At 40.5% G+C, this 283429-nt stretch overlaps 20 protein-coding genes and 2 long non-coding RNA genes across 38 annotated transcripts in view; 8 read left to right on the top strand and 14 right to left on the bottom strand.

The window, feature by feature from the left end:
* Nucleotides 1-1503: 1503 nt before the first annotated feature.
* LOC306826129 (ubiquitin-conjugating enzyme E2 H-like) lies at nt 1504-9654 on the top strand. Its single transcript, XM_079347259.1, has 7 exons — nt 1504-1840; nt 5148-5224; nt 5310-5384; nt 5481-5520; nt 5631-5683; nt 6964-7092; nt 8360-9654. The coding sequence occupies exons 1-7, from the start codon at nt 1788-1790 to the stop codon at nt 8482-8484; spliced, it is 552 nt and encodes a 183-aa protein (XP_079203385.1). The 5' UTR covers nt 1504-1787; the 3' UTR covers nt 8485-9654.
* Nucleotides 1849-5132, top strand: LOC306826130. Its single transcript, XR_013779369.1, has 3 exons — nt 1849-2974; nt 3991-4176; nt 4417-5132. It is a non-coding gene; the product is annotated as an uncharacterized lncRNA (long non-coding RNA).
* Nucleotides 9655-19800: 10146 nt separating the features above from the next.
* LOC306825471 (S-adenosylhomocysteine hydrolase-like protein 1) lies at nt 19801-27034 on the bottom strand. The gene is made up of 17 exons (XM_079346241.1): nt 26953-27034; nt 25261-25360; nt 24328-24465; nt 23716-23816; nt 23473-23575; nt 23298-23392; nt 22625-22731; nt 22418-22534; nt 22254-22317; nt 22081-22169; nt 21883-21953; nt 21710-21804; nt 21532-21630; nt 20457-20525; nt 20232-20310; nt 20008-20128; nt 19801-19917 (listed from the first exon to the last, which is right to left on the bottom strand). Exons 1-17 carry the CDS (start codon nt 27025-27027, stop codon nt 19911-19913), a joined length of 1530 nt encoding a protein of 509 aa, XP_079202367.1. The 5' UTR covers nt 27028-27034; the 3' UTR covers nt 19801-19910.
* A 3631-nt stretch (nt 27035-30665) lies between these two features.
* Nucleotides 30666-40253, bottom strand: LOC306825764 (muscarinic acetylcholine receptor M2-like). The gene is made up of 4 exons (XM_079346720.1): nt 40182-40253; nt 33680-33913; nt 32627-33484; nt 30666-31385 (listed from the first exon to the last, which is right to left on the bottom strand). The coding sequence occupies exons 2-4, from the start codon at nt 33848-33850 to the stop codon at nt 31074-31076; spliced, it is 1341 nt and encodes a 446-aa protein (XP_079202846.1). The 5' UTR covers nt 33851-33913; nt 40182-40253; the 3' UTR covers nt 30666-31073.
* Nucleotides 40254-47121: 6868 nt separating this feature from the next.
* On the top strand, nt 47122-57889 carry LOC306825429 (guanine nucleotide-binding protein G(i) subunit alpha-1). The gene is made up of 9 exons (XM_079346192.1): nt 47122-47627; nt 50647-50689; nt 52233-52374; nt 53369-53526; nt 53657-53785; nt 54117-54246; nt 54377-54530; nt 56500-56692; nt 56805-57889. The coding sequence occupies exons 1-8, from the start codon at nt 47510-47512 to the stop codon at nt 56688-56690; spliced, it is 1065 nt and encodes a 354-aa protein (XP_079202318.1). The 5' UTR covers nt 47122-47509; the 3' UTR covers nt 56691-56692; nt 56805-57889.
* Nucleotides 57890-63870: 5981 nt separating this feature from the next.
* magi2b (membrane associated guanylate kinase, WW and PDZ domain containing 2b) lies at nt 63871-135265 on the top strand. Of its 7 annotated transcripts, none has more exons than XR_013779216.1 (23): nt 63871-64626; nt 82992-83108; nt 101019-101138; nt 104289-104513; nt 105703-105931; nt 106752-106831; nt 115192-115249; nt 116124-116245; nt 116749-116931; nt 119224-119747; nt 120310-120478; nt 124838-124869; nt 125905-126097; nt 126188-126303; nt 126619-126811; nt 127528-127767; nt 128565-128750; nt 129166-129460; nt 130228-130447; nt 130536-130679; nt 131081-131219; nt 131561-131672; nt 132194-132320. XR_013779216.1 is itself a non-coding variant. In XM_079345545.1 (23 exons), exons 1-23 carry the CDS (start codon nt 64329-64331, stop codon nt 132248-132250), a joined length of 4005 nt encoding a protein of 1334 aa, XP_079201671.1. In that variant the 5' UTR covers nt 63871-64328; the 3' UTR covers nt 132251-132376. The 7 variants fall into 7 exon arrangements, 6 of the variants coding, with proteins under 6 accessions (XP_079201671.1, XP_079201670.1, XP_079201668.1 ...); XM_079345545.1 differs by having other exon boundaries at nt 126188-126279; nt 131584-131672; nt 132194-132376; XM_079345544.1 differs by having other exon boundaries at nt 131584-131672; nt 132194-132376.
* A 1128-nt stretch (nt 135266-136393) lies between these two features.
* On the bottom strand, nt 136394-141427 carry LOC306825055 (endoplasmic reticulum-Golgi intermediate compartment protein 2-like). The gene is made up of 13 exons (XM_079345546.1): nt 141201-141427; nt 140992-141100; nt 140786-140832; nt 140630-140697; nt 140483-140523; nt 140047-140148; nt 139846-139938; nt 139655-139710; nt 139413-139511; nt 139191-139288; nt 138941-139103; nt 136652-136731; nt 136394-136564 (listed from the first exon to the last, which is right to left on the bottom strand). The coding sequence occupies exons 1-13, from the start codon at nt 141304-141306 to the stop codon at nt 136499-136501; spliced, it is 1128 nt and encodes a 375-aa protein (XP_079201672.1). The 5' UTR covers nt 141307-141427; the 3' UTR covers nt 136394-136498.
* Nucleotides 141428-143054: 1627 nt separating this feature from the next.
* Nucleotides 143055-145227, bottom strand: kxd1 (KxDL motif containing 1). Of its 2 annotated transcripts, none has more exons than XM_079346097.1 (5): nt 145044-145227; nt 144719-144838; nt 144424-144576; nt 144303-144349; nt 143055-144212 (listed from the first exon to the last, which is right to left on the bottom strand). In XM_079346097.1, exons 1-5 carry the CDS (start codon nt 145220-145222, stop codon nt 143953-143955), a joined length of 759 nt encoding a protein of 252 aa, XP_079202223.1. In that variant the 5' UTR covers nt 145223-145227; the 3' UTR covers nt 143055-143952. The 2 variants fall into 2 exon arrangements, with proteins under 2 accessions (XP_079202223.1, XP_079202224.1); XM_079346098.1 differs by having other exon boundaries at nt 144719-144852; nt 145044-145224.
* A 1214-nt stretch (nt 145228-146441) lies between these two features.
* Nucleotides 146442-153116, bottom strand: LOC306826060 (SIN3-HDAC complex-associated factor-like). Of its 3 annotated transcripts, none has more exons than XM_079347134.1 (6): nt 152920-153116; nt 150362-150489; nt 150178-150277; nt 149936-150059; nt 149682-149832; nt 146442-148674 (listed from the first exon to the last, which is right to left on the bottom strand). In XM_079347134.1, the coding sequence occupies exons 2-6, from the start codon at nt 150487-150489 to the stop codon at nt 148350-148352; spliced, it is 828 nt and encodes a 275-aa protein (XP_079203260.1). In that variant the 5' UTR covers nt 152920-153116; the 3' UTR covers nt 146442-148349. The 3 variants fall into 3 exon arrangements, with proteins under 3 accessions (XP_079203260.1, XP_079203259.1, XP_079203261.1); XM_079347133.1 differs by lacking the exon at nt 152920-153116 and adding an exon at nt 150947-151123; XM_079347135.1 differs by lacking the exon at nt 152920-153116 and adding an exon at nt 150746-150931.
* A 614-nt stretch (nt 153117-153730) lies between these two features.
* On the bottom strand, nt 153731-173593 carry LOC306826127 (DENN domain-containing protein 5B-like). Its single transcript, XM_079347257.1, has 21 exons — nt 173289-173593; nt 167670-167779; nt 166452-167166; nt 165848-166035; nt 163957-164460; nt 163622-163853; nt 162235-162385; nt 161535-161625; nt 161296-161415; nt 161036-161188; nt 160795-160873; nt 160620-160695; nt 159984-160112; nt 159772-159893; nt 158717-158862; nt 158508-158626; nt 157792-157976; nt 157521-157603; nt 156124-156250; nt 155779-155953; nt 153731-155095 (listed from the first exon to the last, which is right to left on the bottom strand). The coding sequence occupies exons 1-21, from the start codon at nt 173398-173400 to the stop codon at nt 154912-154914; spliced, it is 3801 nt and encodes a 1266-aa protein (XP_079203383.1). The 5' UTR covers nt 173401-173593; the 3' UTR covers nt 153731-154911.
* Nucleotides 173594-174686: 1093 nt separating this feature from the next.
* Nucleotides 174687-180543, bottom strand: armc10 (armadillo repeat containing 10). The gene is made up of 6 exons (XM_079346320.1): nt 179898-180543; nt 178414-178559; nt 178158-178292; nt 177875-178051; nt 176591-176662; nt 174687-176401 (listed from the first exon to the last, which is right to left on the bottom strand). The coding sequence occupies exons 1-6, from the start codon at nt 180154-180156 to the stop codon at nt 176150-176152; spliced, it is 1041 nt and encodes a 346-aa protein (XP_079202446.1). The 5' UTR covers nt 180157-180543; the 3' UTR covers nt 174687-176149.
* Nucleotides 180544-182565: 2022 nt separating this feature from the next.
* Nucleotides 182566-185465, bottom strand: LOC306824805. The gene is made up of 4 exons (XR_013779181.1): nt 185267-185465; nt 185128-185186; nt 182917-185053; nt 182566-182636 (listed from the first exon to the last, which is right to left on the bottom strand). It is a non-coding gene; the product is annotated as an uncharacterized lncRNA (long non-coding RNA).
* A 1245-nt stretch (nt 185466-186710) lies between these two features.
* fbxl13 (F-box and leucine-rich repeat protein 13) lies at nt 186711-195602 on the top strand. Of its 2 annotated transcripts, XM_079346926.1 has the most exons (17): nt 186711-186926; nt 187003-187110; nt 187916-188011; nt 188099-188234; nt 191051-191275; nt 191510-191562; nt 191731-191831; nt 192394-192523; nt 192995-193093; nt 193252-193372; nt 193464-193626; nt 193711-193830; nt 194085-194208; nt 194306-194386; nt 194603-194737; nt 194815-194978; nt 195064-195602. In XM_079346926.1, exons 2-17 carry the CDS (start codon nt 187021-187023, stop codon nt 195131-195133), a joined length of 1908 nt encoding a protein of 635 aa, XP_079203052.1. In that variant the 5' UTR covers nt 186711-186926; nt 187003-187020; the 3' UTR covers nt 195134-195602. The 2 variants fall into 2 exon arrangements, with proteins under 2 accessions (XP_079203052.1, XP_079203053.1); XM_079346927.1 differs by lacking the exon at nt 191051-191275 and having other exon boundaries at nt 186924-187110.
* A 112-nt stretch (nt 195603-195714) lies between these two features.
* On the bottom strand, nt 195715-199318 carry fam185a (family with sequence similarity 185 member A). The gene is made up of 8 exons (XM_079346928.1): nt 198743-199318; nt 198544-198653; nt 197904-197996; nt 197587-197725; nt 196785-196826; nt 196580-196675; nt 196334-196468; nt 195715-196200 (listed from the first exon to the last, which is right to left on the bottom strand). Exons 1-8 carry the CDS (start codon nt 199203-199205, stop codon nt 196088-196090), a joined length of 1191 nt encoding a protein of 396 aa, XP_079203054.1. The 5' UTR covers nt 199206-199318; the 3' UTR covers nt 195715-196087.
* Nucleotides 199319-200445: 1127 nt separating this feature from the next.
* On the bottom strand, nt 200446-202560 carry LOC306824853 (fibroleukin-like). Its single transcript, XM_079345231.1, has one exon. The coding sequence runs from the start codon at nt 201709-201711 to the stop codon at nt 200977-200979; it is 735 nt and encodes a 244-aa protein (XP_079201357.1). The 5' UTR covers nt 201712-202560; the 3' UTR covers nt 200446-200976.
* A 105-nt stretch (nt 202561-202665) lies between these two features.
* Nucleotides 202666-208427, bottom strand: LOC306824852 (uncharacterized protein). The gene has a single exon (XM_079345230.1). It carries the CDS (start codon nt 206592-206594, stop codon nt 202695-202697), a length of 3900 nt encoding a protein of 1299 aa, XP_079201356.1. The 5' UTR covers nt 206595-208427; the 3' UTR covers nt 202666-202694.
* Nucleotides 208428-212179: 3752 nt separating this feature from the next.
* LOC306825067 (lysine-specific demethylase RSBN1L-like) lies at nt 212180-223896 on the top strand. 2 transcript variants are annotated; one of them, XM_079345577.1, is made up of 8 exons: nt 212180-212779; nt 213040-213153; nt 213574-214268; nt 219895-220032; nt 220122-220264; nt 220430-220597; nt 220819-220927; nt 221441-223896. In XM_079345577.1, the coding sequence occupies exons 1-8, from the start codon at nt 212290-212292 to the stop codon at nt 223061-223063; spliced, it is 3480 nt and encodes a 1159-aa protein (XP_079201703.1). In that variant the 5' UTR covers nt 212180-212289; the 3' UTR covers nt 223064-223896. The 2 variants fall into 2 exon arrangements, with proteins under 2 accessions (XP_079201703.1, XP_079201702.1); XM_079345576.1 differs by having other exon boundaries at nt 212181-212779; nt 220816-220927.
* On the bottom strand, nt 223712-225950 carry tmem60 (transmembrane protein 60). The gene is made up of 2 exons (XM_079345578.1): nt 225756-225950; nt 223712-225521 (listed from the first exon to the last, which is right to left on the bottom strand). Exon 2 carries the CDS (start codon nt 225439-225441, stop codon nt 225037-225039), a length of 405 nt encoding a protein of 134 aa, XP_079201704.1. The 5' UTR covers nt 225442-225521; nt 225756-225950; the 3' UTR covers nt 223712-225036.
* Nucleotides 225951-226408: 458 nt separating this feature from the next.
* On the bottom strand, nt 226409-235037 carry prr5a (proline rich 5a (renal)). The gene is made up of 11 exons (XM_079345171.1): nt 234777-235037; nt 233545-233687; nt 231458-231583; nt 231286-231366; nt 230708-230756; nt 230506-230563; nt 229884-229975; nt 229617-229757; nt 228627-228762; nt 228256-228525; nt 226409-228157 (listed from the first exon to the last, which is right to left on the bottom strand). Exons 2-11 carry the CDS (start codon nt 233685-233687, stop codon nt 227868-227870), a joined length of 1386 nt encoding a protein of 461 aa, XP_079201297.1. The 5' UTR covers nt 234777-235037; the 3' UTR covers nt 226409-227867.
* A 1568-nt stretch (nt 235038-236605) lies between these two features.
* rad52 (RAD52 homolog, DNA repair protein) lies at nt 236606-243146 on the top strand. The gene is made up of 12 exons (XM_079345172.1): nt 236606-236723; nt 236994-237062; nt 237736-237837; nt 238106-238199; nt 238288-238355; nt 238487-238605; nt 238723-238798; nt 238879-239105; nt 239188-239378; nt 239767-239847; nt 239962-240201; nt 240281-243146. The coding sequence occupies exons 2-12, from the start codon at nt 237009-237011 to the stop codon at nt 240340-240342; spliced, it is 1314 nt and encodes a 437-aa protein (XP_079201298.1). The 5' UTR covers nt 236606-236723; nt 236994-237008; the 3' UTR covers nt 240343-243146.
* LOC306824810 (serine/threonine-protein kinase WNK1-like) lies at nt 240701-267332 on the bottom strand. Of its 3 annotated transcripts, none has more exons than XM_079345163.1 (28): nt 267064-267332; nt 264185-265439; nt 256236-256408; nt 255676-255896; nt 253889-254046; nt 252578-252666; nt 252273-252492; nt 252065-252166; nt 251549-251891; nt 251292-251440; nt 250908-250991; nt 250484-250519; nt 249945-250049; nt 248665-248744; nt 248409-248571; nt 248205-248321; nt 247830-247943; nt 247688-247736; nt 247442-247585; nt 246202-247193; nt 246030-246104; nt 245759-245875; nt 245343-245664; nt 244700-244877; nt 244403-244590; nt 244107-244262; nt 243780-244009; nt 240701-243661 (listed from the first exon to the last, which is right to left on the bottom strand). In XM_079345163.1, exons 2-28 carry the CDS (start codon nt 264977-264979, stop codon nt 243272-243274), a joined length of 5790 nt encoding a protein of 1929 aa, XP_079201289.1. In that variant the 5' UTR covers nt 264980-265439; nt 267064-267332; the 3' UTR covers nt 240701-243271. The 3 variants fall into 3 exon arrangements, with proteins under 3 accessions (XP_079201289.1, XP_079201290.1, XP_079201291.1); XM_079345164.1 differs by lacking the exon at nt 267064-267332 and adding an exon at nt 266375-266747; XM_079345165.1 differs by lacking the exon at nt 250484-250519.
* Nucleotides 267333-268966: 1634 nt separating this feature from the next.
* LOC306825761 (ELKS/Rab6-interacting/CAST family member 1-like) overlaps nt 268967-283429 on the top strand; it is a 17794-nt gene continuing 3331 nt past the window's right edge. Inside the window, exons 1-20 of one of the 4 annotated variants that reach the window (XR_013779310.1) lie at nt 268967-269278; nt 270401-271198; nt 271312-271500; nt 274340-274631; nt 275462-275589; nt 275668-275742; nt 275826-275981; nt 276082-276249; nt 276442-276609; nt 277294-277431; nt 277578-277718; nt 277957-278097; nt 278257-278450; nt 279095-279106; nt 279527-279662; nt 279755-279886; nt 280845-281005; nt 281281-281428; nt 282641-282736; nt 282928-283006. Coding sequence is in view for 2 of the 4 variants with exons in the window: in XM_079346716.1 (XP_079202842.1) it covers nt 270653-271198; nt 271312-271500; nt 274340-274631; nt 275462-275589; nt 275668-275742; nt 275826-275981; nt 276082-276249; nt 276442-276609; nt 277294-277431; nt 277578-277718; nt 277957-278097; nt 278257-278450; nt 279095-279106; nt 279527-279662; nt 279755-279886; nt 280845-281005; nt 281281-281428; nt 282641-282736 (3021 nt within the window). In the remaining 2 variants the exon portion in view is untranslated. The remainder of the gene's footprint in view (nt 269279-270400; nt 271199-271311; nt 271501-274339; nt 274632-275461; nt 275590-275667; nt 275743-275825; nt 275982-276081; nt 276250-276441; nt 276610-277293; nt 277432-277577; nt 277719-277956; nt 278098-278256; nt 278451-279094; nt 279107-279526; nt 279663-279754; nt 279887-280844; nt 281006-281280; nt 281429-282640; nt 282737-282927; nt 283007-283429) is intronic. The other 3 variants (XR_013779311.1, XM_079346716.1, XM_079346717.1) reach the window with 3 other exon arrangements.

The following is a 283429-nucleotide window of genomic DNA, read 5'->3' as shown; positions in this document are numbered from 1 at the left end:
AACAGATCAGCGTTATACTGTGTGAAAATAAAGAAACAGGTAAGAACTGAAACAAGTTGCAACTGGAAATGGCTAAGCAGATAAGGAAACGATTGGATAAATACAAAATCAGCCTTTTAAGAGTTGATTGCTTACAACCGCAAATACTTTGAATACATTGAAATGTGTTCAATGTTTGTGTGCAATCAATGTAAAATCACGGCATGATTGGTTTTATAGGTTTCACCTTGCTCCTTTACAAATTTACTTTTAAACAGTAACTTCAGTGTATGAAGTGACTAAAATGCAACTCTAAGATGAGACAGAGGCCTGGCACACATGACATTTCAGAGGCCCTGAAGAGGTGCTCAAACAATCAGCCAAGACTGAGTGACAGAGATTAAACAGGAGATTAGTCATAAACTTTTAGTTTTGTTCACATTATGTGATCTTGTGATCTATTTATTAGGAAGGTGGACCTTACCATGAAAGGGACAGTGACTTGAGGAGATTCACTTCATTCACGATATTCTTTCTGCCTCTGCATTAAATAATCCAAATAGTTAAACTACTCAGCAAAATCTTGTTTAAACTTAATGTGCGATAAGCCTATCTATTACAACTATTGAGAACACAATGGTCCACTTCTGAGAAGACTTTATCCGAGCCTGTAAAACAACATTTTGCACACACACAATCAAAGCATTTTAAACACGCTTTGCACAAATCTGTTCTTGTGTGCTGTCTTATTTTGACTACAAACTGACTGGTTAGATTTAAAAAATGTAAAATTAAAAATACAGTCTGTCAACATTTTTATTTATAAATGTTCAACTTCTCAGCAACACCCAACAAATAAAGTGACAAGGGGTACAATTTCAAACAGCATGACAACATCATGCAAAGAACAAGAACAATATCAAGTGCACCTGTAGTATCTTAGTAGAGTTCAGCACAGAAAAAAAAACTGTTTTCACTCTTAAGCTGTTCAGTTTATGATTATGATGTGTGTTGGAATTGAAAGACACTGAATGGGGGAAGTTCTTGGTATTAGCTTTTTCCACTTCTTTACTTGTGAGACTGTTTTAAATTAGGCCTAGATATACATGTATGGGACACTTAATATAGAAGCACCAAAGAGCAAAACACACTACATTATCCTAAGAGAGAAATGAAAACATCTCTTAGAAGCAGTTTTATTTTTTCACCAATGAATATCAACCAAGATAATGTGTTAGATTAAAGGTTTCGGTAACTAATCAACCATTCATACTTGAATTTAAATAAAGAATTAAGGGTCTTTGAGGAAGAACTTCTGCCCCAAGTGCATTACTTTTTTCAGCCTGTGATTTTGGTATAGATGTAGGCATAATAGAGTAGCACGCAAGTTATTTTGACAATACTTAACCAGCCTCACGGAGACATGTGCAATGAGTCAAACTGGAAATTAAAAAATAGTCCTTAATCCCTGTAGCAATGGTAATCATACATTTTTTTATGCACCGCCAAATACAATAAACGAACAGACATGTGTGCTCTGTTGGTTGTATTTCTACACCCGGGCCCTCCTCTCCTCACTATGGTCGCCTGAGGTTGATGTCACTTGCAGCAGTCTTCAGGACAGGCCTGATCTGCTCAGAGAAACACAGAGGAGCTACAGAGGGAGAGAAAAAGTGGGCGATGTTGCAGCTAAGAGCTTGTTTATGGACGCTGAAAGGCTGTTGTTGACACAGTCCACTGAGCTTGTTGAGGTAGCCTCATCATCATCGCCGCAGTATTTTTAGACCACTTCTGAAAGGAATACAAACATGTCGTCTCCAAGTCCGGGGAAGAGACGAATGGATACCGACGTGGTGAAACTGTATCCTTTTCACATCATCTACAACCAGCTTGTTTCACAGTGATTTCGCCTGTGTTTGATGATGTGCCTGCTATATGTTTAAGACTTAAACAGATTTAAAGTGTAAACAGCTCGGTGTGAATGTGTCTGATGTAGGACTGCAGGGTGTCATATGTTAGCTAGCTCACTGTGAAGTTGGCAGGACGAAGAGGACACATTATCGTTGTTTTGTCTGTTAGCATGCGTTAGCTCGCTAACACATTAGCATCGTTTGGTCTTGTTTTAGTTAGCAGTGCTAGCGTCTGTTTACAACCTATAGTTAGCATTAGCCTGGAGGTGATAATAAAAGTTGGTGTGTTAAAGAGTTACCATGATGTCCCACTGAACTGACAACACAATGTGAAGGACTGGAGAAGTCCTTACATTTTTAATAATGCTTCTTTGAAAATAGAAGTTGATTTAGTAACATTGCCATCGAAGTACATTTCTTTCTTTACAAGAAGAACAAATAGATGAAAGGTTTTTTTTAATTAATCAAAGATGTATGCATCGTCCACAGTTGTGTATTTATTAGTGTGTGAATAATGAAACAGACAAGTCTTACAAATCGATGATAATTAAAACAAAGAGTTGAGTCCTGGTTTGGCGTTTTTGTCAATTTAACTGTTGACATTATATATAACATGTATATGTTACATACAGTCAATCAATGGTTAAAATAACAAACAACGAGTAGACGTTTCGTCTTAATTATATTTATTTATGTACTTGGAAATAACATCAATCTCTTAATGATATATTGACACCCGATGCTTTGCTTCATCTAAAACTGATTTGGTTCGACTTATTATAGTAAATAGTTATAGGATATGTTTTTCATAGCAGTTTCTGCAGGAGTTTGCGTGAAAGGATTTGTGACAGCGTGAGCTGAATTGTTTTGTTTTTGTCCTGCAGCTAGATGCTGCTCTCTGATTGGTCGGCCTGTTACCATCCGGAACATGGTAGAGGGCGGGGCTTCACAAACAGCTGATCGAGGAACAACAAGCGTGCAGTACGGGGGCAGATGAGGGGAAGGAGGCTGGGAACATCCCGTGCTGGACAGGGACAATGCACGAGAAACTATTCTGACGAGTAGTTGAACCCTAAATATTTACAGTCTGTGGGTTGAAGACTTAGTTTCATGAAGTTTCCGCACAGCAATGTCTCCAACATACACACAACTCGTTATAATATGTCGGAAGTCCCATCAGCAGTCATTATCAAGCAACATGTGGATGAGTTTCCCCAAGCAATAATATAATGACTATTGCTGTGGTTATATCAAGAGCTATGAGCTACACACTCACATTTAGGTACTCCAGGTATATTTTAGTGCACTTGAACAAAGAAAGGATGATATGTCATTGTCTATGACTGAGGCAAACAAAAGAACAATACACAATAAGTTAACTCCTTTCAATCGTTTTTCTGTTATTTTATTATTTGTTGACATTATAAATTGTTGGTGAGAAATCTATGAATAGATAGTGGGAGCAATTCTGAAAAAAACCCAAACACTTTAGGACCCATTAGTTCGTGCTGATGTGGACTTTGTATCAGCAGCCCTGAGTGTATCCTCACTGTTCAGTAAGAGAGGCTGCACATAGCTTCACACAGTAGCTTTAAAAATAAGTGAAACAAGTACTAGGCTTAAAAATGTGTTGTAAACAGAGACAGTGCTAATCAATCATTGTGCACTGGGGGCTTTTGTCAAACTAAAGCTTGTCCCTTGTATAGTTACATTTCTCCTGAGTGAGTGTGTGCCTGAGGTTTCTCTGTATTCTCCCGTGAGAAATACATAAAGATTCACATTTGAACTGCTCAAGCCTGTATGGTATTTTATTTATAGGACCTCATCGCCTCACTTTTAGAGCCACTCTGTCTTCTTGGTCTGTGTTTTTTTCTCGTGAGTGACTCTGATAGATGTTTACTTCTATTACCCACTGACAGTTATGTAGTCCAGCTATGTAGTGCTGTTATTTGTGCTCAAGCCATTTGGCCAAATCAGCATGTGTACGCTAGCTTGTTTGTATTGTCTGCATAGAGATTACAGGAGGAGTTAAAACAGCATGGTGAAGCACTGTGTGACAGCTCCTTGTGTGCTTTCTGTGCGTGTTGTTTCCCCTTCCCAGTCCGTCATTGTGGAAAGACTTACAGAGTTGTTGATGCATGGGCTCGACCTTGCTGCTGTCATCACAGCTGTGATGATGACACATCCTTCCCTCTTCAGCTGAAACTACTTGCAAAACAGATCCTTTACATCTGATAACAGCATCAACTGTGCTGTTTGTATGATGCTTTTTTATACAAGGAGAGAAGTCCCAATTACTATAGGAGAGAAAAAACATGCGAATAAGATAGGGAAAAGTCTGTGTGATAAAAACCAAACAATCAAATGAATAACAAACAGCAGCAACCTAAAGAAAGGAAACACCATAATCAATCAAAGAAAAAATGCCCCCCAAAAAAACAAGATAAAGATGAAATAAGAAGTATGAGTGCTAAAGCAGTAAATCTTAATAAACCTCTTTACTGTTGTTGTATTAAAAAAAAAAAAGCTTCCAGAGTTTGAAACTTTTACTGGCTCAGCTTGGAGTCCAGAAGTTGAGTTGCTGAGTTAAAAGAGGCAGAGATGTCATGTTTTTTTTTTTTTAAATATTTCCTTTATAGTTAACATTCAGAACAGAGGCTAAAGATGAGCATTTCAATATTTAAGAATGTGTGGTTCATCATCAAACTATTAATTGTTTTAATTAACAAGCAAGTCTAATGCCAAATAACTTGCACTGCGCGAACTATTGTAGCCTTAAACAACTTTAGTGCAGGTGTGCAGCAGTGAAACATTTCTTGAGTAAAGACATCAACAATAAATACTCGAGTAATTGTACCGAAGCCCTTTTTAAAATCACCTCGCCTTTAAAAACGACTTAAAACTGGATTATTATCATCAGTGGGGATTTGTGGTTGAACCAAAGCCAATGTGTATTCACTAAAGGGTTAGGGTTAGTTTATATACCGTCAGCAGTGCAGTGTTTTTCTCTTTCGCTGTAGGATCGAGACCTTTAAACTGTTGTCCTGTTCTGTGTTAGCTGTTGATATTTCTGACACCACATTATTGATCCTATCTTTGTCCAGACAAGTTTAAAAAGGCACTTAGACCAACAGACAAAGCAGCTCAGCTTGATTTTTCAATCATGTTTGTCAAACACGTGTGTTGTTTTCTTTGAATTCTTCTGCCTCTTGTGCTGCTGTTGCATTGGTTGTCTCTTTTTCTTTAACCGGCCGTCAGCATTGAGAGCAAACATGAGGTCACCATCCTTAGCGGACTCAATGAGTTTGTGGTGAAGTTTCATGGACCACCAGGATGTAAGAGCCACTGATTTTTACATTTATTCTCCTCCTCATTCAGAGTGTGTCATGGAGTGTTTACTAATTGGTCTTTTTTGTGCAGCGGCATATGAAGGAGGTGTATGGAAGGTCAGAGTAGACCTACCAGATAAATATCCCTTTAAATCACCGTCTATAGGTATGTTATATTTCTGTTTAGACAAAGGTTTAAAATCTTCACATTAAATCATACAATAACATGGGTGACAACCATGTCTTCTTGTCTTCTTAACAGGGTTCATGAACAAAATTTTTCATCCAAACATCGACGAAGCGTAAGTAGCCCTCAGATATCAGTCGGCACATTCACATTTAATCAGGAACGTGAAAAACTCGATCAACTCGATCGTCATATTGTATCTCAAAAGTGTTTTGTCTGTTGCAGGTCAGGAACAGTCTGTTTAGACGTCATTAACCAGACGTGGACGGCGCTCTACGGTAGGTGACGGCCAAGTGGTTTCACTGATTAAAGGGACTGACGTTACAGACAATACATTCACTCACAGTACAACAGCTGATAATTCTTCGGTGCAGTTTATTGCAGAGCTTCTCAGTTTTGATGGGCTCACACTTCAGTGGCCGCTGCTCTCTGTCCTGAGGTCATGCATTGAACGCTGAGCGGTCAGAATGTCCACAGGCTAAGGGACCGACGGAAACAAGCTCATCTGGGCGCCTTTCTGATTTCATTTGTTCTTCGGTGAAAATGACGGGGGGTTTTTTGTGGGGGTTTTTAAAGGGACCGGGGCGAGATGAGGTCACAGCTTAGAGATAACTCTGTTTACTGTTCGGCTTTTTTTGTAGTCCTTATCTTTGTTTATTTTTCTCGTCATGTGTTGTCCCAGTGAGAACACCCTGATAAGTGTTTGTGTGTGCTGTGGGGTCAGTGTGACACCAGTGTGATGCACTATGGTTTGGGTGACTAACACGCTCAACAGAATACAGACGGTAACCTTGTTTACATCTCCTTCGACATAGCATTTGTTAATGCGGTACTCAAACCATTAACATTCGCATCAAAACGTTGGAGAAAAGTTATCTTCAGTGTTCTGGTTTATTGATGTCTATTTCTGTGGAAAGAACGTCATCAAACAAATGTGTCTGAGTTGAGATGGATGGAGGAGAGATTGACCTTATTTGCTATTGCGTGTCATTTCAGAGGCACTAATAGAGCATACATGTCACCAAACATCTGAAAGCCCTGAGACGACGATCTTTAATAATCAATATAAAAATATTGTTACATATCATAGCAGGTTTGATTAATTCTGTATTATGTCCTTACTTTGTCGTTTACACCTGATTATAAAGAAGGAGAATGAAGATATACTGTACTTGATTCATCCCGCGAGGGGAAATTCAGTTGTACACTCTTGTTATTGAACATGATACACACACAGGATCCTGTGAATATGCACTAATGGGGAGATATCAAACAGGCTTGTATGTGATTGTTAATGACTTGGCCTGCTTCTCACAGAGAGAAGAGCTCACTACAAGTAGTGTTGTTGATGTTTTGTCTAATCACAGACAACACTCCTTTACACCCATTAGTTTGTGCTGATTGTTTAGTTTGATGTCCAAGTTACAGAAGGTATACATGAAATGTCTTCTCAGTCTGTAGTTACCCCTCTTAAGATTTGAGTTTTACTTCATCTTAGACATCATCTGTTACTTTGCTGTTGTCTGTACTGACCAATCTATCTCTCCACGTCCACCAGACCTCACCAACATCTTCGAGTCGTTCCTCCCCCAGCTGCTTGCCTACCCCAACCCCATCGACCCTCTGAATGGAGACGCAGCGGCGATGTACCTGCACAGACCGGAGGATTACAAACACAAGATCAAAGGTATCAAAAAGCCGAATGTCTCACTGAAAAGCTGAAGTGTTGGATGAAATACTAAAAAAAACAAAAAAAACATGCGTCTGTCTGTCAGTGATGAGAAAGATCCCAAAATGAAAACGTGTAAGGGGCTCATCAAGCTACGAGGATTCAGTGCACATGTTTTAATACCATCATAAGCCATGTCACACACGTTTGCAGTTTACAATCAAACAGTTATGGAGTTAGATCTGTTTTCTGTCACATGATGAGTCAGATTGAGAACAGAAAACCCGTGCATATAAATATGAACACAAGCAGGTAATTTGTATCAAGAGAAAAGATGCATTACACATTATGAATTGAAAGATAAAAATCAACAGGGAGTAGACTAAAGCAGAACATATCTGGAGTCCAGCACCAATCTCACATTTCAGGAGCTTTAAACTGTGAATGACGCTCACATTGTTGTAGTGAATCTACAAATGAACATTGTGACGCTTATCTCCTTTTACATTCAGTACTGTTTGATGTGATCAGGGCGCCAGTCAAACCATGACCAATTATCATTATATATATATATCCACACAGATTATCGCAATTTAATGAAGAAGATTTTTGAGCGATAAACATTTTTCAAATATCACACCAACTTTTCCAATTCAAGTATTTGCCAAACTTCTTTTCTTTTTTTTTTGGAGCAGTTTAAAATAAGAGTAAACAAGTTGATGCAATCACACATTTTTCATTTTACTTTTAAAATGAAAAATGTTAATTCTCAGAATTTGTATCTCTGGGACTTCTTTTTGATGCTGACTTAAAAGTTAAGAGCAATCGCAGAGCCGGGCGATGTGACTTCAAAATAAATTCTCTGAGACGCCTGACACGATCTTGCCCAATCTGTTTTTTTTTTTTCTTTTATGACATATCCAATTTATTTACGTATGTGCATGAAAAAGAAATGACTACTATTAAGTTTTGCTTTTTTGTGATCAATAAAATTCAACCCAAACACACTGAATTGTAAGGAAGCATTAAAGGTAAAGCAAAAGTACAGATAAGGCAGAGTAGCTTACAGAATGAAGAAGTTGAAGAGAAATCCTACACTTCATTCTGTAAAAATGTTGATTTTCCACACACACACAATGTCCACACCAGAATGTCAGAAGTATTTAAATTGTTTTAAGATTGTTGTCAAATGTGACTACAGGCTGATTGTTGCACCTGGAACTATCTGTTGTTAGATGCAGTAAAGATGCTGACACTGGCTTCTTGTGGGTTTTTTCTTTTTCAGAGTACATCCAAAGGTATGCCACGGAGGAGGCTCTAAAGGAGCAGGAGGAGGGAGGAGGTGACTCCTCTTCAGAGAGCTCCATGTCAGACTTTTCGGAGGACGAGGCTCAGGACATGGAGTTGTAGTGAAGGGGGAGACTACACCCCCCCCCTCCCCCCTTCACTTCACAACAGACTTTCATGTCCCAAAGAGCAGAGGCTCAGTACTATATTCATATTAAAGACAATTTTTTACAGCGACATGAGGATTTTTATCTCAACACAAGGATTTGCAGAATATAAAGTTTGTTAGGAGTTCATGACCACCCGCTCTTTACCCTCCTTTTCACCCTGACAGAAGCTTGTTTGGATCAGAAAGGAGTGTGTCATTTATTGTCATGCTCTAGAGAGGTTTTTATCATGGCTTCACACTGTAAGAAGGACCGTCATCAAATCAAAGCTGTTTACACCCCGTTTCCTATTTGGATCAACCAGCCACAACCACTCCTCCTTCTCTCCCATTTTCATGTTACAATTTCCTGCATCCCCTGGACAGCAGAGGACCGCATGTTTACTAACACTGATCGGAAAAATGTGTTCAATTTTTATTTCATTCCCTTTTCTTTTTTGACACTGGGACCTGCTGTTACCATCATCACTTCCTCTGAGGACCAGAAGGCCACATGCGATCATGTGATCATCATGTACAGGCTGGACTAGACTGCCCTCTGTGCTAACATGATGACTCATCTACACACACTGTTGAACAACTAGTGCATCAGCCATGATCTCAGCTTGTGTGTGTGCGGGTTTGTCTGTATGCAAGTGTGCGTGTTAGTGTGTGTTTGTTCATGAATGAAATCCACAGAGAAACGGGGTGTTTTGATAACTTGAGTTGTAACCCTGATGTCCAGAAAAGAAGGTTCACAATCCTTCCCATCGTCCTCCTCTAAAGCACCCACCCCCCACTTCTCCTCTCCGTTTTAGGAAAGTCTTCGCCATTCTTCGTGCATCCTTGTATATTGCGGCATGACACTGAAGTGAAGTTGCATAGGTATGTGTAGACGTGGAGGAGCCCGGTTGGGGCTTTCCAGCAATTATCTCAGTCCGTTTTGAATATTCAAACTGATTTCTGACTAATGTTTGTGTTGAACTACAACATGTCTCCGACTCGCTTAGTGGTAGTCACTTTATTTTGTATTTTGCAGGTGGGTATGCCTGTGATAACGTTTAATTTTATTCTTACATAACATGCTAGTTTATGGACTAACCGTCTTTAAAAAGTAGGAGAATAAAAATGTCTTTCTCTTTGGAATATATCTCTGTCGAATCAAATCCTCCAAAGAAATGTTGCAACCACTGCACCCCCTTCTTATGCAAACGTGTCCATTCAGTAAATGATTTATTTTGGCAGAAAAAAGTGCTTTTTAAGCCATTCAATGCTGGCGCATTTACTGTTTCATGCTGTTGATGGCCTGTTTTCTAAACTTTGGGACCAATTTCTAACCAATCTACGAGCCTATTTCTTAAAAAAAAAAAGAAAAAACATCAGGGAAATCCTCAGTGTGGAAGATAAGAAGTTCATACAAAGGTTAAATATGAAGAGGAAAGTGTTTGTCAAATAAGTCCATCCTTGAGCAAACACACGTGTGTGCGTGTATGGAGGAGGTGTTACTGGGGAAGTGACAGATTACTGTTAAATTTCATGATGTTGTGCTGCTCTGTGCTGAAGATACGGCTTAAAGCCTGATGCATCTTGAAGATGAAATTCATGTTGTGTTATGTCTTAAAGGAAACACAAGTTTCATGTTTCTTAATCACCAAATGGGCTTTGTCTCCTTGTTTTGAAAGAAATTATTCTGATAGAAAATGGAAGTAAGGTTTCCATTAGGTGTTTTAAAGAGGGTTTTTTTCTTTAAGAGTTGGTAAATGTAGTTTGTCACAGTTTTGACATGGCATGAAAATGAGTCATTATATAGTGTAGTTATAATGGCTTGAATTAGCCTTGATAACCAAATCTATGTTGGTGTAGGTCTTAGGACTACATGATGTCACAGTTAACATAGTCATTTCAGTAACAAACCACTGTCCAGCCTTGTTAATTGTCCTGTTCGGATATCACCAGTGTATATGTGTGTATTTTTATTATTATTATTATTGTATTGCAACACATATATTAGATGGCTATAATTTGTTTGACAGTTTTTATTTTTGTCTTTTTAGCCATGTGGGATAGAAGTCAAGATAACCCTGATTTTTAAAATGCAAAAAAAAAAAAAATAAATATGCTTCCCTTGTAAGTTTAAGAAAGAAATAAACAAAAAAAATTGTACAAACTATGTTGGTACTCTTATGTTTGTGAGACTGTGTTTGATTTGCCTTAAATTGTGTTGGTGGATTTAAGATGTGACACTTTAAAAATGTTTAGGCCCGGTTTATAACACGTGTACCAGTACTGTCCTGTTGTGCAAAATGGCGATATTCCTTAAGACATGCATCATGTGTCCACTAGGTGGCGTCATATCTCTATGTCATAGATCAGAAATCCCAGATGTCGCATAGAGCAGCTCGTACAATTTAACTAAAAAGATAAACCTGTGTTCAGTCCTATTGTCTCAAAATATGAATACAACATTATGAAACCCTGACCCTCTTAATCACACTGCTTACATACATCAAATGATACCTTGGTAATACAACTGCAGTAAATGTACAGCAGTTATAGTCAAATGTGAGTTAAGGCCTGCAAGTATTTTATGTCCGAAAGGAAAGGTTTTCACTCATGCCACAGACGGAAAAGTGACATTTTTCAAGTATGATGGCTTAATTCTATTCAGCTGATTCAGCTTCAGGGTCCCGCTCAATGTTGACTTACCTTTATATTGTCACTTATTATTTTATTACCCAATAAAGGGTAAAAAGATAATAATAATAATAATAATAATAAAGAATAACAAAGGTGTAGGACCCCATTTCGTCCCAAGAAAGTAGAAAAATATAATTAAAAAAAACAAGTATTTAAAAGAGATTACATTTTTTCTGTGAGTAAGGACATATGTACATTTTTTGTTTCCCTTCCCAATTTGTTATTTTGACATATAGTTTTGAATAAAAGTTAGCCCATTTTCGTTTCTTTACGCTTAGTACTAGATTACTTACTTTTCATTAGATTGTTTTATTTTGGTAGAAATCTGCTGCCATTTATTTACAGATTAAATACATATATGTGATGGTGACGCTATCCCAAATGTATTTTAAAATCTAACTGTTTCGTTTGTAGATTAATGTAAACATATATATACGTGCAGATGCTGTATGAGTATGTTCAGCAGGCACACAGGCCGGCTGTGGCTCGTAATGATCTAATGAAATATTCATTGTTTTGGCCCTGCAGCGTCTTTATGAGCACGATCAGGTTTCTTGTTTCACTTTTTTTTAGCTACAGGGTTGAAGCTTCATGCAGATTATTGGGTTTCTTAATATCAGTTTATTGTATCCCCAGATTTTTTGTGAAGTGTAAATGTAATCTGCCTAAAGCTTTTACATTACAGTAGAAGCCTATTGAATTGATCAAAATCTATTTTCCTCAAATTACGTACAGTATAGGTAAGGCTGTTATCCAACTCAGAAAATATAAACACTTAAATCTCTGCCCATGACGCACTTAATCAGACATTTCAGGTGATGTATTTAATTATATGTTCGAGGAGACGCATTAAGCTTGAGGTACTGGAGTTTAAAGATACTATGTCAGATAAAATGTAAAATAATCGGAAAGGCGCGTGATGCTAAGCTTTATTGAAAACAAAGTTGCCTTTTTTTATTCGTCAAGTTATCATAGAGTTACTTGAGCAGCTTTAGCTGCGCTGTGCGAAGGCTGAGGAGTCAGGAGCCTCTGCAGGCCGGCTGTGGCTCCTTCATAATGCATGGAGAGGACAAAGGCTGCACGGGTACATTTCAGCGTCAACTTTGAAAGAGCCGTAATCCAAACCTGTCCTCTCCCATTTTGACACTCTCACATCAGTTGAACGGATGATGCCTCTTTTTCCACCTGCAATCTGTCTAATAATCACCGACAGCAGGTAAATGAGCTCTGCTGGACCTTTGGTGGCTCGTATATAAAAAGAAGCTGAGGTGGCCTTGGTTCAGACAAACTTGTGGTCCCATGTAGCAGGAAGGAGACCGCGCGGAGCTTCAGGCCGGGTTGCAGCACTGTGCCACACCCGGGGGTGATGGTAGGTCTGCTGTAAACATCAGGTGGGTGGATGTATAAGGGTGTTGTGATATTGCACGTGACTCAGTAATGTTCGTAGTGTTGTATCTAACTATGTTCAATCCATCATTTTGTATAGTCGTTATTTTTTTGTTTGAAATCAAACTCATTTGGGCAGCATTTAATAACCAATCAGCCGGTGTCCAACTCATCGCCACTGCAGTGCGCGTCCTGTGCGTAAAAGGCGCATAAGTGGTACGCTGCAAACAAACGTAAAGAGGCGACAGAAGGAGAGGGAGGACGGTGGCGTGGATTACTATACTACCAGTGGGTTAAGATGCTTAACAACTAATTACCAGTCCACTAAAATCCCCTGCCATGCAACCCAAACAAGAGGGGAGTCGCGTTATGCGGGGAGATGGATGTATGGGACAGTGATCAAGTGTGGAGAAGCGGACCGAGGAGTTACTTATAAAAAAATATATATATATCCATCTGAAGACCAGCAGCGAACTTGTGGTAAGATTGTTAGTGTTAAAATCTGATGCTTCACGCGTTTGGAAGCGCAACTATTTCTTCTTATCGAGTTTTTGTAACTTAAATGCTGTGAAATAAGGATAATGAACCATGTCTCATTGAGGTAAGGATTTACTGTGAAACATTTAGGATTTATAAAAGAAATAATGAGGATGCCACTTGTTTTTATCATGTTACCATGTGTGTTCGTTTGCTTTCATCTTCAAAACCTAAAGACAGAGTGACGATCATCTCAAAGATAAACAAGCACATAATTACTTTACTTTTCTAACCTCAATAATGATTTAATGTAAATTGTTTCAATCTAGTGTCCTTATTTCATAAAGATTTATTCGAAGAAGGTGTTAGAAATGTATCCTTCACTTAAGCATTGAATATAATAATGACTTTATTGAAGGAAGTGATGCAGTTCTGCTGGTGATTTATCAATGATCTGCTACATGGGTTCATACTCTCTCTCTCTCTCTCTCTCTCTCTCTCTCTCTCTCTCTCTCTCTGAGGCTCTTTACTCAATTGATCTCTCCCGGAAACGGGAAGATGAGCCCTGCTTTGGGACCCATTTGGGGCATCTCAAAAATCACTTAGCGCATCATTCCTTACAGCCAGGATCAATGTTAGTATCAGACCTTCTCCCATAGTAGCACCAAGAGGAGCTCATAGAGGCCAGACATGTCCCTGAATACCGGGGGGAAAAAATCCCAATATTGCTCTCATAAAGTTGAAAACATTTGTCCTAATTTATGATGAAGTTAAGGTTTAAGACAGACCCTGGATCATTTTTTGGCAGAAACTTGGGACTGCTTGTGTATCTCCTCCTGTTCTGTGTATGGCACTGGTAGAATTCACTGTCACAGCACACTATCAGTGAATTACCATAGGGCCATAAACAGAGTAGAGACAAAACCACACTGCCTGTGTCTGTGTCCCCTCCTCCTAAAACGTTACTGAAACTGACCCTCTTCTTTGCCCATTTTGGCACTAGCACATTTTTGCTTTGTGTCTCCTTGTTTGAGCAATCATGTGTAGTGCCAATATAGGATAAGAAAACATTCAGCTGGTTTTAAATAGTCTTCTTCTGAGTTTTTTGTGGATCGAATTGATCACACCCCTCTATCAAATATCGCCCATTACCATGTAGGCCAGTGCTCCATCTCTTACACGCCATCTCATGTAACCTGAACCTCAGTAGTCACACAGAGCCAATGACAGTGACCGCTACACCCTCTCTCTCTCTCCAACAGTGTTTGGCAATGGTAGAACTCACTCTGGTGGGCTGAGAGGATCCGGTGGTTCTAGACTTGCCAACAACTGACTGAGAGCTTTAACTTGCCTCCGCCACCCCAGGACTCATCACAGGCACAGGATTATTTCATGTACTATTTATCGAACAGGCTGGGGTGTTAAGAATGGTCACAGGTGGCAGGTTAAATCCACCTTACAAAGGTTCCAGTACATTTGCAAATGGAGGACATCAAAAATTTTCTTTGTGCTGCCTCTCTCTCTACCTCTGCCTCTTTTTGGATACACTGACCAAAGTCCTTTGATCACAGACATTTTACCATTGAGTCGAAACCAATAAATCTATACACGGGCAGACTGAAGAAGCTATTGTCTGCTTATCAAAAAGAAATCAATCATGCTCAGGTGTTCGGCTGTGAAACCTTTTGTAAATTTGCATCGTTGGTGTCAGCATTTGCAGCACCTATAGTACAACCTCATCCTATACTGTCACATAGGTCTGAGTTCATGCTCTACAAAGGTCAATCATTCACTATATTTATTTCACATAGACATCACGCTAAGGGCAGTTAGCTCAAATGCTGTTATATTATGGTATTTCTGCGTTCCAGGATGTAAATTGTATACAGCTGGGTTGGTTCCCACACCCTGTGTGCAAAGGCTGTTGACTTTGCACTGTCCTGTCGCTCCAATGAAAGCACAAAGAAAACATAAAACCCGTATTAAAGATATAATCATTATATTATTTTCAAAGAAACTTAAAAAACAACTGATGACAAATATCAAGGGAAAAATCTGGGTTTGAGAGTATAGGTTAAAATAGTTGACCACCTATTAGTGTCTTTCAGAAACATTGGTTTCCAACCAGTTGGGGGTTGCCAAAGATCTATAAGGGAGTTTTTGTCTGCTTTGTGGTTGTCAAAATTAGATTTACAATTATCAACTAAAGCGTGACATCATGCTTACTGGATACATTTTTATAAGCGAGCTCTTCTAGTCAGAAAATAATGTGTCTGCCTATTGTCTTTGAAAAAAACTATTACATCAAACAACAGTTAATGTTTGCATTGAAGCCTGTCAAGGTGACAATATGTCAGCTTTAACGATGTTAGTTGGTAGTGAACTGGTTAGTTGTTTCAAGTTTACAATTTGTTGGCTGGTTTCTAATGGATTATTCTATGTGTTGTTTTATCTTAAAATATGGCCAGATTTGTTCATTGTTTTTCAGTTGGCCCCTCAACTTGGCCCCATTGACTGATTAGAAATACACACATATGTACAATATTTATTTTTAAATATTATACATTACGTGTATGTAGTCAATGCCCATTTAGTCTATTTTATTCTATATTTCATAAACAGTATATTTCTATATTTCCTTCTTTATATTGTGTTTGCGAGAAATTGTAAGGACCAAATTTCCTCCCAGGATTAATAAAGTATTTCTGATTCTGAACAATAAAGGTCACAAACCATGTATCTACACGTCTTACAACCCCAGCAGTACATTATAAGCACATTTGTACGTCTCTGTATAAAGAAACATATCTATCTGTCTTTCTATAGAGCCTAGGTGACATATCGGTACATCATGTGTCAATATGAAATTTGGGAGTCCATTATGGCGGCCTGCAGAGGATGAGAGGTTAAGTGCTGCAGACTCTCACAGAGGAAGGAGGGAGGTCCACACGCTGACAGCTTGCACTGGTGATTAGACCAAGGAGGGATGCAAGGAAGGCATCAAAGCTCTTTAGGGAGAATCCCCAACAGGGTGGAGGCAAGGACACACACACACACACACACACACACACACACACACACACACTCTTAATACACAACTCCTTGGTTGCTAACACTACCTTTAAAATAGGCACACAGGTCCAACTGTGTGCAGACAGAACGCACCATCTGTCATTCTCTGATACATCCCCAGCCAGTGGATTACCCTCAGCTCTGCCCCTGGACACACAAGCACACACTCAAACCCTCCTCTGATTATGGGATACTGGTAATGAAGCAGAATGAGAGTTTTTATTAGATCAGATTGGGTGTGGATGTCAGTGGACCTCCTCATTCATCTCATATGTTATGGCTGTTAAATGGATATTGCTGCAGTTGTTGCTGTTGTATCTTCAAACTGTTTGTCATTGTGTTGCTTCTATTAGACATTACATGTGTTTGTAGTTCATTTCAACAGCAGGGTGACTGTAAATGAAACAGCAATGATTAATACACACATTGGAGAACCAGATATAGGAAAGACTTTCTTGTAAAGGTCTTCACTCTGTCTCTCTCTCTCTCACACACACACTCACACACACACACACACACACACACACACACACACACACAGAGGGAGACTCTGGATTACAGTAATCCAGGGACAGGAGGTATTTTGAGGACTTCATGATCAGACAGACAGGATACAATCGACTGAGCATATTAACCAAATTAAGTACGTAGTCTCTTGCAATAACCCAACTGCTCATTAAGCTGTTGGCAATGTCAGACAGTTTTTTTTAATACATATGACAAATAAGACTAAATGAACATGGAAACAAATCAAACCTTACATGCTGAGAGTTTATTTTTGCTCACTTAATCTTCTCACAAGTTGATAATTAGTGATGTTCCAATACAACTTTTTCATTTCCGATACAATACCGATATTGCAGCCTTGAGTATTGGCTAATACCGATATCAATCCGATACTATATCATCACGAATCATAATACTTATTTTGTAGAATGATAGAAAAGGCTTGATCAAGTGATGTTATGTGATTAAGTTATTCGTTTCTGGCTGATATCGGAACAATATCCAATATCAATATCGGATCAGGACACTCCTATTGATAATTTAATTAAAACAGAACATACTGTATGCTGTGGTCTTTCAGAACCATCACTGTGATTTTCAGGGGCAGGGTAACCTACATTACACAAATCGAGACACAAGAACACAAGGAGACAAACCTGTTCTTTTTAAAAGAGAAAACAGGGGATAGACAAACTGAATAATTGTGTAACACTCTGAGATTATGATCACTGCCAGTAACAATTACAATGAGACAAAAAGAGTACATACACACACACACACACACACACACACACACACACACACACACACACACACACACACACACACACACACACACACACCATCCTCAAATCTTTTAACATACCCATCATGTTTTTTGTTGATTTACTGATTAGGCTTTATCACCAGTGTAACTTGGGAATAAATCCTGAGCCCTTATCTGTTGATTTCTCTATTACAGCGAATAAACAAAGACAGAGAGAAATGTGAAAATACCACACTGTATAGATTTCATAAACACTCAAAAAACTTCAATATATCCAGAATGCCGCTGGCCTTCTCACACATTCCGACTCCCGGCCCCGAGAACAAATAAACCCCGCCCTTCATAACCTCCACTGGCTCCCTGTCCCCCAGGGTATCCACCTTAAACTCCTTATCCTCATCCTTACCCATAAAACACTCCATAACCTGGCTCCCCCCTTGTCGGACAAACCATCATTCCTGGGGGAAACAGGGCCTTCTCCATTGATGCTCCCACCCTCTGGAACTCACTCCCAAAAAACATGAGAGATTCCCCCAAATTCACCTCCTTCAAGACATCCCTAAAAACTCATCTCTTCAACCTTGCCTCTAACTAAATCTCATCCTCCTTCCTTTAAATTCTTCTTTGTTTTGTTCTCGTTGTTCATGTTATTATTCCTTGTTAAATCATATTTGAGCATTTAGGAAAATGCTATAGAAAAATTCATTATTATTGTAATGATCATATTTAAAACTTAGTAGTCACTCAGCAGTTATAGAGAATTGAAGCATGTGATTTATTTTGAGATGAATATCCTACATTTCTACTCCACGTTGTTCACAGTTGTAGGCGCTATGTAAACAAATGTATACATTTCATCCTGAAATATTTGTCACAGCTTTTTTTTCTACTAACAAGCATGTGAAGAGTATATTTCAGCACATAAGAGTCGATCTTGCTATATTGTTTTGAATAAAGTTAAATAAAACAATTTATGACTGACTGTTTGTATTCATGAAATACTGTAAAAAATTAGATTTTGATATATCTTGTAAATGTTTTATTAAGACATTGATGGTTTAACAAAAACAATTGTTATGCTATGTTAATCTCTGTGAATTTATGATGTAAAAGTTCTAGCTCTTACTTATTGTTAATCGAGAAGAAACGTTGATACCTTTTTAAGTATAAGACTCTTTTGACATTCTCAACCTGTGATAAATATTTTCAGATCAGCAAATACAGAGAGGCCTAACTGTATAAAATGAAAAATGATTCTCACTGGATTTCACCCAAAGAAAGCAGTGATCAGACGCCCCCTTGTGGGGCTCGTGTGAGTGGTTCTTTAAGTTTTCTCTAGCGAAACTATGGACCTATATGAGAACTTAAAGGGATACTTCACCCATTTACATGAAGCTGTGTATCATTAGAAACATGGTAGTAGTGTTGAATGGTCGTGAATCCCATGAGGGTTGGATTCATGACCATTCAACACTACTACCATGTTTCTAATGATACACAGCTTCATGTAAATGGGTGAAGTATCCCTTTAAACATCACCTACAAATCATGAATAATATATAGATGACTTAAATATATTAATAATCTTACTACTAAGTGATCTGGCTGAATCTTTAGTAAATCATTTATTGTTCATTTTGAATCCAAGATGTGTCGTCTGTTATTTTAAGTTTTGAATAATATTCCAAACTAAATTAATCTCAATTTGAACAAGTTTTCTTCAAAGAAATCAATGAAATGCTGAGGTATTGCCCTGACGTACTGCAAACTGAAAAATCTAAAAACCCATCTTTATTGGCATTAGATTTAAGACTCCTGTTTTCCATACAGAGCAGGACTGCTTCTCTACTACTCTATGTTTTATCATTTTCAAAGACATATCATTAATCCAGCATGAATGAATGAGCACAGCACTGAACAACATTTGGAGAGTTACAGCAGCAATGAAAACTGCCTTTAAAAAGGCAAAAAGAAACCTCGAGCAAACTTATGTTGATCAATCTGCTGCAATTGTGTTGGGTGAGAGCAGGTAGAGGGGCAATACAAACAAACAGAAACAACAGAATATGTTGTCTTAATGATTTATTGCCTGTTGATCGATGTTAAGATCTTCAATCTTTAATGTTAAGGGAAAATAACAATGGTAGAGTTCCAATAGGATTAAAGGATCAAACTGCTAAAATGTGATTACATAAATAAATGTTATTTATAGCATATTATGCTGCCACACTTCACTGTGATTGCGCGCTCTGAACATTTCACTTTAATAACCAGAAATAGAGTAACATAAAACAACACAAAAAACTATCATTGGAAAAATCGGTGACTCAGGGAACTGTACAAGTCCATATTCACTCGGTTATAATGAGAGGTTGACATGTTCAGACTGCAGAGGGCGTCAGAGCTCCATTCGCAGAACCATGAGGGGTTTCTCACCCGCAACAAATCCACAGCTGAAGCTCTGTACAGCTTCTGTCTCTCAGCTTTTTGTTTGCAAGGTTAATACCTGTAATGGATATTATTCATTTTATTTAAAATAAAAATACCCATGTGTGTCTAATGTTTGCCCATTAAGAATATACCATCGTGTCCCCACCTGTAGTAGTTTGGTTTGAAGGGTCCATGTTTGGTGATGCCCAGGTACTTGGCTTGTTCATCAGTCAGCTCTGTGAGGTGGGCATCAAAGGTTGGCAGGTGCAGGTTGGCCACATATTCATCTGAAATTATAAACATATATATTTCAATAATTGGCAATGTAAAAAAGATACAACATATGAGAAATGTTGTTATTGTTATAGGATATTTAAGCTGAGTGCTTGCCCATCTTCTTTGGCAGCAGGTAAACGTCCTGCTTGTATCGTCCCTCTGGAGCACTATAGAGCTCTATGAGAGCCAGAGCCTGACACACAGCAGGGAAAGTCTCTGTTACCTCAGCTGTAGATGACTACAAACAGCCTCAGGGTGACAAAGCTACAGACAAAATATATTTTAAGGCATTCATAAAAGAACGAAGGAAAGTAAATAGCATAAAACCTGTGAGCATACCTGAGTTGTAGCAGTGATAGAGAGGACAAGTGACGGCACAGTGGAGCAGCTTAGATTCAGCAAACAACCCTGAGATTTAAAAAAAAGAAAAAGAAAAAAGATTTTGCAAAGTGTCAGATCATTATGAAATTAAAAAAACTACATACTGAAACAATGAACAGGTAAATCTGTTCCTATGCTGAACTGATTTAGAAAAAGAAGTGCACTTGTAGAGTGAAAGACACATGTCCCACTGTTCCTCTTAAGTGCCTTGTCCTCTTTCAGGAGTAAATGTGTTGAAAATGGCTAGAGATTGTTAACACTGATATGCTCCCACAAAGGGACCAGTGGGCGATAAAGTTGTTTTATGTATAAGCACTCCATTTTCGGCCGGCTGCCCCTGAAATATTCCTGAGATTCGTAGTCAGACTGCACCTCACACTGGGAGACTATACCTGTTGAACAAGCGGAGGATGGGGTCTCGACCGACAGGACATGACAAAAAAAGAACCAAGCAAATGGAAGATGAAGCAACCGAGTCCAACACTATGATGACATTTTTGTGTTCTTAAATCAATCGATCTTAACGGCCTTCCTATTTTTTTATTCCCATGTTTTTTTATTTATGTAATTTTATCAATATGTAATTTTTTAACTCTTCTGCACTTTCAGATTTTTTTTTTTTTTTTTTTTTTACGAAAATGTTAAGTGCCGTACAAATAAAACGTACTATTATCATTACCAGTGTTAACAAATGAAGGGACTGGTGAGCAGCAATTTGGGTTCAATGTTTCAACGTTCTTTTGAGAAGGCCTGCTATTTCAATATTAGACTGTCATTAAGTATTGTCAAATCACAGTGCTCCTTACTGGACATTTGTATGAATAATAGTTAATATTGTAATGTATATTTGGACAGCCTGACTGTAACTCTGTCTTTATCCTTGAAACTATACTGTTGAAGGAAAAGTCTCCTTGTGTGATAACGGACATGCTGTAGTGTTCGTCAGTCAGCACCTGAAACAATTTAAAATCTAGCAGTCACACTTCAAATCAGTATATCATCCCATCATCATATGTAACAGCAGTTTAATCACCTCAGCGAGCAGGACAATTCTCTTGCCATCAGGCCAGATCACATGGTCCACCTGAGGCCTCACACGCTCCCACCTCAGCTCAGCAGTTCGCAGACTTGCCTGAGAGGCAAGAGTTGATGTTTACATACAAGCATAAAAGGAATATACACATGCATAGAAACAAACGCCATGTTCCTACCAAATTTATCTCTGTATTGGAGTGTCCCATGTTGCAGACAATGCAGCCATTTTTCATTCTGTCCAGATGTTCCCGAACCACCACGTTTTTATTGCCTGCAGAAACATGAAGAAATATGGCACATGGATTTATTTAATAATAGCTTGAACGACTTGATAGAGAGCAACAGTTACCTGTGCAGGTGATGACCATGTCTACTTGCTTTAACACTTCACTCAGTTCAACCACTCTAAAGCCATCCATGCTGAGAGGAAGGACAGAAATGGGGGTTAAAGTTTTCAGAATATATCATGCTATTTCCCTCTAATGTGTCAGTGAAAGATGTAAACACACTCTCCATCTGTGCTGATAAAAGCTTCTTCCATTCATACCAGGCCTGAAGGGCACAAATGGGATCCACTTCTGTGACGTGTACGACTGTACCCAACGCTTTCAGGGCGGCACAGCAACCTTTGCCAACCTACAGGAAGAGAGAAAAGAGGCTGGTCGAGAGGAGCTGTTTGAAAGCAGTCATTCTTATAATTTCTTTTTTTTTTTTACCAACCTCCCCATATCCGCATACCACCACCTGTTTTCCTCCAAACATGATGTCAGTTGTTCGCTTTAGCCTGGGAAAAAAAAGATTTCATCATGTTCATCATCTTCACTGCAGCTATTTTCTGTACTGTTTTTTATAGACCTGTGTATGTTCACATTATGGTTCACTACCCATCCAGAATGGACTCCTTGCAGCAGTAAAGGTTGTCAAACTTCTGCTTGGTCACAGAGTCGTTCACATTCATGGCAGGGACACACAGCTTACCTACCTTCGACAGCTGGACCAACCTGAAGTAAAGACAGATACATGTGCCAGAGCTTAAGAACAATTCTGTGGAATAAGAAGAAATATCATTTAAGTCTAGAATAAAAACGAACCGAAAGATGCCTGTAACACTCTCCTCCACGATGCCTCTGATCTTCCTGAAGAGACTTGGGTACTTCTTATAGATCCAGTGGGTCAGGTCACCTCCGTCATCCAGAATCTGTAAAAAGGGGGGGAAAACTTGCTCATGATGCAACCTCTCTCTCCTCTTTTTTGCAGAACACACTGACCAAGAAAAGTAACTAAAAGGTTAGGTTCACTCAAAGTCAAAAACAAAGTCAAAACAACTTACTAAATCTACATATCTTTAAATGGATGGTGTCAAAATTCTGACCAACAAAAATATAGCTATCTTTAAAGAGCATTTTACAAACGTTGTTTATCCTGACTGTCACATCGTATAATATACTAACCTGTAGATAATTGTTACATTGCATCAGTAATGTGTACTTATAAGAGAACAATAAAGGCTACTGTTAGCAAAGTTAAATCAGTAAAGTGGGAGAAAAAACATCTCAACACAAAGTACAGCAATCTTAAACCCCCAAAAAGGATACTTGTTTTTCATCATGTTCAAAAAAATACACATATCTTTTGGGATAATTCACAACATAAAACATGAATTTACGGTAATACTTTTAGCTAATCAACCTTAAACTTAAATATGAGTGTAACATTTTTAACCAGAACATCTTAAAGACAAGATTGGTTGTTCGTTCAGAGTACCATGTTGGGTTGCCATGTTTTGGCAGCCACACATTGGTCGATACACCACCAGAAGTCATCTTCTGATTCTCCTCTCCATGCAAACACTGAGATGCCTGCAATAAAGAGGTAACATCATTCTACAATAAGTGAGGAAGCATAAAAACAGCGGAGAGAGGTGAACAGACAGTTTCACCTCCTTCAGCCAAAGCAGCAGCCACGGCGTTCTGAGTGGAGAAGATGTTACAGGCGGCCCAGCGACACTGAGCTCCCAACAGAGACAGAGTCTCAATCAACACCTGCAAGACAAATGTGTCAATCGAGTTTAAGCTTTTTTAAATTGAATCTGTGATTCATATGAAAGACTATTTTCAATGTACAAACGCAATCTTTCAACTTTAAATCATGTAAAATAATTCAGCGTGTGTGTTGAACTGACCGCTGTCTGTGCAGTAATGTGTGTGCAGCCCACCACTTTAGCTCCAGCCAGAGGTTTCTCCCCACCTGCTCGTTTTCTTAGGACCATCAGAGCTGGCATTTCTAAGTTTTACAGGCAATGACTGAGTCACATTCAATATAAGAACTGACAAATACATGAACATCAATCAAACAATCTTTACATGTGTAGCACCATGTTATATCATTTTCAAAGACGTGTAATGAATCCACAATGAACACAGCACTGAGAAAACATTTAGAAACATTTACAGTAGCAAGGAAAAACTGCCTTTAAGAGGCAGAAACCTCGAGCACACTCATGTAGATCAATCTGCTGCAATTGTGTTGGGCTAGCAGGGAGAGGGGCAATACAAACAGGAACATCAACAAAAACAACAACAAACAAAACAGACTTATGGCTACAATGCTAGAAATGTTTACTCGTGTGTGTAGTATTTGCAGCAACAAAGTATGATAATCGACTGATCAGTCTAATGTCAACATAACAACTACACAGACAATAACATTGGAAGGACTGATTATGTTAATTATAGCAGTTGGAGCTGTCATCTCTTTTTGTCTTTTATAAGTGAAGATGGGATAAAGTCTGTACCTTGCTGTGCAATTTCTATCTCTCTTCGTCCAAATGCAGCATGTTTGATGTTTTTGATGCAGAAGTCAGGGATGCCGCTTGAGCTGCGCTGACGCTTTTTTCTGGGAGAAGACTCCTCCTCAGAGCTGTCACTGCATGCTGCAACATAGAATTGATGTTTTCTGTTAAAGATCAGGTGATAAAGTCTTAAAGCAGATCATGTTGAGGATGTCTTTAGTCTCCAAAATTCCCTTTCCAGACCTCATATTGTTACTTCTTGCTACACATCTTCACTCCTGTTCCCTCTTATAATCAACCCATCACTGCCTAAACCTTTTCCTGCCAACTTTCTAACCTTTCCCCACTTCACTTACTTCATTAGTCTTAAGCCAAATCAAACTATTTCAATTGGTAAGTAAGTCACCAGTTCACTCTAAAAAAAAAAAGTTTTTTCTTTGTTGTCTTTTGTCTTTTTTTGGTGCATGTTTTTAAATCTGTGTCCTTGGTATTGTTTTGCCAGTGTGCCTACAGCAACGCCCTGTAAGCTTGTAAAAATCTGAAATATACATATCAAACAGCACAGGTCTATGTTTGGGTTCAACCTTCCTGCCCGTCCTTCTCACCTTGACAGTTAAAGTTTAATAGATGTGACATTCTTTAGTTTGAACATTATGTCTGCTTGTGGTCATTTGGAAATTTAGGATCAGCCCGAGTCTTTTTCAGAGCCTTTGAAGTCCCTGAGTGACGTTTGAGAATATCGTAAAGATCCTATTTGGTCTGAAATGAAAGTCTAAATCCTTCAGATGAGTTTTTTCTTTTAACAAAGGTTTGGCAAAGGGAAAAGGCACAAAGGCTAATCCTTTGTGCCTGTTGTTCTCATGCTGTTGGATTCAGAGCCAGCTCGGTTTACATGTCAGAGACATGTGATCGGACTTTTGACTGTGTGTTTTATACCTGAGCTGAAGCTGTCTGTGGACGACAGAGAGATGGAGCGAAGGGCAGTCTTGGTGGGAAGTTTGTTGAATTCTTGCTTCTGGTCAGTGAACTGGATTTGCTTTTGGGCAAAAAGACACAAGCAAGAGTCAGAAAGAGAAAAGTTATTACATTAGTTACTTAGATCACTGCAAATCACAATCATAAACTCTCAGACGGAGCTGATAGGCGTACAAGTGCTACAAATAACAGCAGACTCTCTGCTGTGATCACAAATCTCCTGCCCCTTTTCTGACTCATGCCTGCTGCACATGTCTCACCTTCCATTGAGGAGACCCCTTTTTTTTTTTAACTTAAACTTTTACTTGGCATAAGGTCGAAAAGGTGTGGGTATTCATCACTCAAGGCGAAGCTAAAACATAGTTGCATTATTGCAACATTTAGGATCATTGTTTGAGTGACCTTTAGATTGAATTACTGATGTCTCAGTTCAATTACTCACACCTTATTGACAGTTTAGCAAAGTTGCAAACAACACAATATTACCCAGTTTCAACTGTATAATTTCCTATTTATTACATAGCTCTAACAACATTGTATTTTAATAGTAATAGAATGGTCAAATTAACTTTAAAATCACAGTTCAAGTCAGTAACTCAGAGTTATCAATACATATTTTCACAGTAAACTCCAACCTAAGACTTTATGAGTATAAACACAAAGTCAGTTATTCAGAAGCAGAAGTCAAACTTTAACTGTGTGTTCAAGCTTTGTCCTCATGTATACATAGTTGAAAGTTCTTCTACTGATAGCTGAGATTCACCAAGTGGCATAATGGAGATGCATTTATTAGACTCCTGTAATTTAATTTTTTTTAATCAAACAAAGTGCTTTGACCCTCGTTAGGTTAAAAAAAAAGAAGAGAGATGTTCATCGATTCATGAAGGTCATCAACTCATGAAGGTCATCAACAAGCTCCTGTATGAATGACTGATTTAACTTTTATGTCAGCTTCTGTCAAGTAAAACTTAAAAAAAGATCAATTTCACTGAAGTGGCTGTTGAAATCTGGATATAATAGATTATTATTATTATGGTTATGTTTATTAGCATTATGGTCAAATCTATGAACAATAAACAATTCACCACCTGAGTTAAACTAAAACAACCCTTCAGGGTAACTGTTCAAAGTCAAAGACAGAGCAGTTTAACACTTCACTATGTTTTTGTTCTAAGAAATGATCACCTGCTTAAAGACTTTTGAATTCAGCTTGCACCCAGTCAAGCAGCTGCTGTGGCACTGAGCAGTGTCAAAGTTAACACAATAAACAAACATTACATTCTCTTAGATGATTCTGAATAAAAGCGAGCAACTGTGAAAGTATAAGCTTGTAATTATTATTGTATAATGTGGCTACACAACATAATGTGTGAAATAAATGTCCCTGTCAACAGTCAATGTGCATTGGTTTTGTGGCCTAACAAGTGTAAATTCAAATGTCTTGTCTTCTCTGCCCTTAAAATCAACACAAATCTTTTTTTAAATAGACAAAATAGATGATACAAGGGTGACGCGTCATATGTTTACTAGGTAGTAAATCATAAGTAAGTAGTCTCACAAAGTCAGCTTTATACAAACCTCTGACTGAACAGAGGATCAGTCTAAATATATCTAAAGAGCATGAAGGTGCCCTCAAAACAAAATCAGCAATACCTTAATGCAGATGGACTGTACAGCCTCCTGGTCCTTTGCTTTAGTAATGTTGACTAGACTGTATACTTTCTTCATGCTGAAAACATGTGCTCAGTAAATCTACAGAGCTGCTCACTGCTGCTATCTAACTAATTACAAGCTCTCAGAGTGACGCTTTATGCCACACTTTCGGCCAGAAGGCTCAGGTGAGGGGGGTGGGGGATAAACAAAGTCTTTGTTAAGCTGAATTCTGGGACAATACAGAAGAACAGGTCTGAGACGCAGAGAAAAACACAAGTGTCCTGCCCAAGGACACATTGGACATGTTGCTGCAGGAACTGGTGATCAAACTCCCAACCTTTCAATTGAGAGACGGCTGTTGAGTATACCTCACATATCAAATAACAATATTTATGTTTCATACATGGTCCCTTTACAGTTAAAAGAAAACAAAACTATAAATGATAGAATTTGTTAGAGATGACAGGGATGTGTCTGGACAATTTTGACCAGTTTTGACCAGTCCAAATGACCAGTCCAAATGTTAGGGTGGCATGAAGTATGCCTGCATACATCTACTTTAACTGTTAAGTATAGAATTATACATTTATACAATTATACAATTATACAATTATATTCTATTATATATAGAAATATATATATAGAAATATATATATATGTGTGTGTGTGTGTGTATATATATATATATATATATTGTATATATATACACACACACAAACACACGTACATACATACATATATATACAAAATAATATATATATATATGCATGTTTATATATATATAAAATTCAAAATTCTGTAAGACCAGATAAAAAATCTAAAGTGACATTCTGACATGTCCTGCCTCTATCAAGGCAAACCTCCAATCATAGTTTAGGATTTTTGGGGCTTTATATGCTTTGTGGTTTTTACCCATTCAATCAGATTTCAAGGGGCAAAAAGGGTGGAGGAACATGCAGCATTGCCACCCACTGAACGTGCTTTTGGTTAGAGAGACACGGTCAGCAGTTTTTAAGGGTGGATGAACAGTCATATTCGCCCGCATTAATATGAAGTCAAAATTTGAAATTAGATTAGTGGGAACATGGGTGTTTCATTCTGTTTGTGTTACTGTTTCCTGAGCCCTGAGTGGAAGAGACTGGATACACAATAAACAGACACATAAAACACACATAAAAGTACACACAATTACAATACACAATGGACTTTTTAGATTGTTTGAAATAGATTGTATAAATATAAAAGTTTAATACTGAAGCTGTTTAATTAGTGTCTTGCAGTGTCATTTCTATTCACTTAGTATACATTCTTAATGACCAATCACCTTTGTATTTTTCCTTTTTCTAAAATGTTTTTTCAAGTGAATGATTTATATACATATATTGTATCATATTGCATAAGCAGCGTCATACTGAAACCCTGCTCTCATAAACAGAAGTGGTATGCTTAAATGAATTAGTAGTTAATAGATTGGCCAATGAACTCCTTTTGTCTGTTAAAAAGTGAAACTACAAAGTCAAGTGTTGGGTAAATAATCCATGTTAGGTCTGGGTCATGACATTGGAAAGGTATTTACTGCAAATGAGTTTTATTAAAAAACAGGGCTCATATTTAGGTCAGCTAAACAGTTTTTTGAAACGCTAGACCCCCTTTTTTTCCCAAAATTGTAGTCTTGAACAGATCATGACTCAGGTCACGTGAGTTAACTTACTAGATGTCATTCAGGTATCTTTGAGCCACAAAGGAAGTACTGTCAAAGAGCCTTAATCTTTGGTGTGTCAAATTAGTTACTGTTCTCTTTCAATCTTTTTTTTCAGTTCAAGTCAAACATTCATAAAGGAACATTGAAGCTAAAATCATTAACAGACTATGTTTATGCAGACTCACGCTTCCTATAGTTTACTTTCAGAAGCACATATTATGTAAAATGTTTTGATCTAAAGAGTAATGACAAACATATTTAAAGTAGAGGATGAAACAGTTTCCTTACTTACCATGTCTGTCTTCAGAGCCTCATTCTCCATCTCCCCTGACCCAAAATCAGACAACTTGGCCTCGTCTCTGTCCCGACCCTGAACTATCCTCCTGCTCTCTGCTGCCTTAAGCATCTGCAGCACGTTTGGACTACATTTTACTGATGGATCTTTGCTACCATAGACTCCATCTTTCTCTTCATTCAGAACCAATGCGTCCTCCATGTGTGGCTCAGAAAACTCATCAGACAGTGGCAGGTCTTTCCAGGAGGCTTGTGTTGCCTCTTTTTCATTAATCCCTCTAATAAAGAGTCAGCTCAATGTGGTGTGATAGTAGACCAGGGTGAAGCCCACATCCTGCTGTTTTGTGGAAACAGGGCCACTGCTTACACAAAACAACAGTAGGTTCATGTGTTAGTTTCTCTCAATATAAAGTAGATAATTAGTCCTGAACGCAGTGTTTGCAGGGTAAACACTGGTGGGAGCACTGAGAGAAATGTCACCATAGTATGCAAGAATGTAACTCATTTCAAATTCTTGGAACATAAAGTGAATGTCTACAAATTGTATCATACATTATTATTTTTCCTCAAAGGTCTCCTGAAGAGCACATATACTGAGCTTTGACACTTCAGAGATTAGACCAGGTCTTATTGGCTGTATTCACAATGAGTACAAAGACAAGACGGTTACATAATAAACAAACAGGCATCGTTATGTGTTTACATTAAACCCCCCAACAGCATCAATAGAGGCACCATGTTGACTAACCTCCTCCACTATATGAGTCTACTGAAAGGTTGGAGGAAGTGGGGTTGTTTTTGCCCTATCATCCTTGTACATAGAATCAAGTTTAAAGTACAAAAAGAAGAAACAACAGAAAAACAAAGACCCTTTTACTTGGTCAAATGCCTCTATCCACTTCCCTCTATAATAAAGGCCAAAAATAAAATCTTAAAAACAAAAAAAAAAAAAAAAAGATATTGGTGAAAATATTATTCCCTTTTTTGTTAAATATATTGTTTGTTAAAATGTATTACAGCAGCTATATATTAAATCATTTCTAACATCGAAATGTTTAAAAAATTTACTGTAAATTGAAACTTGAAATGCTACAATAGCCTAAACTGGACAAGTCCTCAAAAGTGAGCCCTCCAAAGAGTTTATTGGACACACGCTTTTGTTCCACTAGAGGGCGTATCAGTTGCAGAGCTTTAAACATGTTTTCCCACAGCTGAGGCACTGAAACAATCCATCCTTTCTTGTCTTCAGTGTGAAGGTGGTGGGAAGATTTTTAACTTGACTTCTTCTTCTCTGTTGTGTCTAACAGTTAACAGAAAATGTTTTGGTCCTGTCAAAGTCTCTAAGTCTAGCACACAAGGCCTTTTCATTTCAAAACTCCAGCATTAAATTGAGATGAACTGAACAGAACTTGAATGACATGTTAAACACTAATTTCATGGTGGAGCCAATAAATAAGCAGCTGGACACATTCTTTTCACTTTGTGCTTCAGTTTGAGGCAAAACAGATTAAAGAGAACTGTCCAAACCAGTCTAAGAGTTCTGTTATTGTCTACTTTATTTACAGGAAACATGTTTTAATATATGAGCAAAGAGGCGGAAAAAATGGACTAATATCACATTTGTCACATGCTTTTTTTAAAAGTATTTTATCAGCTTCTTATAGTAGTCACAACATCACATTTAGCACTACTACAATGTGGGGGTAAAAATGGTTTGCATATTAAACAATGTATTGCACAAGTTCATGAAGTAGGAGTGAAGACGAAAACACACTATCAAAGTAAAAACTGTCACCAAGGGAAAAAAATCACACAAAACCAGCTGTCCTATCAGTAGGTATTGTAAGATGAAATTTGATACAATGCAATATACTGTATTTCTAAAATCTCCAAGATATGTGAAACCTTTATTTTACCAGGAAAAATATATAAATCATGTAATTATCAGTGTCAAAACACACTTTTACTTGAAAGTGAGAGTAATTTCTACTTTTCATAAAGAAACAAACAATAACAACACCCCTAGTCTATATTATTTTTTCACTCCAATGAACCTGTTGTTTCAGTTTACAAGATTTATCACATTATTTTACTCCACCACAATCACAAGTCATTATTTCCACCCTCATCGTGCTGTACGTATGTTCTTGTACTGGCACAGAAGCAGGTGCTTGAACGTATTCTTGAAGGTGGTGTTACAAAGGGCATAGCAGGCCGGGTTAATGGTGCTGTTGATATAGCAGAGCCAGTAGCCAATGGTCCAGAGGGTGTTTGGGATGCAGACTGAACAGAAAGTGTTGATCAGGACCATTACGTTGTATGGTGTCCATGTGACAACAAAAGCAACCAGGATGGCCATGATGGTGCGCGTCACCTTCTTCTCCCTGGAGGATATACCCTTCCTTTTCCACCGTGCCACGGCATTTTGCTTTGTTACCTGGAAAGTAAAAAGTGAAATTACGAAATGAGACATTACGAGAAATAAACCCAATGGTACCGAAATGGTACCAAAAACAATCTATACCATTCCAGTTTTTTATACCCTTATGTTGGGGTGACAAGCAGCATACCAATCCAGACTCTAAACTTCAAGGATGGCGCTAGACACACTGGAGTTAATTGATTGGTCGAAAGAACTAACACAAACCTGCCATAATAAATTAAATAAATAATAAATTGGAGGTGTATTGTACTCTGTGTTGAACTATTACACACTATTAAGTAGCTGACAGCCCTATGTCAATACATCATACTGTACCGCATCGTACTGTCCTCAGATGTACTGAGATGAGACGAGATAATACCATATCACATAAGTTACAATTCAGTATACTCAATTACAGAACTTCAGTGCTGCCTAAATAATGCTATATATAAACTTACTGGAATATATTAATATATTCCAGTAAGTTTTAGAGTTTACAGAAGTGATTTTGTAAACTCTAAAACTTTAGTGAGCTACACCACCACCAACAGAAGTAGGACTTTAACAAAAAGTAGGACGGTATGAGTTGGGAATTTGGGTATCTTTCCCGGCTTCGGTTTATGGAAGCGCCACAAAATGTAAGCTGTACCGAAACAAACCGAACTGAACCGCTTGATGGAAACAGTGCTTTATATGCACCATTAGTCCAGAAGCAGATTTCAGCTCATGCATGCATGGAGTAGAGAGGCTAGATTGGTTTATAAAAGGTGGTCGAAGTTTTTACATGTTTACAACAGCTACAGATGACAGATTTTTTTAAATAGTTTTTTGGCATGCTAAAATATATAAAATATATTTTCAAATGAAACATATCAGCAGGTTTCATTTCAAACTTTCTCACACATTAGTTAGGCATGTTAGCATGCTAACATTAGCTATAAGGAACTAAACATATTAGAGGGGTAACATCAATATCTGGACAAAGGTCATGCTTTTGGTGAAGCTCTATAAAAACTCAAAAGGTAACTACATCCATTGGGCTTTATACTCTGGAAACTTAGAAGGTCTTTACAAAACTTTACAGCAATACAACATTATGTTGAGATATTTCAGTGTAGATGAAATTAGTGGACTATTGGTAACATTGCAATTACAACACAGCTCCCATTGCTAAAGACATTGATATCTCTTAATCTGATCAATTTTGGGATTAATTTGTGTTTTTATCAGCATAATAAATCCCAAGCGTTTACCTTCAACAGTGTCCTTGCAACCACACGCTGTCTGTCAGCAGCAGAGTTCTGCGGGGAAGAGGGCAATGCTTGATTCAGGTTTTTCCTTCCAATTATTGATGCAGGCTCAGCAGTGTCCTTCGATGTTGACCCATTTGTGCTGTCTGTGTTGGAGTCCACTTCTTCAAGTCTGTCTTCCTTGCAGGGCCCACTTCCATTCTGCTGCTGTAACATCTCCTCCTCCTTTTCATCTCCTGCCTCCTCCTGAGCCTCTTTGGCAGGAATGCAGTTGTTCTGGCTCTCACATCGATCATCCTGACTGGGTTCAGGGCCTTCTCCTAAACTGGTACCTGATGTCTTCCTGCTGTCCTTCCTCATGCGGCTGCGGCTAGCCTTGGAGATGCGCCAGTAGAGGTAGATCATGATGGCTACTGGTAGATAAAAAGCTGCTATGGCTGTCCCAAAAGTCACTGCTGGGTTGGAGAAGAACTGAATGTAACATTCACCTGGGGGTACGGTTCTCCCACCCACTATAAATTGCCAGAACAAAATGGCCGGAGCCCACAGGATAAATGACAAGACCCAGGCAGCAGCAATCATTAAGCCCGCCATCTTGGTGCTGCGGCGTGCTGGGTAGCTGAGCGGTTTGGTGACACAGAAGTAACGGTCAAAACTAATGATGAGAAGGTTCATGACTGAGGCGTTACTAACAACATAATCAACAGCCAACCACAGGTCACACACCACTGCTCCAAGGGGCCAGTAGCCAATCACAATGTAAACAGTATAGAGGTTCATGGAGCAGATGCCGATAATGAGGTCTGCACATGCCAGGCTGAACAGGAAGTAGTTGTTGACGGTCTGCAGGTTCCTGTTTACCTTTAGAGAAACAACATAGAGCAGGCTGTCAGATGCTAATCTTTTTTTGTGCCATGAGATGTGTGTTTTCTCATTTTAATTAGATCACCATTCTGCACAGGGTTGTACCTAATGTATCTGAGTATCTAAGCATTGTTGTGCTTTCCAAGGTGTGTATGTTTGAAATGATATCCATTACCTAATCTGGATACAAACCTTTATAGAGAGCATAACCAGGATGTTTCCAATGACGGTGATCAGACTTAGAGATCCTGCCACCAGAATGATGAGTCCGATCTCCACAGTCGTGTATGTACTTTCAGAGAAGATGCTGGTGTTACCATCGCTGCTGTTGTTGGGAGTATTGGATGAATTCAGAGATTCCATGCTGTCTTTTTTTGGATATACTTCTCACAGATGCTTCACACGCCAGTCATACCTGCACATTACCTGTTTAACACAAAGGTTTTGAAATATTAAGCATCTTGGAAAATAGTTTGCCTTTCTTTGATGTCAACTTTGCTCTTTGTGTGTGCATGTTCTCCCTCTGCACAGTTACAGCTGAAATAAATAATGTGAAACTGTCATTGTGCAAACATTTGGCAGATGTTAGAGTGTTTTCGAGCTGCTGGCTTGGCCCAGGTGAACCGATGGACAGGTGAGCAAATATAGGATGCTGCAACTGTGTTTAAAAACACACAGTGGTAATCCACACTCTCATATCAGGAACAACACATTGAAACAAGTTAAAATGGAGTCTGAAGGACTAAAATCTGCACATTATTGAATGTACTGCTTTATATCTGCAAATGATTTCATTGAAAGATTCAATTCAATTTAACAAAAAACTTTATTTGTCCACGCGGGGCAATTCAAAAGCACACAGAGCAGTAAATGAACGACAATGCAGCTATACTAAAACTTAAGAAAAGATAAAGTGTCAACAAAGAATAAAGTGTCAAGCTGTAAGTACAAAGTTAAAATACAAAATGACAAAGTTAAAAACAAAAGAAGTTATAGGTGGACAGTGATGGGACTAAAATGTAAACAGGCATAAATGCAGTAGTAAACAGACGTAAACACATAAATAGGAAATAAAGATGTAAGCAAATGGTTTCAAATACTGATTATTTCAGGAGTTACTCAAAGCATTTAGTTAGCCCTTGCTTTTCTAAAATTTGGTTTAACTTGTTTTAATATTTTGACATTAATATTGTTGTTTCTGTTCCTTGTCTTCCGAAATGAACTATGTCCCGACAGGTTGAACTAAGCTACCTTTACTTCTTGAAAGGTCATTTTTGTTTTTCCATTTGGACTTCAAAACAACACTCTGGAGGGCAGAGTATCTAATCAGTGCATGAGTACCAATTCAAAAAAGTAATCTTTTCATTTGATCCTAGAGTCATATAGGATTTTACTCCATATCATCTCTGCTCCTTGAAGTGAAATTGGTATTGTCTGGTCTAAAAATTGGATTTAGTATTGAGATGCTCCTGAATGTTTGTGCATATTATAGCCTATTCTGTTTTTATTTTTTTTATTTTTTTTATTTATTTAAATGGATGTTCAAATAAACATGTATGGGCACCATGGTTTTCCAGTAATGCTATGCATTGGGTAAAGATAGATCATTGATCTGGGACCAATTTAAACTATCTTGACAAGATAAAAGGGTGACATTTTTTGGCTCTTCCTACATGACAGACTGTTTCAGTGACTGTACAGACAAAATTTGATCTATCGTTAAGTTCCAGAAAATCAAGGCCCTTTGGATTAAAGCATCATCTGAAAAACACATGATGTGCATGATGGTGATTTTGATTTGCATTGACAATGGGCTAAGCTTTTAAAATGGCCAACGAAAAGTCATCAAAAACCACAATTAGTTTGTAGCAAAGCATCACTGCAGTTACTTATGTTCAACTCAAGTAACACCAGGGATAGAGCGACATCAAACACAACATAACAATGTGATTAAGTGATGTATTGTGATCAGAAAATCAATGTAAAGACACTTAGCTGGGACCATGAGGCTTGTTGCATTCTGCTTGAATCCTGTAAGTGACTCCATTAAGGCCACATGATAACATCAAACTGTACCTGAAAGATGTTCCCTTCCTGCTCTTACAGTCAGCTCAAACTTCATTACAGCATCTCTAACTCTATCACTCACTCATCAAAGACCCATTCTGGGCGTTTTCTGTTGCAGAGGAGAGAGAGATGGCAACTCTCTCTCTCTCTCTCTCTCTCTCTCTCTCTCTCTCTCTCTCTCTCTCTCTCTCTCTCTCTCTCTGGGTTTTAGATCTGCGGACATTATGTTTCCCAGATTTGTTGTAAAAAAAACAAAAAGAGGTTTGTGCTAATATAAGAATCAGACTGTAAGTAAATGCTCTCTTATCAGTTGTATTTTTCTTACATTTTTGCACTTCTTTTTTTTTGTCTCTTTCAAAGAAAAAAGGTACAGAAGAAGGCCTAAAGAAATCTTTAGAGTGGTAATCAGAAATCAACAAACGTTTTAACACTGAACTCCTAAAACCATGTGCTATCCACATGTATGTGCTTAAATAATCTACATGCTAAACTGTATGCAGAACTATGCTCCCACAGACAGCAAGGTGCATGTATTAAGACCCGCTGACACCAGATATGACTGACCCGGGATCTCATTGGCATTGAGCAGGTAAATACACACATCATATTCTGCTCTGACATTACAAATGGAAGATAGCTTTGACACATCTCAATCAGACAGAAGTGGAGATGACTGCTTATATGTTCTGATATGGGATTAGCCACTTGATGAAAAAGGCAAAAAAAATCTCCCTCCCTCAAAACTAATTACCTATTTAAAGAAAATATATGGCTCATGCCCTCCCTATATATGGTCTGCAGGGAAATCAACAGATTCAGCACACACTCTCACTGATGACAGTGCAACAAAACCAGGGATCTCAAACTTTATTGATCCTTTGCTCTGGGATACATCAGCCTCTTTTTACTTCCAGTGCAGCTCTCCTCTCTCACATTTGGCAAAGGCTTATCAGCCAGCATCTGCCTTCAGTAAAAACAGATTTAAACTTTGGAAAGAAGTGCTAGAATACACTTATTTAAGCTTCATCAGCATCTGGTCCTTTGAGGGCAAACTTGTTTTAAATCTGTGACTCAAGTATCAAACACAATTTTAAATCTTTACCTTTGACCAATATAAGAGCATGCAAGTAATATATTGTCATACCATATTTCATTAGAATTGTTACTTGTATTGTTAATTGTTAGAACTGCTAAAAGATTAAGTTTAAGTGACTTTTTTCATTATGATCTCCAGCTGAAGAAGTTGACAAAGCATACACTAGAAAGCTGAATTCACGTTCATGTTTTCACCCTCATCAAAATCAGTACTAAAACATGTCTTGTCTTGGACTATTGTAAACAATATAGCATAACAAAAAGCCTCCCACACAATAGGAGACATACTCTTGACTTAATCATCTCCAGGGGTCATACCATTTCTCTGTGACTGGTTTAAGCATTTCTGATCATTTTTATAGATCAGAATAAACTGTTTGATCACCAGTGAACTCAAGTGTATAATGACCTTCTCTTCCACATCATTTGCTTACTGTGGTGTATAATATCTCCATACTGTGATACTGTTATGTTGGTGCTGATAAGGTTTTTTTGTCTGACATAATTTGTTAAAATGATGCATATTACTTTTTTGCTTTGTTTGCCAGGTTGACAAACCCTATGGCAAAATGCCCCAATGAAAGCTTTAAAAAAGTAAACAATTCTTTCTCTAAGGTTACTTAAACAGGCACTGAAACTTAATATAGGCAACATTGGATAAGAAGGCTTGTGCACAAAGCAGATGTATTAAAAAGGAATTTTCAGCAGACATACAGCTTGTTATTCCCTAAATGCTGTTTTGATGTTTTCCAGTCAGAATTTGGATCACAGCGCATGACTGCTCTTGTCGTGTCACAAAGTCTTGATTGACATTCTCTTAAATGCAGGCAGTGGAAAAGTTCCAGTCTTGGTTTTATTAGATCTTAGTCCTGCATTCAGTAAACCACAATATATTACTGGATTGACAGGAAAATGGGATGGGACTTTCTGGCACACGACTAAACGAATTTGAAATCCTCTTTGAAAGACAGAGACTACTTTGTGTTGACAGTAATTACACAACTAAGTGTTTAAAAATGACATTTGGAGTTCCCCTTGGCTCTATTCTTGATCCTTTTAGGTTTAATATCTACATTCGTAATGTTCAGAATCATTTTTCTTTTAGTGTGTTTGTTGTGATCCTTTCACTACAGGCTGAAGTTTAGTAGTATTTTTGCATCATCAAGTTTTTATCTGACATGTTTCTCAAATGAATTCTAATTGTATTATATTTCATTTAAAAATAGTTTACATGAGAAAACTGCTTGATTTTTTTCATTTAGAGAACATAAAATGAACACCCTTTTTTGTGTTTCCCTTATACCTCAATGTTCTATAGCGTCCCTTTACTCTCCCTTTTGTTTACAGCAGATTGGTTCTGATACTTGTGTGACAAATTTGCCAACATACCACAACATTATGTTTAGAGTGCAAGAAGAAATAATTTTCATCTGGAAAAAAAAACGTAAATCTTTATAGACCTGATACAACATGGTAAAGTAGTATGCTTGAGCCTCTTGTGGCCAACAAAACAATTACAACAACAGAGACAAATATCACTGAGACATGCCAACACTTTTGTCATACTTGTTTTTTGACATCAAGGTAAACTACTAAAACAACCCTAATAGTCCTCTTGAATTTCGAACAGTTTTTTTGTTTTGTCTTCTTTTTTGGCCTGTCTTTCTTACATGTTTTTTATTTTGCACTTTGAACTTTTTTGCTAGTTAAAGATGCTGCAATCATTTGTCTACTTAGTTTACAGAGTAAATTTGCACCATGTACTGTATGCTAACAAGCTGTGGACTAAGCTTGCATGAGGATGGTCCCATGTGAAATCGGTTGGTGCAGAGCTGGAGATCACTTCCTGCCCACAAGCTTGTCCTCACTTCTTCCCCACATTCTCACTAATAAGACCAACATTACTGGAGCTCCCTAATTGTTATTCAGGGCTACTGGAGAGAGTCACAGAGGCAAACGGTATTTCTTTGACAGGCACAGAAACAGAGTAATTAGATCCAGCAGACACTGCCTGCAACAGCTGTACCGGTAATCTGCTCCTAGGATATAGTACTGTAGTACTCAGGGTGAGCTGCGCTTTAAAAAGTCTGGCTTTGATTTCATGAACAAACCAACAGTCGGCTGCAGAGTTACTGGCAGATGAGGGACTGAAATGAGGGACTTTGCAGAGATATATACATGTGTGCATACAGTATAAGAGGGATTTAACGATGACAGGGATCAAAGTGCTGCCGTGTTTAGTCATTTAGTCATCTCCTTTAGAGCACTTAAAGGATTCACAAAATTTACTACATATTTTAAGGACACAGACTGAGTTTAACCAGTAAGCTGTGACATGGAAATGCACAACATTAGATAAAAACAACAGAAAAGGTGACGTCTGGCACATAATTAGATTTTTAAGTTTGAATTGAAGTTAATATTTTTTAAGGTTAAAATTATGTCTTATCTCCAACAATTTACAAATGTGTTTTAAATTTAATAAATAATAAATTATTTTCAAGCAAATTCCTCTGTTTCTGGCCTTTGGACTAGTTGGTGTTGTTACACAAGTTGGTTTTGATTTCAGAGGAGTGTGTCTTCAATCTGAAGAGTGGGAAATTTCACATCAGTCTGAGCTTTGGCCTCACACAGCAGTGCAACTAGAGAAAAAAAATGAATTTCCAATGTAGCTCTGCAATGTAGCCAGAGCAAAAAAAACACACACACACATTTAACTTTGAGACAATGATCAAATTAAAAAGTAAAAAGGCACTTAGAGATCTTCATTTCTTGGTGAAGAAAAGTCACCATAGCGAGAAGCAGTCCTGGACACTGGAGTAGAAGGATTATAAAAAAAACCCCAACAACAATTCAACTTGATTTCATCTTATAGGCCTTTAGTTTCAAGTGAGGAGCCATCTGTTTGAAATCTAATTTCCGTCTCAAATGTAAACCCACAGTATCCAAGGGGATTCCTTGGGAGCAGGGAGACTGGGGAATCCGCAGACAGAGTCTGAGCCTGGTGTCTGATTAAAACCTCACGACTCAGGATGGACATGAAGATAAACCTTAATGGAACACTCTCAGAGAATCATAAAAACCCAGATCTTTGTACAATAATAGAGGCTTCCTCAGTAAGCCAAAACTGCATGTAAAGGGTTGACTTTCATTTAATATATTGTCCAAAGTGTCACACAACATTCCTGGAATATTTCTTGTTGCATGTATTTCAATTTATTTTACGATATTTCCATCAATATTTTAACTTTCCTGCTTACTTTTTTATTGATGAATGATTACATTTTTAACCCTAAAGTAAAATCAAGTTTTTTTTCCTACTTCACATTTCAGTAAATCTTCACATCAGAAAAAGAAAAATCACCTGAATAAATGGGAAAAGATTTTCTCCTTTCACAGGTGCAAAGAATGTACTCAACTACATAGAAACCTCACCTGACAGAGTTTAGAACCTCTTTCAACCAGCTTCTTGAGTTCATATATCTTTAAGTGCATGACTTTGGCAGAAATCTACAGAAATATATTCTCTTACCTTTTCTGCTGGGAATGATGTTTCGTCCATGTTATTCTCAACTCTATTGACACACTGAAGCGAAGAGAGGAGCAGAGAGTAACCCTACGTGGATGTCGCTCCTCCTCTGACAAGAATCAGAACGATGTGTGCGTGTGTGGGTGTGTGTGTGTAGGTGCGTGTGTGTGTGTGTGTGTGTGTGTGTGTGTGTTTGTTTGAGAGACAGTAAAGGGACTTGCAAACACAAAGGGGAGGGGTTATGGGGGCTATTGATGGCTGATGTGTTGCATCCGTTGCCTCCCTTAACCTAAGGTCGTTAATTTCAAATAAAGAAGAGACAGACTGAAATGCGAGATGTTTGTTTCAGGACCATGGAAAGCTCTGGCCTCTCCGACACAGACCCATTATTTCCCCCAGTTTCACAGAGCTATGGGCAATTATGTAGAGAAAAGTATCAATAGCTTTGGCATGAAATAAAATTATATTAGAAAAGAGACCAAACGGTAGGCTTCACTGTCCTTCTGCTGCAGGACTTTAACCTTTACAACTCTGTTATTTTGACCTTTAAACCAAACCAGTGAGGCAGTTTGCCCGGCTGGTGGATGACCTTACTTTGATGGAATTACCACAGAGAATAATGGACCCTCCCCTTGCAACAGTATTTAATATTCAAAGAGAAGGATGTTATGCCATCAAACAGGCATGAGCAGGACATGTTAACCAGATTTGATATGACATTATTTATAGTGCTAGATCTGGTCCAGACTTGTAGCACACTGATCACAACAAACATTGTCCTGTCAGTTGATTTTCTTGGATGTAATGTAAACTGTCTGAGATTTCTACACATTTTGTATTGTGTGTAGTCATTGAGATTTATTATCAAAGAAAATAGATTCTGTCATGGTTTTTTTATTCACATTGTATTTCAGAGTTTAGATTTCTTTATATTGTTTTAGTCCTCATTTGCTCTCCTTCTGTTTCTTAGTTGTATTTCTTTGGTGGTGCTTGTTTCTTTAAATTAATGTTTCCTTGTGTTGATTGTTTAGTCTTTCATGTTTCCTGTTTTATTGTGTAATTTCTTCCTTGTGTCCCTATATTAGCTACATTCTTGAGTTCTGTGTCTTCATTGTTTCATGATTTAGTTATAGTTAACCTCAGTGTTGTGTTAATCCTGCTTGTGTGTGTGTCCCACCTGTCTGATTGCCCTGATTGCCTGCACCTATAGTCTCACAGTGTTTGATTACCACTGTGTCTATTTAGTCTGTGATTCTTCCCTACTGTGGAAGTTCATTGTCAAATGTTGAATGTGGTGTTTCAGTCTCCTTGAGTCAGTTGTCTTTGTTATTCATTGTGCTCCCTGTTTTTCTTGATGGACTTTGGTTTTGGAATTTTGGTTAAATTGCTAACTAAAGCATGTATTGCAAGGATTGAAGTCACGAAGGAGACAGGAGTTAAATTAGTTTGTTTTTCTTTTTACAAAAAAAATGGCCCACAGTAAATATAGTATAGCCTACCAATCTTGAATGTCAAGCTTTTTTTTTTTTTTTTTTAATTGCCATTGCAGATGTATTTAGTTTCCCCCTTAAAGTGTCACAGATGAAAACTGTTAATCTTGTAGTGCTTGGATTCTGTCATACATTGGTTTACAGATTCCAAGTAATAGTGTAAATGACAGGTATCTAAACATGTTTAACGATTTCTGATTGATCAGCATCCAAATAAACATTTAATTGTTAAAAATCTGACAATACATGGGACCATATATTACATTAAAAGCACACACTTAAAAAAAACTTTAGCTATAACAAACTAGCTACTAGCCTGTTAAGCTAAACTAATCTATAAAGCTACACTAAAAACTTCTGATGTGATTTGGTGTGCTTATCTAAATATATAAATTTCCTCTTCTCACCTTAACCAGAGTTTGTTTTGTAACCACTGGTATACTAACAACAAATTGATTATTGTTTTATTGTTTTACAGAATCTGAAGAAGTTTCTATATCAGAAAGAAACTCTTTATTTTTAGTTATTTTTTTATCAATTTAATTGTATCACAGCATTTTTTATGGTTGGGATTAATCCAAGTAATAACTCACAACATAAATAAAGCTGTTTTCCTGTTTCAATTAGCTACATGTTGTGTAGTTTGTAAACTTGACATCAAATGTAATATTAATAAAGGCTAAGTTCTTACTTTTACTCATGAACTGATGAAATTGCTTCACTATGTAAGCTAAGCCTGCTCTTACTTCCTCTAAATAGTGCTTGAAATGTGAAAGAAGTGGTTTAACATCCGCAGCTTTTGTCTTATCTTGGTGTGGACCTATTTATCAAGTAACACATAAGCTGACCTACGTTTGACAACACATTCAAGGGCTGACATAAAAGTTTCACGAATTGAAATAAGGACAGTCAGATCAGTAAAGCATGAACAGCTGCAAGGCATATATATGTGTATTATGGCACAGCTCTTTAAGTGATAAAAGCCATCACTCCTCACACATATAGATAAGGCCTTTTTATGATACATTTCCTCTCTCATCAGTCATTTTAATCTATTCTATTTTTATCATATATTTTTTAATTTGATCAATTTATTGTCTATGTTAGCTAAAAATAAAAATCTTTTGATGTCCTAACAGAAAGAAGACCTCTCAGTCAAAGGATGTCATCCAGCACTCTGTGTACGGAAAAAATGAAAAACAGCACAATGGGGCTCTCTTGTGTTCACTATGAATTAAAGGCCCAAGGCTTCAGGAAAAAGAGGTCATCCCGTCAGAGTCTGAGTAGATGTTTGAATGGGAGTGGAGCCACACAATAGCAGCCCTCTCCAGTATGTAACATTTTTGGCAAGAACGCCTTGCATCTTCTGGACTTTTCAGATGCATTCAGTCTTCAACAAAAGAGTTAGAATCTAAAATCTGGATATGTAGGAGATGAAAGAAGAATATAAAGTCTTACAGCAATTTTTTTTCTATGCCGACATAAAATATGTAACTCATCATGTGCTAATAGGCTGATGACATTTACTGTTAGTCCTCTGTGGGCCTCGAGCAAATCGTGACTTTATAATCTCTCTTCTGATGATTCATCAAAGATGGATTGTGAATCATCTTTCTGTTCAGGATCAGATCTGTGGTCAATACAGTAACTACTGGCCCTCGTGGATAAATAACATCTAGTCAGTGTGTCTCATGCATTACTATTTGATTGGAATTAACGAGCTATACATTTGACTGAAGTAGAGGACCTAGGCTATACGACCTTTGAAACATCTTACAAAAAAATTCTGACAGTCTTCTGATTATAAAAAAGACGTGTTTTTCCAAAAACCATTTTCAACTTGATTTAACCATTTCTGGATTATTTGGTTTAAAGTGGTTGTCAGAAAATGAAACAAATGGCTTGAACAGTAGTCAGAATAATCCACATTTTACTAAATACATTTAAGTAATTTAATGTAAGTATATTTTACTAGTCTTTGAGGATTCTGAAAATGCCTTCATAATGTCAGTAATACCACAGACGTTCAAGCAAATATTTCATAGTCAAATGATTTGTGATAAAGTGTAGTAGCTTTATTCAATAGACAGCGATAGTGTTGTGTGGTAAAACATGCAATATGGTTAATGTGATACAAGTGTATTTCTGGTTGTGATTGAGCTGATGTGCTTGCAAGTTAAACATTTCTTTTTTCAAAATACATTTGTTTGTCGATTGTGATTTGGATTGCAGTACACAACAAACATTTAATATGATATGATATGATAAGATAAGCTAGTATATATATATTGTATATCTATAAATACATATTGTGTTCTCCTGTATTTCCTTCTCTATAACTGGCTTTTCCATTTTTTTTACAACTGAAAGACTCAACACTTCACAAAGTCAATAAAAAAATGGAAACATTAACTGGACAGTATAGATATTCCATGAGTTATTATGGTGAAAGGACACCAAAGTATATATATTCTGAAGCACATTTTCAAATTGTAAACTTGAATCCTGTATATACTGTCAGTGAGTGAACAAAGTGGGCAAAAGTGTTTTACAGTATCTTGGTCTTCAAATCAAGTTTGAAGACCAACATACTGTATCTTAATATTCTTGACCTACAATACTGTGAGAGTTCTTTCCTCAGACTCTGTTCTCGTGCTGATTTGGTCCTCCAGGACTCTGCTGCCATCTAGAGGACTAACGTCTAACCTTTCTGTCCTTTTCTCTCTCTCTCTCTGGCTCTCTCTCTCTCTCTCTCTCTCTCTGGCTCTCTCTCTCTCTCTCTCTCTCTGGCTCTCTCTCTCTCTCTCTCTCTCTCTCTCTCTCTCTCTCTCTCTTCTATCCGTTTCAACATGTAGTCTCCTCTGCCTCAGTGACCTGTAGACACTGTAGAGTTCTCATATGTACTTTGTTCTTATCTAGTGAATGAAACTATCTTTTATTTTTTATTTGACAAAGTTTTGGCAAACATTGCCTTTTTATTGATTGAAAATGATCTCTTAACGGAAAGTGACCTGAATCAAAACTTAAGACTGTTGTTTAATTAAACAAATCATGAGGGAAGCTTCAAAAAAGAATCCAAGAAAATTTTCTAACAATACTGATCTTCTTAAAGTTACACTATTTACTGAGTTAATGGCATTTAGATTAGATTTAGAAGTTAAGATGCAAAGTTGTACTTTTTTGTTGTTTATCATTCAAATGTATCACAATCTTAAGTCAAGAATTTGCTCTGTTGTCTGCTTCGCTCTTCATCAGCTCAGTTGTCACAGAGACGTCTGACGTCATAGACCTGAGTATATGGGGCTTAATTAATAGGCCCCAATACAGTAGTGTGAAGAGGGGGGTGCGTGTGTTGTAAACAAGTATCCTCCTTAATGGTGACATATAGTGAACACTGTCTTTGACCTCAGGCCAGATAATGCTCCGGCCTATATTGATTTTATAGTCCTCGATAAGTTAAAGACACAATACAGCGTTTCATGCGAGTGTGATATGATGTTTGTAACACCAAAGAACAAGCCACATTAAGTGTAAATCATATAAAATGGGGTTTGTAGGTACCTGATCACAAGAACAAAATGTATAACACAAACCCACCAATATGCACACATACTCAAAAACCATAATTGGTCCCACTTGGAGGCTCTGATCTCTGTGGAACATGAGATGTATTTAGCAAGCTGCTCTTTCATTTCACAGTCATGAGGCTCCATCACTGAAGGAGTTAAGGAGTGTCCTTTTGCTTGAGGAGAGGGAATGATATTGTCATAGCAACAGGTTATAGACATCTCTCTCTTCCCAGAAAAAATAACAACAAAACCTGATTGGTGTGTTGTAACATTTGTTGGTGATTATCAGAAAAGGGTTAAGTAACCTGTTGGCCTTTCTCAGCTCATGGGATGTTCATGCTCAGGAAAGTCTTTCCATGTTCACTTATAGGAGATTGGAAAAAAATATGGCTCTAGTTTGCATGATGCAGTGACAATGGAAATCATATGTAAAGTGAGGAGATAAATTTCAACCGCATCTCAACCTTTTCCCATCCCTTTTATACATAAAACCAAACGTGATGGTTCAAAGGAGGTCACACTAATTCTGATTAACTCATGATAAACTGCATGATCTTTATTATATTATCTATTTATTTGTTATATTTGTATCAGAAGTGTGGATGACTGTATATAATCAAGTCTACTCGGATGATTTTGTTGCCATTACAATGACTATCTTAAATACATGTTACAGATTTTATTCATGAAAACATGTGCACTTACATCATGTGGGGCTTAATGTTTCACATATTTCTGTTTTGTAGATTTTATGTGCTTTAGGCAAAGAGTTCTGACTGTGGAATCACACAACCATACGCCAGCCATTTGAATTCATGGATGTGGTCATGGAGAAGGTTAACCACAGGGTGTAGCCCTCGTGTGTGAACATTAGCATGCCCTATCATTACCTAATGTGGATGCTAAACTTGGAAGGACAAAAGGCCTTTTACCCATTCGAAACACCAATGTTGTTTGTTTAAATCCATTAAAATGGTCAAATTATTTTTTGATAATATGTGCCTTTTATTTCAGCTGTCACATGTATTGTTAGGATAACAAATACACTTAAGCATATCAGGATTTCCAGAAAAATGTGAGAAATGTTTTGTGACTCTGGGGGAGGGGTCAAGTGATTTTAACTCTGTTTCAACATTTGCTGTTTATTTCCTGTGTAATTGGACAGATCTTATGAGACATGAACGTTTTGGGGTTGAAGTTGCAGATTACCAGTATGGATATGTCTATAACCTTTGACAAATACAGATATATAGACATTCATAAGACTCTCAAATAGCTGAACCTTTAAACTTTTGAGGTGTCTCTGTTTGAAGAGTGTAACTATGCATATGCAAACATGTTATTGAAGCACTGAGATCTCACAACAAAGGCTTGTAATGCAAATCATCACTGACACTGAGATGAAGTATAGTCCTCCTCACACTAAAATCTCTCGCATATAATTTAAAAACCAAAAACTAAAAGCCAAAAAAGTGCAAGTCTCCAAACAAGCAATGAAGAAAAGGAAAACTTTGACCAAAACAAAATCATGACAGGAATCTATTTTACTTGTTGACACCTTTTTGATAGTATTTCATACCTTCTAGCTGTATCGGAAATAATAAACTTCTGCTTCTGCTACGTCAAAGAGTGAACAAGTCATACGATTTAGAGCCAACAACAACTGGAAACGGATATGATGCAAATAAGGGCTTTTAACTGTTTCGTAAGTTTGGCAAAGATTAACGCTTAATTGTATAAAATCTTAACTTTCAAGTAGTATTATAGTTTTCTTATTACGTCTTGCTACGTTTGATGATGCCAGAAAAGACGGGTCGAAAAAAAAAGAAACATTTTTTGAAAGTAGCTTGTTACTGCGACGCGCATGCGCAACACACAAGTATGTGAGAAGAACAGGAAGCGAACATTTTTCAGACTATTTTCGACCGACGCAGATCCTGCCATCGACTCCCTTCTTGCTTTGAATGATACAGGCTGCTGTGCCCTTCTCTTTCGGCTAGCCAGCCATCTTGAAAGTAGTGATTTGTGGAGAGGAAGGAGAAGAAGAAAAAAGTCGTGTTTTAAGGCGTCTGGTCAGTGCATTTAGGAGTTAGGGTGCGAGGAGGCAAAGGGCGTGTTTGAATTTGGCCAGTGTTGGAGAGACATCCTGCCTCCTCCTCACTTGATGCTAGCTCGGTAGCTTTTTGCATGTCGTTGCACTCCTAGTTCGGAAGTTGTGTTTTTAGTTCGCCTTTCTTAACTTATTTGGAGGTGATTTTTTTTAAAGAGGAAGATGGGATGTACTCTGAGCACGGACGACAAGGCGGCACAGGAGCGCAGCAAGATGATCGACCGGAACCTGCGGGACGACGGAGAGAAGGCAGCCCGGGAGGTGAAGCTGTTGCTGCTCGGTAAGATGGACCCTCCTCATGCCCACCGTCTCTAACACAACGCGTAGCCAGCCTCTCCGTATTATATTTAGCTGAATCTAATATATGTGACTGTGTAAATAATGAAGAAACAAGTGGAGGAGACATTTCCAGGTTTTATATAAAATGGCACGGTGCCGCTCCAGTTAGCTAAAAAAAAAAGTTATATCTTCTTGAGTTGCCTTTCCTTAAATAATTAAACTCGGCTCTGTCATTAAAGTGATTATCTGTTCACGGTGTGATTTAATTAAGCCCTCAAACGTTATTTCCCATCATTAAGTATGGAAGATAATTTAGCTAATTAGCAGCTTAGCTTGTTTAGCGTCCCGACGCTAGCCTGGATTAACGTGAGTTAGCTCTCTCTCCCCCTGTTAAAGGTTTGATAGTGTCTGAACTACTTTATTTAGTCTGTAGTCTGAACCCGAATATTTTTTTAAAGGATACCCTACACCTATATACCAATATCTATTATATTTGAATAATACAGTTAGCGGGTTATCTTCCTGTTTCAAAGACTTTAATCACACATGATAAACTTTAAATCAGACAATGTCGCCAGCTGATGGAAATCTATATATATTTAAATTATTATTAATATTATTATATAATTAATATAAAATGTCCATTTGATGTTAAAGGTTTTCTTTATCACTTTGTTTGTGATTATCTACACAACTCTGTAAAGTAAGACCATGGAGGATGGATTATATAGTGATGTCTTGTGTGTAATTATGCTTTTTTTCACTCTCAATCCATTGATAGTCCATCAGAGACACGTGTTATTGACGTGTGGTCATTATAAGATGACAGACAGAGACTCAAAGTTGACATCAACTCCAGATGTGTGTTTGGAAACTCGGTTTTATAGGCCGTATTCCGCCTGCTTCATAGTTTAGGTAAAAGTGCTCAACTCTTTCCATCACTGGTTGTTTATGACCACTGCTGGCTAGCTACCCGAGTGAGAGACAGACAGACAGACAGACAGACAGACAGGCAGGCAGGAGGTTGCATAGCAACCCACTGACCACAATGATCATCTGTGGCAACTGTACACACAACAACAGACACGAGTTGATGTTTGCACTGTATGTACCCTTATAAAATGCAAAAGATATTCTGGATGTGTATAGTAATCTCTACAAAGCCTGGTCTGTGTGTCATTACAAGCATCACATGTTTCAAACATGTTAATTCACCATAAGCACAGAGGATGATCTATTGCTCAGCTGCACTAACCAGCTCCTGTATGAGTATGTCATTTGAGACCTGATTTGAATTTTCATGGTTGTGTTTTTGTTCCCAAACACACCTGCAGTCAATATCTGTGATTGGTTTATGGATTTGTTGCCTGAATGGGGAACTTACCATTCTGCTTTGAACACACGGATGCATTTTGGACGCACACGTGTGGCGTTGAGTGTGTATTTTATACTACGGGTTCCTTTGCTAGACAAAGATATGTGGCTTCACCAAACATGCATATTGCAGTTTATGCTGACAGGCATCTGAGCGGGGGTGTTTGCATTAATTCAGTGGTCTGCAAATGACATGCTCTTCAGTGTTTTGAGTGGGAGGACTGCCATAACAAATGCAAATCACAAGGATTGATTGTTTGTACTTGTACAACAGCTTTTTCAATACAGTTACTGAAAGGAAACACAGGAGACACTGGCAGTTTTCATTGTTCTCTGCGGAGATATCGGCACCTCACATGGTCGGAGGGTGTGTGATGTGTGCTCTCTGGTCCCGCCACAGAAACACAATTAAACATCCAGCCTGAACAATTTTACTTTGTCCACTTTTTGCCATCGTAGCAAATCCATTAAGCCCTTCAATTTGTTATGATGTTTGCAGTAATATTCGCTTAGCGTAAGGTGTGTGTGGCTGTTTATCATATGGGACAATGAATTGGTGAACAGTAGTGGTCACTGGGGAGCTGAGAGTCCCTGCACAGGTAGAGTGATTAAAATGTTGTGTGCTCAGCTGAAAACACACCTTTATCTCTGAGGGAGCTGGAGACTCGAGATTATGTACCTAAAACTTCTTCAGTATTTAAATATGGATTTCAGATAATAATAATAACGGTTTCTAATATTTCTTATATACTTTCTCACTTGGTTTGAATGTTGGTCCAGCAACAATCAAATGGATCACATCAGATTCATCTGACGGCTCTGAGTGTCTAACCCAGGGATTTCTAAGCGGTGTGTAATCTCATTGCCATCAGGATCCTGTTGATTAATCCAATTGCACTGAGGCCTGGCTCAATTAGGCTTTACACCCTTCCTCCCTGTATTATGGGTCAGTGTAGCTGCAGTTTAAAGTTTATTAAAGACGTGATCGGCAGAGATTTGTTCTGCGTGTGATTTATGACGGCTCTCTAACATTTTTTAAAAACGGTTTAAGGTTTAATGTTTGTTTTGTTACGCCTGTTGGGCAGTGACGAGGCTCGGTGATCTGATGCAGTTTTCATTTCTTCCTTTTTTAGTTAAATGGGAAGGATATTCTTTTCTACTCTGATTTTGCACGTGCAGGTCCAATAATGAGAAACTCACTCGTTTCCTTAAAGACAAAGATTTGAGATGAAGAGACCTGTGTTTGAGGTCTACTTCTTGCTCGTCGACCATCATGAACTCCAACTCTTTTTAATATGGTTTCACTGCTTTGAGTATTTATTTATTTTATAGATGTCCTTCTCATACAAACTTCTTTAAGAGAATAATTCAGTTTTTATAATTTGATTATGTAATTTAACTGATATTTCTGGGTTTTAGAAAAATTCACACAATTTTGAAGATTTTCTGCTCTGCAGCTGTACTGGATGAAACCTAACTGTGTATTATTGTATTCAGCAGCTTTCTGTATGTAACTTTACAGGTTGATAGGTTTGATACCTCTTTGCCTATATTTTATATATATATATATATATATATATATATGTGTGTGTGTGTGTTTTTTATTCAACTATTTTGACCAAAATTTTATCTTGGGTCTCTTTCAGGTGCTGGTGAATCTGGGAAAAGTACAATTGTGAAACAGATGAAGTAAGTGTGGCCAATCAAAGTCACGTTTAAGAGCATGCTCATCCTGGCTTAATAAAACTCAGGTGTTGTTTGTTTAGAGAGCCACCTAGCAGACACAGTCGTGTTGTAGATACCAAAGAGAGGAAATGACCGTCTTTACAGTGTGAGCACCGGCGGGGATATCAGACACTGAATTCTTGTCATCTTGCGTCATCACTGACCTTCGTCACATAAAAAAGTCTTCAACTAAATGTTCATTTGATGAGGGTTTGTATTTTTGTTAGGTATAATCAGAAACAAATGTTTAAATGTGACTCAAACACTTTTATAACTAGAAAAAACAAAGTCTCTTACACAATTGAAAGCAACAGACTACTGTTAGTTTTAATTACTTTGAGTAAGCTTGAGTTTTACATCTCTTCTTAACCTTATACAGCTCGTATAATGTCTCTTGAACTCAAACTCTGATTCGGACAGGATTTGAAAAGTTTACATTTGAAGTGTAATGAGCTGTTGAAATTCAAAACCTACAGCCTATCAGGTTATCAGACTGCCTGAAGTAGTTTGATCCAGCAGAGGGCGCGCTCAGTGTCACTTGACCATGGCATGCACATCTTGACCTCTGCTGATTGGGGTGTGTATCATGCGATGTCACCTTACACAGCGGACTCGCCTGCAGCCCACTGCTTTGTTAGCGAGACAAGAGGTGCACTAAATCCTCCCATCTCTCCAAGCTGACTCCGACAGATGTATTGATGTGAAATAGGGACAGTGCACACTAATGAACGCAGACATGTAAATAAGCCAGATTGTAGCCAGAGGCTCATTTTCATCTGTAATCCCTTTGGCAGGTTGGTGGTTTACACGTAATACACATTTACATATAACCACAATGACAAGCAGAAACCAAACAGCAAGTCATGATCAAACGAGCACAACACGAGTGGAACATTAGCTGACAGAGACACGAGCGTTAAACGTGGCTGTGCGATGTTGTTGAAAACAAACCAGGATAAAGTGACCATGAAAGTAAAAGTGATATATTCAAATGTTTGTAAGGTCCTGGAACCTCTGAACAGATGTGTTGTCAGCAGGAAATATTGTTGATGGACTTGTTTCTGTCAAATGATATTCAAAAAAAAAAGTATCGATCCTGTCAGAGTTACAACAGACTGTTAGTTTGACGCTCGTTTTGCTGCCGTCTCGAAGTCGTAAGGCAAAGCAGGTTTCTTTATACAGCACATTTCAACAACAAGGCAATTCAAAGTGCTTTACACAAGACGTCAAAAGCATCATGACAGAAGAAAGAAAAGATACATTAAAAAATCCGTAGGTCTGAACGTGTTCAAAAGTCTTTAAAAGTTTTCTTTAAAAAAAGAGCTTCATAAAAAACGTGTTCTTATTTTTAAGTTGTCAGTTAACCGGTTAAAAAAACAATCTGAACACGGTGGTAGTGCTGTTAATTTCAACAGACAACAATGGCCAGGTCATCTTAATCAAGTGAGTTTAGTGTTTATATCGTTGATGTACAAACAGGTGCTCATGTCTCCTTTCTGTGTGTCAGAATCATCCATGAAGCAGGCTACTCAGAGGAGGAGTGTAAGCAGTACAAGGCAGTGGTCTACAGCAACACCATCCAGTCCATCATAGCCATCATCAGAGCTATGGGCCGTCTCAAGATTGACTTTGCCGATGCAGCCAGAGCAGTGAGTAAAGGCAAAAACACAGCTGGCACATACACTGATCGGGTTGTATTTGTGTGTAGATTTGTGGCTCAGTGCTTTAAGAGGAACCGCTTCTTTGTCAAATGTCAGCCATGCTAACTTCCTCTTCTGCCGCAGAAGATGGAGCTGGAAGGGGTTTAGTATCACTTTTAAATACACCTCATTACAGTGGAAGCTTATTGACATGAGAACTATCCATGGGTCGTTAAGCTTATGGGATCACACTGATCTGGATCAAAGTTATTGCCCAAGAACAGAGGAGCGGCTTGTCAATACGATTAATATTTACAGCGATAATCAGTATCTTCAGACTCTTCAGGTTTGGATCCTTTTTTTCCATGTTGATGTTGAGTTTGTTTGTTTTTGTTTGGGGTTTTTTTGGTCATTCTAACCACATGCTGCCAATAAAAACTGTGCAGACTGCCAACATTTCTTCCCCTTTCCTTAAATAGCTCACTTTCATCTGTTGTCCTGGCATAACAACAGCCTTTACCATTCTCTCAGGCTGACTGGCCTTCTCTGTTAAGGTGACCTGTTTCACAGCGCTTGCTTTTCTTGTGATTGGATGCACCAACAGAAGTCAAGGTCACAGACCTTTTCAACATTTTGTACATCTTTGAAACGCAGTGTTTAAAAAAAAAAAAAAAAGGGGGCACAGAGAACTGACTCGTCTCTCTGATTTAATCAGAAGTGAGATGTATAATAGGTAATGTGTGTAAGTGGTAGTGAGTCCTGCTGTGAGTTCATGAAAATGGACCCTGAGTCCTTCGATTAGCACTGAGACAACACCGGACCAAATGCAATGTGTGTTTTGCACGAGACAAGAAATGCACAAAGCAATGCTCCTAAATCCATTTCACCTTCAGAGTTTAGACTGTTGCACAATAACCCACACACAATTACCAGCAAAACTGAGCGCTACTTATTTGAAGGTGGTTCAGGTCTGACTCTAACCAGAGTGGCTTTGTCTCTGCAGGATGACGCACGCCAGCTGTTTGTTCTGGCGGGTTCAGCCGAAGAGGGCTTCATGACAGGAGAGCTGGCTGGGGTCATCCAGCGGCTCTGGAAGGATGGAGGAGTTCAGGCCTGTTTCAGCCGATCTCGGGAGTATCAGCTCAACGACTCTGCAGCATAGTACGTTGGATTCTCAAACACAGGAACAATAATCCGCTTTGTCCCAGATACTGTGTACCATGTGTGTTGTTGTTGTTGTGTTTTTCTGCTCCCCTCTGCTCTGCGCCTGAATCGATTTCTTTTCCCAAAGCTACCTGAATGACTTGGACAGGATATCCAACAGTGCTTACGTGCCAACCCAACAGGACGTGCTGAGGACCAGAGTCAAAACCACGGGTATCGTGGAAACGCACTTCACTTTCAAGGACCTGCACTTCAAGTGAGTACAGTCTGTCCAGTCATTGATCTGTTCTACATGATGACCACAGCTTATGGTCACTCAGTCGTTCAGATTGGCGTGATATTTCTCTCATTGGCTAATTCAATAGGCTGTAGTATGAGTTGACCAATCAGAGTATAGTGGGCAGGATAATTATTTCGGTAAATCCATGGGGGAAAATGTTTAGAAAAATGTCGATGAGATGAGGGCCAGTTGTTGTTTTTAGGTCTGTGAACTAAAATAACTTGTTTTTAAATCTCTGGTCATCCTGAGTGACTATGTATTTATGTGGTTTGATATTTAACAGTTTAGGTGTGTTATGTTTCTACAGAATGTTTGATGTAGGTGGACAGAGATCAGAGAGGAAGAAGTGGATCCATTGTTTTGAGGGAGTCACAGCTATCATCTTCTGCGTGGCTCTGAGTGACTATGACCTGGTTCTGGCTGAGGACGAAGAGATGGTAAAAAAAACAAAAAACTCTGTGTATCCTGAATCATTGTTTTTTAGATTACACTTCAGTCACACTTTCTTTTAAGTTCATCTTTTGCTGATACTGTATTACATCGCTGTGTTTCCTCTGTTGCGTTTAGAATCGAATGCACGAGAGCATGAAACTGTTCGACTCCATCTGCAACAACAAGTGGTTCACAGACACCTCCATCATCCTCTTCCTCAACAAGAAAGACCTGTTTGAGGAAAAGATCAAAAAGAGCCCTCTCACAATCTGCTACCCAGAATATGCAGGTGAGAGAGAGAGTGACGGACACTCGTCTGCAGAGGAAACGTGTCAACTTCATGTTGGCGTTGCACTTAAGCCAGCTCATCCAGACAAATGTGTAGACAGACTCTTAGCGGCAGTATCAGACCTTTTTAGAAAACCTGTCCTCGTCTCCCAGAATCTTGAAAAATGTCTTCTGGTCCGTTTCCACCAAGCGGTCCGGTTTCGATCAGTACAGTTTGGTTCGATAAAGCCTGATCCCGTTTGCGTTTCCACAGCCAACCGGGCCATATTTGGTAGGCGGCGTGTAAGCTGGATGCCGATAGCCGCGTCAGCTACGTAATAGCGTCAAATGATAGCAGCTAATCGCTAACAACTATCCTGCTAATAAATTCAACAAAGAAAAACGACGATGGAAGACATCCAGCAATTCATCCACTTGGTCACGGACATGTGGCTCTTCGTTACAAAACTCAATCAAGCTTTGTTTCAGAGAAGCTTTGTATCACAAGGAGAAATACAGACGAATAAAAAATCCACCGGGTGTTTAAACGTGGCGGAGTTGTTTACCGCTGTAGCACGGGAAGTGATGATTCTTTCCACCAATCAATGGACTGCAGTGTTTAGCTCCACCTTTTAGGGTGGGATCGATGGTCTTGTCACTCTAACAGAAGGGTCCCAAAAAGTAGGACTGTACAGGTCAGTAATTTGGGGGATCTTTCCCAGCTTTAGTCGATGGAAACGCCACAAAATGTGTGCCGTACCGAGACGAACAGAACTGAACTGCTGCGTGGAAACGGGGCTTTTGAAATGGTCATACAAGGCAACAGGAGAAATACATCATGTTGTATCGATATTTAAGCCTGAAATACAACCATATCTTTTCCAAGCTCGTGCTACTGCGAGGACTCTACTACTGCTTTGTTCATGTTTTTCATGTGCTGAGGTTGAAACAGACCAAATATTTTCCAAACCGTACAGAAGAGAGTCTATCGACCTGCTGGTTGCACTTTGAAGGCGCAGCAGTCTCTGCAGACCACACAAAGATATTTCTTTCTTCTCCTCTCTTGAACTGTGTGGGAGACTTCATACTGATAACAATGAGTCCTTGTCAGGCTCACCAATAATTACTGATGCTTTTCAGTAATGTTTTGATGTTACCAACAACTAATCTGGTTAGATACAAATACAGTAACATAAAGATGAACACGCTCTCATCTTCTGGGATCCACGTGGTTAACCTCGGTAAAGATTGTCAATAAGAATGTTTCCCCACAACCAGCAGACCTTTTATGTGAGTCAGTCAACCTTATTCCTACATTTAGTCCCCAGTGACATTTTGAATTCATATTCTGCAGGTAAGTGCAAAACACACAGCTGCACAGTCTTAATGCAATTCTATACAACAAACGTAGATGTGATTCTAATCTGAAGTCAGAGCTTAGGTATGCATGAGAGCGTTTCCCACATTAACCTGGGTCGACTCCCACACAAGTAGATTTACTTACTGTGCATTTTTCTTTCTTTTATTTTAAGTGTGTACAACTGCCATCTAATATTGATATACCAGCGTTGGATATAGACACAAGATGGGCTTTATGGCTCCATTGAAACTAAGATCCTGTTAGCTTAACCTCAGGTTAATGACGAGAGGTCAAGCAAGAATTAATCTTGCGCTCGGCTCGGTAAAGTTTTCAAACCTTTTTAATCACTGAGTTCATAAAAGAAAATTTGAGTTCTGAACTCTGCACTTTAGATATATAAATATCAAAAGCATTTTCAAAGGTATTTGGCAGTTGAGTAAATATTCTGTCTACAGACTTGTTAACTGACAAATACGACTTTGAAGTCCAATATGAGTCCATACTAGTTGCACAGTTTCTATACATTTAGATCAAATAAAGTTCTTTGTCTCAAATGTATTGATCTAAACTGTTACGCAGACCCTTTTTGTCTTCTCTTAAATGTGTCCCTTGTGCCCTCTTCCTGCTGAAGGCTCCAACACCTACGAGGAGGCTGCGGCTTACATTCAGTGCCAGTTTGAGGACCTGAACAAGAGAAAGGACACCAAGGAGATCTACACCCACTTCACTTGTGCCACCGACACAAAGAACGTGCAGTTTGTGTTTGATGCCGTCACTGACGTCATCATCAAGAACAACCTGAAGGACTGCGGCCTTTTCTAAAGGTAACGGCTGTGGCTTCAAAGACTCGCTGCTCCTGAATAGTAAAGTGTGGTCTGTGTTTACGTTGTTTTCTGTAACCATTGTTTCTTCTCTTGTGTTCTTCTTTCTGTGCAGGCACATCGGTTGCCAGCTTTCTAAGTGACTGTATTCAAGGGGACTCTGACTAGAGGGTACTTCATGCACCCTGCTGAGAATGTCACTTTTAACCTCTTATTAACTTATGTTCATCTCTCAAAGTTTTAAAGACGGTGTGTAGAAAAAACCTTTTGTGTAAAGTATTTGTACAACTGTCTACGACCGGGGATTTTTCACAGTTTTTAAAAATGTTCTTGTTTTACCTTAATATCATGATTCTAAATTTTTATATAAAAGGGGGGTCTTTTTTTGTCCATGAATGAACACTCTTTTCTTTTTCTTTTTTTCCTTTTTCTTTTTTGTAGGTGCCTGTGCCTTGCATGCCTTAGTTGCAATGTTTTTGTCGAAGTAGATGTTAGGTCCTTGTAGATGTTACCATTGAACTTCAAAGCCCCTTGAGTCCATGTTTTCTCTTCTATTTTAGTGATATCATTGCGGCATCATTTTTGCCAGCTTGGACAAACCAAGAAAGACCAAGTCACTCTGTAGACCAATTCACTCTGACTCTGACATACTGTGAGAGCTGTGTGTAAACCTTTGCAAGTATGTTGTTTGCGTGTGTGCTTTTTTTTTTTTTTCTTCTTCTTCTTTTGATTAAGGCCAAGAGCCAGAGTAAGTGATTGAATGTCTGTGTGAGTGAGAGAGCGAGAGAGAGAGAGAATATAAAACAAAGGGATATATATTCCTCTTCTTGTCATCCTCGTTCAAAGTTGTATTTTTCTAAGCGACCAAACTCAAGCTAATCTCTAATTAAGGAGTGCACGTTGTTGGTGCATGGCTGCAAACTGTAACATTTCTAATTGAATTGAGAAATTAAAGAGGCTTTGAACAGAGGATGCCAATGTTGGCCTTGTAGCAGACAATAGGACCACATGTAGATCTGTGACAGGTGGAAGGGTACCAGTACTGCCACTGATCTTGATCTGTGACAGTTTCAAGTTACATATCCCCCCTGAAACCCCAACCCTCTGTTTCCATTGGCTGGGCACATTAGTAGACTAATCTCCATGATTTTGCTAATAAAAGAGCTGCTGTGGTAAAACCATGGCAACTTATGCAATGCATTGATTTTCTCCTGTCTTTTTTAAAATTGTGCATGAATGTTTTGTCAAAGATATGTTTGTTTTCTGATCTATGCAAGTTTTGTTGTTATATGCGATGATAGAATTAAAAGATTAGGACATTTTTTCAATAATTGAGTTACCTTTATCGCAGAGACAGGAAAGTGGATAGTCAGAAGTCAGGGACAGAGAGTTGGGAATGACAGGCAGGAAAGGAACCACAGGTCTGATTTGAACCTGAGCTGCCAGCTTTAAGGATCACAGTCTCTGTACATGGGGCGCACAAACTAACCACTCGACCACCAGTGCACCAAATGTTTCAGTTTTTTTAACAGTTGGTAGGACAAAACCATTTGAACTTAAATTGAGCTTCAGTAGTTTATCTTGACATTTTTCATCAATGGCTCTTTGGATCGTTTTGAATGAAGCAAATTAAACTTGAAGTTGAGAAATGGCTAATTCTGTCCCTCTTCAGGAGATGAATATTCATACAGGCTTATAGTCACAAACTGTAAAACTTGAACACACTTTGAGGGAGCTGGACCTAAAGCAAAAGTCAGTTCTTTATTAGGCTTTTACACAATTTTCCAGTGCTGTTTATTAGTAAATAACTCCCTCTAGTGGCCACATTTAGTACCTGCACATGGTGATCAAGGTTGACGGTTGCTTGACAGAAGAATAAATTAAGGGAATGTGTTCATCAGGGCAATAATAACCTATTACCATTGAATAAAACGGTTACACAGTGCTTAAAAAAACGAGCAAATCCAGAAATGATTATTTCCTTAGTTCCTTAATTGGGAACCTGCTTTTTCTAAAGTGTCTTGAGAGAACACTTGTTAAAAATTGATGCTATACAAATAAAGATTTATTGATGATGTAAATTGAAACAAAAGATTCAAAAATATTTTTTCAAAAGCAGTAAAGTAAAAAAATAAAATAACGGTAAGTAGTGTAAAAAAAAAAAGAAAAGGTTATTTTTTTCTGGGATATAAAGGATCAAAGGAATACAAGAAATCAAGAAGCAACACAAATCAAATCTATCAAAATAAGGAAAAAAGTGAATACATGTATTGATGTATAATGGCAATTGGTAAAATAAAAAAGCTTAAAAGTTGATTAATGTCTTTGTATCTAAAGTGATCGTGTTTGGTAAAATACTTTCTACAGCTTGTTTCTGAAAATGTAGTCCTTCAGGTTTAAATGAATTCATTCACTGAGTGTTTTTTGTCCCTTAACTGGCATTGTTCAAGTAAGGATAGTGGCCCACAATGTTTTTATATGTATCCACAAGTTTTTTTAAGCATTAAAACAATTAGTTTAGAGATATTGAATGGATAATTAAAGTGAACTGTCAAACTCCATTGATTCTATATATTCCATAATCGCCAAGATGATAGCAGCTAACACAGGTCACAGCAGAGCCACTCATGTCTTAAAGACTTAGCTAAGCTATCACTTCTAGAGCACAATGATGAGGCATTAGCTGAGGGACACTATTTTTGGGAGTCATTGTTTGACTTAAAAGCTAACTGCAGAGTCATTTGGATAATCCCCAAAGCCTTCCCAAGCAGATCAAACTGTGTGGATATCAAGCTTCTTCTAGATAAAGGTGCAGCTGAGGGAAGAGAACAGGGGTTAATAACGCTGATCAAAGCACACTATCTACATATTACATCATCTCTTGGATGTCTAGATGAATAGACTTCATATTTACCACTTTAACCTCTGAGGAGAGAAACAAATATTAGTGTGAGTTTTTATATGGTGATAACATGTGAAGACAAGTATTATTGGCATATTTCAGTTCAATGTTTATGTTTAAAAAAAAAAGTGTTGACCAATGTTATCAGTTTGAACATAAACAAAAAAATGACCCTTTAACGTTTGATGAAGCTAGGCTAACTGCTAAGCTGTTAAGTGACTGCTGGCAGGAGCTCTGTTCCCCAAACTCACTTGTGAGTGGTATCAATCTTATCATTTTACCCTCAGTAACTAAGTGGATTAACATATTTACATAAAATGAGTGATTCAGACCTGACTTTACTGATTTCTGTAACGGTCTCCGGGAGGAATCATAATGAGAAGCAAATAATGTAACATTACTTACATTACGAAAGTTACATGTCACACACAAAAAGGCACAACATTATCAATATGCTTTTGGTTCTGTTTTTTAGGAAGTTAGTTACGAACTTTGTCTGCAGCTTGGTGCAGAAGGTTGTGTACAGGGATGAACATGAGTCCAACATACCTGCTTTTATAGGATACTGAGAGCAGTGTGTGTGGGCAGTGAGACCCCGACAATGAACTGAAAGACTAAACAAAATACATCCTCAGGGTTAAGGAGAGCTGTAAAGTCCACTCTTGAAATGTTTTCTCCATATTAGTGACCCTGTTCAACTTTTCACCAGACATTTGATCCACGGCTCATATAAAATATTGATTAATTAAGCTTGCAGCCATAACAATGACATTTTGTAGATAATCTCCCCCCACAATAAAATTCAATGGCTAAAACACACTCAAGAAAAGGCATAGTTGTTTTAGTCTCACTCTATCCATTGATTTTTACATAACGTAGCACAAAGTTTAATAACAGCATATAACATGACAACATTAAAGAAAGCTGCAAAAGTACCTTTTGCAAATGCGCAACTGGAATATCTACTTGAGTGACATTTAATATATAAAGGAGTGGACCAAGTAATGCAATCAACATTTTCCTCAAAGCATTTAAAAATGCTCACTTTCAAAATCCAAACTCAGGTCTGTGGTATATGTGTGATACGCTAACAGCAGCTCATGTTGTTGAGGTCAGTGTGTTTGAATCATTTTGTATTTTTTTACAAGCATCACTAATTTCACCACCTCATTACACTTCACTGTGAGCTGGAGAAAAAGCCAAAATGCTTTTGGAGGCAATCCTCTAAGCCATTCAGTCTAATTAACTAATTATGTGAGTGTGTGTGTGTGTGTGTGTGTGTGTGTGTGTGTGTGTGTGTGTGTGTGTGTGTGTGTGTGTGTGTGTGTGTGTGTGTGTGTGTGTGTGTGTGTGTGTGTGTGTGTGTGTGTGTGTGTGTGTGTGTGTGTGTGTGTGTGTGTGTGTGTTTGTGTGTTTGTGTGTGGGTTTGAAACTGATTTTAAACTGCTGCTCCAGTAACCCCTCCCCCCCATGTCTCTGAAAATTCTGTTTAATTTTAAAATCCAAAATGTCTTACAAACATTAGCGCTCTTTCTGCAGACTGAAGATAATATTTAATATATTTCTGATTTCTCGTTTTAAGCTCTCCCTTGTCAGTGGATAGAATAAAGATGATAAATATGGGATGAGTGTGCTCACCCTGTCGTGTCTGTGTGAAGGTGACTCTACTCCCCTCCGTCTCTACTGAGCAATAAAAACAACTTAGTGTGCATTTCTTCGCTTACAGCAAATGCACAAAGCAGAGAGTCAATGAGGGAGGCAGTGAGCTAAATCCATATAAGCTCTATTGAAATTCCCCCTCTGAGCGCGCAGACTGCCTCGTGTTATTGTATTTTTGCCTTCTGTTGTTGGCAGTCTGCTTTAGGAGGCTCATTGCTTTCTGTCTATAACGATGATATAAAGTAATATCCTTCTCTTTCGTCTTACCACCCCACCCAATATGCACAAACACAGCCACTAGGATATTAATACACAGTCTGCAAAGGATATGTGGATACTTCCGGATGAAAAATATGTTGTAGTTGTTCCAGGTGGGATTAATAGTACTCTGGTTTAAGATCATTTTTCCCCAAATTCCCATAAAAAACTTGAATAAACCCAAACCAAAAGTCTGCATTTATGCAGAGTTTGTCTAAGCACAGTTCTGGTCCATGTGAGAGTCCACAAAGACCCGGAGAGTGACTGCTGTACTCACACTGTCAGGACAACATTTCAGAGAGGCGATGAGATGCTTGAAGTGACTCCAAATTTAGTAGCTCCAGCTCAAAGCCCTGACAGCTGATGGCTTTTCTGTTTGTTCTTGTATCACACTTCTATTCACAAAGAAGGTCCAAAATAGAAAAATACTCTGATCCCAATATAGATAGATGAGCATGTAAAACAAAATTTCATGTCATGTAGGCCTACACAACAGAAATACAATTTATGCAAGAAAAAAGCTTCATAGAGACAGATTTCTGTTCTGCTTGAAGGCAGAATCAGCTGATTTCACACCTCAGAGCACAGGTAGCCTTAAATGAGCTGGTATGAGACTGGAAACCTGCAGAGTCTTAGTGCTGTGAAGCACACAATTCTTCAACCCTGCATCGCCCCACTGGCCTCTTGATGCTGCAGTGTTGACCTCCACCAGCAGAGGCAGGCCTTTAATCGCTTAATTCTGCTCGTTTTCTGGATTTTACCAGTTTGTATTCTGCACTGTGTTGGTTTGTCTACATCTAGTATTGTATACTTCATCATAATCTACTTTGAATTAGTGTCAGAAGCATCTGCTGTGACAAGAACATGCAATGTGACCTCGATGCTGAGCCACTGATGTAAATAAAGTGACAGTCAAAGTGAATTCAGTGCACTTCATGGAATATTTACTGCGTGCAAATGCACATGGCCTTGTATACGGTGAAGTAGTTTTGTAGCAAAGGATACTCACATTACAAAAGCACAAGTCCTTAAAACTCTCTCTGGCCCACTCGCACATGCAGACGCACACACACACAAACACACACACACGAGTCAGAGGCTTAGAAGAGGGACTTTCGTCCTCAGTAGAATTGGAGGAGCAGCTCTTTACTTTTCTCTTTAATAATGAATAAAACTTTACTTCACCCTGCTTCAGAAAGTCATGAATAAGTAATGGAAACAAAAGGATCTGTCATTTTATGACAGGCTTGGATTTGTATCATCGGAGTATAATTATGCAACAGTGACCAACTGAAACAGAGTGAGTAAAACCTGCATATGTGTGCATATGCAAGATATTGCTTTTTTACATTTCAACTGAGCGGTTGCTCTCACTTGCACCTCACTTTCTATTGGCTCATAAAGTTAACGTATAATGGGTTTTTTTTATACAAAGGGGAATTTGTCACAAAGCACAACATCAGTGATTTGTGACCACTGAGCATGCAGTCATTTGGCCCAAATTCAACATATTTATAAGAGAGCAATTTTTCTCCAACTTCATGTTCAAGTCAAGATGCTCAAATATTGATGTCAATGCAAGACTGATTTATTGCTTTATTGCTATATTCACTGTGTTTGTATTATGATGCAAAAACAGCATTGGAGGTTCTTCACCTTTGCATGTCAGAGAAAACTTGCCGCCCTGTGACTGGTGAATTCAGCCCTGAATGATTTACAATTTTGGAGATGGATGAAAATGTACCATGTCAGGAGTTATTCCTAATTAACCATTCATACAATCTTTCAGTACTTTAACCAACTGATTAATTTCTATTGTTTAACAATAAATTAACCAAATGTAATTAGGCTGACCTTTTGCTAACCTAAGGAGCAGATATCAGGATTTACTTTTTATGCATAGGCGTGGACATTTTCTGAACGATTAGTGATATTAGTTACAAAGTGTAATCAAAACTGATTTTAGTAATATGCCGATGTAAGCACTGTAAGAACTTGCTTTGCAGTAACATTGATAATGCCCATAATGTATCCATATCATTTTAACAATGGACCATGTTGGTCCAAAAACCCTTAAAAACTTAATTAATCTACAATAAATGATCACAGATTAAGTGCCATATGGTGAATACGCCTCAGGGGCCCCTCACCCCCTTAAGGGTCTAGATGTAATCAAACCAACTAAGGCTATATCTGCATAACATATAAAATCACACAGTAAGGTCATATAAAGTCTTTAGTGTACATTTGTATTGATTTGTTAATTCAATTAGCTTGTTTGGCTATGTTTATACCAGGCTAATGCTGTATTATTGGACTGAAAGCGAAAAAAAAAGATGAACATAAAGAGAATAATATTCTTCAGTTGTGTTTGCAGATTATTTGTATTTGTTGAGGTATTTAAGCAGTTCATTTCACATGTCATGTGTGAGATCACAGTGAGCCTGAGGAAGCGCCCCTGGCAGTGTAGCGAGAGTGAAGCGCCTCCTGTCTTATTTCCCCTCCTCTCTCCATCCTTTTACGCCGAACCAGAACCATTCATCTCTCCCCTCCTTCAGGCTTCACATCCGGGTCATCCGCCAGTATCTGTCTCTTGCGTCTGTGTGTCTGAGAGAGTAATAATTATTTCATCCGCCGCCGTGCTGTACTGCAGCTCTCTGCCCGTCTACGCGGCTCGCAGAGCGGACACTTTGCGTGGCGTGCACCGCCGATGTTGGAGCCACGGGCGCTGTAAAGCTGCAGCCGGTCGCACCGACGCAGGGATGAAACGGTAGGAGGCTTTTCTATGGGCCAGTCCGCGGTGATTAATTCGCCCTAACGATGTCTAAGAGCCTCAAGAAGAAAAACCATTGGACCAACAAAGTCCACGAAGCGGTGATAACCCGCGGGAAAGAAGGGGAGCTGGGGTTCGAGCTGAAGGGGGGCGCGGAGATCGGCCAGTTCCCCTACTTCGGCGAGGTGAAGCAGGGGAAGGGACTGATCCAGAGCGGCAAACTGGCCCAGGATGAGCTGCTGCTTGAGGTCAACAACATGCCGGTGGCCGGGCTCACCACCCGGGACGTGCTGGCTGTGATTAAACACTGCAAAGACCCGGTCCGCCTCAAATGTGTCAAACAAGGTGAGATACGACGAACACGAGAGTGACCGAGTCTCGGGTTAAAGAGGCGGGGAGGAGTGTGTGTGTGTGTGTGTGTGTGTGTGTGTAGCTTGTCTGATTACGATGTCAAAACAGTCATATCAAGCGTAACCCCAGGCTGAATCCGTTTGTGTAGTCTACACTGCACAAACCCTGCGCTCAGGCCTGTGTGCATCTAAATTCTAATTACGAGGTAATGATAGGTTCAGCCCACCAGGACCAGTTACTGTGATGGTTCTGTTGCAGCCGGGTTTGTCGTTTTTTGTTTATTACAGTGTCGCTGGTTCGATGCCACAACCCGGAGGGGGGTGTGTCCGTTTAGGCGTCATGCCACAGCCTGCGGTTTTCTCCCGATTCTAGTCGAGTACATGGGCTCGATTCTCCAGCAGGCCTGTGCCGTGGATCACATTTTTCTCTTTTTGCTGCTGTAGACAGAGAGGACAGACAGACAGACAGACAGACAGACAGACAGACAGACAGACAGACACACACACACACACACACACACACACACAAACACACACACTCATGCTTTAAACACCACACTCAGTCTGCTGGCTTCCAGTGCAGACTGTTATTACAGTTCAATTACACACTGGTGAACAATTACACCTCTGTAGCCCAATTACTGTTTAGCCCGTGTTCGCACTGATCAGTTCTGAATACTACACGTTTTAAATCCAACCTTCCTAATTTCCAACACGTCTACACACACACACACACACACACACACACACACACATTTTGCAGAAGTGGTAAATAATCGTGCATGTCTCTTGCTGTCATGCTCTGAGGAGTTTCTGAGTGTTCTGTATTTGTGAGCCCATGCAGTGCTTTGTGTAATTTGTGTGGCCTCTCGAGCTTGTTTGTATGTTTCTGAGCACAGTGTTGGATTTACTGCAACAGTGTTGACTGAGTGACCTGTTTCTGTCAGCCAGTGTAAAAGCACACAGGGTCTGTATAAGAGCAGAACATTGGATTGAAGGAACAGCAGAGGAGATGGTTATCATCACACCCTCTGAGGCTTTTCTTTAAGTCTTAATAAGTGGCTGCTTCTTCAGCCATGAAATGAGCATTACAGTAGCTTGTTTCTGGGACATGAGTAGGAATCAATTTATTTTTATTTTTGGACTTTGCAGAGTTTGCTCACAGAGAGCTTGCAGAGTGCTCGCTCAGAGTTTCAATGCGTTGCATCAATGTGATTGATTGTTGAGTTATAGCTGCTGACAGAGTGAGAGCATGGTCTTGTGATGTTCAAGGGGTTAAATGCTAATGTGCATGTATCCCAGACAGGTCCATTCTCTACCTTCCTCCCTCTTTCATCCATTTCAACATGAGTCTGTCTGTTTATTGGACTTCCCACCTCACAATGTGGTTTTTGCTAACATCATACTTGAGCACTCAGCTGTTTGTGCACAGCTTGTTGTTTCCTTCACTTCACTTCTTTCTCTATGCTGTCACACTACTATTTGACTTCCATACACTGTAGACTGGAGTGTATATTTAGGGGTCTGTCTGGCCTGGAGAGGAATCAGCTAGAAGCAGTCCATTTGTATTGTACAAACACACACACACACACACACACACACACACACACACACACACACACACACACACACACACACACACACACACACTGGTTCTGAGATGGAGGTCCTGTCTGAATATGTACTAGCGTCTGACTGCCATTGTGATATTGCATGCACAGTGAGAGTGAGGCCCTGACCTCCTCTGCATTCATGAGTGATGTCAGTAAACTAAACATGTTCAAATACACAGCACCTTACACTGCTTCATGGGGAATGTTACAAATCTGCTCCTGCTTTATTTTTGGTGCTGCTGTTTTTACAACACAGTTTATAGACTGAGACATGAGCACACATGAGTTGAATTGCTAAAGTCCTGTTCTTGCAACGTATTGTGCAGATCACAACATGCAGGGTTGACTACTGTATGAAGTCAACCTCGAGTGTTCATGAACGTGTTGAGCTGGAAATTATCAAAACAAATAATAATTTGGTCATTTGTTGCTCACTGTTTGTTTTGTTTAGTAGGTAAAATACTTTAATTTAAAAGAAGCCAGGAAATAAGTGTCTCAACAGAAGTGTTATGTATTCTCCTGTTGTGTGTGTGTGTGTGTGTGTGTGTGTGTGTGTGTGTGTGTGTGTGTGTGTGTGTGTGTGTGTGTGTGTGTGTGTGTGTGTGTGTGTGTGTGTGTTTGTGTACATGTGTGCAATGTTTCAGTGTGCTGTCTTGTAAATGGATGAATACATAATGGATCCCAAACAACAACAACATAAAACTTGACTCGAGAAAGAAAACAAACATCTTTTTGAAGATGATGTAAGTGATATTTCACTCCAGCTTCCTCACAGGAGAAACTCTAACATGTCACAGTAGCGACACAAGCTATTCAATGAATGATGTGTGTTTTCCATTTTATCAGGGTGTTGTTGTTTGTGCTGGCTCACTGTCACACTCTGATGAACACAGAGAAACTTCAATAAAACAAAGGCCTCTTTACGCATTAACTTAGACTATCTTATTATAATTATAACTTAAAGGCCCACTGCCAAAATTAGTATCTTTACTTTTTTAAGTTCAGATACTATTAAATTGCTTTTGGTCAAGAAAGAGAACAAACTATCCAATGCATTTGTTCAAAAAAATTAGTATAAAATAAATAATTTACATTGCTGCCTTTGCTGTTCAGTTCTCGGCTTTGTCTTCAATGGCAACATTATCTGATAAACATCTCTCGTGTGTTTGTCTCCACATCAGTAATCAGAAACCAGCTGCTCGGCTCAGTCAGGCAGATTTATAAAAGTGCCATGAAGATCATAACCACCGAGAGGTGTTAGAACAGAAGTACGAAGAGGGGAGAAGTGTGAATCACTGTGTGTTTGTGTGTGTGTGTGTGTGTGTGTGTGTGTGTGTGTGTGTGTGTGTGTGAGTGTGTATGTGTGTGTGTGTGAAATGTAACTGAGAAAGAGAGGTGGAGTCTTAAGAGAAGAGTCTGGTGAAGGTGTGAGAATATTCACTTTGAGGAACATAGAATATTCCATCTTGTTATTTATTTTTAGCCCATTTCTGTCAGATCCTTCATTATTAAAAATCTCAATAAATATTTTAAAGTGCATTTTTCTTTTATTATGAAGTGACGTTGTTTTGCTGGATTTTCACAACAACTAAAAACACAAAAAAATGACAGTGGAGTTGTCTTTTCTTTCTCTTTTCCTCTGACACAATAGAATCAGATTCCAATTCATAAGACATTGTTTTGTCAAGCTATTTAATAATTTAATGATTTTATTTTTTATTATACATTTATTATTTGTTCATCAATCTTTTATCCTGTTTATAAAATGGGATGTTTATGAAAAATAAAAAATGTATCTGCTTTTTTAAGTTGTCTTTAATTGGCATTAATCTTTGTCATAAATAGCTATGGCCCAAATACAGTGATATAAATAACTTTGTTGCCAGCTATTTTTGGCCTTGAATTTTGTTATTCAGAATACTTTAGAGCCATCGTTGCAAACTTAATCAAACACAATTTGATTTTATTCAAATAAACAGAACATTAAAAATTCTGTTTTCCTACCTGAAACTTCTTAAAATTTAGGATTCAAAATGAGATCTGCTGGAAAGCTTAAATAATGTCACTGTTTTCTAATATTGCCTGTTTGGAATATAATTCCAATAGTTTTTGCCCCTCTGAGAGTGTAGCTGAAAAAGGCCTCAGGAGAGCTCCTGCACAGAGGTTCAAGAGAATAATATGTGGCTTTCGTAGGGAAAACAACACAAGTTCAAAATGTTAACATGCCCTGGAACATTTAAGTGGAACACAGCCAGCCACATGTCACACTGTGCAGCAGCTCTCGGACATAGCAGATATGTAGGGCAGACCTGGGAGCTCTTGGTTTTTCTAATGAAACTATGACTACACACCAGATGGAGAGATTCTACCAGGATATCTGAATTATTTAATGTTTTTCTGTAAACTTAGGACAGAAGAGCTTTGTGAAATCTGTATCCCCTTCACAAGGTGCAACACCGGTCAAAGTTTGTCACTGGAGCAAAGCAGACTTCTGTTTTAAAACTAGCAAAAAGGGATAGCCAAAATGTTGGGACTTAGCTGAGGACTTTGACACCAGCTGACATTTGAATGTTTAGCAAAAGAAAAGTACAGAGTAAAGCTACTTCTTCATTTGTTTCCAATTCATTTTAACTGATAGTTTGGAATACATAAAAATCACAACCATGGACTAGCAGGACAGTGGTCACATCCATGCTTATGTTTGCCCTACTTTCTCAAGGATTTGAAGAGGAGGAATTATTGATGAATTTGGCAAATGTAGCGTTATCTAACACAAGGTTTGGCTGGAGACGCTGCAGTGTAAGCCTCCTCCAGCCAAATGAAGTGCAGAACAGAGTTTCTATCTTTACTCTATACTCCTACATGCTGGCTCTTGTTTGTAGCTAAACATTTAAACAGTATAAATAATTTATTCTATGCTAATTCGGCACACCTTGTCTGTGGAAGTTTGGAAATTTGACATTGACCATATTCATTATGCACCGTATACAGTACACATTCTTCATCCCTAGCATGTGATTTAATTGCACTGTGGCGAGGCCTCTGCAGTGTCTTACTGTAGCCACATGATGCAGAAAAAAAGAACAACATCTTTGAATGTCTCATTTCACTTTGAAAAATGTCTGAGAGCTCAGTTGACGAGTCAGAAGAAGCATCGACCTTATGACGTCAAACATTTCACGTCCACAGCTTCTTTTAGCTGGTTTCGTAACAAGTTTCTTTATCCCTGGTTAAATTAATTTCAAAACCTTTGATCTATCAGAAGATCCCAAAGTTTATTGCAAAATAAAAGCAGGTTTGAATTCAAACAGCAAGTTAAGTACTCTCAGCTTATAACAGTTGAAGATTAAAGCTAAACAATTTCTATTTTAAATGCCGAATAATGGAATTTCAGACTAATAATTCGACCCACCCTGAGTGTGAAATCAGAGAAAAATGTCCGCCATGTGAAGAGTACATGTCCAAAGCTTGACAAGTCTTTTATGCCAGTTGTTGAGCTGCATGGTTGTTTGAAGGAGGAATGCTGCATGTAAGCACAAATCTAAAGATTTTCCTGTTTATTTACAGAATCTATGCACTTAGGGATTGTTTGGAGATGTCAAGTATTCTGACCTGCTGTTCGGCTCCTGTCAGTCTTCTTAAAGTGAGAACAGTACTGAAGGACAGATGGAGCGGAGGGAAAAGGGCGACCTTCTTCTCCTCGCATGTCACTTTGGTAAAGAATCAGAGCATAACATCCTGTCCACTCAGTTGGTATTAATAACTCACCAAGAGATGAGTTTTGTCAGAGGCGGAGAAGGATTTTATGGAGGGTGGAAGCTTCTGGAGCTCAGCTCAGAGGATCAAACTCAAGCTCAGCCAGCAAATGACCAGATATCTAACTTGTCCAGTTAAGTGAATTAGGTCAATGTAATTCTCCTCAGTGTGGACACAGTGTTCAGGATGATCTTGGCTTCTGCATGTGTCTGTCACATGGATATAGAAATGGTGTTTGAAGAAGGCTTTGTGAGAGCACTTTCATGATCCCTCAATCTTCATGGGGTCAGAGTTGTTTTCACCAACCATCTAATGTATTTGCGTCCTAAAAGTGATGTATGATCGCTTGAATTAGTTTGTGGCCCTCTGAGATGGCAGATGGCTGAACAAGAAGTTGACCAAAGAAATGAGTCAGGTTAAAGTATTTTTTTCTGAATAATAACACAGACCTTTCAGCGATGGATCACCATGGCAATGTGAATTTATGATGATGTGTGGTCATATTTACACAAATAGGCTGTTGCCTTCAGAAACACTTCATGCGGCTCAGACGCAATACCATGTTCTAATGATTATGTGTGGGAATGTGTGTATACTGTGTGTGTGTGTGTGTGTGGGGGGGTGTTTAGTGTTAGTTTTTGTGCTTGTTTGTTTTATATGCCAGTTGTTCATGTGTCCATAGCTTACCTTTTGCTTGTTTTGTAAATGTTATGTATGGATACATTACCTTGCACATCATATTAAGGCAACGCATCATATTATCTGTGCTAAGTCAACAAAAATGATCAGCACATTTTCCTCAATCTATATCAACATGGCAACCATTGAAAATGTTTACCATGCATTTGTGGTAAAATCATTTTGTCCTCTTAAGTGTGTATTGGTGTTTATTTATTTATATACTTCCAACCACTTGGTGGAGCATTTGTGCTCTCAATTATTGGTAGACGTTTTTTTAAGAAATGTTCCTATAATCAAATGCTCGTCTGCTATAGATGAATGTTACCTCATGGAATAAAGCAACAATAAAGCAAAGCTCTCCTAAAAATTCTAATCTGACTTCAGCTGATGGACAAACTGGCAAAGTTATTTAACAAGATTACATAACAGTGACCACTTTTTTGGCTTTTTTAGCAACTAGCTTTGAAGCTAAACTTTGGCTGTCAATAAAACATTTTAAAATGACTTCATACAAGTATATTTTGCTTATAGAAAGAAAAGATCAACCTTGTGCTGATATGTTAGACCCCTGTCATTGTATTATGTGACTGATGTTACATTTGCATTGAATACACTACTTTACTTATGTACTTGGACAAATTACCAGTTTCAAATATCAAATAAATGAATCAATTTATGAATATATGATTTAATCATATTTAAAATATCATCATATGATAATATGGTCTAATGTAGGAAAGTCAAAAATGAGAAGTGTAAAAGTCGGCCTGCCTCACTTTCAAAACCTTAGCTAAATTGAGTTACTTTCCAGTCCTATGTGAGGTCCTGACAGCGCGTCCGTGTTCTCCCTCTGGCTTTTGTCACTCTGCAGGGAGGGAGAGTTCAGTGAAGCCACCGAGACACCACCATACCTCGCCTCCAGAGATGGAGGCAGTGGAGATATCTGGCTTATCTCAACCAATGCATCAATGTGAACGTGAAGTCTAGAAGTTATAAACTCTGTGGGTGGACTTCTGTGTCTGTGTGTTCCCTCTGCTGGCTCACACAGTAAGGCATTAGGTCTGCCTTCAAAATGATATTTAGCTAATTTTCTGTCTGTAACTGAGCGCTCCCTTCTTTAGTTTCACAGAGTCATATCTTTTTCAGTCAGGCATAACAGCACAGAAGGCAGCGTATGGTTTACATTCATTGACATAGTGTAGATTAGCCTTCAGCGCTAATCTGATCGCTTTGCTGCGGGCTTGAATTCTGAATGAGAAGGATTATAAAAGCTGTAGCCAGCTGCTTAAACTGGTGGATGGCTACCAACAATGTTCTGACTTTGTAAAGAGGCTCACCATCATTCCTGAGCTGAGTATCTTGAATGACAGCCAACACAGTATTATTCCCTCTGAATATATAAAACATTAGACAATATTAAGATTTAAGCCCTTAAAAATTCATAAAAACCTAAAATCTTTTAAAAACCCTAATTCTTTGCGTCTTTTATTTATGCCAAATACTATTTATAATGGGTTTGAGGAAAATCCAACTATCACCTGAATTTACCTTGTCACTCTGCCTCATAAAATGCGTTATTTGTAAATGCATCAGCTCACAAAAGAGATAGTGTCTAGACGGTACAGATATGAACATAAACTGCACTGCTGCCATCATCATGTTCATTGCAGCGGCAAGCAGCTCCCTGTCTTACAGGAATAATCTCATCTCTTGTGTTTTAATGCTTTGTTTGCATTCAGGATAATTTCCTCCTTGTAGTTGATAGTTAACACCAGTAGAGGACGCTAGCTGTCTGATCAGCAGAAGGCCAGAAGCAGACTCCATCACTGCACTTCCTTCCTAAACAGGAGATTATGGTCAAATTTAGAACTACAAATTCAGAAGTAATGATGTTTATTAAAGCACCATAAATGTTTCATCACTGGCATAGACATGGATTTGTAAATGGCTTTTTATTTTTCATACCTAAGCTTTTTAAGACTGAGTGCTGTTCTGATTGTAGCCTGTCTAGAATAATGCTGCATGTTGCAACAAATGTAACTGAACATAATAAGAGGAAGTTCAAGATTGTTTTATAACCAACCAACCTCTCGGTGTCCTTTTCTCCCATAGCAGATTGGTGTTCGAGATTACAGAGCTTCTGATTGAGCATTGAAGGAGTTGTTTTTGTTAATATACTTCAAAAATCAACAAACAAAATGAAAGCTTAACTTACATGTTCATTGCATAGTGGTGTAATTTATTCAAAAATCTAATGTCATAAATAAAGAAAATCTTCAACCTAAAAATACAAAGCTGCAAAATCTTAGGAATCTTTGTTTTACAGAAATAATATAAAGAAAAATCTGACAATAGATTTAGGTATGCCTTTTTGTTAACCTTTTCTTACTTTGTTCTTAGATCCAGATTTTCTATTTAAATCATGTTTTTGGTCTTTGAAGCCCGAGAAGGTGGAGGTCACAATGGAATGACTGAAATTGCAAAATGTCAATTTGTTAAGGTCTTACAAGTATTTGCTTCCTCATGTTGTAAATTGCTTCTTCTAAACAACTGTGTCTGCTTGGTGTGCATCCCAAGCACACAATTCCTGTTCATAACCTTCATTCTGATATTTGATGAAGGAAATAAGAGAGCTAAATTCAGCTAAACTGTGCTGAGTTGATCAGTACAATTTAGCTGAATTTATTTCATATTAAATCTTGGAGCATGAAGGGCTACTGCAGTTGGATAAACAGACTTTATTTGACTTACAGACTGTCGCAGTCAAGTGGAACATTGGAGAAAAGATTCATTTCAAAACTCATAGGGCAGTCTTCTCTCAGCCACATACAGAATTAATTTTATCTGTACTAACTGGAAACACATCCCTGCTGGTTTAAGCCCAAAGGCTATCGACCCCTGTTCCCCCATACCAATGAATATCTCATCATTCTCTGTTACCTTCAGGACCCCTTCAATATCTCTTCTCCCCCATTTCTCCTGCCACTCAACAAAGGATAACATGAATATACATTTGCCCTTTCTTCACAGATTGTTTTCCTTTCTCTATCCTCCCTGAACTTCTTCTGCATGTTTCAGTCAATTGTCATTTTGATGCATCCTTCCTGACAAAGTGTGAGGTGCACCGCTGGAACTGGAGAGTGCAATTACTGTAGTGGTGACAAATATCTCCATATAATTGCATTCAAAACAGGAGCCATTGCTTGCACACACAAAAAAATAACACACACACACTTGTGTCCTTCGCTATTTATCTCGTCAGCATCCGGATATGTGATGTGAGCGACGATGAGTAACTCATTTGTTCGCTGTGGGAGGAGGAAGATCATACGAGGACTATAAGGGCTCCTTTTTTGAGTCCTGAATTCACCTGTGTAGCGTAGCCTTGTTTCTCTTACTGTCACTCACAGGGTGAAAATGTTTGTCTGGCCTTGATTACAGCGTTGTAGAGAAAGGATGGAGAAACATCATCATTAAGACTAGTCTCAGGATGGGGGGGATCAATACAAAGACCTTTAGGAGAAACGCTCTGTCATTTACTAATAATGGGCCATGCCGCCTGCTGTAATAACACCATTAGGGGTACTGGAAAAACATACTCAACGGATACTAGGCTAGAAAGTCTGTACATATACAGTATAAGTCACATACACTGGCCCTCTTGGTCAGATGGGGATACACTTATCCACTGGAGAGGTGGATGGAGAGATAATCAGAAAAAAAAGAATTTTGTAGTTATGTCGGATGTGAGAAAGGAGCTACAAGAAAAAATGGGTCAAGACGACCATAAATAAATTGAATGAGTGGGTAAAGAAAGTGGGAAGCTACAAAATAAGCTCTTGGTAGGAAAAGGCGCCATGTTCAGGTAAACAACACAGAAATCTTTTCAACGTAAATCATTCAGAAGTTCTTTCTTTAGTAACATGACATGAAGTGCAGAGGACAGAGCATTAATAAATAGGCTAAGTGCACAAAGACCAAGCTAGGCCTATGCACCTTAAAGCTATACTTTGAAGATGAGCTCTTCTTTTGTTATACTATTATTTGATTCAGTTTCCTGACATATTTCTATTTATCATACATTCACTTTACAGTGACTCATCACGGTTCGGTACGAGGAGTTCACCGAAGTTTTACGATCTTTAGCAAAGGCTAAATAAAGCAACATTGCGAGTTTATCGCCAGTCTTTTAAAGTAGAAACCAATATGAAGGTTTGTGTGATCATTTGAGGTTACTTTAGTGGGAGTTGGTTAAAGATACAGTGGCTCAGCTACTTTTCTGTTTAAACTAGCTCAGAACATTTTTCTTATTTAAGATAGCCTATTTCGTTTTTGATTGATAATGATTTACGTGAAGATTTTTATTTTTTTTTTCTACCTAACTTCAGGTGCCATTTTTTTGTTTTGTGAAAGTACAGCTTGCTAAGTAACTCACCGTCATAATATTTTATAGCTGACACAGGTGCAAAGCATCGATTGGTTCCACTGCAGTTTATTATTATTTCTATTCTGGACACAGTTTCACTCAGGTCATAATAATCTGGAGGAAAACAGCCAAGGCTACTTATTAATGAAATAGACCAATATATATTTTATTAAGCCTATAATTGTGCAGGATATCAGTGTCCATCTGTTTCAGGGGTTGCTGTTGGTATTGCTGGAAATGCGTCTGTGTTTGTTAAGAAAAACATGAAGGGGGTGAGAGATAGTGTTCATGATAATGTTCACGCAGAATATGGATGAGGAAGATGTACAATATATTCCTCCTTTTCAGTTGTGTATTTCAGAAGTGTAGGCCTCTATGCTGACTTTTGACCTGAAGTTGTGTACTTCTCTGTGCCCTGCGTGACCTCTTGTGGTAGTGCAGGCAAGCTATCGATTACCAACGTATCTCTGTAAAAAGCGTTTGTGTACTATATGCCGGTTTAACTCGTGATAGTTCAGTTCTTTTTTTTAAAATATCAAATCAACATCATCATGTACAAGAATAACAAGGACATTTGCACGTTATATTGACGTTTACTAAGGGATTAAGGCAGAGAAAGAATCATATTTAAAATGGAGCAGAACAATAATCAGATGAAAATGAGGCAGGAACAGCATATGATTGGTTGTATACCGCTGACGAAACCACTGACTATCCAATAACAGCCCAAAACTAGCAGCTCGAAGAAACATGAGTGAGCAGTCAAAAAGGGGGTGAATGAGATACAGCTGATCGTAAAGCCAATTAAAGTCATCATGACTGAACTTACAGTTGAGCTTCTTTGACATGCCATGAGCTAGCTAACAGTTAGCTGTTTGATTTCAGCCAGAGTATCATCAGTAAATGCTATCACTTATATTAGAGATGGCAACTTGTTTAACAAACCTTTATTAACATCCACGTTAGTATTCCTACTGACTGTGTATCGTTATCCAACAAACGTTCACACACACATACATACACATATGAGTCAGTCTAGAGAAGACTGTGACACATTAACACAGCTAAGATGTACATCCAATTGGACAGCCCCTGAGTTTACTCACTGTGGTTGTGCGTGCTTTTGTGGCGTGTTTTTTTTTTTTTTTGCTTTTCTTTGTAAAATGAGGGAGCCTGTGGGGAAATTAGGGACTGTGTTTATGAAAGAATCAAGCTAACATAGGCATGATGCATTGTTTTGCATGTCATGGTCTGTCTTGTGTTCTTCTGATCATTTGCATGCAATGTTGCCCTTCAGTGCATGAATGTTAGGTGTCAAAGTTCGTAAGTTGGCATTCATTCCTGAAGCATGGCTGCAGGGTTGTGAAGGATAAAAGTTGGTATTGAAGGATAAAAGTTGCTATTTCATCCTTTTCCTAAATGTTGTTAATATAAATCTGACTCCTCTAAATAATTACCTCAAATCTCTCTGCGCATTCTTTTGATGGGATGAGAGGAATGACTGGAGGCGTCTCTTTCAGGTTAACAGAGTTTATTAACCCGATGAATCAAGAATAGAAGTTACAGAGTCTCTGGGTTCAACACTACGCGTCCCTGACAACAGACAGATGCTGGATCAGTTCACGAAGTCTGAGCCCCGACTATCTTTCCCTGAACCCTTTTATACATTAGACAGAGAATATCTAACCAAATAATGCGTTTGAGAATGTGCAGTTTTCTTCCTCCGATTGGGGCAACTTCCAAATTATGCGTCTTCGGATGAGTGGTTCCCCTTCTCTCATTGGTGCATCAAACTCCCGAATCCTTTCACCATCTGTAGGGGAAGACACATCCTGCCTGGCCTGTTTCTTATCACAAGAAAGACATCTAGTCTAGTAACCAATTCCTTTTAAGGAGAAGACAATTTAGGTAATTAAGAATCCAGACTCACTCAACCTATATAAAAGTGGGTGAGTGATTAACTGTTCAGGGCCTTAAACTAAACCTATGTTTCAGTTGGTGAGTGATTCAGGTTAAAGGGCCACATCAAACACGTGTTGGAATGTGCATTCACTCCGACAAGCCCTCTTCACACAAACACCTTACTGAAAAGTCAGACAATTTTATTAACACACACAAACCTGGAATAAAACATGATAAAATAACTGGTATAATATAAATGTAAGCGAACATCATTCAAACTGTAAATATCAAACCTTTCCTTTGGACCGGGTGATGAAACTTTATTGCAGTAAACACTTTGATTATAAGCAGAAAAGGCCTAATATTCTATCAGTTGTATGCTCTAAAGAGTTTAGCAGTTAAACATTGTGAGGAGAGAAATTCAGAGTATCAATGTGTCACGGTTGTTAGTAGAGAGGGCTTGTCAGAACTACTGTAATTATCCATTTCAAATCCAACAAAAAGGCCAATGCTAGTTTCTACATATCTTTAAATTCTCAAGTCAACACATTGCTTATACAAACCATGCAACTGAGCAACAAACACGTTTTTAAAAATCAAAACACTAAATCAAACCATTTTGTTTTGACTTTTTGAATTACGTCTAGACTTAAATGTGTGTTGCAAAAAAGTACATTATTAATATTTGGTTTCCGACATTATTTACTATCAATTATCACTCTCTGAACGTATTCTCATACACTCTTTCTGTTTCCACATCCTCTATCATACTTTTAACTTATTATTTGATTTGTCAATTATCAAATATTATGAACTACATCTGACTTAAAGTCAATGACTACTTGTTGATATTTCTTAATGGTTTTTAATTCTCTTTCCACTGTATTGAGCAGCAGATCCAAACTATTCCCGGAGCAAATTAGTGTCTTCAACAAAGAAAACAATTTAGACACTCAACAGATATAATTTATGTTCAAACAGTTTGGGACCTAGCATCGAACCTTGTGGAACCCCACCGCTGTCTTTCAACATATCAGAATCTGCGTTATTTATTTAAACATATTGATATCTATTATTAAGCTAATTTCTTAACCGTGCATGTGCTATCCCTCTAATACCATGTCGCTCTGGTTTTTTCATTAATAATCCAGCATCAATAGTGTCAAATGCTTTCTTCAAATCTTTGAATACCCCCCCCATATTCCATATTGTTTATTGCCATAGATATCTCTTCTGCCAGTTCCATTCCTGCCATCAAAGTGGGCTTTTTTCAATAAAATTGTCAAATCTTTTCACAAACAATTTGTCTAAAATGTTTGAGAACTAGGAAAGAAGAGAGATTGGTCTATAATTGGAAAATATTTGTCTTTATCCATTTTAATAAATGGTAATGACTTTTACTGTTTTCATTTTTCTGGGTATACTTGTTCAGAAGAATTGATGTGTAGATGTGTCATGGCTTCACAGCACATTCAATGATGTTGTCACTAGTGACATGTCTGTATTTGTGAAATCACTGGATTTTAGTTATTGCATGCACTTAAAACAAACAAAAACAAAATGGATCAAATTAAAAAGAAACGGACAGTACGATTAGTGATAAGATAAGACCTTGCCAAAGTTTTGTATGGACTTCCAACATCATAACTTTAACATCTGTCTGTAAATATGGATCAGCATAATAGATTTCCTTTTATTACCTGGATGTGTTACTAGTTATGTGCTCTACCTTGAAAAACGTTCGACGTCTGTCTCTTGCACATTGCAGTGTACAACAAAAATGTCCATCAATAAAAGCCCACAATGAAATTCTGCATGGTTGTGGTAGGGAATCAATTTGAAATCTTCTTCATTGGTACCACTTCTCTGTCCCTGCATCAGTCTCTTTAAACTGTATTTTGAATTGAGGGCAGAACATTGCCCCAATTACCTACAAAGGTAGATTGTTTAAGGTTATTTTTCTTGGATGTCTTTGCCCAGTTATATTGCTGTAGTGTCGTCGGTAAGTAGATAGATGTGTTTACAGATTAGCTTATTTTGTGTTGCTAAGCAACAAAGGCATTAGAGTATGTTGTGTTTTTTATGGTTGATTCTCATGAACCTGGTTTGACATGCTTATCCAGGGTTTCCTGATGCACTGTAGTGTAGAAAATACTACATAAAGACTTTTGTTTAAATGGTCACACATTTTTTATTTCTATATTTTTAAGGATATGTGTAATTCAATTCTTGGCTGTTTGAGGGGGAGTGGATGGAAAGGGGACTACGTGACTTGCAAGGACTAAAGCTTTACCTCACAGAAGCCTCTGTAAACACGGTCTACCTTGATACTGTGATATTTTCATTGTTTGTGAATAGATGGTGGAGAAATGGTGCATTTCTCCACATTATCAGAAATGCACAGAAATGGTGCCCCCCATTGCTGTGCTACAGTTCGGAAATCATTCAAATACTCATTCCTACATTGTTAAAACTGTCAGCTACAAAAAAAACTGTGATATTTACAGCACAGTCAGAGAGTTAAATGATATCAATCCTCCACACTTTGCTGCTTTAAGTGTTAAGCTGAGCAATCATATCATGATCATGTTTTTCTGTGTTGGTGTTAATTTAATTTTTGACCGAACCTTGCCCAAGAATTTGCTCAAGGCCTCTTCACTGGTGTCTGCAGCTGTGTGCTTATGAGTGAGAGTGTTTAACCTCAGTGTGACATATGCTGCTGCCTTTCACAGTATTTCTCTCTAGTCAGTGACGTCTACACAAGGTCAAACAGGGAGAGAATCTGCTGGGCAAGGCACACCGTATTTGAGGTTGTCAGGGAGCAACTGGGTGCACTCACGTAAACGCTCTTAGACACAATTACAAATGCTTTCAAAAACATGAATATGTGTTTTCTACTCTTAAAAATGCCTCTCTCTGAGCCTTTTTTTCCCTCTCAGCTCGAAAACACAAACCATACAAGCGCAACAAAATTCCAGTGCAGTAACAGCAGCAGCAGATAGGGGCTGCTCCAGGACTGTGGAAGCTCTTCAGCCAATCCGATGGCTGGTTGTTAGGATCCCGGCTTCCCACTGGCACATCTCCTTCTCGTCTCTTTTCTCCTGACGGTCGTCGTCTCTCACCATCTCTCCGTGTCTCCCTGCATCTCCCTTCCCCCTCGTCCTCGCCCTTTCCTCTGGGATTAAAATTGGCTGCAGTCAGGTGCTGGTTTTGTGTGTGTGTGTGTGTGTGTGTGTGTGAGGGTTTTTGTGCTGGAGCACTGGTGGAGAAGCAGAGGAAGAAGGGAGGACACTGAGGTTTTAGGCGGCAGAAGATGTGCAGTTGTTGGTTCCAAGGCTAAAGGACGCTTGGGAGGACAGGCTGCCTGTGGATTTATACCCGTAGAGAAAAGATGGCTTTCTTCAACATCTGGGCTGGCTGCTGATGAGGTGTCTGGTCTGCACTTCCTTTAACGTCACTGTCTGTCTCTCCATCCCTCTCTGTGCATACAGCTGTGTGCGGTGGTATGCATGTATAAATATGCGCCTGTGTCCGTGCATATCAAAAGATATGGCGTTTGCCGGTATGCACAGCTGCATGATGTGGTGTGTGGTTAATTGAAAACTGCGACAATCCTGCAAATGAAAATCAAGAATTCATCCCGTCTTTCTTTGTTTTCTGGCTCACTCCTCTTTTCTAGCATTGCTGTTTGTGCAGTCATTAACTGTGCTTCACAGCCTTGCTAAAATGGTGTCAGTTTACATAAGATGTTATTCCAAAAAGATTCCTTTCAACAGAGACACAGACAGCTACATATGTGGGAAACCTTCACATTCCATGTGAGCCTGCAGAATATCTTCTTTGGCTGAAAGCTGTATTTTCTCTTTGACGGATGTGAGCGGCATTAATCTCAACCGGTAGGCCAAAACCTGTCAAGTAAATTCAGCAGGAGGTCGCTAGAGTATGCATGGGTGAGAAGACATGTTTTTCATTTGTAAATGCATGGCTTGTAACCTCATACCTCCTGCTGTCGGATGTGATAGTCTTGCACACTGAATGTTGTGTGGAGAATAAGTTCTCCTCCTTTCATCCTCTCGGGCCTCTTTGCTTTGGGATGAAGGGAGGAGAAACAATTCATGGACATTATCATACTGTGTGTGTGCAGCACAGATATGTTGGCCTGCTCTCAGGCTTCTTCCTTCGTTTATATGCCATTTATGTTTGACTGGGTTCCAATCAGGGAACTTAATGAGAAAGACGGCAAATAATTAGGAGAGACAGAGAGGCAGAGAGATGAGATGAGATGAGCTACTGTCCTCTATGGTCCCTTTTCACCCAACCTGCTGACAATGCACATTTAGTCCCAAGGGGATCACTGGTTAACACAACCAACGTGATCTGTATGTGTGTGTGTGTGTGTGTGTGTGTGTGTGTGTGTGTGTGTGTGTGTGTGGTGGCCTCTGCAATTTTGCAATGGTGTGAAAACTGGCGATGCAGCGATCCAACTTTATGAGATCTGATACCTCGGCTATGGGTATCTATTGAGCTGAGTTACAGATCCTGATTCCAACCCGGATCAGATCCCAGTGGTTAATTAAGAACTTATATTTCTCAATGTGAGAATGGGACTCTGTATTTGTATTTGTCTGTAAAGTAGCATCAGATTTTCGATGTCCGTATCACAAATTTTTCTGAAATTGCGATCGCAATCTGCCCACCAATCTGTGTACCACACGGAGCATCACTCAACCTATGCTGTCATAGTGAACCCTTATTGAGCTTGCATTGTATAGTATGTGCAAAGCAGGCAAAGCTGTGCACTCCTTTGTTGTCGATGGGATTTTTTACATTGATAGCATTGTCTCTTAAAGTTTGTGTACTTTAGTAGACTGACAAAGTATTTCCTATGGGTCAGTCAAAATGTAGTTGCTGCTGTGTGATCCATGGACGTTATTAGCCTTCAGGTTTTATCCCTGCACTTTGTGGTAACCTCATAGCTCCAGGTATCTACAGTGAAGCTTTTCCGATTCATAAACTCTGCTTATACATGTTCTTGAACATACCAGGCAGAACACCTTTAAAATGGACTGTCCAGTTGTTCCAAGTGTTTTGTCGCGTTCAAACATCTAAGGGAAGTTTCTTGCTTCTTTACAATTTAGTGGACAAAGTGAACTGCTTTGTTTTCTTTTGGCCGTCTTCCTCAGTCATGTAGCTGTGCAGATATTGCTTTTTGTAGTAGAAAGGGGGTTTGGCATAATATGCATGAAGTATCTCCGAACTGCTTAGCCTGTGTTGTTAGCTTCCTCCGTGCTCTGTTGGCTTCACTTAACAAAATGTACAAGCCATGTAGCACACGCATGTGATCGCATTAAAATGAAGTGAACAATTTGCCTCATGAGCTGGTTCCTTGGATCAGCCTTTTCGTCACTGATACTGGATCGAGCTATCGTGTCAGTGCATCGCTCGTGAGAACTAGTGAATATCTGTTATTTTGATGAAATGGAACCACAAACTGCTTTTTTTTTTACCTCTAAACTGCCTTTGCATGCAGTTCTCTCTCTTGCGTCACCTTTAGGAAATAAAAGATGATGAAAGATCTTCTTTCGTCTTGTTTTCACTGCCAGTCTTACAAGCTGTACATTCTCAACCAACTTGTCGAAACTCTTTGTTGGAGCTATTCACTGTTTGCCTTGAAGCTAATGTTTAAACTCATGTTGACATTTTTGTGTGTGTGCAGTCCTTCAAATTAAAATCTTATGTGCATAGTTATTTTCATTTTCTTACACATTTAGTTGAGGATCTAAGGTAGAATTTAAAAAGTCTTGTGAGTTTGAGCGATGCTTGTCTGCACCTCAGGAGTTTGTATTTGGAAATCGTTTTAGTTCTTTCCATTGTTTGTCTTACCGCTGATCTTAAACATCTTTCCAGACTTTTGCTCTGTGCATGCCATCTTATCAAATAAAGCAAATGCTCATTTCTGTGTTCTGTGATTGTGTTTTTTAGGGGGAGTGGTTGACAAGGATTTGCGGCACTACCTCAACCTGCGCTTCTCAAAGGGCTCAGTGGACCACGACCACCAGCAGATCATCAGAGACAACCTCTACCTCCGCACTGTTCCCTGTGAGTTCACATCACCTCGCCTCCGAAGCGCCTTTCAAATGGCCTCTATCACTCCTTCAGTCTTCTTTTACTCCTCTTCGATGTCATCCCCTCTGCCTTGCTGTGTGTCTGTTATTGTCTTTTTCACTGTCCCTTTCTTAGATCATCATTTCCTTCTCCCTCCTCTCTTAATCATTACTTCCTCTCTTTTATATTTCCATCTTTACCCCCCCCATTTTTTTTTAATCACACATGATCTTTCTCTCAGTGTCTCCCGTCGATTGCTCATTTTCTTCCCTCAATCGTCCGGTTGCTGAGCTCTCCGCCTGAGGTTTCCATGGCAACCAGTCTCTTGTCTCTAGGCTTGCGTTGCCTTGACGCCCTACCCCCTTCAGCACACACTAGACATGCACAACTCACACAAAGATATACTCAGATAACATGTCATTCAAGCTGATACATTCGGAAGATGTTTCTCTAACTGTGTGTGAGGAATTCACCCACAGAAACATCATCCTGTTGGTGTATGTAGATGTGTGTCGATGCTTACGCTGTGTCGTCATTTTGTGGTTTGATGCTCGTTGAGGGGCTGTAACATTACAGGGATTGACGTTGAGGGATCGGCGTCACCACCAGTGTCTGAATGCTGTCAATACAGCCGGCAGCTTACGAATTAGCTGATCTGGAGACTCCAGCGGCCCGCTACATGTGAAATCCTGTCATGCATGTATGAAGGGAGCCTATGTCTGTGGTGTTTGTTAAAAGGCAAAACAACCTCCTAATCTCAATGACCTCATGCTGTGTGGTTGTTCAGCAGGCAAAGTGCTGGAGTTTAATGAACTAGCGTTTTGGCTGTTTGTGGACGGACAGATGTGATACAGAGTCATAAAACAGTGAAGCTAGGATTTGATGTGATATATCATTGTTCTTCTGTATTCTGGTAACCTCTACTATACTAGATGTCCTCTGTCGGTGTGTTGAGCCGCTGACACAGAAGTGATTGTTTAATACTCTCCCACAGCTGCACTCTTCCTGAGCCTCTCTCTCCCTCTTTTTCCTCTCCTCCCTCCCTGACTACTCCTGTCGTCTCCATCTCTTCGCCTTCACACTTTGCTCTTTCTCATGTCCCATGTGACTGTCCCTTATTCTCTCCTGCTTTCTGTCATAACTAAGTCAACTCAACCCCTCTTTTCTTTTTTTAATCTTTTCTCTCTTTCCTTTCCTTTTACCTTTGACAGCCTGTTTGCTGTGGATCAGTGCAGTGAAGGCTGGTTGAAAAGGTTAGGATTGAGGTGACAGGAAGTAGCTCAAGTTCAACACCTTAGGCCCTCATCCACTTCGGCCCTGTCAAGATGGCAGAATGGCACGGGCCCTTTAGTAGCGTGGACCACAGGTTTGCCACCAGGTTTCATGTTAGTGGCCATTAGGCACGTATGAAAATGGAAAGCTAGTCACTGTGTGATTTGTGAGCTGTAATGACATCCCCATAATTAACTGTCTATCACATAATAAAGCTGATACTCTGTTATGAAGATTATAGGAATTCAAACAGCCCAGACCTCCTGCATGGCAGCTCTGAGTCATCCGCTGAGTATTTAAATTAATGAAATAAAATGTAACAGAGATCCCCCAAATTCATCTCTCGCTGACATTCCAGATTTAATGAGCCTTTGGTCAATAGGCCAACTATGTCGCACAAAATGCCGTACAGTTGGCCGAGGATGCCACAAAAACATTCTCTGCATGACTTCCTGGCATTCAGAGACACACAAAGGCAAGCGTTGCTCAGCCATCAGAGTGACACAGCATCAGACTGCTAAAAAATCAGGGATGAGGTTTGCTCAGTGCTGCGCCGCTCGTGCCCGGCAGGCTGTTTGTTGTGGTGGTTTGGAGCATTGTAAAATCAGTGGGTTTTTCTTCCCCTCTGACCACGCTGTCAGTGCGAGTCTGTCAGCTTGACAAGCAGACGCCACTCTGCATCACAACATGCTGTCACGCTGAAGGACGTGGGAGGAAGTGTGTGTCTTTGCATGTGAGTGTGTGCGCCTGTGTGTTGGTTCATGCAGCCAGAAGGCTCGCATGTTTGACATCAACTCCTGCACCCTGTTACATCACTTGTTGTAAGGATCAGCCATTCTTCCCCCTAAAAATCATGAATTGAATGTGACAATGTGGTTGTTATTAATCACTTTTAAAGGAAAATTCTTTGTTTCCAGGAAGCTTGTAGAGTGTTTGTGTGTCTTTTTGTCGGTGTATTTATTTACACTGGTCTCTTTTTCACATGCTCTGATTATCACTCACTTGGCATTATTAAGGACAAACACACGTACATGTTCCTTTAGATATGGATTAACACAGATTTAATATTGATATTAAACTATAGGAGAACACATTTTACATTATTGAATTTGGATTGAAGAGGATCATGTAGGATGAATTGAGGGGGATGAAACTTTAAAATAGGAATCACCTTAAACAGGTCGACTATCACAGTTTGATATTATGCCTGACTTCTAATAGCTTTAAATCTACATTTTTCTTGCACTATTTTTGATCATTCAAAGCGAACACTTGACCTTTTCAGAAGACAAGTCTGATCTTCTGTCTTGCTGATGAGGGGTTTAAGAGAAGCGCCTTCGATGGTTCCGCTCACTGCATACAAACAGAGTGAATGGTTCTTTGATGTGGGTGGAGCGGAGAAATGTGGTGTACAAGTAGAGACGATCTGGAAAACATATAGGGAGAAGGAGAGAGGGGCGGGGTGGAGAGGTGATGGATTTAGACGTGAGCAAAGCAGCTCCACATGAAGAGGGAAAAAAGGGGAGAAGACAGGAATAGATGTAGAAAAGAGGAGGATATCAGCGGGGGGGGGGGGGGGGGAGAAAGACCGTGTGGTTAGAGGATGGAAATTGAGCAGGAGAGAATCGATGGGAAGAGGATGGAGGGATGAGTGGAGTAGAGACATAGAGAGTAGAAGGGCAGACGTGCCCTGAATGGGGGGAGAGAGAGCTATGAGGGAGCCTCGTAACTTATTCCCAGGAGAACCATCTCCTCCCCACTACTCTACTCAGAGGCATCAGTAAAAGCCTCTATAAATAGCTTCAACCGTGAGCAGCACGTTCCTTTACTCAGATAGCCTATAAATACATGCAGCTTCTGTCACTTCACATCCACTCCTCTGGACGCATTCTGCCCTGCAGCCTCTCAGCCTCTGACAGGGAATCCTCCTTTGGAGACTGTCGAGGAGGAGCAGATTAAGATGTTCATGAGATACATGACCAAGATGCTGAGGATGGTGATACGGCTGACTGACCCCACTGATAATGATATCTGTATTGGAGATGGCTTTAGTGATGATGTGAGTAAATCTGAAGAAAATGACCCATTTTCACCTCAATGCACGCTGGGAATTTTAATGCCTCATCTAGTAAATCCATTTTATATGCAGTTTTTTTTTTTTTATGTTGTGTTTATGTTTATGTTCTCATAAAAGAGAGAATCCTGCAGTGTGCTATGCAGCCGCTTCCTGAGATAAGTTGAGACACAAACACATTCCTTATCATGTCGCTATCAATTTCTAAGAAAAGTTTTTAGTTTTGCTAAAACAGCCTCACCAAACTGCGTAATGAATGTCCCGGTTCATTAAAAGATAAACAAACGACAACAATGGCGTTACATGTAAAATTTTCCCTTCCCAACAATTGAACAAACTGAACACATATTTGTATTCACATTTTGTAGTTGTATTCTCCTTTATTTTGATGACATGGTTTTTTCGGCAAGGGACTTTATATGTAAAGTAAAGGATGTTGCACATTGAGGGAACGACAGTCCTGGGAGTAGAGCTGCAGCTATCGAATATTTTAGTAATCGAGTATTCTATCGAATATCCTGTCGATTAATCGAGTAATCGAATAAATCATACTTTTGCTTAATTAAGTTTTAACTCGTCTTGGGTCGTCCCTACAAACCTGCTTCTTTGCAGTTACCGTGGTAACGCCTGCTTGTTACAGCCAACCACCTCTGCTCTACAGCTGCTGACACTCACCATATTACTGACAGGGTCCCAAATAAACTTTTTGATTCACTGGTCAAGTGAATTAAAAATACAGGCCAAACACGTTTTAATGGCTGAAATAGCAAATACTGTTTTGTGTAGCCTACACATCTGTTACAGTATTTAATTGAGAAAGCATTATGTTCTGTTGAATCAATCACAGAATCAATCATTATGTCAGATCAGGAGATTGAGAAACTTTAAATATATATTTGCTAAATTATTATTCCACAAACAAGTTATCTCTTGATTTAGCTTTGAAGACATTAGAGATTTAATATAATCAGCCTGTTCATTATTAAAAGTGTATCTCTGTCTGCTCCTGCAGCGCGTGCATTCAGCGCGCTCACAGACTACAGAGACCATAGACGTGTCTATGACAGAGACTGTGAGAGGACGTTGCTATCGTTATGTTAGCTGCAAACACGGAGAGAGTGAACGGAGAAAAGCCGACCGTTTGACCGGATCACGTGTTCCTGACTGGGTCGTATGGATCACGGATCAACTGTGTGCTGACTAAAAGTTAAAAGGGGCACGCCGCGCTCGCGTGTGCGTGTTGAAGTGTTTGTGTGTAAGAGAGAGGAGCAGGTAGCTGCAGCTACATTAAACGTGTTTTATACTCATACCAAAGTTTTGATGACGCAAAAAAAAACCAAAAAAACTTAACGAAGCCTCGAGGCAGCGAAAATTCCTCGATGAATTTTTGTAATCGAATTATTCGAGTTATTCGAGGAATCGTTTCAGCTCTACCTGGGAGTATGATCAGCTGCAGACTCTTACCTCTGTCTCCTACTGCGTCTGTAAACAGGATTTAATACAGTCAAACAGTATCATAATATTGAATTATAATAAATTGAATAAATCAATAAATTGAATTTAATATTTTTATCGTGCTACGCTCCCCAAGTCCGTGACGGAAAAGAGAGAAAAAGAGAGAGAGAGCGTGCACATGCATAAGGGCAGAGAGGTTCTTCAAGGCAATGGGAGTTAGAGCAGAGACCGAGTGTGTTTATCCTCCTGTATGTCAAACCTTTTCTCCTCTACTTATGGGGACCACAGTCGGCATGCTAGTCGTTGTTTTGTGTGTGGCCATCCATAAGTGGCATGAAACAGCTGGTGTGTGCCAGTCTGAGATGGGCACAAAATCTGCTATATTTATGAGGACCAGCCAGTCACCAATCAGGACCAAACAGTCTAGGGCTCATAATCATTCTGGGGCTGCCTCAGAAAACACCAGAAACCTCCTGTTGCAGAAACATGAGTAAGCACTGAGCAGTTTTCCCCAAACGCTACGACGACATGTATGAGCCTAATGAATGAACTAATCAGGAAATGACACATTTTTTACTAAAATGACAAGAGGATTATTATAGAATTCGAGACAGCTGTCACTCTGTGTTACTACTAACAGAGGGATGCGGCTCATTCACTTCAGTGATATATCTGAAGATTGTTCTCTACAGATTTACATAAGGCTTTAAATTCCCTTTTTTTCATGTTTTATGTTTGCTGCTCCAGCCATGTGTTCTCTCTCTCTGTTACTCACACTCTTGGCCCAGGAGAGAGCAGTGTATCTTGATAGCCTCTTATTATGTTAATTTTCAGTGCCTGACGTGTTTTGTTTAAGTAATATGATGATTTCACTTTAACATACAACGTACTGCGAGATGCATCGAGGAGTATATTGTAGGCTTACATATAAAAAGCCAACATAAAGAAAAATAAAAGCTCCTACTTTTTTTGGGGGGGGAAAGGAACAGTGAAGAATATACTTTTAAAAATTAAGGAAATGATCTGATCCAATGCAAAGTAATCTATTGAAAAATAATTCATTAAGTCCTTCCTTTATCTCCTTGGCTTGCTAATTTTCACGACCGCCTGATGCCCAGGCTACAGTGGATGTCTGGCTCTTGAATCTTCTGTTCTCATTCTGTCATACTGTCAACTGTCCCTTTAGCAGCCAACAGATTTTCATTTTGAAATGGGAAAATAAAGATTTTTTATTTTATTTTTTACAAATACCATTAAAAATATAGGAAAAGAAGAATTTTTCTGTTTTTGTTTCGACAATAAAAAGCAGTCGGGCGCCAAAGACGCTTTTATTACAAAAAACAACAACAACACCCTAAAAGGAAGTCACCATTGTCAGTAGATGGACTGGAACCATAAATTCATCATTACAGATATGTCCTTATTTTGTTTTAATAAGTAAAGAGGGTAAATAATGTTTTAGTTATCATTGCTTTCATGTTGGAGGCTCAGTGTTTTTTGCAAACCTCTGCATAGCCTGTTCACAGCCGACTACAGGCTTTTCTCAACATGTTGATTTTTTCCTGGCTTTAACAACATTTTATCAAACTAGTTCATAAGAGAAATCACGCGCTGCACTCAGTGTCAGAGTGAACAAAACAAGTGAAGCGTGAGCGCGCTTGCTTGAGTTACCGCACTGACGCTGTCGGCAGTGGTTTCTATTCAACGATGAAACATGTGGGGGCGCAGGAAATTGTGAAATATTTGGGCTGTAGCAGTAATTAAAGAGATGATCTAACAAGAATCACTGACAAAACACCAATATAACAGGAAAAACATGTAAAATTATGAATTAAGTGTTGCTGTTTTGTATTTTAACATGCTATGTTAACTGGCCTGAGCAGACAGCGAGAACGTGAGATCAGCTGGCCAGAATTCTTTGTTGTGTTTCAAGGTTCAGCTTTTTGAAATATTTGCAATTGACGCATGTTCAGATAATGCTCAAGGTAATATTTCGTTGCTGTGAGTGGGCCTTAACCCTGATTTCGCACTGAAGTGATTACAAGTAATTAAAGGTGTTTTTATTACAGTGATGAGGGGTTTGGAAAGGTTAGATCGACCACTTGTAAGTAGTATCTAAAAAAACCTGGCTCTCAAACTCTTTTTCGACTTGAATGCTACTTGCATCACATTGTTAGTGTTTGATTACATATTGAATTAGAAAAGACGATACACATATCAAATACCAACAGCCAGAGCTGACATTTTGGATCAGTACATCTTGAAATAACATCACAATTGTGTCATCTGTGTGTTCTGAATCCAAGTTTCAAATTCCAATGTTTACACATCAAACATCTTTTCTGACGTCTTTTTTTTTCTTTTTTTGAAAATCTTCATTCAAAAATAAAAAAATAATACCCACTCATTTTACGGTTTGCCTACAATGACCCTGTCCTTTAGAGAGGTGAAGGTTTCTGTTACAGAGCTAAAATCACTTCACTTACCAAAACATCTTCAGTTCACATCAAGGCCCAAGAAGACGTCGTGATTATTATAAACTTACAGTCTTCACGTTAATATATGACGTTTCCATGATGAAAACTTTACAACCATTTAATGGTACACGTGTAAAGTCTGTACATTATTCCTTTCTAAAGTTAGTGAGATGACTGGCCCTGCGTAGAGTCCACAATAGAGGTATAAACTGGAGTGGACTTTGGTTTACTTCTACAGTCATTTCAACATTCATCCTTCAGTCTTTCATATTAGAAAAAGCTGCTTCACAAAGGTACAGAGAGCCAAATAAAGTCCACACAAACACCATCCAAACAAACAGCCAACTGGGCAGTATCACTGGAGCCCAACGACTCATAACACTGAATTGAAAACCACTTATACCTCGTCATCTCCAGCTGCCCCATTGCATCTGCAGAAAGCCCAGAGACTCTTGTGCCACTGTGTAACCACCAAGCTGTGCATCAGCAATGGCTGCCATTATTTCAGTCTTATATCTATGGTCTCTGAATAACATCTTGGCCACTGCACTCATCACTTCCTTCACCATCCTGTCACTGGTGAATAGCTTCCTGTACTATGTTAGGATGAGCACCACTTAGAATTTAGCCTCTTTTACCACATTTGCCCCCTGTGTTGGTTGGGTGAGTAGAGAGAGCTGTTCTTTTAAGTGTTGCTCTCAGTCTCATCCACCTTTTATTTTGTAACAAGCTGTTTGCAGGGCCGATTAAGTAGATTTTCATACGAATGATCTGATATCGATTGATAAAATCCACTGATCACTGATCGCAGGAGTGCAAAGCACCAACGAGCTGGCCGGAAGTACTAAAAATCGGGATGACTGGAAGCGACGATGGAAAGCTCGTCTGAGGACGACTTAGAGAGATCAAATTCTTAACGAGCTATACTCCCGTCAAAAGCATCAAATTGTTGTGTCGTAACACTTATTCCAACACAAATCGGCTAACTTGTAAAGCTAAATGGAAAAGTACAGTGATATTGAAAAGCAAATTAAAAGCGTTGCACTTGAATCATTTCAATGCAGTCACAACAGAGGTTCATAGATGAACAAAACAATGACATAATAATCTGAAGAAGTGACAGTAAACAACATGTCAGCCTCACATTTTGTGACAGAGCTGGTTTAAATATTTCAAATGTGATTTGGTCTTGCTCGTAAACTAGTGAAATATTAGAGCATTTATCAGAGCATACTGATTCTTCAAGTTCTGTAAACTTGTCATGTAAAGAGGTAGAATGAGAATGTATGAACTCAGAGGGATTACAGTGACCTCAAAGATCCAGAGCTGTAGCTAAATCCATGCCACTTTCCATCGTTGCCTTAAATCTACTCAGAACCTTTACCCATAAAACAGTCAATATTACTGTCTTCAGTTAATCACGTTCAGACACAAGTGAAGCAGCAGTAATTGTTGTTGAGCGCTTTTGTGGAGTCTATTCTACAACTCAGTCTCATCCGTCACCATCAGTCACTCCATCTCTCGAGCAGACTCAGCAGAGGGACCTAACAGTGAGTTTAGTTTTCACTGATATGGAAAACTGTGTTGCAGGGATGGGTCGATAAATTGTTAAATGTCTACAAAGACTTTTAACAGTTTCAAAAAAAGACTCCTTCCCCTCATAGCGTTATCAATACTGTTTCCATCAATGTTCAACGAATGGGCGGCACAGGGTGTGGGACTGATCAGTGGGCTTTCTTGTTTTTGAATACGCTTGGTGCCAGTTGTATTTGCTTGACATGGTGCTGGCTTATTGTAACTTTGGCCACAACAGTTTGACAAATCCGTTTGATTACTTTGGTCTTGAACAATTTGAGTCTGCTATGTTTGCACCTGTTGGGTTGTGGATGGGTTCAAAAATTCCCTGACTCTGCCATTCGCACTGACTTTTTTAAACATGGGATCTGATCATCCTGTTTCCCCATTGAGATTTAATCAGCTTAACTGGTAAAATGTTTGTGTTAGACACAATTGTCTTTTGAGTTTAAGTTGCTTGCTTCAATGTGTGTCTGTGTGTGTGTGTGTGTGTGTGTGTGTGTGTGTGTGTGTGAGAGAGAGAGAGAGAGAGAGAGAGAGAGAGAGAGAGAGAGATACATCCCACAGGGACTCTCTCTTTAAAGGGTTGATTTGTCGGCTTGCTCATGTTAAAGGGCTGGCTGACATGCTTTGATGTGGCTCTGTGCTCCCTGCAGTTTGACTGGCACACTGGATTAATGTTGTTCCACACATAAAAGAAACTGCAAGGGAATTATGTGAATTTCATGAAATGAGAATGGCAAATATTGAAAGTGATTAATGAACTGGTTATGTTTTCAAAGTTCTTTGCCTGTTAAGCTCTGGACAGGTTTCATCTCATTTCATTTTTTCCTCAGTATGATGCTCTTGCTCTGCAGCTACCGGTAATCATAAACTGAGGTTCTACTCAAGCTTTTTGTCTTTGTGTTCCTGCCTCCCTTTTTTACCTCCCCCATAACCTTCCTCCCACCGTCTTATTCTGTGCTACCTCGAAGATCAGAGTAACGTGCAGCGGTGATCAAGGTGTTGTCCTGTGATGCTCAGTGATCGCTGAGACCTTAGACTGCATGACTGACTGCTTTGATTAATCTATACTGCTTAATACAAACACTTAGACAGCTGCACACACTCTATACTTAACTCTACACGACAGCACACTGTGTGTGTGCAATATGACGAACCCCCTCTGTCCTGCTTCTGTCAGCTCTGCAGGGTAATGAAAGAGGCTTTTCAGCCTCAGTGTAGGTAATTTCTCCAGATCACAAAGCTCGTCCAAACGCTGATCCACTGAGCATCTCAGTTGTCTTTACAGCTGATGGTGAACCTGACTGACAGACACCTAATAGAAGAAAATTAAAAGCTGATGCAGCTGTTTCAGACCTGAACTCCGTACTTACCTGGGTTCAAATGTTCATGGGTCCTTTCTTGATGAAACTTTTGTTTTCCCCCAAAAGTATTTAGTGAACATTTCAAAGACATATTCTCCCAATAAACAACATCCTCAGCTAAAGAGAAAAAAACCCTGAATATATATAAATAGATAATTGAAATCAAGGACAGTGAATCAGTAAAAACATTTTGTTATAACGTTTATTCCAAAGATGCATTTTGGGGCTTTTATACCTTCATTGGAGGGCAGGACAGTGGATATAGTCGGAAATCAGGGAGAGAGAATGTGGGGAATGAGGTGCAGGAAAGGAATAAAACATGACAATAAACATGCGTTTAGGTTTAGGTATGGATTTAAATTAGCTATATATAGGTTTAATTGAGAGGAAGTCAGTGTATTGGAGGTTCTGATAGGCTGACTTCCTCTATAACATACTTCCATGAGTTTGGGGAGCTGAGCGTGAGGAGTTGTGTTTAAACGTTTGAGCAATTTTAAAAAACAACCAACCCTGCTTGCATGTGTTTGTTGTTACATCACGCAGATGTTATCTGAATGGTTGCGCTTTAAAAAGGTCAGCGCATACTGCAGTCAAAATGAAATATTTCAAACCTTAAGCCCAGCATCTGTGGCATTTTCTCAGTAACTGAGCAGTTTTACGATTTATCTTGTGTGAGCCACCTTAAGGTTTCTGTTACAAACAGAGCGAGGAGCCATATTCCCTATGCGTCCCACACACTTTGTCAGTGTTGACTGTGACTAGACTGAGTCCATGGGGGGGGGGGGGGACAACATCATCCTGCTCTCATTGACAGTACACTGCAGGGATGACATCCATGTTTTTCTGAGCCCTAAGCTCCCATCACAGTGAAACCTTGTCCAGGTGACCAGTGCACGCAAGGTGGAAAATGTGTTTATAGTCTCTATAAGACAATTATTTTCACTTAATTACACTGAAAAATGTTAAGTAGTTCAATCAGTGTTTTGGACAAGCTATTGTTGAGGCCCTAAAAGACACTAACAGCTGGTTCTGGCTGAAGGTTTACTTCCGGATTTGCCGCTTGACAGCCTGCTGATGACAGATCATCCTCCTCCGACCTCTGCACATCTCCCCCCCATCTCGACAGCCAAGAATATACTCAAGTCAAGGGTGCCTCGTAGGTTGTTCTTCAATTTGGTCTCAAATAGTTCTCTGCGATAAGTCTGTCAGAGAGGTGCAGCAGTCAGTCAGCTCCTGAATATGTTGTGGGCTGAACTTGGATTGCATTTCCGTCTGCATAACTGACATTTCTGAGAGTAGTGGAAAACCCCTGAATTGTGTATTTAACCACCAAAAACATTAAGTCCAAGGAGCCCTTCATACCATTTTTTGCTAAATGCTTGGCTTTACCAGCCCAGAGTCGTTGCCTTATTCAGGGTCAGGGTCCACAGATGGATCTGATCCCTCATGACCTCTGTTTCAGAGCGCTTCTCACCAGCCCTCGGTGTCACGAGGTTAGATGTGCATAAAACTTGTAATTCAAACAAATAACACCAAGAAAACATGAAAACAATGCGAAGGAGTCATGTCCTGGTATCAGCAACAGCTATTGTACCCTCAAAAAATCGGAGGGCTTTTTAGCGCTGAGGGCGCTGAACTCCATTGTTTTTTTTTTAGTACAAACAGAGCTGTCTGTGGACACAGGCTCTGATTCTCACTCCCTTTGGAATTCTCTTATTCCTCCAGTATTGGGATAAAATGGAGCCTCTATCACAGTGAAACCTGTCGGCTTAAACACCAGCAGAATTACTCTAAGGGAACCAGGTGTGACTCTCAGTGGCCGGGCTGTGACATTAATTGATTGATGAAGTGCAAAGAAGCAAGAGGCGCAGACCTGCAGCATAGTAGAGCAAAGAAAACAAATCTAGCTGTGTTCCTCTGATTTTAATACTTTCACTGTGTATGCATAATGTGCAAGCGCAGATCTGACATAAATATTATTTTTTACACAGCAAATGAATACGTTGCCTCTTGTTACCATGGCAAGGCTGCGTGGCCAGGCAGTGACGTGGTGTTTGGGTAGCAGATGCTCCAGTCAAAGCGTTGCTGTGTTGTCTCCCTGTATCTGCATCGAGGCTTTGTAGTGTAAATAAGGTGGCTAATGTGTTTTTTTTGTGCTCAATCGTTCATCCTCCAGACTTTGTGTCACACATCACATCTGCCAACAGGAGAGTAGGAAAACATGGAAGTGGGATGAACCCCGAGAGTAAGACGTGACAATGAAATGTGAGACGGAGCATGAATGAGCAACAAAAGAAGAGAGTAACGAGTGAAGAGGAGTGGGTTTAAAAAGAAATAAAAAACACAGAGAGAGGGAGTAATGGGGACAAAAACCAACAGCAAGAGAAAAAAAATGAGGGGAGAGCACAAGGTCATTTTAGAAGACAGACAGACAGACAGACAGACAGACAGACAGACAGACAGACAGACAGACAGACAGACAGACAGACAGACAGACAGACAGACAGACAGACAGACAGACAGATGCTAATGAAATTAATACTAAAGCAGCACAGTCCTTTCAGATGTCTTGCTGTTGTGGTGCTCTTTATACTCTGTTCTGAAAAGGATTCTGGGTAAACAAGTTCAGGGTTTTGTGGACAGTGTATTAGTGATTCTTGAAATCTTATGTGCCCTTTATATTCCCTACATGATTAGATTGAATAGTAACATTTTAATCTCTTGCACATGCATTTTCATCGATGTTAGAGCACTTTAGAAATAACAGATTGGGAACCATCGTGAGTTTGAGTAGAATGTATGGGGTCTGTGCTCAGCTGAGCAGCATGGCCTATAATGAACCTACATTGGTATCCAGCATGGTTAATGGGGTTGGACCAACTACTTATTGATAGACAAAAGTGGCTCTTTCACCAATTCTCAATATGTCAGCACTGGTCAAGGTTCACGTGGGTGTATCATGGCTTCATCCTGGATCATCAGGAGGAGGTTGAGACATGCTGTTCGTTTATATATGCAGCTTTTAGGTCTCAATTCAGAAAGAAACATCATACATCAGTTTAATTGAACTGGGCCCTTTTAAGTTTGGAAACACATAAAGCCCAAAGTACAGGTGTGCTGTTAAATGTCTCTCTGAATGTTTAAATTCTCCTCTTGTGTTCGCATGGGGATATTGTGAAAGTGTTCAGCTTTTAGATCGTATTTAGGATTTATGTATTACCTATTATGTAACCAATTCTCTCTAAACACAACAAGCATGAGCTCAGACGTCTGAGAGACCATAGTGATGCATACATCTCGTGTGTGCACACTGAAGAAGAGCTGATGGCTTTGTCGGGACGACGTGCATGTTGTTTGTTTCATACAGGTAAGCTGCCCCGTGCCTTACTTTGAGTTAAGCTCAAAGGCAACACTTAAGATGACAGAACGTTAGGACAAATGTTTTTTCACACACATCATCGTTCCCACACAAGCTGAGATGTATGGTTTGACCACCTTCCCCCACCCTTTATTATGATAATCAGTCCGTCCATAGTCTATATTTAGCTCTGAATTTACCCCACTCTACGTCTCCCACTTGGCGACTTCCTGTCTAATTATAAAAACACATGTATGAATACAAATTCTTAAACTCACTCACAGGCTGATTCTGCTGCTGCTGAGGATACACTGCAAGGTGAAGCTATCATGCTTCTCCTCCTCCCACTTTCTCCTTTTCTTTTATGGACCTTCTCTGTGTTTTCTCTGCTTGCCACTCCTCTGTCTCTCTATTATTTAACAAAGGTCTTTTTCCTCTTATCATCTGACACCCAGCAGAGTTATTTCAGTATATCAGCTGTTTTAGTTTTGCCTGCAAATGGAGTTTCCTTGTTATGTTTCTGCATAATTTCTTTTTTTTTTCTACTTTCCTCCACTAATGTGAACATTTTCTGTATTATTCAGTTGTCATGGTTTAAGGCAGGTTAGGCAGCTTTTCTTTGCTTCTATAGATTGAAGTCATTTACGCCATAACACTCAGTGACACTCGCACTCGTCCTTGCAGCTTCACCTCTGAGGGGTTTGGATACACTGGATGATTGCAATGCTGAACCATTTTGGCTCACAATTTGCTTTATCCTTAAATAGCAAGAGCACGACATCCAATCAATAGTCAGCAGCAGCAGCAGCAGCAGCAGCAGCAGTGCTGTTTGCTGAGGGGAGGGGTCGCTGCCATGTCTCACGACAGTCTGTTCCCTTTTTTTTTTATTTGACGCACCTGTGCTTGTTCTGCTTTGTTCTGCTCTTTTATTAAAGCTTTGCTTGATGTACAAAAAACATACAATTCAACTCTGCCGAACTGAACCAAGACATTCCAGCCATCATCCACAACCGCCATAAGTAATGGATCCTATTTTTATAATTTTTGACCTCTACCTTTGAGTTTTCAGAATAAGAAAGAATAGAGAAGATGGTATGGTTAAAATGGATGATGAGAGAGAAAGACGGCAGCAGGATAATATGAGCATGGATTTTTCTTGGGACAGGCTTTGTTTTCATTGTAAAGGTCTACTACACCTTTATTTAGTGGTTGTTGTTACTAAGGAAAACGAGCAGAGTGCGGAGGTGAATAAAGAGGTAATGATGTAAGCTGCAGAAAAAAATGTGTGAAGGAAGGAAAGAGGGGGAAAAAAGAACGCTCACGCTATCTGCCTATCTTTGCAGATAATTGATCAATATCACCAGCTCAGATCCAACAAGATGCGCTCTCTCCCTCTCGCTCTGCTCTGTTGCTGTGTCCAGTGAAGGAAGCTGTGGGAGAAGGCCATTGGCAGGTCATCAGTATTCCAGCAAGCTCTGCCTACTCCGGTGTGGGCAGAGAATAATTTCATTCTGATCTTACAGATCAATAGCTGTACTCAGTGGAAGGCGACCAGCCCTGCCTGCTGTCTGAGCTGCTGCAGTATTCAGAGTAGCACGACACACATTGGATGGCTGGTTCTCTTCAAGATACATGTTTAATATTCAGTGGAGCTTATAGAGTACGCTCAATTGTGCTGGTCTGTGAGCTTCACATTGTTGAGTCTTTAAATGGAAACAGGAGACACAAGAACCCTTAATATAGACGATGGTTGCGAAGCTGATTTGAAAATGTTTTCAGGTTGAGTCACAGAAATGATGAGTCAGCTCAGGGGGTGAGGAAGATATTTATTACTCCTTATGATATAAGGCAATCCAATACATCAACACAAAAGAAAAAACAGCACGGGGTAAAGAAAAAACTTTTGAAACTGATGAAATACATGTTATACTTCCCAATAGAAGTGGGTTTTTTTTCTAAAGGTCAACAAGTGCTGCTGATAATGACATTAACTTACAGTTTGCATCACATAAATTAAAGAATGAATGAACAGGTTTGTGTGGTCACCAACAATCACAGCCCTGTATAAAAGATTATTGTGGGTTTCTGACAATGTTCAATGACTGAATTCTGCAGACGTTTGTTTTGTTTAACCAAAGCAGGCTGTGTTGTGTGGAGTATGACCAAAAGAAGCAGCCGACTCTCACTATTAAAACAACATAAACTAAATAAATAATAATGTAACTCTTTTTGGTGTGGTGTTTAAAGATGCGTAGATTTGATAGTGAAATTTGAAAGTTGGAGAATGCTCTATTTTCTAAGAGTTACAGACCCCCACCACCATAACTTCTCAATAAGCATTACATCTTCACATATACATTTTCTTTGTGTATACTTATAAACATAAACCACAGAATCTGTGCACTTCACCAACGTTTGCATTTCTCTACCAAACAATAATAAGTAGAAACAGTAAGTTCAAATAGTTGATTAAAATAGTTGCTGGTCATGAATCCATTTTCAGTTTAGCACAGGAAAGCTGCAGTTACCTTTAGCTGTTTTCTCTTGATTGTGTTAGTGTGAGCTGACACTTTGTCAGAAGTCCAAGGCTGCTGATTAAATGTATCTGTACTCTACACTTGTGGAACTTTTAATACAAAACCCCTTCTAAGAAGTAGAAATTGTGCTTTGCTGTCGTGTACAAAACCAGCATCTGCTGCAACAGAACAGACCAAATACTGAAATGATAAAGCATGTTGTCATCTCACGTTGCCACATCTCCTGATAACACTTGTCTCACAGCGGCGTGAACTGTGACACAGTTAAATCAACAGTATGCTCATATTTTGTATTTATTAAAGGACCATTCCCAAATACATTAAACTGTCTCTTAGTGTTGATCAGATTAGTTTACTCCAAACAATAGACAGTATTGGCACATTCTCAGAGACACACTCACACTCTCTCACACACCTGTGGTGTTGAAGATTTATTGTGTCCAACTGGACAGAGATCAGCTCGAGGTGGGATAACTGTTGGCACAGTGGGTGGGTACCATTTAGAGTCACAAAGACGAACACACACACACACACACACACACACACACACACACACACACACACACACACACACACTCAAACAGACACCTATGTACACAGTGTAGCTGTGTTGGTCAAACTAAAGGACTGTATGTGTCTGATAGTGTGGGGTCACTTCTTCACTAACAAGGTGATGCTGAGCAGCTATCTCATGTCCCGGTGGTGAAGTGTTAATTCAGTGGAAAATGTTCAGTAGATGCACTGCTGGAGAACAGTGGTGACAGACGATCAATAGAGATCTGCTGATTAAGATATCACACTCTGTCAAATGAAAGGCTTCCTGCACTTCTTGTGAAGACGCACCTCCTTATTCTCAGTGTTCAAGCTTCTCAATGTGTTTGGGAGGGTAACGTTCACTGCCGACTGTTTTACTCTCCAACAGATCAGACTTACTTTTTTATCGAGCTTTTAGTCAACGTTGATTTTTTAAAATTCTGGCTGCTGCATCCAAACGTCTGCTCTTGATCTTGACGTCGAACTTATCTATAAGCGTTCACCTTGCGAGTCCAAGGAAAAGCTCTGGCAGGGCACTCCATGCGGGGACAGTGACTGTTTTCAACCGTGGAAAATTGAGAGCAGGAATCAACACCAGCTTTGGGACTTCACTGAGCCTCAGCTTAAAGTCCACTTGGCATAGAAACAAACACGGCACCTCATTAAACTTGAAACTCCCAATGCTGCCATCACAGAGCCGGGTCTCGATGCTGCAGCGCTGATGGAGATCTCCAGAGCGTTGATGTAGGAAGGCTCTAATTGCTGCATGGTAATGTGGTGCCTCCGCATTCCTGCTGTTTCAACAATAATCCAATCCGTACAGTATTGTGTGCTGTGTAAGGAGGTTTTGGTTTATGCTTCGTGAAAGTGCTGTATGAATTCATTCGTTTTTAAAAACCGCACCGGATCGGCTCACAGGACTGAATGAATGCAGTTTGCTGTTTGCACATGCTTTTCCTGCTCCTCTATTGCTGTCTCTTACTGTCACTCACACACAATTGTGTGAATGGATTTGGCTATCACAAGTGATGACTCCTCACTCAGCCTCTTCTGTTCCATTTCCTCTCTCCTCCCACTTCCTCTGATACCATTTGTAGCCCCTAATCTGCCGTCTTTTTCTGTCCAACTTTTTTTTCGGAGCGCTCTCTTCGCCTTCCTGCCTTTTCTTGTCAAGTACCCTATTGGCTTTGTTGACCTTTCCTTTTCCCTTTTTCTCTCCCCCCCCTTCTCTTTCTCTCTCTTTATTTGTCTGCAGGTACCACCAGGCAGCCTAAAGAGGGGGAGGTGCCGGGGGTGGACTACAATTTTGTGAGTGTGGAGCGTTTTATGGAACTGGAGCAAAGTGGAGCCCTGCTAGAGAGTGGAACCTATGAAGGTGAGTGTCGGGAGCTGTGCTGAATAAAAACCTTCTCCATCTGGGAGACAAGAACAGGTGCTTAGGGAGCAAATATGGGCGCATGTGTTTCAGAAGAGCTATTTTGCTCCTTTAAAAAAAAAAGAAAAAAAAAAAAGCGATCTGACATCTCTTGCCTCTGCATACATACACGAACATGTTTGATAGATCAGGTGAGCAGGTGATACACTTTCTCAAAGCTTAAGTAAACAAAATGGGCCGAGTCAGTATGAAATCCTCTGATGTTTGTTAAACGCCTGTGTGTGTGTGTGTGTGTGTGTGTGTGTGTGTGTGTGTGTGTGTGTGTGTGTGTGTGTGTGTGCACATGTACTGTTTCCAAGTAAAATTGGGGTTTTGATGGTTTGTTTACCATGGAGCGTTTTTGAGAATATACGGCTAAATACTCACTATATGCATCAGTGTAGGTTAAAGAGGTTAAATTTAGCCCGTGTATGAGTTCCTCTTTTTTTAGGCTTATGTTTCCTTCTCTCTTGGGCCTTCACTTGACGTGCTCCACCAGCTGAAGTTGTGACACATTGAATTGAAACAGAGAAGAAGAAAGCATGAGAAAGGAAAGACATCAGGAAGAGGCAGACATATTTAGACAACAGGGAAGGAGGTACCATCAGGAAACACTTAAGTTAATTGTAGAACGTGTGTACAAGGATTGGTGCACATTAGAGCCTGCTGTATGTGTGTGATGATTCGTGATGAGTCATCGTTGGATGATGAACTGCATAATGCAGAGTTGCCTTCAGGCCAAACCAGGAGCGTTCAGGACGAGGGGAAGATTTACATTTTTCAAACCAGTTTGTTGCATCTGTAATCATCATCTATCGCTGTCTGATCGATAATATATGCTTCTGGCAACAGGTGTGAATTTCTTTGTAATTCCAGTGACGCCAGCAGTTAACTTTCAGCAACTTTTAAGAAGACTTTCTTTTCCATGCAGAGTTTGCGTCCGCAACCAAAACACTGTCATTTTAAGCTCCCTAATATCCTGGAGTAAAGCTCGTTCTTCTGGTAAGCCTCAGCTTCAGTCCAGCTCACTTCAGCTATATGAGCTTGAAAAGGAAATCAGATATTTACTTACAATTACCTGGATGTAAATATGCAATAGCCTCATAATGAAAGATTTGTACAACTTTTCACATCTTTCCTAAAGAGGAGACGAAAACAACTTTCAAAATGCTGGTTTGTTGAGTGGACGTCGGATCGATCTCTTTGGATGCATTTCAGATGGTCAGGGAATCTAAACGCTGAGAGGCTTTGGTGACACTGCGACAAACTTTCATGGCTCCAAGTAAAATGTTTTCTCTGTAATTAACTATCAGCTGCACTTTTATGCAGATATCCTTTTATAGAGACAAATGAATCATTGTTAGAAGGCTGCCTGTGGGAGATGGTATGTTAAAGCACAGAAAGAGTGTGGCTGTTTTTTTTATTTTTTCATCCATGCTTGCACGTAATTGATCAATACAGCTCGGACTACAAATATGCTACAAACCAAAATAAGAACACTAAGATATACTTTAAATCCAGACCATCATTTACAGATTTACATTGAAGAATCGGTAATTAGAGATTACATGAGGAGGAACTTAATATATTTACATTGTTTACAAGTGAACTAACTGAGAGAGCAGTGGCTGTGTTCGAGGTTTTCTCATTATCTGGCAGCCCCCTGCTAGGATGAAAGTAAAGTGATATCTACAGACTCTTTACTGCTGATCCTCCTTTTGTCCTCTATTTCCGCCTCCTTCTCTTGTCGTTGCTCAGCTGTTGTTCTCCTCCCATTGCTCATGCCCTCTCATCTCCGCCTCTTGTGAAAGCCTAACTCCTCTCCACTTTCAGGGATTATGAAATGAGACATCTCTGCCTCTCACTCACCTTCAATATTTAGAACATATTTCCTGACAGTGAGGGCTTAAGATTTGGATAAGAAAATAGAGCTTTATTGAGACCGAAGAGAAAACATCTTGTGGAACTATATATAGCACAGCATTTCAAATCTGAAATTAGAAATCCTGATATCACAGGAGTGTAAAAGGTCCAAAAGAGAAAAATATGTTCTAACACCTTGAAAATGTTTCTGTCACCACTAAGTTACCGTCTTCATTTCTTTTCTTTTTTTTTTCATTTCACGTCAGTTCTTCTTAAGTATTTGATTCTGATCAGAACCATTTTAGTGGCTGTGGAATGACAGATATCCAGTCTATCTTGTTGTATGTATCTCATGTTTGGCCTGTCTTTTGGTGTTGTCCCCCTCCTGGCACAGCTTGCTATAACATGGGTGGAAGACGCAGCTACCATAGTGTATGTGTAGAGCTAGTGGGATATTAACATTGAGAATTACTTTAAGAAAAACAAAAGGTGTCACATTTCTCATTGACTTTGTAGTTATACCTGACTATATTGTACCCATGTAAATATTCTAAATATTACGAACTCAAAGCAGTTACAGATAGTTATAGATTTACATATTTTCCTAATACACTGTAGTCAGACTACACAGCTTGCCTGTCCTTTGTTTATTTACCTCATTAAGTATTGAAACCACCATGACAAATTTTTCTTTAGTCCTGAAGCTTTAATTTATCTCAAAGAGGTACAAAGTCTGACCCTGGAGATATATTCAAAGAGCTGTGTGAAAACACAATATTTCTTCAGATCTACTGTCTTCCACCTCCCAACAATTCTAGGTCAGGAAGAGTCAGCTGTATTTAGAACAACTGATTTATCATTTGAGAGCATATAAACTATGCTAAGTGCGTAAAGCAGCAGCGCACATTTGACTGACTGTTTCTTTAGAGTCACTGTCATTTACTGTAGAGTAAACTATTAGCATAAAGTGAATTTGCAGTTTCCATCCTGTAAGAAAAGTATAAACCAAGACAGTTGTGTATTTTAAGATTAATCTGTGAATATTGTACATGAATAGTAATTCTTCATGTAGTTAGTTTATAAAATGCCAAAAAATATGTACAAGTGTCAAAAATAGTCAAAGATATTCAGTGCAGTGAAGGAATCAAGACACCCCATAATCTTCACCATTTTAAGGAAAAAAGATTAGATCTCCTTTTTGTTACACGTGACCTCCAACCAAACGTCTCTGTCCTTCTGTGCCTTCAGACAACTTCTACGGCACACCAAAACCTCCAGCGGAGCCGTCCCCCGCAGCACCTCCTCTGAATGTAAGTGAGGCCTTGCTGCCTGGAGCCCGGCCCAGCGCCCAGGGCAAGAGGAAGAGGAACCAGTCAGTCAGCAACATGGAGCAGCGTGCCAGCCTGGAGCCTCCTGAGGAGGAGGAAGAGGAGAGCCCAGTTGTAAATGGCAACGGAGTGGCCATCACCCCAGGTACCATAAGATGATGGAAAAGCATCAACTTGCCGTTATAATGGATTTCTTTTGAAACAATTATTCTACTTGTGGCTCGAATCAGTTTCAAACCTGATTTATTTTTGAAATTCTTTGATAGAGAACATTGGACAGTCCCCATGGTTATTATTGCTGTGTATGATTGACTCAAACCAGTGATGCAACTTAGTTGCCATAACAACTTTTACCTTTCCTTTTATTGACCTTCAGAGATAAATCTAATTTGTTGGTCTAGCCCAGCTTCATGTCTGCCGTTGAAATCAGCCTGTCCCAATTAAAATACTCCAAACTGTATCTTTAACAGTCATCACAGACATGAACAGAAATAAGTGCAAATTGCATAAATTCTCTTTAACCTTGAAATGTCCTGATCCACAAGGACAACTTAATGTTTCCTGTATTGTCACTGTCCAGAGTTGCATTTTGGCTTCAGTTATTTTCTCCCTGTCCTCTCATTCCTTCATCTCTTCTGCTGTCGTTGCTCTCCTGCCACTGGCCTTTGTCCTTGTTTCTATTTATACCCCCACTCACCCCTCTGCCTTCCTCTGTCTGCTATCCTCTTCCTTCTGACCCCTCTTGTTTTTCTTTTTCGTTTCTGCGGTCCTATTGCTTCTGCCCTTTCCTTCTTTATCCTCCTCCCTCTTTGTTGTCTGTGTTGTCAAAGCATGCCATATTCTTTATTCTATTGTTACAGAAAAAATGCACACATCCATAGATGAGATTCTCACAATGCTTCAGGCATCACAACATGACTATAAATATCTGCCATTTATGCTGATACAATTTACTTTAGGATTCCTAGGATTTTATATTTTTATTCACATTCTCTGTATTGCATGCTCCATATCCTCATTAGATACCGCAAGCTTTTCTTCTCAGTCTAAAAAAACTTTCACATGTCTCTCTGACTCAGTCTCTGACCCTTAAAGTCTCTGTCTTCCCCTGTTTCTCCTTTTGTGACATCTGCATGTTGTTTCCTCCTCATGTTTAATGTCCTCTAAGCCCATCTCTCTGTTTCTCCCTCACTGTCCCTCGCTCTCTCCTGGGGGTTCATAGCTCTGCAGTGGCTTGGCTCTGACTCATCATGCATGGCGTGTGTGGTGTGCATCCAGGTCTGTATGTGTGCACAGAGCGTATGTGAGAATAACTGTGTGTGCTTTCTCCACAGAGTCCAGTGAACATGAGGACAAGAGCACAGATGCCTCTGGGGAGGTTGCTGTCGACGCCTCCATTCAACCCCCACCCTCTACTGAGCCCCCAACAGAAGGAGAAGAGGCCCCAAAATCTCCCTCCGAATCCCCGGCCAAAGTCCCAGATGCAGATGAAGAAGAGTTGGGTCCTCTCCCTGACAACTGGGAAATGGCATACACTGAGAAGGGAGAGGTTTACTTCATAGAGTAAGACACATACAATACACCATGCTTAAAAATCATTTGAGATCTTTAAAGTGCTAAAAGAAGAATTTGATCGTAATAACACATTTACCTCAACGTCTGTAGCCGCAGCTTAAAGCTCAAATCTTTTAAGACATAGTGGAGGGGGCGCTGGTGGCGCAGTGGCAGCGCACGCGCTCCCATGCATCGAGGCCACAGTCCTCACGCAGGCGGCCCGGGTTCACGTCCGGCCTGTGGCTCCCTTCCCGCATGTCGTTCCTCACTCTCTCTCCCAGATTTCTGCTCCTGTCCTTCCTCTCTAATAAAGGCCAAAAATAAATAAAGAAGAGATTATGGAGAAAAAAAGTCCCGCTTGAAAATATTAAGAAAAATGTCTGATCCATATAAATGCATGTTGAAGAGTGTTCCTACTTTAACAGCATGGTTTATGTATGGTTCAGTGTGTGAACTTCAGTGCACCAATCTCTGTTTGAATAATTGATGTCACTCATTGCTTATATTTAGACACACGTAGGATGCCCACAGTCACGTTCAAGCCTGTGATTATTTTGTCCCATTCCTCTTACCCTTACGAGGTAGTGGCTTGAGACAAATTAGAGGATTTAAAGCCGTTTCGGTTACCTCAGAATGTCTTCTTGTTTCTTTTTGCCCCTGCACAAACATCCCCACACAAACCCAAAGACAGACACACACGCTAGCAACAGTACCTTTCACTCCTGTCTTTCTATTATCCGCTCTGTCAGTCTCTCTGTGACCTCTGTTTACCCCTTTCCTCTGCATAATGCCCTCATCTACACATCTCTCTCTCTCTCTTCTTCTGCAGTCACAACACCAAAACTACATCATGGCTGGATCCTCGGCTCGCAAAGAAAGCAAAGCCGCCAGAAGAATGCAGCGAAGACGGTGAGTGAATCCATCTGTTAACCTGTTTGCTCTGCAGTTTCGTAGGCTTTGCTTTGTGTTCATCGCTCGTGGCTCGTGGGAGTGTGTCATCTCGTCATCACCTGCTGTTTGTGTACCTGTGTTGTCTGTTTCTGACTCAGAGTTCTGGTGTTTTTCTCTCCTTGAGAAAGAAAAAAAAGCATAAATGTTTTTGTTTTGAGTGTTCGTCAGTCTGCTGCTGGTCTCAGTGTTCGCAGCATGTTTTCACAAAACACTGGCATGCAAAGAGAGAAAATCAAGTTGCTAAAACTTGACACGTTGATTCCTTTTTACAAGATTTGTTTTAGTGAGAAGGCATCACAAACATGGAGTCCTCTTAAAAATAATCCGGTAGTCCTTTCAGTAATTAAAGTCGACTGTTTAATTGTTAGAAGTCGTGCATTTCAATCTAAGATTTATCTCAACGCATTACTGTGTCAGGGAGGAGGATTTTTTCATGTTAAAAGTTTCTATTTCTAGTGAGTCATTTCTTTAACATTTTATTAAACGTAAATATCCTCTTTATTATATTTAATCACAAAACAACAGCTTCAGTCTGCTCACCTTACCTGACTTTTTATGACACATACACACAGTGACACTTGCTACACACACACACTTTGTCCCGCCTCTCTCTGTTCTGTGTCGCTGCGTGTCTTCTCTTTTTTATTTACCCATCCGCAGTGTTTGTTGAGAAGCCGACCCAAAAAACACAACCTGCAATTTGGAGGCTTTTCATCCTGTTTTAGTTCTTAAAAAAGCAGGTGAGCTGCATATGAACGGGGAAAGGCCCTGCCTGGCTTCAAACTATTTGTCAAGTGTGGCACTCGAGATCAAAAGCTTATAGACAAGTTCAGAGCATCCTACAGTCCATCTGATTCTAACCTACAAGAAACCACAGACTGGGACCGTATTAAACATTTAAAAAATGTGATTTTGTTTGAAAACAGTGCAAAAAGAACGACATGTTGAGGGATGAAAGGAGGAGATTATAGATTATATAGATTATAGAATAGAACGTTATATCAATGGACTCAACAAAACGACTCCTTGAAAGCTGCAGCCAACATGACCACAGGGAGTGCCTATTAACAAACGACACTGAAGAAAGCAAATTATTTCACTCACCTTTTTTCTCAGGTTTCAAAGAAGTCTTGTCCAACTGAAAATAACCGTGACAGTCCCACAGCTGTGACTTCTGTAGTGATGAAATGCTTTGAACAATGTTTCATGTCCGTGTTGAAAGCAGGGGTCAGTTCTGAGTAAGACCAGTGTGTCTACAGACGATGCAATTAACAGCTTACTCACTTGACTTTAAAACACCTTGAAGACCAGAAACGTGCAGAGACCCTAAAGCCTCTGCACATGTGTTGTTTGTAGAGTTCTGCATTTAGTAGTTTGCAGCCTCATCTGCTGAAAAGAACGTGACGCCTGGAGCATCATGCTGGTGTATCTGTAAGCCCTGCAGCCTGCACATTTTGACATACAGGGGACACAGATTGCATACGCAGTGCTCAGTTCTCTACCAATGGTGATATCAGTAAACAAAACTCTATTGTAGATTAATCATGAAAATAGGAAAAACCTGCAGTTTTGGTTTGAATCAAGCAACACAGAATTAACAGAATGATATTCTTCAGGTCCCCTGATTGATATCACCCGTCCTACGTTGTGACTCATGAGCATGATATATGACATACATCATTTAGCCTTAGTGTTGATTTCCTGTGCTCCTGTCACAGGGTGTGGTCAGAGAAACTGGTTTTGATGAGATTCAACGGATCTAAATCAGAACATTTTCTAACTCTCCCCAGTTCCCCTGATCTTCTGTTTTATCCCTTCTCGATTCCCACCCTGCATTCTTTCTCATCATGTCTCCCTCTCGCTCCACCTTTTAATGTCCCGCCTAAAATCTCTCTCTCCGTGCTTTCTCTTTTCTCTCCCACCTTCATTCCACGTCTCTCTCTCTCTCTCCCTCCCTCTTTCTCCCTTGGCCCAGTCAAGGGCCGAACTGTGACAGGAATTCTAATAGCATTTCTCAGCTCTGCGAAAACTGATTCTCACTCCTTGTACACACTCACACTCACACACTCTCTCACCACACTCACACACACACACACACAAAACATTGTTCTCAGTTCACAAACCCTTCTCACAACCATGAGCCTCGTCTTGTCAGGAATCATATTTCCTAACGCCAGTGATGTTCAGACGCCGACTTTCTGTCAACTTTGGCGCTCTGTGATGACTTATTCTGTGCTTTAAGGTGGTAACTTTGTCACTCCTATATATGGCTCTTTCACTACTGGGCCTCAGTGCCGGAGCTTTTTCAACCATACCATAGTGGTGTGAGAGAGATGCGCTGGAATAAAGAACCCAATCAACATTTTGAGGCAGGGTTGCAGGTATTGAAAGTATCCTGAAAGTCAGTAAAGTAAAGTGCTTCAATTCATTCAGCCAAAGATGGAGTCAGGGTCTTCAGCTCGCCGGCACTCTCCCTCTATCCCACACACTTGTGCTGGTGTGCAGTGAATAAAAGAAGGGAACAACGCAGGTGCAAATAAAACATTGGTGTTGATCTCCACATATAACAATGCTTGGTGCGGTTCATGTGCTGTCCAAAGAACAGCAAGAAAATGTATAAATATCTCATCCTAAAGTGCATTGTGTGTGTGAACGCAGCACAATCATAGGCTGTTTTTATTTCCCCTGAGAACACAAACATCCTCACAGTGACTGAACTGAGCTGACCTGATGATAAAGTCGTCTCATTACCAAACCAGAGAGTACAACCAACACTGACCTGCATGAACACAGCACAGTGTGATTAGCATTCACTAGCGTGTTCGAGAGGCAATGTTTCTCTAAGCTAAATTAAACATACTAACATGTGACACAGTATTATGTTTGTTGATGTTCATTTTCCTGCCTGAGCCAGTGAGCAGTTTTAAAGATTACAACATAAGTCAATGATGAAACCTATATTGTGATTCTTTCATATTTAAATACTGAATCTTCCCTCATGCATTGTTGATCTCTGTCAAAAGAGAAACAGATAGTATCTAGTTACTGAGAAAGAAGCAATCAATTGACTGCACTCACTATCTTTAGTCCATTCCTCTGGTGTTTATTTACCATGCATGTGTCTTTTGCTCGTTTGCTCTGTCAGTCTTTGTATTTTGTAAGCAATGGTAAAAAGGAACCTAACAGTGAAGTGATCTCTGCCAGCGCTCTGCTTACACAGCAGTGAATGGAACAACACCTTAGCTATAGCTGTACAAAGAGATTTCCCCACTGAGACAAACTTACAGCAGAGGTCACAGATGGTCCAGGTGCTGTTCTTACGCAGTAACTTGATTAAAAGTTGTTTCCATGCTCAGTGTTTGCTAATTTTGGAGCCACTGTTGTTGTTTGAGCACTGAAATGAAGGTTTTATTTGTTTGGATGTTGAGGTCAGATTGTGCAGTTTTCAAACGGATGTCAGAATTTTCGATAAGTGTGAATAAACGATAAAAGAGGGGAGGGAGGAGCACGGAGAGGTGGTGCTGATTTGAAATGCCCGTCCACCGGAAGGATTTCCCACAGTCTCCCAGCATCAGAGGAAGGAGACAAGCATTCAGACATCCTTTCATCATCGCTGTTTCTGCACCGTCTCTGTTTTCCTCTTTCCTTTGCTTCCATCTTATCGCCCTTCTGCTACCCTCTCTTCAGCATTCATATCCTCATTCCCTATTCCCTTTCCCCTTGCTCCCATGCTGTGTTTTGGGTGAATTTTAGAGGCTTGTTTGTGTTTGTGTGTTGTGCGTTCTTTTGTCTACATTGCATTGTATCCATATGCGGAGGCTGACTCCCAGAGTTTAAAGGCTCGTCACCGATGATCTGGTTTGCTTGAATTTTTTTGTCAGGCAAGCCTTTTGTTATGTTACACAAACCGATATCTCTTCTTTTACTCTGAAGATGCAGAAAAAGAAGGGGACACGTTTCAAATCAAAGCGGGTGTTCGTTTTTATTCAGGCTTTGATACAAACTCATTCACAACAGCAAATTATTCTTTGTGCTAAAGTAAATATTCGTCATTAGGAGGAAGGAATTCTCAGCGAGGCCGATATGACACGGTGGAAACCTCATCTGTATCCAAGAAAAAGAAGATTAGAACAGGAAGGGAATGATGGCGGCGTGCAGAGGGTCGCCTTGCCCTGGGCTCCTTTTTGAGAAGAGCCAAATGAAGATGGAGAGACGTTTGCATCTGATGAGCGTCGAATCATCTTTGTTCTCAGTCAGATGTGATGGACCGGTGCTAAAACGTTGCCTCTGAATTACATCACTGTTATAACGTTTATTCGTGATGTCTGGACTTTTCTCTGCCTCTTTCTCACACTTTCTTTTGACTCCTTTGATCCTTTTTCTTTCTTTCTTTAGTTTCCTGTCTATGTCTGCTACATCCAGATGACGAAATACTAAATACTCAAATACTAAACAGAATCAGCTTTGTGTGTTTTGCATGCTCGTAGTGTGCTAGTGCATCAAACTAACATACCATTTAAACACGACAACGCTTGTTGGCAGTTTCTATCATCATCATCATTATTATCATTATTATTGTCTTCATTTTTGACATTTTACATACCAAAAGATTCAACAATAATTTCAGAATCTACACAACCTTAAATCTCGTTGACTTGTTTTCTGTCATAATTGATCAGAGTTGTTTTATTTTTATTTTTTTTTAGCCTTTGTACGAGTTTATATTCTGCCTCCAGGTCAGGTGAGGTTATTGAGTTCTTGACTGCTCAGGGAGACTTTGTGTGAGAGGGAAGATGAGTCATGTAATGCGGAGGAATTGCATCAGAATCGTGTCAAGCCAGACATCGATACACATTCACACAAATAATCACTTTAACAAACAAGCGAGCCCCTGTGAGCTCAGAATATACAGTACACAAACATATGATGAGGTGCTTGGCTCATACACACACAGACACACTTATTTGCGTTATAGCAGACGTGGAGCAGACAGATGATTTTCAGCCTGACAGGCTGAAATTCATCTGACCAGCTGGCCCTCACAGCTTCAGGCGATTCTAGTGCTGGGCAATTAATCAAGTTTCAGTTTGGATTACGATTTTGTCTTCCCACAGTCATGAAGACAAGATTGTAGAGATTAAACTATTAATGTGCCTCACACTGTGCTGTGCTTGTTTTGGCGAAAGGTTTCATCGTGTGTGGTAAATGTTTCAAAGTGTTTGTTGTTGTATTTTGGTCAAGAGAGTACCAGCATCACCTCGACCTCAGAGAGCATTGTTTACTTTTATTGATTAATTCATGTATATTAAATAGTTTTTATTTACATTTCTTCTCATGCATGCTTGTTACGTGAAGTGTTCAGAATGTTTTAAGAGTTTTTGATACGGATGTTGTAGAATCAATAAGTTGTCTAGTTTAATAATTGTGATCTCAGCATTGGTCAAAGTAATGTGTCATCATGAGCTGGCCTCGCCAATTCTTTCCTGATTTCAGAGTTTTTGTTTTGCTTTACATATATGAAGACACTTCTACTATAAATTATGGCACAACAGTTCATTAACAGCCTGTTTTTAAGTATGAACCTCAAATTGAATGTTCATATAAGAAAAGTGACAAAATAAAAGTCTTTGATGTCAATTATAGTTATTTTTTTAAAAGTTGTTCTTTAGGCCTTTTTGCCTTGTTTTGAGCTGAAGAGAGACAGGTAATGTGTGGAGTGGAGGGATTGGGAATGATGACTTGCAGCAAAGGGCCCAGGGCGGATTTGAACCAATGGCTGCTGCGAAAATGACCATGTACGTGGGTGGTGCTATGAAACCACCTGTAAGAAAGCATTGGGATCAGCCAAAATCTGTGTTGGTAGGTCAGAAATAGAAAAGAACAAAAAAGAGGAAATTGGAATCGGCCAAAAAGACTTGCATTTAGTGCAGCTTTACATTAAAAAAAATAGAAACAAATACACTCTCTCTGTAATTTACCAGCAGGAAGTACAGACAACAAAGAGCCCTGTGGTTAGGCAAGAAAAAAAGACTTCCACTGGTGGTTTCCATGGAAACTGCCTCCCTTTCACTTCAGGGGGAGGGCAAGCGTCTGGTGGATGAGTTAGGCCGACATTTAAGGTGGCTCATGGACAGAGTGGGAGGGAATTTAAGGTGGTTTGAAGTGTGAATCCATCTGAATTTCTGCCGCGAGGCTCACAAGGGTTGTGTGAGGTAATGGTGTTGCAGTTCTGGTGGTTCTAGGCAGACAGTGAAGCAGAGCTGAGATAATTGCAGTGTGTACCACTCTCACCTTGTGCTGCACAGTCAGCATGCTCAGCAGCCAGGAAACACACACACACATTCACAAGCGGATTATTGATATCGAGACAACAGATCTGGTCTTAATTACATTACAGCATCAGGCGATGATATCAGTGTTACTCAGACCTAATCATTGTGAAATGATAAAAATGAAGAATTGTGTCTGCATGTGAGTGAATCTCTGAGACATTGAGAGGTTTGAGTTTAAGGATCGAAATGTTGTAAAATGATTCCCTTCAATGATGATTATTTATATTTTCAGTATAAAACTAGATGTCTGATTAGATACAGGATTTCAATGCTATGACAGAACCCCAATTAAGTATTATTATACTTTACTTATTATTGTTTATTATTAATTAAAAAAATATTTCAATTTGAGTCTGTTTTCTTTCTTCCCCTTTTTCTGGTTTTGAACGTCTGTTTGGAGCAGCTTTTGAAAAGAAAGCGTCCTGCTGATGAAAACAAATCTTAAAGAGATTTGTTTTGTTGACTAGAATTGTGCTTGATTTCAGTGACGTATACAAACATTATACTTGAAGAAATATTGATATATATGACACATTAAGACTTTATCATTAATGTGTTTGTTTTTTCCTGGTGATGTATTCCCCCCCCCCAAAAAAAAAAATAATACAAATATTAATCCAACCATGAACATATTAGAAGCTACTAGATCATTTGTAAATAATAGTGTGAAGTGTGCCGTCCTTAAATGTCTTCTATTTAAGAAGAAGAAAAAGTTGTCAAGTATGTAGTGTTTGGTGAAAACAATGAATCAAACAATTGACTTGTTTAAAGAAGACAAGAAAGAAAAAGAACTGAATGAGACCTCAGATCTGTAGACTCTGTATATGAATATATATATATATATATACATATATATATTTGTCATGCTGAGTTCCCCTGTAGAGAAGCCGTTTGTTGACACTTTTCCTTGAGGTGATTATTTCTTGACATATGGAAGACAAAAATTAAAAGTGTTAGTGTGCATGTGTGTTTGTGTGTTATAAAGCTCAGGGTCAAACCATGTGCCACACTGTAAGGGGATCATCTTTTATATTACTCTGTATGACACTAGTACCCCTCTACATCTGTCAGGTTTACTTGAGTCCCCCGTGGGAAGCTTTCACAAACAGAGCTAGTCATGAAATTCATGAATTAGAGTATTCAATACAAGACATGTGGATGAATAATTATGAAGGACGACCATCAACCATCTAACAATACGTGCTGATGAATGCTAATCAGAAGCTGTATTTCTCGTATATGTCTGAGTGGCAGATGGGCTATTACTGTGGGTTAGCTGAGCTTTATAACCCTCGTTGTTTTCTTGATGCCTTAGTGAAAGCTGTATGTCAATGCTAAACATCCTGACTTTGCATTCATTATCACAGGGAACTTATCACTACCGTACACTGTGTGTGCTTGTGTGTGTGTGTTTCATTGGGAAGTCAGGAGAAAGAAGTCAAATAGACAAAATGGCCAAAGAGTACAAAACTGTTCGCAGGTCCTTGAGACAATAGAGAAAGAGTGCTAAACCATCAAAGTGATGGATGAAGCTAGTTGGCAACAAAGAATCAGAGGAGGCAAAGACAGAGACAGTTAACACAATCATGGAAACCATCCAAGACAAAGACCAGTGTGTGGGTTAGGAATTCAGAGACAAACCTGAAGAAGTATGTTGAGGCTGTAGGCCATGACAGATTTCTGCACATGAAAGAGAATGAAAGAAGGAGAGGAGCAGATGAGATGTGATGGAGGATTTAGACCTTCTTCTGTCTTCTGCTCTGCTAGGTATGGATGTCTTTGTTGTTATCGGTGTCTCCATGAAGAAGCCGTCCAAACAGGTCGAGCGCTGTGTGTCTGTTAAAGGAGCACCTTGGGAGCATCTCACGTTGAGCTCTGAGATTCATGTTGTCTCCCCTCAGTGGTTCACTTCAGTGCGTAGATGCCCTCCTCTGCTCTCACAATAAACTGACTTCATTTCCCTCGTCTGTTTTCTCTTCCTCTTAGAGCTGCCCTACGGCTGGGAGAAGATAGATGACCCCATCTACGGCAGCTACTATGTAGAGTAAGTGTCCCTGCTGACGTCTCCTGTGCAGAGCAAAGAAATGCAGGTCTTTGCTTTACAAGGTTTCATTTTAGATTCAAACTACATTTTCATGACTTGTTTTTGAATGAGCGACTGTTCATGAGTACTGTTAATGGAGTAACAATGACTTTCAAGTAATTATCTCCCTTCAACTTGAAGAACAATAGATAAGAGTTGAAAAAATGACTCTTGAAAAGAATAATCTAAAACATATAACGTTTGTGGCTAAGAAAAATAAATTGCTATAAAATGAACTTGCATGCAGTTATTGTTTTTTTTAAATACTTTTTATTTGAAAAAACTTTGTGTGTCAGCATAAGCAGGAATACATTTTAATATGGTTTTATAGGGCGAGCTAAGACAGAGTAAAGCAACAAAAGCATAAAAGGACTGCGAGCCATGTTTCTTTGTCTTTCAGACTATTAAGATGTAATGTTGTTTTATATTACTTAAATATAAAGTTAAACATGCACTATTAGTTTTTGTGTCCTGTTCATTTTGCCTTACAAACTATCCAGGCTTTTAACTTGCATGATTAGGTGTTGAGTAGTTAGCTTAAATATGACCTCAGCAGCTACCCCTGATTACAAATATGTAATAGAGTAGAACTACAGGGAGTCATTCTGACACGACAGTATGCACCACAAGATCAAGTTTAAAGCAGCTTACATTTGAAGAGAGCAAAAATAGCACAGCATCCTTTGTGAGTCTGACCTTAAGTCGGGCAGATTGCAGTAGAAAGTGACGCGCACGTTGTGGTTCTTTCAGCAGCAGACATCCATTCTTTGTGAATTCTTCCCTGCATTAATCTTCTTCCGTATTTTGTAATGATTGGTTTTTTTTTTTTCTTCAGTCACATAAATCGAAGAACTCAGTTTGAGAATCCAGTCCTGGAAGCCAAGAGACGTCTGGAGCAGCAGAGGCAGATGCAGAGTCAGGGACTCTCTGCTCTACCGCTGCCCACGATATACAGAGGTACACTCTGAATACTACAGGAGTTCCTGTACGAACATCAAGACATGAACCTTAAAGAGTTGCTCAAACAGAAAAATGTAACGGCAAGGGGTCTCACTCTGTGGTCCATCAAGGACTCCTGAAACTCTGTGGTACATCGTTGTCCCAGTTCATCTCATATAACTGGCTGTTTCTTGAATATCTAATGGGACAGATGCGCAATGTCATAATGCAAAGGGTTGTATAAAGATAACTGTCTGTGTTGGGGACGGAGAACATTCATACCCTGAGGCAACCATTGGGCCAATCCAAGCTCACATATGAGTACAAACTAGACCAGTACAAAATGTACCGCTTCATCCGAGTGAAAACTTCACATCTCAAACGTGTCATCGAGATAATAAAGCTTTAAAGTTAATCTGCCTTATTGGTGCTTTTCTATTTGAAAAAAAAAGTATCATGTTTCTAAATATTAATTTATCTAAGATGTCACATGTGACTGTCTTCACCGTCTCCCCCTGCAGAGAAGCCATTGTTTACGAGGGACCCAACCCAGCTGAAGGGCACCTTCCTGTCAACAGACCTGCAGAAGAGCAACATGGGATTTGGCTTCACGATCATAGGGGGCGATGAGCCAGATGAGTTCCTGCAAGTTAAGAGTGTAATACCAGAAGGACCTGCTGCTCAGGACGCAAAGATGGACACAGGTAAACTATGTGTACAATACAAATTTTGACAGCTGGTTAAGGAATAAATGTAGTTTGTGTATATACAAATGCTGAAGCACAGCCTCTCTTATTCTGAAACCTCACATTTTTTGAACAAAATAAAAGTCCTCCAAAGTAAACCAAGAGACAAGAACTTTTACTGGTAGGATTTCCATTTCATTCACCTGCCTGTTGGTTGATTTCAATAACCCCTGTATCTAAAAAACCTGGGCAGCACAGTTAAGCCTCAGGATCCCATAATGTAGTAAAAACACACAGGTAATATTTACACTTAAAGTACAGTCTGTGTCATTTATAAATGATTTATCTAATATTTAGGAAATTGTTTAAGCAAATATTACAAATGGATAACTTGGGGTTAATGTGTCAATAACACAAATAACAGTTTATCTTAAAAGGATATTTCACTGGCCCCTGGTGGCATAATAGGGTTGCCCTATATTTGTGCCTGTCGCACTGTTTCCCAGACAAAGACTTCAGATTTTTGTCTGTTTATCTGTGTCCTTTGTAAATGAGCGATAATTTTATCATGGGATGATGACATGCAGCAAAGGGCCAAGGTTGGGTCCAAAACCATGGCTGCTCCGACCAGGACTAAATCCTCTGTACATGGTGCACGGTACATAACCGCTGTGCTGTTTAGTGTAGCATGTTGCTGCTTTTACTGGTATAGAGAGAAACTAATGGGATTGGTCATAAGTGAAACCAGCCCATGCGGCACATTGAAGATACCACACTTCTTCACCGGGATAGATTTATTTTACCTTCCTCATTAACACTGTCGGTGCAGTATTTACTTTACTGGTGTCTTTCACCAGTACAGGTAAACCAGTGCCATAGAGTTGTGCAGTGTCTGTGTTTGTTTTAGATTATAATCCCACCAATCCAACAAAAACACACCTTAATTAAACTCTAACCTTCAAGAGCTGATGCTAGCTAAATGTACTGAGGGCCAAGTTCACAGGCCCAGAGAAGGAAGGACTGTTTGACGCTTCGTGTCCGCTTTGCCTTAAGCCTATGAGCGGCCTCATGCTGACACGTCGGTGCCTTAACAACTCATTTAAAGCTCATGTCAGAGCCTCCTTCTCCCAGCTTATACTCACTGCTTTTATGTCTCATCTTCTGCCTCTCCCTTTTTTCTTTCATCTGGAATCCATCTCTCTCATTGTCTCTCTGGCTCACCCTTTATTATTCTTCCTTATCTAACCAAGTTATCTGACACTTTTTCTCTGCTTTCAGCCTCAATATGTTTTCATCTTCTTTCTCTTTCTCCCTTTCTAGTTTCCCTTTCTTCATCCCTCTGTTCTGGTCCGGCATTCTTTTCCTCTCTCTGTTCTGATTTCTGACTTGCCCCTCTCTGTTCTGTGACATTGCCGGAGCTGCTCACACGCATGCATGTGCACACACGTTCACACTCGCACATGCACACAGTCACAGAGTGACACACAGACACTCCCTGTTTGAGATTAGCTGGCCTATTTGAGCTGTGCGGCATTGCTCTTAGGGATTGTGTATGATTGTGCGTGTGACATGTGTGGCATGGGTTTATGTACGTGCGCATGCTCATTGAAATGTGTGCGTGTCTGCATGTGTGACAGAGAGTGCCTCCAGAAGTGTGAAATAGAGGATTTGAGGCAGCTGCATTCGTCATGGGGCTGTGACTTTAAAGCTTAAATTCATAACTTTTCGCACGTTCAAACTACAGCAGAGATCACAGAGTACAAAATGTCGCATTTGTAAGTAGTTTCACCTTTTTGCAATAACTGGTCTTCAAGAAGAACGTCATGAGCAAACCTGGCAAGGTTTACATGAATAAAAGAAGTAGTAGAGATAATATTAGATAGCGTTGACATTTTGTTACAAACTGTTCTTAAAGTAACAAGTGAATGCCACATAATAAACATCACACAGGAGCCAAGACTGAAACTGGTAATCAACTGCAACCCTTTTGTTATTTCAGATTTGTTTTGTTTTGCACAACATGGTTGTCATATTCTGGATTTCAAGACACGCCAAGACACAGTCTCACACATACACATGTGGATTGCCTGCAGTGGCAGTAACTGATATTATATCCCTATTTGAATGGGCTAGTGAGCTCTTTCTGTGTTGCTGCAGCATGATCTGATACCGCTCAGATATTTGATATCAGGGGGTGACAAGTATTTTTCAACACAGTATGTTTACACATAAACCGCTGACATTATACCATGTGGTCTGTGTCACACGAAGAACAATGTAGTATGAAGCTGTCATCTCCTTCCTCCTCAGGTGATGTCATTGTCTACATTAACGATATCTGCGTGCTGGGAACCACACACGCAGATGTCGTCAAGCTTTTCCAGTCCGTACCCATCGGTCAGAGTGTCACCCTCGTGCTTTGTCGGGGCTATCCTCTGCCGTTTGACCCCGAGGACCCAAGTGGTGCAGCCAGCAGCTCCATGACACCCATTGGCATGGAGCATCGTCCCCTGGTGGTGAACGGTCGCAGCAGTTACGACCCCTACCTGGAGTATCTGTCACTAAGTTCCCAGCTGCCTCCTCAGGCTCTGGCCCAGGCCTCGCACCCGGGGGACACACATCTCGATGGCTCTTCGCTGCCACCCACCACACCTGGTTCGGCATCGGCACTCACACCTCACGAAGACAACGTGTCCATGGCATCCTCTGGGGCTGCTGGGATTGCTGGGGCCACAGCACTAGCTGCAGAGCTCCTGACGGTTACTATGGTGAAAGGATCGGAGGGATTTGGGTTCACTATCGCAGACAGTCCCACTGGTCAGCGAGTTAAACAGGTGATATGTCATGAGCATCTGTGTTTCTTTACGTTTATGTATTAGACCTTCATTTAACGGGATGTTATTTTTTTTGTCTATGTTGTATTTTGTACAGTAAAACATCTTCACTGTAGAAAACTGTCTTTGTTTTATGATTAGTTATCAAGACCTTCTATTAAAAAAAAAAAGATGATTCCACCTGATGATTGCGGAAGTTTTTGTTTCGTTATAACATTATTTATGTATAAAACAATGTTTATGTCAATAACTTGAGATAAGTCGATGAGTACAATTGGTCGACTGGTCCTGCAAAGCTTTAAATAGTACAAATCTTTCATTGGTTTTGAAAAAGTTAAAATCCACAGCAATGGTTTTTTTTTTTTTGTTTGTTGTTTTTTTTTTACGTCATTACAAGGGATAAGATGTGCTACCTGAATTCAAAAACAAATCATGCACAGGTCTTAAGTAGGACTCAGTTGTATCTACTTTAATAATTAATGCAGGTTAGTCAGTCAGATGAGAAAGTGACTCTGCAATCCAACCAGTCTGAATGTAAATATGCTGTGTTGCTATGGTGCAGGTGCTGGAGCCAGGCTCGCAGGGCGGGTCGGGGCTGATAGAAGGAGACCTGATCCTGGAGGTCAACCAGCAGCCAGTGGCTGCAGCGGGACATGGGAGAGTGGTAGAGATGCTCAAAGAGTGTCCTGTTGGAGCTGAGGCAACACTTCTCATACAGCGAGGAGGAACAGGTGAGAGACAGACTTTTTTTTTTTACATCTATAAATATTGTGATTAGAGGTTTTATAAGGACTTCATACAGAACAGATGGTGAATGAAAAATAACGTTTTTTATTGTATGTAGGGTTTTAGTGGAACGTGATACCCTTGTGAGACAGTAAAGTGAAGTCATTTCAGCTCGTTAACAGAGGGTGGTCATCTCTGACACATTAATGCCAGCAGGATTCACTTGAGAGAATCAGAGGTTGCATTTGATTTACTTTCAGGGACAACATTTTGTTATCAAAACTTCTGGGGCATGCTGTCTTCGGATTCAGTTTGCATGTTGCCTTACACCTTCAGCCAACTTGCAACTCTGCAAGAGAGGAATCAAGTAGAGATGACAGTGACAGCTGGAAGTCAAAAGGATTCTGATTATAGTATATATAATATTATAACACTTTTAAATCACAGTTTCATTCTTTGTGATTGTATTTGATACCCTAGAGGACTCTATTTATGAAATATTGGATACTTAAGAGGCTAGAAAAACTCTGTCTGGTCCTAAACTGGGAAAAGTCTTATATTACTGTGTAAAAAGTTCTAGCTTCAAAGGGGAAAGATTTAATGATTATTTCACAAAGTAATAATTTCTTCAAGTTGGTAGAAAAAACAACTTAAATCACTCCCTTGGGAAAGTAAAGAAGGAGGAAACAGTCAAAGGAAACATAAATCACGAGAGAAGGACATAAAATATTGAACTAAAGATCATTTTTGTATGTACGTCACATGCACTGATTAATGCAGAGAGAGTACTCAGAAATATTAAGATCACAAACAGTGTGAGCAGATGTCGTAGTAAAAGATGAGTGTGTCACACCGTGTGTTGCCAGTGTTTTACAAATGAGGCTTCATCAAATGAGCATGTCAGTTATGTTTCCTCTGTGACAGACTGGAGACCACCAGGGGGGAATTCAACACAAGCAAATGTTTAAGGATAAGGCAAATCAAAAGATGATACAGTTCAAAACGCAGCAGCAAGTTGGAATGAGTAATACAAGTTCATCCTGTCATTATAACGATCTCCACTCTGTGGGTGGCGTCGGGATCAAGATGCTTCATTTCTCATCATATGCTATAATGAGGGTGATGATTTAATAATACAAACAGTAGGTTCTAAATTCACACATTTGGATGTTTTTATAGGTTAAGGACACTTTTAGCATGATTACAAACAGTCCCATTAGTTCCTTTACGACTATATTTTGATTCCCAGTTGTGTCTCTTTGTGAAGTTGACCTGTCCTGTCTGAGTCTCCGTCTTGAAAAGTAGGAGTTTAGTTTGTTGTTGATCTCATAGGTAGTGTTGTTCCACAGAGTGTGACACATCATGAATCACTGTCACCATTTCTGAATTGCAATGAGCTGCTCCACTAAACCTTTCAACACAGCGTTTACATCATTCAGCACTTCACCTTCCTCCTGAAGTTCAAGATTTGTTTGACAACTGCTCTGGCACTGATTTTCTGACTGTGGTCAGGGTCAAAATCTGGCTGAATATTTACCTGGGGGTGGTTATCCCCACTGAGCTCATTACCATCAGACTAACACACTTAAACCAGTCATTCAAACCATACACCATAGTTCAGAAGCCTGGTCAAAGTGAAGAGAGGGTCATGGCATTCTTCCTGTCCTACTGTCCATACTGTTCATTTTCTCTGTGGCGTCTCAATCAGGTTAGCAGTTTAGGTGATGAATTTCACATTGTCATTAAGTCGGTAGTTTTCAAGGGATAAGTTGCAGCAGGTAAATACTTAATATGTGTTGTTTCTGAGAACAATCAAGAATAATCAAATCTATGCTTGCCTGTGCACTGCCATCCACTGATTGTGATTTATAGTGTAAGAAAACAGTCAGCCTCTTATGTAACTCAGGTTTAATTTTTATTAGGCGATCTGCTGGGAGTACTGATGGAAGGTTTGCCAATATTAGCCCATTATTGAATAAAGGTGGTATATTGAAAAACTGTCCCAGAGATTTGATTATGCATGTTTGTTTGCTGTTCAGTGAATTAAACTCAATTGATTACATGAAAGCTATTGAAAAGTGCTTAATCTGTGTTGGCATGAATGACTCAGGGGTTTTTAGCAGGATTCTGGATGGCATGTATTTCACTGCATGTCAGCATGCACGGATGTGTACGTGAGCAGCTGAGTAAAACTGTTGTGGCGCTGAGCACTTATTTATGGCCACGCAGAGCAAGCAGCTGCCACCTTGTGGCTAACCCCTGCTAAGACACATTCATGTTTTATGGTGAGGTACCCCAATTGAAAGGCCACTGAAATTCAATATGCGAATGAGACATCCTACATTATCACTCACACAAGGATATTTACTCTAATCAACACATATAAACAACGTCAAATAGTCATTAGTTTTGAATGCTAAGCTAAATGTGCCAAATTACCTCTCTCACACCAAAGATGCTTCTCCTTCTAAGAACCCAACACATTTACCTCTCAGAGACTATATCAGCCTGACATACTCGAAAACCTCTGTGAATCTGTCACTCTGTGCATGTGCCTTATATGCGTAAGTGTTTGTGTGTTGGGTCAAAGAGAGGACAAGGTCCTTTACAGTGACTCAGTTGCACAAAATGTCAGAATCATTAAAAAAAAAGGTCTGTGTTCATTAATGTGGGATTCGTATGCAAACAATCAGTGGAATTTTGCTTCCGAGCGTGACTTTAGATGTGTGACTGGAAGTGTTGGTGTTTTGTGTAACACAGACATGGTGTCAGACTTCTGCTGCATGTGTGTGTGTTTGTTTGTCTCTTTGTCTGACTGGGGTAGCGTGGGCACTCGGCCAGAGTTCCACTGAGTTCTGGTCGTGTTCACAGCTCTGTCCCCTGACATCCCCGTTTGAGGCAGAGCCAACCACAGAGCTTTATCTCCACCAATGAGAATGCAGATCATGGCTACACAAGCCAATCAGGGTGATCTGAAGGCCATCCAAAACTCAGCGGGCGAGTCTGAGAAGCCAGCCTGCCAGACTGGCTGACCGCTGACTGGTGAGAGAGCCTCTCTACCAGTCACTCATTTGTAATTCATCAGCATTTATCTGCCACACATCCAGCAGATATGCTGATTAATTGAATTAGCATTTAAATTAAGCTTAAAGGAATCTATGAGGGTGATGCCTCTCTTTAATATGACTACACCATTGCCTTTCAGTTCATACTCATTTGTCGTTCTGGTGGTCATACAAGTTTCCTGAGAATAAGTAGAACTCCTTAAAGGTTTCCCTAAAGGCCTATCATCCCTGCAGAACATGGTTATTAGTCCCAGCCTCCCACAGAGCCCTCCCTCTGCTGCTGCTGCTGTGCTGAATCATTTCAGCACCACAGACAGCTCTCCCCAACCCTCCCTTCAAGTGTATGGCATTCATGAATAGAGGGGTTTTGTTATTGCTATTTTTTAATTCTTCTGGTATCTTTCTCCAAGATCACAGACACCACAGGGACATTTTCAAAATGGAAGCGATTTCCATGTGGAAAAGGTTCTTTAATTGAGCAATAGAAGGAGGGCTGGATATTTTTTATCCTCAAACATCTCTCCATGTTCAGAGACTTTTAATGAAAGCTTTTCCTCTCTGCTTTGCTCCGAAGTACTCTGTTGTAAAGTAATTCCATAAATAAAACCCAACCAGTGCTCTTTGGCATTTCTCAGGAAATCTCATGCACTGAATAAATATTTGATACATCAGGAATCCCCAAAGGTTGTTTTACAAGAAGCCCGTCTTTTTGAGGATTCATTACCGATGCTGCATTGCTCTTGATGCTTTACGAGTGTGTTTATATGTTTCTATTCAACTGTGTACATGGGATTCAGGCTGCAGGTTCAGACAGAGCAGCCCCTGCACGTTATTCTGCCTGTTAAATGTATGTATTTGGGTCTCAGCAGTGTAAATGTCTTTGATTCAGTGGAGTCACAGGGGAGCTGTGTTGATGAGACCGTTGTTGTGATGTAGCGTGCTCCCTGCTCCCTACATGCAGTAAAAACATGACTTACAGGAGAAACAACTGTGTGTGTGTGTGTGTTTGTGTTTGTGTGTTAGGGGGAGGGGGTCTATGCTTCTGCCTGCAGCTAATGATGTAATTATGTTGAAAACAAACGCAACAACCAAACTCGTTTAAGAGGAGTTACAGAAATAAAGTCAACACAGAGTAATATCAAATCAGCAACCAGAGATATGTTTTCACATTAAGAGAAGAAAAGTTCATGCTTTTAACCAATATAATATTTCGTACCAAAATGTCGTTTCCTGTGTGGGTCTACACGTCTGTGTTTTGTGACAGATGATCTGTTAACTGTGTTTTTCTGTCCTCCTCAGGTCACATCTCTCCATGGAAGGCCTCCAAACAGGTACAGTGATTGAATCCAACTGTGCCTCTGCTTGTGTGTGTTCAACCTGGGGGAAAAGGGGGGATGGGGGGGGGGTTGCAGATTTGTTTGTTGAAGCATAGAGGTAGGACTGAAGTGTGCAGGAACAGTGTGTGTCGCAGGGCCTCGGCTCTTGCTTCATTGTGAAATGAGCCAGCGTGTCCTGACCTGCTCATTGGTTTGTTTACGTCAGATGTGTAACCTCACCAGCTGGCGAAGAGATCTTTAGATTCCTACTGCACCTGCTGCTGCTCGGCAGTCGCCCGTGATATTTATTCAGACAGGATTTATCACCTATTACAAGTTTAACTTGTGAATACTGATGTATTTGGTATTATACCCTCCTCTGACCAAACAACTAATTACTTCATTCTGTTACTGAGATAATTATACAGACCTGGCTTATTGTAAGTCTAACCATTCCTCAACATTATTCTCTCTGCATGGTTAGCACAAAGAAATCACAGTCTGAGCATATCAGAAGTTCAAGCCGGTTGTTTTGGGGCAAATTGAGAGGGTTGGCGTCTCCAAGCACACTTGGTATTTTGTAACATGTAGGTGCAGCAAAAGTTGGATTGATGAAGTTGAAAAGTGAATCTGAGGTTATAGTGCTTATTAAGTAATTCATGAGACAGTCTGGTTACTTGTCTAACAGGTCAAAAAGACATCAGCCAATCAGAATGATGCTTAAAAATGTAGGGGAACTATGTTGATATCTTATCAGTCAGATAGAGGCTGTGATACAGTGGAGTAGTGTTTGATGGTTGTTAAAAGGAGTATGTGATTTAAAGAATAGGCATTGAAAACATATTACATATCAGAGGTTAATGATAGAAACTTTATTGGTTCTTATGTTCTCCAAAGTCCAATATCAAAAAAAGTCCCACACTGCAGCCTTGTCCTGTACATTTGACACCAAATTTGGCACACATTAGCAGTTGGCAGGGGAGAAAATGGTCACAAAAGTCCTGGTTAATGGCTGAAGTAAAACACGTGTTGTTGGTGTTTTCCTTATAGTTGCCGGACCAGTGGGACCCACATGGCAGCCCACAAGCAAACCTGTCAGGTCCAGTCTTGCCACCCGGCACACCTTTCCCAAACCAGCCACAGCACCGCACATCTGTGCCAGACTCCACTGAGGGCTTTGATCTCAACAAACCTGACCCCTACGACCTGTATGAGAAGTCGAGGGCCATCTACGAGAGCCGACGTGAGTACTCAACGGAGATCGATAACTGCACACACTCTGATGTTTTAAAATCAAAGAGCCCGTCTTCAAATATATGCACCCTCATCTCAGGTCCAGAGTATGAAGAGGTGGAGGTGCATCTGCTGAGGGAGAAGACCGGGTTTGGCTTTCGTATCCTTGGGGGAGACGAGGCCGTGCAGGCTGTGAGTCCGGACGCCCGTGACAAGGCTCGTATGGGACGGGCTGGACCACACACATATTTAACCTCATACACACCAAGCTTGTATGACTTGCACTTGACCTCATCTCACACTTCATCCAGTCACATATTCAGCCAGCACAGCCTCCACAAACACACACTTCCTTACAAACACACCTTGGCTGTCTCTCACTGTCCTGATGCTCTAACTGCTCAGTACCTCCCATACTAAAATAGCGCCTTGCTAAGTTGTCCTTGTGTAAAACAGCATGAAACCCCAAGACTAGCTCAGGTCCCTTGACCCTCTTCATACATGATGCTAATAATGATTGTCTTTTAACAGATTGTTATTGGTGCCATAATCGAGAACACTCCTGCTGAGCGCGATGGACGGCTTCGACCCGGTGACGAGCTTATTTCTGTAGATAAAAACGTGGTTGCTGGGAAACCACACAAATACGTCATAGACTTGATGCACGCAGCTGCTCGCAACGGTCAAGTCAGCTTGACCGTGAGAAGGAGAGTGCAAATGCCCGGTGAGGATATGTTGTGCTTGTTGTTTTGTAGTTTTGTTTTATTCACACCTTACTGAAGACAGGAGGACATGCTGCACATTTGAAAGGCATCAAATTAATAAAAAAAAAACTCCTTGTAAAGAACACACACGTGCTGAAAATATGTGTGCAGACATTGTTTCTGTGTTACTAGATCAGGATGACATCAATCCTGTGGGATGACTACTTCAACCAGACTTTGGGGAAGGCCAACACATTTTGTGGTTGTGACAAACATTGACTAATATAAACAAACGAAACAGCTCCAACTTCAACCTGCTCACCTCCCTGCTTGAAACGTAAATCAACATGAAGTTGGAGAAGTCTCCATCCAGGATGCACAATTTGCTTTTAAAGCCATTAAAAGATTTGTTATTACAATAAATAAGAGAAACACTTGTTATTTTGTTGACTTGTGTTTTGTTCATTAATAGTGCTGCAGCTGACTCTGATGTTTGTGATGAAATGCAGTGCAACTGAAAGGGCATTTACATACTCGAGAACAAACAGACGAGCTAAATGAGTTGTAGACAGAGAATCCTTGCAGGAGCAGGAGAGCCACTGTTGGATGTAATAAGCTGATTTATATTAGAAGAAGATTTTATGACATGAAAAAAACAAGTAGGGGGTTCATTGATCACATGTTATATTACCAGAGCAGCTGTTTTGACACGTCCCCTCTCTCGTCTTTCCTCCAGGTGAGCTGTGTCCTGTGAACGGTCGTAGTCCTGGTTCGGTGTCCACACAACATAGCTCTCCACGAAGTGATGCAGCCTCAGCTTTGGGCCCTGCGGCCCTCACTATCCCCTCTGCCACCTCTCCTCCAGAGGGATCTGCCCTACAAACCAGTGATGTGGTTATTCATCGAAAGGAGAATGAGGGCTTCGGCTTCGTTATCATCAGCTCCCTGAACAGACCGGAGAATGCCACCGTCATCAGTGAGTTGTTTCTCCAGCCCTGAAGGGTGTCTGTGATTTTCTAAATCCTAATGACAAACCACCCCGAGGGTGGTGACTACCCTGTAGTGTTTATACATTTTTAGTTTGATCAAAATTTAAAAAAATGTTTTTGTAAGATACTACATCATTTGCCACATACTGCCAGTCGTGTTTGAGCTGCATGACCACTTGAGAAACATGGTCAGAAGTGAAAAATCTGTTTAATTTGCTTTCCTAATAACCAGTGCGCTTCAAGTCCCCTAACAATTATAAGAGATTGTGTTTTCTTATCATATTGACTAGTTTTAAAACTTTCATCAGCTGGGGTCAAACTCAAATCGACTTGTTTCTTAGATTTGCTATTTATTTTGATCTTAATTTCATGCCATGGTAGCAATCAATTCTTGTGACACTGAAAAGGGAGTTCGATCTGAAGTCACTATGGACTGACTGAAAAGTGAAGAAACAGTCCCGCACTAATACTCACTGCAGTTTTGTGAAGATCCAATGCAATCCAAAAAATGTTCAGCACTTTATTCAAATTAAAGTCTAAGAACTGCATACCCCATTCATACGCTGTCTAATTTAGTCCTTTGGCTAAAGATAAGGTGGTGGTGACATATATCAGGAAAATGATATTGAAGCTATGAGTTTTATACTGCAGGCTGCACCTATTACTGCCAGGAGAGACTTGTGTTGTAAGAAATTATATGAAAATCAAATTCTCTCTCAGTTTTGTTTTGACATCATCCCTCAAAATTGACTTTAACAACCACTTTATTATCGCCTGTTTCCAGCTGTGCCTCATAAAATAGGACGAATCATCGAGGGCAGCCCTGCAGACCGCTGTGGGAAGCTGAAGGTGGGCGACAGGATCCTGGCTGTGAACGGACAGTCCATCATCAGCATGCCGCACGCCGACATAGTGAAGCTCATTAAAGATGCTGGGCTAACCGTCACACTGCACATCATACCAGAGGAGGGTAACTGCTGCTTATTGTTCTCATTTTTATGCACGTTCAAATGTTATTTATATCTGTGAAGCATCCTGTTTTGTTTGTAGTTACTTTAGAGTTACAGAGAAATGTGACTCCTTTTTCTCTTTCAATTTCCTCTGCAAAGGAAAGTCTCGGAGGCAAAATGCAGTCTGAGCTAAAAGCTTCAGTCTAAACATGATCTTTTAGTCAAAGCATTTAAGGAGATCAAGAATCGTTTCATCATGACCATTTTAACAAAGCTTGAAATGATACAGTAGATATAATTGAACTGTTTTCTTAAATACATTTCAGAACTACACTCTTGTTTTTTCTTCCTTTTGATCTTAGTCAATCTCTCCAGACTTTCTTGAGGTTTTTTTCTGCAGGTTAAACGTCTTGTCTCACCTTCTGTCTCTCATAGGTTCTCATTCTGGCCCTGGCTCAGAGAAGCAGAGCCCCATGACCCAGAAACACAGCCCCCAGACCCAACCCAGCCCTGTAGCCCTGCCTGGCCAAGGAGGCCCCCAGCCCGGCCAAACGGTAGCTCAGCCTGGTCAAGCACCCATTCAGCCCAGCCAAATACCGGCCCAGACGTGCCAAACCGTGACTGGCCCTCATGCCCCATCATCCTCCCAGAATGCACCTTCTGGAACCCAGCATAGCCCCGTTACCCAGCCCTCCGGACTCCCTCCTCAGCTCTACCTCCATGATGGCAGGTAAGACAGCACGAGGAGGGATTTCTTGTGTGCCTCAGGGTTTTGAAAGATCCTTTCAGTGCAGAGTGCTGGATAGAGGTTTTGTCCTATGGAGGCTATAGTTCTCATAACAGCGGGCATGGGTTTGTTTCCGACCTTGGCCAGTTGCTGCATATCAGCCCCCTCTCTCTCCTCCCAACATGGCCTGTCCTCTTGAGCTGTTCTATCTAATAAAGCCAAAAGAACCAAAAAAAAACTTTAGAAGAAATGTTCAAAGGCATCAGGTAACAAACTTAGAGTGGAGGTGAGTTTTAACCCATTCCTTCATGCCCGTACATTCAGGATAAAACTTCCTCCGAGCCAGACTCTCAATCCTAAACTTGTTTGGACTTAGTCCATAACAGTATAAATAATTTACGCCAAGGTGTCGCCTTTATAATGCAGGAACCTAACTATCAGTCCTGATCCACGTCAAAATTATCCATGCAGGTCTACGATGAGGACATTGACAGTAGCCTGACCAGAGCTGTGGATTTGTCCCCGTGTTACAGGTTTTTATGATACCAGCTTGGACACAGATGATACTTCCTTTTTCTGAGCCTCCTAAATTTCACCCACTCAGATCACCAACAAGTAATAATGTCTCTTCAGAGACACAGTCCACTCTCACAAGTATGACAGCGGCCCGTGTGATTCTCTGTGTTAAAGGACACAACCTTTGTAAATACGTTTTAAAAAAACAGCTCCCTCTCCTTCATGACATAAACCTCTCCAATGATCCCTCACAGGTCAGAGGTCAAAGCCAGACAGGACGTCAAACCTGACTTCCGCCATCCTCCGTTCACTGATTACAGGCAACCTCCAGTAGACTATCGTCACCCACCGGTCACTGACTACAGACAGCCCCCTACGCTGGACTACAGACACCCTCCTGGTCTGCTGGACTTCAGACAGCACCCTGCAGCTGCACAATTCCCTCTGGGGATTCCAGCAGACTTCAGACTACAGGTAAAGTTCAAGTCTGCACTGTGTTCAGTATTGAATCCACATAACAACTTTAGTAAATGGTGGATTAAAAAGTTGTTTTCATTTGCAGGACTACGACTACTTCACAGTGGAGCTGGAGAAAAGCTCAAAGGGTTTTGGCTTCAGTATCCGCGGAGGCAGAGAGTACAAGATGGACCTGTTTGTGTTGCGGCTTGCTGAGGACGGACCTGCCATCCGTAATGGAAGGATGAGGGTGAGATGACACACTTGACACGATGAAGACCTTGAAAAAGTTCAAAATCTCTTTTGAAGATAGTGAAGAACTGCTGCTGCGTCATTTAAAGATTATCCGTCGCCCTTCTCTTTTTTTAATCAGATCTTTACTGTACCCTCGTCCCCTCCTTCTTTATGCAACAAATATGGCTTCTACGTTAGCAAAGCAGCGACGTGAGTAGGTGTTAAGTGCGTGTGTGAAACGTTGTCATAGTGACCCCTTGCTTAACGTCAGCTCATGTTAAGGTGGACTTTTACAAAGCTCTTTATGGCACTTCTTCCCTTGTTGCTCTGGCAAGTCTGTGGCTGTCAACAAAAGCCAGCTGTGGCATTGATGAACAGGCTGTCAGAAACCAACCCTGTCCTGTGTGACCTCTCCAGGTAGGGGATCAGATCATAGAGATTAACGGAGACAGCACCCGGGACATGACTCACGCCCGCGCCATTGAACTCATCAAAGTGGGAGGCCGACGGGTGAGGCTGCTGCTAAAGCGAGGCACAGGACAGGTGCCTGAATATGGTGGGTATTCAAGGCACACATTCAAATCTCTCAAGGGTTCCCCTCCTTCTGTCAGTCTTTGGTCTCTGATCTGATCTCTTTATCACTTTCATACTAGGAGTCACTGTTTCAGCAGGACTATAACTGTTTCGTTTGCTGGCTTTTTCCCACAAATACTTTTGTATTAATATTCATTAATATCTTCTTGCATTTTTACTCCTGGCTCCACAGTCTTTTGTCTGTCATCTGTAATTCAGTTTGTGTTTATGTGAAGAACAGCGTTGATCTAACAATACAATAACAGACTTCTCTCGGCTCTTTGTATTTCAACCGCTCTGCTTTTATTCTAATGATTTGTATAGGCTTTTTACTTGCCTTTCCTCAGGAATGGTACCTTCCAACCTCTCCATGTGCATGAAAGGTGACACACTAAGCTCCCCCTATTTCTTCCTAATGGGCCACTCTAAAGACACGGTTTGTGAAAAAACTGCATGTCTCTCTCTCTCTCTCATCATTCTGACCATTAATATCTGTGAGGTGGAGCTGTGCTTTTGGCAATCAAGCATGTTACGCACGATCACAAGTTTACGCATGGTAAAATAGCGGCTGTGTGTGTTGCTTCTCGGCGTGTTTGCTTGTGTGTGTTGTAGTACGAGAGCAATATAGTTAGAAGAGACCCTCCAGATGGAGCTGTCATTTTGAAGAGGGCTGTGCAGCAGATTGTGTGAAATCGATCTGCTCAGGATCAGTCTGTCACACAATCACTGATACTGTATGTTCATTGTTTTCAAACACTGAATGAACCTTCAGGTGTAACACGTTGGTGTACAGGCCTACACGGTCGCATGCAGGTTTGCCTGATAAAATGTAATGATGTGGCTTTTAATTGTACAAACTGAGCGAATCGCTCTTTCTCTCTGTATGCACGGGCATGCTGTTTGTGGTGCTCTGCTTACATTTCTGTCAACCATGGCCTGTTTTCTTCTCGCCTTCAGACTGTACCGACCCCCGGGATTCCTTTTCTACAACCCACCCTGCCCTGCAGGAAGTGACCCCAGAAGCCCACCCAACTCCATCACTCTCATCCCATCCAGCCTCTGCCCCAGACTCCCCTCATCAGCTCCCTCTAGAGGCCACAGTGTGCATGGCAGACAAAGCTCCACAGCTCACAGACCACAGCTCCATCAGAGGAGCTACAGGTGGCAGGTCCACCCAGCAGAAGCGCAGCATCAGGGGGCAGGGACCCCCTCAAGGGTCTGAAGAGGCGGACAGTGGACCAGAGGACAGACAGGCTCACGCTTTGCCTCCCAAAGGCATTCTCGGGAGATCTGTTGAAAGAAGAGAGAGGCAGAGGGACACTTGCTCCCCCTGCTGTGAAAGAAAGGGTCTGCACAGTCCGGCCATGACCGCTCTCTGGAACTGGGACCATTATGCGAGTATTAATGGAGCCAGTCTGGGCAGTAGAGACGGACATGTTGGCCTCCAGGAAAGGCTTGTTTCTAGAAGTCTTTTCCCCAGAGAAGATGAGAGATCCATGGGCCACAGTGGTCTCTGCTATCCCTCTAAAACCATGGAAGATTCTCATGTGAGGAGCGCAGCAGCCTCTCCTGGACCCTGGAATGTCCCCAGGTCTGACCAACTGCCTGGCACTCTGAGGTCCTGGACCTCTACAGTGAGCAGGTAGAATGGATCTTGCTGGTCTGGACTGGATCACACTGTCAGGTCCCCAAACTCTCCTTCACCCTCTCATTCGTTCCAGTTTTCTACCCTGTCTTCTTCTAAGATCATATTTCAGTTTCATTTGTGCTGATGAGATAATTATTACACCTACCACCTTAAAAAAATCAGAGGAACATTAACTCAGTATGTCGGCATGTAGGACCCTCATATGCGGCGGTGCTGTAATCACAGATGGAGCCGCATTGACCATGTCTGAGCGGGGCTGTGCGTTCATCATGTACCTTTAACTGCTCGACCACGTCTGGCTCAGATTGGTTAGCGCAGCGTCACCTCAGATGGAACAAAGTTCCTCACAGGAGAGAGACATATGTTCATCCAACAGATTTACTTTTGCTCCGTTTTCTCTGTGCAGCAGGAAGAGTGGGACTACTAATCTGTTCGAGGGAGGAAGACGCACTGAAACTCCTCGAGGACATGGCACTGACCCAAGTGGCAGCCTGGTTAACCCAACATATGTTAGCACTCACATGCCTATATCATATACTGTAAATGTAAAGATGTGACAAATATGTACATTTGGTTATCTCAAAAACAGACCTGTTGGTGTTTTTGAGGCCATGTTATAGTTAGAAACATTGTAAAGAAAAGATATAACACAGGACGGTATTTTAGGATGACTAATGACATGACCTCGTCTATAACTACATATCAAAGACTGCGCAAGTCATCAAACCAGACCACCACTGGAGGCAGTGGTCATGTGCATGGATATAAACCACCATGACGTTGAACAGGGACTCTCGTGTCTCTCAGAGGTCGAACGTAGAGAGGACTTCCTCTGTGGAGCTGACAACTGGGTACTCGTGTGAGACAAAAAGATAATCTTGTTATTTTTCATTAAATTGAACTTTTGAGTGACTGAAAAGTCGGCTTAGTAAGAACTCACAGTACTTCTCTGAGTTATGTACACCACTCGATCACAACCATGCAGACATTGTGCAGAATTATGTGTTGTATTCATTTAAGGCTCAACTATATTTCCCATTTCTATGCCTTTTACTGTGCTACGTGTACCACATCACTGTGGGAGAGGGGCCGATGGTTATGAGGTCGGGGCAGAGTGCCTTACTCAGACTAATGCAGAGCTGTCCGATTTGTTTTGGGAACTGAATGCAACATAGATGTTTGTGACCATGCACACATATCAGCAAACTGTTGTTCTTCTGACTTTAACACCAGGCAGTATTTACAGATATCTCGATGCACTCTCAGCTTATCAATGTCAATGATTGCCCTCGTCCCCACACGTTAACGGGGATCTGATGTAGCCTGTAGCATTACATCCTCTCCTGGGAGAGTGGAACAGTGATTCCTCGTTTCAAATGAGTTTCATTTCAGCTCAATTTTTTTCCATTATGTAAAGAAAATAGGTTAAGTTTGATCTGTGAAATACAAATGCAGTAAAGAAAAGTGTTTGATCACAAAGTTTTACATGGTAGAGTCAAGGCGTGCTGCTATGATACAGACACCAGAGAGGACGATTTCACTTTCCTCAGTTTTGACATCAATTTCTCTTAACAAGATGCTCTCAAAAAAATGAATCACAAGCGCATTAGAGAAGTGGAGGACCAGATGCAGTTTTTTAAAATAATCAGTATGCAGCACTAGCTGTCGTGGTAAAGGCCTGCTGGTGAAATGCTGCTGCTCTTGGCCTTTAGTAAGGTTTCCAGTAAAGCCCAGTCTGGCTGCTTCTTAGCTGTGGTTCATGTGATAAATCATGTTAGTGAGCAGCATAAAAAAATAGGCCAGTAGGCTGTAGAAACCTGTGAACGGTTTGTACAAACATCAAAGTTCAGAAAAGGTAGAAGAATTTGTCATCCTGCCCTCTGTCTCCATTCAGGCCCTCCCCCTGCCTGCTGTGAGTGAATTTGTATACACACAAAAAAAAAACGGCTTTATTGAACCTGTGAAGGATGGCACGTTCATGAACACCCATTAAGATCAAGTATAACTGTGTAGTGTTAATTGTGTACTATTCACCTTGTACAGCTGTATTCCTACAAATATGGTTTACTGTATCATTGATACTGTAGTTTCAAAGACGTGAACAACTATTTTTATGAAATGCGACAGTACTGATATATAACATTTTGCTAAAAAAAACAAAAAAAAACTTGTTTACTGAAAGATATTCTGAAATACTGTCAAATAAACTCTTGACATGGTGTAAAAACAGATTTTCCAAAGATTGTTTCACTTAAAAGGACAAAAGTGGCAGAAGCAGTGAATGATTCCATTAATCTGGAAAGGGAAGCTGCTTTTAAATGTGACATTCAAAAGTAAAATGTACATGTGTCATGTGAAGATGCAACCTATTCAAGATTTAATTGGCTCTTCTTTTTTTTCTTACACAAAAGAACATGTTATCCGAATAAGGCTTTTCTAAAGACACTGCCAAATTCACAACGAATGCAGAACAAGCTGAAAGTGATTATTTTACACAGAAGATGCTGATATTACTTTTTTTACCTCTGAAAGCCCCTTCTGTTTTTTGTTTTTGTTGTTGTCTTTTTTACTGTGGCAGTGGTTGTTACAGTGTGAGTTGATAAGTTAAAAGTTTCACCACGTTAATGACAGAATCAGAAAAAAAACGAACCCGAGTCATGGAGAGGTCATTCAAATGTGTGATCTGAGAAAAATGTCAAATAATTGTGAAAAGGGTAAAAACATTTGTGCGATTTTATTATGAAAGGTCTAAAATCAGGTGCAATCTATTTCCTGTCTAGTCGCCCTGTGGGGTTTACTATGAAGCAGGATTTAGTAACTCGTGGATTGTGAGAGGGAGGAGGGAGAGAAAAGTGTGTTTTTAGGTTTCAGACTTTTCATACCAAACGTGTGATCATGGATAGATATTATTAATGCTTTATATTCGTCATCTTTCAAAAGAGGATTTTGTAATATTATGTTTTGATTTTTATAAGCATCATATCACACAGGTAATAGTCTGCAGCTGAAATATAACAACCTCAAATGTCAGACATGCTACATACGAGAACAGAATATCATTTTACTGAAGAAATGGGAGCTGTATGATATTTCATTTTTACCAGAATCTTCCTGTGTTTGTCGCTGTAGCAGTGTTGACTTTAGTGCAGATCATAGTTCTAATATGCTCTAACGTGAACTATAACAATTTACTGAGACAGGCTTGTTCATGTTTGTGACAGGTTATAAGAAGCTAACACCGCCCCTTTAAGTGACTGCACTCACAGACTCGGAGTTGACCTATCAGGTTGATAACTAGCTTCACGTGAACGTTAAGGACGATCTCATTTGTCGGGCTTCAAGAGGCCAGGTAACCAGAAAAGGTCTGTATGCATTTTAAACAGAAATGATATGACAGGACCCAGACGCAGCCATCTGCCTGTCTGATCACTGGTGGCTGTATTGGTTGATTTTTTTACAGTCATTTCTGAATTGTTCATGCATCCTAAAACAATCTGAAGAAAACAATATAAATATTCACATTGTTTTTAATAAAGCAGGTATCTCATTTGTAAACATTTCCCCCCCCAGTATCTCATACTGTCCAGTGTGGCAGGCCCAGATGGTGAGCTTTATTACTGAGCGTAGTTCTCTGTAGGAGCCAGTGTTTCATGAGGTCTCTCTTGCATCACAGCAGGCTCCTAAAAAAAATGATGACACCATAATGAAAAAACATGAATTTAAACTGCACGACATCAACAAGTTTAACAGCGATGTTATTGGCTTACCTTCAGACGTTTGTAGATTCCCATTTGGAAACGACAGCAAATCACATCAAGCAGGAATCCCAATGCAGCGTGAAGCATGCCTAAGGAGAATAAAAAACAGATGCTAAAGTTCATTAGAAAAAAAGTGAATAGTAAGTTGGTTCTGAAATACAAAGCAGCACATTCACTGTTGGCTGTGACAGGTAAAAACTTCAGGTCACCCTGAAAAGCCCTTAAAATCAAGAACATTTAGGGAGACGCGTTTGATGACATTATCATTGTCTCCGTTCTCTCTCTGTGTCTATAAAAGTTGTAGACGGACTGATTGTGGTGCACACCTCCTTCATGCCCCCGGGATGCTAAACACAAACAAGACTTTTTTGGAGAATCGTGAAGAGCTCTGCTCCACATCACTCGAGGCATTCAGAAGCTGTTTCTGTCACTAACAGCTTGCAAAACCGTCACTCAGTGCAACTCTAGCTCAAGTTTCACTCTTTTCCCACAGCACTTTTCAGCAGGCGCTTTACAGTGTTCAAAGACATGCTTTAAAGCTGCTTCACTTATGACTCGAAAACTGTTGTTGTAAAGCTGAAGAAAAACAAACTAGATGTCTAATCTGCCTGGAAAAGTTGATCTTTTGGACTAAAAAAAAAAACTGTCTGAACACTTTCATCAAAAGGAAAGTTTAACATCAGTAAGGGCAACACCAAATCCTGAAGCACCTGTAAACTCCATCTGATGTCAGTGAGTCCATGCACTACTCCGCTAAAGAACAAAAACAATAAATCAGTATCACCTCATCAAATATCAATTTCAAAGGTAAACTAAGCTAGAAGGTATATGACCAGCAAAGAAAACGTGACATGCCTTTCATTTGAAATGACTCATTAGCTGGAATGTACTTTGTTAGGTCTCCTAAAACTTAGACAAACTTTTAACAAGGGGTTTCACATTATTTCAAACGTGCAAAAGTGCAAAAGTAAAACTGTGCAAGTACGGCTGCATAAATGATTGCTGAGATCACTTCAGTACATCGGGGCCTAAATTCACAAGAGGGTATTTTCCCTAAACAAATGAAAGTCACAATGAAATGAAAAGTTAAGTATTTAAGACAAACTCATGACAAAGGGTAGTCCAGAGCAGTATTATTGTGCATACTGAACTGCATCAAATATAGAACAGAGAATACAAAGTGCTGATCATGTGATGTAGATGAGACCAGACCAGTTTCTCTCCAGGATTTATTCAGATTTAAAGTTCTAGTTGACGTCATTTTATGTACTCAAGGCCCTTTATTTACAAAGTCATAATAAATCAATTAAAATAACTACCTCAGGTTTACCTTTATACTGATACCATTAAACTGTTATCATAAATATTTGAAATGGCTGTGCAATTTGTTTTTCTTTGTATAATTGTTTTTGTAATTATTATCACTAGTAGTAGTATAACGTTTTCAGATAGTTTAATTTCAAAGTTTTGAAAGTCTGAAAAAAATCTCTTTGAAAACACTGAATGCGTTTTATTTTACTATGACTTGAATTTCTAATAATCAACGAAACACAAACGTGTTTTACAACAATCAGAATGTAATCAGAGTTGTCTGACCTGTGCAGCCTGCCTCTCTTCTGCAGATCCCTTTCTCTTTCTTTCCTGTCTCTAATCATCTCTGCCGTTTCTCTCTTTATATCTTCATCGTCTACCTGTCTCTCCTTCTGAATGGAACGGACAAAGGACGCCTTGTGACCCCCTGTCGTGGAGCACTAATCAAACAGTAGCGACTGTTTCAGTATGAAGAGAGAAGCGTACAGACTCTAATTAGTGGATTATTTTAAAAATAAAGTACCTCAGAGTCTGACCTCTTACACTTACTTCTGTTTTGAGAACATTAGAACAGACTGAGTCGTGTTTTTTTTCTGCCAGGACGTGAACCCTCTGACATCTCTCCAACTCAGGGCCTCGCCCTGATCTGGTTCACAAAGTCTATCTCCAGACCTGATGTTCTTTACTAACCAAAGACATCTATTTCTGTCTGTGCACAAACAAGACATGTCTTCTTCTTTTTCTTTTTTTCATTTTTAAAGGGCACTTTCTCTACAGAGGCGAGTGCTCAAGCCCCCTTTTTGTGTCTGAGTGCATGTGCCCAGCTACCCAAGAGCCAGGCGAGGGATTTAGAAGTGCCACTCCACCCTGGAAGCAGTCAGCCCGTCGAGTCTGACTGAATCACGATAAAGCTCCTGTTGATACGCGAGAAGAAGCTCCTGACACATCTTGACACATAAACAACAAAAAGAAAAGAGTTGTTTGTACCTGTGGTCGAGAAAATGCCTCCGATAATGCCACACAGTCTGATAAGAAACTTCCAGAGAGGCATGTGCTGCTCTGTGACTTTGACCATCAGAGAGCTGATGTCGTATTTCATGAAGATCCCTGAGATTCCATGGCTGCCTATAGCGTGGTTTATCACCCGGTCCTGCAGAACAGAAAGAGGAAGACAAACAGGCTCACCAAACTGAATGGTGACGATTCAAATACACACTTGTGCAAAAACCAAACGTACCCGCTCAGTGACAGAGAACTGATGTGTTTCTGCGGAGACCTTGTAGGTGTTCAGCTTGGTGGGCACGATGGTGATGAAGTACTGAAACATGTGGCCAGCTGAAGATAAGCACAAGAGTTGGTCAGCCATTTATTTTCTCTGAAACAACGTTTAAATGCTGGATAAAACAAAAAGCAGTGCAATTAAAATGTGAAAGGTTTGTGTCGGGTGTTACAGACGTACAAACAGGAGTGAGTTTCTCTGTGCCGTCCAAAGGGCTGATGATCCCGGGGATTGCTTCTCCAAAGGAAAGGTGGTCAATCCGGTGTGAGAAGTTATATGCTGTAACGAGGAGCCACATTCAAACACTTATTTATCATCATCAACAAGAGAATTCTTGATTCAATGTGTCACAGCTACAAGATGTTTGGTCTCATTAGCATGTCAGTAAAGAAAGAATCACAAGGTGGAAATGACACACTTACAGTCATCGCTCAGGAGAGCTGATAGATGTGCATGTCCTCTGGGATGAGGGATGGACCTGTGCACGGAGAAAAGTTTGAGATTCAAGTTTGTGTTCTGAGTGTCGAACTTTTCAGTGATTTAGTGTGACGTTGTTATAACATGGTACGGTGTAGTTCATGTGTTCTGTTTTTTAAACCATGTTGATACATACTTGCCAACAGTAATGTGGAAATTTCCTGCCACCTTGTTGACGTACATATGCCCATGTATCCTGCAGGCACTGAGGGAAGTCGAGTCCCGATCACTGTGAAGAGAAGGTGCCGAGGGGAATATTCGACCTGTATTAATGTCGGCTACAACACTTCCTCGTCCTCTTTTTGATCATTTCAACAATCTCCTGAGAATACTGTACTTTTTGGGCGGAGCAGGAGGAGATCCTTCAACTGCAGCCTTAAAGAGAACATCCTGGAGAGCATGCTCCACCCTCACACGGTCCTGAAAGCGCAGCACCTCCCTAAGTGTGAGAGGCGGAAGAGTTGAGCAATTCAAACTCGCAAAACCACAAGATGAGCTTCAACTATACTTTATATTCAGCCCTATCATCATATTTACAACATGAGGAGAAGACGAACCTGCTTATTAGTGCTCCAATAATCAGGTTAAACCAGTATTCCCACGTTTATTTACTTTAAAGGTTTAGTTAGCAAATAGTTTAGGCATCCTTTATAGGTGCGTCTAAGTCTGCACTGTTTATCACATAATGACCCTTTCCATTTTCTCACGAACATAACAAAAAAATATACTGAATGCTGTAAGAATGGTTTATGAATAACAAGGTAAAATCTTACATTTGCCATAATGTTTGCTGTGGCGTGAGCTCGAAATCAACCTACACATGGGAGAAAATACAACTGTGAGCTTAACACAGACACACACAACACAACGATTCTTCTTTTCTTTTTTTTAAATTCGGAATAGTCGATGCTCATACTCACTGGTTCATATTTCAAGCCCTCATTAAATACCATAGTCTCCGCTAGATCCAGGACATCTGCACCAATGTCTGCATTCAACCAAACAAGAGTTGGAAACGTCCACAACATCTCAAAGACAAAAAATAAATGATCGGAAAATGTTCATGTTGAACTTACGTTTGCATCTCATGGCCACTGTGATGTCAAGATTTATCCTTAGTTTACTGTGAGTTAAACAAAGACACAGTCACGAAACAGAGATGTATTGTTTATGTGATGTACACGCGCGCGCACACGCACGCACGCACACACACACACACACACACACACACACACACACACACACACACACACACACACACACACACACACACACACTTTACCTGCTGAAGTCTCTGTCCACTTCATACTCATAATTCATCCATGTGTCTCTGTACACAAAGAACTCCAGGAGGGAGAGGGCAGCCATGAGAGTGAAAGCGAGCAGAGACACTAGAAGAAGTAGAGAGAGAGAGTTTTAAAAATGAATGACTGAGACATTAAGTGAACTCTCTGAGGCTGAAGGAGTTTGAAAAAGAGCAGGTTTGTGTACCTGTCCCTCCGCTGACTGATGACTCCACATAACTCTCAGGGACTTTGGGGAAAGCGTCCAGCTCCTTGACCAGAGTCAGAGCCTTCCTCCTCGACAGTCTCCTCATGGTGATGTGGACGCTTCTCTACGCTGTGTGACGTTGATCACGACAGCTGTTAGCATCCGAGCTAGCTGTTCATTTCATAGGTTAAATTAGTCGGCTTAAACATGACTGGCAGCTGGGCTGAATTAAAGGAGATTATTACATCGCCACCTGCTGAGTCGACGTAACAAGACGTCTGTTTCCAGCGGTAAACATAAACAAAGGAACTACCTGCATTCAGTAAACAATGCACTAAAAAAGCTACCCTTCCTGCTTCCTCTTCTTCTTCTTTGGGCTTTACGGCAGCTAGCATCAAAGAAGTTGCATTACTGCCATCTGCTGGATGTAATAATACTCCACGCCCTGTTATTATTAACTCGCTTAGATTCTTCTCAACTAGACTGTTGATAATTCCAACTTAAAAGTAATTATCAACAACAGAAGATACCTTTGTAAAGGTTTCACCCTGACTTGTGTTGCTCCCCTCCTATTTTACTGTAGGTATATGTTGCTCTTTCGATAGATAGATGGGCCTATGTAACCATATACATATATTCCCTCTTTCTGAGTCTTCCAGTATTTCCTGTTCGATTTTACTCTGTGTAGACTTTACTTTATGTGAATCTTCCCCACTCTGATTTGGATAATGTGACGTTATCAATCCTATCTTCCTAAACAGTGTCTCTATTATCTCATCTGACCCCTTGTCTTTATAAACTGCGCCCCCTGGCGGTAATAAGTAACACGTCACGCTACACATACCACTGTACTTTTACTGATTTAGGATGCTGGAAACAGCAGTAAAAAGTCCCCACACGAGAACAACTTGGTGTTAACTAATTTTCCACCTACAGGTCAAAGCCTCTGTTTTTTTCTTGTCAAATCTAAGATTTGAAATCTAAGATTTGATAACAAACAAGGTCTAGATCATAGATACCTGCCTCACGTCACAACTTTGAATTTTTGCAAATAGATGTGCCTGAACATGCATAAGACACTTGGAAAACACAATGAAGAGCACATACAACTAGATGAAGCATAATACTGGACCTTTTAAGGCATAAAGTAAAGCATGTGTTTTATTATATCCAGAGGGCCAATACTAAACCAATTAGATCTCAGTACAATGCATATAACCAATCAGATGTGCTCATCTTTTGACTGGGTCATGTGGGGGTTTTTTTCTGACAACCTCCGAGCTATTCTAACATATTTTGAAAGCATTGTCTGTCTTTTGTACGCCAGTAATATTTACGGTCTATGGTCAGTTTACAACTTTAAAGTTGCTTTTAAAGCTCATAACCCCATACAAAGTTACAAATAATCGTGTTACCATTAACCATTTAATTGAAATTCAGATAACTTTATTTATCCTTTCGGAACTTCATTTGTGTAAAAGAGCATCAGTGTGCATATAGCTAGTCACATAAATACACATACAAGTGGCTGTATTCAAAGCATTATAAATGGGTCATAAATAGTTATGAGCGGTGTTAAAAATAAATAAAACATAGCTCACTTGTTCATGAGCCTGATGGATGTTGGAGTAAAGCTTGACATGGCACGATTAGGCCAAAAAGTAACATAGAGCCTGTTATGAATTCCAAACTTATTTGTCTGAATACTTACTAAAGAGGGCCCAAACCAGCCTACACAACTTCAGTGTTTTAATGCAGCTATCTTTGTATCTCAATTCATTTTCCAATTCATTTGACCAAATGTATAAACAAAGCATTAGTAATTCACACTTTTGTTTAAATTAAACGAGACAGTATGTTAAAGGCATTCTTTATATTCTTCAGACAAAAATACTATGACACAAAGTTTTCACGTTAAATTTAACGTCGATAGGAACGCAATAAAAAAAAGTTTTCTACTTTGGATCAGCTTCAGTAATTTATCACTTTACTCTTTCCCTCTGCTTATTAGAGAGATCATCTTTTCCAAACTCCACAACTGCAACAGACATGTTGAAATATGACAGAAAGAAGTCATTAAGTCCATTTAAGGCTGATCCTTCCCTTTTACACTGAAACCACAGTGTTTGAATGCTAAACTTGTACAACCTGGTTTAACTACGTTAAAACAAATTCCAGACTTGCTGATGTGTCCTTGACTAGTCATGATGAAATGATAGACAAATCCCTGGCAACTCCATTTACGCCGATTACAGGCAATAAACCTAATCCCTGGATTCCTTGTGAGGCGAGCAAAGAGATATTTGTGGAAGTGATCGTTAAAGCATTCCAATAAATACAACTGGTAGCATTCATAAACGCATGAACCTAAAGGCTCCATGGGAAAAATCTTCATTATCCCTCAGTACTATTATTCACGTGAAGAATAATGACTTTTACCTCTTTAGTGTCTGTAACACGATCTCCTTAAATGGGTGTAAAATAACAAAGAGTGAGGGATGTCACTGTCGTACATTAAAATCTATAGTGCAGTACTTTATAACTTCAAGTATTATCTGCATTAATTTACTGCTGTGCATGACAAATAAGCATACAGACAAACATCCTGCGTCCCTCATTGACAGTTCATTGCTGACGTCAAGCTTTTGATGGTCTTCCTAACAGGTAGATTAGTTGACAGTCAGCAAATTTAGCAGACACAGATGCAAACTGAAACATACAACACAAACTCCTGCTGAACAATCACCACATGCTATTCAGCAGGCACAGAGTCCGGACCCTCGTCCTGTAGGACGGCTGTGTCTAAGACATCAGAGGGGGGCGTGTCAGGCGGCTCTTGCGACAGATCTTCTGAGCACCGGCTCACAGTGGGCGAGATCACATCTGGACTGGTGTCACAGGAGTCTGTGCTCTGCTCTGAGTTGGCTGTGGTTATGGTCGTGGCAACACTGGGTGGAACTGGGTCGAACTCATCATCATCATCATCATCCAGGACGGGTGACTCATGGATAACTGTTGGGAAAACAGGTATTACAGACACATTTGTTCAAGAAAATTGGCTGATGTTTAATAATGACAGGAAGATGGAAAATGCTCACTCACTGCTGAAAGCTTCTGGATATTGCTTAGCAATCTTCCCTTTAAGTGTCCTGGAGAGGCAGAGGACACACAAACTCAGATGCTGTTTGGGTTTGTCTGCTGCACTCGGGGAGTCACAACTTACCGTATCCTTCTGAAGACACTGTCCAGATCTTTCTTCATCTCCACGAGGGTGCGTGTGTGGAGCATGAAACGCTCATTCATCTGCTGCAGTCTCACGTTAGACAGCCCGTTGAAGTTGATCAGCATTTCATTCGTTTTCTCAAAGCGGTCAAGCCTGTTGTTTTCACAATGAATGTAGTCGATCAATTATAATCTTTCTGTGCCCGCTCACAAAGAACAGAGCAGATGTAACCCCTTCAGCGAAAAACACGACCATTGACATGTTTGCAGAAAAACAAGATCAGTACAACACTCACATGTGTCTCTGAGCCTGTATGATGGCGTTGACATCTTCAGAGTTGACCATGCTCAGCATCCTGTTACAGAACACGCCGGATGCTGTGGGCTCCACCATCATGGAGACCAAGATCTCAAAGCTGTAAAAGCAATCCTTCATTTAAAACCAAAACAATAAATTGTCGAGCGAGCACAATAATGTAAAAGTCCAAACAACATTGGTATGGAAACCTGGGAGAGTTTCACCACAGAACTGATGGATAGTAATTTATTCAGAGCCGTAACCGTAACTGTGATTTAATCAAGCAAGCTAAATTAAAAAGCGAAAAACATCCTATTATCTACCTCTCTTCCCACGTCAAATGTTTACGTCGCCGTCCGGATGTTTTGTTAACCGACACAAAAATGCAGCTGACAGTACAGGAGGACAAAAACAAAGCACTTCCGTGTTTTGTTGACTTCCTGTCTCGTGACGCTCTTCTTCTTCTTCTTGTTCCTTTGGATTGGCAGACTAGATGCAGCATTGGCGTATCGCTGCCCCCCACAGTCACAGTGAAGCCCTCAACTATTTAGGCCTTATGTCCACTGGTGCTGCCAGTGAAACTACAAACATCACAGCAGCTGTTTTTCTTTTTTTCTTTTGGAGTCATAGAGAAAGCAAGATAGGTTGAACATTATTTCATCCAGTTCTGTAAGGCCTTTGCACTGTTTCTTTCTTTGTTCTGTATTTCAGGAGGAAATGGCTGACTGTCTCTGTCTGTCCACACTGACAATTCCCTTTCAGGATGTTTTTTGATCAGGGCCAGCACACTCTTAAATCCACTATGTCTTATCTCAGCCTCGGCTACTTAACCTGGTCCTTTCTGTTCTCCGGCCAGTTTTAGGCACCCAATGTGTTACGGAGGCTTGAATATCAAATGCCTTTGTCCTCCTTATCCTATGCTTTTTGCCATGACTTTGTGATTTCTATCGAGTATGTTGAATGAGTGGAAGAGTTCATTCCACCTTTCCCTTCTGTAGCCTATTGGGGTCTTGTTGTTTTGTTTTATTATCATATTTCTCATTATGATGTCATTATTCAGGTTTGACCTTCCTTTAGAGAGATCCGTATGCTTGATGAACACCACATCACACCCTCCTTTGGTAGGTCTGAAATGTGCAATAAATGAGGAACAAAGTATTTAAAAAGCTCTGGTGCGAGTAAAGAAATACACGTAAATAGTGTCTGAGGCATAAATTATTTACTTTAGTGCTTTCCATTTTCTGCTAGTTTATACTTCTGCTCCTTTACTTAATAAAACCCAGCTATCTTTTCCTGTTAATAATACAAATAATAAGCAAATAATGTATATTCATTAAGGTACATTTTTGAGGCAGGATAATCCGACAGTGGGCTACAAAGCATTTTTAAATAGTTAAAGTTGGCTCTGACTTTATCAGCTGTAACACTTAAGTGATACCTACATGTATGCATCTATCATTTTAATGCAATAATATAAAACATGTTGCTCTATTGTGAGCCATTTTGCAAATTTCGAATGTATTTTGGAATGTATATTCCTAAAAGGTGCATGACACCAAAATAAAGAAATAATTGTGGTGTAAAAACTGTCTTATCCTGAAAATGTATTATAAGACAAAACAAAAAATCTATGATGTAGTGAGTCTTTTGTTAAAAGCAAAATAAAAAACATCATTTTAATGGCTTCTCCACTTTATCAAAAAAACTCAGTAACTCCATACTTCAAGAAAACTCACAAAATTGCTTTTATTAAGGGACAAGTAAAAAAAGTACATGATGTATAAAAAATACAAAACCGCTTTGTCTAACTTGTAAGCTAAGTAAATGCATAGCAACAGTACATGCACGTCTAGAGTTAGGTAACGTATTAAGCTACAAGCTAAAAAGGGAAAAGTACAGTTTGGTTGCATCTATCATTCGTTTCAATCTACATGGTACAAATCCAAAGTAATGGCGCAAAATAAGTTAGGTTGCACGCAACTCAACTGATGAGAAAATAAATACTTAACATTTCACAAATATTGACAACCAGTAATTCAACGCAATGTTAAACAAATCCTGCATGAGAATTACATTCGATTTCTCATTTACGAAACCATACTACAAATAAGCTAAAGATGAAAATAATTCATAGCAGTATACTTCTACGTGAAGATGCAGTGATACAAATAAATATGAAATAAATAATGAAGACCAATATGGGAGCCTTATGGCAACACCCCCTTATATACATAACAAACCTCTTCTTCCAGCTACAACATCACATGTATGAAATTTCATATTAGTGTTCATTTAAAATAGCATAAACATACATACAAATGACCTCGGACAAGCACAAGTGTCCATAGAAAACCTGCATTGATTTGACATTGGGTGAATTTCAATGTGCTTTGGCTTTAATTTGATATATAAAGTAATATTAGGCTTTATATCACAACACACGTTTGTGGTATATAAGAGGCAATGGCATAGAATTTCAGCTTGTACAAAGTTTATTTAATCCATATACTGACCCGGGAATGATGGAAATCACTGATATTTTGATTGGTAAATAACTATAGACCGATTTTGTGTTTTGCTGTTGTATTATTGTGGTATTGTTATGCAAAGACACTTTTTATTCTTGCTTTTGCGTTTTTTTTACATATAAAAATAAATTCAAACTCCAGAGAAAAAGATCAACAACAAAAAAATAAAAGTAAAATATACAGTTTATATAAGGCCATGCAATTTTAGTAGACTCATGCATCAGATCGTAAGGTCTTCAGGATGAGTGGGCTTTCCATTCATGCAAAATGCACTAAGTGTTGCTGAGGCCACAATAAATATAGCTACTGTCCCTTTTTGTTCCTTAATACCAATCCAGAATTAACACTAGCACTGTCTGTAACACATTATTAAGGCTGGTGTATTTGCTGTTGAAGCTGTGAATAGGCCTTATTCAGCTAGGACCCACATACTTATTTGGACACAGAGACACTAATCCATTCTGCAAACATAGAGTCTTTGATGGGAGTGGATATCAAACACAGGGGCTACTGTACAGGTCTCTGCTCTGTCAAAGTGTCCTTCATTCCAAAACGAGTTATCCCCAACTTTAAAAAAAGAGATATCTACTCTTCATAAAGAAAGCAAAATGAATCTCATTTCTGTATATTAGCCATCTTATCATATACTGTATGCTTATAAAATATCCTCATTGGTAATGATTGAACAGTTGTTTGAAGTGTTGAGTGATGAATTTCAAGTAGCACCTTTTTCTATAACTGAGTGGATCTATTGCGTTTTGGAATAAAATCTTTAAAATGTACCAGCAAACAAGAGCTCCAGCATTTCATCTAAAGCAGATCAGTAACATCACAAATGATAGTCCATGACAGGATGATGAGCATATTAAACACAAAAAAAGAGACAAAGTGGAAAAACAACAGTCCATAAGTTACCATTTAAAAAGAACAAACAAACAAACCGTTGACGTTTCAACAGAGAAGACCAAAGGATTTTCAGCTGCTTTGTGACTGAAGGCAATATGAGGCGACTTCTTCTTTAAGTGCTTGAAAAAAACAAAAAAAAAATACAGCACCCCAACATTTCTTCAGAGATGTGTGCAACACGGGATGTTTTCCTCTTCACCACCCTTCATCCACCAATGCCACGCTCATGGTTGGAGAGGTTGTCACGGAAACACATAGCTGAGTGGGCTCGTTCTCGAACATTGGGGTCTCCTTCACTACCTCTTCTATCTTGGATTTCTGAGGGCTAACATCCACAGCCCCCTGGCCCTCCTCTACTTCCACTTCTTCCTCCTCTTCGTCCTCATCATCCTCCTCTTCCTCCTCCTCTTGTTGCTGCTTTTGCCGTTGTTTTTTGCGGCAGCATGGTTTGAACAAATGAGGGTCAATGAGGACCTCTCCAAAGCGCCCTTTGTAGATTATTCCACAGCACACTTTTTGCCTAAACAAAGCATTCAAAAAAATAAGTTTAATTAAAATTATTAAAGTAGCAGGGAACCAATAGTGTCTGTATTGTGCCTTGTTGATGTACAGGTGAGCATGAGAACAAAGTCACGTGTAGGAATATTCACAATACTGTGCACTCTCAAGTTTAATAAAAAGTAAATATTTTAGCTATAGATCATATCTGACAACAACCCAACTGAAATCTAAAACTGATATTTTCTAATCCATAACATATTTAATGATGTCTGCTGTAACTGCTTATCCAGCCGTGTTAAAAAAAATAAATAAATGAACGTAAAAAAATAATTGAATACAAAAGCCATCTGGGAGCAGTGATACAGTAAAAATGGGATCTTTATCAAGAAGCCAAAAAAATACAACTAAATCTTGAGCTTTTGTTTTAAATAGGGGGGGGGGCAGTTCTTACAACCTGAGAGATGTTTAAACAGCTGACTGCTGGTTATACATTTAAACATCAACTCGTGGAGCATGTAATGTATAAAGTCATCATCTATTTAAACTAATGAAACACAGTTAGTTTAAAACTCTCTAAAATGCTATTAAACTATATCCCTAGAGACCCAGTGCTGTTGTTCTTAGACAGCATCACTTTGAATAGATGTGTGTGTTTTTGTCTTGAGAGTGTTTTCCATCTCAGTTGTTTGAACATGTTTCACATCTATTATTGGGCATGAGAAATTAATACATAAATTACTGCACATGGAAAAATGGATTTATGGAGGAAGATGTCACCAAGCATCAAATGAGGAAGGTGTGTGTTATCCCAAGCTCATGTGTACAATAATGGATTAAAAATGGAAGAAAAATAAATAAATACTTTTGCCCTCACACGTATGTTCCAACCTCAACATTTTCTACATGGGGTGATAAACATACTCTTTGATTTCTCATGCCGCGCTCTACTATATGATGTGTCAAAAACAATCTATAATGTTTTATTGTATACCTGAAATAAGGAGTAAGTAGAGCACACAGACTCACCTTTTCCAGTACGTTAGGTCTAGGAATGAGAAAACAGGAGAGCGGCTGGATCCTGGGCTGAGCTCGGTGTCAGAGCCGTCATCTGACAGGTTGCTGTAGCTGGGAGACTGGGCTGGAGAGGCACTGGAGGTGGTGCTGTGGGCATCTGAGTCTGAAGAGCAGAACATGGTCACACATATTTCACAGGTATTTCAAAAACAAGTGCATTATGTCAATTGAGTTACTGATTGCCAAAAAAAAAAAACAGAACTCACTGTTTCTTTTTAGCTCCTTTTGCAGCCTGCTGATCGGGCTCGGCCGTTCTTTCTTGGAGATGGACTTGATCTTCTTGGGCCTGGAAGTTATCTTTAGGCTGGGACCTCCTCTGGCATCAACAACCTGAGGGTTGGATGAATGACCACACAATTCTTAGTTGGCATAAATCAAATGTAAAATTAACATGATTAAATAATAACTAAACTACAAAATCAGCAGGCTGATACTGATCCAAACTCACATGGTTCCAGTTCTTCTTGGTTCCCACAGGGAGCTTTTTCCATCGTTTGACCAAGAGAACACAGGCATTACAGATTTCTCCTGATCTTGTTTCACTCAATCTGCAAGACAATTTCAGTCAGTGAGGAACAGACACAAGGGACACGTCTACCTTGAAACCCCACGTGTTCACTTGTCCCTCTTACCCAAAACAGCTCCTGAAGTCTTTCTCATAGCGCCTGCTGTCCGTAAAACGAGAGCTTGACGACTTTGCGCGACAGATGCAGCAACCGTCCAAACTCCTGTACATTTTTGGCTTATGAAAGCCAAACATCTGCGAGCAAAACATGAATCAAATATCAAACATGTCAGGCTCTAATCAGTGTGTGTGATGTGCTTATACTGCTCGGCCTTTCCGTAGCCTTACATCTGTGGCTCAGACCGTATGTGATAGCCTCTCCTATTATACAACTTCATTCTAGCCAAATGTGTGTTCATATAATAAAACCGGGTGTTTTGTCACGCTCGGTGAGCACTAAAGCATGCAGAGAAAAGGGATTTTAATAGAGCCCCCCACCGCTTTGACCCACATGAAGGAAGTAGGTCAACAGTCAGACAGCGTGTCAGACAGATCATGTCACCATGCTGCGCTCACAGGATGCACGCTTCATTTTGGAAACTCAAAATATAAGCACGCACAGCCCGACCCTCTAGGCTGTAAATGATGGATTCAATCAAACAAACTTCAAAATATGAGGATGAATTCCAGGAGAAATGCAAATATAGCCAACACGTATGAGAGGAATGCCTCGAAATTTAATAGGCGCCTTAAACGTGCACGAGTTATAATTTATGTTGCTAGGCAAAATGTAATCTCCACAGCACATGTGGATCTGAACTGCGGCAAAACTGTGAGCCGCGCCCCCCAGACTGTCTTTTTTTTTTTTTCTTGCCATCAGTCCTCGGGGTCTTCTGACAGTGCGGTGCCACAGAGAGCTCCGACACAGAGCGGTAATATCGAAAGAGCTCTCACTCTGCTACTTATATCAGATACCGCTTAAGGTTGGTCACGGGCGGGGTGGGGTTACACCAATATTCAGATGAAAGAAATCTTACTTCGTTATTAAGGAAACCAAGTGTAACCCTATTCTTTTTTGCATTATTATCACTAAAGTAATTAAAATGATACATTTAGTGAGAAAAGGGACATGTATTAAACAAATCAAGCTGTATAAAGAGAAGTGCAAATAAAGGCCACAAATTATAGATGAAAAAATAAATAAAGAATGATAAATGCATGTCCGTGATATAGGAGGCAGCACACACAACAGAAAAAAATAGTGGTCCCATATGACACTCACACATTTGAAACATACTCAAAACTAAACATTATAATCAGGTGATGATTTAAATAATAATAATAAATCCCTCCATAATAATAGAAACCAGAAAATGTTGCACAAACAACCTTGTAGTATCAGCCCGGTGACTGTAGGCTACTGAAGTGCGTTACAAGCCACATGCTCAGCATGAAGTGTGTCATCTGTGAACTACAAACGATCTCTGCAGCAGAATACAGTACGTGACGCAACTCAACATGGCAACACACTTCAAAGGCGGAGGAGGCAATGTGGAGAAGGGGGTGTGATGCGATTTTCCGCAAAAAAAAATAATTTTAAAAGAAAACTGTAGAAAATATCTCTGAAGCAGTCAGAACCGGCGTAAACAACACACCGCTTTTTAAATTAAAAGACGGCACCGAGAAATTTGCTTATTTTTCATCGAGAGAAAAGTGCAAGCAGCCAGTTTCACCGCCCACTCCAGCGAGGAAGCATGGCATGCCACACGACCTGCTTCATGCGCACCCATTTTATGATGACCGTCCTCTGCTCGACGGGGCCGTAATTTCTTTCCACTCATGAACACATTTGTGATTTGAGATGGAAAAAAAAAAAAACAGAATTGAAAAGTAAATGTTCCCCTTCTTCAGGGTGTTGAGGGAAGACTGCTCTCAGATAACCGTGTAATTGGATCTTTACTCTTTGTTATTCCACAGCCGCGTCACTGCAACAGTCTACCTTCAACTACATGTGCACGAAGTTCAACACGACGCTGATGTTTAAGTCGGGGATTGTACTATTTATTTACACGAAACAATATGTTTTAAACATCGCGAGCCTCATTAGAGGTTCTTAAAGACTTTGTGTTTGCGGCAGCTGTTTTGTTGACATCAGCGTCCGCGTGCTGAGACGCATCTCTCGGGGTGGGCGTGAAAGCTCCAACTCTGCTTCTCATTTAGCAGGCGTAAACGTGTAGTAGACTGCAGGCGCACAACAACTATTAAATGTGGCCATAATACTGATGAGATAAGATTGTTTCTGGCAAAATAATGTATCCAACTCGGCTTTAGATGCATTTCGAGAGTGATTTCTTCCGACTTGCCTGGAACAAACAATATTATTGCCCCTTCTCTTGTTCATCACGCTTGCGCATGAAAACCTCATCGGACATTATTAAACACACATCCTTGTTTATCTCACTTTCTGTACACTTCACCGGGCAACTATTAAGTCTTAAGAAGTTGAACTACATATCAACTTGACCGTCTAGTCAGTGATGCAGCAGGCCAAAAAAAAGCAATTGTTCTGAGACAACTCGAAGCTTGTTTTAAATTTCACATATGAAAAGCACAGCTCGGTTTTAACAACCTCTAAAATCCTCAAAGACTGGACAAAACAAATACAAAAGCGGCTGCATACGTTACCTTGTTGCACGTTGGGTTAAGCTGATACAAAGTAATAGTCCTGTTCGTTTGTTACGATGTGACTATTATGAAAATCAACCCGCACCAATAACCCTCTCCCTTGTTGATGTCTGCGCTTGTGGACGGGACTGGGTAGTTGTGAACAAAGTGCGCATGCGTCGTATCCACACCTCCATTTCAGAGTAGGGCAAACGGCTTTTTTCTTTTTCTTCAATCAAAGCATTTACATAAACGACGTATGACGTATCCGTGCGTCTGCATTCTACTGGCCTTATAAGGATGGGAACATTGCGCGGGAACGGGGGGCTCGGCCCCAGTTGCTATGGCACATTGGAGGGTGTAAGCAAGGGGGCGGGGCTTGTAGTTTTACTACAGAACACCAGATGGCCCGTCTGGAGGAGACCTGAGGTTTTTAGGAGGCACGCCGTCTCACAGAGAAGTGCGCTTTGTTTACTTGAATTGCGTGATAACTGACCAGATTAAGGGCTAAATAAAAGGTGGCTTCCACCCAGCGGCCTGCTTAGGCCGACCATTCAATCGAATTAGTTTTTTTTGAACAGCAAACAAACCAATCGTCCTATGTAAAATAATCGACATCATCTTACTTTTGTCAACATAACAAAGGGTTTAGACTATCTGTGTCCTTTTGTCAGTTTCAGAAAGAAGAAAAACTCAATGCAATATTGAATAATACTAACCAGAGGATTTCCTTAAATGATCTAAAGCCTAATAAATTACTTGTCAAAATCAATAGAGTAGGCTACATCAACTAAACTTTTCTCCACAATGAATAAACAACACACCAACCTCATATGCAAGTGTTCATTCTGTCAATATTCACTTTATTCTTTAACCACACATTTCATAAATAATGTATTATTGCTTCCCTTAATCTGTATTTAAATGATAATAGAGAGGCTTGGTCTTTGTCGGTACCATAGTGCTTGCAGGGCAGTGCAGGAGACAGGACTTTTATAATTTATCTGTCAAATTAAATGCAGCATTAACATAATACCCATGGTTTTGAAACATCTGCGCTCAACTATATCAGAAGACAAGTAAACAGTCAAAAAAAAATGCATGACCAGTGCTTGGATTTTTTTTATACAGACACAAACTGGATGCACTGAGACAAAATATATGCCACAAATTCATTACACCATAACAAATGGGCACAATTCTATTCAAAGATCTAATGAAGCAACTTATTTACAATAAGAGAGAGGGGAAACACTTTCAATCAAAATGACAAAGACCATTTGAGCTGACACAATGAGGACACCAGTTTGGTTTTAGTGCAATGATATCATGAGCATAACTCTGCAGTAGCTATGTGACTCCAAACGGAATAAAGAGAAACAAGAAAGAGTTTAAGAATATAACATTTTGTTTACATATTTGGGAGAGGAGTTTTCCTGGATTATATATACTAAGATAATCAATGAAAAAACTCAGGAAATATGCTTGTATATAAATAAGGCCTGAGTCCTGATATATCACAACACAGTCAGACATGAAACAAATAAACATATTTTGGCCATGCATGTGATTAATTTAAAATTGAAGTGCAAGCAATACAGCAGTCGAAGGAGAATTATAGTTGTTCAGGGTTGGGTACAGTAAATGGTGTGAGCTGTGAAAATATCTACTGTAGATGCAAGGTTATGAATGACTCTCTATTTCTCCTTGGGAAACAGAATTTCACAGTGTAAACAAATATAGGGAAAAATCAGGCTATTTCCTGATGCAGTTACAGTGTATCAGACATTTACATCAATGAACAAGGCAAAATGTTTGGAGCTCCAGGTGCCAGCATAATCTCTTAGTCCACTGTCCTGTTTTTTTTTGTTTGTTTGTTTTTTAAATATGTCACATTTTTCAAGGGTCTGAATGTACTTCCTTTTCCCATGGATGAAACGATGAAAAATGTGAGCCCATCAGGAATCCTGCAGCAGGTAACATAGCAGGAAACCAAGTACATATTTTTCAAGGTCAGAGGTCCACTCCTTTGACCAGTGCGGCCTCCAGGGTGACAGTGAACTCATTGAGCGTGTGCAAGATACGAGAGAGCGAGTGCACGGCAGCACGGTCCCTCAGCAGAGCACCCTCCTCATATGTCCGTGCTGTCAGAGGAAATGCTGCCAGCAGGGGGAGCCACTGAGAGAGAAGCCGGTCCCTATCGAAAGGAACAAGTTGGATGATGTTAGTGTATCATTAAGGCCTGATGATGTTAAGCATACTTTATGAAAAAAGGAGCGCTATGAATTGTGAGCCAACTACACCACCAATGTATGAAGTCAATTAGTATTCCTTCTAGCTGCTCGTGTCAATAATGAGAAAACAAGGATGACACAGTAGTCATATGACTTAATGTCTGAGTATTTAAGGTTTTATAAGGATACACAGCTCTTCCTTCACCTCCACTCTTGTTTTGTCTATTTATATGCCTGAGTCCATAACCATCTAGCTCAAAATCCATCCCATCACATGTGTTGATCCAGGTTTCTGATATTGCAATTACGTTAAATGGTTGTGTAAAATAATGTACATCTTCCTTGGTGTTATAGACATATGCATACAGGCTTCAGCTGTAAATTGGATAAATGATAATTTGCCTTCTGTGTTAATGTTCTGGTTGTTCTGTTCAACTGTGTAGCAGCATTTGTTGTTAATGGATAAGAAGAAGTTGAAAGTGTCAATACCATGCTCTCATTCCTGTGTAGATCTAAAAGGCTCAGTGTATGAAACTTGTTTATTTGGCTATTGTTGATAAGTGAGTTCTTTTTGTGTGACATAATTGTCAGATTTGATTTAACCTTACAGTTCAGTTCAAATGATCTGATGATCTAATGAACTCACCTAATTCCCAGGCAGACAAACAGCTGGAACTTGCCCTCTTTTCCAATGTTTCGTGGTGAGACGTTGATTGCGTTGACATAATGACACAGGGAGTCAACAGGTGGACCCTTCGTCAGTGTTGATCCATGCAGGTCACCCATTTGATCTGCTGTCTCAATGGAAACCACAGCCTTTTCTACGGAACAGAGTAGACCACAAAATAAGTCTTTAACTTCGTGCTAACGTTTTTAACGAACAAAGAAACTAGGAGCGGTACACAACTTTGTAGCATGCAATGTGTTCTGTAAGATTTACATTCAGTAATGTAAAGCCTCACTTCTATGTACAAACACTCGCTGTACTTACCCACAAAGTCCCAAACAAACACGTTCCTCTGGAAAAGACGGTTTGATTTGAACCCATGCAGAAGAAAATTCTCCAGAGAGAGCACCAGACCTCCTTCACCACACAACAGGACTGTCAGGTTTCCTCTCTGAGAGGGCAGAAAGAGGAACAGAGTCAACAAAGCCTCTGTAAGTAAGCAGCTCAGCTCTTAACCTCATTATTATACTTTGTCTTCCTTTGCGAGTGCAATCCAATCAACTGCCTTCAAGCAGCATTCAATGTTGTCCACTTATACTTAAGGACAACAAGACTATTATAATGTCATTTTCGAGGTCTAAAAGAGCAGTTAACGGTGCTCATCAGATTGTCACTTTGAAGAGTGAGGTGATGGAATAGATGAAAAGCTGTGTTGTTGTTGTTTTTTTGTCATTTATTCATCGTATTGAGAGTCTAACAAACAAACAGAGGGTTAAATTAGGTATATTCTAGAAAAACAAATCCTGTTTTTTCTCTGTTACAAGGAAGACATGTACTCAAGCAACATCTGTATCTGTAATTGTTTAGAGTGATATTCTTTTTATGCATGCTATCTCATCCTCACTGTAAATGTTGGACCATGCTGCCTTTTGATTTGTCACCGGTTTGGGTTTCCACACATCATTGCGTCTTGTATGGTTTAGTAGGTTTGTCTTCTTTATACAACAGAAGGATGGAACATCTTTATATGGCCGTACCACATCAACTGTTTTCTTATTAATGTTCATCACAGACTCCTAAAACTCTCAGCAGCTGTAACCTGCAGTCTCAAGGACTTATATATGCTATGCCTAAAACTCACTCGGTCTTGTAATGTTTTGCTTCATCTTGCTGGGCTACAGACACCTTAAACTAGAGTATTTAATCAGTGGATGTTTTTAAAACCAGGATTATGGATCACTTGACCACTCTATGTATACGTCGTACTGTTTAACACTGCAAATGCATTGTCTGATGTCATTTCTGCTTGGTTGTTGGACTGTTGTTTGCTCTTTGTATGAAGCTTTGAAGCTTCTGTCTTGGCCAGAAACCATTTGTCTTGATTTTCTTGGTAAACTTAAAAAATTAAAGTAAAGTTAGTTTTAATAAGATCAAACAATATAACACAAATGCTTGTACATTAAAGCCTGAACATCAAAGATTTTATTAAAATAAGTGAATAAGTGGCCCATTGTAGAAAAAACACAGCACTTTTAACCCGCTGCTGGGATGAGAGAGGCTCGTCTGATACACAAATGGGACAAGGCGAGGGTAAGAAGCCGTGTTGGAGAAATAAATAACACAATGCTCTTCTTTGCATTAACTGTTTCAGATTAGAGAGGCAACAGACACATTGAATGCAGGAGCTGAATCAGTGAGACACACTCACTATAACAGCATACCTCTTGTTCAGGTTTGTGGAAGTGTTTCACCAGGTTATTCGCAGCCTCCCTCATGTCCTCTTGTATCTCGACAGCTGCCATCCCTGAAAAAATGAATTGTGAGCAGTTACAAAGAGAAACATGAGGATGAAATGACACCACACATGAGGGGAAATGGACTGGAGCTGGATAGAAAAGGTGATACGGGAGCAGAATGGGTTGTTGTAGTGAGAGAAAACTAACAAGTGGGTCATCCATTGTACTAAAGAATGCGCCTTTTGTCAGAACATACTGCTTCTGCTGCCAAGCGATCCCAGCACTGTCCGCACACTCTGTGAAGGAGAGGCCAGCTCCGGAGGCGTCCCTGTCCACCTTCCAGCATCCTCCTCAGCACCAGGTGACACCAGCTGACCAATTAGAACTCTCTCCAAGCTGCCATCACCCACGCCTTTCCCAAGCCAGCGGCCGCAAGGGAACCTAAACGGCAACAAGACGGTATTACATAGTGTTGAATTCTATTTTCTTTACTAGAAAACTGTTAAAATAAGGGCCTTCTGCTCTGATCTGTGTATATGTGGGCTGTTTATTTTTCTTGTTAACTTTTTGTCGAACTTTGGCTTGTTGTTTGTCATTTTAACCCTCAAAGCCAAAAATGAATCAATGAACGAGAAACAAATCCGGCTTACATATTCTTATATCTAAAGACCTCCCTCTCTCTCTGTACTAGGCAATAAGTGGTTTAAGTTCACAACAACAGGATATTAAATTAACTTGAGATAAGTTCCAGATAGGCAACCATCACAGAGTAGATTCAATCATCTATTATGTTAAATCTATGTGTTAAAGCAGCTCTCCAACACGTGTGTTAAAGGAAACTCAGACAACAAACACTTGACATGACAAGACATTAAGACGTCATTGTAGCTTTCTATGTATTCACATCAATTGTTTTTTTGTAATACTGTATGGACTGAGTGTTTAGACATCTGGCTGAGGTAAAAGTCTTACTTGTAGGTGTGTCCGGTGATCTCATTGTACACCACCACACAGTCTATCAGACACTTGGCCAGCAGACCGGAGTTCTCCTGTCCCAGCTGCAGAGTGCTCAGCCTGCCCAGGTTCTTACACTGAAATAAAAAAGCACAAACCAAGTCAGTGTAGAAGTGTGTCTCTGTCAGACATAGTGTTGACCTTATTGCTGAGGATTACACACAAACCTGGAAAAAGATTTCTTGTGTGTTCTTTGGTATCTGTCGTACTCCTGAATCCCCCATTTCTCCTGAGACACACACCCAAGGATCAACTGTTGCCATTGCGATGCTTAGCTTCTTCATGGGTATAATGACAACACGGTATGGAATATCTGGAGAGACAAAAAAGAGATTTGTACTGATTCACCCCATGTCCTTCATTCTTTAAATTTCCAACACAAAACTCAGTATTTTGTTTGAGGACAAATGGTTGGTTTCTTGTGAATCCATGGTACACAGAGCAAACTTTGAAAGTTATAATCCTGCACAGGGACGTGGGGCGTAAGAGTGCTGAGGGAGCTGCAGCACCCCCAAAAATCTGGCAATAAACCGTCAGCTTGTAAAAAAGTTTAACCAGGTTTACCTTTCTTTTTTTTCCTGGGATATGCCGAGCTCCTCTGCATACCACTTTCCAAGAATTAAGGAGTCGTACGAATAAAAACTGCACTCCAAAAGATCTATTTACTCATCAGTATACCACTGTTTTCTTTCTCTATTTTTGGGGCGTAATGGAAGAAAAGCTGTTTAAAAAAAGAGGACCTGCCAGTCTGTTCTGCTCCTTAAGGACACACGGAATATTGTGAGGTGGGTTTCACAATGAGAGGGAAAGAGCTCATGCAGACAGTGAGACAGTGACAGTGAGTGAGGAAACAAGGCCTGCAATTGATCCTCTGATTAATGTGTCTCAGTTTCGAACACTGCAGGTTGAGTGCACTTATATGTCCATCCGCTATTACTGGTGTATTTATTATAAACTATAAAGTGGTTGTAGACAAATTGTGAGGTTTCGTTGTGAGGTTTGTTGTCTACTGAAGTGTAAAATCTTATTAAAATGGTCTAAACTGCCGTTAATACTCCTGATAATTCAGATCAAGTAATAAAAGATAAATTCACCCAGCAGAAAGTTGGACGTCACCATATATCAAAACTTTTCTACGAAACCTGAACTGAAACTGACTTCCAGCGTCCCTGAACCTGCCAGTAAATTCCTACATTTCCTTGTTCAGGTTTAGAGGACTCACTGATGGAGGTGAAGACACGCGTAAAGCAGAGGTAGTCCACAGTGTTGAGAGAGAGCAGGTGGAACAGGAACTGCTCCCTTTCTTCCTCACAAAGCAGAAATGCATGAGGTTTATAGAGCTTCCTGTCAGGGGACCAGAACAGAGAAAAGTCAATATCACTCTATGGATGATGTCCATCAACATAAAACATGCTTCTTCTTGTAAATGATGACCTTAGCAACTCCTGGTTTGTGAGAAGCTCCTTAAGGTGTTGAGAAAGCATTTTCTTCTCCAGAGCCAGGTGGATCCAGGCCCGAGCCTGACCCACCTCAGATAGACCCTCACTCATGGTCTGAATGAACCTGGAAGAAAAACAGACATGCTATGACAGAAGCAGCGAAAAAAGGTTTGAAAAGACTTTCTTACCCACGTCTTAAGGATTGGCTTTTAAGCAACCAAAAACGTAAACACCTTTTGATAGAGCTGAGTGCATGTTTGTCTGTTAATATGTACTGCTGTAGCTGTCCTGTCTCACCCATGGTGGTTTGCATGAATTGTTGTTTTAATGGAGCCAGTCTATTGGTATCATGTTACACTGTTGTTGTGTGTATTCTTTAATGTGTTTTTATGTTTTTATGCCAGCTTGTGCCGAGCTCAACATCTCACCAAAGGACTGAAAATTTGCCTGCTGGCTAACACTGGCACATTTAGAGAAATGTTGACTAATGTGCACTGTGCTTTAAATAAATAAATGAAATGAAAGTTGTGGGAATTCTCTCGTTACCCCATGAGAACTGAACAAAACACATGTGCAGTATAATCCTTTATTTTTCTTTGAAATCTTTGTCCAAACAACACTCATATCTTACCTCATATCCTGTATTAATGTTCCTCTCAGCAGTGGAGCGCCGTCATCAACCGTTCTTGTGTCTGAACCGTTACACCCTGAATAGACAGAAGGTTTAACACAGATGATCATTTCACTGTTATCTCAGGGTTTTTTAACACAAGAAAAAGAAAAAAACAGGTGGATTTTTCTCTGACCTGGAGACTCAGCAAGTATCCCTGTCTTTCCTTGGGCTGCTTGGAAGTGAAGCAAATGGGACCAAAGTGCGGACTTCCCCTGCTCAAAATAAACAGATTTGTCGATCTTTGGCCTGGTTTTGAAGTCATCTTGCTCTTCACATGCATGATGTTGTGGTTTTTTTTGCATGAGGAAACACATATTTTGCTGTTTTTTTAGGTCATCCAAGTTGATCAGGCATGTTGTGTCTGCGTGTCTGACCTGTTTCAGCTGCAGTCCGTGGCCCCAGGTTCTCTCCAGTAGGTCACACAGACCGTGGATGAGTGTGTTCTCCTGCAGGCCTGTGATGTTGGCCTCCCCCTGACCCAGTTCAACGCTCTCCTTTCCCATCCTTTCCATCAGCATCCGTTTTGTCTGGGAAAAAAACAGAGAAAATATTGGGGTGTTACAGATAATTAAAGATAGGAGTGACAGCAGTCACTTCCAAAGATGGAAGATCTGTGTGCAGAAGTCGCTCTCACCTTCAGGCGACACTCGCTCAGCAGATCGTCAACAAACTCTCGGTGAGTCTGGGCAATGGCTTGTGGCAAAGTGTCAAGGAGCTTAGACTGGCGAAGGTTTTTCCTGGCAAATGCATACTTCTGAAATAAAGAAGACCGAATCAATCAGAAACAAGACCAGTCTGTGTGTGTGTGTGTGTGTGTGTGTGTGTGTGTGTGTGTGTGTGTGTGTGTGTGTGTGTGTGTGTGTGTGTAAATACCTGTCTTTGTTCATTGTCCGCTCCTGATTGTTCAGTCACTGTTGATCTCTTGGGGTCGCTCCTTCGTGAAGCTGTCATTCGACTAGACCGCCTGTTCACATTCATAAAATGACAAGATAAACGTGTTTCTGTGTTTAAGGTGCGTGTGTTTGTTTGGGTTAAGTGAGTCACACGTAAGCAAAGATTTCCATTCTACACACAGCTTGATTAAAATCTGAGAGCGTTTATGTCAGTGATTCCACACTCCATGTTATCTTCTTTAACCAAATATTAGATATTTATTTAAATCATCGGTATAAAGGTCATTAAGGTTATATTAGTAGTTTCTGCTGCTTTTATGTGGCTGGTGGAGGACTTTTTATTTATTTGTTCATGAATCTATCAAACTTTCTATCCATTATTTTATTTAGGTATTCCTATAAAGTTGCTGAAGTCCCAAAAGGGGAACCATTTTTACCTTTGTGGAAACAAGATTTTCCCTTTTTCTCTACCAACTCAGCTACTTCGCGGAGTGCCCTCAGAACTGTTTTCTAATACTTGAATTTTTCCAACCAAACTGCTTTTAACTTTTGTCGAAAGTTTTGAACACAAACCACTCCTTGTACCACTGAACTTTTGTTACAAGCAGCCATGGTTCGGGCATCACTGCTGCACACTGTGTTCAATTCTTACTGATTACAAGCAGGAAATAAAGGCTCACTTGTTGGAGTTTTGTCCCTGTGTGAGCACATCAGCCTGCAGTTTGGGGAAATAGCCGGGCTGGTGAAGACCCTGGCCGATCCTCATGTCCAGCAGGTGGGGGTGTATGGCTGTGTGGTCCGCCTTCAGCATCCTGCGTTCAACGGCCTGAGCTGCAGAGACAAACAAAGCAATGGCTTATGATTTTATACTCCGGATAAGATTATCCAGGATTACAGTTTATTCAATGTGGGATTCTAGTCAGGACTTGTCCTGTACATTAAATGTCACATCATAAGTTAAGATCTTGTTGTCAACTTGGTAGGATGCTGCGAACTCGGCAGGACTTCAATGCATAAGATTTGAAAGAGTTCTCATTGGACACAATAAATGTTTTCTGCTTATTCACATAATACCTCTCTAATTCCATAACTCTAAGCTCTCTCCCTGTTTTGTATTTTATCTATTTTGGATAAACTTCCACTAAAAAAGGTCCCCATTGATTAAAAAGTCAAATGTGCAGGTGCACATGTTTCCTCGGGTAAATAAAACACAACTTAAAACCCATCTTTTCCCCTTGCATTTAACAAATACTATATATATATATATATATATATATATATATATATATATATATATATATATATATTATATATATATATTATATATACCCACACACACATACATATATACACACATACATATAAATATATATATATATACATACATATATATACAGTATGTCTTGCTGTTTTATGCCGTGTCTGTAAAGCACTTAGGTCAGCTGAGGCTGTTTTAAAAATGCTATGGAAATAAACTTGATTTGAAAGTAAGAAACATCTTCAGAGCTTTTCATGAAATAAAGAGAAATAAGATGTTTGCAGGAGGGCTGAACTACATGAGCTGAACTAACATTCTGACTAAACTGAAATGGGACTCTGATTTACAGATTCCCTCTTTGCATCCACTTCTCACATGCTGCTTACTCTGCTAATAGCAGATTAAATCTATCTTATTGTCTCAATTTTAAGTCCTGAAAAAAAAAAACATTTGAAGCTTTCAGGTGTTACTCTTGTGTGCATTGTGTCAGAACTGACTTTAATTTATTTACACTCCCAGAAGCAGTTTACTCAAATCTCATGTCAACTTTTGAGAATGCATACTACTTCCATTACTTTACAGTTCAGTAGAGTTGTATTCAGACATTTCTAGTGGAAGAAATAACTTAGAGCAACACTGACACACTGAAACATTTCAACTAGTTTAGTTTTCTGTTTTTCTTACATGAATGTCCTCAAGTCCAATTTGCAGATTCTAAGTATTTATTATGTGGTTCATATGTCCACACAATGTACTGTAAGTCATGAAACCTCCTCTTTTGAGTGGCTTTATCTCAGGATGTACCGTACCTGACTCAAAGAGCGAGGTGCATTTTCTGTAGTGACAGTTATGGGCATCTTCTTCGTCTGTATCGTACAGTCGCTCTCTCTCCAGGCGGTTGTCAAACAGCTGCTGCAGTGGCTCTCTGTCCGCCCAGCGAGATATCACCTTCCCATCCACAAAAGAAGAAAACATGGATGTCTCCAGGAAACGGGACAGGAAGTGTAAGTGGGTTGAAGGCTGGACTGAGAGGAAGGAACCCTGCGAAAGTGAACAAACATATCACAGTAACAGCATTTACAATTCCTTTCATTATTGAGGTGTCAAGACCAATTAATCTATGAAACAACATTTAATGAATTACCTTGTCAAAACTGACAGCTCCCTCTCGGTTGCTCAGCCAGGAGTCTAAATCCACAGCGCTGTGGATAACAAACTCTTCATACCTGCCAAACAAGGCAGCAAAACGTCCAGAAAACACCTCCCTCAGCTGAATGTTCAGCTTTGCATCCCTCATCTCCTCTTCCTCCTCCTCAAACACATGGCTGAGCGTCTTCCCTCCATCTGACATCTTGTCTCCTCCGCACCTGCGAGCCAGGGCCTGCAGCCTCTCCAAAACCGCCAGCTCCTCCCCTCCGAGATTCCCATTCCTCCTGTCCTCCATCAGATCCTCCAGCACCAGGCTGCTCAGGCAAGGGGAAGTGGCGGTGGTGGTGGGCTTAGTGACAGCACTGCCCTGTGGGGAGAGTCCATAACGCAGCAGAACCTCACTCAGCTCCTGGATGAGCTCAGTCTGGTCTGGAAACATGGGAAGATCCTCAGGGACCTCAACACAGTGGTTGTCAATGTCCACAAAGCACAAGTTGGCCTGCGTAGAAATAAAGAAAACACTTTTCTCCATCTGAAGGTCACAAGAGATTTAACACAGCTCTATGCACTGACTCAAATTCATCACATGAACCAAAATGTCTGAGTGTAAATGTTAAATTAAAATCAGAGATGAAGATTCACATTCCATTAATAGATTCTTGGTGTTTCGCCATGATAAGCCCTTGGCAGATATCTGCATGGAAGGGATTATAGAGCGATTACTGTTATCACTGCAACAGGGGACACTGTTAAAAATCTGCATATCTGGCTTTCACACAGGCTAACAAAGCAGAAACCTGTGGTTTAACTGTGCCCTATGAATCTACTGAGCAACCAGTTACAAAACTGTGAGAAGGATTTAAAAATAGTGCTTCTGTAAGCAGCCATGCAGCACAGCGCAGTCAGCAGCAGCGTGAACTTCAACAGCGACCTCGGGCCGTCAGTTTGCAGCCTCAGGGGACACTGGGAGATGAGATGTAGAGCAGACAGTTGCAGACATCCACGAACTCTGTGTAGCTACATCTTGCTAGTTAATGTTTCCTCTTCTTAGTCTTTTAAGCATCCCTTTCAATCAAATAGGAAGATAATACATTTGAAAGTTGTTTAAAGTTAATCAGGACAATTTAAGTGTTAATGTTGGTCCTTTTGAACTACACTGTTCCAGTATCAATGTTGAATACCTATTCCAACCAAAATAGAAAATGTTTTCTTTAAACATTCCTGGCATATTACCACAGAAAAATAAAATTGCAAAACTCAAAGAATAGACGCTAATTCCTAATTTGCATGAATTATTCAGTTAGTCCTATTTTCCTGCATCCTTTATGCTCTGCGTTTTTTGCTTTCATCCCCCCAAGCTCTCTTTCAACTGCCTTCTTTCTGGGGCAGAGCGACATCAAAGAGGCTTCAGTGAAATTCATGCAGCATAAAGTGAACTTGGGTTCAGTGCTGGATTAAAAAGGGAGGGGGAAGGCAATGCTCTGAGGAAATATCGTCTCGGCACGCTGTAGGCAGAGGGCAAACTGTCACACATTCAGCACAGAGAGAGCCGACCTCAGATTAAGAAACATTTTTAATCCATTTTTCTTAATGCTTATTTCTACATCCGAATAACCACACTGGCATGTTTCTTTGCACCTTTGCAAGTGAGATCTTTGGTTAATTTAGTTTTTCAAAGAATTATTTTTGGTTGTTTGTTTGTTGTTTATTAGAGTGACAGGACAGGATAGAGACAGAAATCAGTTAGAGAGAATAGGGACTGACATGGGGGAAAGAAGCCACAGGTTGGAGTCAAACCCAGGCCGCCCGCATTGAGGACTACAGCCTCCATACATGTGAACTAGCCACTGCGCCACCAGCGCCCCCATCTTTGGGTTGTTTTGTACCTCATGCGGTAGGTGGAGAGAGGATCGCTGAGCTCCGGCTCTGTGCTGGATACCCATGAGGAACGGCACCGGAGCGTCCAGGAGGTGATGCAGCGGTGTGGAAACAATGGGCAGGTAGATGTGTTGCCACTGGAATGGGAACAGCAGGGTGGTGATGCCTTCGGCCACCGTCATTAAACGCTGATAGTCTGAGGACAGAGAAGGGACAAACGCATAAATGAATCACCTGTAATCACAGAGGGAAGACTTCCTTTTCAGGGAAATAAATACATTTTCTTTAACAGTAAGTTAATGGTGCTGTTACATCCATTTCTTATGGATGTATTTAATTATATTCTTGTTTACAAGCCTCAGAGAGCAGCGACTGTTAATGGCTGTGGATGTTAAATACTCATTAAGTTGTCTCTTTGCAGCAATTGACCTCATTCCCATCAGTCCTGTTCTTACATGAATGTCTTAATACTGAGAGTCTTTTCAGACATCACAAATATCTTTTTTTAAGTTAGCTAATCTTGACTATGAATGTTTTTGCATTCATGTTATGAGCAAACGTTATGCAACATGACATTTGTAATGTAATAAAATCCCTTTATTGAGTGATTACCCTGAGAGTAGAGCAGGACTTGTGTCTCCAGAAGTGCACAGGTTAGTAGCTGCACCATGTTGTCCACGCCCAGCAGGGAGAACGCCTCTCTGAGAGGATACTCCCCCAGGGGAAGCTCACCCGGCCCAGGCCGCTGACACAGGATGGGTCCCTGCACCCCATGGAACCTTAATGACCTGCCTGGTGGGGGCAGTGGCACCTCATACAGGATATTATGGATGTAGCTTTCTAGCGGGAGCGGTGGGGCTGTTTGTGATGTCACAGCCTGGTGCAGCTGAGACAGAAATTGTCGTGAAGCTTGGAGAAAGGGGAGCGGTGTGAGGAGGCAGAGGGCTTTGGACACGTAAAGGGTATCCCGCGCCGGATCGAAGGAGCTCGCACAGCCGAGGCAGGAGTTAACCCCGGCCAGAGATTCAGCGTCTGACTCATCCAAGCTGCTCACGAGCGAGTCCATGCTGGAGGTAGAAGGCGAGGAGGCGGATGAAGACGAGGAAGCGGGAGAGGAGGCAGATGAAGCAGAATGGTGCTCCACGTGGTGCATCTGGAAGAGAGTCTGCATGGCTGTGATGATCTGAGCGCTGGTCACCTCCTCATAGAAGGTGTGGACGAAGCCGTAGGCACGTGTGCCATCGTCAATGGACATGGTGAAGGAGTGAAACTGAGGGTCAAGTCTGTCAGCCTGCGTGCAGAAGGAGAGACCCCTCGGCATACAGAGCTGAGGAGAAAGTGTGAGGAAAAAGCAAAAATAAAAAGAGGATTACAATCAAATGCCAATTCAAATGATTTTTGTACAAATAATCTCTTAAATCATGCCCAACTACAGACTGTACAAGAGCAAGTACATACAACCACAAAAACATAATACATATTTCTAAAATGTAACAAAAAGTTTTGAAACACTGGCAGTATATTAATCTTTCTCAAGGAATATCTGAGTATGTAACTCTAAAGATCCCTATAACAACATACTCTACATGTTTTTGATTTGTGGTTTCCAGAAAGTAGTTATTACAAATCTAAAACCAGTCAAATGAGAAAGATAAAATGTTCAATAAGAGTAACAACAGTACATTTTTAAAGGAAAGTACGGTATTGAGATTAAATCATTTCCATCTGACTTCTCTTACTTCTCATGACGATGATGCTTTCATCATCCTGACATGTCTTTTGACTGCAGAATAAGAGTGGTCGTGTTTGGAGAGTTATTTAAGAGCTCACCATGTTGACAGCATCTTTCTTGAAAGGGTTTCTGTCTGTGTTTTCAGGGTAGTGCACCAGAACCTTCGACTTGAAGGATCTTCGAATGGGGCTCTGCTCAAAGCCTTCTCCTGCAAGACAGACAGACAAACGTCTTAGGTTTTTATGGCATCAGCACAGCATGATCTTTCACCGTCATCACTGCAGAATACTTCACACAGTAAAAAAGGACAGAACATAATGACAGCAGCTTTCATTTATCACAATAGGACAGGACGACCTTGTTCATCTGTTGTCGCCAGTGAGAGCAGTTCTGCAGAGAAAGAGGGAAAATCCCTTCAAGAGTTATGTAACTCCACTGATTAGCATAAAGATGGACTGGAAATGAAGCACAGCACCCCTCGTCCCTGACACACTGCAGCAGTACAAAACTCTTTATGCATGTGGGGAGCAAAGAGGAGAAAAATATGCTGCATCTTTATCCATCAAAAGGATGAGAGATTTATGTATTACAGCTACCTGTACATGAAAGGGCTAAATTTGCAGTGCAAGCAAAGCAATCTTCACTGTATATTCTTATTTTCACGATGCAGGGATTTGATGCACGGCTCTGTCAGGCACAAGGTTTGTCCTCTGTTCACTATCTGCAGCTTGTGTCAGCTTCCAGCTCTCGTTACATTCAGAGTTCGACGTGTTTGTGCGAAAGGGGTATCTAAAAAAAGACATAACCTGTGTGAGTGTGTGTGTGTGTGTGTGTGTGTGTGTGTGTGTGTGTGTGTGTGTGTGTGTGTGTGTGTGTGTGTGTGTGTGTGTGTGAGAAAGAGAGATTCTGTATGTGTAGTCATCTGTCAGCAGTGAATGAGGTACTTTCATTACTCATCCCCTATGTGAGGGATGCCCTTGAATAGTACTGTCTGACTTCATGTTCAGGTTGAGCTGACAGCACAACTTAAGAAAAATTTAATATAAACTAACAGTCTAATTTAGGCTGCAAACTCGGACATATAGTCATCACTTTATTTTCAAGGTCATATATTCTAAGTTTGTCAAATTATATAAGAAAAAAAATGCAGACTGATCCACTGTTCACTACTGCCAGAATTCCTCAAACACAATGTAGAAGTTTTCATTTATGGCAATAAATGAAAAATGTATTGCCATAAAACAAATTTTTGTAAACAAGCAATGCTTTCTGACTCAGCATCGGACATTGGAATTATTGGAAGGAAACCCAGGGAAATGTTCATGCTTTCACACCACGTTGATGCAGTCAGATGAAGCCCTTAGAATAACTGGTGCCAAAAAAAAAAAGCTTTTTGTTTATAACACGGATTCAGAATATAAACAACACAACACAACAAAACTGATGAATCACACTGAGACTAGTTAAAGCTACTACTACTATACTTTTGCCCAACAACTGTGTTTGCTAAATGTTTTACCTGAATCCAAAATAAATTTTAAAAGTACTGATTAAGCTGAATTGGCAGATTAGCTTAATGTGACAGCATCAAAATGTTGTGAAAGCAGAGCCATTATACCAAGGTCTCCATACAGTAGGTAAAATATACAGATACACGGTGAGAAAGCATCAATGTTTACATTATATTTTGTCTTATTTGTTGCAATATATTCAAACGTAGGAGATATGTTCAATGTTAGCCCTCAAATTAAATAAATTGTGCAGCCCTGGAGTGAAATAGTATTTCAGCCACTGTGGAGACAAATGGACTCAAATAAACTAAGCTTTTGTGTCAACACATTAGAGAGTTTAGCTTTGAAGGGGTTAAAATGTTGAGTGCTACAAGATTTCTTTGTGTAATGTAAACATTACACATATCATTTTTATTTTAAATACTAGTTATTATAGAGACGTGATTCACAGACACACTGGCCTGCAGGACCTGTGGACATGCATTAATGGAAGCACCCCCTGAGCTGCTGGGGGTTCTTGCTCAAGGGCGCCTCGGCAGTGCTCGAGGGGTGGTCTGGCACCTCTCCAGCGAGCAGACCAACTTCCATCTTTTTTGTCCGCATCAGGACTTGAACCAGCGACCCTCCAGTTCCCAACCCAATTCCCTACGGACCGAGCTACTGACGCACCATTGAATGCAGAAAAACAAACACTGCTGAGGATATCTCTGTAATGTGTCATATTATGACAATTTAGAGCTTGGGAACACTGAGCCCTGGGAACATAGACACACTGCCTTTGACGCATTCACTCAGCATTCACACATCCACTTCACCTGCCTGAGATGACGCACAGCACCCCGAGAGGGAAAGCTGTGCGAGGAAGGAACACCCCTTCAAGCTAAACTGAGTCACACTGGTAGGTAGGAGATACACGCTAATGGAGGAGCGAGAGAGAGTCAATGTTCTCTGCTACAGATAGAAATTGGTGTCAGTGCTGAGGGGACGAATCAAGCCTCGCAGGACACATACAGTAGTTGCTATGATAGCAAATACATCAGCGGCCTTAAAGATCGTCAAGCTTGCTACGTCACTTTTTGTTTCATCAACTGGCCCAATTTAGAGCCACAATTCTTTTAACACTTGTTCCTATGAAAAGAGTCCCACAGAGTCTTAGTTAGCAGTGATTGTTGAGAGGGAGGTTTGTTTCAGTGTGAGAATGAGAGCTTAATTACCCATTTCAACCGGGCTGTAATTTTCTCACCATAGTAACAACCACAGAGGAAATCATGTTAGGATATTACTTTGGATAATACTAAATGTCTTCAAACCAGCAGCTAACTGATCATTTTAAAATAAAAAGAATAAGATTAAAAAGGAATTTTAATGTTATCATCAAGTCTACATTAATAAAAGGACAACTGTCTTATCACTATTTGCTCAAACGAGAGATGATCCTTTTGAAATTATTTGTTTTGTCTGAGCAAGTATACCAAAAAAAAAAAAAATCACATACATTCAACATTTCATGTTTTGTACCCTAAGCAGAAATGTATTTATCCGTTTTAAATCCATTTTACCCATGGTAATGTGCCATTTCAAGTTTTTTTTTCTCACATCCCCAGTGTTGTAAACTTGGAAAAAGACTTAACTCACTTCATTAGTGTGCATGGGCACGGGCTGCATGGCATGTCTTGGTTTGGCTTGTCACATAAAATGTTTCCATTATACCAAGAAAACAAACTCTGTTGTCTAGAGATCATGAGAAAAATTTACTTGGGAAAACAAACTTTGTAACCTCGAGACAACAAGAGAAAAGAAAAGACCTGAAGAAAACAAACAAAATGCATTTCTGTTTAAGCTCTGATTCTCAGTACAGGAAAGTCCTTACCACTGTCATTGTGTCCATATTGTCTGTGTTTTACAGGTAATTTTAACTTTCATATTCATTCCAGGTTTAGATATTTAACACAAAGATTTACAACCCTTAACGGATCCCCATGTCTAAAGCAGGCTCCTTTTATCGGGAATGACTGAGCACCCAGAAAAACAATCACCCCCCCCCCATTCCATCATTTTCATGACATGAGTCCATGAGGGCAGATATAAACAGTGGAAAGAGATTAAAATGGCAGCAAATGGCAGCTGGCTCTGATTGATGAGGACATTTTCCTTTTTAGCTTCAACAGTTTAAATCAATTCTTCTTTGCATCACAGATGTGTCCATCCACTCGAGATTAATCAAAAAAAAAAAAGACACATTTTCCTTTTAGTCTGAAACGCAGACTTGGTGTCTGAGCTTAAAATAAAAAGGATAAAAGAAAGTGCGGCGAGCCTAAAAATAAGACAAGACACGCTGGAATTTCTTTTGTTAAAAAGAGATGTGCATCTTGATGCAGACAGCTCAAAATTACAAAGCCGCTCTCAAATGTTCGGTCAGGGAGTTCTTGCCCTCTGCTGATGTCACCCCCCCTCCGTATCAGCCATCAGGCCTGAACGGCCCTAAAGCCTCCGCCGTCCAGTGTGCCAACAGACAACGTCATGTGAAATTTGATTAGGCTGCAGAAAATACACAGTGGCATCTATTGAGAAGCCAACAAGAGCAGATTGTTTCTCTGTAGGCATTCACTCATTACATGCACACATAAACAGAGATACTGCATTAGCTCTAACATCCATATACTTATGACTGTACTTGTTCATAGAAGAATAGACATCTCTGGCTTTACAGCAGTATAAGGAATATGTATGGAGAGAATGAAATCCCTTGAAAGGAGCAGAGACCCCTGCTGCAGAAAGGACCTGCTGTTACGTAAGCTGATTGCTGGAGCTTGGGTAGCTGCACTGTCTCACTGCAGGGAGCCAGATATCAAAATCCCCTATGGTTAGAGAGAGAGCACTAAATAAATCTGCACCCTGGTTACCCTTTCCAACATGATACAGTCGGATTTACTATTAACTAAATGGCATTCAGCTGAGGGAGAAAAAATGCAAGACAGGGTCTGTTTTCAGCCCCTTGAGGATGTGCTTACACTGAGTTATATTTCTGCTACAAATGAGAATACAAGGTTTCACCACGTAATTCAGACCTGGAAATGAGGCTGGAGCTGTCTTTATCACGCACTTGCACCTGCGTGGTTCTTTTTCCCAAGCAAAAAAGCGATGCACACGCAGAGCAAAAACACATGCGCACGTCACAGAGCCCCAGGGTGAAATCTGTCCTCACCTTATCCAGCTGCATGCCAACACCTGAGTGAGAGAAGCTTACAGCACCTGATACCTCTTTTCCTAAACTCCACAAATATACCATCAGGAGCAGCATCCCTACAGCTGTTATCACCATGGCACCAACATCACATCTCCGACCTCCATGGCTATTTGGTGAGAAGGAAACAGGAACTCTGATAAATCGAAGGATATATCTGTGTGTGGTTGTTTTTTTGTTTGTTTTTTAAGTTAGAAAGAGCTGCACCAGCAAATCATACAGATTATCACTGCACTCAGATTTACAGAACAGTGTAATCTGGGAGCTCCTGTGTCATCCATGAACGACCACAGCCTGCTGGATGCTCCATCTGTGCTCCAGTTTTTTTATTTATTTTTTATTGGGCAGGAAGGGACGCTGTTGTCTCTCTATCAAACCCTTTCTCTGCTTTATTTCTTCATCCTGGTAGAGAAGTGGATGACTTGCAGAAAAAAACACTCTCTTATAATCTCAGAGCTGTCAGAATGAAAGTATGATGAAAACACAGTGAATGGAGGTGCAATGTTTCAGCGCGGATATGGAGGGACAAGACAAGAGGCAGTAAAATGAATCTAAATTTAATCAAATTGTCTGAACAAGAACGACAATTGGGATCTCTTAGATGCCTATTCAGCTATTTGTTATATGGTTACCTTTATCTCGCACTATTCATTTAAAATAACAGAAATCTTGACCAAAAAAAAAAAAAACTAATTCGGAAATTAATAGAGATATTACCTTATTAATTAATACTAGGTTTTCTATGCAGTCCTGGCAGATATTATGTGATCAACAAAGGAGAGGGAAAGAAATGTGACGTCCAATCAAAACATGCATCCAAATGAATGTCACTCCGCCACACATGGCCTAAGCGAAGTGGCACATTTTTTTTACGTGAAGTAGCCTATGACATGAACACAATCCAATGTGTGTCTGTGTTTTGCATTGTTGGAATATTTCTCTATTGTTTATAGACCGTGTACCTGCTCCGTAGTCCGGCTCCAGGCCCGTCTCCGTGTCCACCCCACAAACAACAAAATAGTGGGCGAAGCGGCAAGAAGCCGCTCCTGTGATCGACCCTGCACTCCCGTTCATCCTCAATGCGATTATTGTGTGACAGCTCCGTTGACTTCTTACTCAGCGTTACGGATGTTCATAGTCATCTGTGAGGAGATTAATCCGAAACGTCGATTCTGATCCGGGTGCTGCTCGCCTGTCCGCGCTATGATTCTGCTGGAGCTCCGGAGGATCCAGAGATGGTCACCCAGCCTGGGAGGGAGGGAGGGAGGGAGGGGGGGAGGAAGTGTGTAGGCCTGTGACAGTGGGAGGGAGGAGACAAAAGACCCGAACGCATCATCATCATCATCATCATCATCATCATCAGTGCGAAATTAGCCTCGTTTTTAATGTTTCTGATGATAATAGTCTTCATGCACCCCCACACATTATAGGCCTACATTTTTAAAGGAATGACATATTTTTGAATTTCCCTCTAACCACAACTAGATATTTATTAAGAGTAGCAGATTATCAATGTTATTTTTTAACCATTAACATATTACATTATAATGAAATTAATGGGTTTGGCTTGTTTTCACGAAGGCAGTTCACAGTGCTTTACACAATTAAGAATAACCAACCTGAACCTTAGAGTCCACACATAAAAATTAATTAAGAGAAAATATGAGTAAGTCATGTTGGATATAAAATAAAGTTGCACTACTTGTACACATGGAGGTCAACATAGACATATGAAAACTCATAGCTCATAAATTATTTAGTGAGCTTCCCAGAGGCCGAGGAAGCATTTTAAGGACAGGTCTGATACAACCTGAAGTAGTGAGAATGCAAGAAATGAGCTTTCCATAGGAAATGAAACGCTTATTAAATGTAGGGACCCGTGTGTTGATCTACTGGTAAATAAAATCCGAATAGCTCATATTCTGATGTCACTCTTTTAATGTCACTAAAAATTTTGGAAGACCAAAATTCTTCTTTCAGTTTCAATCAGAAGGTGAAAATATAATATTTGTTTTATTCTGGAAGAATCACAGCAAGTATCATACCTAGAAATTGGTAACAGCTCTTTGGTTGATGATGTCCTCTGTGAACTGTTTCCACACTTTAAGTTTGCAGTACAGGATTCAAACAGGAGAGTTCAAACTCATGACTTGAGATTAAGAAAAAGTTCACGTGAACGATAATGAGCAAAGGTAAAAAACCCTTCGATCGTCACGGTTCATGTGATTCCCACCCCTACATATTAACACAATCATATGAAAGAAAAGTAAAGGCACTCCCAGCCAAGGGAGTAAGAAAATCAGTGTTCGGAGTGAAATATATTTAAATCCACACAGGCAATGAAGACGTGATTCTCCAAAAACTTTTTTTGTGTTTTTATTGAATCAGACAAACATATTTCTCTTTGTAGTCAAAATGCCGACTGACTTGCTTAAATAAATAAAATAATCTAGATCACAAGTAAATCAGCCTTCCTGCTGTATCTGTTCTGGTAAACCATGTTGCCTGAGAGACATTTGGGATTTTGCTTTAATAAAGTCAGTGTCTTAACATACAAATGCGCAGCATTTTTTCAGACCTGGACTGGCTCATGCTTTAAATAATCTTTGCATCAAAACTCACACATAGAATCACATTTTCCATGCAAAGAGGTTTGCTCCATTCCTTCAGCGAGATGACGTCTGTCAATCACAGCCTGTCTTGTTTCAGTCAGGGCAGGACTTTATACACTAAGGCTTTCATTTAACATTCAATCACTGGTGTAAGTCAATGGCCACTTTATGCATGAAAATAATTAAAACAGTCATAGGAATAACCATCTTCCTTTTAAGGTCAAGCTGAATACCTTCACAATACATGAAGCATTCCACAACTAAGAGGAAAAAAAACATGTCTGGTATGAGCATTAACTGTGCACCTTAGAGTGAGACACCCCAGCTTGACCTGGATCTCCTCAGTATGGGGGATGCAGTGTTTTAACTACAAGGTCTTCCTGCTACTTCTCCCTTCCTTGCAGGTGAGTGACAGTCTATCCCGTATTCATAAAATCACTCTGACTGTTCTTAAGTTATGACACTGGTTCTCACATCAACTAAATGTATAAAATATCTTCATATTCAAATCGCTTGAAGAGCATGATCTTGAAATCCAACATGTCCAATGGTCATTAAATCTGCAGTACATCCATTCAATCGGGTCTCCAAGGCCTGCTAAGGTGTGCGTCTCTTCATCTCTCCGTCTGATGAAGAGACATGTCTCTCTGAACTCCACAGCGGTTTTGCTCGTGCCACACAGGTCAATCAGACACATTCTCTTACAAAATGTTTGGCAGTGGGTTTGGGTTAAGAAATTTTTACCTGGAATAGATCTTCAGAAAAGCAGGTCAAGTTGTCAAAAGGAAGGACACTGTGGAGCTTTTAAGGACAATAGTCTTGGGCAATGAGAAGACGACCTTTTGCTGGCAGACAGAAAAACTTGTAGAGGCAGCCTTTTCACACCCTCGGTGGCTTCTCCCTGCCTCCACAAATTAATTTATCATCAGTTGTAATGTAATCGTAGTGTAAGAAACTGGAAATCAGGGAAGAGTGTCTAGTGAGGTGGGATAAATAAGTTAGTTATGTGTGGCAACAATGTTGATCTCGGTAACACTTGGAGATTATGGGAGTGTAAACTAAATATCAACAGGCCTCCAAGCAGCCTTTTCTCTCTCAACATTAATGTCAACAGATTGAAAAGTACAATGAAAGTGACAGGATGGTGGCTTTGGCAGGGTAATGCGAGAAAACTAAAGCTGTGCATTGTTTTCGAGTGCAGAGTTGGAGCTTTATGTTAAGATGCGAGCCACCTGGGCTTGAATCTCCCCGTCAGGGTGCGAGAGGAGCTGGACCAGTCTGCTGTGGAGCTGGGAGGACTCGTCTAACATGACCCTGAAGAGGCAATCCTGCTTCCGCCTCAGTTCATCAGCCACCTGGACAGAGGGCCTCCAGGCCTTTAAGTTTCCTGCAAACGTCAGCAGTCGTAGAAGCACGGCAAAGGCTGTCCGAGCATCAAACAGCAGCACGACAGAGGCCGGTGCCTGGATTCAAAAAAGAAAAGCATCAACATGAGGACAAACAACGAAGCTTGGACCTCTGCCACTCCAGTTGGAAAACAAGCAGCCTCTTAAGACAGAACGGTAACCGAACTTGTTGTGTAATTTATGGAAACATGCGACTAAACCTGCAGGATGAATTGACATGAGGATGATGTCATCCCTTCTTCTTACCTGAGCTTGAACAATGTCATCCATCATATCTGGATTAGATGACAGATTCACAAGAACTTTTAAAGCCTGAATCTGAAACACAAATGTTAAAAGTGCATAATTTAATTCAATTCAAATGAAATCAAAAATCGTATTTAGTCACACAGAGTTCACATCTGTGCTGCTCTAAGCTGTGACATAGCTTTTAAAATGTTTAAAATCATCCCAATCCAGATAACTGGTGTCACAATCTGAATTTCAGTTAAGAAACTAACCGTAAAACTAGTTTTTATCATTTCTATCATCAAAATAATACCTCGGCTCAGCATTTTCTCCTCACTTCCCTCCATATTAGCACATCAGTGAAGACTACAGTGTATAGAGTAAAGCTGAGCTGAAGCCTTTTTGTTTGTCTTTTTGGAGACATCATGGGTCGAGTTGGAGTTGGCCAAAGAAACGACACATAGAGCTCCTAAGTTTTAATGTTTAAAGCAAACACATTCCTATCACTAATAATTTTGGATATCCATAATAACACTGACCCTAATAACAACAGCGTCCTCACTAGAAAGAAGTGTAATTAAAGCTATTCAAAATAAACGTTTTGCTATCCACAATTGTAATATCAGAAACCCACAGGATCTTTTCTTCCAGTACAAATTCTCTTTTGCCCTTCATGTGTCGGGATTTCAAATGAAGATATCTGCAACCTTGTTCTTCTTATCCAGAATGAGCATTTACGATATCTGCACTGGAGTTATTCTTAAAAAAAAAAAGAACTTTTGAAACTACAGTCCAACGTTAGTAGTTATAACTATTATTTAGGATTTTCAAAATGACATAATAGCTATTTAGACTACATTTTCATTTTGGATAACTGAAATGAATTAATTATTATGACTAATAACAACAATTTTTTTTCATGGGCACATATTGCAGATATTCACAATGATAAATCTGGACAGAAAGATTTAAGTTTTAGATTTTCAACAGTCTGAAAGGCACTGCTTATGTCATTTCATCGAGGAAGAATTTTGTTGTAGAAATCTGAAACGTTCATTTTTACGATGAAGAACTGGATTACAGATCTTCCTATTTACTGTCATAAGCAGCACAGAATCACAAAATCTTCCTGCTTCGATAAATTCACCTGTGGGGAAACCTTTTGCCTTCAGTCATGAGACTCAATCCTTTAAAAATAAAACTGAATAAAGTCTGGTGACTTTCTGAATATTGTCGTTTGTGGATTTGAAATGATTACAGATAAATACAGAAAATTATCAAACAGATTAAGAGAATACCAACCTGTAATGCCTCATTGCTAACAACAACAAGAGACAGTAAAAGTGTAATCGAGTCCTTCAGCAGATGTTGATGTTTTTCTGTGACTGAAAGGTTCGTCATCAGCCTGAGAGCTCCGAGCTGAAGGTCAGAATTCACTGGGGACATTTCAATCAGCTCGAGCACTTGTGGCACATAAACCTATAAGAAACGGTTCATGTTAAATCTGTCTGACATGAGGTTCAAACCAAACATCAAACTCAACCAATTATAGCACGTTTTTTGCAGTAAGGTGTAAATAGCATACCTTTATTTGTTCCTGGTTCTGAATGTTCATACACAGATTATTTAAAGCATTCAGAGTCTGCACTCTAACCTCTGCAGCAGAGTCAGACAGGAAGCCGGCCACGATGTGAATCCCTTCATACTCTCGGATGAGATTCTAGATTGATAATGAAAGAAAGGAAAAGTATAACAATCAACAATCTAACAGACAACTTTTTATTTAAATGTTTACTATTTTAGAACAGCTGGCAAGGCATGTTTTCACTTTTTTACTGTACCTGATTCACAGTGAAGGCAGCAGCATTTCCTAACGTGACGAGGATGCGGCATCTGTCCGATGGCTTGGTGCTGGTCTGAAGACATGACAGCAGCATCTTCAGGTGCTGTGGGTCCAGGTTGTCAGGTGACTGGTGGATGATATCGCCTGTGTAACAGGATAAGTAGTTCAACCAAAATGACATATTGTGTTTGCACTGGAGGGGTTGTATTGTTTGTAACTGTCGGTACCAACATGTTGTCAAAGTATTTATACAATGTAAACAATGTGCAGGAGTTTGTTTGCAATTTTTCTCTCATTTAAAAAGAGGAAGTTCTTGACAATGGGTGCCTCGGACTTCTATTTTTGTTGCCACAGCATTGAAACAAGTTTTCATAAGGCTTTTTTTAAAAAATATGTTTATTACAGTTTTTCAGTAAAGTATAAGCAAGGAGAAAAATAACAGCTCATACATTAGTTAGATTCAATTACTAGTCTCTGCATGCGGCCTTGATCCATACTTCCTGCATTGCATCGTCAATCTGCTTCAAGGTTGCTTAGCAGCCTGAGAGGTTAAGGAGGGATTCAGATTAAGGGCCGTGTAAAATACAATAGTGCGTTCCTTAGAGTCCCTTAAAGACATTTTCTACATGTGGATATTTGGAAATATGTAAGGCACATTGCTGCTGTACTTACAAGACAAGTGTGACCAGTAAATCATTCCCCCACCTTTGTTATCTCTGGCTAAACCATAATTTAAAACCCAGATTAAAACACGAGGCCTGTGTTATCCAGGACAGGAATATGAGGAGATGTAAACCGAGTGTGACTTTGACTGTCATAAGGTCGTAGAATTAAAACAGAAGACCTGAAGTGACTGAAGGTTAGTCACAAACACTTAATACCGCAGTATCCACCTGGATTGAGTGGCTTTAATATCAAGACAAATCAAAGAGGAATCACGTTTGAACCAGTCTGTAATAACACACAGCTGCTCTGGTACAGTCTCTAAACCCCCATCTGAGACTGACAGCTGCAGCTTTGCCAGTTTTACTCTGGGCTCCCTCTTACTCCAAAATAAAAGAACTGCCAGCCCTCAAGCAACGAAATGATCTTGTTTAATAATAAATAAAACTATATGCAGCAGTAGGTAGAGTATTCTGGGAAGGAAGTTTATCTTAATGAGAGAAACCCTGTCCAGAGGAGAAGAGGGCACGGAGGTCCAAATCTGCTTTTCATCGCCTCTAATAGAAAGGAAATTTATCCTCCCACATGCAGGTGGAAAAAGAAAAAAACATCCATGTAGTTTGACAACCCTGTTTGTTAAAGCTCTCCATGCTTTGTAATCGATGAGCACATGTGAGGATATGACTAAAGGCTGCCTATTATCTAATTAAAGTATTTAGTTAAAAGTATTATCCAGGTAGTTTTGATGAATCATAGTTTGACATAAGGTAAGTACTGATAGCACTCATTGTGAGGCTATATGAGCTCTCGTATTCTTACCTGATGTAAGATCCGCAGGTCGGGGACAGACCACGTCCAGTCCGGACACTTTGTCCAGCAGGCTGCCCGGCTGAGGGGTCACTTTACTGGGAGAACTGCTCCAGACACTGGGACTCTCACTGGGAACACTTTTCTTGTTCCTCTTAATGCTTATCTCGCTGATGAGTTTGTAAATGCCATAGGACGCTCCAGCTCCGGCAACTAGTCCAAGCAACGCCTTCATATTGCCGACCCTGGGAGCAACACTCCCATCGCCCATGCTGCTGCAATAAGCTAAACTCTGCTAGCTAGCTAACACTTAATCCAATCTGTTAACACGACAGCTAGCTGACCTGGTGTCTCAGTAAACTAGCAGGGAAGACAGCCAATGGATACCACTACAAAGCCCGACCAAAACGATTTAAGCCAACTCATTGTTCTGGAAACTGGAGAAGTTTGCCGACAAGCCACAGTTGTCAACAATGTTGTGCTCCGTTGTTCCGGGCTGCTCGTGTTGCCAGGTTGGGACCGAAAACAAGTAACTCAAAAATAACCTTCTCACATATGCAACCATAACACCGAGACATAATAAAAGTGAGACTACAGCGCAAACACAACACAAAACAATACATTACAAGTACACACACACACAAAAAAAAAACAACAGAGAAGATTAGAATTACAAATATAGCCTAATAGATATCACAGCTCCACAAGGTTTTCTGCCTTTAACAACACCTGTTCATTGCATATTTGACCTAATTTAAATTATATTCCGCTCATTGTTTAATGAGTATGCATGGTCCATCTAGGTCATCATACATGAATCAATAACGTATTTTGTATAATTATACAAACATAAACTACAAACTTTTTTTTAACTAATAAGCTTAGACAAAATTTTCCATCTTAGCTATATGACAGAAAAATAACTGAAGTAGGCCTACCTGGTAACACCACAGGTAGAGATGTGATAAAAATAACAAAAAAAAAACCTGGGTGATTGCACTGAAGCTTTACATACAATATCATCTTTCAGTAAATTAATACTTCAAACATTTCTATTACTATAAAATGTGTAAGTACCCAAGATAGTTTATGCATTTATTGTTTGCCTATTTGACTTGTAACTGGGCATCACCAGGCCCCATGATATAACTGTTGTCCTCATATTTACACACAACCCATGCAGACCTTTTATGTTTTAGCTCGAGCCATGGAAAAACCCCACACAATTCTTTAAATTTGACACCACTAACAAAACTACTTCCGACTGCTGCACTAAACAGACGATGCCTGTCTCGGTTGCCACCTAAAGCCTACTTCTGCTTTGAATGTATGCTGTAGATGTATTAATTTGTGTATCAATTTTACAGCAAACCCACGTCTAGACTGACAGATTGGTGACCTGAACTAATCACAAAAGGTGGTAGGTAAAATTACCCTCCTGAGCAGCTTGTTTTAGTTGGTTGTCACCAGGGTTTGTGTAAATGAAGTAGACCGTAACAGTGTTCCTTCCAGCTTGTAACCACCATGTTTGCATATTTTGACCTTTTTCACTAACATTTGTTACAGCATTCATTTTTGAATACTACACAAACAAGACACATTTGCTGCTTGAACAAGCCACATACAAAATACTAGTTTCCTTCCAACTTGCACAATCATACGACACTCTTCAGAATGGTAGGAGACTGTTTTTGTCTTGCCTCAAGACGAACACATGATGGCTCTCTTTCTCAAGTTTTTGTTTAAAGACTGACCATTGTGGAGATGTAAATGCCAAGGAGCCAAGATTTAAAAACTTTGTAGAAAAGTCTAATTTGTCATCAACTTCCATTAGTGATTCTGAAATATGTCAATGTGAGCTTGTTTATTAAAAAATAACAAAAGATTAATTGGAAACTGTTCAACATATTACCACTTTGGGTTTGTTATTGTATATTGACTGATTAACTGTACACCAAGGGATATTGGAACTGCAGGTTTACTCTTGTAGCATCACTTATTCTTATCAGCCTATATTTTAGAATGAGAAGATAACATGGCCTCTATCAACTTATATTTTGATAAATATTTTACGTCAATTTAAGTCACATTTAAGAGTATTCATAAGTACATTTAGCATGCATTACTTTTAGAATGAAAACAGAACTCTGCGCTTCAACAACCACTGACTTGTGACTTATGACTCACTCTCTCTGAACATGTGGGTTGGCATCATCTTATTTGTCTGGGCTGCTGCAACAACATGCGCCAGTCAGAGCACTGCAGTCAACACAAAAGCTCTTGGGTGTTCTCAGATGCATGCCTACAACCAGACGTGGCATGGTCTTTATCTTGGCGGCTCCAAATCTGTAGAATAGTCTCCCTGTTAACATCAAAACGACTGAATCCATTAAAAATGTTAAATCTTTACGTAAGACGAACCTCTTTGCATCGATTATTAATTTTAAATTGAGCTCGACATTATGACATTTTATTTGTTTGGATTGTTGTTTGACTGTTAACAGTATGCTCAGGTCAGTCTGGAGCAGTGCATGCATGATGAACACATGACAGTATGATAAATAAAATAGTTTCTTAATGAGCATGTCAGCATGTCACTGCCATCAGTGTTTGCATTGACTATACTTGGTAATAGAAATTGACAACCTTTTACCATATGGAATAATTGAGACAGGACACATACTTTTAAAAAATATTTAATGCCTTATCTCAGAGTTGTGGTGACTCCAGAAATGAGGAAAGCAGCAGATCCTATTGGAAACAAAAGATGTACACATTTTTAACCTCATGTTTTAGTTTAACGTTCAAAACATAAATACTAGTGTCATAAACAATCACCCAAAATGAACGTCTTCTTTAAAAGTACATTTTTTTCCTACGGTCACAATCAAGCTAAATGCTGAGGCACAGATCAGCAACAGAAATGTAAATGGTTTCTTGATGACCTTTCATTTGTGCAAATGTGTCATTTAATTTTGTCCTCTTACACATACGGTAGCAATACATTATGTTTTAAACATTTTATACATACCTTTTTAATAGTGTATTCAGGGTTCTTCAGTTCTTGGCTTGCAGTGTTTTTGTATTAAAGTTGCCATCGTTTCCATCTTTGTACCTGCTCTCATTCAGCTGGTAAGAGTCATAATGAGTCTTTGATAGAGACACTTTGCCCCTTACGTAGCCGTTTTTGGATTTTACAACGTACATGTGTGCAGATGGTGGGGACATGAGGCCCATCTGAGGAAGCCTTTTAGTGTGTTCCTTTTTCCTCCATAACAGACCATTTAATGTAGAAGCAGAGACTCCGGTTGCAGACGGGGGTTTAGGATGTTGGTAGGCTGTGTTACCAGGTTCTCTGTTAACATTAGCTGGACGCCTCCAATCTTTGGTTGGTTGTATGAAGGTCTGCAGACGGCCAGCAGAAAAAAGGTCCAGGGGTCTAATGGAACCAAACCTCTGATCATTTTTTTCAGAAAATGTATTTTTGAGATCCAAGTCCTTCCTCTTGACTTCATTGCCTATAAATCTTAAAAAGGCTGGCGCAGAACTAGGGGAGTTGAAGGTTTCATAACCAACTCCAAATTGAGATGAAACGTCGCTCTGGTTGGATTCAAAGCCATCAGAAGAGGGAAACAGGGCATCTTCGGCTATTTGTTTTGATTCCTGAACGGTGGAGATTAGATTCTGCTGATAGGGGTTTGACGACTTTTCATCTTTCACCTGTGAAGGGTGGACGGAAGGATGAGTAACACTGGCTCTCTGCTCTTTGAGATAGCCATTGTATAAAGCGCCTGAAGATTTCATTTTAATATGTGGGCTGCTTGTTTGAACACCCACATGGCGACTTGTACTCCGTGATGAAGGGTTTTCTGAACTAGAAGAAATAGATCCAACAGATACAGGATGGTGGACGGGAGGGTTGTACTTTACATGGTTTGATTGCTGGACAGCAGTTGGTAGATATGCTGGAAACTTTGGAGCTGGGATTTCCCTTTGTTTTGGAACATAATCTGGGATGTGCAGCTGACCTCTTGGTGCTCTGACATATACACTTTTGCCATAGGAATTCAGAGATCGGGGCTTTTGTGTAGAAAGTAAATTAACTGCAGTCCATCTGCCTGGTTCCTCACTTTGGAAATCTTTAAATTTAAAGCCAAGACGTTGTTTTTGATGACCTGCTAAATGGTCTTTACTGTGAGGTGAATAATCTGTTGTTTGGATGTAGTTCTCAGGGGTTTGAGGCATTACGTTTGTCATCTTGTTGTTAAAGTAGTTTAAATCCAGGGAGGGGGCAGAAGAGAAATCTTCTCCAAAGAATGAAGCAGAAGGAATTTGTTTAAAGAGCTGAGGGCTTGTTGAATGAAAATCATTATTTTGTAAATCAAAGGCACCTTTATTAGTATCTCCACTATTGTCAGATAATTCATTATTTAGAACTTTCGGTGTGGCTGACCGATAGAGTTGATGGTGAGCAGCATCTACGCCCAGTCCCTGGTTATCAGAAGCCCTGTGCGTATTCAAACTTGCAGAAGAGTCGGGGACAGATAGGCTTTTACTTGGCATTTGGTTCTTTGGACTCACATCATCATCTTCAAACTCTGTATTTCTGTTGTTATTCCAGGCTTCATTTTCATCAGCCTCTTCATGAGCTTTGTCTTCTGTTGTTGAGTTAAATCCTCCTGTCTGAGGCTTCCCATCTGTATTTGCAGCATTTGAAGCCAAATGGTTTTTAATGACGTCTTGTGCTGTTTGAAAGTGTCTACCAAAGTCAATTCCAGGTTTGAGGAAGGAGCTTTTCATTCTGTGTACAAACTGTTTAAAATGTCTCATGGTTGGGAAACTGACACCCTCCACATTCTTCTGCTGTGTGTGCTCCTTTAATAAAAGGCCAAATGGGTGTCCAGGATCTGGATTTTCAGTGTTATAATTCTGCAAAGAGGGAGTAGTGCTTTGTACAATCTCTTCACTGAAGTTGATAGAGCGGGTATTCTCATTGTCACCATGGTGGACTTGACTTGACAGCACCTCATTAATATGACCAGTCGAGTCATTGTTCTCATTTAAAGAAGCTCCAGAGTTCAACTGGTTTGAGGTTTGGGGCTCAAACACACCTGCATGACTACTGAATGCATCATCATTGAGAACAAAGTCCTGTTCAAAACTGTAACCTGTCAGGGGAATAAACAGGTTATGTATATTCTTTATGAACTACAAGAAAGAACTAAGAATACCCAACGCTTACCTGTTTGAGTAAGGAAACAAATGCTGGTCCAGAAAAACACCTTGTAGAGCCAAGGAGCCCTGAGCAAACAATAAGTCAGTAAAAACAGTACAGGCAAACAAACTCTTAATTTAGTCAAAGAACATTGTATTTTCATTACCCAAATCTGAGATTCATTCTGTGAGACGTCTGTCTGGACAGTCTGTTGTTTAAATCTACTACCAACCCAGACAACAACCAGTCATGCTCCGTCCTTTCTTTCTTCACAATGTTTGAGAGCAAGGAAGGAAAAAGAAAAGTGCACAAAGGGAAAGGTACAACAGATTCTCCTTACACTGACTTTAATGAGGTAATTGAAAACAGATGGTGCTCACCTAATTAGACAATCACTAGTGGAGCTTTTGTTCAAACTGCTGCAGAGTGAGGCTTTAATGGTAAACAAATGAATCCAGGAAGTCCAAATGTGGAAGAAATGGGCCTTGGTGAAGCTTTTGCATTGGATGACATAAAGTCCATATACTATTCTAATACTTTTAAACAATATTGTTAAGCCTTACAAATGGATCTGTAAAAATATTTAAAATTCAACTAATAGAAACGAGAACGACTTTGATGAAACGCTTAACAGATATTTGACCAAAATGTGAAAGAAAGTCGTGAATGTTTACACACTGCTGAGTTCATGAAGATATCGTATTTCACAGCTATCCTTGCACTTGTGATATTGCAATCATCTTCATTTGATATGAGGGTCCAATCATGCTTCAGTTTAGATCCTCATTAGAAAAAGCACAATGTAAAATGATTGATTTCAATGTAACTCAATTCTGTCCTGATTAATTAATGCAGCTTTCTCACAGCCTGCTTTCAAACCGGTGCACTGAATTAATGATGAACTGGAAGAGGTTCACCAGCTGAGTAAGAGAGACACCATAGAGCTGGATCAGAAGATGGACCTGACAAAGGAGTGTGACGTGAGGAAACGTCAGCAGGCTGCACTCACAAAATGGTCAAACTGGGTAAAACAGCACAAGAAGAAACAGGCTGGTAGGTGATTAATCATAATTATTCAGACCGTAACACACATCATGAGGATTTTGGCTTAACTCGTGGGATTTTATTATTTGTGTGAGCTGTGTCTCTGTAGTCCAGAGAAAACAAGCAGTCTGTTTGAGAAATGATTCAAACTGAAAGGAAAATGTTCCCCTGTGTGTGTACACCCACTCATGACTCATTCTGTCCCCTTCATCTTTCACTATCTGATAATTGGACTTTATATGCTAAATCCAAGTTGAAATTAAACCTAAAGCTACTTTAAGGACTTTCTACAGGGTTATGCAACAGACAATGCTGATTATTGACCTAATCTTTAATACCTTGAATCGTCACTGGTGGTTAGGTGTCAAGTGCCGAGTTAAACACAAACAGACTTTTATCAATGAATGACATTTGACTGCAGCAGGATGTGTTTTTTGTTAAGACAAAAAAAAAACTGCCTATACATGTGCAGGACCAGATAAGCAAAGTGATAAGACAGAGGCATTGTCCACAGGGGGCGCCAAAATCAGTGCATACTAAAAGTTCCTCACATGAGGTATAATCATTATATTTTTAATCCATATTTTATCCACCTCTGAAAAAAAGGCCCAGAATATAAAACATAATCATACTGTGCTTTTAAAACAAAATAAAAAACTATTTTCTACTAGGTTGTTATCTCGAAATTTGAGAGAGTTTTAAATGCTGGCTGCCTGAAGAGCATCATTGAATCATGGCATAACGTTGTGAAGGACTCAAAGAGGACAACAGGGGACCTTGAGGTATGCTTTTATTTTTAGCCGTATCTTCAGTAAACATGTACAATTACTACAATTTTCTTCATTTGTGTTTGTATAGATCTGGCAAGGTATAGAAATGGGCAGTTATGAAAACCCCATCAGAGTCCAGGAGGCTGGGAAAGGATGTGATGAGCTGTTGATTCTACCGAGCTGCCTCTTACTGAAGGTTCTCCAACTTTCATTTATCACTCCGCCTGTCTCCTAACGATTCCCTTTTAAATTAATGAGCCCCATTATTTCCCACACATAGATTGATTTTTTCTTTACACAGTCAGTGGTGAGATCATGCAGGTTACATAACTTTAAGTAAACAGGCTTCAGTCTCTTTAAGGCCAGTAAATTGATGACAGTTGCAGCTTACAGTGTTCAAGTGTACCTCTTATCTGAGTCAACAGACTTCATTATACTTAGGGAACAATTCCAATTCAAGATCTGTTGCTGTACTGTGATTGTCCATACACATTGTTGGTCTTAAGGACTGATGGAAACTGCTACCAGTGGCTGTGTAGGTTATAGAAGACACTTCAAACTCCAGTAAACATGTTATTTTTATGTCTCTGCTTGCCTGCACCAGTTCTTCCCCATTTGTTTTCATTCATGCTCGTTGGCAAAGTGAGTGCAGCTTTGGCTTTGTTTGTTCTGGTGTTATGTTGAACCCTTCTCTTAGTAAACAGTGTTTCAACATGACTTTGTTTGGAGAAGGAAAGAAACACAAATCTTATGGCCTTGCTGAGTGTCAGCACCAGGGGTGCAAGTGAATACAAACTGTTCTGATCGAGTGGTGTCATGTTATGTGAGAGAAGTAATCAATAAGGTTCTGCTTTATTTAGTTTTTACACATATTTAAAATTATTATTTTGATGAATACATTATGGATATTTGATTTTACTTGGATGTTTGACAGATAGACTGAAAGTGAGCTCATGTTTTCACCACCCTGACTGATCAGTCACATGATTCTTTTTCTGCAGATCCTTCAATATTTAGAGTTCCGAGATTGGCTCACTTGTGCTGAGGTGTGCTGCACACTGAAGTCTCTCGTTCAGTCAGGCACATTGTGGAGTCAGGTCTGTGCCTCTTGTATAACATTCAGACTGCTTAAAGCCATACTGGAGGCAGAAGTGTAATTGTTCCCTAACGTTTGTCTTTGTTAGATCAACTTCTCTGTGGAGAAACACTGGTTAACAGACAACATAGTGCAGCAGATTCTGCAGAAATATCGCCCATTTGTGATCCATCTCCACCTGCGTGGATGCACGTCTCTGAAATGGAACAGCCTGAAATGTATCAGTGAGTGTTGAACACCCTGTTGCTTTAGTTTCATGTGCTGTAAGTTTCTTATTTTAAATAGTCAAAACTGTGTATTCATAATTCTATCTTAGTAAAAAAGACAACACAGACAAAGCATAGTTACTCAGTCTGATACAGACTGTTTTATGAGATTTGATAGAAAATAAAGGAGGGTAAATAAAGTCAAACGTGGGGTCAAATGTTCACTGGATTTAGGACAGCCTGTAGATCTGGTACTTCTGAGGCACTCTAAGATGGCTTGGCTCCAGCTCTTCTTCCAGCTCCCCCTGCACCTCCATCGGTGTGTTCCACAGCTCGGGGTCTGTTTGATCTGGATCTGGTCTGCTGTGTTGTCTGTCCCTTGGACACTCTCTGTTGTAGGAGTTCACATACTCCTGCACAGGCTCCCCTGTGTGCTCAAGAGGGGAGCGACACAGCAATCCAGAGTGCCGCACCCCCGGATGCAGACGCAGCCAGTAGACCATGTAATGGATGCTGAAAAACGGTTTCAGTTTTTATTAATGTTTAGCAGCAGTCAAAGAGAATCATTGTAAACATTTGAGCAGAGCAACCCACCTGTAGTCACACACCCAGGGGTTCCCTCCGAGTTTTAACTGTGACAAGAAGTAAAGGTCCTCAAGAACCCCGTACTGGATAAAATGTAGACTGTTGAAGGACAGGTCCAGCTCTCGAAGGTGCAGGAGCCCAGACAGGGAAGCTAAAAGATAAAAAAAAAAAAGGTCTTCTTTCAGACTATTTATAAATAGCCTGTGGTGCAAACAAACTCTGATGGGAATGTGCGGGCTACAAAAGTGTCTGAATCACTTGAGTACAGTGTAAACCTCTCGGCTTTCCTCACCATAACTAAAGCTAACCATGTAAACAAAGATTGCAGAATTCCTAACAACATTAAAACAGAGAAAATGGGAAACAAAAGCCAGCACCAGTTTCACAAGATGTTCTTCTTAACCTTTTGGCTTCCAATAAATCATCTATCAGCCAAAGGAAAATAATGTTTTTGTTGGCTTTCTGTTTGGAAATTACAGGAATCAAAAAGAACATACTGTTAAATTCAATGATTATGATAAATAGACATACAGTATTTAATGCAAAATTACCTTTTTCAATGTTCTCCATGCTGTTATGACTGATGTTTAGTGTTCTGAGGCCCCTTGCTCCTTCAAAATCTCTGGCTCTTAGATGACTAATGGAATTATGGGAGAGATCGATGTGAACAACATCATCTGGAATACCTGTTGGCACCTCTGTTAGACCTTAAAACACAAAAGAAGTGGCTTTGAAGGGTTACTCAAATCAATTTCTTGATTTGATTCATGACCGAAAAGTACAATTGTACATGATATACATGTTCACTGCTTAAATGAATCCAGGCCTCTGGTCAGTAGAGGCAACGCACAGGCAGACATTATTTAGACCTGTTTATTCTTGGGGACGGTACTAGTGTACTTTTGATATATTGACCTAACTTTGATTGGCTCGCTCTTCATGAGTCGTTCATGAGATAACAAATGAGTTCAGTCAGCGGTGAGCAGCAACTTCACGTTAAATGAAAACACCTGCCAAGCCAGATGTGTGTTTCTGCCAGTTATGCGTCAAGCCCTGAAAATCCTTTTGGGGAAAGGAAGTTTAGTCATTCCAACAATTTAGCAGCATTGTAATCATGAACATATGAGCTCTCTGACATGTAGTTTAAGGTATTTTTGTTCACCACTTTGTTGCATAAGACACATGTTGAGGGGATTTTTTTAAAAAACAGCAAGGTTCAGAGGTATGATTATTCGAACTGATTCAGAGATGAAAAGCTGATCGGTATCTTACCTCGATGACTGCAGTCCATCCGTACTTGGGGATAAAGGTAGGTGTGGCAAGACGTGGTGGCGTCTGGTTTGGTGCGAATATGACTGGGTTCTATTGGAAATAAGGGTTCTGTTTCGTCCCCTTGTGGGTGCCCAGCTGGGTCTATCTCCCTACAGAGCAGCTCAGGGTCAACCTTCTTCAACTTCATGCCTTTTAGCCTGATGGGCTCTGCACACCTAGAGGTGAAAACAAAATAAGTCATGGTGTGTTTATATTGGGTTATTACTTGTACTCTTGTGGTATTAAAGCAATAGATTTACAAAAACTTACAAACTTTATGAAGACTTACCTCGCGTGTGTTCCTAGATTCCGGTTGCTCGGGACCTGTAGGGTACGAATGAGGCTGTCCATTGAGCAGAGACAGCTCCAAGGATTACCATGGAGACGTAGATAGCCCAGGTTGGCCAAGGGGAGGAGGACCTCCTCACTAAGTGTCCCCAGACGATTATTTTGCAACAGCAGGGTTGTAAGTTGTGTCAGGCCCTGGAAGGCTCCTTCCTCCACTAAAGTGATGTGGTTCTGCTGCAGGTCCAGACTTGTTAAACCCTCATATCCAGAGAAGGCCCCATCACGGAGGACTTTGATCCGGTTGTGGGCTAAAAGCAGGTGTTTTGGTTGTTGAGACCAGGCCTGTGAGGGGGGGATGGAGTTAAGGCGTCGGTTTTGGCAGTCAACGAAGACTTCCCCGGACTCTGTGAGCTCTGAACAATCAGGTGTCACCAGTCTGGAGGAGCGAGATCTGCTGTGATACCCAACAGCCCTTACCCTGTTTGAAAACACAGAGAAATTAATTTAAGTTTGTGCTGTAAGTGGTCTTAAAAGAGGGAGTTTTTTTTTGAGAGGGAAAGCTGGTTTAAACAAATAAGACCAAAGAGAAACATCATACCTATCACGAGTGAGTTTGTGTCTCGCACCTCGGAGACCTCGTCCCTTTCCAGGTCTCTTTGTGTCGCTGAATGGGAGGAGCAGGAGGAGCAGGGAGGCTACAAGGAGAGAGGAGGTCAAACGCATCCTGAGCCCTGCAGGGATTGTCTTTGTAGTGAGAAGGACTGGAGTCAAAACAGCAGTTTGCGAGGAGAGTCTTCCAAAAACTGCAGCACTGGGTCAAAAGTCAACAGTGTTATTGTTGATGGAACACAGCTGCTGTTCAGCCTGTGGAGAAAGTAAGAGGAAGAATATTATATAACAGCAAGGAGCCGTCGGGGAATGTATATTCAACTTTGACAGAAAGCAGAAAGCTATCATACTTCATGCTGGTTCTTACATAATCCAAACTATATCTTTATTAATCATTAATCATATATACAAGCTGTAGAAAGGTATTGCTAAAAATGGACTGTATAGTTTGAGATTGTCTTTTTTCCCTTTATTGACTCTTAATTGTTTTTTTTTTTAAGGTGCATGCAGAAACCTCCAGGAGCTCAATATGTCAGAGTGTGTCAATGTCACAGTGAGTGAAGTATTTGTGTAGATGTTTCCTTATCCTATACAAAGATGCATGTTCTACTGGTTGCCCAATAATTGTGATAAATATGGATTATGGACCATTGCCATACACTGGCAGTGGATGTGTTGCTGAGAGATCTAAATAAACAGTAACATCTCCGCTCTTCACCAGGATAAGATGGTTCAGAAAATCGTGGAGGCCTGTCCCTGCCTGCTCTACTTGAACCTTTCCTGCACACATATCACAAACAAATCTCTGAAAGAACTGTCCAGGTAAACCACCCTGTGATCCGATTACTGTTCTGAACTATGGTCCAGCTCTCTCACACATCAAAGTGAAGACATTCCTGCATATGGCAGATGTGTTTCTGCCTTTTTGACTCTTAGTTGCTGGAATCATCTCCAGTTTTTTTTTTTGTCTGATGATGAACAGCCAGCTGCAGAATTTATGTAATATCGTTAAGCAGCATGATCAGTGCCAACTTAATGATTGAAATGAACAGATGTGGCTTTCGTACAAAAAATCTTAAATGATTTATTGCATTGATGACAGATTTGCAGGTTTACGATTTAAGCCTCTTTAAATCCCTGTATTTGAGGAAGTAGTTGTATACTTAATACGTTTGAAATGTCACATTTTAACCACAACAGTATCTAATAAGATCAACATTTTGTTAACATTTTGATGATTCTGTTCTTATAAAGTAAAAATTCAAATGTACCCTACCTCTTCTTAAATTAATAACACAACAACAAACTATTAACAACAGCCCTTAACCACAAATAATTTCTCCTCTGTTTCTGATACAAACAAATGTTATCGGTTTTCAAACAGGAACTGTATCAATCTTCAATACCTGAGTCTGGCCTACTGCTACAGATTCACAGATAATGGCTTTATGTACCTGAGCTCAGGGACAGGCTGTCACAATCTCATCCACCTTGACCTGTCCGGCTGCACTCAGGTCAGTTGGTATGCTCCTCTCAGTTTTCTTTCAAGTCAGTTCTCAGGCTCGAATCAACCTTTTGCCTTTTCAAAGTGAAGTGAGTTCAGTCTGCCTTGGATAGATCCAGTCACCTCCTCTCTGTTCACATGTGTCTCCTCTTCGTCTTGTGACCGTTTGCCCTCAGTCAGAGAGAAAGAACATCGATCTGAAGGAGAGGAGGAGTAAAAATGCAGCCTTGTCCAAATGGAGGGTTGGGTTTATACAGAAAGCTCCCTCCCACTCACCATGTGCACACTCTATAACATGACACACGTGGACCCCGACATAAAACGCTTTATCCTCAGGGAATGTGGCTGAGGTTGGTTCCAGATGTGTGGTTTCACTTAACGGGGCCCTGAAAATGTGAGGCGCCAAGGAGAGCTGCACACTGGAAAAATGACTCAGATTCCAGAGTACACACATACAGTATTTTCCTCTGTCTCCTCCTAGATGACCGTAAATGGATTCAGTTATATTTCAGCCGGATGTCCTTCACTCAGAGAGATTGTGATTAATGACATGATCACACTGTCAGATAGATGTGTTTTGGTAAGTCTCCCTATTTTTACACACCTGCATTAACATCCTAGCTCTGTAATGTTAAACTACCAAGTAGAAAATCACTTTATGCATAATTTTAGTCAAAGCATCCATTTTTTGCCCTTGCACCATATACACAACCTTTCAGTCTGACTCTTCTCCCACAGGCCTTGATTGCCAAATGTAGCTGCCTGTCTGCCATTTCTCTGCTGGATGCTCCTCATCTTTCCGACATCGCCTTCAAAGCCATCACTGAGGTGGCCAAACTGAAAAGTTTTAGCATAGAGGGTGAGCTCATTTAGCTTTCTACAGAGTACATTTCTACATACAGTATAACAAATAAAGAGCAGGAATTAAAGTCAAGTTTTGTGAACTTCAGGTAACAACCAAATCACAGACATCAGCCTGAACGCTCTGTGCAGCAGCTCGCCGGGCCTCTGCAGACTCCACGCTGCAGAGTGTCCCAGATTGACAGACGCCAGCCTCACATCCGTGGCCGCCCTAAAGAATCTGCAGCACCTGGACATATCAGTTTGTTACAAGTGTGACTTGTGTGTTGAAGTTTTAGAATAATAACCAGCTTCTTTTTTTTAAAAGACGTAATAAGTCCATTGTTTGTGTTTCAGGGTGAGTGATTATGGAATCAAGTGCTTGACTGAAGGCTCCTCATCCAATCAACTGAGAGAGCTGAACGTCAGTCACTGCAGCAACATCACTGATGTATCTGTCAGGAGGATTGCACAGAGGTTTATACAAGCACTAAACATTACTTCTCATTACTTCATATAGTTTTATTAATGTGATTTACACAAAATATAAAACCCCATGAGAAATATTTAAATTCCTCATGTTAAAAAAAATAGATATAATTCTTAAACAATTTAAAGACAACTCAAACAAAAATCAAATGAAGCACTTTGGTTAAAAGACAGAAAAGGAAGAAAGCTAGAATATTTTTTTAGTATTTATGTGATGACCAGCATTTTTCACCATCAATCAGGTTGCGTAAGCTGTACCATCTTAACCTGAGTCATTGTGAGAGACTGACTGACAGGAGTCTGGAGTGGTTGAGTGGCAGCTCTATCTGCTCTCTTAACGTCACGGGTTGCAACATCCAGGATCAGGTACTCTTCGGTTGTTTGTTTTTGTCCTCACACATTCATGAAAAGAAGATAAGCAGCCCTCCTTTGGAGATCTTTAACCTGGTATTTGTGTTTTTAGGGGCTAGCAGCTCTCCAAGAAATTCACTTGAAGAAGTTAGATCTCGTCAAGTGTGTATGCATCACAGACATCGGCATAGAGGTACAAACCAAGACAGGATTTCAACTCTTGGCCAGATGCGGCACTTGATGATGGGTTTATGTTTCCCTCTTTTCCTGTGGCTGCTCATCAATAGTCTTTAGTAAACAAACTGTTTTCTAAAAAAAAAAAAAAAAAAAGTCAACACATTTTACAGTTGTAGTTTCCTTCATGTCTCTTCACCAATTCTCTCTTCCCATTTGTTTCTTATGAGTTTAGAAACTGTGTAAGAACACGAGAGGTCTGGAGCACGTCGACGTGTCTCACTGTGTAGCTCTGTCAGACTCTGCCATCAGAGCCATTACATTTTACTGCAGAGGTTTAGTCACACTGAGGATGTCAGGCTGTCCAAAGGTAAACACAAACACAGAAACAGATGTGATTTTCCTTGTCCATCACTTCCTAGTTTGTTTTTCCCTCTCTCACCCCAGATGACAGACATAGCAGTTCAGTATCTGGCGAGTGGATCCCAGTACCTTCAAGAGCTCGATGTGAGTGGCTGTGTTCTTCTCACAGATCGCTCTCCACGACACTTAGAGAGGATCTGTCCCCCACTCAGCTCCATCACCATGGTCTGCTGCAGCAGCATCTCCAAGTAGGGGGCAAACTAGGTGAAATGCTGCAAACAAAAGATTTCTGCACACTACTCTGTCATAATCGGTCTGTGTTTGTCCCCTCAGGGAAGCTGCCTTGAAGCTGCAGCCACATGTGGCGTACTGGAAGCACAGCAATGATGACTCCATGTATTGATTTTAGAGTGACATGGGGAAAGTGGTGCATCGTTTTACAAAAATCATTAAGATACCTGGAATAGTTAGAGCAGCACTAAATGATATGAGCAGTAAATACAGAAACAAGACAGTTCCACAATAGGAATCTTTTTTTTTGTTATCGTTTGTTGACATATTCTGTATTGCTACAGAGTCTGTTGAGTTTTAATCCTTAGATGGTTGCCTTATTCTCCAAATCCAGACAGTAGACAAATCCAAACATATTTTTGAAATACAGATAAACATGTGGCTGAGCAGTGCCAAGGACTCCAATTAATTACAATAAAACCAGCGACTGTGTTTACCCGAAAGAACAAAGCATTCAACATTTTAACTGTCTGGTGTCACACATCATTCACACAACTGCCTGATTTAAGTAGTTTTTAAGTGTTTATCATGGAGAAAAATTCATTTGGGTCAATGATAAATAGCTTATTGAAATATGCAAAGAGGGACATATATAATGTGTTTTCATCATGATTATTGGTTTCATCATTTGCAAAAGTCAGACAGCTGCTGTAAATAGTAACTGCATCTGAATCAGACAGCCAGTGGAAGAGGTAGTTTCTTAGAAAGACACTTTAAACACGTTTATAGATGTACACAAAATCAAACAGTCTCTGTCAATATCTCATCTCACAATAATACAATAAAAAGAGAGTTTATAATTACCATTCAAAACCACTGACAGTTTTGTGCAAAATCATCGGTCTGCAAAGCAATTACACACTGTCGTTAAACACTTTCCAGACTCAGAGAGTGTAAATTGGTTTTAACTCATAAATAATATTTGTCAAATACAATATCACACAATTCCCCCACAGAGTAGTATATGTACTCTGATCATTGAGTTTAAAATATTGCAGTGAGGTAAAAGTTCATCCACTTCTTATGGGCGGCTGTATTTGAAGGGATGTTTTTTTCCCCCAATCATTCAGCTCCTGAGCTTCAGGGACTCAAACCAGCTCTGTGTCTTCAGGGTGATGGAGCCTTTGTCTGCCTGCGCTTTAACCCACTGCTCCACTGGAGACTCTGTATTTATGCAGCCTGAGAGACGAAGAGCAGGAGACAAACACAGGACGTTGTGAGGAAAATGAATGTTCCTGGCTGATTTTCTTGTTTGTGAGTTTAGTTGATTCACTGTGCCCAAGAGTGTGATGCAATGAAAACAAGGGCTCACCAGTGACTATGGTTTGGTCGCCAGTTGTGTTGTTTTGTACTCCATGAAGAACAACTTCTGGGCTGATAGCCACCGACGCCCCGCAGAGCTCCACCCCTGCTTTCAGGGAGGAGGGGACACGCACACACACAGCGCCTATGTAGGAATAAATAAAAGACAATAAATCATATAAACCAACTAAGAGGTCAGTGTTTTCAATGAACTGTGATCAATAAGGGTTTTTAATTTCATATACAGTGCACTTACCTTCCTGAGTGTGGAGTTCAGCGCTGCCACCATCTCCCACATACACATCAATGCCTCCACTGTTTGAGGAAACCTTCAGGAAGGAATTTGAGCCGTCTGCAGGAGGAAAGCAGGCCTCAGGTGTTTTGCTTTGACCAGACAATGATACTGATAGAAACCATATGAAGCAGAGATCACTGTGCACACTGAAGGTCAGCGAACTTACCAATCACTGTATCTCCAGACTCATTCTTCACAGTGGCATTACCTTTAGATGGAAAAGCGCAAAGCACAGTTTTAGTTTGAATAGTGATAACTTTATTTTCCATACTTGTAAATAAATACAACTTTTATCAGTCAGTAACTGTAGAAACTGGGCAGAAGAAAAGTTTCTATCACAGACTAATTGTTTCCATGCATCTGTGCTAAAAGGCTGCGCTGGTTCATTCAATTAAAATTCAATGCGGATGACACACTTTCTACACTTTACATCACAGTTCTGGTTGTTTTTATGACGTAATCTCTTTTCCAAGAATTAGGCTTTAGACAACTTCCACTTTTTATAGCAACCAAAAATCACACAAGAACAGAACCTGTTGTGATCACAGCCACATGGCAGTTTAATGGACTATTTGGCTCAGAGCACAAGATTCCTCACATACTAGAAACATGCTTTATCTACTTTATGAAACGTTGCTTTGGTTAAGTTGTAAGTTTAATTCTGTTACGGTGACCTTAAAGCATGTTCCCCATGAATAAATAGCTTAAATTCTTTTTTTTTTTAGCTCGGGTTGAAAGTAAGTCACCATACATGTAGCTTTGTTGGTTTAATAACAGCTCTGAAAAGTAGTCTGGAACATGACAATAAACCCAAATTAATAAAAAAAAAATCTTTGCTTATAAAATGTGACAGCTATTTTTTTGTTAATGCATTTGAGTTGTAGTGTAGCAATAATAACCCAACAAAAAGTTTGAATTAAGACAGTTAAATCCTAATATTTGAAGAATAACAGATGCAAACTGCTCACCATGTACATGTCCCAGTTCTACTCTCCCAGAGCACGACGACACACAGCTGGACTCAGCATAGATGGCTTTGACCTTCAAAGAGCCGCTTTCTGTTGAAACATTCATTCTGGTGCCCTGGAGCTTCTTGACATCCACTGCCTGCAAACACACAACTAATCACTGCACAAAACAGCCACCAGATGATCATTTACATAATTACTCACAATTTTCTTTGGTCAAGATCTGTAAACATGCATCAGTACCGTTTTTTTTCTTCTTCAGACTTCTGCTGCCCTCTAATGACTGCTAAGGGAAAGTGAACACTGTTTTTGCTTACACTGTCTCCACGTGTGCTGATGTCCACATTCCCGTGGATGGTGCCCGCACCTGTAACGTGTCCTCCCTGTGACCTGATCTCAACATGGTGACCCTGTGATACGACAAACAACCAAAACTGAGTGATAAAAAAACAACAGCCTATTTGCTTGTTCTAGCGGTTTCCCTCCAGACTGAGCACTTAGACGTTTCCTTCGTGTATATAAGCCAATACTGACACTAGAAGATTACAATTTTCAGATTTGTGGTAACTGAGAGTTGTAGGAAGGTGTTAAAGTTTCACAATCTAGTTTCACAATCTTTACTCACTACACAATTGATCCCATATGTGCTATATTATTAAAGGTGGAATTGGCCATTATACCCTTCTTTGCTGATACAGAGTGGGCGACACTACATATCACAATGACTCATAAATTTACAGGAGAAGATTCTTCACCTGGTAAGAGTTGGTGCCTCAGACACAGAAACTTGATGCTAAGAATGGGCAGCACACAGTGATCAATATTAGGCTTAACAAAACTCCTTCTCAATTATTATTGCTCAAAATAATTTATCAGGATATGTAAACATACCAATGCAAGTTCTTATGTATATCAAATATTACTTTCTGTAAGTTGTGTTGAATAGCCAGCACTCACCCTGATTGAGTGCAGCAAACAGTGACCCCTCTCTGTGTGAACCTTACATACATCACATTCCATCTTCTTCACTTGCACGTGGCCTTGTCCTTGAGCCGTGATCAAAACATCTGAAAACAACAACATGTGTGAGGGGGCAGGGCAGCAAAGGACATGAATCATAAAAAGCAAACATATTCAGTCTTCAGAAGACACTCACTGCTTTTGATGGGTGCAGCCACATCAATGGACACGCTGCTGTCAACTCTCTCGGCTGATATTAGCAGCTCTTTGCTCTCTTCATCATAGCGGACGTGCAAGTGATCCAGACCGACCTTCTTCTCCTCGGTGTCTATCCCATGCACAGTGATGAAGGCTCGGTCAGCCTCAGGGAAGATGTGCGGGTCCAGCGGGTGGACTGAGATGCCGCAGGCGAGCCGTGCCCGTATGGTGCTGAAGGGGCTCACATGTAGAGCCCACTGCTTCTTCTGAGGAGGTGTGTTTGGCTCTTCGTGTGGAGGAGACTTTAAAGGGGTAGAGATGGAGAAAAACCTTGAAGTATGCAGAGGGCAGCGGCGTATTATGGGTGTCCTATGGCTGACTGTCATGGACCAACAGCGGAGAAGCCCGACGCTTCCTCTCTGGATTTCTGAGACCCAAAACATCTGTATCAGCAGCCTCATTCAAAGCGACAAACTGGTACTTCTTTAAGTAGCAGCTGAGCAACACAATCTTTCATTCAGACAACATGCAGGCTACTGTCGCAACGCTGGGGTTTTTTTGTATGCATTAGAGCTACTTGTTCCGTTACGACTTTTCAGACTAAAAGCCTAAACTGTAACGTCAGGTTAATGTAAACATAGCTTTAAACGACATCACAATTGAATTAAAGTCATTAAAATGTAAACGTTGTATTATACTAAGTTACAATTTAAAAAAGTGTGACTTCAAATAAACACATCTTCAGACGAAATTAAGGCTAGAAGTGTCCACAAATTACAACAAAGCCATGAATGTCTTAAGCTATGTGCATATATTCATATACCATATAATATTAATGTGGGGCTTACATTAAGTATTTTAAATAAAATTGATTAAATATTAATTGATATAAATGTTTAAATCTGCGTCTATTTTTTTTTTTTAGATGGAGACTCCAAGTCCCAAGTGCATTTTCACTGTTTATCATATGAATTAATTTTTAAATGTAATATTTTGGTCATGTTATATTATGGATATTTATGTATCTTTGCATAGACTGCTGCCCCAGATAAGCGGTAGACTATGGATGGATGGATTTATGTATATATATTGTTTATTAGCCTATGTCATTATTCTTCTGTTGTGTCACTTTATGTCATAATTGAACCACTGTCGCTCTTGTTTGTTTTTTTCAATAAGACTATGTAAAAACAAAAACATATGTTTCTTTTCAATTAAAAAATAAATCTATTTAATTGTTCACTCATGTATTAACTCATTATTTTTTCTAGCTTGCACAGCCTACCAACCTCTACAAAATTTGTGGCTGATAGTGTGATTGTTTTACCTGGAAGCATATCCAATAAGAAGCCTGGGATAGCTTAAACAACTCATAACTGGATTCCTCATACTTGGATCGTATTCCCTTTTATTTTGGAGGCACAGTCCCCCTCTCATGGTCTAAATCCTGGTCGCTTGACAAACCGGATATAATGTTGTGTAAACTGCAGCGTAATGCTTTTGACCAATCGGAGGGCGTGCCTAAGAAAGTTGCTGATGACGTATTTCTTTTTGAAGAGGCTGTAGGGAATTAGAGTTTTACACTTCAACGTTTACAGTTTACAGAAAGTGCTTAGGTCTAAAACAAAAAAACAACAACAACAACAAAAAAACGATCGAGCATTGTTAAACAAACCGTGTGTGATGTAAATCGGGTGCACTTTAATAGCAGATAATCTCATAGACTATAAAATAAGAGACCAGTCCAAAACATTTTCATCCTAGGCTATTTTATTTATTCTTGAAACACCAATGGGTGTTTATAAACATCCCAGCTTCAGTCAAACATTAACTACATTTTCAGTCCTGAAATAAGAAGTCTCATTCTTCGTTGCTACATAGGCTACACATAAGTTTCAGATTGTCTTAAAAATAGCTTTTTACAAGATACATTTCCTCAAACAAATGACACTGAAAGTAATGTGAAATATAAATATTAAAATGTTACTGAAAAGATACTGTGAAGTTATGGCATTAACCTTTTAACTATATGTACATCTTAAGTTATTGTCATCAACAAAGTAGTAGGCTTTTCAATAATCAAACATCACATCAGTAATACATATAATCCTGTAATATGCGAGGATATAACAGACTACACTGGGTTTTTAACGCATTCTAAAGAGCATTTTCGAAGCTTATTGGTTAAAATGAAACCCTTTTTTATTATCGCACATGGGCATGTGTTCAGAGTCACAGGTTAAAGCCCTTTGGTCTTATCATCATCCTCACTGCTTTAAAGGACTGTCTGTCATTGGTGGGGTAATACTCTGTAGAAATGTTGTGCCATGTCCCCCAGAAAATCCCATCCCGGACTCCTTTGTACCGCCCAACATGGTATCTCCCATTCAGGTTTGCTGCCATGCAGGCATCGAACCACCATCCGGAACTGTAGTAGGCACCGCAGTTCCCGGATGGATACCGATCGTGATCCCTGTCCGGGGTCGTGAACGCCCTGTCGTGGTGGTCATAAGTTTTGCTGAAGCGGAGAGCATCACCTGCGGTACCGGAGTACCCGCCTACTGACAGTCTGTAGTGCATCCGTTCACTTGCCACCCGGAAGTGCTCGTACTTTGCAAACTCCATCACGCCGTCAAAATCCTCCAGCTCTACCCGCAACTCCATGTCCCTGTCCCGGGTCAGCAGGTGGATCATGTTGTTACCCAGCCAAAACTCTCCCCCGTTGAGCTGCCCGAAGCCTGACCGGTACTCCACCCAGGTGCGGTTGAAGCTCACACTGCCGTCGTACCGGCGCTGCAGGAGGGTCCAACCCCCCCCCTCCAGCTCCATGTCACAGAGGACCGAGAAGCTCCTGCTCCGAAGGTCAGGTGTCACCAGGTACACTCCACTTTTAGTCTTCCCCCTGAGCATGTGGTCGGAGCAATCTCTCTTCATCACTTTAACAGCTGAAAAAAAATAAAAATACATGAATAGGAATCATTTCCACTTTATTCCCTGAACATGCAGGTGAAATGATAATCTTACAGCTGTGTGAAGACTTGAAATGAGGTCACTAGTTCAATGGGTCAGTGCTAAAATACTTTTCCACTATAAAAGCTTTAGTGTTTTAGCAGCCGTTAAAGGTGGACCTCCAGAGTAGTTAGACACAACATTTGAATTAGAAAATAAAATGAATTTGAGTGGAAAGTGCACATATGCATTTGTTAAATCAACAGAGCAACTGTGAGTTTCAGTGTTTCCGTGTTATTATAAGTGTGTAGTTTGTATGGAAAGAGGTAACAAGTGGAACACTTACCTGTGAAAGCATGCTTGGTAAATCAGTTGGTGTTGGTGTCATATGAATTATAATGAAGCCAATGTTGAAACATAAAATCCTGAAGCCAAGTGAGCCACTTACAGTAAGCGACTAAAAGATTTTTTCAAAAGATGTCAACAATACATAGCTGTGGTTTTATCCTCAATAACAACACCCAAGCAGCCAAATGCTTTCTGCACACGTCAATAAATCCCTGGTTAGTCCTGATGTATGGTACAAAGATGTTCTCACTTTCTTTTAGGAGGATCTGTTAAACTTGTGTGGTCCTATTGCCTAAATTACCCAAGTTCATGCTTTTTTAAAGAGTAATGCACTTCTAAACACCAGAATACAAACAGTTCTTCTACAGTTTTCTCTGTGGCTTATTATCAAGAGGCACTATAATGTCATCAACAGACAATAGATTTTTTTTCAAGTGTTGTTGTAAATTCAAATGGTAGTGTTGTAAGAGTGACTAATTCTTGTGTCAGACTTAATTTACCTCAGTGCTGTAAATGTTAAACAGTTCTTTAAAGGTCAAGCATGTATGCAAGCTCTTTCTATCACAACAACAACCGAGTTCTTTCTTTGATTGTTTATTGTTTTCTTTAGACGTGTGTACAAATCAACCTGTGTGATATTGGTGTGAGAAATATTATCTCTCACCTTTAGATGCTATCAGTGCTGGTTGTTTGATGTTAGTTCTGTCTGGCTCACTGATGTCCTCTGGGAGCTGTTTTGGACGCCATGGTGGTCTTTTATTTGGACTCAAGCTGTTATTGAGGAAAGCAGCCACCTGGTTGATCTTCACTCGCAGCTCCCGTGCACTGGGGGTTGAAGACTCAGAGGGGAGGGGTTCAGGGCCAGAGGTAGCTGGGGTTGTTGACCTGGGCTCCGGAGAGGTTGAGAAGGTGGTTTGTGCAATGGGTATAGGGGCTGAAATAACTGTTTTGTCTGGATCTGAAGTCGGTCCGGGTGCTGTTTCCCGCACATGTAGCCCAGACTCTGTGTGTGAAACTTGATTTGTGATTACTGGACTGGTGCTGGAGACATCACTTTGTAAGATCACACGCATAAATTTGTCAGGCTTGGTTGACATTGGGATGGATGGTGGTAGACTGGCTGTTTGTGGCCTCAGATCAGACAGGATCCTGCTGTTTGGGGCCATTGTTGATCCCTGGGAGTGAGTGTGAAGTTGAGGGAAGGATCCAGTCTCTCGGCTGCTGGAGGTCTTTGGGCGCAGAGTGACCGGTTTCATTGTGTTTTCATCTTGTTTCTTGTGTTTGAGATCGGTGTCCTCTGGGGAATGAGTCAATTCAAAAATCTCTTTTATGCCACCTGATGCAGGTGGCACATTGGTTTGAGAGGTTTGAATTCCATCTGATGTAGTCCCACTGATTTCAGGAGGGTTTAAATATGTATTGGTCTTTGGATTTGGCTTAAGTTGAAATATTGGTTTTGGCCTTTTAGCAGGTGTTTCTTCTGCCTTGAATGGAGCTGTGGTCGGCATCCTGTGTCGTGGGGGAGGCTTTAATAGTGATGTGTCTTTGATTTCTTCTTCAGAAAATCTTCCAGGTACAGATTTGCTGTTAAGATCTGGCATTTGGTCAGGCTGAGATGTTTTGAGTCGTTGATGGGTCCGTGTTTGATCCTGTTTAGGCTTCACATTTGGTTTCTTTTTTGGGCCTCTCACGAGTTTTGGATGTTTTTGGTTTGGTTTAGATAATGTGTCAGGTCGAGGCTTTTTGTTTATTTTGGAAATGTTCTGGTCAGGGTTGGACTTCTGATCAGAGAGTTTGATTTGGCTAAGATCAGGTGTTTGTCCAGGTGATCTATCATGGATAGCCATAGTTTCAAGCAAAGGATCTTCAGAAAAACTCTTCATTGATTCTGTTGAAGCCTTTTGATCTGGTATTGGTGTTTCACTTTTTTCAGGTTCATGAACAGTTGTGAAATCTTGGTCTAATGTAGACTTTAGATCTGGTTTTGTTTTTCTTTCACGATCAGGCTCTTTGTGATGTTTTTGGTCAGACTTGCCAGTCTGGATTGGATAAACCAGTTTCTTGTCAGGTTTTGAGTTTTGAGTTTTGGGAACATGAACATAGGGAGAATGTCGATCAGTGACAGGGTCTTTGCGAGAGCCAGTTACGTTTACACTTTGAGGTCTTTGATTAGGTGTAGGTCTCTGGATAGGAGGCTTTTGATGAGATTTTGGCTTTTGAAGATGTACAATGTTTTGATTAGTTGTATTTTGTTGTTCTTGTTTTGGTATATTAATTTTTTCCACAATTTTATCTGTGGGTAATATATCAGATGGATGTTTTTGGTCAGGTTTTTGAATCTGGATCCGTTTTGGGTCTTTGCCATGTTTAGATTTCTGAGGAGTTGTTGGTTTTTGATAGTAAGGATACCTCTTTTGATCGAATTTTGGTTGGTCTGGCAAATGAGCTTGGTCAGGTCTTTGATCATTTGTTTGTTTTTGAAGAGTTTGGTCTAATTCAGGTTTAGTTGTAGGTTTTGGTGCTTGACCTGGTAAAGGTTTAATGATAGTCTTAGTGCTGGAGCTAATATCCTTTTTAGCTGCAGAATGGCTGTGGTCTACGACTCCTTGTAATGTGGTTCTGATAGAATCCTGATGATGGATTGTGGTAGTTGTGGATGTCTTCGTTGAGCTTTCCTGACCTGTGGCACCTGATCCATGTTTTGGGCTGGTTGTAGAGGTCATCCATGTACTAGTATGTGAAATCTTGTATCCAAGGCCATCCACCATGCTTGCTGCCGTTGTTGGCCTGCTTGTGCTCCTAACTCCTGCCTCTGTAACAGAGCTTTGCTGGTCAGATATACCACCTGCTCCAAGGCCTGTGCTTTGGCTTGGAAGTTGGTCAGCAGATATTGTCTGGTCTTGATCGACATCTGTGATCAGATGTGGAATTGAGCTTGACATAGGAAGGGATGGAAGAGATGACATAATGGTTATAGGCTCGTTCAAGTCCATGGAGTCATGCCTCATAGCGACACTAATGATAGAGTCAGTCGGACTGATGGAAACAAAGTCTGTACCCTCGGTTGACTTGCTTGAGGCTAATTCTCCATCTCTCTCTACACTTTGAGCTGTTTTTTCTCTTTCCTTTTTGATCCCTGTTACTGTTTCCCCATCCTCCTCCCCCTCTTTTATAGTCTCTTTCTCTGCACGCCCGATGCTCTCAGTCTGTTTTGGTTTCTCATTATTTCGCTCCACTTTTATTCTCTTTTCCATTTCCTTTCTCCTCTCCTCCCTGTGCTGCTTTCGCTCCTTATTTGTATGCTCATCGCGATCCTCAGACATCTTTATTCCATCACTACTCCTGTCTTCTTCAGTATGGAACTTTTTGCCTGTTTTCTCTGTCTCGTCCCGCCACACGTGATGGTCTCTGTCTTCTGTTTCCTTCTTGTTTTTTGTTATACTTATCCTCCTCTCTGTACTTTTCTCCCAACCCTCTTGGTCCACTTTAATATCCCCATTTCCATCTTTTTCTTTACTAATGTCTCTCTCTGTCCCTCTATTTTTGTCCAAAACAGTTTTTCTTATAATATCCCCCATTCTCTCACTTTCACTGGTCATTGGCACCTTTGCCTGTCCCCATTTGTCCTTCCCTGTTGCCCCATTCATCAGAGTTTTTCCATCTTTTTCTGCCACTTCTTCCTCATTTTCTTTTATGACAATTTTATCGCTCCCTCTTTCTGCGTCCCATTTCTTGCTCTCCTTCTCTTCCAAAATTACTATTTTTTCAGAGTCAGTGTCACCATCTCTCTCCATCATCCTTTCTGCCTTAACCCTAACTGTCCCACACTTCTCACTGGCATTTCTCATCCCCTCATTCTCAAATGTATCTGTACCCTCACTTAGTTTCTTATGGTCTCTTTCTCTCTCTTCCCCACACGCTCTCTCAGTTTGGCTTACTTTACAATCTTCACACATCCTCCTGAGTTGATCCACATTGTCCTTCAGCTTCTGCAGATCCTCCACGATACTCTCAAGCTCTCTCAGCTGCTTTGGCAAGTGGAAAGTCAGCGGAGGCAGACTGAAAAGATATGGGCATGTGCGATCATCCTGCCCCTGTCTGCAAGGCCCCTCAGGTCTCAGAGTTGCAACGCAGGGCCCAAACTGATGATCCCCCAACGGGTCTCCTTCATCTGAATCTGCCATTGTCCAAGAGAGGCTGGAGAAGGCCAGCAAGGTCCCACAAATGTGCAGTACTGTCAACAACATAACGTCCTGACAGTAAAGAATAAAAGAGAGGCGCGGGAGAGTGTTAAAAAGACCCACCTCAGTTTGAGAAGTGCAGTGACTGGGAGAGGAGGAGAGGAGGTGGGAGGGAGAGGAGGAGGGAGCAGGAACTGATGGAGCTGTTTGGTGGAAAGGGAGTCTGTAAAAGCAATGAGGAGCTTTGAGAGGGAAACAGGTGTGAAAAAAACAAAGCGGGTGGGAGGAGGATTGTGTTGATGTTTTTCCCAGCAGATTGAGAAGTAGTGGATGATAAGAATGAGGTCTGCGGAAATGTACAAATATTTCCATTTAACAACACACAAAGTATTAGCAGGAACAGTCGCTAATCTGTCTTGAAAAGACATAAACAAAGTGGAGGCTTTGTGTCCGCTTGTGTCCCTTTATCACATTTCAGCTTGTATTCTTTGTAATCACATCACTCATTGAAGGCCATTTGGTATGCATCATTACTTCATGCTGTAGCATCACGCCCTTGTATTCTCATGTGTGTCACAGCCGCTTTGGCAGGCGTTTCCCAAGCTTCCCGTGCGTGGGTCAACAAACATATGAGTGACAGATGAGACAAGAGATGAGGTCAAAATATGCATTTGAAGCAAATATCAGCTGTTGCCCCAAGCCAAAAGTTTGTTATGCAGATTTTTTGGGGACATACTGTATTTCATTTTAGTGTAAGCTGCATGGTTTACTGCAGCTTCTAAGTAATGAAAGTCAGGAATGTCAGATTTGTCCAAGAAGGCCGCTTCATTCAAATGCAATACCGGGAGAGAGAGATTTCTCATGTGCTTTTGACTTTAATTCAGACAGTACTAATCCTCTACAAATGCTAAGATTTGTAAGGCAATCTCACTGTGTGTCTCACAGTCCTTTCATCCAGGTGTTTGGCTCTTTTCTAGTTCATTGTGTCTACATATAGTCAGAAAAAAGCCAGAAATACAGTCACATGAGCTAAATGAGGCATCTGCTTGGCGGGGAGTTTAGATAATGAGGCTTCAGTTACTCAGGCTGGGGGTGTAAATGTCAGTCCCACCACAGGATATAAGATATGAGTGATTGAGCACAATGCCAGCCTATTTAGAAGTTTGTTCATCTTCAGCACTTGTTGGACCAATTGAGTTGTCTTGTTTTTAGACTGCAACGAAACATGACCCTGGTGCATTTTTGTTCTCTGTCTCTTGCACTGACCTGTTACTCAGACTGCACGAAGCTGGAGAGATTTCTCATCCGGCCTTTTATAATGACAAAGGAAACAATTCGTTTGGCAGGAGGATTGTGGGAAGCATCAGGTTGGCTATAAAAACCCCCCAAGAAAAGGTAGAAGAAAACAGCTCATGATAGATCAGCACTGATCTGTAAGCTTGTTACAGAAACAACATCTTGTAACAGCAGAAGATTATAAAATGCATTTATGCAGAGACATTCAACTTGTCATTTACTTTGCAAAAGATACTGTCCTGTATTTCTGCGCGACATTATTCAGCCTCTTTTTTTTGGATTATATCTGTACATCTATTTATCTATCCAAACATGCTCTGTATGACCCAACAGAGCATGCTGTACCCCTCCTGCTCTGCTGTGCTAATGCAGCTATGAGCTCATTTGACATCAGGCAGCTGTTTGCAAGATAAAACCAAGAACAAGTATCACTTCAGCTTTCACAATCCACTCAGCACTTCATCAACCTACAAATATTACCAGAGAAATGTTTACACTCAAGAGGAACTCCTGTCTGCACAAGGCTGTATTGATTTGTTACCAGAGCTGAATATTCACTCCATAGCCAAGCAAAAACCTCAGAGAGTCACTTCTTAGCCATAACAAGCCAACCTGCTCCAAGGTCTGCAGGAGGAACAAAACTGATCAATGCAGTTGATAAAGGCCAACAAAGGTTGATTCATTTGCTCATACTCGCTCTAGGTTCGTAAAATGTGTTATCATCAGCAGCAAAGCACAGCGAGTGTCTCTATTGTTCTCCATAATTATACCCTCACTCCTGACTGTACCCATGTATGGACAGCAGTTTTTTTTCTCCTCTGGGTGCCCTCTTGAGATCCAGTGTTTTGAATTCCCCTGGTGAGCTGGCTCGGCCCGCTCTTTATCCCAAATCGTGTAAACACTGTGCTTTTTTCCATACAGACTAGAACAAACATCTGACCATCAGTCCAGCTCTGCTGCCTGGGCTTCTTGGCAGAGCACTTCATCTCGCTCCACTTTGGGCAGAGGAGCCAATGTCGTCGCTCATGTCTGTTATTTGCATAAGTGTCCCATTTCCAACCGAACTGAAGTGAACCCAGCTACTTTTGTGCCGCTGCACCAACCAACCTGTTATAACACCACACTCAGTATGCCTGCCTGAAGGTACAATCCTACCTAAATAATGCTATTCCAGTGAGTCGCTGTTTGCACGAAGAGAACAAATAAACCAATAAGAATTTTGCAAACAGTTATACAATACAACACCAGGCATCATCTTTTGGATCAGTTTGTATTAATTTAATGTTTGCATTTGTACTGTTAATATCACACACATGCTGATGCTCAAACACACGCACAAATTTACAATCAAGGGAGTTATTCATTGCCAATTCTTTCATTCCATTGTAACTGATACATTATTTGGCCATGTGTGAAAATGATTTTTATCTGTCAATTGATTGATAGGGATTCTTGAAAATGAAGCAACCAAGTATCTCTAACATCTGGGCTGGATTTCTTTAGCTAGACATCACAAGATAAAGTCAGGTCCATTTATTTCTAACCTTAAACCTGGAATTCATTAAGGGACTTCTTGAAATGTATATCAAAGAATCCTCCTTTTTATTCAGAGTATAAAGAACAGAAGTAATGTGGAATTTACTTTAGTCAGTTTCAATTGGTTTATTTTTTTAATTAGTTTCATAGCAGTAAATTCTCTATATAAAGACAGTTGCCGTAAAGGAATTCAAGGGTAAGTTTCTATTTTATATCATATCCTGATGTTTGTACTGATTGGTTTTGGGCTGCAGTCATTTTCTTTCCCAGCTGTAGTTAATGCAAACCATGTGGATGGACTGGATATCAATGCACAGGAAGGTGTGACTAAGTTTATAGCAAAAAATCAGATTTGTTGACCTACTTATTTTCCCTGTGCTAATTTTTACGTCAGTATTGGAAGCGTCCATTGGGCTTGTAAAAATCATTATATGTGAATAACAACTTAGCTTTTGTCACTCAGAAGACTGGATGTTAAAAGTGAATGATAGTTTACTTACTTGAGTAATATTTACATCGCAACATGATGATATTCTTACAAGTTAAAGTACTTCAACTAGTAAAGGTTTCATTGACAAAAGACAATTATTCAAAAGTAAACTATAAAATACATGATTTAATTTGTGTTTTAGATTAATAGTTTGTGGGTATGTCATACTATGGAAGCTAGTTGAGTGGTCATTATTTCAAACACTATTTTTATAATTTTGAACAATTTAGATATTTGTAGTTTAGTTAAGGAGGCTTATTGGCAGCAGCCGCCATGCTGGAAATGCTGTCTCACCCTCACATTCAGGCAACCTAAGAACGCCCTAAGCCAAAGCTGAGGAAGGTTTTAAGCCTCTTGACAAACCTTTAAATTGAGCCCTACTGCCAATCATGTCAGATACACATCTAACTGTGGATAACACGAATCATTTTCAAAATCAAAACAGAAATGCTTTTTAAGAATTCACCCCGTACAATGTGTGCCAGTGATGACAACAACTAATCAGACTTATTTAGTCTTTTTTGTACCAGGCTATAAATATGTTAATTTATGCTTTAAAAGCTGCTTTTTTTGCCCGTCATGTGTGTGACTTCTGGTATTCCTGGAGCAAGCTTCTGGCTGACACTTGAGGAACTACAGGATTTTGCACTTCCGCATTGGTTTCCCTTTCAAGACCAGAGGTTTTACAAAAATGTACAAAAATAATTCAGTTGGAATAAAGAATGTGAGTGAAAAGGTATAAGTTGTCTGAAGTATAAATATATAAAAAATATAAAAAAGACAATATAATATGATGTGGATATATAGAGCAGTGTCACTTGGTCTTTGATTCACAGCCTTGGATGGCTGAAAAGTAACTTCATTCAGCTTAGTTTACTTTTCTAAAGTGCAAACTCGTGTTTACTTTACAGTGTAGTTTTAAAATAGAGCTACTCTCCCTCTTCTTGTAGTTATGGTAACCAAAAAGAACATTCACATTATTATTTCACAAATGTTAAGTGGCCAGCAGTCGTACAAAAATAATTTGGGCCATAAGAGATAAATGTTATTTTGAGTAAGCGGTGAAGATTAACAATGTGTACACTGACTTTGACAGATATACTTGACAGACATACTTACTTTAATGGTTCCAGATATGAACAAGTGTTGCAAATAAATGGGTGTGGACAGAAAAGAAGGGCCAATCTTTTCACTTACTAGTACTTGCAGGATTTGTTTCTGATTCCTGTCATAACAACTGATAATGTGATTTAAAGTGTAATTTAATAGACACCGTGATATTACATTTCCAATGATATAATGACATTAAATGAAAAACACATCAATCAACCAGATATTGAGCAATATTTTTTTCTCAGAAAAATATTCTACAGCAGATAACCATAACTAGACTGCCACCTAGTGACAGTGTAAAAAAATACATCAGAATTCTGAAAGACAATGAAGACAGATCTGCAAACAGCAATTCAAGTTCAACAGTTTCCCAGCAAATGTGCATAAAGTACTTTGCTAAGGCATTTTCTGCTAAATCTGTTCTGTTTATCTGCTCTATATGACGAAGAGCTATTTATAAAGCAACATTTGTTATAGAGGTATTTAAACTTCAATTAATTAAGTCTTTAAATGTTTCTGGCAGAAATAACGATCTGCTTGCTGTTTCAGTGCAACAATCCATAGTTTTCAAAGTAAGCTATGAAATGTCTGGACGTTTATTTTCTTTGAAACCTTTTATTTTCACAACAGTTTGTCTTTGTTGTTGAATTCACATATCGTACATCTGGGAATTTGCACTCTTAAATATTAGCCTAATTTTCTTTACTTCATAAACAAGTGTCAATAAACAAAATGTATAATGAAAACAAAATGTTACATTTCTTTTATAGCCTATAAGACTGTTCTCTAATAGTAGTCTATATTGAGTAAGTAATCCCTATAAATTATTATTGCAATATATTTTTTACATTAATTGATTATTAAATACTACTGAAAAGTTGACATCCCAGGGTCAATTTTTGGTTAAAATACATGAATAATTGTAGCAATTATAAAAGTAGTAGTATGTATGTTTAGTCGTTCAAAAACAATGAAGGAAAAATAGACATTGTCCATAAACTTAAAAGAAATGCTGAAGTTTAACTTATTATGCCGAGCCCTGTACACAATTCAGGTAAAGTTACTTCTATGAATACACAAAAAATAAATAAACACACAAAAAAGAAACAACAACAGCTGATAATTCTAACAACAATATACAGGAATACCAGCAATTCACTCTATTCATTCCTGTTATTTATTATATTTCCCAAAAATATATATATTTAAGCTGTCTTTTAAACATCCTCAAATTAGTAGATTTTTTTTTTTAAATGATCGTCCTGGTCATTCCATATATTATCTCCTCTTACAGGAACATATCTACTTTTTTTTATTAGTTCTTACCTTATGTCTTTTAAACAAAAACAGTTCCTCTGTATAATATTATTATAAAATATATAATCATAATAATATTACTTTTGTATTCTATAAAACATAAACTCATTTAGCTCAAATGCTGACCTCTTAGCTATTAGTAGTCAGTGTATGTGCTCAGTTATTACAGTGCCGTCTCTTGACCTGCAGGCTGTAAACAATCCTGTCTATGGCTCTCCCTCCCTCCTTGCGTCGTACGTGACTCGTTAAGCTCCGCCCCCGGGCTGGCTCTCGCGCACCAGTTACGTATTACCGTAAAAAATAGAAACTTCCAAGATGGCTGAGGCCGTGGACTCCATGCATTTCGCAGCAAACAGCAAAACAAATTCACCTAAACCCTTGCTAGCTAAACGGCCACCGGAGTGCCGACCGCAGTCTTCCAGCGACATTTGCCCGCCGCCCCCAAAGAAGGTCCGGGTGGAGGAGAAGGGCCTGAAGCACAGAAAACTGAACGGAGAGGTGTGCGCAGGGGAAAAACACAACGGGAAGCAGAGTTGTGGCAGCCCAGCGAAATGGAGTTTCGGCCCGGCCAAGGCGAGCCACTCCACCGCCGCTGCGCTGCCAGTGACTCCCGCTCGGAAAATCTTTAAAATCAGCAACTTCCTCGCCTCTCCCCCGAAAATGAAGAAGGCGAAAGAGAAACGAGTGAAGGAGAAGGAGAGACGCAGCGAGGCGCAGCGGAGCTCAGGCGTCAGTGTGGAGAGAGGGAGCCCTGCTAGCTGCCATACAAAGACCGAGAACGGCGACATGAAAATGCTCCAGAGAGGTAAGGAAGGCACAGCCAGCCTGCTCATTAAAGCTCTCTGTTCAACCACTTTACTGTCAAATTTAAAACTTCATGTTACTCACTGCTGCAATAAAATGTATTAAATGTTATTATGTAATTCCCCCTACCACAGGCCTTAGTGTGTATTAGGCCCAGGGAGAGAGAGATATATACACGTGGAAATGTTTGTTCGTCAGTTGTGTTGCTCTGCATGGATGAAGCAGCGTTTCACCTCCTATCTCCTCTCCTGCTCCCCACAGATCACCGTGTGAAGGAGAAAGAAAAGAAAAAGTCTAAAGAGTGGAAAAATCACAGATCGCCTCCTTTACATGACATTGTAAGAGAAAACGGAGAGGTGTTTTCTCCGCAGACAGGTGAGGATGAAACGTAACACTGAACAAGAGGGATCAGAGTTTTGAACTTTGATTACACAAGTCTGCTTTCTATAGTTTCTCTTCAAAAACAAGCACCTGGTTGGACTTAAACAACTTTCCTAAATTTAAATTCTAAATCTACAACTACTACTTTTTGGAAAATAAGTCAAATTCAGCTAAACAAATTATTCCTTACAAAATGTAAAAATGGCGATAAAATATGTCTTCATGACAAATGTGTGAAGTTAGACTAAAACCCTACCTTGGTAAGAACATGCCCATGATTTCCACCAAGTGTACAAAATAGTCAATATGATTATATAGATAAGTTTAAATAAAGTGTGTGTGACTTTGTAACCAGCCCTGCTGCACATCACCGTCCTTGTTCTGAGTCAAAACATTTTGTACTCTCCTCCACAGATTGTCAGGAGAAGCCCAAAGACGGCTCAGAGGAAGACCTCCTGCTGAAGAAGCTCAAGAAGAAAAAGAAAAAGAAGCACAAAGACGGCGAGCGGATGAAGGAGAGACACAATCGACCCAAAGTATATCATCGCTCATGTCAAACAGTTTGTTCGGGAGTGTCCTTGGGCCCGCCTGAGTTCCTCGGTCGAATGAATGGAAACAACGACAGCAGCAGTCTGCTCCATACTGCAGCACCACAACAACAACAACAACAACAACAACAACATCACCACCAGGATCTTGCCGCTACCTCTGCCTCTGTCACCTCCATGGTCAGAGATAGACTCTGCTACAGCTCCCCGCTGCACTGCGCCCCCGAGCCGGGCCTTTCCGGTCTGGAGTTTGGCCGGCTGATCCACATCGAGCAGCAGGCCAACGGGGGTGCATCTGTGGCGCACGCCTACAGCGATCAGCTCTCCTGTCTGTCGCCCGCTGAGATGCAGCGTTTCGCCCAGGAGTTTGTAACGCTGTCGTTTAGCGAGGATAACGCTCAGGCTGCGTGTTTTGTGATGGGAATTATACACGGAGCTGCTTCCTACCTCCCAGACTTCCTGGACTACTTCTCCTACAAGTTTCCCAATGCGCCAGTAAAGATGGAGGTGCTCGGGAAGAAGGACATAGAGACAACTACCATGGTCAACTTCCACTCTCAGGTAAGATTCTTGGCGCTAGTATAATTTGTCTTTTCGTTGACTGTCCACTGGGGAGGAGGAGAATGCTGAAATGTCCACTTTGAGAGTGTGAAGAAAAGTGTGAGCAGCACACTTGTGTTTAGAAGTTCTCTCTCCAGGCTTCACACACTTCCTGTGGTCTCTTTTCTCCTGCTCTCGAAGTGTTTGAGCATCCAGGACATTTTTATACAGCAGAGTATCTTAACTCAGTGTCACATTGTTTCATCCACCAACAGTGAATAACTCGCTGTCTGAGTGCTTGGTAGCACTTTATTTATTTGGTTTTGAAAAAGTTCAGTTCCTGCGGAGTGAAAGAGTAAAACAAATCTTTAATCTAGAAAATAGATGGTTTGTGTGATGTCATCTCTTTACTCCTCACCTGTATCCTAGTCAGGATCAATGAGTCTTTATAATGCCGAGCAGTTTTAATTGCTTGACGTTATACAGCATGGGTAGATGAAGTCATTTCAACAAGTGCTCAGTCCTTATCTAAATCTTGTCATATGAGTCTAATTAAAAAGATATCAATATGATTTTTTTCAGTCCGGGACCAGAAAAATACATGAGCAGAAGTTCAGTCTGTTAAATCAAAGCAAGTTATAATGCAGAGTTTTTTCTTGTAATGTTTGTAAGAAGAGCCTTTTATGAATGAAAGCTACGTTTTTGTTTTCTTAACTTTGCATGTTTTCTAAGTCACGCTTAAAACAGTGCAGTATAGTGAGGCTGGGTTTTATCTTTCAGCTCCCTTCAGTTTTAAAAAGTCTTTAACTTTTATTAAGTCAGCTAAAATGACTGATCTCAACTATGAAAATGATTGCAAATGGTTGCGTTTTTCACTAGCATGAGTTTTCTCTAAAGAAATTGTTTGTACACTTCACTAAAAATCTGTGTCCCAGGCTGGCTACATTTCATAAGAACGTGCTTTATTCAAAAACTGGCTGGTACTAAAAAACAGCAGCAAAGAAACCTAAACCCTCGAGTGCAGAGAAGAGCCGACATGATGGTAAAGCGAGCTCGAGTTTGTACTAACACAACGAACGTTTTGACAGCAAACACAGTCGAGTGTGCAGTTTTTAGACATAACCTGGAGCCCCCTTCCACTACAGAAAATACAATTAAACTCTGGGAAATAAAACGTTATTATTTGTTTAGTGACTCACCATGTCAGTCACTGGCAGTGAGAAGCTTTTATAAACTGCATAAAAGATTTTTTTTTTTAAAGATGTCAATGTCACGTGCAGTTCAGAGTCCCACAGAGGCTCAAACATGTCAGTGTTTTCTCTGCGTCTGGTCATTCTGGTGCACACTTCTCTCTGACCCGTCATCAAACTGTCAGCAGTGGTGGGTTGGGCATGAGGCCTGATCCAGAAATTCCCACCGGGGTAAAACAGCAGTTGTGCTTATCGTCCTTTTCAGACCGTTAGAAATTCCCGTCAGCAAAACCTTGTCAAAATAAAATACAAATTATAAAGTGTTAGTTTAAAAATAGAGCTGTTCTAATACAATGTCCTTCCTGTGTCGTCCTTCTCATAGCATTACTGCTCATTCTTTACCCACTGACACCGTGTTGAGGTTATTTCAGTCACTGACTTGTGTCATGACATTTAACTTACTCATGATCTATCTATAGCTTTCATAAATGCATACATGATAAGGAAAGAATTCATTGAATGTTACATAGGATTAAAAGACAATATCACACAGTTTCATCTTTTCAACATGAAAGAATCCTTTTTGAATTTTGGTCAGCAAAACCCATAACTAGTCAAGCGAGAGACCCACAATGGGAGACCATGTTTCCCAGGTTGATCGGTTTATACATACTCACTCCTTTCACTTCGACTGCCCCTGAAGTCCTGCTGCACTGGCTGTTCATACATGCATGTCCCAGCTTCAGGAAGTTTTGTGTTTGAAAGCGTCATCTGTGAGAGAGGTTGCATGGTCCCCTGGAGCACTGCGTATAGACTGTATAAAACACCTGCGTCGTCTCACTGATGTCATCATCATTTTCACTAGTGCTCTTTTGAAGTCCATTAATGGCAGTCTTTATACTGAAAATGCTATCTCAACCTAACTTTTGGTCGTCTTGGTAACGGGCAGAGATGTGCTGCTGAGTCAGACGTTAAGCCTCCTGACAAAAAGCCTCAGTGGCTGGCCTGCTTACAGTCAGTTTAATCACCTCCCTATAACTCTTCTTCTTCATCAAATGAACCCGGGTTTGACCTCCTGTACACTGTGTGCTGATAATGAATTTAGATATTTGGCCCACGTCATGCTGTTAAACATTTATGCTATCAAAATGGTCATGTTAATACAGACTGTGTCTTTGGAACCAGCCTCATGTGGACACTTGAGGAACTGCAGTTTTTTTTTTTTTTTTTGCACTATTTTGCTTCATTTTCCGTCACAGGTTATTGTCACTTTGACATTTGGCGTGTATAACACGGGACTCCGTTTTTTCCTTCGTGTCAATCAAGCTGTGTACACTTAAGAGCTAGCAAAAAGCTCCGATCATACATATTCACTTCAATGGATCACTGTTTTACATTTTGAACAGATTTTAACTAGTACATGTTCTTTCCCTTTTTTTCTAGCTGCACTGAGCTGTGCTTTTTTTCAGACACACACACACACACACACTTTTTTAAATATAAGGATCATTTTGGTTAGGAAAAGGGCAATAAGGCGAGTGCTCAGCCTTGAATTATGTTTAACACACATGAATATAAATAAGTATGCATAATAATGAGTCTGCACTAAACAGGCGGTTTGCCGTACGAGTTCAGAGGTGGTTTCAGAGGTTTGGGTTTTTAGTCGTCAATCTTCTGGATATTAAAATGGATACTTAAATAACGCAAAAGTGCAAAAAGAACGGTACACACGGGAGGCAACGAAGAAGAGAGAGAAAATAAATACCTTTCGAGCATAAAGTCATACATATTAAAATAGGCACAGCAGTACAGTTGTATTTGAAGTCCCTCTTGGTTGTGGGTCACAGAGCCTCGGGAGCTTCTTTTTTTAATGACAATGAATCACATCCAGAACACATGACGGGGTTTGTGATTCCTGGTTGATCACCATGCTTCATCTGTAGACTGGCCTTGTTTAGGTTTGTTTTTACTTGATCAATTTAATACTGAGTAATTGGCACCTTGTTTCACTACTCGTCATTAGCTTTATTCAGAATGCTGTTTCAAGGCGCAATATCTACGTCCCTGTGACGTTTCAGCCTTAAATATAAATGTCAGGGAGGCATAATAGTGAGAGAAAGTGATCCTCTGTACTGTCATCGGAGGAGGAGCACAGCTCTGTCTGTCTCTGTGTTAAATGAAATGTGACTTCACTGACTGGGACACCAACATGTCGCCGTCTAAGAATCAGTGTGAATGTACAGAGATGTTGCTCTCTGCCCTTTCTAAGACCGTATCAAGAACAAGTCAGTCTGACCGTTGTGTAACAGAAGGGCACCTTTTTGTATTGTGAACTTTTAATTCATGGTTTTAATTGTGACTTGTACTCCATGTTGGGTTTTACTCTGCAGGTAGAGCGTACTATTATGTTGCTGTGTGCGTAGTGGACAGAGAGGGAAGCAAGGATGATGAAGGGGAGGGAAAGAGGCAGCAAAGCCAGCGGTCCAAATGAAACGTTCTTTACAAAGACAATAAATTAGTGTGAAAAAATGTTTTTAAAGCCACTTCAAAGGAGCTCAAACCTCAACAAGGAAGAAAGACAATGAACATTATGTATACACCTTAACCCTCAGATGAGCTCCATCTTACATTGTATTACTAAACAGGACCAATAACTCAGAGGAATCATACCTGCTTCATGTCTTTACACATGAAAGCCCTTTGATCAAAAGTCCTCTTCGCCTTCAAATGTGATGAAGGATCAAACAGACGTACTGTAGAGATCGTTATCAGTCGACCTTCACCTGACTCTGAATGTTGTCCCACACAACTGTTTTCTGTATGGGAGAAAATCCTTAGTTATGTGGTTGAGCGATGACTTGAACCAGATAAAGATTTAAAACATGAAGTTGTTTTTAAATGTTTAATTATTTTCCATGAAAAGAACACAGAACCAGCTCATGTCAAATGAAATCGGCTGATTGTCTGAACTGAATTTATGACTTCTCATCGTCAACAGGATCAACTGATAGGCTGCTGCATTTCTCTTTGAAATGTAAATAGACTAAATGTAAACCAAAAAAGAAAAGAATTTTAAGCAATTGCAATTTAAGAATGAAAATATAAACGGGGAAAGATTTGATTTGGTCTTCAAGAATTTAATCGATATTGGATGGGTTCCCAGGGCCTGTTTTTTTTTTTGTGATTTCAAAGCAATAACGGTTATCGATTGTTTTAAAAAATATATATATATTTTAAAAAATATATTATTTTTTTTTACTAGAATTGCATCAAAGTTTAAAACCACAGGTGACTACAGACCCATCACTTCACAGATACGGGGTTTTTTAAACAATTTCACACAGCCAATTTAAACACATGTAACTTGTCAATCCACAAGAAGAAATAAACGGTAGATCAAGCAAAAGAGAACAGAAGAACAATCAAAGACACGGAGCGTGCTGCTGCTGTTCATCTCAGACTGCGTGAGGCAGAGGAATGATTTAAAGACACTGGAGCATCATCTTCAAAGCCTTGATGTGACTGAAGCTACTTATGATCATTCATTGTCAGTTCCTCTTTTCCCACATAAACCTTTTACATAGATGAGCTTTTATTCAGATATGACAGACAACTATTACCTTCTTACGTCATCAGATAAATGAACTCACACTGAACCCGGTAATCCCTTCCATTGACCTCCTTGATGCCACATGCTCGCTCTGTTTCATTAGCTGCTGCTAGCTTAGGAACATGATTACTGAATGTCTTTCGTCCAACTTATCGCTTGTTTCCTCTTGGCACCATTATGTAGCTTAGCAGCTGGGAGTGTTGTGGAGTAAACAAAAAAATCAATACAAATAAAAATTGAGATTGTTATCTCCGAAGTTTTTAAATAGTCATAACTTTCAGAAATCTTTTATTTTTTTTGGGGGGGGGGGGGGGGGGTCATGCTCTGCTAAGGCGAGCTCTTTAAAACCAGTTGAATGTCTAATGGAGCAGCTGGAGTCGACTACAGGAGTTCTTGGTTGACGCATTTAAGAATAGATGAAGCAGTCGAGGCAGACCTTGGTACACCCTTTATATTGTGTTAGAAGAAACTAGTGCTTACCAAGCTTCAATTGTAGTGCTGTGGAAAAGACCTAGATCTTTGCTGTTAGGCTCCTGTTTAGTTTACCAACAAGCAGGTATGGCTGGTACTAACATTTGGTGCTTTAGTACAGAAACAGAAACGGTTACACCAACCTGACAGTCTTAGCCTTGGATCAAACGCGTCATGCTGATGTTTTGCTTTTCTTCACCTGTGCGTGTTTTTTGGATCCAGCACCCACTGACGGATGTGCACGTCTTTCTTGATTTTTCAAGCATAAAATATTCACACAACAGATTTTGAAACTGTGTCTCAACAGTCAGTGATGTACAAGTATACATCTTTGAAATGGGCGGGGTCTGACCTGTATCACTTGTCCCTCCTGCAGGTGAAGCGGACATATTCCCAGGGAACGTACCGTGCCGGGGCCATGCGGCAGGTCAGTCTGGTGGGGGCTGTGGACGAAGAGGTCGGAGACTACTTTCCAGAGTTCATAAACATGTTAGAGGAATCTCCCTTTCTAGAGGTTAGTGTGCAAGCTTGTGCGAGCCCGTCTTGTGTTTTTGTTCATGGCTTTAAATCTATAAGAACATGTTTTTGACTCTGTTAACACAGCGGACTCTGCCCTGGGGAACGTTCTCCAGTCTGCGGCTGCAGAGTCCCACTGAGAGCGACGATGGCCCCATCATGTGGGTCAGACCAGGAGAACAGATGATCCCTATGGCAGACATGCCAAAGTCCCCCTTCAAAAGGAAAAGGTGGGCTGTCACAGTGATTCCTCCAATATTTGACCGTGTACATTCGCTGAAATCGTACAAATGAAGCGCTTAAAACTGAATTCAAATTCTCCCATCTTCCCTGCATGCACAACTCTTTTACCATCCCTGAACATGTTGTGACTGTTGGGAATAAATGGGTTTCAGGTCCACCAATGAGATAAAGAACCTGCAGTATTTACCCAGAGCCAGCGAGCCCCGGGAGATGCTGTTTGAGGATCGGACAAGAGCCCATGCTGACCATATCGGTCAGGGGTTTGAGAGACAAACTACTGCTGCCGTGGGCGTGCTGAAGGCTGTGCGCTGCGGAGAGGAGTGAGTATACACTAACGTCTTTCTCCTCATCATACAGTTAATGCAAATACTTACAGGCCTGTGTAGAATACAACGTAAACAATTCGGTTCAGGAAGTCCATTTTTCCTCTGCTGCTTTACACGAATAAATGTATCCTCTACCACAGTTAGTACATACTATACTTTAGTACAGTTCAGAACCGTCTTGCTAAGGACTTGGTGTCAATTTGGTCTTACAGCAGCAATGCTCCTGCCCGGATCACCAAAGACGTGGTGTGTTTCCACGCCGGAGATTTCCCTGATGTGGTCATGAGGCTGCAGCTGGACCTCCATGAACCTCCTCTGTCCCAGGTGGGTTTACATCTGAGTTGTTCCTGGTAGGATTGAAGGGTTTAAATGCATTTTAAAGAGCTGCAGGACCAAACCTCAAACAGCCAGAGGCAGCAACACTGATGATAGGAGAGTGTTTAGGTGCTGAAGAGACGGACATTTGTTCAGGATCCCGTGGACACTAAACACAGAGCTATGGCAGAGTGGATATTTGTCTGGAATTTGCCAGCTTGTCCCATCTCTGCTGCACGCTTACTGTATATCTGAATCACATTGACTTTATAAGTGCAATTTGAAAGTAAAGTTTGTTTTATAATTCTATCCCAGTATGTCCAAATTGTCAAGTAATACAATTCAAGTGCAAAAAAAAGAAAGACCCCGATTCTTGCTTTCTTACCTCTAACGTGCCACGTCGACTCTGTCGTCAGCTCACTTTAATACTTTGACCCTGTGTGACACATGGTGTCTCTCAATGTTAGAATCATAGATGTGATCACTTAGACTGAAAGACGCGTTCCCTTTGTGCCTCCACAGTGTGTGCAGTGGATTGATGATGCCAAGCTGAACCAGCTGAGGAGGGAGGGGATCCGATACGCCCGGATACAACTCTACCACGATGACATCTACTTCATCCCCAGAGGAGTCGTCCACCAGTTCAAAACGGTGTCTGCTGTGTGCAGTCTGGCCTGGCATATCAGACTTAAACAGTATCACCAGCATGAAGAGGAGGAGGAGGACCAGTGTTCACCCACAGAAGTCACTGTTCATATCAAAGAGGAGGAGGAAGATCAGGAGGTGGAGGAGAGGGCATGCGACCCAGTTGTTGATAGAGTGACAAAAAAGGAAGAGATGGATGCTGAGGAAAGAGAGGGAGCTCAGGTACAAGCTCAGACTCTGATTTTTACAAAGGAAGAGCAGGAGAAGGTTGAGACGAAGGAATTGACAACAACACAGTCTCTATCGTCCACTAAACAGGAGAGCGATGAAGATGTAGTCACTCATACACTAACAGAGCCCAAAAGTGAGGAAGATGAGAAAGGGGAGAGTAAGGGAGGGGGTGATGAAGGTGCAGAGACAATGCAGGAGGAGGCTGGAGTGGACAGTACAACCTTCAAGTCGCTACAAGTTAGGAAGGAGAATGACTTGGAGGACGAGAGGCAGCTGAAGACGATGACACCAGGTCAAGGTCTGAAAGAGAAAACTAAAGACGGCATAACTAGCACTTACAACACACATCAAATGAAAAAGGAAAAAGATAAAGTAAAGCGGGATAAAGATGAAAAGGACAGGGTGAAAGAGAAGAAGGACAAGGAAAGAAGTAAAGAGAAGGACAGGGATAAAAAGGACAAGGGGAAAGACAGGGAGAAAGAGAAGGACAAGGGGAGAGAGCAGGAGAGATTCAGGACGGAGGGCAGCGCGTCGACGCAGCCTGTGCATCTGATGAGAAAGAAGGAGGAAGACGAGCGGACAAAAGAGGGCAGCAAAGCCTCTCAAACCTCGCTGCATGCTCACAGAGACGAGAAATGGGCCAAGGAGTGGGACTCAAAGACACAAGCCCATGTCAAAAGAGAGAAGGAGCACACGGGGAGCGATAAAGACAAGGGAGCGTCTCACAGAGAGGACGCTCGAGACGCAAGTCTGCATAAACACAAGTCTTCTCATGGGAAAAAGGAGAAGAGCGGGCAAAGAGAGGGCAACGCGTTGAGCGCGCAGGCAAAGTCCGGGAGGGAAGACGGGAAGGTGGTGGCTCAAAAACTAGTGAACATTCAGATCAAGAAGGAAGGAAAGAAGGACAAAGATGTGAACAGTAAAGAAGAGAGGAAGAAGCCTGCCTCTGGTGCCGCCCCACCAGAACACAGAGCACCACGGACGCTCATCACCTTCGACCTCTTTAAGCCCATGGAGGCTCACCAGACTCTGGCCCTTTCCTTCACAGACAGTCGGCCTAAGAGCCACCATCACAGTGACTCTCGGGGCTCTTCCTCAAAGCCTGGCTCTGACTCTCGGACACTTGTGCCCTCTAAAGGACCAAAAGTAAAGGACTCAATGCAGGGGAAACCTGCCACGCCCTTACAGGACACTAGGCCACAGCAGCACTCGTTAAAACAGCCCCTTAAAACACACATGCCCCAAACACAGAAAGACTTCTTAATATGAATGTCTAGATGTCTAGTCTTCTTTTATTTACTGTACAACTTGCGCAGAGGCTTTGTTAAAGTACTTGAAGATGCATCCTTGCTTCAGACTTCAACTGGTCTTTTTTAAAAATTTGTAATAATTGACGAGCAGGTGCATTCCATTACTTTGTTGACACACTAAGTCCACTGACGCAGGGAAAAGAGGATGCACTCTCCCAAGTATTTTATCAGTGCCTAAGAATGTAAGCTAAGTAGCTCACTTCACGTTTGTTAGTGAATGTATGTAGGCTCTATATAAAATGTTATGTGACCAATGTGTCAGTGCCTGTGCACTACTTAGCTTCTCTCTTCAAGAACCTATTTTAGGTACTGGACTAACCATCTGAAAACCATCATCCTCGCTACCTGCTATAGGAAATTCTTACGTTCACTGTATCTGACATTTCAGCACGTCACCGGGCTGATTCTAAAATCCTCTTTGCCGTTTTTGCTTTACTCGATGGAGTTGGTTGTTTCTAACGCTCCAAAATCTTGGCAAAAAGTCTTTGTTTTCAGACTGGAGGTGGTTTGACTCACACAGGGCTGTAAATGATACTGTATGTACCAAAACTGTACAGTATAGATGTTATTAGCACCAATGTGAGAAAATGTATACAGAAATTGCATATATTTTTTGTAAGACAAGTTTTATTTTCCATAGAACTTATTTATATCATTTACCGTCTGTTTTTATTTGAAACCAATGTATGTGAAAAAAATGGTTGTAAATACATTTTATTTCTTAAGATAAGACTTGGTAGTGTGATTTATACTCTGATCAGAACCTCTCAATAAATGGTTCAAAAATATTGACTCTTTGTCTGTCTGCTGCGTGTCAATGTCAGGAAGAAACAGAATTTCTGTCTTAGCTACATTTGCAGGTTTGTTTAAGAGACGCTAAATATATAGAGTAGTGCAGGTGGGACTAATGACAAACTGTAAATGAGGGTTTACTTCTTTTAAATATCTTTACAATAACATGGTCTTTAATCTGGCAGATGTCTTCAATAGAATATGAGCACAGGTTAAAATGATCATCACAGCAGCTGTTTATGGCTTATGAAGAGTAGAATCCCACCTTTGCTCACAGCCAAGACTTTTTTAAACCGTAGCTCAGAGGAAAGGGACACTTGGGAGTTTCTGATGGTTGGCTGATGCTGCTGATATTTGTCAAAAGACTTCTCTTGTAAAATCACAGTCATCCATAAATCATGTTTTTAGGATCAGTGTCAAGTTAAACTCCTAGCTTTGCAAACTTGAATGGATAATGAAGCTAATAAAATCCAATATTTAATCTGTAGCTCACGTTTAAATGGCTTTGTTTGAATCTGTTGTGAAAACAAAAATATCACCATCCATGTAACGCATAGGAGTTGCGATATGCTAATTTGGAGGCCATCAGCCAGCCTGAGTCCTGACCATAGACAGGAAATATTAAGGTCCTGACAAATGGCTCAGTGGCACACAGTGCGAGCTAGTGTGGAGCCGATACCATTGTTACAACATCACTGTATGTATGTGTACTCATGCTTGTGGTCACCTTAAAAGTAAAACCTGACTCATATATATATACATAGACTTAAAGTCAAAAGGCACTCTTAATTCTCGCAGCCTAAAGAAAAGTGAAGAGAAAATAGTGATGATTATACGAAACAGTACTTTGTAGAGTGGTGCACATAAAATCTCCTTAGTATGGTGAGAGAAAAGGATCCACTGCTCCAACTTTCCCCACAATGTGTAGAGCTTATTAACACTCCTAACCCCATGGTTGACATTAAACGGGGACTTTGTTATCCCAAAATGAAACCGTTTCGGTGGGGGATAAATCAGGACTGACTGATACTCGATCCAAATGCAAAAGTCACATCTTTCCTGATAATCCACTGGATGGGTTGGAGGAGTTTATAAACTTTTCCTGAATTAAAAACAAACACGTGCAGACGTGTTCCTGCGTCAGTCCCTCCTGTAGTGGAAAACACTGTGTCCAAGCTCCACCAGTGCTCCCCCCAGCAGCACCCACAGAGGCACACACACAACACTGACCCATATGTCACAGATCCTCTCCAGGTGTGAACAGAGAGTCAGACAAAAAGCCAGCTTCAGCAGCAGTGCTGTCAGATACCACAGCCTCCTCTTCAAGCTGTGCTCTCCGTCCCTGGGCTCGAAGTCAGGTTTGCACCGTCCTGCCATCTTTACGATGAGCATGAGGATGAGGATGGTGTCAAATGTCCAGACAGGGAGAAAAACCAGAAACCAGTTCCAGTGGATCTTAGAGTCCAGTTTGAGTACAAGCATGATGAGGAAGATGAGGGCGAAGATCCAGGAGAGGAGCACTCGCTGGGCCAGGGACATCTTCATCTACAGAGGACAGGCGCAGAGCCGATCACCCCCAAACAGGAGAGACTGAGGACCAGATCCAAGGAGACACCCACAGGGACCTGAAAATGAACTACGTAATCACACAGTAGAGACATTTCCACTGTCATCACACATTTAAGGGCATATATACCAACGTGTTTAAGTGACTCAGTCGTGAAAAGCCCCACCACAAGAGCCAAGGCATTCATAAATGTGTAAGTGGTTCAGAAATCCTCCTGATCCTGTTTCTTTAACTCCGAGCCGAGGCTCAAACCCAAACAACAAGCATACAGGGGGGGAAAAACAAGCCTTACCAGGGTCACTCGGATAGTCAGACTGTTCTGGAAGGACCAACTATTCACCAGATTAAAGTCCAAACTCTCAAACTATTTATTTATCTGAAAGCAGAGCCGCTCGAAGAGTTCAGACCACTTAGCTTTTAGCTCCCTGTAAGTCCTGCAGCTGTTCCGGATCTGTCCCGGTCTTCTTCTTCTTCTTTTGTTTTTATTGGAGGTTGAGAAACCAGCTATAAAGGTGCATCGACACCTACTGGACTTGAGGAGTGGAGCAGTGTGTTTAAAACAGACAAAAACAACCTACAAAATTAAACACACGATAAGAGTAATAAAAACGGTAATGTAGGCTATACATTAATTAAGTTTTAATTTAATTTAATTAAATAATAGCTTGTACCCTGTAATGCATTTCCTAACATATTTTCTAAAGTGAAATGTATAGCCTCCCTCCACTACATATATCCTAGCAGAAAAGCCTCCCTCCATCCTTAGTTATTACATTCAAGTAGCACATGTTGAACTGACTCTGGTCCCTCCAGTATGTCTAAAACCCTGAGCATTGGTGGTCTAATGGATCTAATCAGCAAAATGTAATCCAACTGCAACTGTATATCCCCTTTTTCATATACCTTTTTTTTAAATAAATCCTAATAAACAGAATTGATAACACATGTTTTAAATACGGTTTTAATGTATTTAATTTTTACTGGGCTAGTATAACAAATTAATAAAAAGTACAACTCCATAGACATCATAGATTGTCAAAAAAAAAGTCAAGTACAAAACGCTTGAGGTAAAACATTATTTGAAAAAGATTGAGTGAAAAAGCCCTTAGTAAAATCTGAATTATTTAAAGTTTAAAGCTCACTTTACACTATCTAGCTGTCCTAAAAAAACAACAATGCACTTTTATGTACAAGGTAGTGGTGGTGCAAAATACAGTGTGAGAGGACATTCATCCAAAATGGTCATGTCTTAGTCGAATGTAAACAATTAACATTACTATAACTCTCCTCAAACTCCTGCTGTATCCAGATAATGCATAAAAACAAATGCTGTCACACTAATGTTTGCTGCAAGATGTTCATTTTAAATTATTGCCGCTGGCAATGAAAACAATATACTGTATAAGTCCACATGTCTGTAGTATGTCGTACAAAAGTGAGAGCAAAACCCCATTAATGTGTTGCCAAGAGGTAAACAACAAAGCGTAAACAGAAAATACAAAGCTGATGTAAGGTTCAAATTCATAAAACAATTCTTTATAAAATATGTAAAGTTTGTTTCATTTTACATAAAAATGTTGTTTAAAACATCCATATCCTCAATAGAGGTGAGACATCGATGCTTTGTGAAAACCTAATAACTGATATTGGGGTCTGCTTTGATTTTAACATTAGGTTAATGATAATTTAATCGTCTATGTTAAAAGCATATTATTGACTGTTGAATCAATTGGACATACTGAAAATCTGCTTAAAATTCTGTCACAAACGTTTTTTAAGGTCTTTAATAGATGGGTAATGTAGTTTCAAGTATATAACTTAAACAGGAGTAAATCTTGTACTGTTAAGCACTATTTTCTGTCCCCAATTTCTACTGAAGACACAAAAATAACTGTTGTGTTTTCAGTAGTTTCTGGAAAACGTAGGTCTAAAGCAGAAAAGAAGCAGCTCTGGCTACAGGCCAGATAGTTGTCGGATGAAATTGCTGCAGATTTTGGACTTTTTAAATGGGATTTTCTTAGTCAATATAAAAGTGGAAGATCTTTAGATTTATCCCTTAGGAACTTCATGTGGCTTGTTAAGCTGACATTTTTTAAAGCTCAGGTTAAAAAGCTAATGCCAGAAATAAAGTGTCCTCCAGATGAATACCTGGTAAAACGTCAAAGTCCTTTAATGACTTGAAAAGGTTGATCTGGGATTTGTCTTGTATTTTTTTTAACAAAGGCTTGAGAGGTTTTCATTTGCTGTTGAAAGCACTTTGGAATGGATTTGTTTTGTCAAGTCATTTTACTACAGCAAGCAACAAAGATGTTACCCCTTAAATGAAAATAAGCTTTGTTCAATCTGTAATAATCATAGACTATTACTGCACACACTGTGGGTGCATTCCTAAAGGCAACCACAGCTACACAGTGCTCTGTCTGCTCTCATGGCTGTATGTAAGAGCCTCTGAGGAGTGAGGAGGAAAATCAATAAATATCCCATCAGAGTCGGAGTCTGCAGACTCCAGCACTTGTCCAATTATGGTTTCTGGGCTGGATGATTCACTGGGCGGCGTGGAGGATGCACCCATACTGAGATCAGTCATTGTTGTCGTAGCCTCTGTGCCGTGCAGAGCTCCTGAGGAACGAAGGGGAAGGATGGACGAAGAGCAAAGAGGCAAGTTCAGGCCACTCGATCCTGCTTGTAGGATCCCTGTGAAGAGAAGGTCTCTGGATTACCGTGGATCATTACAATGCAACGTTTGTATTTCTTTTTATAACCACCATCTGACAGTTTAATCTGTGCCATACCATTGAACTGAGAGGCCACACACAACCTGTTGGAGGAGGGGCCAGACAGTTCAGATCCTGAGGCCAGTTCAGCGTAAGCCAGTCCCTGTTCCTCCATGCATGATATAATCTCACAGGCTGAGTGGCGCCTAATTCCTCCACTGCCCACAGAGCTGGCATCAGGGTCATACTCGGCCACCGGGGTCAGCAGCAGAGGGATGTTGTAGCTTTTCGATCGTACCACAGGGTTCTTCAACGGTTGATCTGCAGACTTTGGCCATCCCCACTTTTCTAAAGACGACAGGAAAAGGAGGGTTCGATTAATTCATGTCTCTTTAAAGACACACCATTATAACTCTGATTTTTACATTTATTTGCTCACGCTTACTCACCCAAGACACAGCAGTTGGCCTCAGCACCATCTTCAGAGTAAAGCCCATGGGTGCCCAGGTAAGGCGAGACCACCTTCTGAACCAAAGACTCAAGCCTCAGGTACTCTTCATTCACACCTCGGGACTCGTGGACGCCCTAAACACAGAGTGATTTTAAGGCTGTTTGTCACAACATTGTTTTTCATTGGTTCTAAAGAAACAAAAATAAGAACACATTTGATGAACAGAAATCTATCTAAATAATTTATATAGTTTTAATCAAACAAATTCTTCTGACAGCTTTCAGATGATGCATTCCTCTAATTCATTATTAACTGAATAACTAGGGAATAATTAAATAGAAGAAAATACAATCAAAAAAAGAAAAATAATTGAGAATATAATGTAGTCATTCAATCCAACTAATAAAATGTCACTTTAGAATCTAATTTTTTTTTTCTTCCTGTGGATGTAGTTTTTGTTTGCTTAAAATGAAAAGTAGAGTTTTTAAATATATCTTTGTTCCATTCAAAATAAAAACAAACAATTATCTTGATTCAGTTTTTCTAACTGCATCAATCTCTGTAGTTTCTGAGCACACTGTAGATTTTTAAACTTGTTATTTAAAAAAAAGAACATTATATGATATATATTATAACATCAAGAATCTTTGTCTTTCATTTTTTAAACGGTTCATGATTAAGATAAAAATCAGGATAATAAAACCATTCTTAGATGCTGAATAACTGTTTACAAAACCGACTACAAAGTACACTTTAGATGTTTTATTTCTATGCTTCTTGTGTTTGTGACATTAAGTCTCAGGAGTCTGTACAGTGTATTCACCAGCTTTGCTAAAGGTCTGTTCTTTTCTGCTTAGCAGCAGTCACAAGCGTCCCCATGTAAAACTCTCACACATGACTTGGAGGATGTTTTGTCTTGTTGGGAGAATACAGAACAACTGATGAAGCAAACAATTGGGTTAGTTTTTCTCATTAGCTGCATGCCTACCTGAAGAATAAGCAGCATCTGTGTAACAGAGGGGGGGATGCGGGCTCGAGCTCGAGACAGAGCGTCCTCTAGCTTTACACTCAAGACAATGGTGTTCCTGAAGTGAAGCAGAGCAAGCTGTCTGACAGAGGGCTCCTTACCCTTCAATTATCAATCAGGGACACAGAACAGAGAGGAGATAAGATACAGCAACCATCATTCATTAAATGTAGAATCACACAGTTTGTTTGTCTTAAAAACCAGGCCACTCTCAGGACAGTGCTGCACCTGAACTGGATGGAAGATGGCCTGCAGCATGGAGAGGACGTCACAGAAGAAGAAGTCCCAGGTCTCTGCCAGAGAGTCCAGCAACTTCTGGCCTGCATCGATCACACAGTAACAAACAAACTCATTAAAGCTTAATTCACTGGCACAGATCACAACACAACTGTCTTTAGTGGTTAGTGTGGTAGGTACTGTATGCAAACCTGTGTGTAAATCTCTTGAACAGAACTGTCTAAGGATGCCAAATTATGTTCACTGGCTTACAGATGTATGGTAGGGAATACTATTGTATGGTATATAATAATAATAACTTTATTTGTATAGCACCTTTAAAATCAAGGGTTTATAAAGTGCTTTGACGCATGCAGAAGTATTCATAACAACAATAATAAGAACCAAGACACCACAACAATAAAAGGTTGAGGGAAAATGAAGTGACTCAAAGAATATTAAAAGAAGTAAGATGACCTTAAAGATAAAAACGCATGTAAGGAAAATGAGGAGGTAAAAAGGAATGGTTCGATATATTATTGTATGGTATGGTACATGATAGTATACGATTGTAAGATGGTATTGTATCACATTTTATTGTGCTGTGACCTACAGTGAATCAAATCAGTCATACCTTCGTAGAATCGTATTTTGTCCCGAAGGATGACCATGCCTTTTGTCAGCAACTGGTTCTGAGAATTATCAAAATAAAAAAAGCACCTCATTGTTATCAAGCAAAAACAACAACACTGTGACCTGAAGTAAGAGGTCATAAATGAGTCCCATCTAAGTGGTTTATTACGCACTCTGATCCCAGTTTTTATACAAATCTTTACCTGAAGGTATTCTGTGAAGAAGGACCCGAGCTCAGTCTTCAGCAGATGCCTAAAGAAAAAAAAAGTGCATTTAGGTCTCAGACACAGTGCCTGTAATAAAATTGCTGATTGATAAACCCATACATAACATGAATCTGCAGTTTCATTTAATACAAACTAAATATATATGTTAATCTACTAAGCCCCACGTGTTCCTGCATTATGAGTTACAGTTTAACTAGCGTGTGTGTGTGTGTGTGTGTGTGTGTGTGTGTGTGTGTGTGTGTGTGTGTGTCCGCCTCCTCATGGCTTCTCGGTACATAGAAACTCATTTACTGGGCTCTAATGGAGGCTGGTGTGATAGAAGTGATGGGTCTGGTTTGGGCAGATAATGAGATATCTGAAAGGACCACATGACTCCCCAGGCCCATAGTACATCACGCACACACAAACAAACAAACTAATTCACAAGAAAATATTCGGCAGCAAATGCAGGACAGACTGTAATTATTCTAATTATAGCTCAAAATGACATCAACAAACTAAAAACATGTTTTTCTCTCTGTTGTTTGAGGGTGTGTAGTTGTTTCTAAACCTACCGGACACCTTCATTGAGTACGTAGAGTTCATTATCTGCCAAACCTTTCTTCTGGAAGACTGCTATGACAGCATTGTGGATACTGTGGCAAAAAAACCAAACAAACAAAAAAACATCACAAATGTACAGCTGTATTAAGGCCACTGCTTTTGAACCTGGATTGTGTTGTGTACCTGTTCCAGGTGGCGTTGGCTCCTGCCCTCTTCTGCTTCTCTCCTCTGTCTTCTGGTGAACTTTTCTCACTTTTGCCGAGCTCGCTGAGGCTGGGGGAGCTCATCAACTTCAGCCGGTGCAGAGTCCTCATGAGGGAGAAACAGAGTATGCACTTAGTACCGGACAGGAGAGAAAGAAGGTCAGGCTATGAGCTGACTTACAGACACACAGAGAAGAAACAGGAGGAGAGAGCCGGAGGGATGAGTCTAAGAGAGTACACACAATGGCAACACAAAGAGCAGCCGGTGACAGAGGATGAGAGAAGTAGGACAGAATGATGCATGCCGAGAGAGGGGCAGGCTGTTAAGAGCAGGAAAGGTGGAGCCAAACCGAGAGGTGGCCCAAGACTCTAAAAAAGGAGAAAACGATAGCACATGGACTGATGAGAGCATATTCTTCCTCCTCTGCCTCTCTTTCAGAACAATGCCGACATTGATGCAAACAATTATCTATGCAGAGTACAAATGCCACAGAAGTGCAAAATGAGCAGATTAAAGTAGTTGCGTCTTTGTTGTGCTTCTAACAGTACGGTGAGGAGGTGGAATAGGAAGTCCTCCAGCTTGTTGACAACAACAGGGATAGGAAACCGTGAAACAATACAGGACAGTGAAGAAGGTTTCCTGCTCTCCACACAGCTGGTGGAGGACAAACAAAAGTAAAAAAGGATCTCAATGACAATGATATTTGAGTTCTCAAATATTCAGTTTATTGGCTTTTATAACAACTTAAAAGTCTCCTCGGGAATTTAAGTTTTAAAGGATGCATTGCTCCATCAGGTGAGAATATTCTGCTGCTCTTAAGCTTATTTTTCTGACATCGTTTTCAAACGTTTGGAAGCTTGGTATCTCAAGAAATATTTCTGATTTCTATTAAAATATTTAAAAAACTTGAATTTGAACCAGGTCTGATTGCACAGCACGAGTTGACCAAACACATTTTAAGAAAACTACAGCATACATTCTCTCTGAGTGTTACATGAGAAGATTTGACTACTCTTACTTCAATAAGCTACAGACAGCCGTTTACCAGCCTAGCTTAGCTTCAAAACTTCAAATATTAAACGGTTAAAGGGGCTCTGTACAAGGGTAAAATGATTGGATCATATGCTGGACTATTTACAGTATGACTTTTGAATGTTTTCCCCCAAGCAAAGAAATGTCTTCAAGCAAAGATATAAGGCCCATGAAGCCAAAAGAGGGGGCGTTTAAAGTCAACAATTTGCGAGAATGACAAAAACAGTAATAAGTTCATGTATGTTTTTAACATAATTGCAATTTGTGTTATCGTTTGATGAAGCCAGGGTAGCTGTAATCCTCGTTTACGTTTATGCTAAGCTAACATGTTTCTAGTGGTAGCTTTATATTTACTGTAAGAATAGTGTACAGTGTAATTATAGTGCTTAAACTATTGTTCTGAATACCATAGACATGCATTGGCATTTCTGTTCATGCTCGCTATTTCTTGAATCTATCTATCTATCTATCTATCTATCTATCTATCTATCTATCTATCTATCTATCTATCTATCTATCTAATTTGCCTGCAAACCTACATAGAATATGCATTCAGCAAATTTTGGGTCAGTTAGTTGGTCTAACTCATTATAAGATAATGTCCCCTCGAAGACACATGGCTTCTTTAAAATACTTACTACGATTCAGGACCACGAGACTGATTTAGACTTTTTATTAATTATTATTACCTTAAAAAATATACTTGAAAATAAGAAATGAGTCCAGAAACTCTGCTATTAGCAGTGACAGAATAGAATTACTTTTCGCCTTTTCGAATCAACCCCCCCAAAAAAACATAGAAAGCAAATATACAAACAGATGACATGTAAACACGTAAGGAGATGAGTCAATAAAACACCCCAGCAGGAGTCATTACTGTTTGGGCAACATGTGCTGCATGCAAAGCTCAGCAGCTAATTGAAAACCTCTGGGAGGAGAGCTGGCGGGATTTTTATGAACACTCATTAATGTTTCATGCATTTTCCAGGATGCAGTATGTTGTGAAATTTTAATCCCAGGAACTGAGCCTTTACCTCCTGATTGGATGATCACTGGCGGTGTCCATGTCCGGGCTCGGGGGAGGTGCCGAAAAAGTGCTGAAATTGAGGGACAGGGGCCGGGAGGAGGGTCTTGAGGAGGGCCGGGAGGCATGCCTCCTCCGGAGTCCATCAAGCATCTGAAATATAAGAGGGTGGGAGTATGGAGAAAGGGTGATAAAGATTTGACTGGAGGTACACAGATCATTGAAAGGCACATAGAGCAAACAGAGGTGATTACACAGGTTCTAAAAAGAAAGGAGAGGTATCAGTGAAGAGTTAAAGCCCTGACACGGCCTGTGTGCTATGGTGACACAATGACTGAAATAAATATTGGACAGAGAAATTTAGGTCAAATGAGCACTAAAAGGAAAACAAGCCAAACGTGTAACCTCTTTAAAAGAGAGTGAAAAAAAATGGTTTCCTCCTTCTGTCAATGACTGTTATTTCAACACGATAGGAGTGTTTTGCAATCATAGTGAACCATCAGACAACAAATGAGGAAATGCATGTGTGAACATGTACAGTATGAGTGTTCTTCCAGTAAAAGCCAGGGAGCCATGATGAAGTATTTTATTACAGTGCTGTAGTCTGTTTGGGTGTCTCCCCATAGAAAAATACTGTACACAGTAAAGCACCATCCCCTGGTCGGAGGGGAGAACAACAGTCTGGGCTGTCACTCATCAGACAAAGACACAGCAGCAGCACTCCTCACTGCCATTGATAACGTGTGTTTTCTGGGGGATTAATCTGCTTCCATCTCAGTCAGAGACATAGACTACAGTCTACCCGTAATGCCATGCCACCTCTGTCTGTGCACTTCTGCTTTTGTTCACCCCTCCTTGTTTCTTAGGGGCCAGTGGCCACTACAGTCGGAACGATGCCACTTTCATTTTTATTAGTCTTTATTGCTTACTTGGCTTATTAATACTCCGCTGTTGATTCAAATATTGAATAAGATAAACAATCAACCAGACATGCGGTAAACAGTGCACGTTTGTCCTACAGGGAGGAATGTACAACCAGTCGTGCGTACGTGGAGCCTTTTCTATTTTTTCTACCTGTGAAGACGCGACAATAAGACATTGTGATCAACGTGGCTGTCTTGTTAATGTGTACACAGCCTCGCGGAGAGGCAGCACCAAGTCCACTTAGGGAGAAAACCTGGATCATAATGGCCACAAAGTTGCCGTATGTCATGCGCCTCTGCCCGCCCACCCTGCACTCACCGTGCCGTATCCTGTGTTGCTTCTGGAGGGATGAATCGGTCATGTAGTAGGCCTTCTAGTCGGGTATTGTCCGAGTTCATAGACGGCTGGCTCCTCTACTGTTCCCCGCCCGTCTGCGCACCCACATGGGCATCAGGGTGCAGGCGGATGAAGGGTCCGACCTGCGGTGCGGTGGAAGGGGACTCATTCATGAAGCACGCAGCGCTGTGTGCTGGCTCGGTCTGTATGGCTCGCACCCGCTTTGTTTTGACGAGATGCAAAGCAAAACCTGAGTGCGGCCACGAGCGTAGCGTGCACGCGCATTGTAGTTAGAGCTGTATGCAAAAGAGGGGAATTACTGGGTTCTAAGTTAAAGCACGAGTTTCGGCCTGCAGTGGGCATGCCCGGATCTATTTCACTGTATTCATGAAGTGTGAAAACGAAGGGATTAATATAGCCTACAGGCCTTTTACAAAACAACCATCCACAAAGAAAGCAAAAGCTTTCACCTGAACTACTGAGGTCTTAGTATGCTGTTTCTCAGCAGTATCGTCAGGTGTGCAGCTAAGGCATTGGTAGAAGAGAAAGGACTTCATGCGTCACTCTGCTTTGTCCTCGTATGCATGTGGCTGCATAAACAAAGTGGGATATAGTAAACACACGCCATCATCTGGCACTGGCCCCAATCTATGCCGTTTAACTCAGCAGGTCTCCTACCATCTGTCAGCGGGCATTTTGCTGATAATCCCCCTTTTCCACGAGTGGTGATTTAGCCTCAATAACTGGCTCTCGTGATAAACTAAACTGGTCCAACACAGGCACGCTGTGCATTAGTCTCTATGAGAAATAGAGTGGGCAGTATGGGTGTGTGAATATTCGACTAACCAAACATCAAATATGCCATTTAGTCCACATACACCTTGTGTTATTCTGTTTTAATCATAGGGCGGCTATTAAAGATAGCCAAGACGAAGACTAGAAGCTATACATTTAAAACAAAGGAACATAATTAAAAATGACTTAGCGGTTCATTGTAGAAAGAGTTTATTTTTAAATAAACGATGTGAAACATCAGCAGTAGCCAACCTACATCTTTTTTGAAAATTATTTATTATAAACATTAGGATGTATTTTTCATAAGCCTAAAACAAAACCAACGCTGTAAATTACACATCTCCCTTGAACGCAAATGTAGAGCTGGTTTCTGCAGGTACTCTGTATCATAGACATGTATATGTCTATGCTCTGTATACATGATGGCCTCCTTAAGTATTCTTTTTTGGTGTTTATTTGAATTCACTGGGTCACATAACAAGTTTCCTAATTGATTTGAATTATCTATATATTTTTTTCTCATTAATCATCAAAATAAGTGCACAAGAACATGTTTTAGAACAATTGGCCGACAGGAGAACATTTGTGTTAATATTTACAGACACGTCAGTAAGCATTTATTATAGCACCTATTATTAATAAACTAAACCCGCTATAGTTAGGTAAACTATCCTACAGCAAACTTCACCCTTATAAAACACTGCTTTTATAGGTCATATTACAGACAGAAGGGACGAGAAAATGTGTATTTTTCTAAAAAATGTAACTTTATATTCATACGATATTCATAAAGCATTTGTTATGTATTCCTGTATTTCACGTTTCTATAATAACCATAACTAGTTTGTTATCATGGTATTGGCTTGCTTATTATTTATGAAAAGTGTGATTACAATAAAAGGTCGAGAAATCGCATCAACAAAACATAATCACACCATAGCGTACAACATACCTACATCATGTTATCATCAATAACAGAAAACACTTTCTCTATCACGACATTTTACTTGCAGTTCTTTTTTCCGACGGTCCTGAAGGCGGCATTAAGCCCCGCCCCCTGCGGCCCGAGCGGGAAGTTCAGAAGTTCTTCCTGTTGAGCTGAAAGGATGCAGATACTCTGAAGTAGTTTATCCGGTGAGTTTGTGTAAATAATGCTCACGTTACTTTATGTTATTTACCTCTGTAATGTGAGACTGTTTGACCGTAAATACAGATATTTGCTGCTGGCTTCACTTCTGAGTCAGCTCAGTTCATGTGAGGTTTAAACTGCATGAAATAAGAAGCTACGTCCGACTGGCTTGACCGCAGTCCTCTTACCCATGATTAAAATGAATTAGCAGTTCAGTTACATGAAAGTAACCAGTGCCTGTCCTTTTATTTATTTGCTTGTTTGTGTGTCTTTAGGAGAGCTGTGCAGTCATGTCCAGTCACTCTGAGGAGAGAGCCAGCTCTGCTCCTTACACCTTCGGACAGGTTGGTCATACAACGAAAATAAACACAGCTGAGCTTTCATCTTCATCACTTGTTTAACTTATTTGTGAAATCCTGTACTTCCTGTCATTCTCGAAGTAGTGTGGTTCAAACTGAAGCAGTGTGTAGAGTTATAATGGATGATTTCTAATGTTTCACCCAGATATCTTATTGAATTAAATAAATGTGGAACCACCTTTAAGGTTTCATATCATCTGATATCTGTGTTTCAATCTCTGCTGTTTAAAGATTTAAAACTAAAGGAGAATTTACACCATATGTTGTCCATCACTATGATGGACAACATTACAAACCGGTTATATAAAACGTCTATATTAAATGATACATTTTTATTGTGTGTTTGATCAAATTGCTGACATCTCCTGGATGAACACGTGCTCTTCGTGATAATTGATTAAACTGAGAAGCATTTTAGGTTGTTTTTTTTTTTTTTTCATCGTAACACATAGATTTATGAAATCCATTTTACTTTGCTGTTGAAAAATGAGAGACCGCACAGGAATGTTAAAGGGAGATGAGTACTCACACAAGGTTGCACTGCATGCTCAACATCAACCATCTCTATCGGCGAAAACAGATGCAAATGGCCTTTCAAAATCTATTGTCCTTGTTACAGCAGAAGGCTTTCTTTCCTAACTGGTCCTGTGTTTCTCAGTGTTCCTACACAGCTGAGGAGTACCAGGCGGTGCACAATGCTCTGCAGCAGAAGCTGGGCCCGGAGTACATCAGTACCAGAGTGGCAGGAGGAGGACAGAAGGCATGTCTTTGTTTTGTGTCTCTGTCTTTGTTTTCTGCGCCGCTGTGGAGCACGTTGCAAGTCGACTGTTGAAATGTTACAGTCAAAGTCTGTTGTATTTCTTTTTTAACTGGGTTATTATTATTACAAGTGTACCATTGATTTCTATCACTTCTTCTTTGATTCTTTACATTTCCTTCATGAGGTCCATTTTTCCTCAAGTTGTACCAATAAGGTTCTATTTGTCTCTGCTCTACCTCCCTCTCCGCACATGTATGGACTCCTGCAGGTGTGCTATGTTGAGGGACATCGTGTGATCAGCCTGGCTAATGAGATGTTTGGATACAATGGGTGGTCTCACTCCATCTCTCAGCAGAATGTCGGTACGACTGAAGGAGCTTCTTGTTGACCCTGTTGAGAGTCTAACTCCTGTCCCACCGTCAGACTAACACGAGGCTTATTTTATGACAGACTTTGTCGACCTCATCAACGGAAAGTTCTACGTTGGAGTCAGTGCGTTTATCAAAGTGCAGCTGAAGGTTGGGTATTGTTTGTACTTTCAGCAATTATGCTGCGTGACGTTGGCTGAATATTCTTTAAAATCTAGATTATGTGGCCTTCATGCTCCTCCACGGGTTTGCACTGATTTGCGTGTGTACTCTCTGTGCAGGACGGGGCGTTTCACGAGGACGTAGGGTACGGAGTCAGTGAGGGACTGAAGTCTAAAGCTCTGTCACTGGAGAAAGCTAGAAAGGAAGCAGTCACCGATGGCATGAAGAGAGCACTCAAGTATTGGAAATGTCTTTTTTATATCTGCACAGCGTGAAAAAAAAAAAAGTTTGCTTTTTTTCAAATATAGACAGACACAAGGCTTGTGCTGATTAACTTGTGTTTCTGTGTGTTGAGATGCTTCGGAAATGCTTTAGGAAACTGCATTCTGAATAAGGAGTACCTCATAGCCATCAACAAAATCCCCAAACAGGTCAGATTCAGTTACTACATTTTGAAAGTTTATAATCGATGAACGATTCTCAGGATTTAAAATCCTGTCTCTGCACGAAGCCTCCTCTTCCTCTGGACCCGGCTCGGACTAAACGCTGTGAGGGAGAGCCTTCAGTGGAGAAGGCCCGCTTCTCCAGTCTGGTCTGTGAAGAAAAGCGAGTATCTGCAGCGGGTCCAGGCAGAATGCCACTGGAGCCCAGACGCCTGAACCAGAACTGTTCAGAAGTGCGCACTCCTAACGCCGTGGGCCCTGCTGTAGACCAGGAGAGCGAGAACGCCATCACCAGGTGACAATCAGCAGGTCTAGTTGCTATTTTTGCCAGAAACTTCTCTAACATCAGTTTAATCCTAATGTGTTTGCTTCACAAGACCTGTCGCAGAGTCGGTGGAAGTTGTCGGGTCCGCAGGCCACTCAGACCCAAAACAGTTGAGAAAGCTTCGACAGCAGCAACTTCAGCAGAAGTTCAGGAGAGAGATGGAGGCCAAGAGGATGCAGCCACAACCAGACCAAACCAAGTCTGAGGACATGGAGGGTGCTATCGGAACAGGATCCAGAGGAGGTTAGAGTTTCACGTGTCATATAATTAAGATCTATATCAGTGTGCTCTCTACCTGGAGCTTGCATTAGCAGATCCTAGGCCTGAGTCGAAACTGTCAATAATGTTGTTCAACCCGGCACAAGAATAAATCCAGTCCCATCTCATCTTATAACTGGTCTCTCTTGTACAAATGGTTTCACTGCATGTTTACCCACAGAGCGGCAGGTGTCCTCTTCTGTCTGCAGTGACAGAGGTTACCAGATGAAACCTTTCTTTGTAACAATGTGGGAGACTTATTGTGCCATAAGCCTCACAGATAAGACTACTGTCTGTATCTCTAATTGTTACTATGCAGTGTATACATGTTTTTCTCCAGAGTTGATTTCAATAGTGGTTTCCATTCCTCCAGCTCATGAAGGAGCCCCTGCCTTCACTGACATCAGCGCGATGGGACAGAGGCAGCCCAGCAGCAGAGATGAGTATTTAGCAGGTACCTAAGGCCTCCAGCAGAGGGCTCCACGTGCTGTTAGTGGTGAGGAAACCTGCATCTCTTCACGTTGTAGCAGCCAGCATCCCTCAGTGTGACCTGTTTGTCTCTGTGCAGATGACCCTGAGCTCTGGGACTTCACTCTGGATGGGATTGAGGAGCTGGGTGTCCCAGCAGGCGGCCCCCCCTCCAAAGCGCTCAGGCCCAGCACGCCTGGGAACCACCAGATGCAAACGCGCAGTAAGACCCCTCAGAGGGCGCCTGGCAGGCCTCCAGATGAAGCTCCATCGTACAACACAGGACAGAATGTGGCTCAGTCCTCAACTCATTATCAGAACCAATATCAGTCCAGACCAGGTGAGCGTTTTGAAGTCGCTGTCACCATGCTGTCGTAAGGCGTCTGGCTGTGATTACCGTGATTTTTTTCTGGTCGCAGGTGAAGTGTCGAGTCCATACAGAGAAGGACAACACATGAAGAAACGCAGACTTGAAACCTGAAGTTTAAGTTGTTCATTTTTAACAGTGTTCAAGTCAGCCCAATGTTTTTTTTATTGCTGTTTATTATATTCATTTTGACATGTTTTACTTTTCTGTCAATTTTGGAAGGAAATGTCTATTTTTGTAAAAAAAAAAAAAGAATAAAGCGGCCACATTATTCTGTATGTGGCACACTCAGTTTAAACTCCAGAATTATGAGGATGCTTTTTATGTGACTGATGCCTGAAGGAAGCATTTAGGATTTTAAGCAATGGGGGAGGGTTTGATGGAAAAAATAATAAATTCAGTTTGACCTTAGAAAAACATTAAACTTTTTAGTTCAACATTTTTAAAGACAAAAACACAAGCAAGCAGAGTGTTTTAAATGATATTCCTTTTTATTTGTTTTTACATTTTGTACAATGTGAAAAACGTACACAAAACAGACACAATCACAAGAAATCAGTAAGGAGGGATCAGAAATAAGAGTTCAACAGATACTATTACTGCGTGTGTGTGTCAGTACTGTGTAGACTTAAGAACACAAGGACCAGAAGCTTTATTGAGCTTGTGCTGTACAGTGGCCAGTTGTGACTTGGTTTTCAGTTGTCATTTTAAACATCAGCGACGCCGGCATGCAGAAATCAGATGCAGATAGCCTGTGATGTTGAATGGCAGCAGAACAGATCACTTTGTGAGGACTCAAAAAAAGCAAAGATTAAAAATAAGATTTCTAATAGTTCAATATCAAAAACACTGAAGTCAGTAACAACCCTCATCAGCATGCAAATGTTTCCCGTCTGTCCCATAACAACTTTAAACATTGCATATTCTGCATTGCAGTAACTTATTTTCCTCTAGAGAAGTTTAACTACTCATCAGATCTACTTGGCGAAAGAGTCACAATGACAGCATGGCACTCTTGTGAGGTTGAGACCATTTTTATCCTTTATACACAGCACTCGCTGCCTGAACAAGTGCTTCTATTAAACGTTTCAATTATATCACCAAACAGATGTCAGCTAAATCCATGAACGCGTGAGCTGAGACTACACGGCGGTGACTGTAGTGAGTAAAGAAAACTGTTTCCACATTACCCAGTGTGCTCTTTGTTCAGCGTGCTGTGTGTTCGTCAGATGGTTCGGCGTTACATCGCTTGAGCTGGCCGCGTGACCGTTGTGTTTACGTTGTGTACAGGTTTTTAGTAGGAGAAGTAGCTTCTTTCTGCGGTACAGTCACAGATGCAGGACTAAATGAATCTGGAACTTGTCATTAGTGAGGATGCAAGGCACTAAAGTGTTCCTCATGTTCACAGGTTTGAGTGCAGAGTGGGTCATCACAAGCATACACTGGTGACTTGAGCGTTACATGAAAGCATATACTCACATCGACATATGTACAATTAAATAGAAAAAGGGGGGCAGGGCAGTCATAGAAGAGCTTAATTAACAGCAGGATTCACTCCTGTGTGGTGAGAAGGATGCCGATAACAACAAACCCTGCAATTGCACTTTTTATATTCCTTTGACTACATGTTGTTTAACAACCTTTAATAATAATTACAGTGAAACAACATCAAAATCTGATGGCAGAATACAGGTCCATAAAGAACATTTGTTTCATTAAATATACGCATACAAAAAAAAAAAAAAAAAAAAAAACGACCACAGAGAGAACCCCAGACACCTCGGATTTGAGACATGAGAGCTGGACGTCATAAGCGGAGAGTTCTGACACGACATGAAATCACTAACAACCTGGTCGTCTGTGTGCTGTGCACCATCTCTGTGTCCAAGACGGGGGACAAGTTGGAAGCTAGTATTGCAATAAACCAAAACTATTCTACGTTGAATGATATGAGTAGATTTTAAACTGCACTGAGTGAAGCAAGTTATGTGTCAACGTGGGATTCATAAGAGTTCATTCTAGCATTAAAGAAAAACACCCCTCGAACCCAGACCGAGACTAACAGCATCTCCTCAAGTATCATACTATGAATGGTGGTCAACACCAGGGAAATGTTTCTGATGCACTTCCACATCTGACATGAAAAATAAACCAAGAAATATAATAAAGCTGGATGGATACAAAGACACCAGACTCTCACAGGGACATAAATATGCTGATCATGGACTCATGACCCAGTGAAGAAATATCTATGTACAATATGTTTCAATGTGTTTGGGGATTAAGGCCACAGTTACAAGGGACAACGTTACTACTCTTTGCGTCATTATTGCATTTTACTTAATAGGTAGCCACTGGGATGGTTTCATACTGCAACTCCTTCCATTACACTTCTGCCCGACTTCCTGTGTCCTTCTTCTAGCTCCACTCGTCAAACTTCACTTTTCCATCTGAGACCGACTGTCTCAACGTTTTTTCCACCTCACTCCCTCCCCCCGCATTCTGAGACAACTTAACCTCCGACCCAAAGTCACGCAAACAGGACAAGTGTTGAGTTATGTGTGTTTGTGGCGATTTGGTTCAACGGGCCCAGGCTCCGCTAAAAGCTAGGACAGGTCAGGATGTGAACCAGAATCCCTCCTACCTTCCCCTCTTCAAGGGTATCAAGACATTACAACATCTGCTCATCTTTGGCTGTTGTTGGTTCTGCATGAAGGTGGTCACACCATCAGACACTACCATCTGACTCGTCACAGCTCTGTTCCACAGCTAATGGCAGGCTAAGTGTGACACTCTTGTGCTGTGGAAGTGTATTGCACTCTCCCTCCGATAGCCAGACAGAACTTGCTCTGCCCGAGAGAACTTGAACCACACAAGTCAGCTTTATCAAAAAAAAAAAAAAAAAACACATAATAAAAGTTGAATTTAAAATAAAAATGGACAATATCCAGCCATCTAACCAGCTAATAGCTAGTGATTCTTGTTCGTGACTGTCTGCCCTGTGTGGTCCTTCATCTCAGCCTGGACCAGGGCTCAGACTGGGCTATGTGGGCCTCAGGTTGGACCCTCCTGGGGTGACTGATTTCTGAGGGGCTGGTGTGGCTCCGATGTGGTAGCTTTGGTGCATGGACACCGAGGCTGTCGTGGGCGGCTGGTACTGTGTTAGTGGCTGTGGGGGATTAAGCATGCTGACCTGGCATGTGCTCGTGGGTCCTGCCCACTGAGAGCCACTGTAAGGGGGTGTGGTGTATCCAAAGCTCTGGGCTACAGGCCCCAAAGAGCCTTTACGAGGCCCTACAGCGACAGAGGGGTTGGCCGGGTTCTGGAGGTGAGCAGTGCTGGTAGTGGATGTCGTGTTGGAAGGTGTGGGGAGAGTTGGGCAGAGGTACCCTGGAGCGGAGAATTTGCGGCCCATGTTTGCAGGAGGGATTATCTAAAACACAGAAGAGATAAAGTGCTATTACTAAGCATGCTGTTCAAGCTTTTATAGATTATTCATAAAATTCTCCAGCAATAAAGACAGCTTCTCTAATCGATTACTGTATGCTTACGTCATGTCCCAGTGCAGACTGAGCTCCGGTTCGAGGACATCTCTTGACCTGGGAGAGGCTCATGGCATCCCGGGCCCAGTTATCCACCAGCTGGTGCAAGTCATCAGTGAAGGTGCCCTTTCCCTTCTGGGTGTGAGAGGCAGAGGGAGCGGGTCCACTCGCCTGGGTCAGGGAGGTGGAGTGGTTCTGACAGTGGTTTGAACCATTTGTGGAGCTGGTCTCACTTGATACTGAGAAACAAGAAAAGTGATTCGAGGGGTAAAAACTGAAACAGAAATTCCAGGTAACAATTCAAGAATCTCACTTTGATAGGATTAAGGTTCTTACCTGTTGAGCAACTACTGAGGCTGGGCATAGATGGAGAGGAACGGAGCGGCTGTATTGTGGACCGGATACTTGCTTGTGAGGCCTCTGATGCTGAGGGAGGACTATGCTTTGCAGAGGACTGTGAACCATAAAGACTCTGAGCGGACATCGGGGACCCTGAACATATGAGGAGGGTTCACAATGCAGTGTAAACATTCGCCCTCAACAGCTTCAGATATGAATGTACATTAAAAAAAAACCTGTAATACTGACACCAAAGTCAGTATTTAATTTGTCTTGAGGACCACTGCTCTGACCTGAATGATTGGGGCTTGGCTGTCCGCTGCTGCGAGCTGACTTGTGGCTTTTGCGCCTACGACGACCTCCAGCCATTGCAACAGCAGGCGCGAGGACGGAAGGCGGAGGAGGTTTTCCCATCCTGCTGAACAAGGATTCTATCTCCTCTTTCTGACGAGTCTGCAAGGCCTGGATCTCCGTCATATGCCTGGAAGCAGGAAAAAAAAAAAAAAAAGCACAAAATGCAGTCAGTTAGGATCATCTTACGGCGCACTAAAGCAGAATTGTGAAGTAGGATTGGTGATGACATGACGCACTTCTCTCTGAGACGGCTAATTTCTTTCTGCAAAGCTTCGTCCTCGTTCTCGGAGTCGTCGTCATTGCCGCTACTGCAATGGGGGTGTGTGCTATGAGCATCAGAGGGTGAAGAGGAGGGTCCGTTCTGCATGCTGGAGCCATGTGGTGGACTGGAGCCTGCAGGTGGAGCTGGAGTCACTGAAAGAATACACAAACACGAGGCTATAACGGCTACAAGGAAACAGCTTTTTTTCTGCGCTAAAATCCAACAGTTATCTTCTTGAACATTTGCAAGCTCAACAGATAAAACTGATGCACAGAGGTTTACTCGACCTTAGGCCAACAACTGTTGAGTGAATCATTTGCGGGCCTCTGCTAACAGACATAATTCATAAATATGTAATGAAGTGGAGGCAAACACGGACTACTTGACTGTCCATAAAGACACATCAGTCTGGAGTTAACTGCTTTAATCATCTCGACAGGAAACAAAATTAAAAAAAAGATTCTTATGAAAGAATGGTCTTTCTTAAAAACAATTAGGGTCAGTTAATCTTGAAAGTATGGGTGTATAATGTAGTATAGTACAGTATGGAATAGCAGAACCCTGTGTTCATATTACTCTTTCAAAGTTAGCCTACCTGCTGTAAACATGGAACATACCTGTGACAGAAAAACGTCCCACTTTGCCAGCAGTCGGTTCAGATGTAGCGTTGCTGCTCGACACTTGAAAGCGCCCAATCGTGGTGGACTGATTGGTAGGAGCAGCAGTGACAGTCGGGGCTCCGTTTACAGCGACAGTTTCACAAACCTCTTTGGACAAAGAGGATGACCGGTGGAGGGTATTCTCTGGACTTGAGGGCGAGGAGGACGACGACGTAGACGAAGAGGACGAGGAGGTCGAGGACGGAGTCAGTGAAGACGAGGAAACGATGCTGGAGGGACCTGGTGCACTGCCCGATGCACCGTCAGAAGCAACAGACACCTGAGGGAGAGGATAGAGGAGGAAGTTAACTAAATTCCTCTGATGAAATCAGTCCAAAACATTTTAAAAACTTTAAGCTTTGATTGAAACTCACCTGGAAACGTCCAAGAGTGAAACCTGCAGCCGGTGCTTGGATTCTGTTGTCTCCCTGAACAGTCTCAGGGCTCAGAGCTCTCCTCAATTTGGCCTCCAAATTGCCCAGGGGTTGTACCTGTGAAAACAAAACAAACAAAAAAAACAGGAAAATTAGTATTTTTTTTATAGGAAATTTGTACATTTAATAATATTATAATAATTATAATATATATATATATATATATATAATATATTAGAGTGGCTAGCATGGCAGAGAAAGTAGACCGCACCTGATTTGGTCCAGGAAATGGGGGTACAAAATCGGAAGGAGGTGTAGCAGCTTGATCAAAACCAGTAGGTAAAGTCTAAAAAGAAGAAAACAAGAGAAGTTAAGTCAAAGAGGTCTTGTTTCAATAAGCTTTTTTTGGTATATATTCTTAGGAGGCTCAAGTTTTCCCTGACCTGCGCCCTGGGCTTAGTTGGAGGTGTCTGAGCATGTCCGGCTGGGGGGATGCCCTGCCCTGGGGTGGTGGAGGGGCCGAGGACACCCTGCACCCCAGACGAGAGGGGAAGGTTAGATGGAGGCATCAGAGCGGCTCCAGGTGGAGGGGAAGAAGTGCCAGTGGGGGGAGAGGAGGTGCCTGTAGTCTGACTGGGGTCCATGGATGCAGAGGTGGAGGCAGATCTCTGGTCTTTAAAGAGGGACCATAGCTTCTTATCAAGAGCTTGGATGTCATCCATGCCAGTCTTATTTTGGAGCTCAGCCCCTTCTGTGTCTGCTGGCTGAGGCTGGACTTGACTCTGAGTGGAAGGAGGGGGCTGGGCAGAAATGGGAACAGGCTGACCCTGGGAGGTTGTGTTCTGAGGTGCGTGGATGGACGAATTCATAGATGCAGCAGCGCCATTGAAAGGCTGCTGTTCTGAAGCAGGTACAGTGCCTGTACTGCCGGGTGCACTCGTAGCAACAGAAGAGGCCGAGACAGAGCTGCTGCTGCTGCTGGACGGAGGCCCAGGTGCTGCAGGGACGGAGGTCGGCACAGAGGGAGGAGAAACCGTGGAGGATGAGGGAGGGACGCTGGCGGCCGGTGGAAGTTGTGTGGGGGCTGATTCACTGAGAGACTGAGGAGAGGGACTAGTATCATTGATGACAGGGGCTGGAGTTTGGGACTGAGTGGAGACAGGCGGAGGGGTAACTCTCCCAGTTGAGGAAGGCAACGAAGACGTAGCAGGAAATACAGAATTAGATGTAGAGGCTGCAGCTTCTTGAGGAGGCAGAACACTGTTCAAGTTTGGATCGAGTGCAGCCTCACTGGACGGTTTAGTTTCTGGTTGTTGCTCAGTAGCTGGAGGATCAATGGAGTTACCTCTCTCTAACCGTTCCTGCTTAATTTGATTGAAAGCCTGCTGCAGAGTCCCAGAAGGAGCGGACAGAGAAAGGCCCAATATCACAGGACCTGTTGAAAAGCAAAAGAAGGAACGATCAATGTATTAAAAAAAAAAAAAAAAAAAGAAGTATTTTGAGCACTACATTTTTATTGTGATACAAGCAGCAAAAGATGCAACAGGGTGAGACACTGAATCTCATGAAGTCCATAGCATACATACTACTTCAAATCAATCAAAGTAATGTTGATTTTCACTTTTTTTGTGGATTACTTTAAATAATTAAACTTAGGGGGCAATAAAAAATTGCTTCTCTCACCTGGAGCGAGTTCATCTCCAAAGGAGGTATTAGCAGAAGAAGCTCCGAAGAACTGTTCTCTAAGACGAGACTCAGGCACTGGGCTCACTATGAATCTTCGTCCTGCCGAATGCACCACCTGGGCCGTGGTACTGGGGGAAATGCCTGATCCAATCAAAACAAAGGTCAGGTGTGACGTGGGAGTTTGACTACAAATTCAACACCTGAACATTAGAAAAAGTATTCGAGGGCTAAAAGTTGGTGTACCTGGTAGCATGGGGACAGAAAGCTCAGCCTGCTGTTGGTGACTACTTATCTGCAAAGAGAAAAGGGCAGGCAGTTATATCCTCATGTTCAGGAAGTGGGGATCAACACTTGGCTACTAAGTCATTGTGAGTTTGTAAGATACCTGTGGAAAGCCTTCCTTCATGCCCTCTCCTTTCTCATCAGCCATTTCTATGACTTCCCGGACCTGCTCGATGAAGGACTCTCGCTCGCTCTCCAAGATGAATTCACTCTCAACCTGAAACACGACACAAACAAAATTCAATGCCTGAAACTGAAATGTTTAACATGTGCACAGAAGCACTCCAAATGTGTGGCTGACACGTTGCTTGCTGCGACCATATTCGGGTTAAACATGTTTTCCTCTTGAGTCAGTTCAGTTACAGAGGATTGTCATTGTAAGTCACTGAACAGCATTTCAAAAGCTAAATATTATATATTACATATTATATCACATACAGTATGTACTAGAGACTAAAAAACTTAGAACTAGTACTACCATAATCTGTGCAATCTCTTCTGGATTATCCCCATCAAGGTCAAATTTGAAGGTCACCATCTTCCTGTTGTGCGTTTCTAGCTGGCACTCGGCCACTCTGTCTCCTACATTAGAGATCTGTAAAACAGTCATTCGGGTTAGACGGGCGTTTTTGGCCAAAGCTTCCAACAGAACATGAATGATGTCATCAGTTTAGATGCCTACACTGAGAACGTTCAGCTTGGCTCTTGCAGTCTTTTCGTGGCGGGAGCGGCTGCGTACAGATCGCCTCTGGTAACGTTTCAGCGAGCGCCCCTCGTGGCGACCTCCTGATGTGGAGCTCCCATCATTACCATCACTTAGACCTGAAGCTGCATCTGACAGGCAGCTGTAGGAGAAATGGATGGAGTTCAAACATCGCGATGATGATGAAACTTTTTTTTTTTGTGATTTGTTGAAACAAGTTAACGTCCCAACTCACCTCTCTACAAATGGATGCACAAGAGCTGAGGATCCTGTTGGCTGCTCGGCTGGTAAAGACTGAGAAACACTTACAGGGGCCTGAAACACAGAAACCTTCATAAACCCAGGAATCAAAACACTTGACTAAAAGATTTAAATCTAAATAGATTTGGGATTTCTCTTTTCAAATGATTTTAAGTATTTATACCACAAACTTAGCACATTGTCATTCACTCAATAAATAGTATTTTTTCTCTACTATTTACAGATCTATATATTATATATAATATATATTATATATTTTTAGTCCGTCCACCAGAGGGAGCTTTTCAATCAGTGGAAATGTGTGTCAGAGTACTTAAAGGGGCACCATTACTCAGCTCTCAGGCTTACAGCAAATTTGCGGTGCGTTGGTTTTCTCATTTCATTTTCTAAAGATTTAGGCCACTCAACGTCGTCATGCAGTCAGATCAAAACAAATCTTTCAGTCCTCATTTCCAGCCCTGCACACAGTTACAACAGGAGGATTTCTTTTACGGCGTGATTAAATGTCTTTTTTTTTTAAATGTATATACAAATTTATTATATCTGTGGTTTGTCGTTTTCCTTGCTCTAAGTAATCCCCCTCAGTGGCTAAATTTACAGAACAACCAGAAGGAAGAAGCATCAAGTATTTCCCCTTTGGATCAAAATAAAACAAAAAAAACAAGACATTCTTTGTTTGCATTTATGTTCATTATCTGAGCTCTACCATACATTTACCCAAAGGCCTCTTCATTCCAAAGGCTGTGGACTATGCATTTATTTGATAAAGCAATACATCTATGATAATATACTTCAAATGTTTGCCCTGAAAGCGTCTGTGTATAAATGAACAGGAACAGGAAACAGGAAACAGCGTTAAACAGACACTTGTTGTTTTGCTCTGTGGAGTACCTGCAGAACAGAGAGGCATGAGGCCTGATAGAGGAAGTATAGGTGCTCTGCATTCATTGGAGGAGACGTGATAGGAGGACTTGGATCATTGGACCAAGACTAAGAGTCATGCAGGAATATGCAGCATGCAAAGGGAAAGAGTGACAGAAAAAAAAGAACAGCCATGAAAGTGAAGATAGACCAGAGAAAGAAAACAAAAGATTTAGAAAAAAAACACAAACAGAATTAAAGTGGATGAAAACTAAACTGTCTAAAGTGGAATAACCAATCTCTGAAATAACTTAAATACAAACACACACACACACACACACACACACGCATGTATATTAATGAATGAATGAATGTAGTCAAGTCAAGTGTTACCTGTAGCTGCTGTGATGCAGCCTGTGGTAGAACGATGTTCTGGAGAGAACTGCTGCTCTCTGGATGTTGCTGCTGTTGGGCTGGAGACGGCTGAGAGGAGGGAATCTACAAGAATCAAAAAGAACGAGAGAAGATGCAGAAATGAGAATATAACCAGAGAGATCACACACCGAGGCTAAAGGTGACCACTGATAGTCTTTCTTTACAACATCTTTTGGAAATGTCACAGCTCTATTCCAAAGCCTTACTTACCTGTTCGATTACATAAGTGAATACATTTACACATGTATTATTATTATTATTATTATTATTATTGTGACAGTCAATGCTGTAAAGGTTCACACTCCTTAGGCAAGCTCTAAAGACTACTGGCCCATATATTTTTGCCTGAATAGCATCAAGTCACAAAAGCTTAAAATAACTACCTCAAATTAAACATTGCAGATAAAGGGGGGTCTGCTGTTCAGACCAGTACAGACAAAGTGGTGGCTGTTGCTATATACCCAAGTGGTAACAGGAAAAGGGGTCATTTTATCTACCTGAGGGGGAAGCGATGATTGGTAGTAAACTCCGTACTATAAGAAACAAAACATAACACAGGGTAAGAGAGGGTAGCTTGAAAAAGAAAAGCAGACTAAGGTAGATAAAACAGAATAATCCGGAAACGTGGGACTGGGAACCCCTCAGCTGCTTTCCACACAGCTGCTTGAATTGGAAAACAAATGCCTTTGTGTACGCCCTCTGAAAAATCACGTTTCTTCTGACCCTGAACGGTTGAAGTTCAAATCCACTGCAGTGCTATGAAAGTGAATTCAGGGTGTGTTCAGTCCAGCCTCAGGTCAGTATTAAAGAATGTGTTGTTGCAACAGATTGAAACTTCTTGAGTTCAGTGAAACAAAAGCTGGTCCATGGGGTAAAGTCACTGGGGGTAAAGACATGAGTACTTGCAGAACAATGGTTTACCTGTGGGGGGGCGGCTGGAACAGACTGGCTACTGGGTGCAACTGGAACAACTTCAGGTTGTACAACTTGTATCTGTGGTTGAACCTGGTTTACCAAACAGGGGAAGAACAGCACATGTGGTTTAAATGATGCTTCAAAAGCAGCAGGCAGGCTCCTCTGGCCAAAACATTGAGTTTACAGATAAGTAGTGAAAGTGCAGTGAAAGGGGAATGAAGCACCACAAACTGGGAAATAACTGAGGGGCCACAATTCATAGAAAATAAACATATATTCTGTATGCTTTCTTATTATGAGGAGACCAAGTCATAGGGGAAGTGCCAAACTAAATAGAAGCTTATTTCAAAGCTTTCTGGAGGAAGAAAAAAAAAAAAAAAAAAGACTCACCACTGACAACTGCTGCTGTTGTGTTTGGTCATTTTGAGGCTGGGGCTGAACGTGTTGACCAGGAGAAGAGTTAAACGGTACTCCAGTCTGAGCAGGCTGGGTGTCATGAAGGACGGAGGAACCGGGCGGTCTGTCTCCTATGTGAGTTGCTGCAGGAGAGGGAGATGATTCAGTTTTAACTGAAGAAAAATCAATCCATTTCATGCTCATGCAGTGGACAAGATGAGCTCGACTATAAAAAAATTGTGGATCCACACCTCCAGTGTGGTGTAGTTGGTCAGTCTCTGGCTCCTCTGCTTCTGGCTGTACAGGGGCCACACTCTGAGCCTGAACTGAAGCTGGGACTTGTACTGTTGAGTGGGGGACATAAGGGGCCCCCTGTGGCACGCCAGTCAGTTGGGTAGATTGAGGAGTGCTGTAGTTGGCACTCGGAAGGCTCTGCTGAGACGCAGGTTGGACAGACATCTGTGTGCTGTGTTGGGTTGGTTGTGGAGGGGCGTACGAAGAATCTGTGGTCGTCAGCTGGCTCGCAGGCTGTGCAGCTGGTATCTGACTCTGCTGTTCCTCCTCCAGCCTTCTCTTCTCCTGATCTTCTCTCACCTGCAGGACAGTTGGCAGCAAATGCATTAGAATCCTCACAGAAGCACTGACTGACGTCGTCTGAACTTCACAGTAGATGTACACAAACACAACAACTTCATTAAGAACTCCAGCGAAGTACTGAAGCAAAAACTTTAAAGAAATAGGATTTAAAATAGTACAGATGGACGCACCTGCTGCCGCTGTGCTCTTTTGCGACTGATGAGAGACACCCTGTCCTTGATGGCCTTTGCAATGGTCTTGTGGTCACCGTCATACACATAACCAGACTCAACCTAGGGCAGATTTCATACTATTAAATGTTGAATGTTTCAAAATAGAAAACAACTCCTCAAGATTCATGGGGCTCCGTGTCTTTAAATCAGCAAATGTTGAATTCACCATTTCCTGAGCCACGTCCTCTGGAACGTCTTTGCTGAGGTCAAAAGAAAACTCGATAGCTTCGTTGTCTTTGTATTTTCCCTTCAGTTTCTTTACATCCTCAATTCGGAGCCACAGCTTTATAGCTTCCATCTCTCCATCATCCTCTTCTGCCAACTCCACACGCACCCCCGTGTCCTCCTGGAAAAAGGCGTGGTTCAGAAGGTCCTTAATCGAGTACCTACATTGTGAAAGACAAAGTGTGTAAATACATCATTTCTAGTCTGCAATAGTAAACCTGAGAAACACAGACAAAACTTAAAGACCTCTCGTCTTTGTTTTGGCGAATACACCCCTCGATGATCTCCTTCACTTCAGGGATGGCCACCTTGTCGAAGCTGCCCGGCTTCACACCCTACATGAAACACAGAGAACTCAATGAGAAATGTTCCTCTTCTCATCTGACCTCTCATTTCATTTTTTGGAGACTAATTCATAACACGTTGTCTTTTTCAGCTTAGAAAATCGTCTAACAAAAAACAGAGATCATTAAAACCTCAAACTAACGATCTAAAAAAAAAAAAAGCTCACAGTATGAAGAGGAGGGACTCCCTTCAAAGAAATGTGGCTCGAAAACAAATGTTTCGTGTTATAAATTTGTTCTACCTGGTGGCATCTTAAAAACAATGAAGAACAGTCAGTGATGGGAGAGAAAGAGAGAGAGAGATGAAGTGAGTCAATGACAGGAGGAAAGTGCAGGCTGCAACAAGAAAATGGACGATGAAGCCAAACTGCTGAGCTGCATGTCAGACTGAGAACAAGTAGAGCTAATATCCCAAAAGGCAGAATACTGTCAAACCTGGGCATGTGACACAAGCTAAATGTAGACTCAACCTGACAATAGCGCTCTGTCTTTTCACTGAGTCACCACTGCGAGCTATTTGTGGATTACAGAGGGAGATTAGAAGGCATGACTTAGAGGGGTAAACAGAAAGAAAAATAATCATGTGGCAGGGACTTTCAGTGTTTGCACTTTGCAGTTAATAATAAACGGAGGTTAATGGTATAGATTTCCAGGCACATGGTATAGATAACACTCTGAGAACAGGTTCAACCTCTTTATCTACAAGGCGTGTCATTGCAAAGTATGAATCACATCAGTGACGACGTATTAGTCAGCATGAATAAGACTATAAATATGTCGTTGTCTTTCTCTTTTGTTACTGCTTTTCTGGCCTCATAAACGACTTTGTGTGCTGTTGGGAAATAAGCAGGATCGTGCTTGTTCAGCCGCTTATCACTGATCAAGGCTACATGCTAAACCGACACACAACATTTTTCGAGACGGAGAGAAAAAACAAAACAAAACAGAAGACGGTGAAATGAAGATTGTGAATGTTGATTGTGTGAATATTTAGCGTTGGATGATTGTCTGACAGTGAGCCATTAGGGAGAGACAGGAAGACACACAAGGAGTGAAAACAATAGTTCAAGATGGAAATGTTATATAAGGTTGGTAAAGAGCTGTCAGCAGGGGTATCACAGCACTCCAGAATGGTACACAAGCCTTCTTGGCACATTGGGAAATGTGAAGGCAGGGCAGAGGGGTGAGATCGAGGGTTGAAAATTGGACTTACACTGGTAACTCTGCGGTAGATCTGTGCAGCATTCTGGCACTCTGAGTACGGGTACTCTGAGGTGGCCATCTCCAGCATGCACATTCCAAAGGCATACACATCCACTGACTCGTCGTACTTCTCCTCATACATCTCAGGCGCCATGAACTCAGGGGTACCTTAAATCAAAACAACTATTCAGAACTCTCGAACCCCCTTACTGATTGAGTGGGCTTCTCACTACCCACAGTCCCTCTGCTCCTCTAACCCGTGAGGGGTTGAGGAAGAGGAGGATGAGTAGAGTGATCAGCCTGTTGACACCCTCCTGCAGTAGAACCTGTGAGGTGAAAGGTGAGGAGAGAGAAAAAAAAAAAAAAAGAAAAAGGGGGAGGAAAGCAAAAAAGAGACAGAAAACAAAAAAGGAGGGAGAAGCTGGGCTCAGTTAGACTGCAGAAAAGAGAGCACGTGTTTGTCTGTGTAAGACCTTAACATGTACAATATATGACTGAGGGAGCCAATGTGCAGAACACATTTGTTGGTAAATATTCACGTTTATTTGCGCTTTGGGTAAAACCTTTAAATAAGGCACTTGAGAATAATTCCAAAGGGAAGCCAAATGATCTGTGCTGGAGTAACATCACTAGCTATGGAAATAAGTTTTGTCAAGACCTGACAACCTCGTAGACATTTTCTGTCATTGTACACTCACCTTTTGAAGCACGACTTACCTTCTCATCTTGACCTGCAAGGTGAAAGTGTTACAGTCAAGGCTGAGAGAAGCGCGTCCCATAGCTAGTTACTCTACTCAGCAGTGTGTCTATGCACATCAGCATTGTTCTACTCATAGAACTGCTTACAGATGATCTCAGGTCTTACACAGAAAAACTCATTCTGTTATTCAACTGTAAATGTTTTTGATATTGATGTGTTACAACACACTGTCGGACTTACCAGGCCCTTACAAGTTCATACTTACTCAATGACCAGCAGTACCCTATTCATTCCAAACAGCAGAATGGGGCACAGCTGAGGCTAGAGCCTACATTTTAAAAACATACCCAAGAATGTGAAAAAAAAAAATAAAAAAAAATCAAATCAGATAAAAATATAAAACAAAAAAATAAAAATAAAGAAAAATACTGACAAAGAGAAAGGGGGAGGGGGCAGGGGTCTGCTCGCTGGACACAAAGATGGAACAAAAAGATTCTGAAGTCCTGAAATATCTTAAAAGACAGTAAGAGACACACACTAGAAAAAAAAACCTGTTGAGGCAAACCCATAGAAAGAGACGTTAAACATTTTGGGTATAACTTGCAAACAGACCACATATTTCCAAACCACAGAACAAAGACCAGTCTAAGACAAAAGCCAAGGCCATGCCTTAAGCCATGGCCAAGTGAGCCTGAAAGAAGGCATGAAAGCTATTATAATGATGATGCTAATATTAACAGTATGAGAAAGGCGCTACTTACAGTGAGTAGATGCCTGGAAAAAAAAAGACCCTCTCTTTTTGGAGAAACATAGAACAGAAATATTCTGTACAGTGACCAAACTTGATAGAGTTACTGTGTCGGTGAAAAGAGAGAAAGCCTTTCAGTTATCGGACTTGGATAACAACAATGTTTGGCCTCCATTTGAGCTGTGGTTTGAGAGACAGCTGAAACGCTGTGGTCTGTTTTTGAACCACACCATCAAGAAACTGACACTTCTTCAAACACATTCATTTCTATACAAAACATGACCTTATACAAGGCACTGCCCCACAGCAGGCCATGGTGCAAGAGGTAGAAATGGCATCGGAGTCGTACCTATTACACTCTTGGCAAACGATGCACGCTTTAGGGTGGCAAGTCCCAAGTCTCCAATCTTGACGGATCCCGTCGGCCCTGTGATGAAAATGTTGTCGCACTTAAGGTCCCTGTGGATTATGGGGGGAGCTCGCGTATGAAGGAAGTGAAGTCCCTTGAGGATTTGTCTACACCAGCTACGCAGCACTTTAATTTTCATCACCTTGAACCGCTTCAGATATCTGCAAGAGAGTACAAATTATAATTATTCAAAGAATGAAAGTGTTGATATTTAATCTGAGAAAGAACGATTCATTGATGCATACAACTGTTGGATCACCAAATACACGTCTCCATAAAACTTTACATTTCAATTGTTTTAATAAACATAAAAGTGGTCAAAGTTATAACATTCCGAAACATTTAATTGCGTTGCCAGTTAATTCAAAATTCAAATATCGGTCACAATATTTGGGATAAACAGTCTGGATGATCCTTTAAACCTCTGCAGAGATAGTGCATAGAACTTTTCTGCGGTCTGCATCAGTGTGTTTGTTAGGGCTGCCAAGTTCGAAACTTACGTTTTTAGCGTTCCTGAAGTCATGAGTTCAGTGACCAGTACAATGCACTTCCTGCCTTTGGACGGCCCCTCCCAGGAGTCGTAGAAGCGTACAATGTTGGGATGCTGTAGTCCCTTTAACATCCCTGCTTCCTCCTTAAAGCGCTGCCTCTCCGTCTTTGATAGCTTACGATCCTGCAGGGGACAAAGTCAGGAAGTAGAGTCTTATTTTGAGCAATGCACATTGTATTTTAGGGGATGAACTGTGAGGAAGAGCAGATTTTATTAACAGCTAAATTCGCACAATACACACCACTGTATTTGGTTGGATTCTGACATAGCCGGTTGTCTTGAAAAAGAAATCAGAGTCGCTCAGTATGGCAGCAGCTGAAACGTTTGTTGGTATTATAAAGCAGAGCTGGTCTCATTGTTTGACATGGGATTGTTAGGTGACTTTTTATACATTAATAGGTATGAGGGCCTTTTGGAGGGTCTGTGTATTAACACAAAATCTGGAATGTGAACAGCCACCCTCCTCAAGTTTCCTGCCTAATTCCTTGCATGACCTACATTCACAGCGAACCCGTACCAGCAAGACAAGCCCGTACAAACCATGCAGCCAAAGGCCTCCCTTGAAACCCCCAGAGACCTGGACGCATGCCAGGCTGTCCAGGAAATCCAGGCCCTTTGTGAGTGGAGAGCATGTGCCTTTGTGTGTGTGTCAGCAAGAGATCTAAAAGTTTCCAGTGACTGACATTACTTAAAGAAAATCCTAATTGATGCGGCTACAGCCTTTGTGATGCTAGTTTGAGGCTTGTGGTTGATGTTAAGGTCAGAGGAAAAAAAGTAGGCCAGACGAAATGTGAATTTTCAGGGGGAACCTTGTAAACCCTGAGGATCGTTCACAGAGAGAAGGACAGCGAATCAGGGAGAGATATCAGGACGGAGAAGGTGACGGTGGAGTGATGAGGGCTCCTCGATGCAGTTGGACCGGCTAACTGTTGATCCTGTGGGACTGTGGTTCTACTTCTTTCAGCTCAACATGTGAAAGCGCACTTGTTGTCCACTTCAACGTTCACTTTCTCAGAGCAGCTCGCCTCACGTTGGGCAGCAGCAGCACCCCCACCCCCTCAAATACCAAACTACTGTATTACAGTCAGCATTTTTCTCTGGAGGCACATGACGACCCGTTACCACCTTTACAACAAATTCCTTCCCCTAACAAGTCCAAACTAGTTGAAAAACTACATTCCCTGTAAAAGATAAAACATTAACCTGCTTCACAGATGTCTACTGTATCTACATGTCTGCAAAGATAATTCTTGAGCAACTGGGAGTGTTACATGTAAAAGCATGTAGTTACACAACACTGGGACTTAAACTAAAATGATGTCAATCAAAAGACACAGTGAGGCTGGATATTTTACGTAGTTTGCACCTGATGCTTGACACAAACATGAAGGTAGAAACATATTTCCACTGTGCTAAAAAAAGAAATAAAAAAAGAATCTACCTCTCTAACATTATGAATATTTTGACATAAACAAGCGTTGAGCCACAGCTTTCTTACTGCTTAATAGTATGCCATATTTGCCTATATATCATATCTGTTTTTCCCCCATCATCTCTTGTCCTACTCTAAATGAAGAAAATGAACACTACCTTGCTTTGGAGAAATAGGTTTTTGTACCTTGTTGTATAAGCCTGTAATCAGAGCTAAAGAGCATTACTTCACAGCCATAAATACATTATTGACTGATGGATATTTTTCTTTGGTCTTTGATTCCATCATAGTCTTATACTATTTTGATAGAGATGCTTTAATTGTGCATATATTAGTAAAACATAACTGGCAGAAAGTCAAGAGGGTGACGACAGCTGCAGTTGAATAACAGCAGCTCTGTCTGACAGAGGGTTCATGAGTCGGCTCACTTTAAAGCTGTGCTGCCACCAACCTTCCACCAGATTTCTGCCAAATCATACACAGCGATGGAAAAAAATAAAATCTGAGTGATGATGTTATAAAGGGAGCGACACGGTGAAGGGAATAACACAGCTTTGGAAATGATGAAGAGATTTATTGATAACGCTCAGAACAATTAAATCCTGAAGAGTAATAGCTGTAAAATCTGACTTGTCAGCCTTTGATTTCAACATCTTTGCAGAGTCAGCACAGCACTTATCACAGTCCTCATTGCATTAGAGCAGTGGCACACCCTCAACAAGACTGAGCATGGATAATATTCATGTGAAACAAAGAGACATTAACCCATGTCAAAGTATATCATTGCTCAGTCAAAAGATGGAACAGATGTGTCAAGCAAACAATGAAAGAGATGGAACAACGTTTAAGTACAGGACAGATAAGATCTCTCTCTGAGGAGACAACGATCTGTTGACAGGGATGACTCCATTTTCAATCTGAACTGGGATCCCTTTTAACCAGCAAGAACAAGCCCAACGCAAGATGAACAACTTCATGACATGAAATGCTTTTAGCCAGCAGGAATTAATTTTAATGCCTGTGATACACTATCACCAAAGCAACGCTGAAAACACTGCTTCCAGGCAAAGGCCATCATAAATAACTCAACAACCCTAAAAATAGACTGAGGGTTGTTGACTGAGTGAAAAAAGCCTGTGATCATGCCAAAGGCTGGCACTGTCAGGTCCCTGCTTTGAGCTCCTCTCTGAGCTTGACACTGAGGGCTGGGATGGAGCCCTCTGGTTTGGGTGAAGGTAACAGGGCAAGAAGGCCAAGTGACTCTGCTTAGATGTTGTCGCATTTAAACGACTAGTTAAGTTGAAGATTCCTACAGAAGTGCCCTTCAGTAACACAGAGCAGGAAGGTCAAAGATCAGAGACCGATGATGACCGGTCACATCACCTCTGCCAGTGTGACCATGCATCTCATTTTCAGAGGGTAGAAAAGACAACGAGGTTGAAAACCTTAAAATGGGAAGAAAGCTAAGAGATCAAACAGCCATTGAATGCAATGTGTTCACTACATGATAAGTAGCTACATGAGAGGCACATTTTTACTGATAGACTAAAAATGAATAACATTTAAAAATGCTTGCACTGATTCAGACAATTATGGGTTAAAAAATAGATTTTAATCTGGGGATGCGTACGAATACTCGAGTACTCGCCACTGACCCCATTATTTGAGTAACAGTGCACACCGAGCCAGATTTCAGCAAAAACAATAGGCAGCTATGGCAACTCTCTAGGAACATATTAGACAAAAAGCAAAAGCACAACAAATAAAGAAATGTCTGCTACACCTGCAAAAAGTCAGTCAAGAAAAGTGATGACAAAAACCATGAAGTGAATGTTCAGTGCAAGATAAAAAGAATAATAAAATAACTGCGAGTACTTGATCATTAGGTAATTCAAGTAATCGAGTACAGGGATGACTGTAATCATAATCCTATATTTCTTTCTAATAGTCACGTACTGGTGATCTACATAAAGTTGAAGAAGGCAAAAAAATAAATAAATAAATAAATTTATAAACACATCACACAGGAACAGAGCAACACCAAAGCTGAGGAGAAGATGTGTCTGTACTCTCTGAAATATTAAATATGTAAATGTTTAAAAAGTTAGAAATACTAAAATGTTGATCACGGGTATTTTAAATCGTGACAATTACAGCAATAGCTGAGAAACACAGCTTCCTCATTTAAAGTGTGTTTTTTTTAATATGTTAATTTAAATATGCAGGTTGTTAAAACTTGGATACATGTCTATATAAATATATAAATGTGTTTAAAAAAATACAAGGAAAAGGAACACGTTAAATACAAATAAAACAGATGGGATTCCTCTGTCTGCTTTGATGCTCTATCGATGAATACTTTATGGATTTGAGTCTTTGATTGGGGGTTTTGGTATTATGTTGAATCGACTGTGTAAAAACATTTTACCTACTGATGTTTACCTAACCATATTTTCTCGGGTCCATATCACTTAAATAGATTTTTGTTTGAAAGGTTAAAAGCCTCCATCCAGTTACAGTCAGATGGATACTAGGCCACAGATTCACACTTCTAAGTTCATGGTGTCAGTTCATCCTTCGGATCTATTCTGAGAGCTGTGATGTACAAAGAATACAGCACCGAGCGTTTGTCCAATCATTGGCTAGCAAAAACCTTTTCCTGGGCTTTTGTCATTCACTGGCAGGTAAGTACTGCCTGTTTGTTGTCTTGCAGGAAAGCGGACAATGTGAGAATTTAACTGCACAAAAATACGTCTCCTTTTTCATGAGTCACTCCCCACAGCTGCCTAGCAGCCAGCAGGACGGGTAGCTAGCATAAGTAAAGGATGCCTGGGGTTCTCTTTCTCAACTTTCAATGTTTGGCTGCAGTACTGCAGAGGAAGGTGCGGAGGAAGTGAGCAGAGAATGACATGCTGGAAGATAGAGGAGTGAGCAAGAAAGGGGAGGCTCCTAAATGTATTCCTTTTCTTTCCCCTCTTTCGACTTCCTCTCTGTGGTGACCTACTTATTGTTCAGACATGCCTGCAAAGTGGGACCCGAAACAAATATGTCGGTTCAAGGGTTGGTTTAAAAAAAAAGGGTGGACGCCTAGAAATTCTTGAAAGAATTGTGGACAGATGGCCGGCCACACTGAATGAGCCATTCTAGCTTGAGGGAAGGAGAGTAAAGTGGTTGGAACATCAGTCCAACAGTGTGGTCCAGAGGGAAATAACTTCAAACTTATTAAACTGTCTTACAGTTCAACTCTTGAGAGAGAACATCCATAAAACAAGAGACGAAGAAAAACAAAAAAAGATACCTGAAGTGGTCAAATGTACAATCTTCATGGTCACGCTATGTCTCAAATGTAAAACACTTTTCCCCCCCCAAAGAACCAAGAGGTCAAAGTTGACATTTTGTGAGAGTCTCACTCAAGGAGTCTATGAGGGAAACCTGTCAGACTTGTCACATTACCATGGAGACAAAAACGGTGCTGTTGCTTCCAGATGAAACCAAATTCTCTCTGAGCAAGCAAGTGGAAAGGCTGATTTGTTTCTGCATCACTGATTTGGTAGCAACAGGAAACTTCACAAGTAAATCAACTGATCTACTTCCTGTCTCCTAAATTAAACATTCATAAGATGACTTTTGACTGAATTACGTTTGCTTTTAAAATAATATTTACATTCTCTATGAAAGCAAAGAGGAAAAGTACAAGATGTGCTGCCAAAAGCTCCTCAGAGCAACTAACTCTGATTAAACACATTAAAAAAAAAGAAGACGAAGACGTTGAACAATTAATAGTAAACCAACACCATTACTATTACATTCCCCAAAGCATGCCCTCGTGATGCATGAGAAGTGTGAATGTAGCACTTGATCATGGGACAGCTTTAAGACACATGTGAAAGGGGATTTCTGCATCCAGTATTGTAGCTGCACAGTTTCCATCAGTGAAACTTTTGAGCTGACAAGAGGAATGAGGGGGAGTGAGGGTGTCGGGTTACATGTTGGTATTTCAGATCAGACCCAGTCCATAAAACAAAGCTGGTTCTTGTTCCACTCTCATTGTTGCTGTGGATCACTTCTTTATATGAATTATAACAGAGTTTAGGAGATCCTCAAGAGAGACGCAGTTAACATTCATTTAGGAGTTTTACAAACCACAAGAACAAAAACAGTGGAGGGTATTGGTTTGGAATATTCCCTCGCTCGTTTTAAACGCTCCTCTGAGTATAGTTCACGGTCTGATTATATAACACTGATTATTGACCCTGTTTTCATTTAACCAATAAATAACTTACTTTATAGACAGGCAATCATAAATGTCTGAAATAAAGTGTTAACTTGAGTATCCACCAGTCCATCATATTAAATCAAATGAATGCTATCAAAATAAGTCTATAGAAACACTATGACATCGTCTGAATAAATGTGACATTTCACCAAGTTGTCTTATCAGCAACACTTGGCAATGAATGGTCAACTTTGGATTGAATGGGAAAGAGTGCAATAGAATGACAACCAGACAAAAGGGACACTGATTCATTGTACAATATTAACTAAAATCAAATAGGAAGGTATTGATATATTAAGTGAGTATTACTTGAGAATGGTTGGCCAAGACTAAAACCATTGAAAATGGGAGCTAGTCAAGAGGGTGTGAGGAGGACTACAAGTTTAGGAGCAAGCCTTGGTCTTCGGCACTACACAGGAGATTCCTCTATGAGGAATGTGACCCATTTTACATTCACACAAGCATTCAGAGCAGGAATGCACTGAGCATGCGCTTGTTTCGCTCTGTGTGAGGGGGGAGGGGCACGTGTCTGTAATCTTCACATTGTTCTGAAACCACAGTGCACGCAGAGCTCTGGTTTTTCTGTGCTGCCGTGTCAGGCCTTTGCCTCTCATCGCAGGGTAAAAGCGTGACAGGAAAAGCAAACACTCACGATTGTGAATGAGGTCAGACTTTGCTATGGGGCATCGAGCTGCTTTCACTGGACCGACAGGAACGCTACACTTTTTTAATAAGCATTTCTGTCAGTTATTTTTGGTCTGCAGCACATTAAAGCAGATATTTATTTTTATCATTTTAATGGCAATTTTTTAAATTGAAACAAGATATATTGAGGAAATATATCTTCCCTAGGTGCTACTATAATCAACATAGCTAATTTCCCCTTTTTCCTGACTTTGCTCAGTTCTAATGAAGGATTTATACTTAGTCATTTAACATGGAATTAAGTAGCTTTTTTTTTGATTGAACAGAATTCTATCTCCCCCCATAAAAAGTCAAAATCAAAATTAATTAAGTGCAAGAAAACGACATAAAAGGACACATTTAAACAAAAACAACTAATCTCTGAAAGCAGGGTCAATTTTGGGCCACGTTCAGACAAGATTTTGATAATAACCAAAAAAAAAACGCTCACAGGCGGAATTTCGGAGTCCCCTATTGTTGTAGTCGTCCATCTCCTCACTCGTGGCTATTGACTCAAACCGTAATGTGTGAATGTGAAAAGTTCCCCTCTTAGGAAGGTGGCTGTGTTTTAGCAGTCCACAAAGAGACTGAAGCTGTCATTTTTAAAACTTTGCACTCAACAGACCCCTTTTTAAAACTTTAGTTTTCAGGCAACTTAAACATTGACGTCATTTAGACGAACATTCAAAACGCAATAAAAGATGACTGTTTTTGGATAAAACCGTAGTTTTACAGGGCCTAATTCTGACTCTGCTAACAGGTTTAAGTGTCATCCTTAGTCATAGCTTTTAAACCATTACACAAACTGGCACTAACTTCTGGCACCTATTGTAAGACACTCCTTTTCTAACTAATTGTAGTGTTTAAGGTTTAATATGCGACTCTCACAGATGTCCCTTAAGTTGCACTTTAGCACCCATCTCACAAATCAGCCAAGTAAGCCCCCAAAACCTGTCTAGTGAAAAATAAGGTACACTTGCACAAACCTGCTGACAAACTTCCTAATAGCACAGGGGCAGAGATTTTAATAACCTATGACAAGAGTACAATCTTAGACTGTATGCATGTTAGCAGTATGGGCAGTCAGTCTGAAAATGTCAAGAAATCTTTCAAGAGCTTTCATGAAATTTGCTTTGTATGCCCATATTCTGCCATGGATCTCTAACATGGCCACACATATATTGTCCTTTAAAGTTTAAACCAGTTGGTCAAAATCCATCCTCAAAATGTGTGATGGGTATACACTGATGGATATCTGTTAAATAACAACACTGTTTAATAAAATCATGTGAAAAGATAGAATAATCAACATCACAAAGTAAAATATCAGTTTTTTTGATTGTTTGCTTACAAAAAACAATAAAAGATCAAAAAGGAAATGCTAGTCTCAAGTCTCAGACTGGAAATGACCGAGGCTTGTCGAAAGAACTTTGACTCTACTTTAAAAAGCAGCTTAACCCTTGTGAGAGCAAAAACCCTTTGGAAAAAAAAAATCCATATTTCATACCTGAAGCTCACACCAAGCCACCTCCACTGTGGTCTCAGTGTCCAAGCCTTTGTAGACCGTCTTGAAGGAGCCACGTCCGATTTCTATATCGAATTTTAAGAAACGTCCATCTGGTGATGTTCCCACTGCTTTGGTTTCTGCCTCTTCAATATCATCCTGAACTCTTTTCTCGGCTTCCCTCTGTTCCGCCTCGGCACGTGCCTTGGCAGACTCCTTATCTTCTTCCTCCCCTTCTTCTTCATGATGTTCCTTCACCTCAGTAGTGCTTCCAGGTTCAGTTAGACTCTGCACTTCTGTTCCCAAACAAGGGGCAGAGTGGGCTGATACTACCACCTCTACATCGCAGATATCTCGTACAGTGGCAGGCTCCTGCTCTGAAGGCACTACGTTCACCTTGGCTATTTTGATATCTTTTCCTTGTTGTCCTCCACCACTAACAGGAGACTCCTCATTAAGAGCTGAACTTGGTTCAGCCCTTGGCAAATGAGAAGAGACAGTTGCTTGTTGACGCTGGGGGACCGTTTCCCGTAACTGAACCCTTTGAGGTGCAGGGATGGGGATTTTGCTGGGTAATGGTAGAGCCAATGCTGTTGCATTGGAATCACTGATGACACTGCGGCGTAGGAAGCGGTGTTCAGAGTTACATCGGTCACGCTCCATGGTGTGATGCCGGCGTCTCACTTCTGTTGGCCGGCATTCACTCACCATCGAATCTGAACCAGAACTGGGGCCATTTCCACTCTTCTGAGGGGGAGCTAGGAACTTCACCATTTTGTCGTCTGGCTTCTCCGACATCCCACCACCCAGACCAAGTGAAAGGGTGTACGATAACCAAAAAATTAAAATAAAGGTAGTTCCATGTCTGCCATATAAGCTTATGTAAGCAGTAATGGTCCGTTCTTTAAAATAGGAGACAGAAAGTCTTGCAACTTCTATCTCAGCCTGTCGTTTCTTTTGCCTCTAAAGACAATCTTTATATATAGAGTGCAGGAGTTGGAGGTGTAGGATGGGAGGTGTTCTCTTGTAAATGGTAAAAGATTGAATACCACAGTCGAACACAGAATGCGGATGACGATACACAGGTCTCTTTAAGTCCACATCATCCATCCTGTGAGACCCAGAGTGCAGCTCCTAACCAGCATAGGGAATTACTGTTGAGGAACACACATGCACAGCCTTCAACAGGAACCAAAGGTCCTACTGTGGGCAAAGGCAGGACAGCCAAACACTTGGATTCTTCTCCAGTCCACTTTCACTGCAAGACAAAAAAAATAAATAGAAAACCATGTGTCAAAATGTAACTCATTTTGTCAATTATCAACAGGATTTGTTAAACAACAACAAAAGGTTGTCACAAGTAGAATTTACTGTACACATTAAGTTAAATGCCACTTACATTAGAAGCCCAGCCAACAAACCTTAGTGCAGTGCACTTCTTCTTAAATTGGCTATCAAGTCCTTTTCAGTGTATTACACAGAATCTAGGGCTATTTATTTAATGTTGGTACACATGCCTTTGATAGACGGTTTAAACTGTAGGTCCCCCCCTCCAAGAAGACCTGCTCTCTTGCCATGAGACATGTTTGTATGGCAGCTGCTTGAAGGTATGCAGACAGAACATTTCATATTTCTGTCAGCTGCACACAATTGTTTTACAATCCATTTATAGAATAAAATGTACTTAATACAGATAGTCATGTGTGTCATCTGGCACAAATGTAAATCACATCGTCCTTCCTCACTTCTAAATACCTCATATAACACGTAATAATGAGGTAGAACTTAATGGCAGGTTAACAATGTACAGAACAAGTATACCACTATCTAAGGTAGATGAATAGTTAGAAAAAAATCATGCTGGGTACACTGGAAATTGTCTGTGTAAGATAAAGGTTGACTTAGAGCTATACAGAGGTATAAACCTTGCAACATGCATATTGTACAGTAGATGCAAAAGACTGGCCCCATTTCATTTGACTTATTTTGCAGTTATGCTTCATGAAATCTGTTATGGTCTTCTGAACACGTCGAATTTAAACTACATTTACATTTGCCATCTAGACCCTGCCACAGCTGGCAACCACAATGTTAGATCCAAACAGTAACGTTAACAGTATCAGACCGAAGAAACAAGAGACTGGACAGCGCCAAGTCATTATTTGTCTCTAATGAAAACCTTGTCGTACGTACCTAGTTCTTTACCGCCTTATAAGAGGTAACACAGCCATCTGGGGTGGCAACATCGAGCATACAAGGCAATGGGAGCATTGGCTCTTTGTTAGCTTGCTATTGATAACAGCTAACAAGAAGCTAGTTAGCTGACGTTAGCCGATCCTTGACCAAAGAGACGTTAACCAACATGAATCATTTCCACGTCATGTCTTTTAAATATTCCGCCCAGTTGTTGGCAATTCAACCTAAACCCACACGTTTAAACATAAATAGTATGCAACCAATATTGAGGGTGACCCATAGGTAAATTAAACTAGAATTGACTTTTATTGACGACTTCCAGCCTCTTCCGTGTCGTAATATTCGTTACATGCCGCTCTGATGTGAGCCCGCCCGGTGTGACGCCGGCTGGGGAGCCGCTGTCTGTTAGCTAACGTTAGCGAGGCGGGTCTTTCCAATGGCCTAAAAAAATCCAGACCCACCTCCTGGCTACCTCTGTTTAACTGAACAATATCTGAAACGTAACTGACGCTCATGCTTTGTTATTTTTTTATTAAACACCATACAATAAACAGTGACTAGTTCACGAAGCCGTCGGCGGGGGCTGATTGTTAATTTGAAAGAGGTCGTTGGCAGGTTTCTTATGCTAGCAGTTAGCCCTTCACGTCCTGGTTAATGTAGAGCAGTGCCGGGTGAGATCCACCTACCTATATCATCGTATCCTCAACACAACGGACGACCACCGTCGTTCTCATGGTGAATCCATCGACAACAATATGACCGGAGCTGTATTATCCTCAAACGTGAAGTAAGAGATAACGTTGTTAGGAAGGTGTATATCCAAATAGCGAGTTGAGGTTTCTGACAAACAAACGGCGCAGTTGCTACATATTGACGAAGAAACGGAGTTTTTTTTCCCGAAAGCGCCTGCGCCGGTGAAGAATGACGTCACAACCATAACAGAGAAGAGCACTTTGAAGCAACACCTTCAATGGCTGCTGTTTTGTTTCTGAACTTCTTATAATTGCGTAGACTTACGATGCACTAAAAATCTGATTGGAATACATTTCATAATAGTAAACATTTCTTCATTGTCATGAGTCATAAACAAATAAATTTCAGATTTCTAGGACCGTATAGACTGAAAGTGCTTTTAGGTGTTACATTAAAGGGAACATATTATGAAAAATCCCCTTATACAGTGTTTTTGAACATTTATTTTGGTAACCTGAGTGTCTATCGACCTGCTCTGAAGGCACAACATTTGAAGTAAATCCATCCGGTCCTGTATTAGTGCTCTGCATGAAAATGCTCAGTTTGAAATTTTCTCAGTTCGTGACATCACAAGTTAGATTCTGTTAACATAATCCCCTCTCCTGGTATCTCCACCCGTTGGACTTCACCTCCAGACTTGAGTAGAACTTTTGTGCAGGTCAGCCATTTTTATTGTCTCTACAGAGAAGTGATGTCTACTGGGAAAACTCAGTGGGTCTCATTGCATTTAAAGAGACGCACACCAAAACGGAGCGTTCTGAGAGAGCTGGGCTCTACAGGGTCACAAACCTCCTCTGCTGCTTGATTCATGTTATATTTGGACCAAAGCACAGCACAGATGTTTCACTGAGAGCACAGGGGACTCTTTGAAAAAAATGAAAAAATTGTAAAATATGTCCCCTTTGAAGCTCACTGGACTTTTAATACTGCACAATTTGAACATTTTGCACCAAAATTACTTGACAGATTCCTTGTATTTGTAAATGTACCTAACCCTAACCCATAAAAATCGATTCTGATCATATGATAAGTTTGCTGTAATATAGATAACACTATCAAGCAAAACATGTGACAACAAATGATCTTTTACAACACTGTATGAAGTTATTGAATTTACTAATCTAACCAACGAAACACTCATCTATTAAACTTTTGCAGGAGCAAAAGACAACAAAAACATGTTCTTTAAAAGCAACATTATTCTGCTATAATCTCTACACTGTACCGGAATATTATTCAAGTGGGTGTAACGTTTTTTTTTTTAACTATATAATTTTAATTATTAGACATGATCTCATTGTATATTCAAAGTAAGCCTCCAGTGCATCGGATCTCTTTTTTAGACTTGTTCCGAATGCAAACGAGGGTAAAAAGGAAAATATTGTATTCTGTGACAACAATAAACCACACTATAACACTTCGACTGAAGGGGCCAGATAACAGATAACATTTTCTCACATGCAAGTACCGCCCCCTCCTGGTGTAAACAACATCCTAATAAACGACACCTCATTTAATAATTTTCATACCATTTATTTGTTCATTGCGCAACATTAAATATTAGTCAAATAAAAGTGTAATCCACTAGTATAGTAAGCTTAAGAGTAATATATTCATCATTTAGGTCAAAACAAAACTATTCGCATTAGTTGCTTCTGACTATTTTTTTTGTTTTGAAAACGCTTAGGTGCGATCATGACTTATATTGTTTCATTATTTTTCTTTAAAATGTATGCAATTTTTGCCAAAATGTTGGTAGGTGTGCTTTTTGCTCCTGGTCATGACGATACAGCCCCTCACCAGAAGCTCGCGGCCGCGCGTTCAAAACTCAAGCGTGGCGAAGAAGAGCGTCGTGAACGCGCACAGCAGCTTTGACGTCACTCAGGCGCCCTGGCTCTCTTGAGCCGCTGGTACTGCTGGCAAAAAGATGGGAAAATCAGACAGGCATCTATGGAGTTATTAACGCAAAACGACGGTTTTTGCAGCCAAGAGGATTTATTAGTGACAACAGTTTGACGTCCACCAGACAACGACTAAAGGTAGATTGTTTGGAGATGATCTTTCCGCTGGCTATTGTGTTAGCGAGGGAAACAAATAGAGGTCCTGCTTGACCACATACATTGGACGGACTGGCCTCTATATGTCAAGGTGAGCTGAAGTTAAACGGATGCACATTTTGTAATTACGTTGTCTCCTTGATTTCTGACAAGAGTAACAGATATATATGCGGACCTCTGAATTGAGAGACTCTTAAATGTAAAAGAGGTGGAGTAACATGGATCTTTGATGTGGGTGTCTCCAACGCAGACCCTAGACTCTGTCGCTAGGATTGTGCAAAATACTTTAAAAAAGGGTTGAATGTGCCCCATTTTGACTGTATTATATAGAGAATATCACATCAAAAATTCAACTCTCCAACTAAAGGGCTATTATTAATATTTGTGTACAATTTTACAAGCAGAATTTTTTTTCTTGCAACGTCCACCATTGTCAATCCCATTTTCCTCCCTTGTTAGCTTCATCCACACAGCGTCAGCACATTGGGAAAATATTTTAGGATCTAAGAATTGGTCGGCATGTTATATTTACGAGGCATTTTTAACACGATTTAAAGTAAACAGAAACGTTAAATGTTTTTTTAAAGGTTACAAAAATCCAGTCCTTAGCCGTTATGTTAACGTCTCGCTGCTAGCGAGGCCACGCAGGCTGTTCACGTTAAATGACCGAGCTGAACGTAAAGTCGAAAACAACCTAACTCACATTGTCACAAACATTTGTCGACAGTCTGAATGAAAGATCCGGCAAAGGATAAACGACAATACATTAACCGATCAACCTGAAATCAGTCTTTAGAAATGGTCTACAGTCATGGTACAGCCAGTTATAAAGGAACCACCGGAGTAGACTTAAGCTCATGACTCAATACAGTTACACCTCTGTCTGTACTGCATGAGGGCAATCCAGTTAATGCAGTCAAAGATTATCACAGGGTGGATATCTATAGTCATTATTTGGCTGCTACATGTAACAGACAGGCATGTAATGTACTACTAACCTTTTACTAGAAATGGAGGGACCCATTAAATAACCTTAAGTGAACCCAAAACTGCACATAAGAAACATTCTGCATTGTTTTGTTTTGCATCGATATTCAAAGTTTTATTCTGAACTACTTTAGTTTAGTCAACATTCACATGTCTATATCTGATTACAGATGCTTTGTATATGTGCAGTTGTATTTAGAGTGAACAACTTGTGTTTTATTTACAGGATTTAGGACATTATTCATAACACTGGGTAGCTCCTGTTGAAGGAGGGAAGACTGGAAGCATTGTCTGTCTGAGAGTGGCGTGCACTGGGCGTCTATTTTACCATGAACATTGTGCCCACCATCTCCAGTTGAAGTAGTCCTACCAAGACATATTCACATAACTGGTGAAGTGACAAACACAAAATCACCAAGACTAAACACCAATTGTTGAGGTCATATTTTACGTTTTGCTGTCAGCTCCATTCTTCAAGATGTACGGCAGCGCTCGCTCTGTCAGCAGAGGGGATGCCAACCATAGTGGAGGAAGAGATGGAGGTGGTACCGGTAACCAGGGATCAGGTCGTTCCCCTCGCCTTCCACGGTCTCCTCGGATGGGGCACCGTCGCACCAACAGCACCGGAGGTAGTGGAGGGGGTCCTGGAGGAGCTGGAGGCAAGACGTTATCCATGGAGAATATCCAATCACTCAACGCTGCATATGCCACCTCAGGACCAATGTATCTCAGCGACAATGAGGTTGCCATGGCAGGTGACCATCTTCCCAAAAGTGGTGGGACAGTGACGACAATGGGAAGGCAAAGGGTGGCATATGGATCAAGGAGCAGCAACAGTGGAGTTGTGGCTGCTAGCACACCCAACATCTCCACCTCAGTGCCTGCCAATACTGTACTGCCAGCAGGCATGATGGCAGGTGATGCACTAGCTTTTGGGGACCACCACATGGCTTCCACTGTGCCCCATTCTCTGAGGCAGGCCAGAGACAACACCATACTTGATCTACAGGCTCAGCTAAAAGAGGTATGTTATCCCAGTATTAAAAAAAAAAAGAAAAAAGAAAGTGTTCTTGCCATCTTCAACAGACCACACCTGATACAATTTTTATATGCCTCCCCTTTCTCCTGCTTTCTTAGGTGCTGCGTGAGAACGAGCTGCTGCGGCGAGAAGTGGAAGTGAAGGAGAGCAAGCTTAGCTCCTCAATGAATTCTATCAAGACCTTCTGGAGCCCCGAATTAAAAAAGGAGCGTGCCCTTAGAAAAGACGAGGTGTCTAAGATCACTGTCTGGAAAGAACAATATCGTGTTATTCAAGATGAAGCACAGGTGAGTGAGACATTTTTTAATTTAATTTGTGTAGAAATAGCAATGTGCCTGGGCTGAAAGTGTTGGCTGCATGTATTTCTTCCAGTGTGTCAGCTTACGTGTGTTTCACTTATTCTTCTCTTTGCATAGGTTCGTTTTTGAGCATCCAGTTAATCCTCTTATACGCTCCTATATGTGCATGCTCAATAGATGACACATGCCGTATGCCTAGTGGCTGCTTTTGTGCGTCTGTATAGGAATTGTTGTGTTTTTGAAAAGAATAGAAAGATGGAGTAAATTCACATTTAGAGCAATGTTTGTTTAAATGAGATATCCAACTGCAGAAAGTACGAAACAAACGGGTTGTTTTTCAGAAGAAGAAATAATGCTCTTTTTGTAACATTTTGATAACATGCCTTTCAAATGATTAAAATGTAATGTTTTCATGGGGTAAATCACACATCAAGGGATGTGGCAAAATAAAGACAGAGTGTACATTTATAAAACAGAGGAACATTTTTAAACTCTAAAGATCTTTTCTAACTGAATCTCAGAGTCCGAGTGTTTACATGTACTGTACAACCTGTTCATACATTGATGTTGATAGCTTTTATTCCTTCTGATACTTTTTTAATTCAGTAAGCTTTTATAGAGATTCTTCTTCATTCCAGTCCCTTTTGACTTTGCTTAACACAGAGTGAAGGTTCTCGCATGTATACAGTAGTTCCATTAATTTTCAGCATCACGTTTAGAAGTCTCATTAAATCATTTCTGCTGGTCATCCAAAACGCTTCATATCATCAGATCCTAACTGTTTAGAGTATAGTTTTCACAAATATTTCTGTCCCTTAGCCCTCGATCTAAATTGTGTTAAGCAGTGTGTATCAGTTTGCACACACGTAATCTTACTCCATGTGCTGGGGTTGGTGTGATGGCAACCAAACTGGCATATGGCAAAGTCCAGAGTTAAACAATGATGGTTGATGACTTGTTTTTATAATAAACCCCAGGCATCTAATAAATGTTGATTGGTACTGAAACATTAGTTTTTTTGGATGGCAGCGGCTTTGAAATGGTGACGGAGGGCTCCTTGTTGGTGACTGGCCACTGACAATAACAGAAATCCCCATTTATGTTTGCACTCTGAATTTCTAAACGTGTATCAACAATTAATAACAAAAATAAGTGAATAAATATCAGTAAATGCTCTTTGACCAGTGGGAGGTTTAGGGATTTGGGTAAATTAAGTTTCTTTAATGAAGAGTGTGATTGTTTCAGTGTAATTCTTAATAGATGGCTACATCTGAATAATTGGCTGTTTTCACTCCAGCTGAGGTGCAGAATTGCAAAGTGGACGAATTCCCAGTAATGCCCCACCAGTGCAGGGCTAATCAGTGGGGGCTGTAATTTAAAGATGTCTGCTTTCATATGTCAGCCTTCACCTCCCACACACACACACACACACACACACACACACACACACACACACACACACACACACACACACACACACACACACACACACACACACACACACACACACACACACACACACACTGAAAGGCACTGGGCTAATTACAGCTTCAGTTCGTCTTCTCATTTAATGCAAGTCCAGCCCACTGAGCATTCATCAGTTTCCACTGCTGTGTAACATCTATATTTATCATTTGGATGAGTTTCTATGCTGGCCAAAATCATTGCTACAAAAAGGATGCATTCACCTCAGCTCAGTAAATAAAGAAGTAGACGGTCTATAGATGTATAAAAATGTCTTTTATCTTCCCTTTTGCATTTCAAGAGATAAACACTTGCTTCTTGCTAATGTCTTAATGACAACAAAATATCAACAGATGTTTTGAAAAGCGAGTCCTTACACATTTGTATCAAGGTTTTTGGAGTCTATGAACGTGCGAGACTACAAAACGTACTGCGCGTCTTTAATATTCAGGCTTGCGAACTGAGGGTCAATTGAAGTAGAGGACCTGAGTTTGGCTTCTGTATGCTCTGTATTGCTGTGACTTAGAGTTCGGAGTCTTGAGCATCACATCTCTCCTACTTGTGCTCTCTCCTCCGAGACCTGACTTTTATCTCTGCTCAGGCAGAAAAGGTGAGAATATGGGGGCTGAGAGAGGCAGAAGGTGTGTGCGTGTTTACGTACTTGTCTGTGCATGCATCACACTGTGTATGTACTATAGGGAGGGGGGGGGGGGGTTGACAGTGCAGTCAGAGCAATGAGTCAGCCTTAGTCACAGGGTGGAGAGTGTCATGCAAAGGGAGCGTTAAGGAGAGGAGAGGTGAGAGTGTTGGAAGGAGGGGATAAGTTGAGACAAGGCAAGGTGTGTGTGTGTGTGTGTGTAGGAGAGAATAAAGAAGGAGGGGAGGGGGCTGCAGAAGGAGAAGAGAAGCACAGAGAGAAGTGATGGCAGACACTGACTTCTCTGTTTGTTCTGCTGAAAACTCACACAGCTCATTGTCAGAGCAGAGTGTCACACGGCCTTGTGTTGCTGTCTTGCTGCATCTCCGAGTGTTCGTGGCGTCAGATGCCACAAACAATGCAACACTATACTGGGCTGATTGTGTTTCACCACTTGTATTTCTCTGCGCATGAAACAGAACACTGTCCACAATGCCCGGCTGCTGGGGGTGTATCTGTCAGGGCATTACTGAATATTCAGTCATGACTAAAGGCTGATTTTAAACAGGCTGTAAAACAGCACTCTGACCCTATCCTAAAGTGGCGTTGAAGAAGCACCCATATTATTACATTTGTCAAAAAATGTCACATACAAGTAAATCTCTCAATAATAAAGTCCCTGCAAACAGTTGAGGGGTACCAAATGTATGTTTTTTTGTCCTGTAGCACCTCCAGATGACGGTTCAGGCTCTCCAGGATGAGCTGAGGATCCAAAGAGACCTTAACCAGCTCTTTCAGCAAGATCCCACCAGCCAAAGCCGGGACCTGGCGCTGTCTTCTGAACCCTCAGAGGAGAACTACAGGCGGCTCCATGCCGAGCACGAGAGGCAGGCCAAAGAGCTTTTTCTCCTTAGAAAGACCCTGGAGGAAATGGAGCTGAGGATCGACACGCAGAAGCAGACCCTGGGAGCCAGGGATGAGTCCATCAAGAAACTGCTGGAGATGCTTCAGAGCAAAGGTAGCTTTGAGCCCCTGAGAGTGGCACAGCACAGATTTGATCTGATTCATATAAAGCAGGCTTAGTGGTGAAGCCAAAGCACATCTGTTCTACTGAGCAGTTCTTCATTTAGACAACAGATTCAGATTATTGTCCAAAACAGTGTTTAAGTAAAGCCAGCAACGAGAAAAACTCTTTGGAAAAACAAAATCCAAACTGTTCTTGCTCAAAGGTTTTGGTCTCAGGCTGTCACTTCTACTTTTGCCACTTGCCTGTTCCCCTCTCAGCTCCACCCAAGTGCTCTCTTCCACTTGACAAATATGGGTTTTATGTGCTCCATAAACAAACCACAATGCATGCTTTAAACCCAAGAATGCTTCATAGGTCAGTGACGGCGGAGAGCGTCACGCAAAGACTTGTGTCTCCCAAAATATTTTCATGGTACGGTCTTGGAGACGCACAATAACCAGGGATTACACAGATGCAAGAAAGTTCAGAAGTAAACAATTTTGAAATCATTGAATATGTTGTGCAAATTAAGTCAAACAAGTTAGCAATTCAGTTCTGTGCACGCTAGCTACTTGTTTTTTGTGACAGCATCACGTTGACTGTGAAGTTGTGAACACATTAGCTTTAGATATAATTTCCTGCAAGGATTGATTGACCTTTTGCCCGAAGCATAAATTACAGGTTTTTAATTCCAAGCAACACTTTTACATCGACTCAACGGTACCATAAGATGACTTAAATATCTCTCTCCGTGCTTTAATATTGGAAACACGTTTCCACCAAATTTCCCCCATTGGGGGATCAATAAAGTTTATCCTTAAGTTGTTTGTGTTGTGTTCTAGGGCCATCTGCGAAGGCATCCGAGGAGGACCAGGAGCGGACTAGGAGACTGGCTGATGCAGAGATGCACAGGCATCACCTCGAGAGTTTACTGGACCAGAGAGAGCGAGAGATTAATGCACTAAGAGAAGTAAGGTCCAGTCTTGGAAGATGTATCATTTGCCTTTCTCTTTTGAATTTTCTACATATTCTCATGTTGTACATACAGGAGCTGCACCGTCGATATGAAGGAACCCCAGAGTCGACCAAAACCAAGGCTCTGCAGACTGTCATCGACATGAAGGTGAGCTTTCACGGAGAGTTGTGTATGAGTATGTTTGTTGGCGTTTGTCGGTCACATTTTTGCATTCTCTCCATTGAACATAGGATGCAAAACTCAACTCAATGGAACGGAACTTGAGAGACATGGAGGAGGAGCTGCTGATGATGAAATCGAATGGACTCCTCAGCTGTGAGGAGCGTCAGGAGGAGATGAAGCAGATGGAAGTGTACCGCAGCCACACCAAGTTCATGAAGAACAAGGTCTGAGATTACTGAGTTTAGTGACATTGACCTGATGTTGTGTTCGGTCGTTTCATGTTTAACCCCCTGGTCTTTTTTTTTTTTTTTTTTTAAATGACAGATGGAGCAGGTGAAGCAGGACCTCTCCAGAAAAGATACTGAGCTTCTTGGTTTGCAGACCAAACTGGAGACGCTCAACAACCAGTTCTCAGACAGCAAGCAGCACATCGAAGTCCTCAAGGAGTCCCTCACTGCCAAGGAGCAGCGAGCTGCCATCTTACAAACAGAGGTAGGGTAGACACATATACATTTCCATACACTCATTCACAGAGAGGATTGTGGAGTAGCAGGTACTGTAAAGGAACATGTGCTGCACCAGGATTTGTGACTAACAGCACTAAAAAAACGCACTCAATGTCACAAAGACGTTTTTTAAAACTTCGCTTTTTGGCTGATTTGGGTTCAATTATTTCCTGGCCAGGTGGATGCCTTACGCCTGCGGCTGGAAGAGAAGGAGGCAACTTTGAATAAGAAAAGCAAGCAGATACAAGAAATGTCCGAGGAGAAGGGCACACTGAACGGGGAGATCCACGACCTGAAGGACATGCTGGAGGTCAAGGAGCGCAAAGTGAATGTGCTACAGAAGAAGGTGATTTGGACTGAGAGCCGTTTCTTGTGTTGTCTGAAATAAACCTCAGGAAATATTCTTATCAGTCCACAGAATGTGTGTCCAGGGTTTGATTTTCAATCAGTCCACAGAATGTGTGTCCAGGGTTTGATTTTCAATCAGTCCACAGAATGTGTGTCCAGGGTTTGATTTTCAGCAGTACTGATTAGAGCCCGACCGATGAATTGGTCAGCCAATATCGACCGATGTTACCATATCAAGTGACTATATGTATTGGTTAATTTTATTATAGATATGCGCTGATACTATGAGATTTATTCACCAGTCAAATAGCATTTTTTTTAAATTTCACTGTATTACACTAGCAGTTCTCTTTCACCATCATAGTGTGCTAGATGGATTACAACAAATAACCTCAATCTACAGAGTGTCGAGTTGTGATGCATGTACATGAACAGTAACTTCCCAGTTGGCTGACCATCTTTTCTTCATTATATATATTTTCCTAAAATGTTTGATAACTGAATGTGTGGGATCAAGGCAATAAATGTGTATTTCTATGTTTATCTATCTTTAAAGGTCGAAGATATTGACAGATGTATCAGATTATTATTATTATTTTTTAATCCATAATATAGATGTCCTCGCCAAAGATCCCATATCGGTCGGGCCCTAGTACTGACGGTTGCTTGTGTTTCTCTGCAGATTGAGAACTTGCAGGAGCAGCTGAGGGACAAGGAGAAGCAGATGAGCAGCCTGAAGGAGAGAGTGAAGTCTTTGCAGGCAGACACTTCCAATACTGACACAGCTCTCACCACACTGGAGGAGTCTCTTGCAGAAAAGGTGAGGATTTGTTGACTTCATTTGTTTGTGTGTGTTCCTTTTGTTGCAGTGCGTCTGGTTGCTCAGAAAAGTTATTTAGAAGGCAGCTTGTGTGATTGCTTTCATCACCTCCTCCTCCTCCTCCTCCTCCTCCTCGTCCTCTCTAGGAGCGCATCATCGAACGTCTAAAGGAGCAGCGAGACAGAGACGACCGGGAAAAGACGGAGGAGCTCGACTGCAACAAGAAGGAACTGAAAGAGTTGAAGGAGAGACTGAGCTTACTGCAGGGAGACCTTTCAGACAGAGAGGTGAGAAAGAGATGCATAAACACATGCTTACACTCCTGCTTACTGTGATTCTATAAATACAGGGAAACCAGAGATGAGCATCAGTTTTTTTCCATTATTCTCACTTTGCGATGAGTCATAGAGGCCTGTACTGGATTTTATGTATTTTCAGTCTCCTCAGTCCCAGACTGTTGGTTTGATATGCTTGAACAGGTCTATCTTTATTCCTTTGTATGTGGGTGTGTGTGTGTATATGCAGACATCTCTGTTGGACCTTAAGGAGCATGCATCTTCCCTGGCCTCATCTGGGCTCAAGAAGGACTCCAAGCTCAAGAGTATGGAGATCAACTTGGAGCAGAAGAAGGAGGAGTGCCTCAAACTGGAGAACCATCTGAAAAGAGTGAGATCCTAAAACAAAAACAAAAAAATCTGCCAGTTCAGCGGGATCCGACTCAATCCCAATAATATATTTTTGTGAATTTGTGCACATCTCATTACTAACAGCAAGAAGCTAAAGTGAGTAACACTATCCCTGCACTGACACTGTTGATTTCCTCAGGCTCAAAATGCAGCCCTGGAGGCTCAGGCAAACACTGAGCTGGCTGAGCGCATTAAGAATCTGGAACAGGAAGTGGCTCGCCACAAGGAGGACTCTGGGAAGGCTCAGGCTGAGGTGGACCGCCTGCTGGAGATCCTTCGGGAAATGGAGAATGAGAAGAATGACAAGGACAAAAAGATCAATGAGCTGGAGAGGTGGGTGGGAATATGTACAGTATGCCAGCGACTTTGCACTATGTGTCAAGATGTGAACATGTGGTGTTTAATTCATGTTTCTTTTGAGTGTAATAGCTCTGGAATAACAAGTGTCTTTTATCACAATGTGACAGGGTGCGACAGAAGTTTTGAATAACTTGAGGCTTTTGCTGTTATTGCTACTTGTTGTAGGACCGGTTAGCTTGGATGTGCATGACTATATACTTTTCTAAAGTAAATTTACGACACTGACGAGAATGTTACCCACCAGAAATTGAGTATGGTGAATATTGGTGGACTCTGCCATTTAAACAACTGAGAAATATGACTTTGAAAGCTGATTGTGCTAACTGTAATGAGCAGACTTGTAGCTAAAAAGCTAGTAGATGCGGCTAAAAATGATAGCCTAGGCAACTTGAATGTATTTCTATAGCAATTGTTGGTGGTACATGTGCGTGACACAGCGGTCAAAGACGAACTCCGTGGACCCCGGGAAGAATAACTCTTGGATGCAGCTAATGGAGATGTTAACATCCCCACCACCGTCTTTCTCTGTGTCTTCAACTCTTCTTCTTTTATTGAATGTTTTTATTATCTCTCTGCTGCGTTCTTGTCTTTACCTCTGGAATCTCTCACCTTACCAGCTTGACCTCCAGGTCAGTATTTGTCCTTGAACTTTTCTCCCAGAGCCCTCTTTATTTTTTTTGATCATTCTTTCATTTTTCACACCCTTATATTTCTGTTCCCCTCCTTCCTCTTGATATCAAAGTGAAGCAGACAGTTGCCCTGTCCCAACCTATTAAACGCTTAGTTTCTCCCTACAGTTCTTGTTATAATCATTTTTCATCTTTTTTTCAGCTTCACAGTCTAACATTGAGACTTTGTAAAGCTCTCATCAGTCTTACCAAAGTGATTCTGTAAGGCTGTATGGTTGTTAATCTCATTTTGTTCATATGACTTCATTTGGAAATGCTTGTGGCCATTTTTGTGCCCCCCGTTTCTTTTCTTGTAATAATAATGACAAAAGTCAAGTGTCTTGTGTGACACCTCCCATGTATCGCATGGTGTCCCTGCAGGCAGATGAAGGACCAGACAAAGAAGGTGGTGTCTCTGAAGCACAAGGAGCAGGTGGAGAAGAGTCGGAACGCTCGACTGGTGGAGGAGGCCAGGAAGAGGGAGGACAACATGTCCGAGAGCTCCCAGCAGGTGAAGGTGTGGCGCTGATTTCACCAGTTCTCTTACAAACCATCAAGATCTCTAACTCGACTCTAATGTGCCCTTCTCCTGCTCCTACCGTTCTAAAGGACTCTCTGCGTCTGAAATCTGAGCGCATAGAAGAGCTGGAGGAGGCCCTGCGAGAGAGCGTTCAGATCACAGCAGAGCGAGAGATGGTACTGGCTCAAGAGGAGGCTGCTCGGTCCCTTCAGGAGAAGCAGGTACACAAACCTCGACCGACACACACACACACACACATTTGCTTTAAAGAAATACAAACTCATGATCACTCCTACTGAACATTTCTAAACATATTCAAACACAAAAGAAGCTCCTTCATGTAATTGTAGATTCTTACTATCTCGCCCTTTTTATGGTGTTTTTCATCCTCTCTTCACCTCCCTCACTCTCCTCTGGCCTCTGTCTCTTTCTCAGTTCTTTCATCTCTGCTTGTTGTTTTCTCTCGTTTTCTCTCTGCTACACACTGCCTCTCAGAAGCACTCACTCAAACCAATGCATGAGTCCAACCTCGCCCTCTTAAAGTTGTCCAAGGTACGAGCCCGGTTTGTGTGACCGCCGTCAGTGAGCGACATCGCTCACGAGGGTGGACACAGTAACAGCAACACTTGAACATTTCATGCAGTTCCTTAACAACAACCCTGGAATCGATGCTTTTGTAAAGTTTGAGCATTCTGAGGGCCTTTTGAGATGGATGTTGTTGGATTGCATTATTTTGTACGGTGTTGCTGTTTCCAGCCTGTATACTGTAACTCCCGTGTTATTTTGTTTACCTGCTGTTTGATTATGAGACGTGTCGTTGATTAATTGCTGGTTCGTACGACAAGTAACAAATGAAATTGATCAGTGTGGGGAAAGATTTAGTCTCCCTTTTATACAGTCGATTGTTATTAGAGCATTAATATGTAATGGCGGTACGGTTGTACCTTTTTCAAAGAAATAACAGGTAAATGAAATTCAGTTCTGTAGTTTAAGGTTACTTGTGCTTAAAGTGACCCATAGTCCTCCCTGGCACATATATTCTGCTGCCTCCTTTTTATAGTTTAAAAAATCTTTTGCATAAAAAGTCACATGCCTTCACCCTTGCTTAAAGTTTCTGTTATTATCTATTCGCAATGGAATTGTGGTCATGTATTCATATGTACATGTGTGTGTTCCCAGATGGAGGAGCTGCTGGGGGCCATGGAGAAGGTGAAGCAGGAGCTGGAGTCCATGAGGGCTAAGCTGGCCTCCACCCAGCAGTCTCTGTGTGAGAAAGAGGCCCACCTCTCCACCCTGCGGGCGGAGCGCAGGAAACACCTGGAGGAGGTGCTGGAGATGAAGTAAGAAATGCACGCACTTTCGAACAAATACACACACACACACACACACACACACACACACACACACACACACACACACACACACACACACACACCATACACGGTAGGGTGGAGTCAATCCAGGACTATCGATTACCCCACTTTCATCTTGTGAAATGTCATCCATTTTTAGCCTTCTCCAGCTGGCAGAATGATTTACAGCATGAATAATAAATGATAACTGAGCTATTGACTTGCTTGGTTAAATGTCATGTCAATTCACCCTCACCTCACAGACAGGAGGCGCTGTTGGCTGCTATCAGCGAGAAGGACGCTAACATTGCCCTGCTGGAGTTGTCCTCTTCGAAAAAGAAAAAGACCCAGGACGAGGTGGCCCTGCTGAAGCGGGAGAAGGACAGACTTGTACAGCAGCTGAAGCAGCAGGTGGGTGGAGTTTCATCCAGGGAGCCTTGAAATGATCTCCTAAATGTGACTTGTACAAAATATGTTCTGAAGTAGGAAGTTGACAGGACATCAGATATTAGATTACAGTTCATCGGAGTTTATTCTAACACAGCTGCCATTCAAATCTCATTTAAAATCCTGTTTTCGGTTTCCTGTATGGGTGTTCCACGTTATTATATATTTTTTCCACATTTTTTAATTTTTTTTTACCTCAAATTAGATTTTGACCTCTTTATTTGAAAATATAAATAAACACTTAAATTGAAGCCATTCATCACGTCATGTAGCATCTGATGGTGTATATTAAAAAGCACAGCTGACTCATACAAGCCAACATCTTTTAAAGCAATAAACAAAAAGTTTCTATAAACATTCTGGGTTTTCTGTGATAAAGAGCATTTGTACAGCTGCAGCTTCATTGTACTAATCCAGCCTAGGATTACATAGGAGAACATTTATCCAGTCCAGCTTCATATCAGTTCTTTTTTTTTTTTTATTTATTTATTTTCTATAGATTTATTTTTGGCCTTTATTGATAGTGAGAGGAAAGTGGATAGAGTCGGAAACAGGGAGAGACATGCGGGAAATGGGCCACAGGCCGGACGCGAACCCGGGTCGCCCGCGCGAGGAGCAAAGCCTCGCTATATGGGACGCGTGCGCTGCCGCTGCGCCACCGGCGCCCCATCATTTCTTTTTTTAACACTAGTTTTTGACTGTTTTTTTGTTTTTGTTTTTGATGGGACAGGCATAAGGAAACAGGACATGTTGGGTGGAGAGAGTTTGGTAGATCTGCTGGAAGCTTGTGCTGGGAGTTGTAGTCAAATTTAGCAATGGTTCAAAGATCTTAGCCTCTGTATGTGGGCCGCCTGCTCTACTGACTGAGCTAAACTGGCACCCCAAATTTTTCTTGGTTTATGACATCACTTATCTACTTCTGCTCCTTCATGACACTGAATAGGGTGAAAAGATAACTAATTAAAATTTCTTAATCTATTGGTTACATTAACTTTAATAGCAACCGTACCAAATATCACTGGTTCAAGACACTTTCAGGTTTTTTGGCTGGTGGTTGAACAAAAAGATTCACTTTGGCTTCTAGTAAAAATGAGATGTTTTGTCTTTAACCTTCTGTACACCAGTGTATTAATGAATGCCCTTATTAAAATTTGTCATCATTACTTTATTTTACAGACTCAGAACAGAATGAAATTGATGGCAGACAACTATGAGGATGACCATCTGAAGACTGCTCCCGACCACACAAATCACAAACCCTCTCCGGATCAGGTACCTCGGCTCACCATAAACAGTCACTGCACAGCTTTTAATCAGACTTCTGACTCTGAAGGGTTAACAAAGTAATGTGTGTTGCGAGAGGATGCTGACATTTTGAAATGTATGTTTTCCTCTGACTTTTTCTACACACTAACCAAATGTTCTTTCCTAATGCTGCCATCGGCTAACCTTGTGGCTAAAAGGATGATGAGGAGGGTATTTGGGCCTAGCCAACCTTTTGCCCTCCCCCTCTCTCTCTCTCAGCCATTTTTGTTCAGAAGGGTGAGCTCGTTTGACAAAGCCAAACCCATCAGACTGCTCGTGTTCATTGTTCTGTGGCATGTTCACTCTTCGTCCGTTTGTTATTTTTCTCCTTTTGTCACATTTCATACCTTTCTTCATGATGTTGATGATCGTTGTATATTCATTGCTCTGTGTCTCTGTGAGGGCTCTCATCCCATGCTGTAACAACACTGTTCAGTTATTGCCTTTAAGTGGCTTAAGGAGGGCACGGATCTGTTAGTGCGTGTTTGCATGCAAGTTAATAGGATGAGATGGTTTTGATCCTGGCTCAGTCTCATGGCCGTGAAGCATCTTAGCTTTGCATGCTACCGCTCTGAAACGAATCGTGAGCTTATTCCACTTTGACCCACACAAACAAGTGCATTGGATGCTTTGAAAATCAGTATTTACGACAGTAACACA

This window comes from Symphodus melops (genome assembly GCF_947650265.1).
Source record: "Symphodus melops genome assembly, chromosome: 6".
In the NCBI taxonomy this organism is placed as follows: Eukaryota; Metazoa; Chordata; class Actinopteri; order Labriformes; family Labridae; genus Symphodus; species Symphodus melops.
The sequence above is the reverse complement of the archived record's forward strand: the minus strand, read 5'-3'. Positions and strand labels throughout refer to the sequence as shown.

Bases quoted from the DNA above. Each gene is read 5' to 3' on its own strand.
- tmem60 (XM_079345578.1), bottom strand. From the start codon at position 225,441: ATGAAGATGTCCCTGGCCCAGCGAGTGCTCCTCTCCTGGATCTTCGCC.
- LOC306824852 (XM_079345230.1), bottom strand. From the start codon at position 206,594: ATGGAAATATTTGTACATTTCCGCAGACCTCATTCTTATCATCCACTA.
- LOC306825471 (XM_079346241.1), bottom strand. From the start codon at position 27,027: ATGAAGAAAGTATACAGTCTAGTCAACATTACTAAAGCAAAGGACCAG. The intron at 22,318-22,417 runs GTAGTGAACCAT...TTTTTTTCCCAG, and splicing joins AAGGAGTCCATTCTGGATGG to GCTAAAGCGAACAACTGACA. The intron at 22,170-22,253 runs GTTGGTAAAAAA...CTCTTCCTGTAG, and splicing joins TGGTATGCGGATATGGGGAG to GTTGGCAAAGGTTGCTGTGC.
- LOC306826127 (XM_079347257.1), bottom strand. From the start codon at position 173,400: ATGAACGGGAGTGCAGGGTCGATCACAGGAGCGGCTTCTTGCCGCTTC. The intron at 167,167-167,669 runs GTGAGCTCTTAA...CTTTCTCCTCAG, and splicing joins AGAAAGATGCTGTCAACATG to CTCTGTATGCCGAGGGGTCT. The intron at 155,096-155,778 runs GTGAGTTCATTA...TCCTTTCGATAG, and splicing joins TTTGTCTGCCTGGGAATTAG to GGACCGGCTTCTCTCTCAGT.
- LOC306825429 (XM_079346192.1), top strand. From the start codon at position 47,510: ATGGGATGTACTCTGAGCACGGACGACAAGGCGGCACAGGAGCGCAGC. The intron at 53,527-53,656 runs GTACGTTGGATT...CTTTTCCCAAAG, and splicing joins CTCAACGACTCTGCAGCATA to CTACCTGAATGACTTGGACA. The intron at 54,247-54,376 runs GTAAAAAAAACA...TGTTGCGTTTAG, and splicing joins TGGCTGAGGACGAAGAGATG to AATCGAATGCACGAGAGCAT.
- LOC306826129 (XM_079347259.1), top strand. From the start codon at position 1,788: ATGTCGTCTCCAAGTCCGGGGAAGAGACGAATGGATACCGACGTGGTG. The intron at 1,841-5,147 runs GTATCCTTTTCA...ACCGGCCGTCAG, and splicing joins GATACCGACGTGGTGAAACT to CATTGAGAGCAAACATGAGG. The intron at 5,684-6,963 runs GTAGGTGACGGC...CACGTCCACCAG, and splicing joins GACGTGGACGGCGCTCTACG to ACCTCACCAACATCTTCGAG.
- prr5a (XM_079345171.1), bottom strand. From the start codon at position 233,687: ATGCTTGATGGACTCCGGAGGAGGCATGCCTCCCGGCCCTCCTCAAGA. The intron at 230,564-230,707 runs GTAAAGATTTGT...GATAATTCTCAG, and splicing joins TCTTCACAGAATACCTTCAG to AACCAGTTGCTGACAAAAGG. The intron at 228,763-229,616 runs GTAGGCATGCAG...CTCTGTGTTTAG, and splicing joins AGATGCTGCTTATTCTTCAG to GGCGTCCACGAGTCCCGAGG.
- LOC306825764 (XM_079346720.1), bottom strand. From the start codon at position 33,850: ATGGAATCTCTGAATTCATCCAATACTCCCAACAACAGCAGCGATGGT. The intron at 33,485-33,679 runs GTTTGTATCCAG...GTTTCTCTAAAG, and splicing joins TGGTTATGCTCTCTATAAAG to GTAAACAGGAACCTGCAGAC. The intron at 31,386-32,626 runs GTAAACGCTTGG...TTTACTTTCCAG, and splicing joins TTGCAAGGACACTGTTGAAG to GTAACAAAGCAAAATGCCGT.
- rad52 (XM_079345172.1), top strand. From the start codon at position 237,009: ATGTCCAGTCACTCTGAGGAGAGAGCCAGCTCTGCTCCTTACACCTTC. The intron at 239,848-239,961 runs GTACCTAAGGCC...GTCTCTGTGCAG, and splicing joins CAGAGATGAGTATTTAGCAG to ATGACCCTGAGCTCTGGGAC. The intron at 240,202-240,280 runs GTGAGCGTTTTG...TTCTGGTCGCAG, and splicing joins CCAATATCAGTCCAGACCAG to GTGAAGTGTCGAGTCCATAC.
- fbxl13 (XM_079346926.1), top strand. From the start codon at position 187,021: ATGGGCAGTTATGAAAACCCCATCAGAGTCCAGGAGGCTGGGAAAGGA. The intron at 191,563-191,730 runs GTGAGTGAAGTA...GCTCTTCACCAG, and splicing joins CAGAGTGTGTCAATGTCACA to GATAAGATGGTTCAGAAAAT. The intron at 193,831-194,084 runs GTTTATACAAGC...ACCATCAATCAG, and splicing joins GTCAGGAGGATTGCACAGAG to GTTGCGTAAGCTGTACCATC.
- magi2b (XM_079345540.1), top strand. From the start codon at position 64,329: ATGTCTAAGAGCCTCAAGAAGAAAAACCATTGGACCAACAAAGTCCAC. The intron at 83,109-101,018 runs GTGAGTTCACAT...ATTTGTCTGCAG, and splicing joins CTACCTCCGCACTGTTCCCT to GTACCACCAGGCAGCCTAAA. The intron at 104,514-105,702 runs GTACCATAAGAT...CTTTCTCCACAG, and splicing joins CGGAGTGGCCATCACCCCAG to AGTCCAGTGAACATGAGGAC.
- kxd1 (XM_079346097.1), bottom strand. From the start codon at position 145,222: ATGCTGCATCTAGTCTGCCAATCCAAAGGAACAAGAAGAAGAAGAAGA. The intron at 144,839-145,043 runs GTAGATAATAGG...TTGCTTTTACAG, and splicing joins CATTTGACGTGGGAAGAGAG to CTTTGAGATCTTGGTCTCCA. The intron at 144,350-144,423 runs GTAAGTTGTGAC...CTGCCTCTCCAG, and splicing joins AGTGTCTTCAGAAGGATACG to GACACTTAAAGGGAAGATTG.
- LOC306826060 (XM_079347133.1), bottom strand. From the start codon at position 151,111: ATGGCAAGAAAAAAAAAAAAAGACAGTCTGGGGGGCGCGGCTCACAGT. The intron at 150,490-150,946 runs GTTGGCTATATT...TTTTGCTCGCAG, and splicing joins GAGGCATTCCTCTCATACGT to ATGTTTGGCTTTCATAAGCC. The intron at 150,278-150,361 runs GTAAGAGGGACA...ATTGTCTTGCAG, and splicing joins GACTTCAGGAGCTGTTTTGG to ATTGAGTGAAACAAGATCAG.
- armc10 (XM_079346320.1), bottom strand. From the start codon at position 180,156: ATGGGCGATGGGAGTGTTGCTCCCAGGGTCGGCAATATGAAGGCGTTG. The intron at 178,560-179,897 runs GTAAGAATACGA...CCTGTTACACAG, and splicing joins ACCTGCGGATCTTACATCAG to GCGATATCATCCACCAGTCA. The intron at 178,293-178,413 runs GTACAGTAAAAA...TTATCAATCTAG, and splicing joins CTGCCTTCACTGTGAATCAG to AATCTCATCCGAGAGTATGA.
- LOC306825055 (XM_079345546.1), bottom strand. From the start codon at position 141,306: ATGAGGAGACTGTCGAGGAGGAAGGCTCTGACTCTGGTCAAGGAGCTG. The intron at 141,101-141,200 runs GTACACAAACCT...TACTTCTTCTAG, and splicing joins ATCAGTCAGCGGAGGGACAG to TGTCTCTGCTCGCTTTCACT. The intron at 139,939-140,046 runs GTACAGTATTCT...TTCTCTTCACAG, and splicing joins CCTCCTGCTCCGCCCAAAAA to TGATCGGGACTCGACTTCCC.
- LOC306824810 (XM_079345163.1), bottom strand. From the start codon at position 264,979: ATGTCGGAGAAGCCAGACGACAAAATGGTGAAGTTCCTAGCTCCCCCT. The intron at 252,667-253,888 runs GTAAGTCCAATT...TGTTTCATGTAG, and splicing joins TCTACCGCAGAGTTACCAGT to GGTGTGAAGCCGGGCAGCTT. The intron at 250,050-250,483 runs GTAGATAAAATG...TGATTCTTGTAG, and splicing joins AATCATCGCTTCCCCCTCAG to ATTCCCTCCTCTCAGCCGTC.
- LOC306825067 (XM_079345576.1), top strand. From the start codon at position 212,290: ATGGCTGAGGCCGTGGACTCCATGCATTTCGCAGCAAACAGCAAAACA. The intron at 213,154-213,573 runs GTGAGGATGAAA...TCTCCTCCACAG, and splicing joins GGTGTTTTCTCCGCAGACAG to ATTGTCAGGAGAAGCCCAAA. The intron at 214,269-219,894 runs GTAAGATTCTTG...TCCCTCCTGCAG, and splicing joins TGGTCAACTTCCACTCTCAG to GTGAAGCGGACATATTCCCA.
- fam185a (XM_079346928.1), bottom strand. From the start codon at position 199,205: ATGAGGCTGCTGATACAGATGTTTTGGGTCTCAGAAATCCAGAGAGGA. The intron at 198,654-198,742 runs GTGAGTGTCTTC...TGTTGTTTTCAG, and splicing joins GGCTGCACCCATCAAAAGCA to ATGTTTTGATCACGGCTCAA. The intron at 196,827-197,586 runs GTGAGCAGTTTG...TTCCATCTAAAG, and splicing joins AGAACTGGGACATGTACATG to GTAATGCCACTGTGAAGAAT.
- LOC306824853 (XM_079345231.1), bottom strand. From the start codon at position 201,711: ATGTATTTTTATTTTTTTTCAGCTGTTAAAGTGATGAAGAGAGATTGC.